Source organism: Scardinius erythrophthalmus (assembly GCF_964197995.2).
Source record: "Scardinius erythrophthalmus genome assembly, chromosome: 9".
NCBI lineage: Eukaryota > Metazoa > Chordata > Actinopteri > Cypriniformes > Leuciscidae > Scardinius > Scardinius erythrophthalmus.
In genome coordinates this window covers 10,089,401-10,347,173 of record NC_138229.1, presented here as the reverse complement: position 1 = coordinate 10,347,173, position 257,773 = coordinate 10,089,401, and the positions used below count along the sequence as shown (strand labels likewise).

Sequence of the window (257,773 nt, the reverse complement as noted above, 5' to 3'; positions counted from 1 at the left end):
TGTCTATTTTTGTTTTCGTCTGTGTGATTCCGTCCACTGCCAATTTACCAAATGATGTTTTATTAACAAAGTTCGGGAGGAGCACGTTCAGATAATTAACACAAGTGGAGAGCACTCAGCAATTAATGGTAAGAGGTGTATATATACATTCAGCAGTCTCACCTCAATCCATTGACAGTTTTGCAGCATCCCCCCACCACCCCTTCTCCACGCTTCTAGTCCTAAACACTTATATGGGGCGGGGGGAGTACTCTGGGTTCGGGCCAAACTCCGAGCTTGGAGCCCTCCCTCCGGACAGCACGCCAAATACGCATTAAACTTTAGGCTACCCCCTCAAATTGTATGTAAGTGTGAACTCGTGAAATAGTATTTCAACACCCCAGGTTGCCAGTTTCCATAAAACACATTGTATTTTAGCCATGGAAGCCAGCAAACAAACTGGGTCAAAGATCGCAGATTCTACCCGACCTAAAAAGCCTCGCCATCCATAATAAGCTAAGCTCTATGACCAAATGCATATTAAAAAGCTGATAAATCAACTCAACAACTTAGTGTAAAGCTCGACGTCTTCCAATGTAAATTGCGCTCATTCCTATTGTGTCCTCAATCTGGCAACCCGTGTTAGCGTCAAGTCTGAGGAGGAGGGGGGGGAGGGAGAAACAGCCCTCTCACAATATTTTGAATTCGAACTGCAGTACCCATTTCAACCAATAGTCGTCAATATTACATACTGCACCTTTAACATTAGATGATTAGGAAAAAATAATTAGCCCTAGCTAAAACTGTGACTGGTTAAGAGATAGTTAATGACTGTCATTATTTACTCATCCTCATGTTGTTCCAAACCTTTTTCTTCTGTGAAACACAAATGTAGAAGTTTGAGAATTATGCTTTAACCTCTTTAAAGCTTTAAAGTTGTGCTGCTTAATATTATTTTTTCAAAAATTGAAATAGAAACCATTTGTAACAATGGAAAAGTCTTTACTGTCACTTTTAATCAATTTAATGCAGCCTTGCTGAAAAAAAATCAAGGTTATTCATGTCTCAAGGTTACAAAATTTTGGTAAAATTTTGAAGGTTAGTGAATGTCGTGCTAGAGATACCAAATATACTCACATCCAGAGCGGAAGTCGTAGGTCTACATTTGTCAGATGAGGACACATGAAAATATGCTGAAAATATTTGTTAAGGCCTTAGTATAATAAAACAAAATATGACTCATACAAAGCAAGAGGGGCGACGTACACGTGTCTGAGGATGTCTTGCTGTATATGACAGCGTCGTTATGCATTTAAATGCAGTTTGTGTGTTGTGCAATCTGAGGTGGAGGAGTGATGTAAGCAGATTGCTGATGATGTGATTGGCGGAACTGATGAAGACATGAATGAAGAGAAGACGTCATTCAAGTGTGTGTGCAAGTGCAGTAGAAAATCATCACATGTTTGAGGAGGAATCAGTGTGCATATCTGTGAATTCATGTTTTCATGGTTAAGTCTATGAATGCTGCTACTCTGCCATTATAGACCAAAATATGCGTGATTGCATATTTGTCCATTTTGGCGGTTCATGTGTTTCCAATTAAAGTGTGACATTTGAAATGATCCCATTGAGGAGCAAAAGTCAGATCTCTCTCACACTGTGCTTCACAGTTTAGTTAAAAATGAATCAGTCCACTCCAGACTAACCCAAATCTTTTCACTACCCCTAAAAGTAAGCCTTCGGTATTCTTAGACTTTAAATAAATAAATAAAAACCCTGCAGATTAAGCACATATTTCCTAACATCTCTGTGGTAAACAACATATGTGCTCACCCAAAAATGAAACACTTGTCATAATGTCCAAACTTGTATGATTTTCCATCTTCTGCAGAACACATAAAAACATATTTAGGAGATTGGTAGTTCCAAAACATTGACTTTCACTGTAAAAAAAAAAAGGAAAAAAAGAAAATTTTCTTTGAGAAGATAGTTGGGGGAAAGAATCATACAGGTTTGGAATAAAATGAGGTTCAGTAAGTTTCATTTATGGCTGAACTATCTCTTTAAGCTGCTGTCACATTAGGCTTTGAGCAAATAAATTACATAAAACTCTGAAGCTTTTAAGTTTATACAGAGGTTAATCTGTTATGTTTACAGTAGATTGGTCAAATGTCCATGTCAGAATTCAGCAAACTTAAATCTGGGTACTGAAGATTAATGGAAGTGAATGGAGCACTGTAAATGATAAATACCAGCATCATTTTAAAGTCCCAATGAAATCTATTGCAGTATTTATTATAAATGATTTAATGGTAAAACAAAATTTTAATTCATGTGCCCTTGTAATCTTTAATCAAAATAAATTGCTCTCCCTCTTGCAGGGACATCTCTTCTCTGATGACGTGTTTACTGGCGTAAGGGCGAGACAATCTGTCAATCACATGACATGACATCACAGCAAAAGCAAACCCCAACCATGCAACCATCCAATCAATTCCTGATTGATGCACCTCTTGATGGAAATAACATCACAACATTTTTTTACATGAAGAGGTGCATACATTTTTGGTCAAGATCTTGTATTAACAATGCAAAAGTCGAGCACTCTGTAAAGTTTACTCCAAAGACTTTCAATGAATTTAAGGTCTGGACTCTTCATGCCAATTCATGTGTGAAAGAGATTATTCATGCTCCTTCCCAACCATTCTTTCACAATTTCAGCCTGATGAACATGGCCATGATGTGTTTTCCTACATGGCTGTTTAAGAAATGAAAAGCTACACACTCAATCAATTAGGGTTAGAAGAACTGTTTACATTATAACATGCTAGAAACATAATAATCACTACAGTCCATTCGTAAACTCTTAAGCATTTGCCTATTTAATTCCAAACAGCAACTTTTTTTTGGCAGGTCAGTGTATTTATGTATTATGTAACATATGTTGCCTTAAGCATAGATGTTCATTAACTGGACCGAGACTCTTAGTGCATTCCAGTAAATCATTAATGAGCTATATCGTAAAATAAATCAGGAGAGCGGTCTTTTTTCACACTTTTACAGCAGAATACAAATAATTAGAAAATAATTACTAAAAAAAAAATGCAGTGACTGAAAATAACTCTTGCCATAGTTATTCTTGTAGTTATACCATAAAATACCAAGCGTTTCGTTATCCTCCTGAGATCTGAAAATAGAACATGAAGTAAATTTTACAGCTGATTTAGTCAAAATTACAGATTAGGATTTTTTGTAGCGCAACCTTATGACTTGAAATGACTTGTTTCAGTCTTTTTGAGTGGAACTTCCCCAAACCAGAAATGCCTCCCATAATCTAAAACGCAGTAGGCTCATTTAGGAAAAAGATGGATAGGGAATTAGGGAGTGGAACAAGCCACTCATTCTCAGATTCACCTGTGCATGTTAAAGCGACTTGATTACATCAATTATTGGTTGAGATCATGGCTCAATGCTAAAAAAAGACATCACTGACATGACACACAATTATCTCTCTGTCCGTCGCTCTCTCTCCCTTCATCAAGCCGTCTGGTGAATAAGTGACTGAGGAGATCAAGGAAAAGGGAGGCAGAAAGAAAAGGAGGCCCCGATGAATCGGAACACACACATCCAGACACACCACGCACATTCACAACTGAAACACAGCAAAGAGGAAACCTTCACTAAAATAGCCATTGGAAAAAAGACACAGAAAATACATTAGCACTTCTGCAGGAAAAGCATTACCTACCACACACACACACACACACAGTGTCTCTGCTTAGAGTGTTTCAGCTCAGATAGGCATGAAGGACATTCTATATTCAGCAGACACATTTGCGTAATTATAGAATCTCCGCCTGGAAAGACCAGGTGTCTGGGCTTAATTTGTGTTTATCATGGTTGGGGTGTTTAAAATTAAATGGTTGGTCATAGTTTAATTCACTCTCCTTAATGTCTTTGTGTCTCTCTGGTCACATACACACAAACGCAAAATCCCACAAAGCAGCTTAGCTTTTGCCACAAACCTTCATGAATTTGCTGTCAGGTCTCTTTCAGGTCACCTTCATGTCTCTACCCCAAACAACACAGGACAGCAGGAGGCAGTAGAGAGAAGCTGAACACACACACACACACACACACACACACACACACACACACACACACACACACACACACACACACAGTCACCAAAAGTGACAGTAAATTAATTTATAATATCTTATAATTTGTAATATAATAAATGCTGTTCTTTTTTCACAAAATATTGAGCAGAACAACTGTTTTCAACATTGATAATAATCAGAAATGTTTATTGAGCAGCAAATCAGCATATTAGAAGGATTTCTGAAGGATCATGTGACACTGAAAACTGTAGTTATGCTGAAAATACAGGTTTGCATAACACGAATAAATTACATTTTTCAAATATATTCATATTGAAAACAGTTATTATATAATGTAACAATATTGCACAATAATACTGTTTTACTGCATTTTTTGATCAAATAAATGCAGTTTAAGAGACTTAATATTAAAAAAATCTTACCAACACCTAACTTTTGAACAGTAATAAACATCGAACTAAAAAGGCACAAAAAAAACTTTAGTCACTTTAGTCAATATGACTCTAATTTTACAAATCTAATTGTATAAAACTTTTGGTCACTTCTGATGGATTATTTGAATCAATCATATATTTTTCTTCTTCAAGAAACATTTTTAGTGAATTTAATAATGCACCATTAGTATGTTTTAAATTCAAATAATTGAATTATTGTCAGTAATTTCATTGAGGAGAATAAGACAGCAAGTTATACAATCTTGAAAGTAAATCAACATTTGAACATGATATGTTCTTTGATTTCTAACAAGGTTGAAGGTCACCTAATAAATAAGAAACTAAAAGAAGCCGAGAGGAAGCAACAAAATAGTTGTTAAAAACTTAAATTCCCATAATCCCACCCACATTCCTGCTTCCATGCTGTCTTGTGCTGCTTGCATGTGTTTGTTTGTGTGTTGTGTGTGTATGTGTGTTGGATTCAGCCACCTGTCAGCTCATTCTGCTGTTGATGTTTTAGGTTCCAGAACTGTGGGAGTGATCCATCAAATTCAGCCCTAGAGTCCAGCGCTGTTCACACATTCTGCCGTTACTATGAGAGACGTGAAGAAGTAGGAAGGCAAGCAAGAAAAACACAGACAGAGCTGTAATTAAATACACATACAGTATCTACCAGTTTCTGCGTCTCTCTCATCTGCTTCATAATTAATAGTTTCTCTTTCTCTTTTTATAGCTCCATTTCCACGAACATCTTTCTTTCATTTAGGCTTTTTCACTTTTATTTTGAATTCTCCTTTCAGAGGTAGCCAACATTCTGTGTGTGAGAGAGAAAGAGACAGTGGCTGGCAGTGTTTCACAGGAAGAAAGAGAGTACACTTACTATAAATAATGAAAACCCTCCATATTAGATATGTTCTGTTCATAACCCTGTAGCAGATACTAAACTGAAAAATGAAAAAGAATATAATAAGATTTAAATTTGAAGACAATAGTGTTCAAATGTTTGTGGTCAGTAAGTTTTTTTAAATGATTTTGAAATAAGTCTCTCATCCTCAGCAAGGCTGCAGTTATTTGATCAAAATACAGTAAAACACTTTATTCCTGTAAAAAAACATTTATTCATGTGATGCAAATCTGAATTTTCAGCATCATTATTTATTTCAGTGTCAAAAGATCCTTCAGAAATCATTCAAGAAACATTTATTATTATTATCAATGTTGAAAAGAGTTGTGCTGCTTAATATTTTTGTGGAAACTTTATTTCAGGATTCTTTGATGAATAGAAAGTTCAAAATAACAGTATTTATAATTTTAAAGGGATAGTTCACCCAAAAAAAGAAAAAAATTCTGTCATTAGTTACTCAACCTCAAGTTGTTTCAAATCTATATGAATTTATTTTTTCTGCTGAACACAAAAGAAGATATTTTTAAGAATATGGGTAACCAAAAAGTTGATGGACCCCATTGACTTCCATAATATGGGGGAAAAAATACCAACTCCTCATTTTTTAAAGTCAGTTTAATGTAATTTAAGTTGAAATTACTTAAACATCCAAGTTGATTGTACTTACATTTTTTTTACAGTAATCCGATAAAATATTAAAGCTACTGTATAACTTTCATAAAATCGAAACTGACCCTAATGTATTTTCTTTAACATCCACACACACACAGTATTTTTTTTCCCCTTTTTAACAAAGAAAAGAATAGTCTGTTTAAAATCATCTATCTCATGCTCTGCTTCTGCAATGACTTTTTCTTTTGACTGACGCCATCTAGGCCATGACGGTGGGAAAAATGTTATCAAAAGCCAAATAGCTATTTGGACATTGTTTTAGAGTATTAATATAGGTAATGTAGCATTTTAATGGTGGTTACCACTAATTTGACACAAATATAATAAAAGGTATGTAATAACAGCAAATAACAATAGATCTGAAAAAGAAGTGTTACCATTGGGAAGTGAGGAAATGCTCTGGAGGGTAATCGTGATCTTCAGTTTCCATGTCCCGTGTTCAGTTTCAGTTAGAGGGCCGGTCACCTATTGTATATATAAAAAAAAAACCTTGAAACATTATTTTTGCAATTTGGTTTGGTGAAATTACACCCTGCAGTTTTAAACAAAAGGATGAAAGAACGGGGCAAATGTGTCTCACTACCACTACTACTACTACTACTACTACTCTATGGAGACGTAATAAGTCTAATGTGACATAACTGACCTATTGCTGAAGAGAAATCTTCTTTTTCTGAATAGAACAATTTTGTCAAATTGTTTCTTTAAGGTTAAAAAGTAAAATGACCAATCGGTTCTCTCTACACTGCAGTCTATACTGAAATTTTCCTGTTCACTCAGAGTATCCAAGTACTTTTAGCTTATTTTATTCAAAGGCTGGTGGCTGCACAAAACCTATGCAGTTGTTCCCTTCTTAATAATGTTCAAAATCTTTTCCATTGGCACGAATTATGATTGACACAGACAGTTCCACAAGTACATGTATAATGCTTTAGGAAAACTGCATCTCATTCTCATAGCTTTGAAACATTTTGCGCAATGTAAACCCAGACCCAGACTGTTAAATCCCCCACTTTTCACACAGGCAGACGATAATTCCTTTTTGTCAGCTCAAGTTAATTGCAAATGGTTTTTAATCATTCATAGATCAGTTATTTTTACTGAAGCTTACAACTTGGGATTCAATTGTCCTGTGGTTTTTAATTAATTGTTTGAAAGAAGAAGTTTCAGTTATGTGTTGTTTGTTAATATTCAAAGTAAATATTAAGTAAAAATGAAGAATTAGACTAGAACTATTAAATTGAATGGGAGTATTTTAGATCTCACGGTCTCAAACATTGAATAACAAAACATACATTTTCTTAAAGTGAACATGAAACCTCGTTTATAATCTACTTCCACAATAGGACAAGGCCGTAACCATTCTTGAACACTGAGGGTGGACAATTACTTTTTGTGAACAATAAGGCCCGCCTTCTTTGATTTGATTTGATTGGATATGATTTCATCTCAGTCATTTTGACATTGCGCTGTTAGACCACTTAGGCAGACCAGACAAAAATTGTAACTTACATTTTTTATGTCATCCTACATCAAACAAAGTAGTGCATAATAATCAAAAATATTGAATATTGGGGGCACAATTTGGCTATTTCAAATTTTTTGGGGCGACTTGTCCCCCTCATTGTCTATGGTGATATATGATGATATAAGATGATATTCAATGGATAGGTCATTGTTTTATCCAGATTAGACCTTGAAAATGTTTGACATTTTAATGAAATATTCCGAAGGCAAGCATTCTGTGTGCCACACACACTAAAGTATTCTGCATAAAAAGACCAGGAATGGTGAAAGTGATTTCACCAAGTACCACATGTTCCTGTCAATCTTTGTTGATCCTGGAACAACTTTCCAATCAACCAATCAGATTTGAGGGACAAGTTTACAGTTTATGTCAAGTTTAGGCTTAGAACCAGGGTGAGGTGCTTCAACATCAGTGTTATTCACCTATCATTTCTCTATATGTCTTGGTGACAGATCCTAGACACCTTCAGGGGTCTTGTAGAGTCCATGCCTCAGTGGGTCAAAAACATATTTTAGGCAGGAGGTCATAATGTTTTAGCACATCAGTGTACACTGCATTAGCCAATAATTCATAACAAGGATGTCAAAAAAAGCAACCGTAGGCATCAATTGACCAATGACAATTTCAGAATGGTGAGTTGAGCTCTCAGAAATCCAGTTCGCTGTATTCCTGCTTGATTTCAAACTGATCCTGCATCTTTACACATTCCAGTCCATTAAACTAACACTCAGCTATACAATTCACATGTCTATCTCTGCTCAACTGCATTCAGCTCTGAAGCATCTGACTGCCTCATCATAAGAGCTCTACCTCGAAAGTGCTCGTCCTCCCCCATAGAGCTGCTCTACAGTCACATTACAAGACCCATTGACTCATTCTTAATGACTACTAGTGTTTCCTGACAGGTTCTGTCTTTCCTACATCATGATCTTGTTATTATTCCAAGCACAGGGGGTCTAAATATAGTTGACCCGTTTAGTTGTCTCCTTGCGTTGTTTGCTACCTGTCCTAGTAGTTGCCACTTTATATTATGCATTTTCTATAAAACCTTCTGAGAAAGCATCTGCTAAGAAAATAAACCTAAACAAATCTTATGGTTAGTATGAAAGAAATATCAATAAGCAACATTTTATGTTACACACAGCTAACTATAAATATTACATAAATACCCAATCAATGCAAAATGTTCCAGCCAGCAACATGTCTTTCATGATCTTCATTCTTTGAAATCTGCTCTGACCGAGTGATCTGATCTCTCAGAAACATAATAATATATGTGGGCGCTTCTTAGGCATTTTTTAAAATAAAATGCCCAGTCTTTCAGCTTTATTTTTATATAAAATCAATTGAATCATCGCGTAGCGATTTTTCTTTTTTTTTTATCTTGTCGAGAGTTTGAGAGAATATTTTGAAGTCACTCTCAGTTGCAAATACCATTTGTGTGTTTATTATGCAATCCATCCATAAATCAATTCTGTCCGAAGACCACTGAATAGACATTGGGTCCAAATGCTAGAGTTTGTGAAAAATGTCAAACCCCCTCTGGAGAGAAAAAAATCAAACTGTCTGTTTCTCTCACACAAAAACAGTTGTTCTATGGGTCAACATTGATTTGAAGCTCAGTGTGAAGCTTGAAGGTGGAAAACTGGAAATCCTTAAAGGTGGGCATGTAGTGTAAGTATGTAAATAATGGGTGAACCAGATTGACTCATAGGTTGAAAAATTAAATCTGCATGTTTTCAAAGCATATATAAAATCAATGTTGATGGGAAATAACAGCATTTAATATAGGTTATATCACGTCACATTAATTATACATTGCTAGTCCAAAAATGAAAATGATGTCTTCATTTACACATCCTCAAGTCATTGCAAACCTTACTTCTTCCATAGACAACAAAAGGATGCTTCTTCTCTCTATACGATAAACGTGACTGGTCATCACAGACTGTCAATAAAAGTGAAAATAAAAAGAAACAAAACCCCCAAAAGTAGTCTGTGCAAGTATTACTCGTGCAAAACATTTCCAAAATGTCTGAAGCCATACCATAAAACAGACCAATGTTTAAGTTGTTAAACACTGAATATTCCTGAACATTCTTCATACTTCATAGAAAATCATACAAGTGAGTTTAGAGTGTCCAAGTTTACTTATGTTTAGTTGCTACAAACAAGCTGTCCAATCAAAGAAACAATTTGCAATTTCATCAAATCAAGAAAATATTTCCACATTGGAAGTCCCCATATAAAAGTTTGAAATTGACACAAATTGAAGTGTAAATTACTATCTTCAGATTGATTAAGAGAATAATGAATAATGAGGATGAATAATGAGTATGTGTAGGTTTGTCTGTAAATATGTGGGTAGCCTGCAAATAATATATCCATTAACTTAATTATTTAACATCAATATTTTAGGTTACCATGCATATATGCAAAGCAAAGTGTTTAAGAAGCAATCACTGCAATGCATGTGTGTGCATTCAATATTCATGATTTCCATTACACGAGAGTAGATGTTAAAACTTCATGCTGATTTGAACTCGGATCTCGCCAAGATAAGCACCAACTAGACGTAGCTTTACAGTAAATTAATGTGATCCATATGTGTCTCCATCCTTTTATGTTTCCTTCCATATGATGTAGATATCCTTCTGTCATATTCTGATATATTCCTTCAGCTTATTTTGCCACCCTAGGCGCATCAGCACACGCAACGGCTGTGATGCTGGCTCCGGGGATCGACCAGAGTGCGGCCTCCCCAGCCAATCAGCATGATAACCGTCTGGATTGAGGTAAGTAGAGTACATCTCTGGGGTCTTCAATTGGGCACCTTCTATCCTCAGTGTTTTGTCGACTAGCGCACGACACCTCAAGAGGGCTCGACGGTGATTCTGGCGTCCCAGCATCACCCCCCTCCGTCACCCCCCTCACCCCCCTCAACTCAGCCCAGCTTACTTATCTGTACATCGGTGTTTCTTTCTTTCTATTGTGCTTGAGATCCCCAACCAGAATCTTTCCGTCTCAACCACAGCCAGTTGCTGCTCCTCTCTGCTGCTTCAGATAAGTCCTTCACTGTGCGACGCAACTCTTGGCCACTGAATCCGACGTCTCTGAGAATCCGGGTTGTAAAGTGTGCCACAAATCCTCGACAACCCACTTCCACTGGGTAAACTCGGACTCTCCATCCTTGCTGTTTCGCTTCAATGGCTAATTGAGCATACCGCGGTTTCTTCCTCTCATACGCCTCATCTACAGCATCCTCCCTTGGCACTGTTAACTCTACCAGGTGAACAAGGCATGCTGATCCAGCCCACAAGAGAATATCTGGTCGAAGGTTAGTGGTGGCAATCTCAGGTGGAAAAATAAGCCATTGATCAACATCTGCCAGCATTTTCCAGTCTCTAGCAGCTTCCAGTTGTCCTAGGCGAGGATTGGTTTTAACACCTTTTCTTGGTGGTTGCTCTCCTGGGCAGAGGAATATTGTCTTTTGTGTGTAATGTTTTGATAGAACAGGTGGCAACTTATTGGTCATGTTACGCTTGTCTTCCAATGCTAAGGCTAAACATCGCAGCACCTGGTCATGGCGCCAAGTAAACCACCCTTGGCTAAGAGCCACCTTACATCTTGTCAAAATGTTCCTTAATGTTGCAGGTGATGAACACAGAGGACATGAGGGATCCTCTCCTACCCAGAGGTTTAGGTTCTGTGGTGATGGGAGAACATCATATGTTGACCTGATGAGGAAACTGATCCTACTCTGTTCCAATGACCATAGGTCTTGCCAACCAATCTTGCGTTGTTCCACACTCTCCCATCTCATCCAAACTCCCTGCTTGGCCTGGGAAATGGCCTTTATACACCTCATCCTCTCATCCTGCTTTTGCACCTCGTTGACTACCAGCTTCCTCCTTTGAGCTGGGGCTGCCTTGTGCCATGTAGGAGGAGCTAAATTGAGACCAAGACCCCCTCTTCCATGCTGAACTTGCCCCATGATATCACCAATTCGAAGGGCAGCCTTTGCATCTTCCACAGCTTTCTTTGCTGCCCACTTTCTTCTAGTTTTCAACACAGGTGCTGCCTCCCTTACGCATTTGTCGCGTGACTCTACTAATGTCATTTCCAGTCTGACCTTGGCGCACTTAAACTCCTCGGTTAGAGCGGAGACTGGTAGCTGCAGTATTCCTTTACCATAAAGTCCCACTCTGCTGAGGCAGCGGGGAACTCCCAACCATTTCCTGATGTATGAACAGATTAAAGCTTCCAGCTTCTCTACTGTTGTCAAAGAAACCTCATACACAGTCAGTGGCCATGGCAGTAGACCAAACTGAAAGCACCAGAGTTTTAGTTTGCCTGATGGAGCGCAGCTGTCTATGCTCTTCAACCCTTCCACTGCTTGTCGTCTAACTTCTCCCACACGAACAGTGTCCTTTAGATCCCCATCGTACCATTTCCCAAGACTCTTCACTGTCTTCTCAGACACTGTTGGTATTGCCTCACCATTAATGAAGAATGTTTTACTAATAACTACGGCACTTTACTGAATGACTGGCAATACCAGCAGTACACAGCTACTCCATTACTCAATCACTCAAACTGCCCAAACTTTCAAGCTTCATTAAACCACCAATATCAATGAGGCAGAAAATGTGTGTGTGTGTGTATGTGACCACAGAGAGAAATAACTACACATGATGGAGATTATTGGTGAAATAGGATTATTTGGCCAGCATTTCAGTAATAATTATGCAAATGTTTGCATCTGGATCTCAGCTATGCATCAATTTGTGCAACTTTAGCACATTGTGTTGAACTTTTGATATGTGTTTTTAGTGTTTAACAGATGCTTAGATAAAATGGAGCTTAATCACACATAATTGCTGTAAAGCAAAGGTCTTTATCCTAATACTGTGTATTCTCTCTCTCTCTCTCTCTCTCTCTCTCTCTCTCTCTCTCTCTCTCTCTCAGGTCATCATAGCTTTGGCTGTTTGACTGGATGGTTTCAGCTTATCCTAAAATAATCCGGTTATACATGGCAGGTCTGACAGAGGCAGACATTACTGAGCTTTGTATTATTATTTATTATGACCACTGTAAATGATTGGATTCTGTCGTAATGAAACGGCAGGCTTTTGTAACAACAAATATATCAACAACTAGTTGCAACAAACCCCTTAAATCCATCAGTAATACTCTTAAATTATTACAAAGGGTTTTCCAATATGAAGTTGTTATTTTTTTCTGGGTACATGTGCTCTGAAGTTTTAACTGGTCAGGCCACAGGTTTTTATATTAAAGAAACCGTTCACCCAATAATTAAAATTGTCATTATTTACTTACACCTCATGTTATTTCAAACCTATATTATGCATTTGTTCTTCTGTGGAACACAAAAGGAGAAATTATGAAGACTTGAATTATGTATGCATGTTGTACTCTTTTCAATTCAGTTACAATGAATCAACCCAAAGCTTTCAAGCTAAATTTAAAAGTTATTCAGTTATAATCTTTCCCTATAGCGGACCATTAACTGCTGGCTGCAACTGAAGCGTTAAGTTGAACTTGAGAACCTGATCAGTCAGATTTGTGAACAAATCAGTGAAAGTAGTTTTATGAACCTGATTGAAAAGCATTGAAAAGATCTGACTCAAAAGAATGATTGGTTAACGAATCTTCTGTCATGAACTCACATAAACAGACCAAAGAAGCTCAAGTACTTATGTAAAGATCTTTTGTGAATAATGATTTAAATTTCAATCTATTTCTTATCCTCAGAGGAATTGGAATATTAGCAAAAATAGGTCACAAGGTATACTAGCAGAACACTGGAAACATTTAGAAAAAAAGGAGAAATAAACTTTAAAAATTAAGAATTAAGTAAATAAATAATTAAAAAATACAAATAATTTAAATGAATAAATAAATAACTTGATTAAAATAAAGAAATATATAATACATTCAACAGTACAGTACTATCGTGACAAGAATAAAACATAATAATGTAACATAAAAAATGTATGTAACATGTCCAAATAATATTTAACACATATTTATAATATTAATTATAAATTCATCTTTATACATGAATAGTATATATATATATATATATATATATATATATATATATATATATATATATATATATATATATATATATATATATATATATATATAATTATAAATTCATCTCCATACATGAATAGTAGGCTATATATATATATACATTGGGGGAAGATGGGGGAAGAAAAAAACGTAGTAATAGCCTTCAAAAATTCTCTGGTAAAGAGCCATAGAACATACAAAGTCATTATTCATTAATGAGTAAATGATATTAGCAATTTCATTTTTGGTTGAGCAATTCCTTTAAGAAATTGAAAGTGATATTCTGCTCACATGCCATGCAAGAGGTAATATATCTTTTAATGAGAGACACACGCGCACACACACACACACCCACACACACATCGGAGCAGTCCATTGACCTAAATCAAACGCAACTGAGATTGTCCTGTTTATTAATTTTAGAAGCTGGATGAGGGAGCAGATAAAATTCACACAACCGTCCAGAGACTTGTTTTTATAATTAAATTAAATTAAATAAACAAGTTTTCTATTTTACCCACCTGTTCCACTTTGTGAATCCCTGCAGCGTGGGTTGTTTTGTTTTTTCAACCTCGACGCGTGCACTGCGCGCGCTCTCATAGCTCCTCTCCGCTCTCAACTGTCACTTCCGTGTTGGCGTGTCCCGACCCGACGTCACGCGGAATGTAAAGCAGGAAACGCGGATGTGTTGCGCTTAATCTGCATCTACAGGTATTCACACACAACTCCCTTTCTTTACTTCTTTAATTCTTGACAACACAGACACGGTTCCGCCATGTTTGATAATGTGTGCTCGTAGCCGTCAGTTTAAGGTTGGTATATTGTTGAGGGGTTCTGATCGGATTCGTTTAATCCGTATATCTGTGCTTGTGTGTGTTTGTATGTGTGTGATCCAGCCGTGCTCCTATGCATATGTCGAAGCCAACCCCCCTTCCAAGCTGATCTGATCCAGACGCAGTGCTTCGGACGCGGGTTGGACGGAACCGACTGGAGGAATGCCTGCCGGTAAGAAGCCGAACCCTCGCCGGTCACAGCCTCGACCCTCTGTCCTCTGTCATTGACTTCAGACGGTTTATGCTGCAAATGTTCTGCTGCAGTGTGTATGTGAGAGTCAGTCAGTGTCATTACAGGGGTTCTGCTGATCTCAGCTCTTCCCTGCTACTTCTGTATTAACAGAAAAATTACTATGGTATTACCATGGTTTTGGTTCTCTTACCAAGGCACATGAATATGTTAATCATTCAGTGCCATGGTTTTCCCAGAATTCCCACGGTCATTGGCATTACAGTTTATTTTACCCATGATCCCGTGCAGGACAGTGACTCACGTCGGACTCCGTTGAGGTGTTGGATGTGATTTAGTGTCAGCACAAAATTCCTACTCAGCAGGGTCCAAGACGGACATCTTACATAATGTATTTGGACGTCTGTGATTGTAGTGTTTCTGAAAAGCTAATGAGAGTCTCCTACAGCCAGGAGACATTGTTGTGCTTCATTCTTCAGTGTTATTTTAGTATCATTGAAGACCCTATTATAGTTTTTATAAAAGTTGTCAGGAAACAGAAGTTATAATATTCCTTTCTTACCCTATTGTGACGTATTTTGAGTGAAGCGGCTTCTCGAATGAGAAAAGAATGTTGGGCGGGACTTGATTTTGTCCATTGGGAATTGATCGGATGGTTATGGTTTGCTATTGCTGTGATGTCATGTGAGTGACAGGCCGTCCCACCCTCACGCCAGTAAACATGTCATCAGAAAAGTGAAGGGAAGTTATTTTTAGTTAAGTTATGATTAAAGAGGACACATATTTTTAAAAAGTAATGATGTGCATGAATAAATCATTTATAATACACACTAGTGAAACAGTGTTTAAACAGTAATGATGTGCAATGTGCATCAATAATTTATAATAAACACTAGTGAAACATAGTGTTTAACATAAACACAACAATATTCCATTAAAAAAAATAAGAATGTTCAAGTCCCCGTGAACAGGAAGTTGCAGCCGACTTAACTTCAGTGTTGTGGCTAGGGTTGCAAAGGGGCCGAACATTTCCGGTAAATTTCCGGAAACTTTCCAAAGATTTTCAAAAATCCTGGAAAGTTTCTGTAAACTTTGCAACCCATTGTGCTCCTGATGTTGGTGTAAATTAACTTGCAAAATTGCTATGGTATTATTTAGTTTATGGTTGTATATTGGCATGGGTTTTTTTTATCATTGTTTAATTTGCCATACTGTATGTGTTTGTGAGACTTTGATGTTGTTTAATTTGCTGTTTCCAACAGTTTTGTGTTTTGTTTGGCAAATGTTGTTGTTGCCATTTATGAGATTTTTTTTGTTTACAATATTTGTTTTTGCTGTGTCAAATGCACAAATGATGAAAACATTATGTGTACAGTTTAAATAGCTACGTTCACATGTGATGTGACCAGGCAAGTTCAATTCTATAATCAGTTGGCAAGTTGCTACAACACCAACTTCTTTCTGTATTTTCATATACATACATCAATGTTTAACGTCACAGCCACTCCTATGTGTAAATAAATAACATAAAGTAGTCCTTCCCACTGTTAGCTGTGTAAATATATCTGACGTTTTGTAACCAGTATAAGCTAAATCTAACGTATGATTATTTGAGACAATACAGCCATTGCACACAGTAAGTTGCCATACTGTTGTGTTTCAATGTTTTGGTGTTGTTTACTTTATTGACTGCTTTTTGTTTGGTGTTTGTGTTTAGTTTAGCATAGTGTATAGTTTTGTGTGCCATTTAGATTGCCATTGGTCGACGATTTCGTGTGAATGAGTTTGCAAGACGTATTTTTGGCTTCGATTTGCATGTTTGATTGGGGTTGCCGTTGTTGGTTTTAACATTTGGCTAACATGTTATGATAAGGTTTTATTTGTTAACATTAGTTACCAAAATTTGTTAACTAAGTAACAGTGAACAATATTTCTACACCATTTTAAGTCTTTAATAGCCTGGGAAAACCCAGACGGACTTCTGGCAAATTAAAATTTGCTATGCAAGTCAGTCTGGCCAAGAGCCCATTCAAGCCCATTTCCAATCTTTCCAAATCTTGGCACCAATCACAAACGTTGAGGCGGGCTTTACACGATGACGATCGCTGTGATTGGTTTTAGGTCTGTCCAATTGCGCCTAGAGGCATTTGAGCGACGTCCGTTGGTGACGCCCCTTTTGAAATGTGATGTGAATGAAGCTTCCCCAGACCCACTCTCAGTTACGACTGGTGTAAACCAGGCTAAGTCTTTAATGATACATTTTTAAGATAAAAATTTTAATAGGTAATCATGCACTGTGAACTAACATGAACATTTGTATTAGTTTGTTCATAGTTAATGTTATTTAATACATTAACTAATGTTAACAAATAAGGCCTTAGTACAGTGTTACCAACATTTGTGATTTTGTTTTGTTGTTATTTTGCAAGATTCCTTTGGTATTGTTTAGTTGGAAATGGTTGTGTTGGTTCATTTTGGCTGTTTTTAGGCATTGTTTAATTAGCCATTATTTTATCTGGTGGTTATGACATTGTAGTCTGCAACATTTAATTTAGCGTAAAATATAGTTTTATGTACCATTTAGTTTGCCATTTGTGATATAGTTAAGTGTTGCATTGTTTCTTCAGATTGCATAATGTGTAGTTTGACGCAGTAGACCAGACACCCCTAAGGGTTATTGCTGCTGACGCTCTGCACAGAGAAGTACCACACACACACACACACACACACACACACACACACGCACAATCTGAGAGTAGGGTGACCTCTCCACTGAAGTACAAACAACTCCCACACCCCTCAGAGGGAGTATGATAACCTCTCTTCTCTGACACACACACACACACACACACACACACACACACACACACACACACACACACACACACACACACACACACACACACACACACACACACACACACACACACACACACACACACACACACAGTCTATTTCTGGGCAGTCAGGACCCTGTAAGACGAGCCCTTTATCCTTGACATGGGATGAGAGAGGAAAATGGAGAGAAAAGAGATTCTGTAAATGTTCTATGAGGCTGCTTTCACACAGGCTAGGGGTGGATGATATGACCAAACATTTTGATACATTGAAATTTAATAATTCTTGTGACCAATTTTAATATCACAAAAAAAACTAATACTTCTCACAACAAAAACTCAAGCTTACTGAAGACAAGTAAACAGTCAGTGATAAAATCAGAACAAAAAAAACTAATTACAAGCAATAGGACAACAAACTACAATAGAACAAAGAAATAGACTTACCTGAAAAACGTCAAGCACTAGAAATAAAAAATACTAGCCTACATAAATTGTATAAAGTAATCAAATGTATAAAAAAACTGCATAACTTCACAGTGTAAATTAAATGTTCATTTATTCTTATTAAAGTGACACAAAATTGATTCAGTCAAGAGTTGAGAGATTTTCTCTTTTTTGTTATTTGATTAACATTAATGACACAGATGACGCCCGGTTTATTAGGCTGCTTTCACTTTAAGACCGAATGCACTATACTGATTCACATGCAATTTCTTTCTCAACTGTTTACGTTCACTTAAAGGTCCCATGACATGAAATTTTCACTTTCTGAGGTTTTTTAACATTAAAGGGATAGTTCAGGATTTTAGACATGAATCTCTATAGCTTCCCCATAAGCAGTGTGGTGCATTGACCATGACTTACCCCCGACAGCGTCCTGTGAGCCGAGCTCCGGTCCAGTTTTGGTCAAGATGAAATTAGTCCGGCAAGTTTGCTGGGGTCACGGCAATAAAGCTTTTTTCTTCTCAAATCAATATGTGTTCAAAAGAGTGATATATTTGCGTCTCTAAAACGTTGTCTATGGAGAGGTCAGACCTCGTAATGGCTTGGCACTATTTTCTCCCCTGTCATATCACTGCGCGCTGCCGCTACCTACAGCCAGCTGGGAGCCGTGCAGGCGCACACCACTTTTTCAGTTGTTCGGCAGTGTTTACAGCAGTGTTTACGTGCTCAGAACAGCTACACGAACGAGCTAACATAGCTACTCACCAAGAGCGATCAGTTTGTACAAGCTTTGTAGAAAATGGTGCGGAATTGTGACTATCCGGACTGTACAAACAAAGATGTGGCGCTTTCTCCTCACACATTTCAAAGATTTCCTGTGGCAGATGTTGCTCTGAGGCGACTTTGGCTCATTGCTCTGGGCTTCAATGTGAACTCCAAACTGGCGAAGATAAAGAAGCTATCCTTTTGATATCCCAAAAGATATCATTTTGGCTGTGTGTCGAAGTCAATGTTGTCATCGTCGCTGCTGTAGTCAGACATGTTATCGTTCTCTTTACGAGCTGTAAACAAAGTGACACGTGCGCGGCTCCCAGCTGGCTGTAGGTAGCGGCAGCGTGCAGTGATATGACGGGGGAGAAAATAGTGCCAAGCCATTACGAGGTCTGACCTCTCCATGGACAGCGGTTTTGTGACGCAAATATATCACTCTTTTGAACACATATTGATTTGAGAAGAAAAAAGCTTTATTGCCGTGACCCCAGCAAACTTGCCGGACTAATTTCATCTTGACCAAAACTGGACCGGAGCTCGGCTCACAGGACGCTGTCGGGGGTAAGTCATGGTCAATGCACCACACTGCTTATGGGGAAGCTATAGAGATTCATGTCTAAAATCCTGAACTATCCCTTTAATATGAGTTCCCCTAGCCTGTATATGGTCCCCAAGTTTCTAGAAATTTCAATCGGTGTAAATCGAGCTTTTGCTATCTTTCTCTGCCTTTGAGAAAATGGAGGCTCATTCGCGCTGATCTTGAATCTCCTCCTTATGACGTCATAAGGAGGAAATGTTACCTCCCCTGTCTCTGCTTTGCCCGCCCAGAGAATATTTTCCACCCATGAGAAAATGCGCTAGGAAGCAGGAACGCGCGCGCGATTTTAGTTTGTCCACGAGAGATATCATGGCATTTGAGCGAGCGAAGCATAACAATTGCTCAATAATTGGATGTCCAAATGAACACCGAAGGGTCAATACAGAGCTGGGCTTGCTGAACGTCTGAAACTAAAGTCTGGATCACTCTCTTTGGCTCAGCTACACACCTCGGACAAGTAAGTCAACTAATGATATATGTGTGTTGCTTTACTGTTTATGGTTACCTAGATTGTTACACGTAGAATGTGGCTGCAACATTAGCTATGCAGCTATGCAGTTTATGTGTGTGAATACACACACTGTAACGCGAGTGTTGTACACTTTGTTATTTGGATAACCGTTTTCCTGTTGGTTATACGGCGCACGCGATATCCGCATTTCAAGATCGCAGAGCTTGATGTAATTGTAATAAGATAAATACAGACGTTACGGATCTCTCATGAAAAGGCAACAGTAGGTTCGCGTTAGCTACATGATAATAACTGTAAACCATCCGAATAAAGTACCGTATCCAGACATAATATTTTAAACTAACCATTCGGAAACGTCCTGCTGGAGCCGCTGAGTTGCAACTTCTTCATCCGTTGCTTCTCCATCCGGATCAGATTCTGGGTCAAACTGAAATGCTTGAAAGACTGCGTGTCTTCGTGCCATTAATATATCCAACGTAAACATGCACGCCACGGTACCGTTGCGCAAGATGGTCAAGGCCACACCCACCCTCCACCTTGCGCCGCCTTTCTCCTCCTCATTAGCATTTAAAGCTACAGACACCGAAACGGCCCGTCTGAAGGAAGCTCATTCTGGGACTGGCTTGTAGTGGCTATAATTCTGCACCGAGGCTGAATTTTTGGAAAGAGATTTCAGATACAGTACTAGGGACCACTAAGGCCTATATTAAAGCCTACAAAAAGTAGCATGTCATGGGACCTTTAAGACATAAATGACTGTGTTTACGAGGATACTGGCAAAGATGGCAATTTTGACACATAAGTGTGTGCATTTAACTGTTGAATCCCAAATAGGTGACAAAAAGAACTCAGTGCAGTACTCGCAGCTCTGAGCAGTGGCAGCCAACAGAACTGCAGCGTGTGCTTATAATAAAATGAACAATATCGTGTGGATGTTCGCTGGTGTGGACATTATAGTTATTGTCATTCTTGGTGTGAACGAGACTTTACTCAGGCGCAGTTTTTGGAATCTGGAGCGCATTAACAAACTTTTGTCAACTACACTGTTCATCGCTAAAATAAAGGAGAATTATTATTATTTTATTTTTTTCAACTTGAGTTTGCACACCCTTAACAGTTCCTGTTGGCAGCAAAGTGCCGGCAAAACCGGGACAATGACCAGTCTCTCTCTCTCTCTCTCTCTCTCTCTCTCTCTTTGAGATGATAATGTGCCCATTCGCAAAGCAAAGTTTGATCTTCCGTTGGCCGTTTTGAGTGCGTGAGAGAGTTTGATGTGTGCGTTTGATCTGTCCTGTGTTTTGTATGGGTGTTTCTCGCTTTCCTTTCAGCAGTGTCTCATTCATATGCGCAGTGGACGACGTGCTAGTGAAGATTCTGTGTGAGGGAAAACATCAAGGGAAAGCGGCGGCGTGTGTGTTTTGTGTCGGTCAAGTGTGCGCGTGCATGGTGGCGTTATTCGGACAGATGCTTGTGTCGACACTGCAGTGAAATATTCAGTGTGCCAAAACATCAGCATCATCAGAATTAAATACAGCTTACCCCTCTGTCCTCATGCAGATGCTCGTGTGTGTGCGTGTTTATGTGAGCGTGTTATAGAAGATGGTTAGACTTACTGCACTGTACAGCACCTAGTGAGAGAAAGATAGTAAGACAGAAAGAGAGCCTTTGTCTCCCAGTTCCTGTGAGCAGACAGAGACACAGACATGGACTCAGAGAACGCTGATGCTGGTAGGTCCGATCGGCGTGTTTGTGTGCTTGTTTTTTTTGTCTGTGTGCCCTTGATTGCTTCCTTTCAGATCATTTGAAAGCATGTATGATCTATATAAATATTGAAATATACAGCTAAACAGTTTGTTGAGAATGTCTTAAATGGCACAGTTTTTTTTAGGGGGGAAAGCCTTGTTTAGAATTAACAATCGACAAGGCCGATATTTGGCCACTTTGAAGTCATTGGCTGATAACAGCCTTCTTGGCCTATTCACAGAGGTGGTAGTTCCCCTATGTACAAAAAATGTCCATCTGAATGTGTATGATTGTAGCGGTGATGATATTTGGTAACGAGAGTTTTACCTTTTGCAAAAATGTGTCATTGAAGGAGCGCTAATTAAAGGTAGGGTAGGCAATTTTTTATTTTTTTTATAAACACTTTTTGTTATCCACCTTATTCCTGACGACCTTACTGCGGTTTGAATTATGGGTGGCACTTCCGGTTTGGGGAACTTCCATTCAAAAAGGCTGAAACGAATCATTTCAAATCATAAGGTTGCCCTACAAATAAAGCTGATCCGTCAGTTTAACTGGATGAGCTGTCAATTTTCCTTCGTGATTTATTTTCAGACATCATGAAAATAACGTTATACTTGGTATTTTAACGTGACATGTTATAATAAGAATATCTGTGGCAAGAGCTCTTTTCAATCGCTGCTTTCTTTTCCTCGTGAGTATTTTATTTTTTCCCTTTGCAATCCACTGTAAAAGTATGAAAAAAGACAACATATACTGCACATTTGTGGTCTGTTCTCCCGAATTTAATTTACGATCTAATCCATTAATAATTCACTGGAATGCATGAAGAATCTCTCGTTATTCTCCTCAAATCCTCATGTCTCTTTCCAGGTTTGTTTTCACAGGTAAATGCAATTTATAATCTGTCAAAATGACAGAAATCACTTTGAAATAGTATCACGTAATGCTGAAGTTAATGAACATTTTTGATTAAGGCAACACAAGTTACTTAATACAGATATATTACTACATATTACGCGCTTTTGGGGTTATTTGGTCTGTTGAAAGTACCTTGTTGATGCTTTTACACTTTTAAATTTCCTTTTAATGTTTGATGGTTGAAGGGTGAGTAGATTAATGTCATCTCAATGTGACACTTTTGTAACGTATTACGTTCATAGAGCGAGCGTTTCACTGATTGTTTACAGCTTAACGGAAGTTACACCCATAATTCGCGAAAAACGTCATGGGGCGTAGGAATAAAGTGGATATTGGTTGAAACACTCTTCACATCCTGATACCAGGCTCTCTGAAATTGTCTACTCTACCTTTAAACTTCACTGTTTCGGTCAAATAAATTCAGGGTTGTAAAACTATTTTCAGCCGAAACTTAAAATTCTCTCTTTTTTTCAGTGTTTGTGGTATTATTAATAATAATATAATAATATAACATGATCAAAAAGCAGATGTTTTATCCCATCTACAGTATTTAGATTTAATTACTGGGATAGTTCTTCCAAAAATGAAAATTCTGTCAGTATTTTTCTACTCATCCTCTCTACTACTACTACTACTACTACTACTACTACTACTACTACTACTACTACTACTACTACTACTACTACTACTACTACTAGCATTAATTTAGCATTTTTTTTTTTTTTTTTTTTGTGGTAGCTTACTTATAACTCGCACATGCGAAGTTGATTATTGCAGCTAATTAATAATTAACACACGGTAATTCCTTGTTTGCATAGAATACACCGGTATGATCATCTAAGGCTCCAGATGATCATACCTGTGAATTCAATCAGTTTTTCTATTTCAATCCGCCATGGGAAGTCAAATTTGACTTGTGTATATTCACATCTCCACATTTTCTTCTATAGAAAATGCTTATTTCCTACTCTTAACAGATGCTGCTTTCATTTCATCGGGTTTTTATGATGATAAAATTAATGATTTACAGAAAGTCAGGTTTTTCCAAATATCCTTCATCATCAAAACAGAACACATTTTACACATACCTTGGTCTGAAGGTCCAGACTTTAAAGCTTTTGATTCTACCTTGTACTTGCCCTTATAAAAATGTACCATAGTTCTTGTAATTGTGGCATTTGTTAAAGCATAAATAAAGGTTAGACCATTGATGGCTCCTCATTATTATGCTTATAGGCCAATGTATATCTTTTTTTTTTATAAAAAACAATCTACATCTTTCTATGATAAATAGTTGCCTAGAAACTACTGTAAATGAACTACAACATGTTACTACAATAAAATGTGATAAATTATTGTAAGGGTGGTAATGAGTAGTTTAAAAAGCCTTGTACTTTATGTTGGTGGTTGTCTCTCTTTCTCATCAGTCTTTTTTTATTTTTGATCAGATTTATTTTTTGGATGAACAATACAGCAGACTGTTTACGTTCATATTTCGGCATTTTTTGACCATTGAAATGTATCCAAGTTATTTGTCTCCTACCCTTCAACATTAATCTTTAAATATCAGCTTCAACAATTGAAAAAAAAAAACATTGGTCGAACACTAATTAGAACCATGAAAAACATGGGGGAAAAGAGAAAAAAGGTGTAATTAGTTTGAAACAGCATATTTTCATACTGCCTAAGTTAATGTCATTCTTCATGTTGTTTACATAACCAATACACAGTATGGCACGCATGATTTTGTTTGTAGTAAACTAAATTGTCGCTGCCTGCAGTGTTTCCAGATGTCAGTCATATTTTTAAAAGTTTAGAGACAGTTGCATTGTGTTATGGGAAATAGTAACTGGGCTAATGATCTCATAAGTGCACTGCAAATGTGCAGACTATGCATGTACAGCATGTAAATGGTTGAATTTCTCTCAAATCAGAAACCAGTCAGATTAGAGCAAGAAATAAGAGGTTTTCCGTTTCTCGCTCTCTCCTGTCTTCCTTTTTTTTTCTCTCCATATTGACTAGCTCGTGCATATTTTGTTATCTACCCTCCACTCCATCGACCCATGCCGGTAAATTTAGTACAGTGTGTGTATCGGCGAGTTTGGGAGAGTGTATTTGTATAGACACTACCTGTACTCTGTCGGATGGTAAAGGATTATGGGATTTTACATCATAGTCTTCAGATTGAAATTAGAACAGAAAGCTGGGTATACACACTAAAGCAAACACACACACACATCTGTGGTCAAAATCTCAAGTGGAACCTTCTAAGGTTCACTGTGTGTTTCAAAAGAACAGTACGACAATTGTAATCTTAGATAGACGAGGTTTTACATTGGCTGTGTCTGAAACCAAACACATCTGCCTAATCTGTGATGTTTTTTATGAAGTTTCCTCGTTCGAAAATTGACTTCCAAAGATAGAATAAATTCAAGTGAGCTTTACTCGAGTAAATATTTAGAACTGCAATGCTTATTTTATGTCATGTGCACACAAAGGTCTTAAAGTTCTGCCTTCATTATTATACATCATGGTCTCTCTTTTAAGATAGATGGTAATTCTGTTATGGCAGCTTTCTCTCGGGCTCTGCTCTCGCTCTTCAAACTCTTAAGCTATTTCAGGTCCTCATAAGGTTAAGAGGATTTTCTCTGCAGGCGCTGAATCAATCTCTTCATTTCCCCAGACGATCTTGTTTTGGCAGTAATGGGGATTCAACAGGCACCGGTTGGAAGCAGGATTTGCACCCAGCCCTGGGGTGGCACGCACAGGGTGAGCGCCCCCTGGTGGCAGTGGCTGCTATGAAATGGACCTTTCTTTCTGCTAATGTAGATGGAGAAAACAAAAACTCAATTATTTTGTTTTCAGAATGAACTTGGCATTAGTATTATTTATTTATATTGTCTCTTACTTTGTATTTGATAGTTTTAGCCTGGGCTTGCTAACTTTTTTTGGCTTGTTTAAACCTTAAAAATGTGAAATCAAAATTGACCTCCATTTGGAATTGCTGTCCAGAATTGTCACTTGACCTTATTAGGCCCTTATGTTCTGCTGATCATGTTCATGTGCCATTTATGCCTTTCCTACTTAAATATATGGTTCTCTATGATGTGTTGAACATGGCTCATAATCTAGCCAGCTGACATGAGATTTTGTAGAAATTGTGAATGTCTTTTGATATTTCGTTTGGAAAGGGGTTGAGTATTATATTATAGTATTGAATATTATTAATTTATAGCTGTCATAGAGGGACATTATAGTCATAATTTAAATAGTGCATATATATCATAGGTTAGTTGCCACAGCTCGTAATAAAACGAGAATCAACATTGGCTTGGCTTTTTGGATATGTAGCACTGTGCTGCAATTTATTTTCAAGGAAGTACCGTGCCTATTAAAGGGTTAGTTCACCCAAAAATGAAAATTCTGTCAGTAATTACTCACCCTCATGTTGTTCCAACCCAGTAAGACTTTCGTTCATCTTCGGAACACAAATTAAGATATTTTTGATGAAATCTGAAAGCTCCTTCATAGGCTACAAGGTAATTGCATTTGCCAGCCCAGAAAAGTTAGTAAAGACATTGTTAAAATAGTCAGAGTGACTACAGTTCCACAACCTTAAGTTTATCAAGTGACGAGAATACTTTTTGTGTGCAAAAAAAGAAAAATAATGACTTTTCAACAAACTCTCCTCTCTTCTCTGCCACTCTCTTACACTATTCACTTTGTTGGGCTATTCACAAAGTACAGCTCTTCCGTGTTTTACTGCAGAACGCTGGTTCACTATTGGCTGAGCATGATCACATGACTATATGCATGCGTTATGGTGCTTGCCCGAATCGTGTAGCAGACTGGCATGGAGGAGAATAGATTGTTGAATTAAGTTTTTTTTTTTTTTTTTTTTTTTTTTTTTTTTTCGCACAAAAAGTATTCTCATTGCTTCATAACATTAAGGTTGAACCACTGGAGTTACATGGACTATTTTAACGATGTCTTTACTGCCTTTCTGGGGCTTGACTGTGGTAATTACGTTGCAGTCTGTGGATGGTTCTGACAGCTCTCGGATTTCATCAAAAATATCTTAATTCGTAAACCGAAGATGAACGAAGCTCTTACGGGTTTGGAACGACATGAGGGTGAGTAATTAATGACAGAATTTTCATTTTTGGGTGAACTAACCCTTTAATATGTGTAGCTACAGTAACGTCTTCAGCTAGTCAGCTTGAGATCTTTTCCATCTAAACTGTTTATATCTTTGCCAAAGCACAACCAAAACAATGTTCTTCCTTAAAATGCATGCAGTTTTGTTTTTTAATCGCTAGAGGGCCAAAAGTTATAGGGTGCTTCAATCAGCTCTCTACCTTCCTATAGGTGATGAGTCAGTATATATGAACTCTCGGCACTGTAAGGACCCTGGCTCACAACACATTGGGACACTGATTACTCTATTTCCTGCGTAACAACATAACAACATCTTCGTTGTACAACATCACTACTGGTATTTATGAACAACAGCAGAACTGATATCTTTCTGACATTCTTTTTTCAATGTTATTTAAAGTGATAAATACTCTGCTTGTTACATATACATGCAACATTTCAGCCGTAAATAAATGATAAATGTTAGTTAGATTGTTAATTTCCTGTCTAGCGTTGTATGTTTATGCTGAAATATAATTGGCTCAATGTTGGCTCAAAGTGATTTATGTTTCGTACTTCAGAACTTCCGTTAAGGGAACATAGTGAGCACCGATGCGCACTGGTAAGATTTTGCGATTGAGACAGCCCTTAAAATGGCCGACTCCCTGATCAGTGCCCTGACTATGGAACTAGGGAGCTATATGAGACGTACCCATAGATGCACCCCACTTTTTCCAATCAACTCCAGTCTCACCTTTCATTATTCACTGCTGAATATTCTTTTTTTTTTTTTTTTTTTAATGCATGACATCTTTTTAAAAAAAAAATATTATTATTTATTAAGCGTCCTGTTTGTTAAAGCGCACAGTAAATGTCACCTCACAGACAGACTACAGTAGACTTCCTGTAATCTGTAATTGGCTAGCTCTGCTGTCAGTCCCAGTAGAGGGCGAGTCCTCGTGCAGGTATTCCGTTCAGGTGTGTGTGAGTCTCAGACCAGGGTTGTGGCAGGAGCCAGAAAGGTCACTGTTTGGACCAGTTTTGAGGTTTGGGGGGTCTAAAGGAGTCATCAAAGGACAGAGGTCATGATGAGGAGGTACAGACAGGTGCCGCTCTCGGAAGCTGACGGAACATTCCGATTTAGACACACCTGGGAGAGGAGATCTATCCTCAGCAGACTTGGTATCTATGTGTGTGTTTGTTTGTGTGAGATCCTGATGATTAATACAAGGGTGTTGCACACGCTTTGGTAATAAGAATGTTGATGCATTTGTCACTTTGCAGTAGAGCTCACAAGCCCGCTCTCTTTCGCTTTCCCTTTCCCCCCCCCTCGCAGCATCTCTCGCTTTTTCCGTCTTTCAGAAGTTGGATCAGGTGTTTGAGCCGATAATGGCGGCTCCTTTTCCACATCTCACTTTACAATCCCTGCACACACACACACTTGCTCACACAAACACGTTCTGTTGGCATATACACATGCATGCACATGCAATCCAGATTTATTATCCATGTTGAACTGGATGAATGAGCAATTTCAGCTCTAGCTGGTGAAGGACTGTCAGAGCAGCTTGTGTGTGTTGAATATGAGAAGTGTGTGTGTGTTTGTGTGTACTAGTTGCTCTGCTGCTCTCAGATTTCTTCTCTGACTTTTTTTAATAATTCATTAGCGTTTCAAACTGTGTGGCATCGCACACACACACACCCTGCTGTTTGCATTGTGCCTTTCACCAGTGCGCATACACATTTCTTCCTGACAGCTCACTTTAATATCATGCGTATATAGATTCCAAAGTTATTATTGGCTCGAGTGGGTGACGTCTGAATGTATGGTGTAGGACTGCTTATGTTGTATGTCTGTCCTAGCTCATTAGGGCCATTCTTACGTTCAGAAACTGCCAGACACAGCGCAGCGGGATGGTACTGAAAGCTAGTATCACAAGGCACGATTTTAAAAGCTGAACTTCTTTACCTTGACAAACTATCTAAACGTGGTGCTATGGCAGGAGACGCATAAAAAAATTTGCTAGGTGCAATCATGCAGCACAACATAGACATCAGTCTAGCGCATATTAAAATAGAAAAACATTTAGAAAACAGTGCAGATGGATGCAAGAATGCCACTTTGAATCTATTTCTTTCAATGCACACCAGTTACCAGTCACAGTTGAACTCACTAGAATCATTTGTGTTTCTGCAGTTTGAACAGAAAACATACAAAGTTGATTTTAAAAATTCAATATTGTGTTTCTATTGTATGTGTAACACTTACACTTTTATTATCTTTTTTCTTTTTTTTTAACAGGTGTGTGTGGATGTTGTGGTCCTTTGCGACCACGCTACAAGCGACTAGTGGACAATATATTCCCAGAGGACCCCAAGGTAACATATCACTGGAATAGATGGAAATTCAATTCTGGGATATTGGAATAAATTGAATATACCAGGTTGCCAGCTTGTCTGCTAGGCCTCCATTTTAAGTGCATTACTGTACACATAGGCTATTTTTAGTTTGTTAGACATCCTGATTCTGAAACTCCTGAATTTGTTACATTTTCTTAAACACAATTTTTGTAAGATTTATAATATAAAAATTATAACATATTGCTTGCAATATACAAATGTGCCATATATATGTTTCTTACAAAAAAAACATCGCTTCGCTTCAGTAGACCTTTATTAACCCTTACTGATTACTTATTATGATGGATGGATGCATTTTTGTTTTTTTTTTTGGGGGGGGGGGGGGGGTTCAAAATCTCTCCCCCCATTCACTATTCACTTTATAAAGCTTGGAAGAGCCAGGATATTTTTAAATATATCTTCGATTGTGTTCGTCTAAAAGAAGAAAGTCATATACACCTAGGGTGGCTTGAGGGTGATTAAATCATGAGATTATTTTCATTTTTGGGTGAACTATCCCTTTTAAAGCATATTAGAAACACCACATAGACATACTGTATATACAACATTTAAAATCTTGATTTTCACCACAGGGGGTCTTAAAGGAGACACAGTAGAATTCAGCAGTCAACAAGTCTTGCTCATTTACATAATAAACTCAGGTTTTTGACAGAGACTTTAAATAAAATCTTTAAATACCATAGTTATATCAGAGTTCATGCACTGTGCTTCAGATGCATTCAGGTTCAAGTGCTGTGATCAAAATATATTCTCATTGGCTCTTCCTGTCCTCAGAGACCCGGTAAAGTAAATGCCAAGGCATAATAAGAAAGAAGCTGCTTGGACTATCAATCTAAATTTAAAGCGCAGTTGACTGGCAGCTGTTGCTTGTTATTCATATTGTTGGAGAGAAATGTTATGGCACTGTTATTATGAAAATGTATTAATGCTTTAATTTTGACCTTTGACCTTCTCAACAGTTTGATATACAACAACATACACACTGGCAAGCTTTTTAACCTTGCTGTTATATTCATCATTTACATTCAGCTCTGTTGATTAGAATGACACACACACACACACACACACACACACACACACACACACACACACACACACACACACACACACACACACACACACACACAATTGTTTTCTCTGAAGCTAAGTGTGAGTAATTTTCTCATGAGAGGGTGTGACTGTTTCCACTGACACACACACACACACAGACAGATTCCCCACAGTCATGATATGTACCGTATGTTAAAATCGCGTTAAGTTAATTAGCACTTTGAGAGCTTCAGGAGTTTATTTCTCAAAATGGATTTTGGGTAAAAGTGAGTTTCTGTTTCTGACGCCTTTTGTTAGATTGTAAACACTTTTTCCAAAAATTATTCACTTCAAATATTCTACACAGTCAGTTTACTTAGACATCGCTAGGCACCACCTATATAGGGTGTGTTTCCTAAAAGCATTGTTAGCTAACTATGGTCGCAAGTTCCATTGTTACCAACGTACAGTAGTTCAACGATTCGATTCGGTGTGTGTGTTTTAATAAAAAAATGTTTTAACAAATGTTCATTGTTCTTTGTGTTGTTCCTCAGGATGGACTGGTGAAATCTGATATGGAGAAGCTGACGTTTTATGCGGTGTCGGCACCAGAGAAGCTGGACCGCATCGGAGCATACCTGGCTGAACGTCTTAGCAGAGATGTGGTACGACATCGCTATGGGTAAGACACACACAAATACACACACAGTTATTTCCCACACCGCTTTTGTGGAGTAATATATATAACGTACCTTACTCTCACGACCAGATGCATTCTCAGGTACCGAAATTTTGCACCAATTGATTTAATGCTTGGTAGTACCGACGTAATTCGGTCAGTGCCCTCAAAAGAAGCAAGTTCGGTACCCTACCTAAAAGGCAGTCCTACAACTAAAATCATTCCCAGTTCCTTTAGTGCGAATATGCCAAAAAGTGGTAACTTCCACCAATAGTTATAGGAACTATGAAAACGTTTATGTTTGGCATGCTTCTGTCGCAAGCGAAAATGAAGATGACAATAGACCATAGACATATATTGGCTTACATAGTTCATGTTTGTTGGTTGGATTCCAGGCAACTTCTTTTTAGTTTCTGGAGGTTGTTGGCATGGTCTTGAGCCTTTCCCTCCATTCAGCTCGGTTTTGTGCTGACTGGGTCCAGCAGCGCAAAACCGAGCTGAAAGTGGGTACTTCTTCCACCAACAGTTATGGGAACCATTAAAATGTTCCTCCTATTGGTTTTGTTAAGAACCTTTAACATCCATGGAAACTTTCCACTGCATAAAAGGTTGTTAATAGTGGGAAAAGGTTCTTTAGCAAAAAAAAAAAAATATATATATATATATATATATATATTTTAAGAACTATTCATTGAAAGGTTCTTTGGGGAACCCAAAAGAACTTTGGCGGCACTGCGAAAACCCCCTTTTGAAACCTTTCTTTTTAAGAGTGTATATGCTTTGAATATCACATCAAAGATGCTCAGACTATCATTCTTAAAATTGTATTGTTTATTTTATTTCTTACAATTGTATTATTTATACTATTTTTGTTCTTACACTTTTAATTTTTGCTTATATTTGGAGCTTGGAAAGTGTTCATTTTGGACCCTTTTTCTTCTTCTCTCTCTTTCACTCTCTCTCTCTCTGTGTGTGTGTGTGCACGCACAGGTACGTTGTGATTGCGATGGAGGCGTTGGATCAGTTGTTGATGGCCTGTCATTCCCAGAGTATCAAGCCATTTGTGGAGAGCTTCTTACACATGGTAGCCAAACTGCTGGAATCCAGAGAACCAGATTTACAAGTGCTGGGCACCAACTCAGTAAGTTTGTGTGTGTGACTGAAGGAGCCTGAGTGATGCAGTCCCAGATCTCTGCAGGAGACGTGAAAGATTCAGGTGCAAGATGAGAAATGGCTTTGACTGTTATTCTGCCATTTGTTATGGTGCTTTTTTTCTTTTTTCTCTCTTTTTCAGTCTCTTGCTTTCCCTCTCGCTCTCTCTGCTCATTCAATTTTCTGCTGAATTATTCCTCATCTGGGTTTCTCATATCTGCTCACAGAGGATCTGAAGCATTTCATTGCAAAGATTCTACTGCATTGGATTGTTTGTGTGTTTTGAACATTGCATCATCTGTTGAAGCCTGAAACTACATTTCTCAGTAACATGAGATATTATTTAATGTCCTCGCAAAAGCAGGTCATTCAGAAGGAATTCACGGTATTGACTGTATGAGTGCATTAACATATGACGACTCGCATCATTTATATAGGAAATTTGGAAAACAGAACCCAGTCAATACAGAGGTTGTTTAATACTGATAGTCAAGGAATGGGTGGGAAATGTTCATTTATTGCTGCTTTAGTGAACTTCTTTGAAATAAAATGCCATTGCTCGGTTTAACAGACAAGGCTTAAGCTAGTCCCAGACCAAAAGGCATGTTTGAGCTGTTTTTAACTGAAAGCAACTTGCAATGACGTATCTTAAAATGTCTGTGCCATTGTTTTGTCTCAAGATGCACACCAGTAATGTTTTTTCTAAGGCACGTTTATAAAAGCTACTTAAATGTCCTAATTGGACTAAGGCCTAATCCTGGCTTAATGTAAGCCTTGTCTATGAAACCAGCACTACAAATGTCAAATATGGACCCCCGGTTTATTTCAAACAGACAATAATTCACACATATGCACATGAACACACGTTAGTTCATCTAACGAGATGTCACACTTGTCTGGCTGATAGCAGTAACTTCCTCCGCACATCATGGAAAGGGAATATCGCCATCACACCTTTGTTTGGGGGTGTTTTTGATTTTGTCATTGTGTGAGAGCGCAAAAGATTGGGTGTGGTTGTGTGTGTTTCTGACAAATTCTGAGTGTATGTCTGATTCCTTGTAGTTTGTGAAGTTCGCGAACATCGAGGAGGATACACCCTCTTACCATCGTAGATACGACTTTTTCGTCTCGCAGTTCAGTGCCATGTGTCATTCCACACATGAGGACCCCGAAACTCGCAGCAGGTGTGTGCATTTGTGTCCGTCTATGGTTGTTTTATGTTGGGCTGTCAATAAATGAAATAATTTAAAGAAAAGAAAAGAAAAAAATATAATTTGACTCTATAATAATAAATTATAATAAAATATAATATACATAATATGCAGAACTGTCATCAAAGAATCCTTTAAACATTGAAAATAATTAGAATTGTTTCTTTGAGCAGCAAATCAGCATATATATATATATATATATATATATATATATATATATATATATAAAAGATGTGATGTAGTTAATTTGATGTTAATCTGGTTAATTTCTTTTCTTTTCTCTTTTTTTTTTTTGGCTAGTAGAAGTTCTGAATGGCCAGTAACTTAAAAATTTTGTAGCCAAATTGGCCGGTTTGAGTGGAAAAGTTAATTTCAAACCCTATATATCTACTATTTTTAATATTATTATAATATTTAAAAAAAGAAAAACAGTAGATATGTAACAATTTTCAACCACAAGCCCAAAATAGCCCGTAGGTGACTTCTGAAGATGGTATTGAGAAAAGGTCTAGCATAATTTGTTTCCAGATGCCAATTGCTTTTTGATATTGTGTTAACTAATGCAGTCAGATTCAAAAGTTGACTTTGGCAGTCGTGATCTAATGAGTGCGTTATTTACTGTGTTTAACGTGTTCCTGCTGTAGGATCCGTGTAGCAGGCATTAAGGGTCTTCAGGGTGTCGTCAGAAAGACTGTGAATGATGAACTCCAGGCAATTATTTGGGAACCTCAACACATGGATAAACTCATCCCCTCCATGCTGTTCAACATGCAAGATAATGACGACTCTGAGAGGTTGGTACACACACACACACACACACACACACACACACACACACACACGTTTGGTTTCCATGTTTTATGGCGACTTTCCATAGACAATAATTTTTATACTCTACAAACTGTATATTCTATCCCCTATCACTACCCCTAAACACAAACCTCACAGAAAACTTTCTGCATTTTTACATTTTCAGAAAACATAATTTAATGTGATTTAAAAGCCGTTTTACTGGGGACCAAAAAATTTCCCCACAAGGTCAAAGATTTCTGGTATACCTGAAACACGCACACACACACACACACACACACACACACACACACTCGAGCAGGGGAAATCATTTAATTTTTAACACTCAATATTTTTCATACACAAATTGCTTTTCAATTTGTGCTTGATGTTTTTTGTTCTGTACCACACACTGAAAAACACCTTCATAACACCACCAAACACAGAGAGGCAGGGAGGAAGAGAGATTTTCTTGATAAGAGATCTTTGGAGGTCCACATGTAGAGGGCAATCAAGGATATCTGATTCCTTTAAAGATGTGTGTGTGGTTGTTTGAGAATAAATGTGAGTTTGTCTCAGATAATGGCTCCTTTGTGCACAGAATATTTAAGTTTAATTGCCTGTTTGTGTTTATGCGTACGGAGACATCAATCGTTCCCCTCTACCCTATAATCAGGAGCTGAAATCCGATCTAGTGTATCGATCGGTGATAAAGGTTGCAAACACAAAACAGGGCTGTGTTTGATTGACGTGTGTAAGCTGGGCTGGAATGACACCTGACCTGTTGATGTCACAGAGGACTCTTCTCATCTGAAAGCTTATCTCTCAGAATAAATTAAAACCGCCTTAGAAATGTTTCATTTAATTCATTATTTACTGAAATTACTTTCTAAATTGTAAAAAGTGTTCAGAATTTTCATAATCTGCTATACTATTCATACTACTTTTGCAGTAGTGCATAATTGCATAATTTCTGTGTGCATAGAATAACCAGACCTACTACATTAGTTTGTAGGGCTGCACAATTTGGCCTAAAATTTTGTGACATTATGACTATAAAATAATAATAATGATAATAATACCTTTTACTAATGTAATATTTCACTGCAAAATGAAGAAAAGGTATTTCAGGAAAATAATATGATAATTTTATTTTGCAGCACAACACAGTTTAAAACATTGCATGCTATTTTACAAACTACTGACAAAAATAGCAGGAAATATACAGTATACTGTGAAGTAAACAGTATAATAGCCACTGTTTGCTGTTGCAGTGCTTTAATATACGGCACTCTGATTAGGTTGAATATGTGACTATTATTGGCTCCAGAAAACACATAGACACAACTGATGTGTGTGTGCCTGCAGAGTTGTGTGGTTATTTCAGCTTTTCAAGGTCGTCAGATTCTGTTAATTGCTTTCCATGGGCTGTCGGTGAGCTGAAGGGACAAAGAATGCGTGCGTGTGTGTGTGTGTGTGTGTGTGTGTGTGTGTGTGTGTGTATATGTGTGTGAGAGAGAGAGAGGTGGCTGGGTTTTTTTCCTCACAGGTCTTTAATGCATCATTTAATACACTTGTGTATTTGACATCAGAATGCAGAGCGTAAAACCACACGCTGTAAATGACCGAGTTTATTACATGTGCTCTTATATGTATGCGTCTCTTTTTCAGGGCTGGAGAGGAAAACCCGGCTTCATTGGCGGAGAGTTGCTTTCGAGAGTTGCTGGGTCGAGCTGCTTACGGCAACATGAACAATGCAGTGCGCCCTGTACTGGTGTAAGTACCATTGCAATGGCTACACTGTGCTGTAGGTACCATTATCCAGTGCTATTTTTTTGAATAGTCTCTCTGGCAGCAGTGGTTCACTCACTTTTCACTCATTACAGTTAAATGAATAACTCAAGCCTTGACTTTAAGTTGAGGCTGTTGTTTTATTACTGGGCTTGTTGCTATGGTAACATCGCATTATTATACCATGACTATACAATTTGCCCTAATTTTTTAAAATGCTCATCTAGACTAGGAGCTATTTTGACATTGCTAGTGTAGTTGAAAGATCATTTTAACTTTCTTTTTTGTTGCTATGGGAATCCAATGTATCATGGGATTCACTTTAAAGGAGAACTCGGCAACTCTAGCGAACTCTAGTCACTTCTTCGCTGATTTTCCCTTTTGTTGTCGCATGTTTTCCCCACGAGCTCCCCTTACAGCTGTGGGGGGGCGTATATTTCACAACACGGTCGTAAAAAACTCACTCGCGGCGGCCTCCTCCCCCTCTCTACAGCTGCTCATGTGCGTTTGTTTTGATCGGAGCAAGCCAACTTGTATCGTGTGGAGCTATGTCTACCGAGGTGGGTAATCTGGTAATACATCATACATGCGTGTGTGTTTATGTTGAATTGCCGTAAAGCGATTCGTGTTTCGTGCTCGTTCTCGTTCTCGTTCTCGCTTCTCACGAGACTTCCAATTTCTATTTTGCCGGGACGGTAGTCCCCAAGTTGCAAGGTTGGTTTTCCGCCTGGGAACGCTGGGGGGAGCGGGGAAAGTCACCAATATCACCAGAACAGGTTGTTTAACCATCCAAATGATTTCTAGACAGTTTTATTAAGTTAAAAAAGTTACCAAGTTCTCCTTTAATAGACTTTGATTTCGTTTAGATTTTAGTGCTGCACCAAAAATTTGACATGTGAACTGATTATTTCATTACTACTTACTGAACTTATTATTACTTACTAAAATGTGTCATGTATCATGTAATTAATCGATCAGTGTTTCAACCATGGAAAGACTTCAATAAAACAGCTTGTCACATAAAAATATATTTACTTCATGAAAGCCATCAGTGTTCATATCTGGTTGGTAAGCTAAAAACAAACTTTTAATATACATATTTATATAAGCACAATATTACATATTCAGTATAGTTTTACTTACTGTTGTCATGATTTAATGTATGTTTGGATACATCTGTCATGAAAACGTTGAAACCTGAATAAGTTTTTATTACAGCCATCATTTAAATGTCTATATTTCAATGACAAATTGAAGTAGAAACATAATTACGTCATTAAAAAGCTGATGTAAATTGCACATAAGGCAGTTTTTATATGTTTATATACAGCTCTTTGAGTGTTGCATATTAAATAAATGTAATAAACTTTATTTTTTTGTTTCGGTTTTCAGCCTAATGAAAACTAATTCTGGTTTTGGTGTTTCAGTAAAAAAAAAAAAAATTCAGTCACTAGTAAAATTAGTTTTATGCTTATATTTGTGCTTTGGAAACATATTTAGGATCACGTCATCTCCTCCACAATGGTGTCACGCATTGAACGTCAATGCTTTTACATGCCCTAACAAGGTTTTATTGAAGTTCTGATAGCTGAATATTAAATTCCATTATCAATGCTTTGAATTTTTTTTTTTCTAAAATCATGCATTGATGCATTAGTCACCCAATACATGAAAGCTTTTATGCTTCACATTAATTCCCAAAATATTGGCATTGTACCATTTTAAATCTGTGATAGTCCCTTTAATACACACAAGGTCACAGGCTAAAATATGTGTGGCCGTTTCAGCTTTTCAAGCATGTCAGTTTCCATTAATCGTTTTTCAGGGTTGACCGTGGGCAGTGATCGCAAGTGAAAATTGAAAGCGTACAATAAAATGATAACATTTTCAAAATGATCAGATGTTTTATGAGCCAAGCGAACCCTAGTCTCAAATATGCAGCGCATACCCGTATGCAAAGTGTGCCAGAGCACTTTGAGACACACAGAGACACGCAGATGTTTTCAGACAAGCACGCGGCGCGGCGTTAGCCTGCGAGCTCAGGTGTCCAGACGCTGATGCTGCTGTCAGCTGCTCGTCTGCTTCCTCTCACCCTGTGGGCATGATGGGATTCATTCATTCCAGTCTCAACACAAACACCATGCAGAAAATGCAAGCAGCGCCCAGGTGCCTCTGTTTTGTGTTAAAGGAACTGTTGTGATTTGAATCCAGCTGTTCTAAGCTTGATTTAGGTGTTAAATGGGTTACAGATGCAAATATGTGTCTCTGTTTGCACACCGACTCTGCAGCCTAGGGACTTTCCTGTCATATCAACACTTGATATTGCCCTTCAGGCTTTCCCTGATTTCACATCCACAAAATTAGTGTAACATTTTAAGTATTTTATAATTTCATTGAGACTGTTGAATCAGCAATGCGACACAGCATCAACAATGGCATTATTAAAAAAAATTATTAAATGAAACAAAACAACTAAATTAATTATGAACAAAATAAAAAAAAAGATTCAATTTGATTTCTATTCACGAGCTTGTGATTCGATTCTGATTTCAAATCAATTCGTTTCGATCTTGATTCATACATTTTCTCAAGGAAAAGAAAATTACTAATGCTATAAACTATAGAGCTGGTAAGTCCCTTCCGTAAAACCCCACTGGACCTCTAGATTGAAAAATCGTCAATGCAAGTGAATGTGAGAAAATAATTATTTTCTGGTCCCGTTTGAATTTTGCCATGAATGTGAACATATGTTGTCTGTGAATTTTTTTATATAATTTTTCGTGTGAAGAATGCTACAATTTAGCAGGTAGAAGTTTGATACGGTTAGACTTTGTGTGAGAGCACTTCGTGGACTACAACTCTTCACTCTTGGACTACAATGGTGACATTTGGGTACAAAACACACAGGCATCTCGATCTGTCTCCATAGATTATCGCAGCATTAGCATCGTGATTTGACAAGTGGAGCGAAAATGTGTTATGGGGTGACGTCACATAGGCGACATGTAGTCTTTTCCTGCTAGCCAAAGAATCATACAATATACTGTCAAACTCGTAACATGAAAAATTATATAAAAAATTCACAGACAACATTTGTTCACATTCATGGCACAATTCAAAATTGGGACCAGAAAATAATTATTTTCTCACATTCACTTGCATTGACGATTTTTCAATCTAGAGGTCCAGTGGGGTTTTACGGATGGGCGGGACTTACCAGCTTTATAGTTGTTACATCACTATAATCAGTTAATGCTTATAATAATAAAGGTTAAAATGAACTGATTTGTCTACAAACACTTAAATTACACACAAGGAAGTTTTATAATAATAACGTTATAATAATAACTTTTTTCTCCGATTTATTTTTATTTTTTTTTTATTTTTATTTTAAATATAAACATTTAAATGTTTGGCTGTCATAACTTTTTTTTATGGAAGATTTATTCAAACATACATCAGATATTGAAGAACAGTAATGTGTAATATAGTGCATATATTTAGCTAAATGAGTTTGTTTTTCTAACTGACCTTAATTTCAAGATTCAATTAGCTGCCGGTTCAGTACAGGATTGAATATAAGATTTTATTAATGGTTTTTAAAGCATTGCACAACAGGTCCCCAAAATACATTGTGGATCTTTTAGACTCTTACACAACAGGCAGGACATTAAGATCCACGAACCAATCTTTGCTGGCGGTCCCCTTTTCTAAAAAGAAGTCAAAGGGTGACCGAGCTTTTTCAGTTGTGGCTCCTAAGTTGTGGAACAGCCTCCCCCTTCATATCCGGCTAGCTCAATCAATAGAAATGTTTAAGTCGCAGTTAAAAACTTACCTTTTTAATTTAGCCTTTAGTTAAGGGTGGTGTACACTGTAGGTATACACTTTTACTTAGTTTTATTTCTTCCTACACACTGATCTCATTATGCTGGTGGGTGAGGGAGATGTTTAAGAGTGTGAAATATGCCTTCATCCGCTAGGCTTGATATGTTCTGTTTTTATATATGTATGTCTTTTTACTGTAACTGTGAAGCACTTTGGGCAACAACGTTGCGGGTAAATGTGCTATATAAATAAATAAAAGTTGAAGTTGAGTAGTTAAAAGGATTAAGCTTGATTTTGTATTCAGTTACTTTATTATTTAGCTTTATTATATTTATTATTACTGCATAATGATGTTACATATTTTAATACATTTTTGGATTGTTATAAATAGGCAAATATTAGCTATTGATTTTTTTTTTTCTGCCATACAAAAATAATTAAGGAAATAACCATATTTTAATCTAGCAGAGTACTAAATTAAATGAGCTACATGGACGGATGATGTTAGATTAAAAACCACGCATAATTTTCCAGTGTCGGTCAGTCAATCTAGATTTCTGTACATCCCCTTATGGCAGTGAAAAATGTTCATCTTATTGCAAATGGATTAAGCAAACTTTCATTTTATAAATGTAAATTAATTGCATGCAGGATAAAATGTGCAACAATTGTATCTGCTCATTTTAATTAAATTGGACAAGCAACAAAAACCGTCTGTATTACATAAGTAGACAGTACACAATGAATGCAGGATTGATTATTCTAATGCAGCTAGAATTAGTTTAGCAGTATTAAATATTGAAGTACAACACAGTACTGCATATAATAAATTAATAGATCTCGTTATCAAAAGAAACCTGCAGCTGAAATTTCTGTCAAATTCATTACTTGTTTCGTATCATGCTTAACACCTCTTAACTATAGTAATATCTGTAGCTGGTCCTCTTGTGGCTTATTACTTGAATATCTCAAATACTGTATCATATTCGAGCTGGGTTTTTTTCCGCCATTAGCACAAATTTTCCCCTGTTTCATGCAGCGCACATCCAGACAAGTCTAGAGGAACATTGAAGTCATTTCCAGGTCATTTTATCAGCGAGGGAATGGTCTAATGATAACTATTTCATTATGACGCAGAACTTGATGCAATAAAACCACATAAAAAAGGTTTTATAATGCACTGAAATGTGTTTTAAGTATTGAAGTAAACTGTTTATATTTGAACCGTATAAAGTAATATTTAAACTGTTTTCTATTTTAACATATTTTCAAATTGAATTTATTTTTCTGATGGAGAAATTAATTTACTCCAGTCTTCAGTGTCACATGATCCTTCAGAAATCATTTTAATATGCTGATTTGCTGCTCATGAAATTATTATTATCAATGTGGAAAACCGTTGGCCTGCTTAATATTTTAACATTAACCGTGATACCCTACCATTAAGAAGTTTGGGGTAAGTACGATTTTTAAAAAAAGAAAATAAATATTTTTTTAAAATTGATTCAAGTGACATAAAAAAAAATATGTTTCAAATAAATGGTGAATTTATCATGGTTTCCACAAAAATGTTAAGCAGCAAAAATTTCAGCAAACAATTTTCAACATTGCTAATAATAAAATAACCATTATTAATATTTGAACACCAGTAAAAATTGCTAATAATAGATCAGCAAATCAGCATATTAGAATGATTTCTGATGTATCATGTGACACATGAAGACTGGAGTAAAGATGCTGAATATTCAGCTTTGCATCACAGGAATAAATTACATTTTAAAATATTTTAAAAAGAAAACAGTTCTTTTAAATTGTAATAATATTTCACAACAATATTACTGTTTTTACAGCATTTTTGATCAAATAAATGCAGCTTTGGTGAGCAAAGCTTCTTTCAAAAACATAATAAAATCTTAAAATAGATAAATGATTCCAATATTTTGAACAGTAGTGTACATTCTAAATTGATGATGAAATGGAAAAAAAAGCCACATTCCTTTTTTTACATTAAAGACTAAATGCTCTACTATAGGTCTGTAAATGTGTATGTCAGCGGTGAGTTTGACGGAGGCTGAAGGTGAAACTTTAGATTCAGATCTGAAGATGAGCTGCTTTGACTTTGGCATCGTGTGTAAATGAGCAGCTCTCGGTTTGACTGCCCTGACCTGGTCTCCATCTGTAGCTTATTAGCACACAATTCAGACACATGCAGCCGTATGCAGTGTGTGTGCAGACGCTCTCAGGGCTCATTAATGAGACCGTTTTGGCTCATCTCAGTCATTGGCCAATTAGCGCTGAGTGAAATGTCTGTAAAGAGAGAATATCAAAGCGCCGAGGGGCTCTCGAGCACGTCTCTTTCTCTATCGCACTCCCTCACCTTCTCCGTCATCTATCGTGTCTCTCTCGTTCTCTAACTCTCTCTCTCCTTATTATACTGTTCGCTGTGTGCTCTGTATTTATTGAACTTGTGTGAGGTTTTGAGGGAACTTTGAGCTCTAGGGTAGATATCTGTACCTCTGATAACACGTACGGCTGGTGTTCGCGGAGACAGACAGCGAGAGCTTCTTTTTTTTTGGGTGGAAGGGGATTTCAGGCGTTCCAAAAATAGCTCTCATCGGATGGGGGGTGAGATCAGATTGACGTTACCATGGCGACAGCAGGAAGGGAGAGGATGGTGGCATAGAGGTTTTAGAGTTAGATCAGACTGCGGAAAAGAGGAGAGATAAAGGTGTGGGAACATGATTTGTGTTGCGGCGCAGGAATGCTCAAGTTTTCCGCATCACAGCTTCTGTTGAGTGGAACCACCGTGCTCGATATGACAGACACTAGTGACAGAACCGACTCCGAATACCTGGATTACACAGTTGTCTGTGAACTTGCACTTGAGCCTTTAAAGTTGGCATGAAACAGAAGTTGTGATAGCCATTTCTTCCCTGTTGTGACATATATTGTGGGGTAAACGGACAATCGAACAAGGAAAAAATGTAGAGAAGGGCTTGATTTTGTCCATTGGTAATTGATTGGATCGTTGTGGTTTGCTATTCCTATATGTTGGCTCTATCCAAAATCACATACTTCCCTACAATATAGGTCATGTGATAATGACAACATGACGGATGTAGTAGGATTACATTCATACTTCACACATTCATACTATATAGAACATACTTGTGTAGTGCTTACAAAATAAGTACTAGTTCAAAATATGTACCTACTCAAGAGAGTATGCGATTTCAGACGCAGACGTCTTCAGAGAAGAGAATGAATTAAAACAAAAATTAAATGCACAGATGAAACGATTATAATAAACACTGCAATATTCCATAAAATATAGGAATTGTCCATTTTGATTTCAGGGTGACTTAAACCTCTATGACTTTTCTTCGGCAAAATAAAAAAAAGATATTTTGAAGAATGCTGGTAAACAAACAGTTTTGGTGACCATTGATTTCCAATGTATAGACAAAAAAGGTGAAATAAAATCATACAGGTTTAGAATGACATGATAGTGAGTAAATAAATAATAGCAGAATTAAAAATTTTGGGTGAACTATCCCTCAACTTAGGGATAGTTAGAGTTAGAGTTGATGGTTTTTGTCTCTCTTTTGTATTAAGTATTAAACTCAGGCAAGCTTTACAGAACATGCCCATAAGAATGAAATGGAGATTTTTGTAAACGTTGTGAAAAAGTGCTAAAAGTTGTTTCGACATTATTCTTAAATGGGCTGGAATAAATTGGGACATTGCAGAGCTTTTTATCTACTGCTTTTCTTTTCAAGAAATTGTCCAATTACACAGTAGCATGATTAAAAACGGCAGCGACTGAATCTAAATTCAGGGGTGACAATGTTTAATCTAATTGCAGTAGAGGAAAAAAGCTGTATTTTTGGTCCCCTTTTGGGAGATTCATTAAAAGTTTTGGAAAATGAGGCAAAAAATACCACTTGTTTTTATCTCGGAGTACCTTGTGTCTCTATTATAAAAGACAACATTTTAACATTTCTTTGGATAATTCCCATAATGTCAAATAAATAAACATCACACAGATCCTCCATAGACTTACTTTATGAAAGAGCAAAAGCATTCTTTGTGTATTGCAACGAGTGCTAATTTAGGAAACGCTCAATTCTGCTGATTTAAATGTGGCAAATTTGCTTAACAGAACTGAGCCCACTTCACCAGTATTGTTAGCTGAAAGCGTTAAACACAGGGAAAAGGGATGCATGTCAAAAATTTGAATGAATGACTATTTAGATAAATATGCTGTCTTATAAAAGGGCATACTGTAATTCACAGCATTGTTTTCCTACAGGCATTTAGACAACCATCGTCTGTGGGACCCGAACGATTTTGCTGTTTCCTGTTTCAGGATAATCATGTACTCAATACAGGTAAAGTGAACATATTCTCACTCCAATCTCTTTATGTTAATCCTGTGTGGCCGTTGAAGCGTTTAATGATAATGGAGAGTAAATTAAATTCACTTCTACAGCATGTTTTATGAAGTGTTTGCGTGTGTTTCAGGCCCAGCATTCTCACCACGTGATCCAGCAAGTGTTGTCTCACCTTGACACCCACAGTAAGAACACCCCACGTGTGAGGGCAGGTATCGTTCAGGTGCTGCTGGAGACGGTTGCCATAGCAGCCAAGGGCTCCATCGGTAAGACTGAGTACTGACCATCTAAGGAGCCGTTTACACAACACTGTTTTCAACTAACATAAAACTTTTTATGCGTTTTGGCTGTTCATTTGCCTGACTGTGGCGTTTTGAGGGCCTACAGAGTGCATAGTGTTTCTTTACAAAGTGACATCGCCAACTATTGGCCTGACAGCATAACATAACGTTTTTAGTCGTTTTCGTGGATCCATGTGAATGGGGATCTAAGGGTAAACGTACCCTAAGATGAGCATTTTGATTGTTATCGCTCGTACTTTGTGTGTGTGTGGTTTACAAACCATTAACCATAAGAATTCAGCTTTCCATCTTGCGTTGTTTGTGTTACGGACATTGGTAGGTAGTAACTCAAATTGTGGGGCTTTTTGAGGAGAGATGAATTAGTATGAGCGATAAGATAAAAAATATACAAACTGAGGACTTGCATATCATGAAGATTTGCATGTTTTGACTTAGTAAGAATCATCCTAGCATCTTGGATCTTGTTTTATTCCAAAAATGTAAAAATCTACTTTTACATTTGTTATATTTCCTCTAATATTCAAAGGTTTAGGGTTGGTTACATTTTTAAAAGAAGTCTCTTCTGCTCACCAAGAAGGATGTTTATAAAAGAAGGATCTTATGCTCACAAAGGCTATCTTTATTTGATCAAAAATACCCTAAAACAGTAAGATTATAAAATATTATGATTTAACTAAACTATATTTTTAAAATGCAAGTTATTCCTGTGATGCAAAGCTGAATTTTTTATCCTTTGGAAATTATTCTAATATGCTGATTTGTTGCTTAAGAAATATCTTGTTAAAAAAAACAGTTGTGCTGCTTTTTATTTTTGTGGAAACCATGATACAATTTTCTCAATGAAATTTCATGAAAACAGCATTTGTTTAAATACTTTTTTAGTATTAAAAATGTCTTTGCTGAATAAATAGTATTCATTAAAAAAAATATTACTAACGCCAAACTTTTCAATGTAAAACTCTACCTGTCGTTGATTTACTCTGATTACAAACAGATGCCAAAAAATACCAAACGACCACTCACATTTCCTCTTTTCCTCTCTTAATCTCTCCTGGTGCTCATTCCTCATTGTCTTTTGTCTTCCATCTCTCCTTCCTGAAATCTGTTTTCTCTCACAGGTCATATTGCTCCTAATCAACACAATGCTTACACGTTTCTCAGTCCCGTCTCTTCACCATCCAATATGTGGTTGGGTATGTTAACAAGCACAGCTCTCACCCATTCAAAACCTTCAGGCAGTCACTAAATTGGACGCGTAAATGGTGAACTAGTGAACTGTTTAGGGTCCCGTCATGTGGTATTGATGGTGAATTGATTATTTAAAGGGATAGTTCAAACCTGTAAGACTTTTGTTCATCTTCAGAAAACAAATGAAGATCTTTGAAATAAAATGTGAGAGCTTTCCATTGACAGCTACGCAACTACCACTTTGAAACTTCATTGTAAAACTAATCCATATGAACTGAGCGGTTTAGTCCAAATTTTCTGAAGAGACTCGATCACTTTAAATGATGAACAGATTGAATTTAGGCTTTTATTCACATATAAACATTGATCAGCGAACATAAACAGAAGCTGCTTGATGCTCAAGAACAAACCTCTTGCAGAAACTCAAACATGCTGCGTAACAAGAATGAACCTCATTGGTTCTCACGTCAAGCGATCATGCTTTAGCTTCCGTTTACCACAACTGATGTGTGCATTGATGAATGTTTAGATGTGAATAAAAGCCTAAATTCAATCTGTTCATCATATAAAGCTATAGAGTCTGTTCAGAAAATTTGGACTAAACCGCTCAATTCATTTAGATTAGCTTTACGATCTCTTGAAGCGTCAAAGTTTCAGTTGCGTAGCTGTCAATGGAGGGATGGAAATCTCTCAGATTTCATCAAAAAGATCTTCATTTGTGTTCCAAAGATGAGCGAAAGTCTTTCCGGTTTGGAACGTCATTCCAAGGAGGTGAGTAATTATTGACAGAATTTTTATTTTGGGGTTTTCTCTTTAAGGATGTGTATTTGAGTGGCTGAAGGTTTTCTGGGTTTGCTGTGTAGAGTAACTGCAGCTCCCCCTAGCAGTGCTCTGTAGTTTCTGTGTCTAGTCTGAGTCACATGCCGTGATGTTTTTTTGTTTTTTTATATCATGTAGTGCTTAAGTTGGCACAGACATCTGTGACATTTTGAGTGTGACATCCTCTGTGCTTGCTTTGAAGCAAAATCAGCATAATTCTGCATAATTACTTTTGTGCTGTGTGTGTATTCTCAGGTCCAACGGTCCTGGAGGTTTTTAACACCCTGCTGAAGCATCTGCGTATGAGTGTGGATTTTGAGCTGGTCGACGGTTCCCGCAGGAACTCCGCGAGCAGCCTTTCCTCCACCCGCACCAAAGAGAGCGAGGAGCGGATCGTCCAGAACGCCATCATCCAAACAATTGGTGACCGCTTCATGTGCTCACTAAGATCTGACCTTTTGTGATGCCAAAACACTGAACAAATTCAATAAAATGGATTCATGTGCATGTCTAGGTTTCTTTGGAGGAAATCTTCCTGATTATCAGAGAGCAGAAGTGATGATGTTCATTATGGGGAAAGTGCCTGTTTACGGCACGCCGTGCCACACGCTGGACACCGTCAAGATCGGGTAGGACAGTGTGATTCTACATTTGTCATTATCGGCAGTTGTAGTGTTTGGAGAAATTGTCTTAAATCCATGATAATTGCTGATTGCTAAACTGACACATGCACATTTGCCATTTGCAACATGCAAAGTTTGTCTTCAGTGAGTATAAAAAGGCAGGATAAAGTATTGCTGTTACAGATCTGAAGAACTTAAAGCACTGTTTATTTCATTTTTGTCCTTGTTTAGTTGCTTTTATTTGTATTATTCCTTTTTTGTTCTTTATTGTACAGCATTAGTTTACTTGTCTTGAATGACTTCAAGTAATGTCCAAGACTTTAGATAGATGCACTCATATTACTATAAATGGGAGAAAGTGCAAAGCTCAATATGGTGGAATAAGTCCCGCCTTCTTAATAAAAACTGGTAAAGTCATTGCGTCACTACAGCTGCCATTTTTTTTTTATGAGTATGTTCAATGGTGCTGTGGTCTTGAAATTGATATTGAGTTTCATCGAATTTCAATTTTATTGATGTTGCTACCAGCCACTGAAATGTCAACATGGACAAAAGAAATGTTTCTTAAGCACCAGATCAGCATATTAGAATGATTTCTGAAGGATCATATTACATTGAAGACTGTAATAAATTTCAGCTTTACGTTTTACATTTTTAAAGTATATTAAATTTTAATAATATTTCACAGTATTATTGTTTTTACCATATTTTTGATCAAATAAATGCAGCCTTGGTGAGCATAAGAGAGTTCTTCCAAAAAACATCTTACTGACCCCCAAAATTATGAGTTGTAGAATATGAAATAGGCAATTGTGGAAGTTTTTCGACATACTACAACATCACCAAATTTTATTTTGATACCATATAAGAAAATTATTTCAAACAATACTCTTGTATGCATGTCTTTTTTTTTTTTTTTTTTTTTATGAAAACATGCACAGATGTTAATTTCAACATTCCACTGGATATAGCTCTCCATCCGGGCACTGGACACCTTTTTTCCAGTGTACTGTGATTTGAGACAGACTAATCCCAGTCTAGTATGCATTGTGTATGTAAAAATAGGAAAAAACAAAGTGAAGCATTCATGTTGAAGATTTTGAATTCTCTCCTCTTCCTTTCTCAGGCATCAGGGCACTAAGAGAATCCAGATGATGCTGTTAAGTTCTCTCATTATGGTAAATCTCTAATCTCGTGTGGGTGGGTGTGTGTGTGTTTGTGGGTGTGGGGTCCTTGTAAATCCTACATTATAGGGACAAAATGTCTCCACAAGAATAGTAATGCCAGAATTCTTTGACATTGTGGGGACATTTTTTGGTCCCCATGAGCTTGTAAATCATATTAAATTATGTTTAGAAAATGCAGGAAGTTTTCTGTGAGGGTTGTGTTTAGGGTTCGAGGGTAGATTATACAGTTTGTACAGTATAAAAATCATGGAAATCATGGAGTCTATGAAAAAGTCCCCATAAAACATGGAATCTCAACATGCGTGTATTGTAAGGCGGTAACGATATAGGGAAACTAAAATTGCAGTTGCTTTACCGTTGCTCCGTGAAATCCAGTCATTTTAATTGGAATCCATGCTATTATTTTGCATGAGGATGAAAGATTTCCCAAAAAATGTATTTCGCTAATGTTAGCAAATCCTCAGGCTTGTATCAGGCATGACATCAGAATGAAGATATTAGACTTACATTCTGTCTCTGAGTTTATTAGTAAAAAACATCCGCACTCTCCTTAAGGGAGTTTCTGAAGGTTCCTAGACAGCAGACTGCACAGATCATAACATCAGATTACAGCTGCCTCTAGTGCTTTGTGTCCTTTTTCTTCTTTTTTTGTAATGTCCAATTTTGTCTTTAGTCTGGTTTATGGCTGGCTTTAGACAGGGCAACTTTTCAGGCACCGTTGCCCGGCAACAGGCAGTAAAATGGGCCGCAGGTTGAGGCGTACCATTGTTATTTTGGATGTCAACAGCTTTTGCTCTCCATCTCCCACTGCTGGCCATTTCCAGAAGTGTGACAATGTGTTACTAGTTACTGGTGTGTATAGGTTCTAGTTCTGGTGGTGCTGGTCATATCTGATGGATTCTTTGTTTGTGTAGGTTACGTCGGGGTTTAAGTGTAAAACGATCTGTGCTGGCCTGCCTGCAGCATTTCTGGAGCCGTTGTGCTCCATCTCTCTGATGGAAGACAGCGAACTCCGGCAACTCGTCTTGGAGATTCTGCACAACATCATCGATCGCCATGACAACAGAGCCAAGCTCAGGGGGATCCGGTATGGATGCTCAACTAACACCCTTAAGTGAATGTGTGAAAACTAGGGGTGTCAAAAGTTAATGTGTTAACGCCTAACGCCTTAAACAATTTAACACCTTAATAATTTAAAGGTGCAGTTAGCGATTTCTGAGAAGCACTTGATTTGAAATCAGCCCAAACAAACACACCCCTCCCTTCATTGCTCCGCCCCCAAAATGCACGAACACGCAATACTAGAGTGGATGTTTCTCTATCATAGCTGTGACGAAGCAAAATAATGCTTTAGTGACACTCAAAACTGTACTGTTACTATAGCTAACATTACAACAACAGTATATCTTGGTCCTGTGAATCAGCAAACCAGTTTTACTCATATGGAGCAGAAACGCTGGAAAGCTTTTCTAATTAAAGCGGGTCTTAAAGGGGTTATATAATGGTACATGCACTTTGATTGTACTGAAATGTGTGTTGGCAGTGTCTGTACACAACCATCATAAAAGGTTGCCCCTCCCACGATTTGTGATTGACAGCAGCGTTTCAACACAGTCCCGCTCTCACTCTTGAGCGAGCTGTCTGTCATCATAGTCCGCGCGTCATTGTTGATACTCACTGGAGCAATGTCTATGAGCAGAATGGCGTCTAAGCGATTGTGGTGTTCTGTTCTTGGGTGTAATAACGAACACAGCATTCATTTTGATGTTCCTAAATCCGAACCGCTGAAGACGCAGTGGCTGAGTTTGTTTTCGAAGGGAATATTCCCCACGATCAATGTCAATGCTTTCATGTTTGCGCGAATCATTTCACACACCAGACTGCTTTATAAACGAGGGTCAGTATAACGCTGGCTATTTGCTAAGAAGCTGCTCCTGAAAAAAGGATCGATACCAACTATTCGTGTTCCTGCTGCACCTCCAGAAGAACTGAAGTGAGTGTAACATTTTATTAACCTTTATATTAATATTTATATTAATCTTTTTTCAAATCGCTTGCACGCTTCACGATGAATGCGGCTTTTTTTACACTCAGGTACATTATGACATGTTTTGTATGTACAACGTTATCAATATAATTCATAATCCCACGTTTATAATGAACGACGCGTTATGGTTATTGTTTTATTGTGTTACAAACGGTGTACGCACAGAACAGAGGGGTGGGGTGAGCAAAGCTCATCATCATTTAAAGACACATGCACTTAAACGGCGTGCTGAAAACAGCTGTTTTTGACCAGGTAAAATGAGTGTTTTCTTTCAATACTAATGAGAATTTTTAATTAAAGTATATTACAAACTTTTAATTTAGACCCTAAAGAATCATATTAGCTTGTACAAAAATGGCATTATATGACCTCTTTAAAGCTCTTGCCTGATAATAATAACCCTTCTTTTTCCAGTGATAATCCTCTAAGCTTTTCTTTTGTAATGTCTCTCAGCCGTCTCTTTCTACAGTCTATCTTAAAACCTCCCTCTTGCTTGCTCTCCCCTCCCCCATCATGACTGGACACGACCCTTACTGCTGATTGGCTACAAGTGTGTTGTGGCACTCAGTCTGATCCACTTTCAACAGCGTTTCTCAAAAATCACTTACTGCACCTAAGATGTTGTAAATGCATTTGTTCAATTTGACATAACCGTTTCATTCTTTTAAGTGTGATTTGTAATTGTAAAGACTGATTGAAACTGAGCAGAACTGCAGTGCATCTTTACCTACACAATTCTTAGCAACCCTTTAGGAGTATTTTTCAATCTAAATGGGTTATTTTATTATAGAATAGATATCTTTTTACGGTTTATTATTGAATTATTGTAGATGTAAATAGATTTCAGTTGCAATTCTTGTGTTTTGGTGCATTTTGCGAAATCTAGAACCTGTTTGCTTGATTTTTATTTTTTGTTTTAATTTATTTTTATTTGTTTTAGTAAGTTTAAGTAAGTATATAAAGTTTTTTAAGTTTTTCATCTAATATATATATTTTTTTATTTCAATTAACGAATTTTTTTTTAAATAGTTTTAGTTTGTGAACAATAACAACACTGGTGCCAGAAGTTGTGGGTAAGAGTGATGAACTCTTATTGAATCAATTAATTTTTAAATTGTGTCATGTGTTTTTGTGTGTGTACGCAGGATTATTCCTAATGTAGCTGCTCTGAAGTTCAAAAGAGAAAAAATCTCCAAACAGGATGTGGTTTTCATGAAAAAGGTACAAGATACAAACGCACACAGACATCACAACCACAGACATGTAGAACCTCAGCCCTTAAACTGTTGCTCTTTCTCCCTCCAGCATGGGCAGCAGTTATACAGACACATCTATCTGGGCTGTAAGGAGGAAGATAACGTTCAGAAGAACTTTGAGCTGCTCTTCACAGCTCTGGCTCTGATCACTATTGAACTGGCCAATGAAGAGGTGGCGATTGACCTCATCCGCCTGTCCATCGCACTACAGGTATTCTCACCTACAATTACATTTATTGATTTAGCAGATGCTTGAATCCGAAGCGATTTACCAGAAGCAATTAATCTTAGATTTCAGATTTGTCATTCTAATCTCTGTATTTTGATTGGCTGAAGGACATGGCCCTAGTCAATGAGGAGAATATGCCCATGTTTATTCGCTGTGGCATCATGGCGTTGGTCGCCGCATACCTCAATTTCCTCAGTCAGATGATTGCAATTCCCCTTTTTTGCCAACACGTCAGCAAGGTAAATGCATATGCACTTATGGCACACACACACACATACACCCTACATAAAAATTCCTGTAACTCCTTTTCTTCCTGTCAGGTGATTGAGATGAGAAATCTGGATGCTCCGTACCTTCTGCCTGAACACGTTTTTAGAGAGAAGTGTGTGTGAGTATTTCTGTGTGAATGTGTTTTTCCTAAGAACTATATCAGTAATCTATGGAAGGGGAAAAAAAGTCTGAATCTTGAATTAAAAAATCACAGTTACCTTTTTTATTCCGTGGCGGAAACAAGCTTCCATAGTACTCAGCCTATATGAGAGATTTTTTTAAAATGTGTCAGTATCAGTTGATTTTGGATCATTAATTATGAAGCTCAATTTCTCTACTTTTTTACATATAAAATTCCTTTGCTGTCATCTAACACTCTTAAGTTAATCTTTAAAAATACTAATAATTTAAGAACACCGTTAAATGTAATATTTAGCTGATCTCAAAATAAATATCCATTTTTCATGCTGTTCATTATAATGTTGGGATTCCTAAATTCACATATAGCCTTTAAAATGATAGATTTTAGTTGTTATAATAAATAATAATACTGGCATAACTGATTCCAGACGTCTTTCCTTGTGTGTGTCTGAATGTTTGTGTGTGTGGATCAGGTTCCCAGACTCTTTGGAGCGGGACGACATTACTTTGTATTTTCAAACAGCTGATCTGGCGGAAGCTCTGACTCTACCTGGATATAACGTAGAGAGACTGGCTATACCGTACATACCCCAGGTTACAGGTAAACATACTATTCTGTACTATACAAAATGGAGACGTTATCTGATTTAATATATATATATATATATATATATATATTATATCTGATCTTTATTTATAGTGTGCTTTATACAATACAGATTGTTTCAAAGCAGCTTTACAGTGATAAACAGGAATATAATGATCAATTCTGCTGTAAAGCAGCTCTAAAAGAGACAATCGTGTATTTATTCAGAGTTGAAGTCAGTTCAGACAGAGTTGATTCAGCTCAGTTCAATAACTGTGTGATGTTCATCATTTGTAATATTATTATTAAGAAGCTAAATTAAATGGTAATTAACCCTATATTAACAAATGTTTTCTTTCATAATCGTTTATCAAGGATTTGATAAAAGATTAAGTTCTGTTCGGTTTATTTCTAAAGCGCATTTAAAAACAGCCACAGGCCGACCAAAGTGCTGGACAATAAAAGCATAAGGGTGCACAATAAATGAGTATCATCAAATTTGAATCACCATAAGAACCAGATAGATCTACACATTAAAAGCCAAGGGAAAAGTTGAGTTTTAAGACAGAATTTGATCTCCGATAGAGTGGAAGCCGTTCTAATGTGATTTGGTAAGTTATTCCTTAGAGAAGGACCCGCCACTAATGTAGTATTTCCCTCTAATCAAATCGCTGTGGGTAAAATTGTCTCATCCTGTTTTTTCACACCAGAAATGTCACATAATGAAAATAAGATGGTTGTGAATCCAATTTCATACTAGTTGCATCCCAAATTACACACTATCCACTATGCACTTATACTCTATGTACTTATGCACTGTGCAGTTACCTAAAGCTGGAATACACTACGTGACTTTTGCCCAGATTTGCAGTTTTTTGGCCAGTCTGCAGATAGAAAATCTGCAGTGTATTATGGGCACAGACTCCTCTTTTAGCTTCAGACTTTTGCTGCATCTGAATATGCCTACCTCCATACTATATAGTAGGTTTAAAACCGATTCGATTTTTGAGCCAAGTAGTATGTCCGAATTCATAAAACAGTAGGCAGAAGGTAGCTGGATGACCTACTACTTCAGTCAAGATTCTTAAGTGCGCATTTGATGGACGTTTTACTATCCCATGAGGCCACGGTAGAGGATTTTTTAATGGACGTGAAGCAACCCATCATATGTCACATGACAATGACATCATGGTGGATGTAGCACTTCCAAATTTCATTCATACTACACACATTCGTACGTGTTTAAGTTATGATAAGTGTTAAAGGGATAGTTCACTTTGAAATTAAATTTTGGTATGTTTTAGCTTACCTCAAGGGCATCCAAGATGTAGGTGTCTTTTTTTCCGCAGTAGTTTCAATTTGGATATTTTTAGGTCAAACCGTTCTTGTCTGTCAGTCATATAATGCAGGTCTATGGTCACTGTCTCAAAGAGCATGCACAGAGTCCAAATTAAAACAATTCCCCATCGTCCAAATTAAACAATTCCCCATCGTAAGTACACATTGATGGCCTAAGACATGAAACGAGCGGTTTGTGTGAGAGTTTCTAGATGTCGCCTTAAAGACATTCGTTCCAATGAACTGCCGTAGACAAAGCGACATCTGGTGTATATATCTATGCACCAGTCTGCGTACACGTCACACACCAGGATGCGCGCGCGCCCTCAGATCACTTGGACGTGGCTGTGAATAAGAGGTAAAAACAATATAAATACTGTTCGTTTTCTCACACAAACCACTCGTTTCATGTCTTAGGCCATCAATGTGTACTTACGATGGGGAATTGTTTTAATTTGGACTCTGTGCATGCTCTTGAGACAGTGACCATAGACCTGCATTACATGACTGACAGACAAGAAAAAAAAAATATCAAAATTGAAACTACTGCGGAAAAAAAGACACCTACATCTTGGATGCCCTTGAGGTAAGCTAAAACATACCAAAATTTAATTTCAAAGTGAACTGTCCCTTAAGATAAGTTTCAAACCTACTATTCAGTATGCAATTTCAGACCTAGCACATGATTCTGTCCAGTCTGAGAATATAACAGGTTTGATATTTTTATCCGATTTTAGAACACATATTGTTTTCATTTGTCACGTGTCTCTTAGAGGAAGAGGTGCGTTTCTGCATGAGTTTGTTGTGTTTGGAACGACCTGAAAGTTTGGTAGTGTGTGATCCTCAGTTGGTTAGTGTATGATGCCCAGTTTTTCTCTGTTACCATTTACAAAGTGAGCAAGTATATGATGCCTAGTGTTTTAAAATCTGTTCAGATTTTTTAAAGTTGTTTTACAGCCAGGAATCTGGTGCTAAAATCAATCACCAAGTCCCTCGCAACAGCAATGCTCACAATTAAACCTCTGAAATACTAACTCCTGAAGATCTTTCCTTTCACATGTGAATTCACCTGCTTCTTCCACTTTTGCCTTTTCTCTGCCTGTGTGTGTTTTTGCACTGCAGTCCTGTACACGGTAGGAAAGATTCTGCACAGATGCAAACAGGCATCCAGAGGTACTATCATTGAGTTAGTGAGGTCACCTGTCAGTGTGTGGATAGTAAGAATATGTAGTTAGTTTCTCCCCAGTACAACCGTAAGTTTACCACAGCTGCAGATGTAGACCTCCCGTCCTCCGTAGTTTCCGGAACTGATTTCCCAGTAGCTCCTGAATGTGGTGTTGAATAACTCAACAGTGGGGTGAAGTATAAGTGCGATGTGTCATGTGATAAATCAGTCCTGTTTAACTGATTTGGTGTTTTGTATGCTGCTGTCGTCTGGACTGTGTTACTGGTAGGTTAAAGAGAGACACACACCAGTTCGAGCTCACAGTTTAGAAGCTTGGGTCTCGGGGAGAGTGCTGATGAAGCATCATTTGACATTTTATTGACCTTTTTGGACCTCACTTTCTTCCAATCGCAGTAGACCTGCTGCACTCGAGAAACCCTTTGAGTTGAGGGTTTATTTTACCCATAAATATATGGTCAAAGATTCCTCTTTTTTACACATTTTAAGTGCTGATTTGTGTGGAAAAATAGACTAAAAGTATATGCTTTTAGTATATATATATATATATATATATATATATATATATATATATTATAAATAAAGCATATATGTTCGTCCTCATATGTTCATCCTTAATATAATGCAGTTATAATGAGGATTAAAAAAGAAACATGCAAGGACTCTTTTGATGGAATGTGAGTGTATATAGTTTTCTGAAATGAGATTGTTATGGAGTTGTATTTCTGTACATCAGCACTCTCACCCTGAAACTCTTACTTTTACTCATAAAATATTCTTTTGAAACTTACGTTGCTGTGATTTCTGTCTTTGTTTGAGTGATTTGCATTTTCTTCTGTTTAATAATGCTTTCATGCTGCTTTGCCTGAACATAACATTCATTAAACATGAGCAGGCAGTGAGAAAAAAAGTGAGGGAAATTCACCTCCCCTTATGAATAAGAGGCTAATTAAACCCATATATCAGAGATGCGGATACTGGGTTTAGTTTAGCACAAATCAAGGCCGAATCCGTGCATGATCAGAAATATTTGAGTCCTCAAAGCTTCGACTATTTATACATCATTGATTTCTGACCCACAGATGAAGACCGGCTGCCCCGTAGGAAGAGTTTTGTCGACACTATTTCTCTCCAAGTTGACATCATTTCCAACAGCTTACCTGATCAGGTACACCGGACAAAAACATAAATGAACACAAATTAAACACGCTTGAATAATTTTCAAGAATTAGACTAATGAACATATTTTTGTGTTTATCCTATAGTCTCAGCTTGCAGAGGAAATCACGTTTGAGACCCTAAAGAAGGCCATCGGTACGTGTGAATCAGAATCTTCTCAGTGTTGGTGGGTGTGTGTTTTATATGTGTGTGTTAGTCTCTGATGTCGTGCCATCTCTCTCAGATACCACTGGTCTGGAGGAACAAGAAAGGGAGAGGAGACGGCAGGTGATGGAAAAGTTCCAGAAAGCTCCGTTTGAGGAGATTGCAGCCCACTGCGAGTCCAAGGTACAGCTTGTGTGTGATCTGCCGATCTGTCTTTCAGCCTCTTTACTTTTAAAACAAAACTAGGGAAGCACCAATATGGACATTTTGGCTGATATGATAACTAAAATAATTATTTATTGTTTGAGAGCAATAACAATATTTTTTGGACAGTAATAAATATATATACATAAACTGATGTTCAGCTGTTCTTTTTAAGAGTCAACTTGTTTTCATTAGTCATCAAGCTCGGTAAACTGTCTGTCACAGACATGTTTGCTCACTAAAAACCTCCACAGTCATCAAGTGTTCAGACCATTTCCAGCTTGATTTTGACGTGGCATAAAGGGGTGATGGTGGCTGAGCTGTTTACTCTTTAATTAGTCTTCCCGTTAATTTAGCATTTTGTTTATTCAGACTGATTCGCGAACGTGGAGCACGCATGAAAACAAGAGACTGGATTATCACGTGAACCAATCATAACGCAATAGAGGCATTGCCTTCTCTCACGTGACTTTCCCTCATTCCTTCACAATTACCCCCCCCCCCCCCATGCTTTAGGGGGTCTGTTAAAACTCAATGGGCTCAGGGGAGGCAAGAGAGACGTCACTGTCCCGCTGTAACTTTACCTGCGGGTGTCGCTGTTGGACAGTGTTACTTAAGCAAAACGAGTGATTTATACACTTTTTGAATTATATTTTTGTAATATGGATTATTTTCTCATCCTATTTTTTTAGGAGGCATTGTCTCCCTTGCCTCCTCTGAGGAAATGCCCCTGAAGCCATTTTGTTCATACAGTAAAAGTGAAATTGTGGCAACATGCAAAAAATATGGGGCCATTTCTGTAAGATTGTGCAGAGAAACACACTCATTGTGTTGTGGTAATTGAGAACCCATAATGCAGTATTTGAACATTCCTCTGTGTGTTTTCAGGCCAACATGCTGCATGATCGCTTGGCTCAGATATTTGAACTCACCATTCGGTAAGTTGACTTTTGAGAGTTTTCACCGGTGTAAAATGAAAGTGTTAGTATGTTTTGAAAATATTTTTCAGTGTGAACTGATATTTGATTGGTCGTTCTGTCTGTTCATCTCTAATCAGCCCTCCCCCGAGCCCCTCGGGCACCGTGACCGTGACATCAGGCCATGCCCAGTACCAGTCTGTGCCAGTCTATGAAATGAAGTTCCCTGACCTCTGCGTGTACTGAACCACGACTTTTCACCTTGTCTATATCACACAGACTCAACTTTGACATGGGACCACTGACCTTTATCACACTTTAAAAGGCCACATGCTTTGTCCTGTGACCTTTAACTCACCTAAGCCACTCATCTTTATTAGACACCTTTCACTATAAACATTTCATACATTAATGTCCAGCAGAGGGAATGGGTGCGAACTGGACAGGCACTTCACACCTCCATTCTGCACCAATCAGCACGCAAAGCTTTACAACCAGCTGTCCAATCATACACCAGCTCTGTAGAATCGTATGTGTGTGATTTTCAGTTTGATTCTTGAACGAAAAGGCAGCTCCAAGAATCAAAACTGAGTCTTTTAAACACTTGATTCGTCAGCTTCTTTATGTATTGATTCATATGAGTCATTTAGAAAATGACTCACTTTGGCCGCATTTAGGGAACTTAACTGCTAGCATTAACTTATGTGCTAGTTTGCTAGTTTATTATTTCTTTAGCACATTAATCCATCATCAGCAGAGAGATTTGAACATAATTGATTTCTGCTCACTCAAATCTCTCCTATATAAATGATTATAGTGTACAGTATCGCACAGGTATAGCCTAATTTTGACATGTATACTTTTAGATGAAAGATTGCTGATAGTTGCAGAGTGTCATTTGTGTATTGTTTGCATGGCTTAGCCAACATTTCACTGCAAACGTCCGAGTTTAGGCCTTTTTTAATCTACAATTAGCCTTTAACTTAAGTGTTGTGGATGTTAATAGGGCTTTTGTTCACCCAGAGTTCTTAGTGATCACTATGCTCTCCATTTTGCCTTCACTGCATAGAGAAACCAAAACATTTGCTTTTCATCACCAAAGAGCTCCACCCACACCCTTCCTTTATGGCCGCATACGGCCGCCATTCAAATCTCTTTGAGGGTGGAAATACCGCAGTGTTCTTGAACTCAAACATAAAACAGCTTTTAAAAAACTGGGAGTCGAAAAAATGATGGATATCAGTGATAAAATGATCTGCATAAATCAACCAGCTGTTTTTATATCGAGCTACAAGGGCATCGAAATGCTTTTTTCTTTATTCATCTACCTTGGGTCGAAAAAAATGTGTCATGCTGAATTCTGACAATTTATCTGTGACTGTTAGATGCTGAAATACTTTGCTGGAAATGTTTTACATCATCTGAGCTTCCTGTGGTGAGAGCTGTGATCAATTTCATTTCCGTTTAGCTGGTAGAAACCGTTTATGAAATTTTTTTTGGGTGATTCTGAGGTGCTTTTCGTAGGTTCAAGAGATTTGTTGTCATACAACTGGCTTGTCTTGGTTTTGTGAACGTATTTATGTGGACGGAATGGCAAGTGAGCAGACAGGAGTGCATTCTGCATTTATATGCTGATTATAGATGATTTAATGGTGATGCGATGCTGTTGCCACTTTTTTGGCCTGTGATACGTTTCAGTGGTCTGTCTGTTTATGACTAGAGACTTGCACTGCATTGTGGGATTTCAAGAATGTCTTGAAGTATTTAAAGATCAAACTTCCGAGATTGCTTCCTCTAAATGCTCAATATGATCGATTTCTTGATTTCAAAGAGTTGATGAGAGCGTTGAGAGAGTTGATCCTGATCTGTCTAAAGGAAGTTTGATGTGTTTAAGGAAGGATTTCAGTGACAAAATGTTGGTGGACTCTGGACTGGAAATAGTCAGTAGTTGACCTTTGGCCGTTGTGTATTTCTCTAAGTAACTTGCTGCATTCCAATAGAGGTTGCTTTGCGACAGTACGTGTAAAAACTATTTAATGCTGTGATGAAATCAGGCACATTATTTCTGTAAAAAAGATGAAATCCTAAAGAATTTCTAGATTAATGCAATACATATTTCGGGTAATATGAAATAGGTATGTGATGTTTTTCCGACACATCATCTGTAATGCACTTTTAGAGATGTGCGTGTGTGTCAAAGGGACACGATGAGTCTTTTTTTGCATTCTGTTTGTTTTTAAGGGAAATCAGTCTTACTGTAACTGCTAATTCACAATATATAATAATGTTTTATTTCCATCCTTGGTGGAACTTTTACGGTACTTTAGTGTTTATCACATGGTTTGTTTGAAATATTCTTTAGTCGTTTTATCTGTAACAACAATGTTTTAATTTTTTTCTTAATTTTTCGTTTGTATGGGAGAGAAGTAAAGAATAAGATGAGTTAGATTTGGGATTGATGGTGATGTGTTGATACGGGAATGTGAGGGTTTCGCAGGCTTCTGTGTGAGGATAGGTAAGTCTGCATGCATCATGCTAGATTTCAATTGTGTAATGGTACAAACCACTGCAGTGTTGCTACAGTAAACGATTATAAAAGTTAAAATGAAATCTCTCGGTGTTATTTAGCCATATCCAGGTTCGCTGTCTGACAGTGTCTGCCACTTTAATGTGCAATGAGATTTCATGTGCGAGATCTTAGTCTTAATAAAGATTTTATATTTAAATACTCACTGTGTCTGTTGTCTTTTTGTATATGGGTGAACTTGCTTGTGAAATTAACCCTTATGCTCTCCTCTCGTACCTTTAGCACTCCCTTCACTCGCTCTAAAATTATACTTGCACATTTTATTTTTGAAAGCAGAAAGCTTATATAATTTCATTTTGATATTTTTTTCTATTTTTCTGCATTGTAAAGGTGTTCAAATCTAATCACTTCATATACAGTATGTGTGCATTCTGCATTGTGAATGATTGATTTTTATTTGAGGGGGAAAAAAAATCAGTAGGCCTATAGATTAAATTCAATGCATTGTATACTTAAAATTATACTTAACAAATGCACTTTTAAATGAAATAATATATAATTTATTTCACATTACAGTACTGAAATTGTATGTTTTGCATTACAGTAGGCTACTGAGAATTAGGGGAACATGCAGACATTTTCTGTTTGGGTTTTGGCCTTCTTGACTTTTAGTTGACTTAGAAATGTTGTCTTTGCAACTAACTGAAATAAGTTTGAGTTGAAGTACTAAAAATTACTAACTGAAATAGAACTAAAACTAAATTAAAATATCTTTATAAAATCTATAATAGTATTTAAATAATAAAAAAATAATACTGGAGCAGACAGATAACAGGGCAAAGGGGCTGGAAAATTGGTTGGACTTGAACCCAGATCGCCTGCCACATCTCCAACATATCTATAGATTTAAAGAAATTCAGAAAGCCTTAGCTAAACGGTCTCCTGTAACCTCAACATATTTCATGTGGTTTAAAATTTTGTACATAAACAATAAATGCGTTTATTTTTAAGTAAACAATAATCGGTTACAATTGGAAAAAAAATACTGCGAAACTTACTGTAAAAATACAACTGCTGGCATTCACGATTCAGAACAAAAACGCAGTCTTTCAGCCGATCAAACACAAGCGGAAGAGAAGCAGCAGATCTTGGATGATCTTGAGTGGCCACTGGATACTGAGTGAGTTAAGATTACATCTTTTCTTACTGATTCCTCTATCGTTGAGATCTCCCTGAAAATGTAAAAAATTATAGAACCACCTCGTCCTACTGCTCCAATTCCTCTTCCTCTTCTTCTTCTTGTTCTTTTTCTTCCTCCTCCTCCTCCTCCTCCTCCTCTTCTTTTTCCATTCCTGGCTCCTCCTCCTCCTCCTCTTTGATGCCAGGTTGTGGTTTGCTGTGTAAGGGGTTCTTGTTGAGTGTGGGTTTATGTGGCTGAACATGCGTGTTTGATTGGTTTTGTGTGTTCAATTGAGGCCGTGATGGGGTCATTTCATTGCTCTCCTCACTGGTGTCCTGACTGGCTGATTGTGTTGAAGAATGAGGCTTTCGGAGGCACGGTGGGCGGGGCCCGGAACATGAGGAGGCGACTGATTGGTTGAAGTGTGAAGCCGCCATACACTCGGCAGTCGATCGATCGCAGACGCACTGCAGCCGGTCACACACACTCACACCTGAACCTGCCACACATACACAACACAATCATTAACATAAAACCGACCTCCGTGAAAAACTCTCTTAATTGTGAAGTATGAAGGTTTTTGCATGCTTTCACGTGTGTAATGTCGTACATCGAGGCTTTCCTTTTTGGCAGCTGATCTGAGCGTTGAGTTTTCTGTTTTTTCTGCAGCCCAGCACACTAAGCTTCTCCAAACAGCACTGCTGCAGAAAACAGCACCTGACACAGAGACACGTCAAGGACAGTGAGGACACAACAGCTTCAGCACTGAATATAACCACACAATTACAGTAACGTTCTTTACATACACTGCCAGTCAGTGTGTGTGTGTGTGTGTGTGTGTGAGATTCCAGCGTTTTTGCCGGTGTAGAAATGTGTGTTTTTGTGAGTTCTGACCAGTCCAGTTGGTCTACGGGGTTTCCTGTCCCCTGTTGTCCACAGTAGCAGCCATAGTGTTGATATTCATGAGGACATCGTCCAGTCAGACAGCGCAGCATTTCTCCCAGAGCAGACATGTCCCTCAACACCTGTCCAGATGCACTGTACTGGAGGAAAGATGTGCTGCACTCTACAAACACACACACACATTATTGTACATTAATGTGGCCACACTTTTTTGATGCTGGAATATTGTTATTTCCCGTACAAAAACTGTACCATTGTGATGATACCATGCTACAGAGATGATGTCAGTATCATGATACTTTAATACATACTATGGTACTGAATGATGACCATGTTAATGTAGCATGTTATTTACGTGTTACAGCAAAGAACATTTAAGAGTGGCAATGGTAATGGATGTCCAAAATACATGGCATCTGTTTGTCTCATTGTTTCTGTGTATTTTTCACTTATCCACTTTAAGTATGTTTACATGCACTTCAACAGTTTGATATCAGCTGCACTAAAACTGTAATTTGTCATAATGCTTTAGTCTGAAATTCTACCAGCGTTTGTAGCTTGACTTCGTGCAGCATGAATACAAGTTAACCAGACTACAGTTGGCTTCAATGTTGTATAGATGGGTCGAAAGATAGAGTTGATGTGTATTTCAAGGCAAGACACTACAGGCAAAACCATGGAATTGCATACACTTGAATTTAACATAATGTTTACTTCAGTAGAGGTATGGCCACTACTACAGATAAGTCAACCAACATTACTTCTGTTATAATAGCTTTGGATTGGCCATGCCGTGGTTTCCCACGTACACTTATCTAAAGTAACATAAATTAAAACAGAGGTAAGACACACCCAGATTTAGGTTGGTCAAACAGCACTTTTGCTGCCCTAAACGGAAATTCACTTCTTGTCTTACACCAAGTACACTTGAATTGGTGCCAAATATGAATCGTCACTAATCTGACGAGTCAGTCGGAATAAATCAAATGTAACAATTTATGTTAGGTATATGTATCATTCCAATTTTATAATCAGTTCAAAGATAATAAATACAAAACATCAAATGTTTGAACCTGAAGAGAAGAGAAGATGTGAACCTGACATTCTAAAATACATGATGCGAAGTGTTTTGCATACATTCAGCATCACGGGCTAATTTGAGTTACAAATCGCTCCGAGCCTCTTGATGCAATTCATTATATACTCAGACTAAGACAGAAACTTATTTCACATGGACACATTTGCTAACAATGGGAATTTGCATTCAGAGTTTACACCTTTTGAGAGCAGGAGGCCATTTGCCTGGAAGACACACCCTCCTCTGAGTGCAAGTTATCTCTAAACTCTTAAAAACTTTATTACCTTTTGTTTTACTTATTTGGGAATGAGACCTTTGTACCAGTCGCACTGAGACATTTCAAATGATACCAAACATGTATAATTACATATTGTACACATTTAACATTGCATAGGTTTTTAGAGAGTTTTAGGTGAGGGGGAGCAGGGGAAGATGATGAGACGGTAAAAGCGAGGTGTGAGCTGCACTGTGTGGTGCATCTCGGATGTTGCTGATACATATGCAAGAGAGAGTTCAAATGTTAATTCTCAGGAGAGCCTTTTGCTTTCTCACGGGGTAGCCCAGACTTACTGGCACCCGCCTTACAAATTCGAGTCACGAACCGCTCCGAGTATAACGTGACGGGTTTCCATGTCTTCCAATTTATGATAGTTAAGCATAAGCTTGTTGTTTTGGTTCAGGAGGAACTGTAAAAGGCAACTGCTGTTTCGGTTGCAGTGCTCAGAGACTGACCTCTGTCTAACTCTGGTGCGTGGAGGTATGAAAATATATACGTTGACAAGCAGCTGGGACATTGTATTAAATCGTCCAATCATTGCATTCGGTCTGAATGCAATGATTGGAGGAACATTTTATAGTCCTACACATTATACAGACGATATATATATATACACATATAAGTACATTTAGACCAATTAACTTAGTGACTATCAGGATGTGAAGAGACTTTCAACCAATGTTTCTATAGCAAATTACCTACCCTGCCTTTTAATTCTTCAAATGTTCAATTACGCAGTGTGTTATATTATATATGTACTTGAACAGAGAGATGGACACTAGCTCTACTGTTGCTCGATTATAACTGCACATGCACACAGGCTTAATGTTTTGTTATCTGCCTATGTATGTTTTGGTCTGTCTTTCTCTTTAAATTTCTCACCTTCAGAGTCTTCTTGCTGCTGCAGGTCTGACAGTCCAGCGGCCTCCAGTAGAGACCAGGTAAAGAACGGCGCCGCCCGTCTCCGGACCCGGTGAGACTCTGGGAATCACACACACACAAACACACACACACACACACTGATTTCTCTGGAGTACAGACGCATGTGCAGGAGTGTTTGGAGAATAGCTTAACGTAATTTGCTCAAGCAGTGCATGTTCTTGGATGAACATTCTGGTACAACATTACCATACCGATTAACCAATTAGATTTCAGGAACAGGATTATCATCAACCAATCATTTTTATCTGATTTCATGAATATGTTATGAAGTTTGGGCCTGCTTGGTTGATATAAGGATGTTGATCCAGGAACACATCCTGCTTGGCTAAATCATATGGTTTGTATTGAAGTTGCAGATGTGGATTGTCACCATTACCGATTTTCTCTGATTCTTGTGAGCTGTCAGATGGCTCTTTTTCTTCCTCTTCCTCTGCCTCCCGCTCCTCTTCCTCAGCAGACTCTTGGTGAGCAGTAGTGGTCAATGATGGTAACTGATCCAGGGCGGGACGGGGAGGTTTCTGGGGATGAGGGATGGTTTCAACAGCAGCATGTCCTGATGTTGTGGTCCGTGTGCTGACAGGCTTGTGAACTGTAGATGTGGTCTTGTTGTTCCTAGTTGGTTTTGCAGCTGGGTAAACCGTTGGTCTTGGTGATGCATTGTGTATGGGAGGTTTAAGGAACTGTGCTGGGATTATCCACATGTATGGACTGGCCTCGCTGACCCTGGATGGGATTGTGGTTGTTTGGGTATTGACTGATTCCTCTTCTTCATCACTTTGTAGGTCTTCCTTGCTTTCTATATTGTGCCTTTCGTCCTCTTTAGATGGAGATGGCTTTGTGTTGGCTTGTGTTTGAATTGTCGGTTTGGTTGCGCTTAAGTCACCATTTTCCTCACTGATTTCCTGACTCTTGTTTGGTGGGTTTACTATTAAATCACTCTCTCTCTCTGTCTCTTTATCTTCCTCACTCTCTCTCTCCATCTCTTCAACTAGTATCTCTCTCTCTTCACTTCCTCTCATAGATGGAAGTTGCACAGAAGTTGTTGCAGCCGCTGTGTTTTTATTAGTAGCAGTGGGCGAGGTTGTTTTGTGAAGTGAGTTTTGATTGGTTGTTATTTTAGTGGGTGTGGTCAGAACTATAAAAGGGCTTTGATTGGTTTGTGTTGAATGTTTTTCTATTTCTTTGTCACTCTCTGTCATTTCCTGCTCCTCTTCTCTCTCCTCCATTGACTCATCACTCTTTTCCTCTGTTAGGATGTGTAAAGGTGGGCTGACATACGGCTTAGCGATGTCATTTGAGTAATTAGTTGTAGTATGTGTCCCGGATGTATGTGTAACGGGTTTTACAGTGTGTGTAGTATGTGCAGGTGTGTGTGCGACAGGTCTGCTTGCAGCTAAATGAAAGGTGACTTTATCACTCTCATCGTTGTCCTCCTCAGATGAATGATGGTCAGATTGTGTGTGAGTGGGTGTGTATGTTGTTGGTGTTGTGTGGGGTGTATAGTGAAGACTGTGTGTGTTTGAATGCGTGTTTGTGTATGTATCTGGTACGTCTGTGACAGTCTGTGATTCTGTTATTGTGGTTAGCGCTATGCTAACAGCCAGCTCATCTGTCATAAAACCAAAATATTACAGTCAGAAAACATGCTGAATGTTTTAATGAGGTCTTTTGCGTATGTGTTTTCAGTATGATAAGATATGCTTACTGTTTGTGCTCCACTCCATTGCATTGTGGGTAGTTAGGATTTCCTCTTTGTCTCTGCCCTGATGTTCTGTCATCAGCACAGATGTAACTAAAATACAGAAAGTAGCAGCACAGGTCACAAGTTATGGTCTTAAAGGGTTAGTTCACCCAAAAATTTTTAATTCTGTCATTAATTTCTTACCCTCATGTCAATCCAAACCCGTAAGACTTTCAACACATAAAAACACAAATGAAGATATTTCTAATCAAATCTGGGCAATTTCTTTGCTTCCATTGACAGCTACGCAACTACCAATTTGAAGTTTCTAAAAGTTCATAGATTGTAAAAATAATCCATACAAATTGAGCGGTTTAGTCCAAATTTCAATGATCAATGTTTATATGAGAATAAAAGCCTAAATTCAATCTGTTCATCATATAAAGCGATCGAGTCTCTTCAGAAAATTTGGACTAAACCGGTCAATTCATATAGATTAGTTTTACGATCTCTTTAGGAACTTTTTGAAGCGTCAAAGTGGTAGTTGTGTAGCTGTCATCTGAGAGACAGAAATCACTCAGATTTTATGAAAAAGATCTTAATTTGTGTTCCAAAAATGAACGAGTCTTACGGGTTTGGAACAACATGAAGGTGAGTAACCATACAGCGTGCGCATACACTGTCTCACACACACACACACACACACACACACACACACACTCCGCCGGCTCGGGATAAAATTTGTGCCGGACAGTCGTGCCGTGTACCAGCTGCTTTGACGCGATTATCAGGTTAACTGACTCGTAACGTGTGAAATATCTCACGACCTCCCGAGTATCCGAACTCGCACCGTGTACGCCCGCCTTATTGACTTTCATTATATAGACAAAACCAGTTGACACATCTCTTAAAAAACACCAATCCCAAACAGGCCTATCCATCCATCACAGGCCTATTTTTTCATTTAAGTTGTTTTGAATAATTATTGTACCAAATTTGTTTTGTTGCAAATATTTGGTGTTTACCTTTTGCCGTCAGTTCTTAATTCACATCTTTAGCCACTGTATATAGACTTTCTTTTTATCTTTCTTTCTTTCTTTCTTTCTTTCTTTCTTTCTTTCTTTCTTTCTTTCTTTCTTTCTTTCTTTCTTTCTTTCTTTCTTTCTTTCTTTCTTTCTTTCTTTCTTTCTTTCTTTCTTTCTTTCTTTCTTTTAAATTGCTTAACTAAGAACTAGAAGAAGCCAGCAAAAATGAATGCAATATAAATGCTTAGAGCCTCATTTGAACTCAACTCTGTGGGGTTTAAAGACTTGTCTTCATATAGAATCATTTGATCACATTTGATCAAGTGTTTTTGAACAGTAAGCAGCGAGTGTGCTGGAATTTCAAAGAAGTCCTTGATTTACAAGCTGAGATGAATTTGTTTGAACCAACACAGTGCATCTTGGTGTTGGTGTTACTTAATTTAGCTTATCTCTTACCATTGGAGATCCCATCCTCATATTCTATTGGCTCCTCTTCCTTTTTCTGAACTGTACTTCCCCTCTCTGAGTTTCTGTCCAACTTGCTCTCCTCTGCTTCATTCTCTTCTTCCTCTGGATCTAAAGATAAAGTTCAGCTTAGATCAGTGAATTCTTTAGGTGGCTGAGGCTTACTCGAGTTGCAATACGAGGGAGAAATCGTCCTCTGGGCTACAGAAAAAAAGACCAAATATAAGTTCAGTGAAGCATGTCACCTGATTGATATATCCCAGGGTTCTTTGTGCTCTGAATATTGCTGCTCTGAGAGCTGTTGACCTGCACCAACTCATTGGTGAAGTTGCTCATAGTCTCATTCAGTGTGCCATTTACATCTGTAAAAGAGGGAGGTATTTGTAAATGATAAAAAAAAAAAAATCCAGTTAGATTTTTACCTTGTACACATGTTCCTATTTTTCATAATAATATTTCTAAAGTAAGTCTTTACTTATTCCAGTACTATATATACAGTATATATATATATATATACATGCTCATCAAGTCTGCATTTATTTGATAAAAAAAATACAGTAGTATTGTGAAATAATATTACAATAAAAAAAAAGTGTTCTAATTTTTCAATTTCAATATATTTTAAAATGTAATTTAATCCTGTGAAGGCAAAGCTGAATTTTCAGCATCATTATTCCAGTCTTCAGTGTCACATGATTTAAAAATTATTATATGTATTTATTTATATCAATATGTTTGTTTATATTAACAAATCCTGTATTTCTGTGCATTACCATAGAACATGATCTCCATGTCGATGTCTGATGGAGAAAGCTCCACCCTGTCTGAGACACAAACAACACTGTTAGTCGATCAGCAAGACATCTAAATCTCTCTCTGTCTCTCTCACTCTCGCTCTCTCAGCACGTAGGCTGGTCTCTACATTGTAACACAAATGTGAAATCAAGTCATTTATAAAGTATATAAAACACATTTTAAAAGCAGTACAGGTATTACAAATATAAAGGCAAAAATAATGTGGACTGGGAGTGATTTCACAAAAAACTGTTTTGATGTACTGTGCCTTACAGAAACTTGGTTTAAACCAAATTACTATATTAGTCTTAATTCAGGATTCAGGCCCCATCATAACACAGAAACTGCGCTTGTTAAAGTTACAAATGACTTACTTCTAGCTTCTGACCAAGGCTGCATCTCAATACTAGTTTTACTTGATCTTAGTGGTGCGCTTACGCCGGTTACAATGGTATTCACTGACAGGCATTAAGGTGGTTTAGATCGTCGTTACCATTTTGTTTATTTAAACTGGGTATTATCCAAGTTAACATCAGTAAATGGTTAGGCTCCTGTGTATTTAACCGATCTTCTATCACCCCACATTCCATCACACTGTTTAAAATCGCAAAAGTTTGGACTTTTGATTGTACCTATAGCAAGGGGCAGCATGTATATTGAAAATACCTGAGGGCCTAAAACAGACCCTTGCAGCACTCCATAATTTACTGACGTTAACTCGGATAATACCTCCATTTAAATAAACAAAATGCCAACAGTCAGATAGGTACAAAAAGAGGTAGAGTGTTTTCGCATTTGGCTCCTAACTGTGGAACAGCCTTCCCTATAATGTTCAGGGATCAGACATATTCTCCCGGTCTGAATCTAGATTAAAGACACATCTCCTTAGCCAGTCATTCCCATACTGCATCTCAAAACTAGAGTGTATGCCAGCACCAATTTGGATCCAGCCTCTTACAAAGATTTCAGATGACTCAACACCTGTGAAGAGATGACACCAACCCCTGCAAGGACTTCAGATGACGCCAACTCTGAGTCAACATACATAACTGCCAAATTTTCTATTGTAATCATTATGATCACAATTTGAAATAATAGCTTTAACGAGCTCATTGTTTCTGCCTAAATGCATAAATGATGTTAACTAACTGCATGACTTGTATTATCTTAGAAATGTTACATTTCGGACATTACTTAGACACAGTCACCTCTGATAACAGATTACTCTAAATTGTAATGTAGAAACATCCATTTTCTGTAAAGTTGATGTGAAACAATATGTGAATATTGTGAAAAGCACTATACAAATAAATGTGAATTGAATTGAACAAATAAAGATAAAACAATGAGCTAATGTGGGTCTCAACAGCCTCACCTGTTCCATTGAGGACATCACTGGTGTAGGTGTCATTATCAGCTAGATCAGTCACAAATGGGGGGACTGAATGAAACAAAAGAGATGAAACTTTGATATGCCACTGATATGACTGTTTGTTGTTAGGACTGTGAACATCTAGTGACATTTCATTTTTGAAAGGTAAAGGTGCTTGTGCTCTGCTTTAATACTGTTACCTGTCTGTGATGTGATTGGTTGGTTATCTCCATCCTGTTTTGTGACTGCATGGTTGGAGCTGATGCAGTCTATAACTGTCCAATCACAATGGCAGAATCCTTCCTCACAGAAATCCAATGAATCTGCAGAAGTTGGACGCAACTGAGGTCAGCTAACTCTTTTCTCCACATAGCAGTGTAATCATACCATATAAATGCTAGTGATCAGAATTTTAGCTCCTTGATGGAAATACCTTCCTTTAAGGCTCTTTGAAAAGTAAAAATCTGCAATGAAAATGTTTTAAGACTAAGTGTGTACCACAGCTGGAGTTGTAGCTGCAGGTGTAGTTGTTGTACATCGGTGTCCTGCGACTGCAGTTTCTGTCCTTTAGCTCTTGAGAACATCTCCAGTGGTTAAGACAACAGCTACAAACACAATCACATTCATATCAATTTTATGTATTTAGCATTATACATTTTAGCAGCTTTACATAAAATAGATTAATAGGGCAAAAGAATAATAAAAGGAAATGAAAAACATTCTGTTCCTTGCCCAGGTGCGAGTATATGTTGGCATTTATATTAATTTATGTTTAAATGTGTGCATTTATATTAATATATCATGCACATTAGGCCTAATATAAAGTGCATGTTTTTTTACACACGTCACTGCTCTGCATGTTTTCATTTTTAATCTCTTTTCCCCAACTGCATAGAGAATCAGCTAACAGGCAGAAAGAGGGGTCAGAGCCTGCAATAAGTGAGTGTGGACTCCACTGTGAATTTTAAAATCTCTATACCCCCTCCTGAGTCTAATTCTATCCGTTTCTCATTTATCTCTCTCCCACTGCGTGTGCTCTCACCGGTCGAGTGTGTCGGCAGGCGGAATGTGTGTGTGTGCGGTGCCCCGTGTGTTTGCGTTGCTGCAGTAATGTCCGTGGTTCTGAATGTCCGCGGGACAGAGTCCAGTCTCACACCGCAGATTGACTGCAAACTCCAGCACTGACCGCAGGTCATCAAACACAGAGTACAGCCAGCTGAACCGCACACCCAGACAACCTGTGCGACACACATATATTTTAAAGATAAAGGATGGTGTATGTAGTTAAATACAGACTATTATGTTTTTATCATATTATTTATTTAAAATTGTATACATCATTTTCTGTCTAATTTCTGCTGTGCATTTGTTTGTTTATGTTGAATGCACTCACCAATCAGAAGCTCATCAGAACTGAGGTCACTTGTTTCTGGGCAGAAAACTGCAGTGCCATGAACTGCACAGAGAAAGTACAAATGTTCCACATTTCGTTGTCGTAAATTAATGTTGTATATTCCCATATGTTTTGCCCATAACATTCTAAACTGAATGGTTGCACTTTATTTTACAGTACGCGCACTTACGTGTTCTTACCACTGATCTAATTAGAGTGAGGAGTTGTCCTCACGGTATAGAGCCCCTCCCCTCGATCCGCCATGTTGGCAGGATTCCAGCGGCAAAACATCATTGTTTACGTGTGCTGTTAACTCGGTAGTAGAGGAGGTTTTCGCAATTCCGCACTGTTTTACCATGCCTGGAAGTAAAAACTGCTCCAGTGTTTGTCACAAGAAGCCAAGCGCCGACATTAGGCATTTCTCAATAGCAAGTACGCAAAGTTCGGACTTCAATGTCAAGTGCAGCTCAGGAGAATGACTCCCAAGGACGCGCGTCACTCAGCTCGCTCTGCTACTCCGGTTATCTCACTCTGTATGTACATTTTAGGCAACAATAAAACGAAATATGTTATAAAACACTACACTGCCTCTTTTCGTTTTCATTTAAAGAAATCTTAAACATTACACAAATGTGGTTCAGGCAACGCATATTTATTATATTCACTACATGTAACGTTAGCATATTTATAACAAAACTTTTTTTTTTAAAATTGTTATATTTAAATTGTTCTTTCCGTTTAAATTTTAAAAATATTAAACTTATTAATATGGTTCAGGCAATATATAATGTGCATTTGTACTCTGATCATCACTGTAATAAAAAAAATAAATAATAAAAAAACTAAACCCTGTCTCTTTTTGTTGAATTTCAGTTTTATCAATAATAGCCATTATAAAAGTAAGTAGCCTATAAGTAAAAAGTACAAGAAGCTATACAATAAGAAATAAAGCAAATGATTCAGTCAAACATACAAAGTCAGCGCTCTAGTCTAATATTGCAACAACGGTAAAGTTAAATAGCCTAAATATAAAGTTATGAAATTTCACTTAGCCCTCAGTTTGGCCAGGGAACAAGATTCACAAGACCAAAGATCGCCCGTTAGGTCAACACAAGACGAATTATATGTTATCTTCTCTAAATACCGCTGTTTTGCGCTTGGTGTGAGCTTGTTCCTGTAAGGTCCCTTTTCTTTCGCTTTATCTTTTTGCATTGCTTTACTTTCTTCCTTTTCTTTTTCGTATTCGTAGATCAGTCTGTGTCCCGCTGAAATAATAAATAGCCTAATAATAATAGCCTAATAAATGCGCAAAAATGAAAGAGCTCTGGAATGTTTAGTCGCGCTTCTGTGTAGTTCTGAAGGCGTTGCCCCTGGCAACCGATAGCGTCTCCTTCCATCATGGCCGACAGGCTCAGACCCCGCCCAAATCAACCCAAGTCGGCACGTGACTCCTCACTCTCAATAGATCAGTGGTACTTACCTAAGAAAGAGTAGGTAATATAAAGTAACTACAGTAGCCTACATGGGCTAAAATTAGGTTCAGGGTTAGTACCTAGTCGTTATTACCCAGTTATTGTAATAAACATAATAAGTACATCATATGTACATGGCAACAGGACTGTAATCGTAATGCAGTGTTAAGCCTATATTATGTCAGCAGAAAAGTAATTATTACCCAAATAAGATAAGAAATCAAATCCAATAAAAATATTTCTTGGCCACACTATTTTTTGTATTATTGTTTGTTTTGCTTTTTTGCTTTTGTTTATTATTGTCAGTTATTGAATAATCCAGTACTTTGGATTTGGGGCCCTCTTCACTCTTTAGTGTAAAAAAAAACAAAAACATTTAACAGAATCCTTCTTTAACGATTTTAAAAGATATTGTAAATTTGAAAAATCAGCAAAATTATACATGCACTCAATTTCACTACAAATCAATGTAAATATTTTATCAAGCTACAAACCCAAAGAAAAACTCCAAATACAATTTTTCAAAATATTTTACATTTGAGGTCTATTTTATGCAACAAATGTTAATTCAATAATAATAATAATAATAATAATAAAAACGCTTTTATAACATGCATTTGAGTTAATGGATAAGAAAAATGCAGGACATAAGAATCATGCACATTTTGAAAATGCACAATTGTAGACTTTGATACTAAATTGTTGCTAGTTTCATATTGAAAGTGTAAAAGTACTTTTGCCCTTAAATATTACAATAAATATTTTATTTTTTAATGTTTTAAAATGTATCCCTTTGTTGGCAAAGCTGAATTTTCAGCAGCCTTTAATCCAGTCTTCAATGTCACATGATCCTTCAGAAATCATTATCATAATCATTAATAATTTGTATTTTCTCACCTTTCTGCAGGATGAAGAGAAGAAAATACAGCAGCCTCATCTTTATCCTGATACAAAAGAATCAGTTGTACCATCCAGTATTCATAGGTTCAGTGGTCAGTCAAAGCCAAACCAAGAGTTTAAGCAACGAGACACAGATATCCAAACTCTTCACTTCAGAATCTCTTCTAATGCAGGTGTGTGTGGAAGAGACGAGAAAACAATCCCAAAAAATGAACAAAGCCCTATTTAGAAAACTCTAAAAGGTTAAAGGGCAAAAGGCAGGGTGGTCGTCATGGTAACAGGGCTGCAGGAAGTACACATTCTTTATGTTTGTTTCAGGTCACACATGAAGAGATGAAGTTGGATCTCTCACACACACCTATGCCTCTCTTTTATGCAGGGTAAAGGTCCTGACCCCAACTGAAAACTGGGGTCCTCATACAACTAGCCATTGTGTGACAGGAACTCAGGTGAGGATCAAGCAGAAACTGGGGGTTGTAAATGATTCTTTGTATTCTCTGGGTTTCTAGTTTGAAATAAGCATTCTGCTAATGATGCAAAACTCTAAAAAAAGACTAAAAATACACAGCACACAAATATTATGTAATCTATTTGTAATGATACTGTATTCAGACAATTTAACATTTTTCTCATCTTTTGTCCATTATTATTTTTTCTTTCAGATGATTCCAGGTTTGATTTTAGTGTTTGTTGTAGTTAGACATCACAAATTAGACATGGGTAAATATGTTTGGTTTTATTCGTGTTCAGGAGAGACAAAGTACAATGTCGACACTATAGATTCGCACACTACTATTCAGATTCAGTGATGCTTTAATGTAGTTCATTGTTTAACAGAATACCGTTTCACTCTCTTACACACACACACACACACACACACACACACACACACACACACACACACACACACACACACACACACACACACACACACACTCTTGATTTCAGATGGTTCAGATGTCTGTCATCCGCAAATGATTCTCAGTTCTTGTCTTATATCTTCACACACATTCTTGCCAGACATTTCTGCTTCAGATCTGAGAGAGAAAGAGATTGTGATTGTATTAGTAAAGAAATTACTTCAACATGAACTCAAAATTGACCTGGTTGTACAGAGCAAGATTCATCAGTAAAAAATATGTTTGTTTTTGTAATCTTTCATCAAGTAGAAAGACAGCTTTCTTGATGTCACCATGGAATGGCTGCTTTTAATAATCCAATAAATTCCTGTTCAAGTCCTATCCTACTTTTTTTTCTCATTGAATAACTTTACATTATGGAAGTAAAATAGGGGGTTGAATGCTGCTTAATGCAGACTTTAAAAAATAACTTTTAACAACCTGCAAAATTACAAATACAATAAAAATTATTTTTATTATAAAAATTATTTTATAATTTTTTTTTATAAAAATTATTATTATTTATTTTTGCTAAATTTGTAATCAAAATGTGATAACTTGATCTTACTTTGAAACAACGGACTTCTCTCTGATGATATATGCCGGACTTCTACAATAATTCTGTGCGTCTGCTTCCATCAAATCAACAACCGGTGGATTGAACAAAAACCCTTCTAACATTTTTTTCTTTTCTGATAATTGATTTCACTTGGATGTATGTCATAATATAGAAGAATGATCTGTCACTACTTCCGTTACACTGTGACTTTAAACAAAAACAAATCAAATAAGACCCTGCTGGATATACTAAAATGTAATGGTAACAATTTAATAGTAATTTAATTTAATTGTAACATGTACAGGACTCCTTTTGGAATTTCTACCATGATTAAGAACCAATCATAGTGTATTTTTGTTGAATAAGGTACTGTACACTCAAGGCCACTTTATTATGTACACCTTGCTTTTGCCCTCAGATCTTCCTTAAGTCTTTGTAGCATAGATTCCACAAGGCGCTGGAAACATTCCTAAGAGATTTTGGTCCATATTGACATGATAGCATCACAGTTGCTGCAGATTTGTCAGCTGCACATCCATGATGAGAATCTCCCGCTCAACCACATCCAAAAGCTGCTCTATTGAATTGAGATCTGGTGACTGTGGAGGCCATTTGAGTATAGTGAACTCATTGTCATCTTCAAGAAGCTAGTTTGAGATGATTTGACATTTTGCGTTTCCAGCTGGAAGTAGCCATCAGAAGATGGGTACACTGTCTTAAAGGAATGGACATGGTCAGCAACAATACTCAGGTAGGCTGTGGCGTTTAAACAATGCTCTACTAAGGGGGTAGTAAGGGGTAGTATGCTTAGTACTAAGGGGACCACAGTGTGCCAAGAAAATATCACCCACACCATTACACTACCAGCACCAGCCTGAACCATTGGTACAAGGCAGGATGGATCCAGGCTTTCATGTTGTTTACACCAAATTCTGACCCTAACATCTGAATGTTGCAGCAGAAATTGAGACTCATCAGACGAGGCAAAGCTTTTCCAATTTTCTATTGACATGTTGTTCGTTCAGACTCAGAGATGCTTTTTTGCAGACCTCGATTGTAACGAGTTACTGTTGCCTTTCTAGCATTCTCCTCTGACCTCTGACAAGACAATTTTCAACCACAGAACTGCTACTTTCTCTTTTTCTGGCCAACCTTTGTAAACCCTAGAGAACCCTATGAAGCAGTGTGAGAAAATCCCAGTAGATCAGCAGTTTCTGAAACACTCCGACCAGCCCGTCTGGCACCAACAGCCATACCACATTCAAAGTCACTTAAATCACCTTCCCAATTCTGATGCTCAGTTTCGTCTTCAGCCGATCGTCTTGACCATGGCTGCATCCAAAAACTGAAAAATGCTGTCAATTTGTGTGTAAATGTATGTTTTTGACCAACGTTACCAACTTCTGATGTCATTTCTAGCGAGAAATAACTATCATAGTAATTAAATATTCATTTAGTTATCACCAAATCTCGCTATGCTTTGCTGTACATCATTAAACCGTTACGCTGCCTCAGAAGTCTGTCCGAAATCAGTTTCATGAGGTGCCTTCGTGTGCAAACGCTGCCTGCAAAGTCACTGCCTGATAGGGAAGTCAGTTGCCTAAGTTTTCATATGCAACCCATGTCTACATGTCTAAAGGCATTGATTAGATATTTGCATTAAAGAGCAGTTGAACAGGTGTACCTAATAAAGTGGCCGGTGAGTGTAGTTTCCAATAGGATTATTGAGATTCTCAGTGGAATAAAATGTCCTGTATGACTTTAAAATTAACATAATTTACTATATAAAGAAACTCTTCCTGTGTAAGTCCCTTTAACTGTCCAGTAGAAAAACGTTATTTCAATACAATACAAGATATGATACTCAGAATCTAATATGGAATAAAATCCAGTTCATCCAGTAGGACACTTTATTCTTATTTGATCCAATTAGGATCTTTCAGGATTGATTCCAAACTCTGTATATATTCCTGTAGGATTTGCCCTTAGGTGACTGGTGTAGTATCTGTGCATTTCTGCTTTATCAGCTCATGTCTGACATCAGAAAATTATATTTGAGAATGCTTGTATTGTAGGTAAACAAGGAGCTGAATGTGTCCTCAAATGCCATGAGATTCTTCAGTGACTAAGCAGTTTCATCGCTGGAGACACTCTACAATCAAGTCTGCCTGCAGCCTATTTCATCTTATTCTATCTTTGTCCTGCAAAATACTCTTCACCATCAAGACTGACCTTAGACATCATTAGTCCTGTAGGAAGAGTGTGTTTTATTGGATCACACATACACACATGCACACACACACACTTTAATGAGTTCAGATCTACATGCAGGTATCATCTACAGATTCTTTAATGAGGTCGCCAGTGACCTGTGTGTGTGTGTGTGTGCGTGCGTGCGTGCGTGCGTGCGTGCGTGCGTGCGTGTGCGTGTGCGCCTGTGTGTGTGTGGAGGGTCATTTGTCACTCATCATGGAAAACAGACAGTGTCTCACACACTGATTTAACCACAGAAAGCCATAGCTTTTTAATAATTCAATTAATTGAAATACACAAATAAAGATATGATAATAGTGACGACCCTTTTACGGGATATAAAAACTTCAACTGCACTAAGAACAAGAATAAAACTTGGTTAAACTTATTGTAGAAGAAGGAATAATGCAGGGTTTTCAATAATCTCGGATTTCTTTCTGCTGCTGCTGATTTTAATGGACTTTCAGTGAAGGTTTTTTTATGATAATATAAAATATTTATATATTTTTTATTAAATGATAGTGTGTTGTGATTTGATCTCTGTTAGGGTTAGATTTGTTGACGTTGTGTAACTCACTTTTGGAAAAAGTGACTCTCCTCATCCGACTGCAAACCTCTGCTGTATGTCTCTCGTACCAGCGATGGCTGTCCACACAGTATCTGTAGAGCACAAAAATATTGACCATCTTGTTTATACAATTAATAATATTGAGGATATATGCTAAATTACTGCCTAACTCCCTGATACTATTGATTTTATAACCAAAACTGTGACATAGGTTCCAAAAGTCTGAGATCACTAATGTTGTCAGTACTTTCACTTCTGTTTTGCAGTTTTCTAAAATGTAATATAAACATTTGAGAAGATTAACTGAAAAATTAACATAAATTTCAGAATGTCTTAATATCTGGTTTATCCCTTTTGTCTTAATGACAGCAGCGCTCACTCCGCTCAGGCTTCATGAAAGCAAGGAAATATGACCTTTTGTACAATGGAGGTCACATGGTCAGTGTCACAAATTTGCATATTTAATTGACTTAGAAATAGCGTAGAATCTTAAAAATCTACTATTTACTTAAAAAAATTCACATCTTAAATCTTTGTTTATTTACGCACTTTGATTCCTACACTGTCAATATGACTTCGGATTTTTGGACCCCATTGAATATGTATATATGTAACTTGCAAGTGTTCTGTAACATGCATCTCTGTTTTTTATGTCCGTTTTAGGACTAGTTGTGAATAGTTGAGTTGTTGTACCTCTGTAACTCTACTGCTCTGTGACTGAATCCTCTGCACACACACTGAGAGTAAAACTTGCACAGCTCAAACACACATGGCTGCAGCTTCACTGAGCTGATAGTCGCCCTGCCCCAGATCGGCTCCTCTTCAAGGGTCTCTTTCAGGTCCTCTTTCTCACTTCCTTGATGAAGTAGCTCCATTCTCCATGGGCATCCTGTCAAAGAAAAAAAAATTCATGACAAAAAGAATAATGGACAAGAATAATGTGTCTGCTATCCAAACATTTTTAGCATTGAGACGCAGCAACTTTAGCTCAACCAATGGCATGAGATTAGGGGCGGTCTGTTTTATCGACAAATGGAAGGGGTAACTACTCTCATCAACTTTGTTGTCTTTCATCTTGTTTTTTTGTGTGTGTGTGATACATGTATCCCCTGTGCTCTTTGTTCAATAAAAGAAAAAGAAAAACGTTGTCTTTCATCCAGTTCATGTAGTGAAGGCCTGTTCACACCAAGGACGATAGGCTGCGTCTGAAAACTGAAAAATGCTGCCTTCGGAGGATGCATTACAAGGTAGGAAGGCATCAAGACACATCTGATCCTTAAACAGTTACGTTGCTGCCACAAAAGTCTATCCAAAATCAGTTTCGTGAGGTACATTCGTACGCAATCGTGATTTTCGGAAGGTTTCGGATGCAGCCCAGAACCCTAATTCTGTGAGAAAAGCAAGTCCACACAGCAGCTATAACGACGATAAAGAGGAACGACTCAGAGGAACGATATCTTGTAATTACTTTCAGAACGATTTTTTCCCAGCTGATGAACGATAAAAACATTGACAGCCAATCAGAATCCACCCGACTTTAAAGAGCTCGATGACAAAATTGCAGCGTGTGCTTATGATAAACAGAACATCGTCCCTTGGTGTGGAAGCAAATTTATAGTAAGAGTTATATTTATCGTTATAGTTCTTGGTATGAGCCATAAGCCTTTTTTAATAAGCCACATTTTCACAAAGCCTTCATGATCACTCATAGGGAGAAAATGTTTTGCATACATCTCACACTGGTCAGATGAATTAAATGAATTAGGAAATGTTTATACCTCTGTGGTGAACAAAGTAAACAAATTATGTATTTAAGTTAAAGTAAATATTAGTCAAGTAAATATAATACTCAGCCAGCCAGGTATACTTTAGGTTTTGCTGAGTAAAGGCCCATTCACACCAAGAATGATAACTAAAGATAACTATATTAGCAGCAGACGATATTGTTCTGTTTATTCTAATAAGCGCGTGCTTGTCTGTCACTTTAAGTGCTCGAGCTCCTAACAGCAGGATGGATTCTGATTGGCTGTTTTATCGTTCCTCATCTGGATACCAACGCTATTCCAACGATATTGTTTCTCGATGCTGTTATCGTTATAGCTGTGGTGTGGACTCTGATATTCTTTAATATTGAGAACGATTTTAGAAGTATATCTTTATTGTTATCTTTATAGTTATCGTCCTTGGTGTGAACGGGTCTTTAGACGCGTTCCTGGGTCAACATATTTCATCCTGGAACAACATTCCTGTCCGAAAACGTAATGCTAACCATATCCCTACCCCTAAACCTAACCCTACGCATAACTTATCCCTAATCAGTGGGAAATGGTAGGTGAATAACACTGATATAGATGCACCTAATCCTGGTTGTAAGCCAACTTGACATAAACTGTAAACTTGCCCCTCAAATCTAATTAGTCGATTGGGATGTTGATCCAGGAACATGTTGCACTTGGTGAAATGGGAGCATGTCTATGTTCCCACAGCCCTATGTTCCCACAGCCTTATGTTCCCACAACCCTAACCCTAACATACCTAAACCTACCCCTCACAGGAGGGAGACTTGTCTGGGATGTTATTGGGCTATCCCTGTACCAGCACAAGCACTAAAACTTACCCTTCATAGGGGACTAGGGCTTAATTAGTTAACATACCTAAACCTACCCCTCACAGGAGGGAGACTTGTCTGGGATGTAATTGGGCTATCCCTGTACCAGCACAAGCACTAAAACCTACCCTTCATAGGGGACATAGTTAAATGAGAGAACATAGGACTGTGGGAACATAGGGCTGTGGGAACAAAGGGCCTAATTTTCAAAATTTTCAGTAAAAAAAAATTCGTAGAAATGTGGGAACATAGGGCCGTGGGAACATAGGGCTGACCCGGTGAGATCAGACTGCTAAGATGCTACAGTAGCTACTCTCTACAAAGCTGCACAATACATTAGCTTCTGGTGCCATCTAGTGGTCATATCTATTTTAATTTGCTGGAATAAATGTCCACTTAAGGGTCGATGAGGGCTCCTTCTCTCTCTGTATGTCTCCCACTCTAAATGAGGACACCTGTTGACATGGACAACAGGTAAGCAGTTCAGCTGTCTATGATTCATCTCTCTCTCTCTCTCTCTCTCTCTCTCGCATATGCTGTGGCCGCTGTGTGTTGACTCGATGAGAAAGACTTGTGCATATTGATTTTTAATGTGCTTTTAACCTTTCCTGACCCAGCCAAATCAAAACAATCTCCAGGGAAAATAATGGACCGTTGCTATGGATACTATCAATGTCTCCGGTCTGACTCCATTCAAATCAAATCATTGTCATGGCAACAATAAAATTAACCCTGCCAGCCTGTGCCAAGGCTCCACTGTGTCGCCGTTGCCGGTTTAACAGAATAAAAGGTCAAACATGTCAGATTCCATTGTGTGTGTGTGTGTGTGTGTGTGTGTGTGTGTGTGTGTGTGTAGTGTAGTGTGTGTGTGTGTGTGTGTGGTGATGAAGGGTCTTGCCTGGTTTTTCTGTATGCAATACTTTAGTAAGCTGCTGGATGCTTGTCATGGTTGTTTGTCTCCGAGTTGGCAGTGAAATTGTTGTAGTCACCATGGTAGCGATGGTCTGTGAGGTTACCGTGGTAACAGTCGAGTGTGGGGATTTTGTTGGCTGTGTTGTCATCGTATCAGCTTTTGGCTGGGTTAACACAGCAGTTGTGAGATGGCTAGTGGATGTGTTTGTCATAGGAACAGTAGCAGTGGTCGTCACAGTGACAGTAGTGGGAGGGGCTACTGACGAGCTAATAAGGGGTGATGATGTCATTGTAGCGCTAGTGGTTGGCAAGACTGTTTTGGATTCATCGCTGGTTGATACTGTGGAAATAGTGGAAGAACCAAGCAGTTAATTAACAGTTTTAACAGTTTAAACTAACAGTTTATTAATTCTGGGAACAATATTTTATGGTTGCAAAAAATAAAACCTAAAAAGAACATTCCTCAAATGTAATTTTTTGGTTCTCAAAAAAAATAACCAAATGGGAACCAAATACTAACGTTAGGGGAACATTCTGTGTTCTAAGAAGGCAGTAAGAAGGCAGTAAGTATCAATCCAATGTCTGCTTAAAGGGATAGTTCACCCTAAAATTAAAATTAAGTCATAATTTACTCACCTTGGTGTTGTTCTAATGCTGTATGCCCTTTCATTCTTTTATGGATCACAAAAGGAGAATAAAAAAAAAAAATGTCCCACTCGCACGCATCCATATAATGGGAGTGAATAGTGACATGCATCAAGCTTTTTAACAAAGACGCAAAAGTATCTCAGGATGATCCCATGACGTATATTTCAAGTGGGGGTATACGATAGGGTTTAGTAAAAAAAAAAAACGAAATTGGATGTGCTATTTAACGAAATTCTTTACCTTGGCTGCATAGCGACACAGTTCACTCCGTGTTGCTCAGAAAAAGTAGCCTGACTTCATCATACTCATATTCTAGTCAGAATGTGAGTCTGATACTGCTCCATAGAGATTTGATTATGGGGCGTGTCTCAACCGAACCAGGAAAAAAAAACCTCTGCACTCAATTGGATAGACCTACAACCAATCAGAGCAACGGAGTAAATGACGCATGTTCTTCATTCATATTTTGAGGGGGGAGTATGGCTACCGAGCCCACAGCCCTCTCCTCGGACAGCACGTCATATACGCATTTATTCTATCTGACTTATTTGTGTGAACTCGTGAAATCTCATATACGCATTTATTCTATCTGACTTATTTGTAAGTTTGAACTCGTGAAATCTCAATTCTCCAGCGGCGGTCATCTTTGTTGTAAACTAATTCAAATCAAGCGCTCTTTGGTGACGTGGGTGATTAAGTAACCGCAGATCATCTGTCCATCATCGATTAAAGCCCGCCCTGGCAATTTGATTGGCTCGGCCTTTTGGGAGCCGAGCATAATTACTCCTCAACGGATCGAGTCCAGACCGAACTTCCCGACCAAAAAATGTTGTGGGCGGGGTTCGGGCTGGAACCCAGGCTACAGAAAAAGCACACAAGTTGTGAGAATTGAAGATTAACAAAAATGCAACATAAAATACAACGCCTAGAATCAAATATAACCGGACTGGAACTCCGTTTGTCTGATGACAGTCAGAATGACAATTGACAGATGTGAAGGCATTCACATTCACAACTTCTTGTTACGACGAAAACAACGGATATATTCACCAAGGAGAAGAAGGTACTTGGATTGTCAATGTCGGGTTTTTGTTAAAGCTACACTGTGTAGGATTTTCTCCCATCTAGCGGTGAAATTGTATATGACTACCAACTGAATATTACTTTCTAGCTCCTCCCATTCCAAGGGCGTTTAACTCCTATTAGTTCAAATCTGCCGGCAGTCACGAGTAATCTCCCCCTCGCATTCGTCACGGTGCCACTGACCCCGGATTTCCACCAACTGCGGAACGGCTGCGCTGCGTGTCGGCTCCGTGCTCTGCCGTCCATCAATACTCACCAGGTCCGGATTTGTTGCGGAACGGCTGCGGCCATGACTGACAGCTGAAGTCACGAGGACCCACGAGATCTCGCGAATTCACGAATGGTCGCGCGATATAACAGGATGCCCTGTGCTGAATTGCTGCGGAGCTCTCCGGCATCCGGCAAAAATAGAAGCTCTGCGTATCTGTTCCGGAGGGCTGCGGATCGCCGGAGTCGGAACGCAGCCGTTCCGCAGTCAGTGAAAATACACACATTGACTTTAATGGAAACCTATTGACTCCGCCGCCGTTCCGGAGCGGATCCGCAGCCGTTCCGCAGTTGGTGGAAATTAGGGGTGAGTGTAAAAACGTGAAAGGCGAAGCTTGAATTTCCAGGTATGTCCCTCTTTGGCTAATGTATTTTCAAGATGAATCCACAACATGGCTTCCGCCATTCGAGCGACTCGCTCGTATGTATTCTAAATTGCAGATTATACACTTACGAGAATACTTAATTAGTTGGTTGAAGTGATTACACATTAATGAGAATGTATAATTTTGAAAGAACAAAGTGTTTTTTGCTAAAAATCAACTTAAAATATTACACAGTGTAGCTTTAATCTTGATTTCTCATAACTTGTGTGCTTTTTCTGAGCGAGTAAACAGCAACTCTAACAGAATCTGATGAACGCACACGTCATGCAGCCGTGCAGAGAAGACCACCGGACATGGTCAAGAACTTAGCTAAACAATACATTACATTTTTGTTTGTTTTCGCCAAACCCTATTGTACACCCCCAGGACACTTGGAATATATGGCATGCCGTGATACTTTTGCATCTTTTTGCTATTCACTGCCATTATACAAATGAGTGCAAGCAGGACTTTTTTTTTTAAATCCTCCTTTTGTGGCCCATAAATGAAAAAAGGGCATACAGCATTAGAACAACACCAGGGTGAGTAAATGATGACTTAATTGTCATTTTAGTGGGAACTATCCCTTTAAATCTGCAGATTAAACTCCTAAATAGTCAAGATACCTCTGCTCCTGTAGGAATCTGTACTGGCTTTAGGCCACAGCACCAGGTCACTGCTGTTTGGAAGGTCATGCCACACTACTGTAAGGGTAAGACAGGTTCTGACTGGTCAGTATATATTCGTATTCTCATTATATGTTCATATATCATTTCATAAAGAAAATTATAATACAGCATATAGCATCATAGCTGACAACAGACACTCTCAGAACTCACTTACCAAAGGGCAGCAGTGGAAATGTCATATTACCTACAGGGAGAAAAAATCATAGGATTTGACCAGCACGTTTCCAATTTATTAAATTGTTGGAGTGATAAATATAAGTGTGTGTGTGTGTACCTCTGGGTATTTCCTCTGTGATGGTCTGATTAAACAGAGGTGTGACTGAGCCCATATCCCACAGCTGAGACAAATCACTGTCTGTACACATGCTCTTACTTTAGTTTCAGGTTTTTTTTTAACATAAACATGTAGTAACTTACATATTTTGACAATAAAAAAGTATATTGCAAATGAAAGGTAGCTGAGAGCAGGAATAAATGCCAGTAATAAATGTGTGCAGAGTGCATTCATTTAAAAGTATGTGAGTTAATTAAGAATGTGCAATTTTTGGTCTAATAAAATAATAATAATAAAAAATCTAATCAAATAATATCATGCATTATTTTAAAGAGTTAATTCTTCTTCTTTTGAATTGCTCTTGTCTGTATGCTTTTGTGAAAGAAAATCATGGTTTTGAAAGGACATGAGGGTAATAAATGCTAACAGAATTTTCATTTTTGGGTGAACTATCACTTTAAGAAAATGACTTTTTGCAGTATAATATTAAAAGAATATTATGTGACATTTAGAATAAATTCTTACAAATCACTTCATGCTAGAACTCACCTGTCTTTCCAGCCATGACACAGATATAGATGCAATCAGAGCTGTTCTTCTGACTAACTGGAATAATGATAATAGCACACACACACACACACACACACACACACACACACACACACACACACACACACACACACACACACACACACACACACACACACACACACACACACACACACACACACACGTGCACATTGGGTTTACATGTTTATTTGGGACTTTCCATTGACACAATGATTTGTATATCCTAAACCTACCCATCACAGAAAACTTCTGCATATTTACCATTTCAAAAAACATCATTTAGTATGATTTATAAGCTTTATAATGATATATAAGGTTGCATTTTGTCCCCACAACGGGTTTACCAAGACCACACAGACACACATAAAGACAAAATGACAGTATGACATATTATGTGAGAAGGACCAGTGCTACAACATTATAGTACATTAATACTGAGGCAAACACAGGTTCCATAATGATATTATATCCAGGAATGTGTAGGTGATTATAGTTGGTGCTTTACCTGAAAGTATAGAGTTGGACTTAAATAGTTCTTGCAGGTAACTGGTGGAATTTCCCATCACATCCAATAGAACAGCTGTGAAATCTGGAAAACACAAAAGTGATTTATAAATATATTTCATTATTATGATTGTAAGATTAGCAATCAAGGTCGACTAAATGAGGTTTTTCACCTGTGAGGTCATTGGTCCTGTTTGTCAGACAGTAACAGTATCTCAAGGAAAATAAACTGCTCTCAATGTCCTGAAAGTTTGAGACTACACACACCCACACATGTGTACATGATGCACAGATACATGCTTGCAAACACGCAGAATTACATCATATTTGTGTCATATTGGTGCTGTAGTTACAGTGTTATTTGGATAAGGGTAGTTACTATTGTAGACCAGCAGCGTGAGCTTGTGGAGAGAGAGGGAACTGTGTGACGTCACACTGAGTAAAGAGAAAAGATGCTGTGAACCTGAAAACACACATACATAAAAACAACATTTTGAGATGTGTGCGTGCATTTGCATCTATACATGCGTGTTTCAACAATAAGCACTTTTAGAAAATGAACTCTCTTAAAACAGTAGTTTATTTGTCTACTAACAGTGTTCAACAATATGCATGCATCACAGGAATTCTGTCATTTTTAGCATTTTGTTTTTCTGAAACATCACGACATTTTAACCACATCTCAGATGTTGTATTGCGTTTAATAGTATTCCGTGCTGTAAAACGTTTTTGGAATAAAATGACTAAATACAAAAATCAATGAAATAATACTAGAACATAATTAAAAATAATATATAAAATAATTAAATTATATATAAAACTATAAATAATTTCCCAAAAAATAAATATTGAAATGTTATATCATTCTTTGTTTGGATTAGCATAGTTTCTAACATGTAATAATATTTTCATAATTGATTTTCATAATTTAAAATGAAATGTCTGGGTCTGAGACAAAGGTAATTTAATCATTTAATTTAAAAGGTTTTAATGTGCCCTTCATATATAACATACCCCTGGGACATATGGTGCCCATAGCCAAAGAAACACCATATGTGTGTGTGTGTATATATTGTCATACCTGGTTGAGAAGAATTGATGAGTGTGTTGACGAGTCCAGTAAGATCTATAGAGGCAGGGTCAATGTTCTCTGCTGGAATCTCTGGGTAAATGAAGATTATACTTATTTATACCTCGCGAAACATTCCAGCTATCGATCTGCAAAACCATTATTTAATGCTCTGTAAATTACTCCTAATCACACACACAGAAGCTGAGCTGACCCAGTACACATGAACCTCATTACCAGGTTTCACCAGCACATTTATCATTTCACACTGACCTAATCATAGGACTAAATGCCTGAGAAAGTAAAAGCATTTTAAACATTCAGTATATGCAATGATTCATTCTGTATGGCTTTTAAAATGTGTATCTGTATGTTAAGAGCTCTGTCCCGTTCATGTGATTGTCTCTGATAGGTGCTTGTTCTCCATGAAAAAGTCTCTGAGTGGTTACCTGTGGACACCAGGAGCTCTCGTTTTTCTGTTTGCATCAACTGGCTTTGTCTTGAAAAAACTGAAAAAGACATATTGTTTACCTCTTGACTAGCAGATAAATTAATTCAAAGTTTGTATTTTTATTTGTATTCTTCATTTACCGACCTTGTGCATAAATAAGGAACAGAGCTACTATGACTACGCAGATTCTGATGCTGATCCAATGTTTTAGTTTGAGATTAGCCATCTCTGCAAAGCAAACACGTTTATTAAAAACACTAAAACAATGAACAGCAACATTCCAAAGATTTCATACTATGCACCTGTTTGTCCCTTAAGAAATTACATATAGCTAATCAACAAAAATGTTTACATAGTAATGAGAACATACATTTTATGCAGTGAGCTTTCAACAGCAGAGTTGAGACTGTGCTGCCATCAACATGAGTAATGCTACTCTGACGCGCTTTTTTAACTGCATAGCATAACTGCTGGTTTGTTAAAAAGAAACTTTTTTTTTTATGAAAAAAAAAAAAAATAATAATCCAAATCAAGCCAGGGTTGACAATCAGCCAACTGATTGTTAACTATTAACTGTTGACATTGTTAGTTGAAATAAAATTAAATATAAATATTAGCTGAAAAGCATATGGTAGGCTATACTTTTTGTTAAAAATTAACTAAATTTAAATGAGTCAATACATCATCAAAACTTCTTCCAAAACGTATTTTTGTTTCACCCTGATTTATATTTTAGATTTGGCTGACAGGATGGTTTTCGCGGGAAATTGCATACATACGTCACTCGCCCGTGTGTGTCTCGACATATCCGACATGGAGCACCTAAATCTCAAACCTCCTGGGAATTATCACCACCAGTTAAAAACTAAAACTGAACAGAGGAGAGTCTGCTGGCAAAAAGAGAACGCGACAGAGCTTGTAAAAAAGAGAAACAACACTGGCTTGGCTTTAAGGCGCAGACATTGTGATTTTATTACTCAACAGGTGAGTAGGCCTAAGGTATTTTAATGAAACGATTGATATAGCTCTCTAACAGAGTTCATTGTGAAGCATTGGCCTATCTATTGTAAAGGGTCATTTTCATCCGCACAGTCACGCAGAGTCGAAGCACAATCAAAATAATGATCTTCCGCAAAAAAAAAAAATAAAAAAAATAATGATCTTCCGCAAAATGCATGCAGTTTTGTTTTTTAACCACTAGAGGGCTAAAAGTTACAAAGTTTTAAGTTGAAGCATGATTTACTGAAAATAAGTAAAAATGAAAACTAACTAAAAATGAAACCCATATAGCAATATATATATATATATATATGACAAAAGCACATGACATAATTATAAAAAATTAAAGATGAAAACTAAAAATATAAGAATATAAGCTAATTCAAAATATTAACAAAACTATAATAAAAATAGAATTTCATGGCATTTTTTTTACCTCTAAGCGGGCATATATTTTTTGTAATAATATGAAATAATAAAACATCAAACATTCAACACCAAGTACGAAATAGCTATAAATTATGCAGAAGATATGCTAAGACAAAAACGATTGCTACAATACATTTTAAAAATAGTTTTCAGAAATTAATGAAAGTGGAATGAAATGATCAGAAAAAACTACCAGGGAAATTTTTCCCTTTTTTTTTTTTTCTTTTGTTTGTGGTTTCTTCTATTTTTGCCCTGAGTCCTGGTTGATTTCTGACTCTGGTGTGGACATGCATGTGGATTTGTGGAATAAAGCTCAAGGCTCTTTGTTTGCCAAGTGTGACACGATTTGACAATTCTAATTAATTTCCACAGAGAGTAGATCAGTCACCGCAAACTCAATTAGCCTCTATCAGCGGCTCTTCTCTAGCTCTCTACACAGATCATGATGTTCACAAGTTAAAATGAGCAAATAACATTAAAGATGAAAGACCTCATTAGTAACGGCACAACAGCACCAGCTCAATCCTCTAGAGAAATTTAGCTACAAAAATCCTTTTAACGCTAGTGTGGAAAAATTACAGTCAAAATGTTTAATCTTTCAGTAAGTCCATCAGATTTTGTCTTTTTAATGACGCCTGCTGTAATTACAACACAAACTGAGAGAGAGAGAGAGAGAGAGAGAGAGAGAGAGAGAGAGAGAGAGAGAGAGAGAGAGAGAGAGAGAAGGGAGAGAGTAATATTTTTTCTTATATAAGAAGTTTCTTATATACATGATTATTTTTCTGTGTAAAGTTGGTCTGAACGCAGACATTTACCTTCAACAAATTTGTGAAATCATTTTCCCTTAACCTTTTCCTTAACTCTTTTAAAAATAAAAAAGTTGAAAATAAATGAATAAATACATGTCAAATGTAGTAGGACTACACTAATTCAGTGCAATACAAAAAATACAAAGATAAATTAACAGCATTTATCTAATCTGAAAATTTCGACAAAGACATAATTATTCATTCATCCAAACTAAAATTTCACTATTCATAAAAAATACAAATATAGAAATAATAAAACAAATACATAATAAAAAAGCAGGTGTACAACATTAGCAATAGCTAAATATTCAAAGTGCATGAGCTGAAACGCCGAGTGTGTGAGGAAGAGTGTGAACTAAATAAAAAAACCACACTCACCTGCAGAAGAGAGACGCAGACGCTGCAGGACACAGACAGCCGTCTGCTCGCTGTCCGCTGTCTCTCACACACTCACACACAGAACCAGCAGGGCATCATGGTCCCCGGAGAGGGCAGCAGGCTGTAATAGCCCTCCAGTGTGTCACCTGAGCTCAGCTGGCAAACACAGAGGACCTGCTCTCAAACCAGCACACACACACACACACACACACACACACACACACACACACACACACACACACACACACACACACACACACAGATACTCTCACAGATATAGAATCGTTCTCTCTTTCTCTCACACTCACACAAAGAAACTCTCACAGATATAGATTCTCTCCCTCCTGCTAAATGTAACACACACACATGCATACATTTCACAGATTCAGTTGTTATACTAATGTGATTGACAATCATTTCAAACATCCTAAAGAGCCCGTGTTTGGCGTTTCACTATAGTTGTGTAGACAATTGACCAAATTATAGCATAGCCTGTTTTGCACTTACAGATGTTGCTTGTCTCTCTACCTGAATTTGACACTTGCGCACACTTTTGGCCTCTCTTTAAATATGAAAATCACATGTCCTGTATATGCTAACCCGCTCTTCTCATGCACTCTGTCCTGTTTGGCAGCGTATGATGTCTGGGACAGAGCAAGGCCTGGGAAACTCTGTTGTCCTGGAGACCAAGAACCAGGCAGCGGGCCATTCCCACAACAACCCCTCTACTTGTGTCCAGCACAATATTTCCACCTATATTCTGCTATCGTAACTCTACTGCACTCTGAATTCAGGCTCTTTGGTGTTCATGATCAATACTGGGTGTAACATGTTACAGGTAAGGCATGTTACTTAATCCCATTACTGTTTTCAATTTTAATTTACTTTCACTTAATTTATTTATATATATATATATATATATATATATATATATTGGCGCTATCATCCGCTCAACTGCTATTAAACTGCTATTCAAACATGATAAGATGCAAAAAAAGTACTGTATTTGCATACTGTCTGTGTATCTCCTGTCTGTGTGACAGACACACACAGGACTCATGCGCACAGAAAGCCACTTCATACGTCGGCCGCATTACATTGAGTTTTCTTTCGCGCTTAAATGGACAAAAACACACAAAAGTATGTCAAAATGCCAGCTTTGTCGAGTATCCTCGTAAGCACAGTCTTAAATGAGTTAAATAAAGTCTAAAATGACCGTAAAGAGTTGTGAGGACATCGGATATGAGTCAGAGAAAATCACTCGCTGCTCTTGACTGAATAACTTTTGTAGCTTTAATGAGGATCAGTCTATATTAAAACGATAATTTATGCAGTGAAAACTGAAATGTTTGATAATTTATTCAATTTCTGTATAGGCCTATTTCCCTGTTAGATCAAATATTTAAAATATGCTGTCTTATGTTGTTTTTTCTTATTGTTTCTACATTAATTTGGAAATTATCTGAAATTATTACAATATAAAAATATTTAAATTTTTAATGTTTAATTTTAATGTTAGGTGCGATTATTTGCGATTAATTACAGAAAAATGTGTAATTAATTAGTAATTTTTTTAATTGATTGATAGTATTATATATATATATATATATATATATATATATATATATATATATATATATATATATATATATATATATATATATATATATATATATATATATATATATATATATATATATATTGTTTCTTGAGCAGCAAATCAGCATTTCTGAAGGATCTGAGTAATGATGATGAAAATTCAGCTTTACAATCACAGGAATAAATAACATTTTAAAATATATTAAAAATAGAAAACAGTTATTTCAAATTGTAATAAAATACTTCACATGGTCATTGTTTAGATACATAAACTACTTCTAATTAAACAAGAACAAACGTCAACATTTATTTTAATATACTTTATTACTAACTGGTGCAATTTGAAGATTTAACATAAAAAATCAAGTTCATCATAACATTTGCATATTATCTCATCAAATTAAACTATTAAAACTGGCCTTGACCAGAATGTAAATAAAGATTATTATTCAAAACTGGAATGAATATAAGAGCTTAGAAGGCCACTAGTGTGAAATAATTTCATCTGAAACCAAAAAGAAGAGAGAACTAAAACATCTTTTGTCAGGTCTTTAAAAGGAAAATACACAACCGAATAGGTCCTAGTAAAATGAACAGATGCATTACTGATACCACTGAGAGCAAAACGATTATGGATGGCCTAAAAAGCAAAATGATGGCAGGTTTGATTCATGATGGAGAGAACGAAATGAGCGGCAGAGAGGGACTGGTGCTCTAAAAGGCCAAGGCACAAACAATAAACAGCAGTGTCTCTGTGTACATCAGAATAGATAGCAGTCAATAGTCAGACAGGAAAAGAGATAGCAGTCATTGCAGTTAGGTAATAATAATAATAATAATAATGGGCAGCCGTATTTTTTCTGAGATAATAATTGACCGTTTTTAGTCTGAGATAAAATGAACAGATAAAAATGGGCAGTTTATTAGACTGATGAGTGACTGAGAGGTTTAGTTTATGATGCTAATGGGCAACAGTGTGTGTTAACAGTGGACACCTGTGTTTAGAGACTAGTTTAAAATAGATTGCAGTGTTTAGTTTGAGATCACGAACATATGAGTTTAGGTGCGTGCACAAAATGTCGGAATTACGTGATTCTGACTTGTAAAAAGCATTCACGTCCTTGTAGAACTCGCAAAGTACAACTTGTAAACTCAGAGTTTCTGAGAGCTCCGACTTGTACCACATGACCTCTGCAGATACATTTTTGGCATTAATAGTGTTGTCCAAGTCCAGAGTCCAAGTACGTGAACATCTCCGAGTAGAATGTCACCGGTGCAGAACTTGATTTATCGCCAAGTACATCATGTTCAACAAAGAAGTTGATCCTGGAACAACATTCCAATCAACCAATCAGATTTGAGGGCAAGTTTAGAGTCTATGTCAAGTTTAGGCTTACAACCAGGGTTTGGTGCTTCTACATCATTTCCCTCTGATTTTAGGGATAAGTTATGGGTAGGGTTAGGTTTGGGGTAGGGATTTTCAGACAGGAATGTTGTTCCAAGATCAACAAAATATGTTGACTCAGGAACGCGTCTAACTTGGCAAAATAAAGATGTGCGTCACAGTTCGTCATCTAACTATGGTAATTACGACATGACATGACCAATTTAAGTATTGATGCCAGTGTTTAGTCTGAGATGATAATGAGCGGCAGGGTTAAGTCACATGATCGCAGGTTTACTGGACATTTAAAGGGATAGTTCACCAAATATGAAAATTCTGTCATCATTTAAATCATGTCACATAACAATTTCTTCCGCAGAGTATGAAAAAAAAAAGATTTTGAAAAATGTCTGTTTTGTACAGAGCCCTGCACATGACATGCAGATAAAAATATATATCGTGGCCACGAATTAAGAAACCGTTCACTCGTTTTAGTTCAGTCGTGGCCACAAATTAAGAATTTGTTCCCACGACTTATTCATTTGGTCCCTCGTTTTGATTTAACTAAAACAAGGGAACGAATTATTACAACGTGGCCACGTTTTAGTAAAACGAGGGATCAAATTATTATATTGTGTGTATGATTTACTTAAAATTAGGGAATGAATTAGTTAAAAGTGCTGACGTATTAGTAAGTCATGGGAAAGAATGGTTAAAGGGATAGTTCACCCAAAAATGAAAATTCTTTCAGTAATTACTCTCTCTCATGTTGTTTCAACCCCGTAAGAGCTTTGTTCATCTTCGGAACACAAATTAAGATATTTTTGATGAAATCTGAGAGCTGGCTCACTCCTTCATTGGCTGATAGGTAATCAATATCTGCCAGCCCAGAAAAGTTAGTAAAGACATCGTTAAAATAGTCCAAGTGACTACAGTGGCTCAACCTTAAGTTTATCAAGTGACGAGAATACTTTTTGTACGCAAAAAAAAACCGAAATAACGACCTAACCCTTTATTCAACTATTCATTTTCTTCTGTGTGGGCCTGAGTGAGTTCACGTAGTGTAACAGCGCAGCGCTTCTGGGTTGTACGTCAGAACGTAGGTTAGAGTGAGCCCACGTTCTGACGTACAACCCAGAAACACTGCGCTGTTACACTACGTCAACAGCGTATGAGAATGACATGGAAGAGAAGAGATGGTTGAATAAAGTCGTTGTTTTGGGGGGGTTTTGCGCACAAAAAAGTATTCTCGTCGCTTGATAAACTTGAGCCACTGTAGTCACTTGGACTATTTTAATGATGTCTTTACTAACTTTTCTGGGCTGGCAGATATTGATTACCTATCAGCCTATGAAGGAGTGAGCCAGCTCTCAGATTTCATCCAAAAAATGTTCATTTGTGTTCCAAAGATGAACGAAAGTCTTACGGGGTTGAACCAACATGAGGGAGAGTAAGTACTGACAGAATTTTCATTTTTGGGTGAACTATCCCTTTAATTCATGATTCCCGCATGGCTCCATAGTTTTGGATTTTCATTGTATGAAATACAAAATACAAAAACATTCTTATTTTGGACAAAATATCTTCTTTTTCGTCCACAGAAGAAAGTAAGTCACATTTTCAATAGATGAGCTATCTCTTTAAGCATCAAACATCATACTAAATCTCATATTACTGCCTTGACCTCATCATAACCCCAGGATTTTAGCAGGCAGAAAAACAGAGAAGGAAAGAACAGAAAAGACAATGAATAAAGAGAAAAGCCCATAAACGGCAGATGAACAAATGTAAATGCATTAAGAATAGTTGTTAATTTCCATATTATGGCTTTTGTTCTCTGAATTCATAGTCTTGATTGTTACAGATTTACAGCTGCTACTGTATTTATGTACTAATTATCTCTCAAACCCTAAATTAATGTGTTGCATTATTTCACATTTGTGCAATTTAAGGAGATTTACTGAGCATCAAGTCCCTTGAGTCAGAACTACTTGTTCAGGTGAATGAGATGGTGAATAAAACTATTTCAAACGATGCAGATGGAAATTATGACAACACTGACTGGAACAACACGACCAGCTGTTCGACTTAATTCACACTGGACTTGACAAATGAACTGAACCTCAGATTAATCCGCTTTTAATTGATCTAAATCTAGACATACTCGGTTGATTGGAGACTATAAAAAACAGTGATATTAAATGTATACACTGTCAATTGTAAAATAAATTAATTAAAAATAATTCGATATTAAAGGGAAGTAGATATGCATAACCCATAATCTTGGGGCAGGGTTGTTCTAGTTAAATAAAACTAAAACCATAAAAAACATTTTTGCTGCTTGAAATAAAATATATAAGAACTTATTTTATTTCAGCTAGTTGCAAAGGCAACATTTCTCATTTTCATTTACTTAATATACGAAAACAACTAAAACTGAAATAAAAACTAAAATAAAAATAGAAAAATAAAAACAATTTAAAAATATTAATAAAAACTATAATAGTATCTCAGTGATACTAAATAACACTTGACCTGGGGAAGAACTGACATCGATTAAATTGATTAAATGCATTCAGTTAGTGTGACTATTAATTACTGTAATTTGACAGAGAAGCTGATCAGAGTTAAAAAATAAGTCTGCTGTCTAAGGGTAAAGTTTGCTAAGTTCCCACAGTCAAGTCCTGTCTTTCCCTGGAATGATTTGTGTGATGGATGTAGGTTTGCCCTAAGAAAGCTGTGGTTACAATGGGAAAGTTGGTCCTACGTTACAGTGTCAAAATTCTTTGAGCTGGCAGTTTGATGTGCCGCTCACAGATGGGATGTGCTCATTGGTTGGATTAAGGCCAGACACTTGAGGAATTCATAACTGAGGCTTTGCTTTTGGTCCTTAAAGAGCTAGTGGCGACGTTCATTCTGCGGAAAATATGCAATATCCCAGAGTGCAGTTCATGCTGACTAGAGTAAAAAGATTTGTACAATCTGCAAAGGGAACTAAAAACAAGCTCACGGTGTGCAGAGAAAGAAGCTAGCGCGATCTCTCCTCAAACCGAAGTATTCAAAATGAAAGCAAGTGCAAACCGGAGGAGACGTCGATACATTTAGCTGCTCCGTGGATGAATCATGCAGTCCATGCATATGAAAAGATATGTAAATAGAAAAATAAATGTTTACAAAAATGGCATAGCATCTGTTGTGTTCTCCTCCCTTAAAGTTCCCAGTCAAATACAACCACACAGTCTCGATCTGCCAAGTGCAGTGTCTACCACTAGAGATAAAACGCATGCATTCCATGCAGTGCTCTTTGCTTTGCAGTAGGGCTGCACGATATTGGAAAAAACTGACATTGCGATATTTGCTTTTTCTGCTATATGTTGCAATATGAAAGAATTACAACATAGGAACGTTCACCAAATGACTTTAATAGCTATATTTGGAAAGAATGATTAATTCTAGAATGAGTAGGGTGATATTGTTGGGGAGTGCAAAATAAAAATTATTTAAAAAAGCTGAAAAATGTTTCCTTTTAGGGCTGAACGATTTAGGATTTCTTTTTAAATTTGAGTGGTTTACTCTGTACAATAACACAAACCGCTTTCAGTAAGTAAGTTTAAAAATATATCTTTCCACTTGTGTTTGCATAGGGCACATTCCCACTGTTTCGACCATCAGTATAAAATAATAATAATAATTGTGTTTTTTGCTGTGATTATTATTAAATAATATATTAAACAAGTATATTGTAACTGTTGTACTGTAAAATAAGAAAGACCATTTAATAAAAATATATATTTTTTGTAACCGTAAAATTAAAGTCGGCATGAAACAGAAGTTGCGAAAGACTTTACTTCCCTGTCGTGATGTATATCCAAGTGAAATAAATCCTAAAAAATGTAGGGCTGGACTTGATGGTTTGTTTTGCTGTGATGTCATGTGAGTGACAGGTTATTGTCCCGCCCTCATGCCAGTAAACGCATCATCAGAAAACCGATGTCCCTGCAAGAGGGAGGGGGAGTTATTTTGATTAAAGATTATGAGTCACATGAAAAATAATGATGTGCACAGATAAATCATTTATAATAAATACTGCAATATTCCATAAAAAATAAGATGTGTCAATTTTGATTTCATGGCGACTTTAATTTTTTTTTCTTTGTCACTGTAAAATTACAATACTAATATTTACGTCTTTATTGATATTTAGTTTTTATTTTTGACAGGTTGCTGGCAAGTAGAGTGAAACTGCAGTTTTCACGCAGACAGCTCGTGGTCCAGAGTGAAGCACTGTATCATGGACTGCACGCGTGTAGATGAGCAGTGCCACTCTTGCGCCGGTAGCATGTGTATTTATTTAATTAAATCGATGTGTGTGTGTGATTTGAAAATCGCACTAAACCATATTGCGATATCAATTTTATTTCAATATATCGTGCAGCCCGACTTTGCAGGGGTAAAGCGTGAAGTGGATACATATTTAGATATGACGAGTATTATGTCTGTCTTTATGTGTCATTTTGTGCTGTACAAAGTCTGTAGTCTTTATAAAGAGTGTGTGTGTGTCTTTAGGGTGGTGTTCCCCACGCTCCATCGGATTGGAACCCGTCTCCGGTGGACGAGGGTGGAATGGGTCCGCTGGGGGTAAAGGGATCAGAGTCCGTATCCGTCTCGCCCTCCGCTAAATATCGGCGGTCGCAACCCCAGCTCGACCCCGTCGTTAACCCCGAGGCCTTGCCCGTGACCTCCTCTTTCTCAGCGGAGATGCTGAATCCGCTGGGCGAACGTTCCAGCTCCTCGTGAGTGACCGACAACAGTGACAGCGGCGTGCCCACCCTGTGGCCTCCTGATTGGTTGACGTTGGAGGACGGGGAGTGGCTTGGCAGTGGGCTGATGGGCAGGACGGTTGGTCTCAGTGGGTGCGTGTTGGATTGCGTGTAATACGGTGTATTGTGCAGCGGCGGGCCGTAGCTGCAGAACACGCGGTCGCCTGCGACGCTGACGGTCAACGTGGGGTCGCAGCGCTCCATGGTCATGTGGCCGGGGCCCGTGACGTCATGTTGCATATGCATATCCACCAGGAAATCCAGTTTTTTCTCCATGTCTTCCACCTGTGAGGGTGGTGCGACAAAGTTTAGCCAAACAATTCATTAGGCCACACAACGAGCTGTCAGAGTGAGTGAGTACCTGTCTCTCAACTCGCACAAATCTACCCATCATGCTTTGGTCTTCAGGATCTGGCAGGCTTGCCTTGGCCAGATATGACTCATGTCTGAGAGGAAAAGACACAGAAGGAAATTAAATCTGAATGAAAGAGTTCAAATGAGAGTGGTTATATCTACTTCATTTGACTAAATATAAATGTTTTAAAGGGGTGGTATAATGCCCTTTTCTCAAGATGTAAAATAAGTCTCTGATGTCCCCAGAGTGTGTATGTTAAGTTTTAGCTCAAAATTCCCTACAGATATTCTTATATAGCATGTTAAAATTGTCACTTTTTGAGGGTGAGCAAAAATGCACCGTTTTTGTGTGTGTCCCTTTAAATGCAAATTAGCTGCTGCTCTCAGCACAGGGGGCGGAGCTTCAAGAGCTCCCTGTCCTTTTACCTCACACAGACATGCACTGGAAATGTCAATGTTTATGTTCAAACTGGAGCCAGACAAAGATGGAGAGACTCAAGAAGAAGTGACAACATGTAGAAGCAACAGGACATTTCTGAATGGTTAGTTGATGAATTTATGTAGCTTATGTGTAGTTATCTTCTAGTCATTGATTAGCATATTCTGTCATGATAATCTATAAATCTTGTTCCCAGGGGCGGGGTTTATGTAAATTATAGGGTTAGTGATGTCACTAACCCGGGAGGAAGCTCGTGTAGTCCCTACCAGCTGTTTGTTGTAGTCCTTAAAAAACGATTTATTTAAAAGCAAATATCTTCCTTTGCTTTGAACTTTGAGCATTGTAACTTTGCAGATGTTGTTTATGCTTAAACAGCAACATTACACACTAACTAAAGCCAGAACAGTGAAATCATAATCAACCACCCCTTTAAAAATCTGTAATTCAGCACCAATACAGGCCATAATGCATAACATGGATTTATGGCATGTTTAACTACATGTGGCTGGAGGATTTGCATGTCAGGGATTGATGAATCTCTAAATATATTTTTAGGTGTGATTTTACCTAGGTGACTGCTGGGAGGGGTACGGAAAAGGTGGTTTCTGGGGTTTCTTGTGTTTTGGAGTGAGAGGCGGTCCAGGTGTCAGAATCAGATCTATTCTGAAGATGAAACAAAAACAAATATTAGATTGTTTTTTACACAAAATAAAAAAAGAATATATATTTCAGTTTAAATGACGCAAGGGAACAATAAAAAAAATAAATAAAAAAATAATAATTCTAGAATATTTCATTAAAAATATGAGTATGTTTTAATGTGTGTGTGTTACCGTGTCTGTAGATATTTGATTCTGGTAAGCATGTCCAGATGTCCTGCAGAATACTGCTCAATAACGTCTTTTACATCATACGGCCTTAGAGTCTCCTTAAAACGCTTCTTACTCAACAGGAACATTATGATCCTTCAACACAAACACAAATGAGAACTTTTTTTAAAATTCTAAAATCTTGAGTTTAGCAAGAGTAGTTGAAATATCTGTTAAAATATACAAGTGATAGTGTTTACATGTACACTGCTGTTCAAACTCAATGTTTGTGTTGTGACGTATTATTACAATTTAAAATAACTGTTTTCTATTTGAATATATTTTAACCTGTAATGTAGAAGCTGAATTTTCTGAAAGTCTTCAGTGTCACATGATACATCATCCGAATATGATGATTTGGTGCTCAAGAAAAAATACTTCTTATTATCAATGTTGAAAAATATTTTTGTAAAAAAAAAAGTGATAGTTTTGTTTCAGGATTCTTGATGAATAGAAAGTTCAAAAGAACAATACAGTATTTATTTGAAATAGAAATCTTTTGTAACATTATTAATGTCTTTACTGTAATTTTACAATATAAGTATAGTGATAAACAAAATCAATTTAATGCATTCTTGCTGAGTAAAAATACTAAATTCTTTAAAAGAAAAATCTTACTGGCCCTAAACTTTTAAACGGTAGTGTACACTTGGTCTGTTTAGCAGTAGAAAAATAAAATGATATTTGTGTACCGCAGTGCTCTTATTACTAATTTGAGAGTTGGAATCATCTCCTCCAACAGTATGTCAGGTGGGAAGCCCTTCTCCTCAGGGGTGGGGTCAGGAAGACCACCTGTATCTACAATCAAACACCAAAACCAGGTCAGATTCATTCATTGTGTGAGTGCCTACTATACTTAATGTATGTATTTAATCTATTATTATAGCGTACATATTTCTAAGATTGTGTATACGTGTGTGTGTGTGTGTGTGTGTATTGTGTATGCATATTAACTGTACAAATGTGTGTGTGTGTGTTTACTGTACATGTCCATTGGTACTGTTTTTTTCTAGAAGTTTAATACTTTAAAGAAGTTCAGCTTTTAAAGATGCATCTTGAGTATTTGAAATCAGGAACATGTCAATTGTGTGTGTGTGTGTGTGTGTGTGTGTCATACCCTCTGAGCTCTGTCTCAGGGAGTAGGCCTTCATTCTGAAAGCCGTTCTGAATCGCTCTCTGTTACTGAACCCTGCTGGTTTGCCCTCTTTTGATGGACTCTCCTCAATCGCCTCCGCCGGCCCGCAGTTCCCCGACACGCTTTCAGGATTCGCAGCGGGCATCATCACACGGGCTCTTACTGTTGATGGTCTCGGTGTCGACAGCCGCACGCGTTCCAACAAACTCAATTTCTGACTGATGAAAAGACAGAATAACAGATGATAAATGACCTTATCATTTTGTAATTCTAATTGAGTGTTCTCAAAAGACAAAACAGTCTCTTTCTCTGTTTGAAGTCAAAAATGGGAGAGGAATGGATGATGATGATGATAGCATCGTAAAGTACAGGTCTAGTTAAAAATTACAAAATAAAAAATATTTCCATTGACATACAGTTTAAATTTTTCAAAAGTTAAAAAAAAAACCTTTTATTTAGCAAGGCTGCATTAAATTGATAAATAGTGAATATGTTTATAATTTCACATAAAATTTATAATTCAAATAAATGCTTCTTTTGAGCTTTCTTTTCATCAAAGAATCCTGAAAAAATGTTGCACAAAAATATTAAGCAGCACAACTGTTTTCAACATTGGTAATAATAAGAAATGTGTCCGAGCAGCAAATCATCATACTACAATGATATCTGAAGGATCATGTGACACTGAAGACTGGAGCAATGATGCTGAAAATTCAGCTTTGTAAAATGCATTTAAAATGCATTTAAAAATATATCAAAATAGGAAACAGTTATTTTAAATTGTAATACTATTATTATAAGATTATTACTGTTTTTACTGTATTTTTGATCAAATAAAATCCTTCTTTCAAAAACATTAAAAAATCTTACAGACCCCAAACTTTTGAACATTAGTGTATAAAGTCACCTGTGATGGTTAGTAGATCTTTAAATGAAGTGGGCCATTGAGGCTGTTGAGCAAACATCAAAGTTTATCTTGAAAAACTTTACTTTTCTAATTTAATATAAGCGTGTATGCAAGCAGTAGGTCTATGCATAGGTGTGCAGGACCCTATAAGAGCATCTGTCTTAATGTGGCTCTGCACACACACACACACACACACACACACACACACACACACACACACACACACACACACACACGCACACGCACACACACACACACACGCACACACACGCACACACACACACACACACACACACACACACAAACTCTACCTGCAGGAGAAACTAAACCCTTCCAAAGAAACAACGCAGGGCATTCTACTGTGAAGGGTCCCCAAGGATGGACACACACACTCACACACACAAACATATACAGAATTTGCACTGCAGCACACACAGTATCTCTTGAGTACAGTGAAAAGAAGAAGATTGAAGTGGTGAGAGGGACTGAAAAATCTTAAAATGCTCCACAATTACAGCTGATTACCAACCAGTTACTGATACAACACTTTCCCACACACACACACAAAACACAATCTGTCTACACTCGATTCAAACTGTCTGAGAGGGTTTTAATGATTGAAAAATGACTCTGTGTGTTTACAGTATGTGTGTGCGTGTTGTTGTTGTAGACAGGAGCTTATCAGACATACAGAAAAGCAGTGAAAGCTTGAGAACAGACAGGAAGAGAATCAACGCATAGATTTCACATGAACGAATGAATGGAGCAAAATATCAAGAGCTACTTAACAGTGCGTGTATGATCCAGTTTCTCCATTTCGGACTTGTTTTAGTAGGTCATTGATAATGTCAGGCTGCAGGTTTCCCAGCTATTTGCACTTGTGTGTGTGTGTGTGTGTGTGTGTGTGTGTGTGTGTGTGTGTGTGTGTGTGTGTGTGTGTGTGTGTGTGTGTGTGTGTGTGTGTGTGTGTGTGTGTGTGTGTGTGTGCATTTGTACATTTGTACCAGAAGGTCAGGTTTTGCTTACATTTTGGGGACAAAATGTTTGCTTAAGGATGTTAAGATCTGAAATCTTTTACACACTAAATGAACTTTTAATGAAAATGAGATGAGAAATGAGAAAGGTTTGTGTGAAGGTTCAGTTTGATCATACAAAATTCTGATTCCACTTAAAAAATCTATTATTGATTCTTTTACTGAATGCTTTTAAAAAAAGAGGTGATATCAATCAATAATTAGTCTCAATTAATCATAAATGCTAAACAATACAATACTTTGGTACAGAGCCCCTAAAGGAACATTGTGATGGAAAAAAAAATAGATGGGAGGAAAATGTTATATTTCAATGATTTTAAATGTTATGCATCCCTTAAGAAACTTTGTTCTTTTGCAAAACTTTCCTTCAAAACTTTTCTTTTCTGTTTTTAGATTTTTTTTAACAAAAGAACCGTTTATTACAACACAACTCTGTTTAGAATGTGTATTTAACTACATGTTGTCATATAAACAACCACTCAATAATTACACTGATTTAAATCTGATCTGTGAATCATTTTGACAGATTCACTGATAAGAATCAGTTCATAAGAGTCGTTTGTTCCCGAATTACACTAGACTGCACTATGTGGACAATGCAATAGAAAGATGTGCTGTCTGTTTATTGTCTTTGTATGGTATCAAAAGACTCAAGAACAGTTACCAAACCAAACATCAAGAAAAGGAGAAACCATTTCTGATTCACCTGTTCTTGATTCACAACCTAAGGTAGATAAAATAGCACAAAAAATAATAGAACTGAATGAAAAGACCATGTCATGATAGAAAAGCAAATGTGTGGGTGGTCTGGTTTCTCCATTTGGACTTTTTTGGTAGGCCACTGACAGTGATAATGTCAGGCTACAAGCGTCCCAGCCAACTAGTCTTGTGTATGTGAATGTTTGCGTAGGTGAGTGTTTTGCACTTGTGTATTAGCAGTATTAATGTGCAATCTGATCTCTGATCTGGACTGAACATGGATTACAGGTCTCGGGTCAGGCGACACAAACAAGCACAGCACTCAATCCAACTCTCCCTCTGTTTCTATCAGTAAATCTCCCTTCTTTTAATAAACGGACTGTCAGGCCAGTATCCAGGTCAAGGACAACTGATGCTCATGATTATTAAATACGCGGTCCATCTTTGTCACGGCTCGTCACGCTTAGACCGCTAATAACACTTCCCATCATTTTCCTTAGTGACATAGACGTCACAGATTCAGCCGTCGATTAAATTCTCCCACACACACTTGCAATCCCTCTTCCTCGCTCTGCTCTGACACCATCATTTATCAGTGATCCATAATTCACTCTTTTCTAATGGACTCTGTAATATCACATATAGCACTACTGGCCACATGTCCCCGAACTAAGAAACGCACACACACACATACACACACACACATGCAGAGAAACGCACTGCTGGTCATTACGCCTTTGGCACTGAATTAATGGAGGTGGTAGTTATTAGGAGTTATTTAAGGAAACACATTTCACAGATTCATTAATCTCACACTTCACAGAGATGCTGTAAATCGTTAAAGCAGTGAGCGAGAGACACAGGGAATGAGAGAGAGAGAGAGAGAGAGAGAGACTTACCTAGCCATAACCTCAAGAGGGTCCTTCCTGCAGACAACAGGAACAAGACAAACATTTAGTTTGACCAGGTAACTCTTATGGCAACAGCAACAAAACTCATCGTTCACAACTAAACCAAATGGCCACTATACTCCATCTCCATATATATACATAACTGTGGTAATATTTGTGAATAATAATGAAATGAATTTCATGTACCAAAAAGAATAACAAATATATATCAATAGAATAGTGCAAGATATAACTTGTTTATGTTGCTAGTTTTAAGTTACTGAAATAAAATCACAATGGCAGGTGTCAATAAGGGAGCAGTTTAAATAATGCTAAATTAAAAGTTTTAATTTATTTCTATTTTTAAGATGAAGTGTGTAATTTTAGCATCACTGAATGGAATTGTAAAAAGTAATTACTAGTGATTCACTGAAATTTTGGCAACCAGAAACTATTTTGTTGGCCGAAACAGAGATTTTCAGTTTTGGCCGAAATCGTTTTGATTTTAATCAATGCAGAAAAAGATTCTTAAATCTCAGGAACGATCTTTTAGTCTCTGCTGTTTTCTGTTGATGCTTGAACAAAGGTTCACTGAACATTATTTGTACACCTGCCATCCAATAATCACAATGAGCTTAGTGCTTAATGTGAAAGAAAGTCTCAGCTTTCAAATTCTGTCAACTTTATCATTAAATTCTAACAATAAGTGTCATTTTGGTGTTCTTTAATGTGGTGTGACAGATCACTGTAGCCGCCTCGGTTCAAACGACACGTGAAATGATCACCTCTTCCTTTTTACTATTTGTTATAGCATGAGGTATGTTGAAAGAAATGGTACAACTTACTGAAATGTATCATGTCTCATGTAATCGCACAACCAGTGTTTCAACCGAGGAAAGACATCAAGAAAACAGCTTGTAAACAATATCACTTAATGGTATATTTACCTCAGGAAAGCCATTCAATGTGCATAGCTCATTAGATAGCTGGAAAAAAATATTTTGCTAAATATATGCACTGTATTACATATATTTATATTTGTACTTAACCTATTTAATGTTTGAATAAATCTGCCATGAAATATTTTTTTTTATTACAGCCACATTTACATATATATATAACAACAAATTGGAGTAGACATAAAAATCTGTTATTGAAAAACTGCCTTATTTGCAATTTAAATGTATTTATTTGAGTGTTTATTATTAAATAAATTTCATGATTTGACTGATTACTAAATTAACTTTATTTTTGGTTTTGGCTAAATCAAAACATTAATATCTGTTTCAGGTAAAAATTAATTTCAGAGCATCACTAGTAATTATATAAAAATAATAACTTTAATTGGGCGGACAAACAGATATTCTTGCCAGTGTTACTTTAATATGTTTATACTATTATATATTTTTATTCATATTTTGAATCATCTTTAATTTTAATATTTTCATTTTAAATTTAGTTTAATTTTTAGTAATTGTGTTATTGTTTTAATAATTGTTTTTTTTTTGTCATTTTCTTCATTTTTATATCATTTTTTTGTTCAAGTTTTAGTTTTTCATTATTCCCACTTAGTAACTTTAGTGCTTCAAATTCAAATTAAGTTTTTCATCTAACATTTAGATTTTATTCCAGCTTTATTTCAATTAACAAAAATATTTTTAATAGTTTTAGATTTAGTTAACAATAATAACCCTGAGTCCTGCCACCAAACTCATGCCAGTAGTTGAGCAAATGTTGCCAGTCAAGGGATCAAGATTTGACAGGTTATCATGACCCTTTTAGCCCCTGCTGGTAGATATCGTAACTACGCCACCTGGCTGCAAAAAGCATCTTTCCCCATTGATGGCCATTCATAAATATTCTGTCTGAATACTTTTTAGTGTATTCTGACAGATTTTATTTTATTTATTTATTTTGCAAGCAATTTATAAATTACAAATATTTTAATTATAGCAGATATTTTACTAGAATCCTCTTAAAAGAGTGAAATAGACACATATTTGTCCCTGTATGGCTCAGGATAGTCATAGTGAATGATTTGAGACAATGGGCCAGATTTACTAACAGCATGCATCAGCACAAATACTCTTTTGACATTAAAAACTACTGTCAGGATTTACTAAAGACACAGTGAAAGATTAGCGCTGAAAAGGTGTGGACAGTTATTTTTGTGGCTGACCTTATTGCATATGCTTTTGTAGGAGTTTCCCTTTCAGATGCAAAATTTATGGGAGGAGAGTATTTCGTGATTTATCACACAACAACGCGATTTACTAATGTTTGCACTAGTCAATTTACTGCTATTTGCACCATTATTTAACGCTAATTTGCTCTGCTCTAATAGATTGCGTTGGTCATTATGGAAATTGAATGTGCGCATTGTCAGTAAATCACCTGCAGAACTTTCCACTCTCATCAACGCTGTTATGGGATTGCGCTCTCACTCTAATTTACCCTGTTTAATATTGGAATTTTAAATATCAAAAAAGCACCAGTTTTCACTGATTTCGATTTTTTTTACTGAAATTTAATTTCACATAATGAGATTTGAATATGCTCCAATAGGGCTGATTTATTACAAATGTTTTTTTTTTTTTTTGTTTTTTTAATCCCATCAGCTTTTTTTTGTACTTTTTTCATTATAATGGAATAGTAAATTATCCACACACAAGTGTGAGTACCTCACAGTAACCTCTAGTAGACCTCTAGATGATGTCTCTGCATGCAGACAAACACACATATGGACATAAACATAATAAATTAACATTAAAGAGATGGCAGAAATCATAAGAATAACACAAGTGAAATCATCTAGTGATCATCACTGAAATCATAAAAAGCAGAAATCATGTTAATGACAAACATAAAGGTAAGATAATACATAAAGTAATACATAAATACTAAGATATTCAAATGAAGTTTTATGTGAGAGATGTAGTGTACTGTATGTGTATGATACCTGAAGCATGGCAGAGAGATCACAGTCTCATAGAATCTCCATGTGGCGATGAGATCGTCTCTGACGGGGTTGGTGGAGTAGTATCTCCATGCAGCCTGAAACCAATAATAAATATTGAACGTTAAGCAAATGTGCTGTTGAGGAATGAGCTTAAAAGCTGTGAACTTACTGCTAATGTTAGTTTATAGTCACAGGTTGTTGGCATGTTTCTGGTTACCTGTATTAGTGAAGCTGCAGGATGTCTGCGTTTCTCAAAGTGTTTCTGCCTGTGCTGTTCCTGAACTTTCAGAGCCAGTCCAGAGCCAAGAATACCCTACAAACATAACCAGATATACTTAGGCTTTTTTTTTTTTTAAACACAAACCAAATGATTTTAGCTTCCTACAGCGCAAAAAATACAGTGAGAGCAGTGTAGTCCATTTGATTCCAAAACAAATTACCTTTATGAGTCGGTTCCCTTTAGTGAATCAAACACATACAGCTTACAACTTAAAGTACTTTAACTAATTTTAGCGTATATTTCTTGTGTGTTACATGTACATCTTCTATAATTTGCTAATTGTTTTTTCACATGGCAATGCATAGTTAAAGATACACATAATACTGTGTCCTAACCAGGGGCCCGTTCTTCGTATGTTGCTTATTACATCCGAGATCAAATGACACATCCAAGATGATATCATCGTGCGAATCATGATCTGGCTAACTCGGTTCTTCGAACACACTTGCCGGATATGATTAGTATCGCTGGATTGAGTTATCTGAGATAATTGCGCGTTCATGCGCTGGTTAAAAGGGGATATGTATCGATAGTAGAAACATTGATCAGCAACGCTGCTATTGGCTGCTCAGCGTGTCCAAAGAGCGCGCTCAGTTTTTCTCCTCAGCAGAGCAAGAACTAATAGTCGAAGTTTTTTCGGAATTTTAATGTTTAATCAAAACGCCAGGGAACACCTCAAAGTCTGCAAAAGCCAGGAGAGAGGGCTGGCAAAAAGTAGCAGACAATTTAAATCCGTTAGAAGTGGCCATGTTAGATGTTTTTATCACTTATTATCCTATATTTATGTATTTTAATAATTGCATAATTTGTTCATTGTAATGTCAGTCACCACAACATGGGAACAAATAAAAGTGAAGTACAAAAATATTCTACATAATGGTAATTTTTAGGTATATTATCGGCTCTTTTATAAAAGGCACTGTTAAATAAATGGTGTTCTGTTTATAAAAGCAACCAAGAAAAAGGCTGAGAAAAAAATAGAAAAGATCTTAGTAGCCTACACTGTAAAATAATTTTTGCTGCATTAAATTAAGGCCGTATATATAGTCATTTCAACTGTTACATCTTGAGTAGGATAATGATGAATTGCTTTGACTTGTGAAAGTGAAAACTGATCAACTTATGTTAATGTAAAAATATTTTGCCATGAGATATTGATCACATTTTTCTCCAGTGTAGTTCATTGTATGACACTGTGTTTTCCTCTTTTGTGCACTTTTACACAACACACCAACACTTGTATCTGTTCCCAAGAAAGTTGTGGCTGAAATATGTGCAGTAAGGGGACATTTTCTAACTTTCCAAAGGAAAGAAAGTATAAGACTTTGTAATGTCTATTTGTTTCCATTGCACTGGACAGTGAATAAAGCCTCTCAGATAACTGTCATATGGAGGAACTAGCCTACCTGCAAGTGCATAAATAACTTTACTTCATTTATATGCTTTATGGCTGCAATATAAGTTGCAGGATTCCACATCAACAGAAAGGCCTACAGAAGAGTCTGCACAGACAGAGGAGACATAGGCCTACAGGTGGGCAGTGTATAGACAACTTTTCCTTTTTATTTGTTGCATGACGCATGTGTCTAATATCTCTTGTTGCAGGCACTTTACCACTGGCTTTTCTTTACAAAGAACAATTTAAATAAAACTCAAGGAACTAAGCATATTTGTCTTTTATTAAACATTTAATGAAAAGTGGGTTTTTTTTGGCAATGTTGTGTAATATGGCACATGCAACAATGTTACAGGCCCTGTCAGGTGTGCAACCCTCAAACTTTTCAGACACTGAAATCTTCCCTTTAGTTAGCCAAAGTTCATTTCATTGTGTGCCCTTGTCCTGGTGCTGCATTGTAACTGGTTTGGGTCAGGGAATGGGGTCATAAAACACCTGTCTGCAGGCAGGAACATGTCATAATCACCTATGAAAAATGCAGTTCTGTTAGGATCAGCATAAGTGTATGTAGTACAGTGAGCTTGATATTTAATTGTGGAACTTTCCTTACCACTTTCAAATAATGTGCATAAATGTGAATTTCTGAAAATTCTTAAGTCATGGACAGATCCTGGCCATTTTGCTTTCACATTTGTGATATGGAAGATTTTAGTCAACTGCTTTTTTTTTATTTGATATAATATTACTAATTCACAATAGTAACTGGGCTGCACATTTACATTGTGAACCCCCTTTCTGTTCACATAATCCCCTTCATTGAGGCCTTGATGGCAGTCTATGGTCAGCCTATAGTCTATGGTACCAATCACGTTAGTGAAGCCTGAGTGACATATCTGTAATCGGCATGGTCATGATTGTATGATCTTCATAAAAAGTTCTGATAGCCTTAAAAAAAAAAAAAAAATCTTTACAACATTGGGTCTTAAGTGGCTTGAAAATGCCACAAAAAAACCTAAAACTGTTTTTTAAACCTAAAAGCGACAAAAAACGACAATCTCACGAATCACAAGAAAAATATATAGGCTATATCTCAGAAAGTGCACTATCGCGCTGCGCTGGACTTTCCGTATCAGCTCCGCTTATGAAGCCGCGATCTAATCCTGTTAACATAAAATAAGCCTGCTCCCGAGCAGGTTTAAGTTTGCGCAGCTGTTGCTATGACAGCAAGTCCCGGATGAGCGTTGAAGAACCAAACAATCCAAGATCATGCCAAATCGCCAACAATCAAATCCAGCTAAGTGAGTTAGCGACGTACGAAGAACGGGCCCCAGATGCGGCACGGCACTGCAACACGATCTTTTCCATGTTAATCAGAGTTTTTGTCTAAACCTAGCCTGGAAATCCAGACCCAAATCTGAAAGATTAATGGTCTGGCATTGAGTAATGAAAATCGCCCAACTCGAGGGGCGGCACCAAGCATGCATTTGAAAATCTCACTGCACGCAATTGGATAACACTACGACCAATCACAACAATACACGGGGTAACGTATCCAGAGCCCCATACGCTTAGCTACCAGCGGAGCTAACTGGTAGATTAGACTCTTGCTGTATCCGGTCGGCAAAACAGCAAAAACGCCCTTCTTGCAAAGTAACGATTCGAGCGCCGTCTTCTGTTCCTCTTTTAGATAAAAAGCCAAGTCTAACTCGTTCATTGTAGCCGTTTCAAACAACTTGTGTTCATCCATAGCCATCTTGCAATGTTTACTAATGACTTTGACGTCGCAGCGCTGTCGTCGTCTGTTTAGCTCGCCTCTGGCCCACCTATATCAGATAACCCGATGTGATTGGTGCAGCTCGGCTACAAGGGAATAGTTAATTAGCATCATTACTCATTTATCATTACAGGATTTAAACTTTGTCGGCTGAAGACTCAAGTTTGGTTTGAAGAGGAAAAATGTACCAAGCACAATGTTCTCTCACCATTCCTGATTTCTAACACGCACTCACAGCGTTCGGCTGGTCTTACAGCTGTCAGAGCAGAAACGACAGCAGCTCCGTATGTTTTTCCGTCGTCTCCGGATGTGTTCGTATTTAAATTGCAAGTACTTATTTTGTCCATTAGATCTGATCTGAAAAAACATACATTTACCCGCCCATAGACCCTCCATTCGAAGAAATCAGGACAGATGTGGTCGAAATTGGACAAAAGAGACGGTTTAAACACTAGGTGTAAACGGGAATGTGTCTCCCTCATCTCCTTGTGATTTGATCTACCAAAACGCATCTTAATACCAGGTGTAAACAGGGCCATGGTGTAAATGTTGAGCTGTACTCACGGCTGGAAGAGCAAAGAACGACACACCGATAAGAGCAAAGGTCCCGGCCAAAAGACGTCCTGCCCACGTCTTTGGGGTCTTGTCACCGTAACCAATGGTTGTCAAGGTGATCTGACACAGGAGTGAAATCATATATCATCAGTGTGATTAAGGCTAGCACGGCTAAGAGGCTATCAAGGTACTTGAGTTGTAAAACCAGGTAGTATTAATGGAGCTGCCGTTAACGTCAGGAGAGGAGCTGCTAAAACCATCACAATCAGTAGTACTAATGGAACTGAAGTAAAACCCTCACGAATGATAGTGTTAATGGAGATGCTGTAAAAGGAATTGCCTTACATTAAAAAAAAAAATCACTTTTGACCTTGTAACCCACGATGGTTCTGTTTCTAATAAATCGCCTTTTGCTTCTCAACATGGAGGAAAGCTTTTATACATGTTTAGCATAGCAGATAAAATCACTGAATAGGTGCATAAAAATGTCAAGAGTAAGCATGTTCTGTATATTTGTGGAATTTTCATACATTATGCAAACTTTAAAGTGGCCATCATTGGCATTGTATGACTTTGGATTTCAATTCATATTCATTTTTACTTCCTTCCACAGGGCATGGTACAAAAGTAGTCTGAATTATATTACCTTAAATGTATAATGTAATGTATTATGTTACTGACAACAATTATTGTCATGTAATTTGGAATCAGTAACCGACTACAATTTGTAAGTTGTCCACCCAGCACTGTTTAGGAGTAAGTGTGCAGATAAAAAGTTTTTTTTTTTACTTTAACGTCATGAAAATCTCAAATATCAGAAATGCTCTAAAAAAGTCTTAATTATCAGTTAAATCTTAAATCATTTTGCATGTAAAATGACTTCTTGTATCACTTTATTAAGGAAAAACAAATTATTTGATACATTTTCACTGAGCCCCTTCATTTCTTTATGCGCTCCTAAATGTTTAAAATTAGGAGCACATGTACTCCTTTAGAAGAACTGTTACAATTCATATTCTGCTTTCTGTTTGCTATCAGAAATTAATTTGAGAGGCATTCCCAATTCCTAATTTTTTAAAAAGTTATGAATGCATGTGAGTGCCGTGTGTAATTCTCACCAGTCCCCACCAGAGGGCATCTGCATAGGTGTCAAAGTCCTGCGTGGCTGGTGTCGGGGAGGGGCCATCAATGTCTGTTAGCTCGGCGGTGACATCATCCTTCTCAACCAGGTACACCAGGAAGGAAGCCAGGATCAATGACAGGAAGCCGATGTACCACGCTGTGATCAGCTCCTGACCACACACACCAGCCAGGAAACACACACAGTTGTATTGTCTGCGGTACTGAGATCAAACTTCACAAGACACTGATATGTGATTGTTTGTGCTTACGTATATACTTTGTATGTGTATGTATCGCAGACCATAGCAGTTTCGAGAGATGAGTGTGTGTGCTTTGCATTGTGTGTATATTGCCGACTCCATCGGTTTATATGAGCGCGCTTGACATGATTTAAACAAGCAGGACATGCTGCTCTTAGATGTTGATTAAGGGGTACGTCCTGTTTGTGCACATCACGTCAAACATGCGGATACCTTGCTGTGTGTGTATATTGCAGATCCCAGCAGTTTCCAGGTGCCTCCACGACGGTCCATTCGAAGCATCCGAAGGATCTGCAGGAAGCGCAGACTGCGCAGCGACGTGGCCAACACATTTCCCTGGTTACGTACGGCAACCACCGGCACCGAAGCGATCAGAACAAAGATATCTGAGAACATAGAGAGTACCCATAGTGCACAGGGGGATATACAAGTCTCTTAAGGCTGCATTTATTTGATCAAAAATACAGTAAAATCAGTAATACTGTGAAATATTATTAGAGTTTAAAATAAATGCTTTCTATTTTAATATATTTCAAAATTGAATTTAGTCCTGTGATGGAAAAGTCACATGATCCTTCAGAAATAATTTTAATATGCTGATTTGCTGAAAAAAGTTATATTTTTGTGGAAACTGTGATACTTTTTTTCAGGATTCTTTGATTAATAGAAAGTTCAAAAGAACAGCATTTATTTGAAACAAATCTTTTGTAACATCATTAATGTCTTTACTGTCATTTTTGATAAATTTAATGTGTCTTTGCTAAATGAAAGTATTCATTTATTTAAAAACGTTTGTATGTACGCTCCTATGTTTGTGTGTGTTTCAATGTTAATTTGGGTCAGTGTGTTTAACTCACCCAGGACACACAGCGGTTTGCGGGCGAATTTGAGCCGTCCTCTCCAGCCCTTATATCGACAGCAGCAGCCGGCGGCCCATATCCTCAATGCAAACTCACCCCCAAAAATAAAGATTGTAAATGTCTCCTACAGGTGAGAGAAACATTCAGTCATTTTCCTCTCAACCATTCAGTCTCACACACTCAAGCTGGACTGACCATGAACAAAAAACACACACTCACCAGAATCACAAGCCAGTGAGCCGAATCTTCCTCATGCTCTTTGAACGTTGTTAAAATAGACAGAATCAGACATCCCAAAACAATCAGAAACCTAGAGATTAAGAAAACAGAGAGTGAGCGTGACCTTTGACCAAAAGATTCAATTCATGTCACTTCCTCTCACACACAGGTCTGTCACTATCAATAAAATGGTTAAAAAGCACAAATATATATATATATATATATATATATATATATATATTTATGTATTTAAAAAAAACTCGGATGAGGATCTTTTTTAGTTGCTATGGATACCTAAGCTGAGTCATGATATGATCATTTTTTTCCGGGAAAGACCAGCAACCTTAAGATATAAACGATCATGATATTGTTTTACCAGCAGAGGGGGCTGGTGAATGTAATGCACTGCATTAGGAGCAGTGCTCATTGAGGGGGATCTGGGACCCTCCATAAGGTATTAGGGACTCCCCATAAGAAGTAAAAAATACTTAGGAGGGTCCCTCAGATATTTTTATTCTAGTAAAAATAATAATGACAAATCTGATTAAATGCATGCAATGGATATGGTACATATCGTGAATTAATTATTTACAATAATTTATATTAAGTTTGTTTATAGGCTAGTTGCCATGTCTGTTTAAAATGTAAATGCCCCGCTCCACATCTAAAGAGTGCTGTGCGCATGACATTGTTGACAGGACTGCTTGATTGGCACCGCTCCGGTGAAACTAATTTTAGCTTTAAAAAAATGAAGAATAATAAACCTCCACTCGCAGTCGGGAAGAGAAAGCTTCTTACTGACTTTTTTTAGGGGTAATTTAATCTCTATACGTATCTTTCTACTATGTCTATATCCACTCCATGTCGGGGCTTTTGTATTCCTTGCATAAATTGGAAATATTAAGGTTAAGTTACTAATTTTTTATTATTAATAGTCCTTGTTCTATGGGAGTGCTAGAGATTTCGATGAAATCTCCACCAACACACAGAATGACAGTCTTTTTGTCACAATTTATATGTTTAATACTAGTTTCATGCATTTAATCAAGTCTTTTGGAACAAACATTATTATCACAGTGTCACATCAATCATCCAGTTATTTTTAGGGTAAATACTACATTGGTAAATAAAGCTAGAATCATTCTGTTGGATGTACACTACTGTTCAAAAGTATCTTCTGCTCACCAAGCCTGCATTGATTTGATCCAAAATACATTAAAAACAGTAATATTATGAAACATTATTACAATTTAAAATAATAATACAATAAAATATAATTTATTTCTGTGATTAAATCTGAATTTTCAGCATCATTACTCCAGTCTTCATCACATGATCCTTCAGAAATCATTGTAGTATGATGATTTGATGCTCAACAAACATTTATGATTATTATCAATGTTGAAAACAGTTGTGTACAATTATTATTTTTTTATTTTTATTTTACTTTGACTTTGATGAATAGAAAGTTCAAAATAACTAAATTTATCTGAAATAGAAACTTTTGTAGCATTATACACGTATTCAAAAGCTAAAAAAAAATTGGGAAAGAACTTAATTTTATTCAGTAAGGTTGCATTAAATTGATCAAAAGTGACAGTAAAGACATTTATAATGTAACAAAAGATTATATTTCAAATAAATGTTGTTCTTTTGAACTTTCTATTCATCAAAGAATCCTGAAAAATAAAATGTATGACGGTTTCCACACAAATATTAACTGTTCCAACATTGATAATAATCATACATGTTCGTTGATCATCAAATCAGTATATTAGAATGATTTCTAAAGGATCATGTGACACTGAAGACTGGAGTAATGACGCTGAAATTACGGGTCTTCAATATGTAGTGCCTTATATGCAGTGCCCTGGTATATTTGCCATAGTTGCCCTTTTGGGTCTGCTGTTTTGTCACCCTCTAAATCCAGTATTATTTTAGTAAGTAATTTAAAAGAAGAATAGTAGTTAACATTGGACTGAAAATGTATGTATGTATGTATGTATGTGTGTGTGTGTATTATATATATATAATATATAATTCGAGCACTGATTAGGAGAGAGAGAGAGAGAGAGAGAGAGAGAGAGAGAGAGAGAGAGAGAGAGAGAGAGAGAGAGAGAGAGAGAGAGAGAGAGAGAGAGAGAGAGAGAGAGATGTATTGGATATGTCCCACCACACACACTTGCACAACAATCCTATTACCAGATGCTGAGCTGGTAAGATTTACAAGCTTAATTTTTTACGACAGGTAATCAGAAACCTGGTGCTACTGTATACTGTATAGGATTCTCATTCAATTTCCTTCCTGAATTTCAAGCCATGCAATAACACATGCTTTGCTTGTTTACCTGGGTATTTAATTACGAGTCTTAGGCCCAAATGTGGGTATTTAAATAGAAATCTTAAAATTCTGTCATCATTTACTCACCATCATGTCTTTAGAAACCTATATGTTGTTTAATGCTCCAAAAAGGACAAAAAATGGTGCATCATAATAAATATGGCATACTAGAGTTAGAGTGAAGGGGACCATTTTCAGCAAATAACATCTTAAAGTCAGCATGAAATAAAAATCCATCCTTACTGTAAATGATTCATCCTAGCATGTCTTGTGGTGTCGATTTTTAGAACTATATCTTTACTGTTATCATTATAGTTATCGTCATTGGTGTGAACAGGCATTAAAGGGATAGCTCACCCAAAAATGAAGATTTTGTCATCATTTACTCACCCTCTTGTTGTTCCAAACCTGTATGAGTTTCTTTCTTCTGTTGAACACAAAAGAAGATATTTTGAAGAATGTTGGTAACCAGACAGTTGATAGACACCATTGACTTCCATAGTTGAAAAGAAAATACAATGGAAGTCAATGGGGTCAGTCAACTGTCTGGTTCTCAGCATCCTTCAAAATATCTTCTTTTGTGTTCAAACACAGAAACACAACCATTGCCATTATTTATTTAATATAGATGTGTGTATTTATTTGTGCATGCAAGTGACTGAGGAATTATGTGAGTGATTAAGTCCTTAGATTCCTTTTTATGCAGTCTTGTGCTGATACGTGTATTGTTACGTGTACAGTTGACCTGTTGGCAGTTACTATGGTTTCGAATTTGTAGGTTATATCATTTCTGAACCGTGCTGTTTCCATGGTTACACATATTCGTCTCTCTCACACACACACACACACACACACACACACACACACACACACACACACACACACACACACACACATAAACGGCCTTACACACTGGTACATGCTCAGCATCTGGTCTCCAGTGAAAGCTTTTAGCATCATCACACTAATAACCTCTAATGGTCATACCTCTCTCTGTCTCAGTGGAAGTATGTAGGATTTTTTTTTACACATAACTATGGAATGCCATGACTCTCAGAGCCCATTCTGGACAATTTCTGGACAATTAATGTTGTTAATGAAATGGGGTATTAAGAAAGGATACAGCTTTATTAAAAACGAACTAAATAAATATGTAAAAATAAATAAATTATATTCATATTATGTAATATATTATATTACTATTACTATATAAAATATATATTGTAATCAAGATGCAAATCAGGGCAGATTCAAACTTGCATCTCCCACATGAGCACCACAGCTCAATGTCAAGGCCACAGCTAATAATAAAATAAACTGATGCTAGGTGGCGCTCTTTTACAAATCTGCTAGCTAATTTCAAGTAGGCCACAATTAAATCCGTTCATCGTACAAAGAAATCGAGTCTCTTCAGAAAATTTGGACTAAACCACTCGATTCATATGGATTAGTTTCATGATCTCTTCATGAACTTTTTAAAGCGTCAAAGGGGTAGTTGTGTAGACTGTCAATTGAGGGACAGAAAGCTCTCAGATTTAATTTGAAATATCTTTATCTGTGTTCCAGAGATGAATGGAAGTCTATGGGTGAGTAATTAATGAAAAAATTCCTTAATGCCTTAACCCTTTAAGGCATTTCCACTATAAAAGAGTTCCCTTAAGTGTGAAGTGAAATTAAATACATTTTCATTGTTAAACTTTTCGATGTCCCTTTTCCACACGCTCTTTGACCATAGGACTTATAGTTTGCCATGTCTTTAAGACTTCTATGGTGTGAAATGAGCAACACATCTAAGTAAGCAATAAGCTATGAGAAGCTGTGCTGTCACGGCTGAAGGGCGTTGTTAGGCACGACGCGAAGTGGTTAAAACGGTTACCACACAATAAAGGCAAAAAATATGTATCAATGCAACTTTCATGAAGTAAAATCACTAAAAGCCTTCCTTCCGCTGGAAAAAATAGTCCCTCACCATGAACAGCAACAAAAGTTACATTATTTCGCCATTAGATGGCGGCAGAGACTGTCTTTATGAGTGAGTCAGTCAGTAGAGAAGACTTTTATATTGAAAGGACTGAAACTTCTTGTGATTGTGGACACGGAGAAGCAAGACGCAACTGACAAATGACTAACATAAGCTGCTAACGTTAGCGTGTCAGGAGGACACGGTAAAACCCCAACTGTTAAAAGGAAAAGATATAGCAGCGGACATTCAAATGGATTTTTGTTACCTGAAGGAAAATGCTATATCTACTGTAAATGCAGGTACATTCGTTTGCTAGATCTCTCACAATACTCTATAAGCTTAAATGAACAATATCAATGAGAACATATGTTTACATTGCTAAGAGTGGTTGCTACTAGGGGTGTTGTGTAGTGATACATAGAGCCATTGGGTGAAGCGGTCATAGCCTAGCCTGGCAAGCCAGACCTAAGTTACATCAAGATGTTAGGTCTGGAAACTCACCATAGTCACGGCTCAATCCGAGGGGCGGGATAAACGGCTGTCTTTCGAATTCCCTCTGCACGCAATAGGACAGCGCTTCAACCAACCCGAGCGTTTTCCCTACAGCGGAGCTAGTTGATGGATTCAACTTTTGCCATATATCTGGCCGGCAAACCGACGAACACATCTTCCTTTTTTTAAGAATGACTTAAGTGCCGTTCTTTGCTCTTTTCTCAAAGAAAAACTTAACTCCAAGTCCTCCAGAGTCGCGGCCAAAGCCGATTCGAAAGACCGTTGTTCTCCATCAGCAGCCGTCATTCTTTGTTTTCAAGTGGCAGCCAGGTAACCTTCTTCTTCTTCTTCTTCTTTTAGTTATCTGGCCGTTTACTCCATGGGAGCATTACCGCCACCTACTGAATTTTTTATCCACCTGGGTGATGAATCTGTATTGTTTTCTTTTCTTTTCTTTTCTTTCTTTCACCTTTCCTTCCTTTCATTTCCTTCCTTAAAAAAAAAAAATATATATATATATATATATATAGCCAGGTAACCGTCGCAACTCTGTCGTCATATGTTAAGCCCGCCCCGCCTACTCTATACACGACGTGATTGGCCTGACCCAATTTGGGTTTTTGTAGCTAGGTTTATTGAGAGTGTCTAGACTACCCTGGCTGCGAAATACATTTTGCTGCCGCTAGGGTGCGTCTAGATTTCTAGGCTAGTCATAGCCATGATTTATCGTGAATAAAACAGCTATTGACCAATCAGAATCAAGGACTGGAACAAACCTTTTATAATATTATGTAATCAAATGTTTGTGAGGTCTATAGTATCAAAGCCTGAAAAATGATGGTTCGTGACTTATTTCATAATCTATCAGATGACTGCATTCTAGCAACGAGATCCAAGTGTCTGATCATGTGATGATGGGCATCATTGGTGTGCAACGGTTGGCAGTCGTGCGTTGATGCATTCATTTGTCTGACGTCAGAAAGCTGTGGACATTTATAACGAGTTGTTTTTGCTGCTTAGGTTCAATAAACGCTCTTCTTGGATTGATGAGGACGTTTTGAGCAAAAGTTACTGTATGTTTCCACAGTATATCAAACACTTTTATCTAATAGAATCAAGGAAAATCGTATTGTTCATAAAATTACCCCAGTCATTGCTGTTCACAAAGAACTACAGAATTGTTAGATGTGTGTTGAATATATAGGATGGTGAGGGAGAGCAATCCACACCAATCAATAGTAATTCAGTTGGTAAGAGGAAACCGAAAAATCTGGGATCATTTCAGTCCGCTAAATGGAGATAGCTGTGCAGATTTTAACTTAACACCATATAAGACCATCGCATGTAGAGGCAAGGATATTAATTATATGAGTACGAGTATGCATATTGTCTGTGGTAAACATGATCAGTGTTATTACTAGGCCAGGCTTACTACTTTTAAGTAGCCTTCTATTGTTTAAAGGGCCCCTATTATGGATTTTTGAAAATGACCTTTCATGTAGTGTTTAACATAGCTATAAAAGAATGAAAACATCCTGCAAAGTTTTAAATCTGAAAGTGCACGTATATAAAGTTATTGTCTTCCAAAAGTAAGAGTCTACTCTGAGTCAATAAAATTAATCGTTTTTCAAACGGGTCATAAGCCGTTTCGTTGTGATGTCAAGACGAAACATTAGCATAGGCTATACTTAGTTTTGAGTTTTATATTGTGTATGTCTCCTTTTAACTGGTTAACTCACATTATTACTGTCTTACTGAAATACTTCTGCTGATCAGTTGTGGGCCACTATTACCTAAAACTGTCTATTAATGCAGATTGTCTGTCGTTCTCAGTACTTTGAGGAAAGATTAAGCATGGAGCAAGATTTACGCAACGTTAATCTTACATCAGTCATTCACGCTAGAGCTCGGTTAATGTATACACTGTTATTGATACAGTTTCCACATGTTCACCGCAATAAATTAGAAAAATACTCTGTAAATAAATTAGTACAAGTAAAGTAATCGGTTTGTTGATGGACATGCACTTGTTAATGCTGATGGTGAGGAATTACAGTTGCAACATCTCATAATGTACCTCAAACTGAGTAGCGTATCACTGAGAAACACTGAGTCCTGCTCTAGTCGTCCTTACGATGGAGGTTCGGGTTGAATACCTAGTTCTTCCAGTGTTTCATCATCAGACTAGCGTTCAGATTGATATGATAAAATCGACGTCATTGTTCGTTACTGTGTTTAGTTTACGGTGTAAGAAGCCTCAGGACAAGCAGAGCTGATGTTGTTATGGCAATGGGCGTATTTGTTTTCGACACGCGCGCTGCACACGGTAGACCAATCACAACAAACTGAGCTGTCTGGCCAATCAGAGCACAGTAGCTTGCGGAAAGGAGGGATTTGGAGAGATTGATTCATCAGACGAGTCGTTTAAGAATCATTGAAAATGTGGTGATGTGCAAATGTATAGGCTATTATGAGAAAATTAAACAGTTTTTGACCTTTGATGCATGTAAACCTGTTGTAGGAGACTCCAAAACAGCATTAGGGAACTTTAAAATAGCATAATAGGGGCACTTTAACTTTACTTTGCCTGTACAGGCATTTAAAATTAAAAAATGATTTACTACACAACACTAGTGCATACACTATTCTGCAGTGAGCAATTCTATAGGAAATCTCATTTCAGTCTCTTTAAAGCAGTTTAGAATTTTGCGACATCGGCACTAATATTGAACTGAAGTGAATAACGACGCTATAGTCTCCTGTAGCTGCTTTTAGCTGAACTGAACTCATTTCAGAATTGATGAAGTTTACAGTTATTGAACTGAACTGAATCAACACTGAACCGACTTCAGCTGAGTAACGACAGTATAGAGCTGCTTTATAACAGAATTTGAATTTGTCTTATATTTGATGAAGTTTGCATTGTTTGTTATTTTACTGTTTATCACTGTGAGGCTGCTTTGAAACAATTTGTATTGCATAAAGTGCTATATAACTAAAGGTGACAGAAAGTTCAAGAGAACAGAGAAAATGCAGAAACACACTGTACAAAACCAGTAATACTGTGTGTCTCTGAAAGAGAGCCTGTCATGGAAGTTTCCCTATGCCTGTGTTCTGTCTTGGTAATGCTGTCAGAGTAATATGTGTGTGTGTGTGTGTGTGTTGTTCAGGTAAACCCTATGTTAAGGGGAAAAAAATATGGCAATATCCAAAATCTGACTTTTTTTTGGTCTCCATGAGGAAAGCAGCTTATAAATCATTTTAAGTGATATTTTTTTTAAATATCAAGGGCAGAAAGAGTTATTTGATGGGTAGCAGTATAAAAATCATAACGGCTATGGAATGTCCCTATAAAACATGAAAACCCAGTGTGTGTGCGTGCGTGCGTGTGTGTGCATGCGCGTGTGTGTGTAACTTGGCTGTTTGATCGATGTTGAGGGCATATTGGCTGTAATGGGAGCATCAATTTATGAGGTGAGTCATAACAGGACTCATCAACCTTTATAATATAGCACACACATACACACACATCCTTGCAGCTCTGCCCCAAAGCATGCTGGGTGGGTACTACAGTGAACTATTCTGTAGGACCTGTGAGGAAAAGAAAAGGAGCCGGAGAGAGAGAGAGACATGTAGCCCCATTAGAGGTTATTAGTGAGGTGGATGTTAAAAGCTCAGTATTTCTCTGCTGATTTCAGGGAACAGCAGATTACAGCTCTCACTGGAGACCAGAGCATAAAGAAGGAAGCATGTGCATGAAGGTGGTTCACAACCCAAAAACGGATTGGTTGTTCCGTAAAAAAAGCAGGAAAATGCTAATAAATATATAAAATCAGCACCAAACCAAGGCTTTAAACGATCAATAGACATTTGATTTCTCCTTTCAAGTAACCATAAAATCAAAATTGACAATTCTTATTTTTATGGAATATTGCAGTATTTATTATAAATTATGTATTCGTTCACATCATTTTTTTTTATCCATGTGCCCTCATAATCTTTAATCAAAATAACTTCCCCTCACTCTTGCAGCGACATCTCTTCTCTGATGACAAGTTTCCTGGCGTGAGGGTGGGACAAACTGTCACTCACATGACATATAGCAATAGCAAACCATAACCACTGAACCGTCCAATCAATTACTGATCGACAAAATCAAGTCCCGTCCTACATTTTTTCTTGTTTGAGAAGCCATTTCACTTGGAGATACGTCACAATAGGTAAGAAAGGACTATTGCAAGTCTTGTTTCAACTTTCATTTTATCCCAACTTTAAATAAAAAGTATATGATTGGTCCTCAGTCAGGTCAAATCGGCTTTATTTATATAGCGCTTTTTACAATACAGATTGTTTCAAAGCAGCTTTACAGAGATCACAGGAAAATAATGCAACAAAGTTTGTTTTTCAGAGGAAATAGATACCTATTTTAATCACTGACACTGTCTACAATGGATACTGTATGTGTACAGATGCGCATTCAGCTTCTGATATACTCCACGCTCTTGAGTCTGTCGCCAGGACAAATGGAAGAGTGAAAGAACGTTTGCTTTGACACGTCCAGTTTAAACAGCTCGTTTGCATCTCTGTACAGACTTCAGAAGGATCCCAGCGTCAGAAACGAGTGGATGGTTTATTTTAATGGCGTCCCAGATCGAGCTGAAGGATTATATTTGTTTGTGTTTTGTTATGTTTGTTTGGAGCATTTTATTTTGTCAGCGAGGCACACACAATGGAGAGTTCGCAAAAAAACTTGTTGAAAGATGAAGCAACCAACTTGGATCTGACAGCAGCTGCATCACAAACCGTATGTAAATGATTTCATAATCCTTTGTCTGTAAATGCTGGTTTTATTTGGACAATGTTTTCAAAACACTTGCATGCAATAGCAAGTGGCTGTTGATACTGTTTCCTATGCAGTGAGGTTAGCCAATCAGAACAGTGGATGTTTACTCCAATAATAACTAAATGCAGAACCACAGCCATAAGTCACAGCAGTCTGAGGTAGTGTTGTCACGATACTAGAATTTCTAACTTCGATACGATACCTTAAAAAATATCGATATTCGATACCATTTTCGATACCACAGAGAAAAAAACTGCCACAATATTAAGGGGGTATTTTTTTTATTTAAAGCTAAATATAACAAGTCTAGAACATGACCATGAGGTATATCTTACAAAAATGTCCTGAGTTCTATCTGTTAATATTTTTTCATTGGACCAGAGCTATATGAGCCGTTGTATTTTTATTACCTACTGTTATCAAAGATTAAAATATACTGTAACAAATGCATTGTTTATCAGTCATAAATGCTGGTTAATACATTAACGTTATTTGATGAACAGATTTAAACACAAACGTGCGTGCATCACACACAAAAACAATGCTCACTGGATCGACATGACCTAAGTCAAGTCACCTTTATTCATATAGTGCTTGACAAGATTGTGTCAAAGCACTTAACAGGATCAAATTGGAGGATAGAGTGTCAGTAATGTATAATAATAAGATTAAACATTCAATTTTCAGTTAAAGGCATTTCATTATTGAATTCAGAAATGTCATTGTCTAGCTCAGTTTAGTTTAATTATATCTGTGTAATCAAATTGATGATAATAATCGCTAATGAAGGCAAATTGCAGAATTAAATAAAAAAATGTTTTAATAAAGTTAAATAGACACAAGTTAATTTACATTTGACCACAGTTAAAATATTTACTTCTAAGATTCCTCGGTCAGATTATATTAACTTTAAGAATTACAGTGAAAAAACGAGACAACACGCTCATAACAACAATACTAGGCCATCTTGGTTAATGTTTCAGAAAAGTTCAAATGAGAAGTTACAGGGGAGTTACAGTTACAGTTATAGGGGAATTCAGAAAGAGGTGACCCATTGATGGTGAGTAGCATACAGGTACATGCTGCTAAATGGTCCCCCTGGAGCTTGTTCGTTAAGTCTGTTTTCAGAATTTAAAAAAAATGAGTGATGGGATATTGATAGCCAAACAATCTTTTGGGTGCCCGCAGCCCACTCGCAGTGTGAAGCGCGTGTCCGCGCTATTCTCCAACATGCCCGCTCGCGGTGTGTTTTTAATGCATGTCCGCGCTATTCTCCAACATGCCCGCTCGCGGTGTTCTTTATCAACCGCACTCGCCATCTTTCCATACACTTCGCTTTTGCTATTTAACCAGAGCGAATGAGACGAGTGCGGTCACGTGTGGTGTTTGTCAACGCGCCTTTGGAGAGAAGTGAAAGTGACAGCTCGGCTAGTATGGGAGTATCGATACTTCGGGACATTAGTATTGGTATCGTTCAGATATTTCAGTATCGATATTTATCGAAATATTGATATTTTTGACAACACTAGTCTGAGGACAGCAGCACCAGGCCAGCAGTCTCAGACCTGTGTTGGGGTGGAGCTTATAGCATCATTAAAAACGGATCATTTCAGATAGAGGGTCACAATAAAGATAGAAAATAATTGTTTTTCCGCATATTTATTTGTTTTTTGGGGGGGGGGGCAAAAAAAAACGTTGTGAACCTCAAGAAACATATTAAAATAATAAAAAAATCCATGTCATGACTCTTTTAAAATACTACAAACATTAAGCAGTATTTATGCTGTAGGGTTACTAGTCATATTTAGACTAACTTAATTGAAAATGTGTCTTTTGACTCAGAGACGATTCATCAAACACATTCACATACAGTTGTGCAACTAAATGTTTTTTAAAACAAAATGTAATGTTGTACACAAAGTATTTGAATGATTATTTAGTTATTTGAAAAGTGAAAATAGTTGACATATTCAAATCACCCTTGTGAAAAAGTAAATGCCATAATATTAAACCAAAAATCTGTTTGGACAACACTTTGCTGCAATAACCTAACTAAACACCACCTTTGTTAGTTTCAGTTGAAGAATCTCAGCTCATTCTTCTTTGAAGAACTCTCTCTTTTAACCCTGACAAACTAGGTCTTCGAGGATGAATTGCTCTTTTCACATCCTGACACATCCTCTCTATAGTATTCAACTCAGAACTTTAACTAGGCCACTCTAAAACTTTCATTTCGTTTCTTTTCATCCATTTAGATGATGATTTGAGTCCTGAACACTGAACTAAGCTAATGCATAAGATGCATGCAATTGTGCTGGGATCTTTTGAGACTTCCCGGATGAGGTGTTGTTGCACTCTCTAAGAAATTTTGTCCGGTCAACCACTTCTGGGAATATTCACCAGTACTCTATTTAAAAGAAATGGTTTGCACTGTGGTTCAATGACTTTGTAACCCTTTCCAAACTGATATATCTCAACTTTTCTTCAGCTGTTTTGGACATGTAAAAGTTTTGGAGTGAATAGTTGTCTATAAAACAAGTAATAAAAACTCAGTGAGTGTTTTAGCGCAACTTTCTGACGTCATGGGATCACAACACTAAGAGATAGTAAATCTTTTCCTGGTTTTTTTTTTGTGCGTTCCCAAGATTAGACCTTCCTTAACATAATGCCGAAAACCCGAAGTCTCTAGGTGGTCTGGTTGAGGAGTAGATAGAAGTGCAAGATTGGTGCGCACAGACAGAACAGAAATCATGAGTTAACAAGCGCAATTTTGTCCGGTGGAAAATTGCGCTAAAAAATATATGTATGTCAATTTAAATTCAACAGGACTGGTTGCAGTAAAGTATGGAAGCTTGTTTCTGCCACAGAATAAAAAATAAAAAAGGTAATTGCGACTTTTTATCTCACAATTCTCAATAATTTTTTATTTCAATCATTTATTTATAGAGAATGTTTAAGACACAACCGAAGTTGACCAAAGTGGTTAACAAGGAATAAAAGAAACACAAAAATGTGAAGTATCTCACAATTTTGACTTTTTTCTCGCAATTCTGACTTTAGAACTGGCAATTGCAAGTATATATCACGCAATTCTGAGAAAAAACATTGTCAGAATTGTGAGAAAAAGGTCAGAATTGTGAGATAAAGTCGCAATTACATTTTTTTTTAAATAGAGATATAAACTTGCAAATGCGAGTTATAAAGTCATTTTCCCCTCAGGATTGGACTTTATAACTCGCAATAACGAGTTTATATCTCACAATTCTGAGAAATTAAGTCGAGATATAAACTTCCAATTGCTAGAAAAAAGTCAGAATTGTAAGATAGCTTATATGGGTATTCAGTTCATTTTTCTAGTAAACATAAAATAATGATGTAAAAACTGTCTACTGTTCAAAACTTTAGTAAGTTAAAAAAAAATTAATACTTTTATTCAGGAAGAACACATTAAATTGATCAAACTTGAAGGTAAAGACACACTTGTAATGCGAGATTTCTACTTCAAATAAGTCTGTTCTTTTGAAATAATCAAAAGTAATTGAAATAATTTGAAAATTGTAACCGAGTTTCCATTGTGCTATATAAATTAAATATTTAAAATATAAAGTGTTAATTTTATTCATGAGCAAATATGTTCAAATAGTATTGTCACAAAAGGTACTTGTTCCCTTTAAGCATGTTAGAACTTGCCTAAGGCACCAGAATCACTAAAGCACATACCAAACCTATAGAGTTACACATTTACTTGTACATAAGGTGTCATGTAAGTCCAAGCCACACGCTTCCTGGGTTTTCCTGGGTAGTCATAATCTGTTTGTTCACATTTAGCTGTGGCTCTAATTTGGGACAGTTGCTGAGCAACAGAAGCTGTGGAGCACATCCCTGTGTCATGCATAGAAAATAAAACACATGCGCTCACAACACACCATCACACACATACACAAACATGCACACTCACGCACTTTGACACTTACTCTCTTATTTTTGTTAGCTGTTGGTTGCACAGCAACTGCTTAAATTAGAAGTGCATGTAAGAGTGTCTGTGTGGTGAGGGGAGCAAGTGGTGTAAATATGCTGGAAGTATGAATGTTCATCGGCGGACAGTTGAGCAGCCCTCCTCCGCGGCACAAGGAGATGTTACCGTGGTAACATGTCACATGACTATGTGCTTGAGGAGGCAGTAAAGCGGCCATAGCAAATGGAGAGAGAGGAAAAAGACAGAGATAGGCTACACTGAAAGATCCTCGTTTTACATCAAAATATATACATTTTCTACTCTATAAAACACATGTGAGTGTTTCTGTTTGATTTGGGAAAATGCATTAACAACAGCTGTTGTTAAAAGTGGACAGATTGGTCATTGTTCTTCAAGACAAACTCTTCAGTGAACACTTGATCAGCCTTGGAAACTAAGAACATAAGTGCAAGGTAAAAAGAAATAATAATAATTCACTTATAGGGACGATGAACATGGTTTGAGCTGTGAATTATTGGTAGTTAACTAAGAGCATAAAACCAATGGTCAATTTCCTATTCAGCCAATGTTGTGTTAATAATCTTGCAAATTGTGGGGCCTATTCATTTTATTAAAGTGCCTCTATTTTATATTACATTTATTGTAGTGTGTAATATACTGTAGCTGTTTGTGAATCAACAAGTCTGCAATGTTTCAAAGATCAAATTGCACAATCAATGGACTTGTCTCCCAAAAGAAATCGATTCTGAACGGCCTGAAACGAGTTGTCAGCAATTCCAGTCTTACTTCCTGCACAAACGTTAGTTTGTAACAAATTTGCATAAAGCTTGCCAACGGTCTTCATTGGCTGCCCGCAAACAACTCTACTTTGAGCCGCCCTCAAACACTGTAGTTGTGGCTGAGGCCTGGAAGAGTTTGGTTCGTGCTGTCAACATGTCGTAGATGCTGTTTTCTGTGCTGCAAAAGCAAATCAACTTTGCACGGACTTCCAAAGCATGACTCTGGCTTGAGTTGAAACGATAAAACAATGTGCGTTTCATTTCCGACATGCGCTGTAATCTGTGGACCAATCACAACAGACTGGGCCGTCTGACCAATCAGAAAAGAGCAGGCTCTCAGAAACAAGGGGTTTTATGGAGACCAAATCCTTTATCAAACTGTTTCAGACACTGTGACAAAAAAAGGTACAATGTATATTCTGAGAAAATTTAAGTGTTTTTGACCGTGGATGCATGTAAACCTGTTGTAGGAGATTTCCCAAACAAAATTAGGGGCATTTAAAATAGCATAATAGGGGCATTTTAAAGCTACAATTTATTTATTTTTTGCCGCCAGAGGTCGCATTTTCATAACAATGCCGAAGCTTGACGACGCTATGAAGGAGAGTGGAACTATGGGAGATGTCGTTTTCACCATCCAGAGATGTATAGAATTCACGAATCATTTAAATTAATTATCAGCTAATAAATTAGTTTTTGTTTTACTTGTACATTTGATCACACTATGTTATGTCATCGAAATGAATTAGCTTCCAGGAACGTGAAATGTAATGCTATATTAGCCTGTTACTAATATGTGACTATTTGTCTAAAGATTTGGTGAGTTAGGCTAATTAATGCGACGCAGTTTTACACGTTTAAAACAATTGTACTAAAAGTACATTTGAACAATCCCACAGTATTTGCAAGTAATGGCTAAATATTTTTGTGCGACACAAACTTAATTTCACTGCCATAGACTTGGTCACCAGACTTGATAAAAAGCGTTACTGAAGTACAAACAAAGTGCAATATAACTGTAGTGTACAATAAATAATATATATTTGCTTACTTGTCTATTAAAACACATGTAAGAGCGGAGTCTCTGTGGACCGATCAAGTCCAAGTTTGTCGCGAAGCTCTCTCCATCCTGAAAACGCCACGCCGATATTGATCCTTGTTTTATTTCTCCGTTTTTCCGAAGTTGATCTTTGTTTATGTTTTTGGGGATTTTCTGTGCTTGCCAATCTATAATCGTGAACCATGATGACTGAACGACACAACAGCGGTGTGCGAGATATTGTATCATGCATACATAGATTTCTCATTAACGGCTTACGTATAGCGGCCCATTGATACTAGGGGTGGGGAAAAAAATCGATTCTTCGATGCATCGCGATGCGGACGAGGACGATTATGAATCGATTCACAAATGTCAAAAAATCGATTTTCTAAAAAAAAAATATATATATATATATATATTTTTCTAATAACGTAATATTGACGGAACGCAAAAGGCGGAACTATAAGCGGACGTGCAGTGCGCGGACAGTCTGTGGCGTGCCGCGTGCCGCGTGCACATAAGAGTCGCGCACATACATAATAGACTCGGCTGAGCGCCAAATTCGAACGGCACCTTCTTCGTTAAAAGCTAACGTATGTAAAATTGGCAATTTCATTGTTACCTATTTAGTATTTTTGTATGAGAGCTGCTTTCTGTATTGTTTAGTTTTCACATCAGTAACTTACACTGTGTAAACCGATCTGTTATACTGCAATATGTGCAATTTCAGTCACAAAAAGTTACATTTTGACTGCCCTCTGTGTCAGGGTTTTACAGAGGATGCAGACAAGATGGTAAGGTTAATAGTTTATTTTCAGGGAGTGTGGAGATGCAGACAGATGGTGAGTAACAGAAACACAGAATAACAGTGGATGCTTAGCTGGTTGGTAATGTCCTTGTCTTTCTTTCTCTTTGCAGATGATGTCGGGCTGAAGGCAGAACAGGATGGCAGGCAGGACGGATTGGAGAGGATGAAATGACAGGTAGGAATCCAGGTAAGTGTTCGGAAGTCTGTGGGTCATGTGAACATCGACGAGACCAGACAAGGAGTGAAGGGAGAGTGCTGAATATAAAGGGTGGTTAATGAGGGAGTGCAGGTGATGATGATTGGTGATTGGGTGAGTGAGTGCAGGTGTGCGCCATGGAGGATTCTGGGGAATGAAGTGCACACACAGATGAAGGCTGAAGAACGTGACCGTGACATTACTCCCCCCTCCCGTAAGGCGCGTCCCGCGCCGAAGAAGGCAGCATACGGGAGGGGGGGTGGGCACCCTGGAGTCCGTGACGGGAAGGTGGAGCAGGTTCAGGAGTACGGACTCCAGGATGGTGGCAGGACAGACAGAGGAGGTGATCAGGACGGTGCAGGCTGAGCAGGGAACCAAGGTGAAGCAGACTGATCAGGGGACCATGGTGATACAGGCTGAGCAGGGGACCATGGCGGTAAGGACCTTTCTGGTGGCCATGGCGGTGCGGACCCTTCGGGTGGCCATGGCGGAGAGGACTCTTCGGGTGGCCATGGCGGTGAGGACCCTTCGGGTGGCCATGGCGGAGAAGAACCTTCGGGTGGCCATGGCGGAGAAGACCCTTCGGGTGGCCACGGCGGTGAGGACCCTTCAGGTGGCCATGGCGGAGACGACTGATAGCCCCCCCCCCAAAATTCCTTTGGGGAAATATCAGGCTTTAACACTGGACTGGAAGAGGCAGGGGGCGAAAGCGGCTCTGGGCTGGACAGGACCAGTGATGAAGGCGGCTCTGGACTGGACAGGACCAGCGGCGAAGAGGACTCTGAGCTGGACAAGACCAGCGGCGAAGAGGGCTTGGAGCTGGACTGGTCCAGCGGCGAGGAGGGCTCTGAGCTGGACAGGACCAGCGGCGAGGAGGGCTCTGAGCTGGGCGGAACCAGCGGCGAAGAGGGCTGTGAGCTGGGCGGAACCAGCGGCGAAGAGGGCTCTGAGCTGGGCAGCGATGAGGGCTCTGAGCTGGGCAGCGATGAGGGCTCTGAGCTGGGCAGCGATGAGGGCTCTGAGCTGGGCAGCGATGAGGGCTCTGAGCTGGGCAGCGATGAGGGCTCTGTGCTGGGCAGCGATGAGGGCTCTGTGCTGGGCAGCGATGAGGGCTCTGTGCTGGGCAGCGATGAGGGCTCTGTGCTGGGCAGCGATGAGGGCTCTGTGCTGGGCAGCGATGAGGGCTCTGTGCTGGGCAGCGATGAGGGCTCTGTGCTGGGCAGCGATGAGGGCTCTGTGCTGGGCAGGACCAGCTGTGAGGAGGGCGTTGAGCTGGACTGGACCAGCTGTGAGGAGGGCGTTGAGCTGGACAGGACCAGCTGTGAGGAGGGCGTTGAGCTGGACAGGACCCGCTGTGAGGAGGGCGTTGAGCTGGACAGGACCCGCGGTGAGGAGGGCGTTGAGCTGGACAGGACCCGCGGTGAAGAGGGCGTTGAGCTGGACAGGACCAGCTGTGAAGAGGGTGTTGAGCTGAATGGGACCAACAGTGAAGGCCCTGTGCAGGGCAGGACCAGCGGTGAAGGCTCGGTGCTGGGCAGGACCAGCGGTGAAGAGGGCTCTGTACTGGACGGAACCAGCGGTGAAGGGGGCTCAGTGCTGGACGGGACCAGCGGTGAAGAGGGCTCTGTGCTGGACGGGACCAGCGGTGAAGAGGGCTCTGTGCTGGACGGGACCAGCGGTGAAGAGGGCTCTGTGCTGGACGGGACCAGCGGTGAAGGCTCTGTGCTAGGCTCTGTGCTGGACGGGACCAGCGGTGAAAAGGGCTCTGTGCTGGACGGGACCAGCGGTGAAGAGGGCTCTGTGCTGGACGGGACCAGCGGTGAAAAGGGCTCTGTGCTGGACGGGACCAGCGGTGAAGAGGGCTCTGTGCTGGACGGGACCAGCGGCGAAGAAGGCTCTGTGCTGGACGGGACCAGCGATGAGGGCTTTGAGCTGGACGGGACCAGCGATGAGGGCTTTGAGCTGGACGGGACCAGCGATGAGGGCTTTGAGCTGGACGGGACCAGCGATGAGGGCTTTGAGCTGGACGGGACCAGCGATGAGGGCTTTGAGCTGGACGGGACCAGCGATGAGGGCTTTGAGCTGGACGGGACCAGCGATGAGGGCTTTGAGCTGGACGGGACCAGCGATGAGGGCTTTGAGCTGGACGGGACCAGCGATGAAGAGGGCTTTGAGCTGGACGGGACCAGCGATGAAGAGGGATTTGAGCTGGACGGGACCAGCGATGAAGAGGGATTTGAGCTGGACGGAACCAGCGATGAGGGCTTTGTGCTGGACGGGACCAGCGATGAGGGCTTTGAAAACTCTGGCTCTGGCTCGGGGAGAACGACGCTCACTGGCTCTGGCGGGCAGGCGACTGGCTCTGGCTCTGGCGGGCAGGCGACTGGCTCTGGCGGGCAGGCGACTGGCTCTGGCTCTGGCGGGCAGGCGACTGGCTCTGGCTCTGGCGGGCAGGCGACTGGCTCTGGCTCTGGCTCTGGCGGGCAGGCGACTGGCTCTGGCTCTGGCGGGCAGGCGACTGGCTCTGGCGGGCAGGCGACTGGCTCTGGCTCTGGCGGGCAGGCGACGCTGACAGTCACAGGCGCGGCGGGCATGACGCTCATAGACTCAGGGGCGGCGGGCACGACGCCTACTGCCTTGGTCTCGGCAGCTCTGGCGTGAAGTGCGGGCTCGGCTGGACTGGCGTGAAGTGCAGGCTCGGCTGGACTGGCGTCAAATGCAGGCTCGCTAGTGCTGGTGACTGAATTCCGGATGATGATGGGTGGCGTGGTGAAGATGGCTGGAGATGGTGGTTGAGTGGCGATGTCCTCAACCTCACCTACGGTGAACCTTGAGCCACTCAACCACAACACATGATCTAGATACTGGGCAAATGAGCCTGGGATTGCCTCCGCTGGAGCTTGCTGGTACAGATGGTTATCCAGTCCGCCCCAAAATACTGTTTTTAGGACATCATCTGTCCAGCTTACCCCAACAGAAAGCTCCAGAAAGCCGGCGACATATTCCTCGATTGAGCAGCCATCTTGAAAACAATGAATCAGACGATCAGCTGGGGTTAGGGTGAAGTGAGCAACTTCCATGCTTCGTGTGGTCTGGTCTTCTGTCAGGGTTTTACAGAGGATGCAGACAAGATGGTAAGGTTAATAGTTTATTTTCAGGGAGTGTGGAGATGCAGACAGATGGTGAGTAACAGAAACACAGAATAACAGTGGATGCTTAGCTGGTTGGTAATGTCCTTGTCTTTCTTTCTCTTTGCAGATGATGTCGGGCTGAAGGCAGAACAGGATGGCAGGCAGGACGGATTGGAGAGGATGAAATGACAGGTAGGAATCCAGGTAAGTGTTCGGAAGTCTGTGGGTCATGTGAACATCGACGAGACCAGACAAGGAGTGAAGGGAGAGTGCTGAATATAAAGGGTGGTTAATGAGGGAGTGCAGGTGATGATGATTGGTGATTGGGTGAGTGAGTGCAGGTGTGCGCCATGGAGGATTCTGGGGAATGAAGTGCACACACAGATGAAGGCTGAAGAACGTGACCGTGACACTCTGCAGATGTTCATTCACTTTTTTTGTATAAGCTGTTTTTGATTGTAGTATACAGCAAACATTTCAAGTCATAACTCTTTATTATTTAGTTGTGTATAAGAGTGGCTTTGTATGTTACTAATTGAAGCTACAGTAAGTTCAAAAATGTTCATTTTGTCTTCTTAATGATTAAATTGGACAATTTTCTGGTGTTCAGGTGGAGAAAAAACTTTTTCTTTACCTTGACATGTTTCGACTGCAACCTGCAGTCTTCCTCCACCTGAACACCTTGTCTTTCTAGAAGAAAATTGTCCAATTTCTACAGTATGTTGGTTCTGATCTACTTCCTAAAGGAAATAAGCCTTTCATTAATTTGTTATTGTTTAGTTCAACTTGATGAGTCACAACACAATGTGATGTATTAATTTCTGTGTTCTACAGAACATAAGCTATACAAATAATTCTGAAGTTATAACTACACGACACAGAAAGTGCTTTGAGTTGTTGTTACTCAATAAAAGAGTTAAGTAATTCAGCCGCTGACTTTTTTTAATACTGCAATCACTTTGTAGTGTATTTTCGTTTACTGTTGTGAAATGGAAAATCAATAATCGCTAATCGAGAATCGTTAATAATCGAAAATCGACTGTAATCGAATCGGGACTTCAATAATCGTAATCGAATCGAATCGGGAAATCAGACAGATTAATCACCCCTAATTGATACGGCCGCTAATGAGGAATCTATGTATTGTCTCTATGGTTTCTACAAGCGGAAACTGAGGATAACGCGGATATTACGTCATTGATAGGCGACAATTACCAGGGACGAGTAATTATTAAAAACTGGAATTTCTTTGGATTTACAAATCCTTGGGAACTTTTGGGATAATGTAAGTATACATCTGCATGAAATACTGTATATCACACTGTGAAAGTGGTTTTTCGAATATTTTATTACAAAAATCTTACATATTGTACCTTTAAAGGGATAGTTAACCCTAAAATAAAAATTAAATTTAAATTTAAATTAAATTGGTGTTGTTCGTATGCTGTATGCCCTTCTTTCTTTTTCAGACCACAAAAGGAGAATTAAAAAATAATAATTTGTGGACTCCTCCATATAATAACATTAACTAGTGACCAGCATATAATCGACTTAAAAATGTCTACTTTTGTGGTCTGAAAAAAAAGAAAGAAAGAATGCAATACAGCTTTAGATGATTACTTGAATAACTTAATTTTCATTTAAAGGTGGGGTAAGCCGTTTGTTGATATCTGAATGTTGATATCTAAAAGCCCAAACAAACACGCACCTTCTTGATTGCTCCGCCTTCAAAACTCACACTCACATTCTAACAGCCCTCCTCCGAGTCGGTCTCGAACCCAGATCCCCCCTGCAAGCGAGTCAAGAGCACAAACAATGACGCTAAACCCCGCATTTATGAGCAATCGCCAAGGCGACTCTGACTAACTGGCCTCCGTTACGCACGCAATCCAAGAGTGGATGTCTGTTTATCATAGCAGAAGCGCAACAAAATAATGCTTCACAAAAAATAAAACGCAGATGATGAACGAGTGACAAGGAAGCACGAAAAATGAACGTATACACAATAGTAATTACAAACAAGAGTTGGTTGTTAGTTGCCAACATCACAGCAGCTCCAGACACACACTGACACTCAAACAGTGTAACTCGCGTCTGGAGCCGAATCAAAGCAACCCCGGTGTCTGTTTTCAGGCCTTCCCGCTTAGCTCTCTCCAGCGCTGGAAAGCTTTTCTAACATTAACGCGAGTCCTTAAGCTCTTGCCCAGTCATAACCCTTCATTTCAGTGATTTCTTCTGAAGTTTTTCTTTTGTATTGTCTCATCTCTCAATTTCTGCAGTCTTTCTTCAGTTCAAATCTCCCTCTTGATCGTCCTCTCTCCTCTACCGTCACAATGCTGATTGGCTACACGTTTGTTGTTGTGTCGGTCCGACAAACTTCCAAACAGAATATTTCAAAAACGTCTTGCCCCACCTTTAAGCGTGAACTATCCCTTTAATAAATATTTAGAAACTTAATGAACTAATGTTTGATTTAAAGGACATTTTTGCACTTGTCTTGGGTTGCCATTGATGTCCAATGTAGAATCTGTGTCCTGAAGCAAAACCAGGATGAGATTAGACTGTGTTTTAGAATATGAGACAGTGCTTTTAGCTTAAATATGTGGAAGCAAGGAACAGATCTAATACAGAACAGATCTAATAAAGAGCTCCTAACAGGAAGAAAGCCCTTGATGGCCTTACATCAAGCCGCTCACCTTTTACCATATTCACTAGTACATAACCAGTACATTACAGCAACAGAACTTCTCTAAAAAGGTGATGCCACATAAAACTTAGAGCCAGAGGAGGAATGACTCACGACCGATTACCGCTGTGCTTCTGAGCAAGACACCAGGGAGGTTGTCCCTGTAGTAAGTGTACCGTAAGCTGCTTTGGATAAAAGGTCTGCTGAATGACCACTTCTTTCTCATGACAAGCAGCATATTAGACTTACTGCAAGTCATTCTGACAGAGTAGGCACAGAGCAAAGATTCTGAGACGTGAGGGAATCGGACCTGGTTGCTTGTCCAGTACATTTGGGGACTCTTTTACCCAGACAGACCTGACTCAGGCAGATGTGTGTCTGTGTGTGTGTTGACGGCAGAGCTGGCGCTCATGGCCTCATTAAATTCAGCAAGATCAATCAGTGGTAGATCATTTTATGCTTCCTTTCAAATTCTGTATTCAGCCGGTTACATTCACCTGTACAGTGAGCTCTATTGATGTGTCTTTAGGAGTTTGCTTTCCGCATTAATTAAATGTTAACGGACACCAGCGTTGGCCGAACTTCAACATTTAAAGTCCCCCTGCTGTCAATAATTTTATTGATTAAAACTTAAAATGTATTTTTTTTCTGTGAAAATAATTTCTTCATGCCTTAAAGGTATAGCGGAGGATTTTTTACTTCCGGGTGGATCACCTATACTATTGGTCCTCCTAATTGTCAATCATTCTGGTGAATCAATCAAACTTTTCAAAAAGTGGAGAGGGCGGGTCTTATCTAAAATTCAGAAAGATCCTCCACTATACCTTTAAAATAGCTTAAATGTAACTCTACACCCTTGCTTCATTTAGCATAGGGTCCAGGGTTAATATGCACCATCTCAGAGTCGGACAGCTGCCTTCTAAAAATCAGCATCTTAGAAACACTTTAAACATCTTAGAAAGCCAATAGAGAAAAGCCCCGGCCCACACATTGACTGGATTGGTTGCATGTTTGTGACAGTGGGAAGCAGGGAGGGTTTCAAACCTCGTTTTTGAGACTGTCTTTGGTACACTGCAGTTTTAAGGAGAAAATACTCAGAAATAGTGTTGACTGATGAATTTGTGCATGGTTTGTCTTAAAGCATATTAAAAACACCACATAAACATAAACAACATAAAAAAAATATTTTTTACATTTATTAAAAAATAAATCTGTTAAATCTGATTATGTTGCATTGAACATAAACAGAATTAATAATCAGAATTAAAAAGTAGTATAAAGAATAATATATTGATATTTAATATTAATAAATTATCTGTCCAATTTAACTGTTACTTTCGATAAAAGTGTGGTTATTTTATTTTATATACTTGTATCTTTTAAATTCAGTATCAATAAAATTGTTGAATTTCATTAAAAAGTCTAATATTAATACAATTATAAAAAATAATAAAAAAATGATAAATAATTAATTTTTAAAACGCGCTTTTGGTTTCGAATTTTTTGGTTTGGAATTTTTGGTTACGGCCCAGAATTTTCATTTCGGTGAATCCCTAATTAAATGACATAAAATTCCATCAAATTTCAGAGACTCGCAATTAATATATTTATAATATAAGTTTCTGAGCAGGGCAAGTACAGGGCTTGACATTTAGCCTAGGCTATATTCTTTTTTTCTCACCAGCCACTGTGGCTAGTGGTTTTCCAAAGTTTTTCCAAAGGCAAAAACTGCCATATAGATATTTTTAATATCATCTCATAATTTGGCAGCTGGTATATTAGGCTGTTGTCACTTTAAGACCTGACTCACAGACCCATTAGGCTATGTTCACACTTAGCGTCTTTTTTCAAACTGCCAGCGTCTGTTCTACATTATAACCCTATGGAGTAAACCGTTTTTTCAAAAAAGTCCTGAGCGCTTTTTTAGACGCCGCCGCCGGCGTCTTTTTCTGCAGCTCAGAGCGTCTTTTTAAGTTGAAAAAAGTTCAACTTTTCTGAAAAGAACGCCCTACGTCAAGCGCCTTTTTGACAGCTGACCAATGACAAGCGAGTAGCGAGACCTGTCATTTCCATAACAACAAGAACGTTTTTGCAATCAATGGTGCAATGATTTGTAGCAGGTCTTCAAACTGACTTTTGTGTAGTCTAAAAAATGCCACAAACCGTGCATCATCCAACCGGAGCTCCTGGACTAAATTGTTGTAAGCACCATACAGTTTCCTTCCCCGTATAATGTCGTGCACCCACAAACGTCTTTGTGAACCGACATTCTCCTCCCCGGTAACTTCAAAAGCCAACGCAAGAGCCAACTTTGTCTTTCTCGACATTTTTTTGCATCATACAGCACTAGGCTACTGTTGCAGCTGTTGTTATAGCAACAAAAGACGCGCTCGGCTGCTATTTGTAACGCCGCTGTCAACTTTTTCTTGTCAAAAAAGACGCTAAGTGTGAACATAGCCTTATACTGTTTTACCTAATATACTTGTCTTTATGTGGGAAAATCTGCGGGAATGAGTAAAATAATGCTCAATGCGCGCAATCCCTCGCTGAAATTCAAGCCCTCCAACAATATTTATCTGGAGCAAATGTGTAGAGTAAATGAGTGAGTAAAGGGGTTGGACGCCGATGCGCAGCTGGTATTGTGCATCCTGCGGAAGAGTTTCAGACATTTCAGTATCGATATGTATCGAAAAATCTATATTTTCGACAACACTAGATTGCAATATAGTATAGTGTATAAAATTCAACCTGCCAAAATGGCTAGTAGGAGTGACTGCGTTACACGCCACCACTGAAATACATCCGCATTTGGCGGGGTTGGCGGGTGTAAATGTCAAGCCCTGGTTGTGTGTATGATAAAATATACAAATATTAAAGGCACAAATATTAAAGGCATAGTTCACCAAAAAAAAAAAAAAAAAAGTACTCACCCTCATGTATTCAAACCTGTACCTTTCTTTTGTGTGACACAAAGACGATATTTTGAAAAATGTGTTTTTCAAAATAAAATCAATAGGTTCCAATCAATAGGTTCCAATGTTATTTTCACACAACTGACTTTTTAAATATCTTCTTTTATGTTTCACAGAAGAAAGGCTTTCATGCAGGTTTGGGATAACATGTTAGTGAGTAAATTATATCCTTTAATGTACAATTAATATTTTTAAAAAATATGAATTTCATTTCATTTTAATTGTACTTCTAATTCATCTAATTCTAATTAATCTGCACTATAAATGCTATCTAACCATTTTGGAATAAAAAATAATAATACACGCACCATATTTGGCTAAAGACTATCGGCAAAGTGACATTTTATTGCCATACAATTTTTGGCCTCATCTTTTGCAAAAAATGCTGCTCGATTCAGGCAACCTTTACTCCACACCACTGACGCACTACGGTGAGGATCTGTCTTGCTTCTCCATTATAAACCAAATTACATGAAGCCAAAATTCAATTTTACAACTGGAGTCTTTGCAAAGCATTATGGTTATATGTGCCTTTTTGCTGCATTCTTGTCACTTTTATTTATAGGTACAGAAGAGAAAAAAATCATTAAACGATGAGAAGAAATGCAGGTAAAGTGCTCATACGGGCATCATGGGTCATGTGGCGCCAATCTGCTCCAGCATCTTTAATTCAGTTGATCAAGCAAGTTTGCTAAGCAAAAATAAGGAACATTATTTTGTTGGCACATATCTGCATAAAACACACACACACACACACACACACTGTGAGAGGGATTTCCCACTCTGACAGCACCCCATTTCCATTCTCACCCAGTAACAACAACCTGCCGTGATAAAATGATCTGTGAATTACAGAACCGCAGAGAGTGCACACACACAAACATATTTACACCTCCACATTGCGAGTGTGTGTGTTAGTGAAGGAGACAGAGTACATTGGCCTAGAGCTGTACATACATGACGTAAATGGATTTTCTCTCACTCTGAAAAAAACAAACAAGTCCTTTAACCTTTAATCTGACTGGGAAGGTCACACTCACACCCACACACACACACACACTTGCAGAGAAGGCCAATTAGAGGTGAGGAATCGCCATGTGGCCGTAGAATGCTGGGTAATGCAGTTTAGGGAGGAGGAGACTTTGCACCTACTGCAAATGTGTGAGGTGATACTGCGTTTGCTGTTAATGTTTCCAGGTTTAACCCACTGCAAAACTGCTGCTTAGACAAAAGGAGATTTAAGTCACTCACTCACCAGTTGCAAATATAAGGGAAAAAAACAATTCTTTGAATTGAGCTCATGATGCTTAGCTGATCTGAAGCCAAAACACCCCATCAACCAGCTGGAATAGCCTAGAAATGTCTAATAACCAGCCAAAAGACCCTAGCAATGTCCAGCAACTTCCTGGCTACAACATAGCAAACATCTAGAATACCCTAGAAATGTCTAGTAACCAGCCAAGAGACCTTAGCAGCAACAGTGTTGGGGAAAGTTACTTTTAAAAGTAATGCATTACAATATGGCATTACTGCCTAAAAAAAGTAACTAATTGTGTTAGTTACTTTTTATGGGAAGTAATGCGTTGCCTTACTTTTTATCATCTGGGCTGGGCTTGCTTGTTTGTTAATAACAAAAAAAAATCTATTTTTGGAAAATGTAAAGGCCCTTTCACACCAAAAGTTAAATGAATAAGCCTCAGGCTGAAGGAAATGCAAATTCACGCTTGAACAGTAGAGGCTGTAGCTCGTACTAATCTTTCAGCTGTGATCCATTCTGGATCGCAGAAGAACAGAACACACGAGAAGTTCGACTTTCTTACTTCAGCAATAAAAAAGAGAGAGAGAAAGAAACACAAATGTGGTTTCACTAAAGTCATTTTTGCTTATTAGTATGGTTGAATAGGATCCTTGAAGGTCAGTGTCACGGCTGGTTGCTGGCAGACTGATGAGGAAGACGTATACGATTCAATTCAGAAGGTTTATTCTCTAAAGATCCAACAGGAAGGCAAACAGACAATACCGGACACTGGACTGAAACAGAACTGAACGTATATACAGGTGTTAACGATAATAATAATAATACCTTTTATTTATAGGCACCTTTCAAGGCACTCAATGACACTGTACAACATTAAAAGTAAATCAGTAAAATATAAAGCCATGCAAAAGACAGACAAACAGATCAAACATACAATCAACAAATCAAATCACTAAAAGCTATTCTAAACAGATAAGTTTTAATCTGAGCTTTGAAAAACTAGTATGATGGTGACTGATAAGTGCACAGCTGAACGTGTTTAGTGTCCATGACAACAAATGAGTGACGTAGGCAGGTGATGACAAAACATAACGAGTCCAAACTAACGTGAATGTCAGCAGCAGAGATATGTTTAACAAATGAGATAAAGCATATTTGTGTTATATAACATTTCATTATTGCAGGTTTGCGTAATATTCTGAGTTTGCATTTCACTGTTTTTATTCATTTTGAGGAATGCTGAATCTGAATCTTTGTGCATGTAAGATGAGTAAATGCTCACATTTAGTCTATAGCTACGATAAATGTCATGTTTACGCAGCGCACACGTCTCTGCACCTACTCCTGATTTCTCTCAACATGGGGACAGGGCAGATGTTAGTCAATACATGGGAAAACAAAGTAACTTGCATTACTTATTTGAAAAAGTAACAGATATTTTCTTGTAAATTTAAATGTAATGTGTTACTTTATAGTTGAAAAAGTAATCTGATTACATAACTTAATGCGTTATCCCCAACACTGCTTGACAGTTTATCTATTATAAATAAAAGTGTGTAATTTGATATTTACATACTTTATTTGTATGTAAATATCTGCTAACGGATATCGGCTGGATCAATGGAGAGAATGGATTAGGTGGGATCACCTTCGTGAGGAATAGGGGTGGACGTTTCTGTTTGGTATTGAAAGCTATGAATCAACATTAATCAGCAGTGAAACTGGAAAGACAGTGAGCTCTTCTTAGAACCAGTCCCAACCTCCCCCACATGCTCTCTCTCTCTCTCTCTCTCTCTCTCTCTCTCTCTCTCTCTCTCTCTCTCTCTCTCTCTCTCTCTCTCTCTCTCTCTCTCTCTCTCTCTCTCTCTCTCTCTCTCTCTCTCTCTCTCTCTCTCTCTCTCTCTCTCTCTCTCTCTCTCTCTCTCTCTCTATGGGTTGAAGGTCACAAGTCATCCCCACTAGGTGAGTGCAAACCCTGGAAATCGTCCTAGATGTCAACCTGACCTTCAGTTATCGTTGCATTGCGACAACCACTCGCTCTTGCAGCCTTACTTGAAGAGTAGCTGCTACTAGACTGGTTTACTGCAACTCATGCTATTTTATTAGTCAATCAGCTGACACTTTCTTACACTGTAAAAAATGATCTTGATTTTAACAGTAAAAGACTGTAAAAATGCTACAGTGAAAAACTGTTAATTGGTTAACAGAAAGTTTCCATTCTATATACGGTAAATAACTGTGATAGATCTAATGGTACATTTAATGTCATTTTACTGTAAAATACCGTTTTTGGAAGTAAAAACTAACAAGTCATTGTATAATTTACAGTGAAAAAACGTAAATTGACATTCCCACAATTCCATGTGTGACACTTCACATTTGACGTATTTTTGTTGAAATAACTATTTCATCATAGTTTTTTTATAATCAGTTATGTACATTAGGGGTTTATGTGACATTTAATGTTGTTAAATTAATGTTTATTGTATTTTTAAAATTTCATGTGTGTTACCATTATGGTGTTTAATGTTTGTGTGAATGAAACTGTGCACCTTCTATGTCTACATATTAACTTTCTTGTGGAAGTACTACTTGTGATGAGCTTTGATTAATCATGTACCTCTCATTACTGCTGTGATTGTTGGTTTGTCAGTGTAATACTATGGTACAAAACAGACATTAATACTTCAATAGGTCGTATAACATATCATATTACTGAAATCCAATGTTAAATATACATGTTTAAAATGTTAAATTTACATGTAACTCCGTAAGTATGTTAACGGTTTGATGTGTTTTTTACAGTATTGTTCTGGTAACCACAGCTGCCAGTTTTTTTTTCCATAAAAACAACAGGATTTTTTTACAGTGTAGCCAAAGCAACTTACAGCATATTTGTGACAGGAGAGGCCCACCCAGAGCAACCTGCGGTTAAGTGCTCTGCTCAAGGGCGAAACTGTGATGGAGGATCCCAGTAGCTCTCCACTTCATGAATCACAGCATCAACCTTCAGATTACTAGCTCAGATCTTTAACCATTGAGCTGCTGCCCCCACCCCATTCTAAAATGCTGCTGCTTGTTATATTATTCATCATCCATAAATTCTCACATTATGTATTTCCTGAGCTCCCTGTGTAAGTGTGATTTAGCTGCCGGTATCAAATTCCACTTAGAGATTCTAGCCAAGAGTGCAGCCAGAAGCCTTGGCCCCTGTTACCCACAAGCTATGACCCGACCGTACAACACAGTCCATCTGCAGCAGCACAAGTTTCTGATATCAAATATTCAAGGTAACATAAGAGCGTGGTATAATTTAATCATCATTGCCCTGACCTAAGTCTGCTTCAGCCATTATTCATACATGACCTGACACCTTTCCAAAACTCATTTAATGAAGCACATGGCAAGTTTAATTAAGCAAGCGACTCTTCATAACACTCTCTTAACTGTTCGGAGTAAATCAGCTTCAACCTGACACTTTAAACAAGATAAATCTAATTGTTCAAGGAAAGTAGGACATTCTTTTCTGAGATATAGATCAAAGAATTCCTGCGTTCTGAGAAATGCTTTGCAATTCCCTGTTGTACACGGTGGTCACAAATCGATAGCCAAAGGCAAAGTGAGAACTCAATGCTGAAAATCACATCCTGTCAAATTTTAAAGAGCAAGTATAATGGATGCATGAAGCCCAAAAGCTCTCCTTTTTTACTGAGCTACGCAGCACCGCTGATCCCATACCACCATTGCTACATGTTCTATACGCTATTCTACTTGATTCTATTCTATTCTCTACACAACTCCACCAGCAACCCCCACCCCCGCACACCCAATCTTTAATTTCCAATGTAAGTTTAAATCCAGTTTGTCTTGTCAGAAACAACTTGTCTATGAAATTTTCAAATGCGGGTACGTTTACACAATAATGATATTCTAAATCATTAATTTGCATACAGACAATAACGTTGTCAAAATGATCCCGTTCAAACGGATCAGCGAAAACTACTAAAAACGCTGTATTACACATGCCAGGCCAGTAGTTGGCGATGTCACTTTCTAAAGAAACACTACGCACCTATACACTAAACACTTAATACGTCACCATTTCCACGAATTTGCGCCCCCTAAAATGCTGCTGGTGAGTAAATGAACGGCCAAAACGCATAAAAAGGTGTCATGTAAACATCTCCCTTGACATGCTCCCTGCTGGTCTGATATATTTTTCTATATATTTTAACACTTTTTTTTTACAGTATCCTAGTGTTACCATAGTAATAACAGTAAAATAATGCATAATGCATAATTACATGCAACTTACCCTCAACCAAGCCCTAATCATACCCTAACCCTATAGTAATGCATGTTGTTAATTAATATTACTCAGTACTTCAATATATAATTACACTGTAACAATAGCCTTGTTTCCATTACCCTTCAAATTGCGCAAATTGAAATTGCAAATTAAAAATACACCCAATGGAAACATGTCAATTTCGCAAAAACTCCCATATATCGCAAAAAAATAATTACACTTGCATGAAGTGATTTTTCAGGCTATTCAAAAAAGGAATATTTCGCAAAACTGCAATGGAAACAGTTTTTTCGCATTTACAGGTCAACAGGCGTACTTAAAAGCTGATCATTCTTTAAAGATGACTCAGTATGTTTAGACAGAAGACGAGACAGAGTTCTTCATTTAACTCATAAAAGACAAAAGTATTATGGGAATACTGGATTCTAAACAACAAAGAAATGCCACAATTTATCAAGAACTTGAAGTAGATTGGAGGGGAAAACACCTCATATGTGTCCGCTCCCCAGTATAAGGGGCTTTCCTTGCCATTAATGCTTGGATAACATGCCTATGAATTCTAATAGCTGTGGTGGCTGGGATATACGTAAAAATTAAGTTTTAGTCCCATAACATCGGTTAAAGGAAATTTCGCAATATTTTTTTATCGACATTTAGAAAATATCGCTAAAGTTTTGCGCAAATCTGTATGGAAACGCAGCTACTGACAGCTTAAAATAAAGTGTAACCTTTTTCTCATTTCAGCCTATCGTCCATAAGCACCCCATTGCTATGGGAACAACTAAGGCAATTAACTGCAGGAAGTTACCAATAGTTGGCTCACCCATCCTGCAATAAAGCTAATTACGTCTCTAGAGGTGCAGCCTGAGAATCAAATGTTTAATGACCTAAAACATCAATTCATATATAAAAATGAACTATATACTATAAATATATGCTGTATAAATACTATACTATACTACACTAAATAAATACTATACAGTTATATATATACTGTAGGCCTATATAAGTGTGTGTGTGTGTGTGTGTGTGTGTGTGTGTGTGTGTGTGTGTGTGTGTGTGTGTGTGAATAAAGGTATAGTACATAAGTATACTATATAGTATAATTATTTTTGAATCTTTAAAAGAGTAAACCCTATTTTACACTACTTTTGTTTTTACATTGCTCTGCAGAGAACAGCAATGCTGAGATAAAAAAAGCATAAGTTGCACAACAGAAAAAAAGGACGGCCCCACCCAATGTTTAACAACTTCATTTAATCCCTTCCTCTAGATACACTGGTCTGGCAGGGTGGGGGCAAGTTGAATTATTAACAACAAATTGTTCCAAAATACACACATCCAGACACACACGCACCACACTCACCACACAACATCTTTTCAGCAAATAAAGCATTTTTTAATCAATTATTCACACTAATATGGTGTGGAATACCTCACATGAGGGCCTGGTTAAAAGCCATGATTCAGTCTGAGAAACCACAGACACACTGGAGAAAATATGTGCAGCTGAATAGCAGATATGATCCATATCCTGATAAGGCATTAAGAGCACTGGACAGAAAATGGGCTATGAATAATGTGTGTTTGTGTGTGAGTAGGCAACAGAGGTTTAGTGTCAAGCTTGGGGATTCAAAGGAAGTTGTTCATCTGCACTCTAATGCCTTACAAAGAACAATTTCCACTTAACCAATATTAATTCTTCTCTAAGATAAGGATCACTTATGCATTGTCTATGCAGTTATTTCTGTATAATCGCTCAACCGATACAGATATCAGGACCACGGAGAGCTACACAGACCAGGGGCACTTTGTCATGCTCTTTACTTCAGTGTCACAGCAGCACACAGTGTCCTTATCTCAGCGCCACGATGATAACAGGCAGTATCTCTGGCTCTACGGTGAGCGTATGGTGCTGTTATACTACCACAAACGGCAGCTAGAAAGCTTAAGTGATTTGATTTCTGGTCACTAACTCTGGCGGTAGCAGTTGGAGTTCGTGCTCTGCCTCAGCACCATGGAGAGCTCCAGCACAAACGTGCACTCATTACACACTACAAAAGTGCATACTGCAAAAGCACAAAACTCAGAGTGTGATCAAAACGCTGCTTACCTGCTTATTAAAAGGCAAGCTATCATTCTCTACACAGTTATTTCTACAGCACTTTATACAATACAGATTCTTTTAAAGCAGCTTTGCAGTGATAAACAGGAAAATAACATTCAATGATGATCAAAACACAAAAGTGAACATTTATTATTCAGTTGAAATCCGAGGACACCATCATAAACATTAAGGAGAACCTCAATATTCAGATGAGTGTTGAATCAGTTTGGGTTTTTCAATGACTGACTCTTAAACTTTTAAATTTGCTCCCCTAATCTTGAGTATTTTGTTATATCTTTTTGTACATCAATTCCAGCCAAGATTCAGTAAAGGCATAAATGGGATTTTTTTTTTGTATTAGCATTCAATTTCCTCTCTTTATTAGGGTCATTTATCAGTTATTATAAATCGTATTATAGGCTGTCTTTGCCTTTAATGGGCTGCATTCTCTGTAAAGCTGCTGCTGCTGGAACAATGAAAAGGGCTGTACAAATAAATTGGATTAAACTGAATTGTTATAATGTATAATTAACTGGGCTGTTCCCTCTGTGTGTGGGCGCTTCAGGGTGTGAAGTGCATCGGGTCCACTTACACAAACGCATGGTAAAGCAGCGCCCATCCTCGTGGTCTCTCGAGCGCGTCGTAGATGAGGGTTTGGATCCGTCGCGTCCTGATATTATTCCTCTTCACGGGACGCGTGTAGCCCAGGGGCGTCTTAGCGAGCAGACCGATGTTCTGTGAGCCCCGTTTGAAGTCCGATTCCCTGACCGAACCGACGAGAAGCAGCGCGCCGTCCCGTTCCTGCCCCGCGCACTGCTCCAGATCTCCGGCCAGCGCGCTCTTCCGCTCGCGTGAGTCCTCGGCGCCGTTAGTGGCATTTCTGGACCTGATCCCCATGTTCACTGCTCTCGAGCCTCGGCGCCGCGCGTGTGGAAGTCCGGGATGGGGCGCATGCCATGATCCGGACAGGGAAAGCGCGAGCTCCTTAGTCGCCGTGGGTCATTTAAGGACCTCGTTCAGGGAGGGAGGCGCGAGGATGGGCTGTGGATTGAAAAAAAACATTCAAGTCTCTCAAACGCACACACGCTCTCATACATGGCCTTAGGTTGACTGAACAGTTCTCGAATGTGAATTCTTCTCACAATGTGAACGGAACAGTACTAACATACACCGGCAGTGTTTCCCGCACTATCGCAAACGCAACACCACGACTGAACATACGAGTGTAGGCTACTCCGACTCCCGAAGTGGATCAAAAACACACCAGTGTGATCCGATTCCCGAGGGAATGACTCTTACGAAGCCAATTAATTTGAGTGAATAAAAGATCCTTAAATAAAGAAATGATAAAGATAAATCAGAGCGGATGCAGAAATCATCCGATTCACATTCTGAACACGTTATTACATCTGTCATATGAAACTGGAGATGAAACAAGAGTCGTCACTGCATATGGCTACTTGGGGCATGACAGCATGTAGTTAAGAGGTACACAAGGCCTACGTAATCGATGGTAGGCTACTTCATTAAAAAATAATTAAGTAATGAATTAATAACATTTTTGTTTAGTATTTTATGTACCAGCATAATAGGACGACAAGAAGTCAGTGAAAATTCATTCAAAAGTAGGTGAATAGCCTACTTTAAATGTATTTGGGAATTGTTATAATTAGCCAATGTTCTGTTAAAATCTAAAATGATTTCATCAGTTGAAACTGCTCAAGGCAGCATGCAATAACATTTCACTTTTTTCCAAATAGGCTATATTTTCCGCGAGAAAAGCCTACTAAAAGAATAGATAATGGAACCATCGGAACTGGAATCCTCTGATTCATTACGACTCCCATCTGATCACAAATACCTGGTTAAATGGAAAATCTGCGGAATTAGCTAAATGCCGACTGGCTCAACAGCGCTGACAAAGAGCATCTGGTTCATCCGCAACAATTGTATCCCCTCAGCTCATGCCTTCTTCAGCCGACACCGGGATGAGCAACACACACAACGATGTCTGAAAGCATAAATATAACGGCGGTTCTGCTGTACACACACACACAGCTGCCTTACCGTATTCTCCGCGCGGCCGCATGATTGCTGATCCGAATTGATCCAGTGTTCTGCCGTTGCTGGTTGAGATGAGGGAGGAGGCTCAGACGGTGGCGCGAGACAGAGAGCTTGTGGGCACGTGACACACTACTGACATAGCATCTCTGCGCCCCGGCAATGCATTACTGTGGATGCCATCGCAACCCAAAACCACGAAGAGGCTGCTCGAGATGCTTTCACATGAATCACAGAGCAGAAGATTGCATTCCCCCTTCATCTCTTGTGGACTGGTAATCTTAACCTAAACAGTGAAGTGCACGTGAAATAATCAGACTTTAGTTTATACAGCAATGGTTAGGCTACTTGAAGAACCTTTAACATCAATGGAACCATTGATGTTAACTTTTTTTATGGTGGGGAAAAAAAGGTTTGTTAGAATATTAAAATGTTCTTCATTCTAAAAAAATAAAATAAAAAATGGTTCTTTTGAGATTTGAAAGATCACTGAAAGATTCTTTGGGGGACCCAAATGGATCTTCTATAGCATCACTGTGAAAAAAAAAAAGTATAATATAGTAATTATTTTTATGTACCTGATTAGACACACTATAGAGTTTTTTTTCTAAAAAAAAAGTGCATTATGTCTTAAAGTGACAGCAGCCTAATATTCCTGCTGTATATATTTCTAATCACTTCCTGCTCTTGACTGAAAACCTTTTGTAACTTTAATAATGATTCATCTTTATTTAATTTATACATTGAATATTATATGGGATGTTGTTTTACATTTAATTACTTTATTCAATTTCTGTACCTAAAAACTACTGTTAGATAGGCTACCTAAATAAACCTTAAAAGCGCTGTTTATTTTATTTGTATCTTGTATTTATTGGTGCTTTTGCTTGTAGTTTGATTGTCTTATTTTTTTAAAAATCTTTTTCCCCCTGAACATAGCTAAACCGTGTTAAAAACCAAACCGTGAGTAATTTGAACCGTTACACCCTAATGCATATGTCAGACTTTAGCTGTCATCCAGTCAGAATGTCATTATGGAAGAAGATTAAACAACAGTATAGGTCTTTTCAGTCTAAAAATGATAAAAACTAAGAGCTATATAGGCCTACTGTACAAAACCTCAGTGCAAGAACTGCACATAAGTCTACTCAGCATTAGACGGTTGCAGTGACATGTATCTCCCCCTCCCTTGTTTTATACTCTCTTTGCTTTGCTGTGTAAATTCCTCCTTTCACCGCATCTCATGTCCCAGAAGCCCCTCTCTAATTTCTGCTCAATTCTAACACTGACAGACCTGAATCTGCAGACACCTTGTATTTGTGCGTGTAAAGAATTAGAGGGTAAAAGCACCACAAATTTGCTAAACGTAACTCAAGGTTTTTTTTTATCTCATACACTATTGCTTCTTATTATATTTACTATTAATTTACAGTAAATACACTTTGTGTACAGTAAAACTGTATATATATATATATATATATATATATATATATATATATATATATATATAGAGCAGTGGTTCCCAAACCTGTCCTGAAGGCCCCCCAACACTGCACATTTTCGTTGTCTCCCTAATCAAACACACCTGATTCAACTCATCAGCTCAATTAACCCATGTGATAATGAGCTGATGAGTTGAATCAGGTGTGTTTGAGTAGGGAACAAATGGACAAAGAAAACGTGCAGTGTTGGGGGGCCTTCAGGACAGGTTTGGGAACCACTGATATAGAGAGAGAGAGAGAGAGAGAGAGAGATATTGTAAATATCAATGATAGTGCCAAATAATATTCTGAATAATATGATGTATGCAGGAACACATTTTTTAGTTTGGTGTTGGAGCATTTGAACCTTATACTGTGGGTTGTGGAGGTACAAAAGACAAAAAAAGGTTGGGAAACACTGCAATAAAGCACTCTAATCTGAAACTGAATCCGAGAATCCCACAGTGAAGCATTTCTCAGGATTTCATTTATCATTAATGAGATTTACACTCTTTCTGAGAATAAAGTTTCTTAGGTTTCAAATCTCACACATCAGAGCAGATGAGAATAGTCAACACACACAGGGGTTTTACAGTATGCGTGCTGTCTTATTTAAAGTTGACTGTTTTCCATGAGGATGCTTTTTTTACCTCTTTGTTGGGTGTTGTTTAGACTCTACTGCGGTGGGAGTATCTAACCGCTCTCTGCTGAATTCAGATGCATTATACAGGGCTAGTCAAGATGGCTGCTGAACTACCTTTCTTTTTCACATACACACACACACGCACACACACACACACGCACACACACACACAAACTCTATAGATAGACATAATGGTTTTTATACTGTACAAACTGTATATTCTATCCCCTTAACCCTACCCCTAAACCTAACCATAATAGAAAACTTTCTGCCATTTTACATTTTCAAAAAAACTCATTCTGTATGATTTATGAGCTTGTTTCCTCATTGGGACCTCAATAGATCCCCACAGTGACACGAGTCCCCATGAGTCAGTGTGCATTCAGGTTGAAGTCCCCACCGGAATAGAAACACACACACACACACACACACACACACACACGTGGGGTTTCCATGTTTGTCCCCATAATGTAGGGTTTACCAGGACCACACACAAGCACACACACACATTGTGTTTTCATGTTTTATGGGGACATTCAATAGACATAATGATTTTATACTGTACAAACGGTATATTCTATCCTCTGACCTAAACCAAATCACAGAAATCTTTCTACATTTTTACATTTTCAAAAAACATGATTTATAAGCTGTTTTCCTCATGGACAAGAATTTTGGATATTGCCATCTTAGTGGGGACATTTTGTCCCCATAATGTAGTGTTTACCAGGACACACACACACACACACACACATCCGCAAAGGTGTAAATTCACATTGTTAAACTCAAAAACTGAAAGGTGCTGCTTAAATACACAGCTTTATGGGACACTCTAAGGTGACCCCAGTGCATCATGGGAACAAATCAAAGTACAATCATGAATCTCTTTACCTTTGGCCTTCTCTGCTTTGGTTATCCAGTCATCCATATCAATTCAAATCCAGTGCCAATTCTCTTTTGGGATGAAGCAGTTGAAGTAGATGCAGGCTTTCTTAATTACTCTTTCTATGAACACAACCAGATTACAGCCATAAATTGGTATGATTTATAAGCCATAAATTTAAGTGCTCATGATGTCAAGCAGCTAGGAGAGATGCCGTTAACCTTAGAGCTTCACAGAACGGCCATAGTTCAGCTCAGAGAGCCTGTGACACCACGCTCTGACATACACATCCCCGGGAGAGTGGGATCCAACGGCTACAGAAAGAAATGGAGGAGAGAGAGAGGACGAGAAAAGCTGGGATGAAAAAGACAAACCGATCAATAAAAGTGAAGTAACATCAAAAATGAACTAACTTTAAAGTTAAACTCTTGGAAAGTCAGAGCAGTCAGAGCATCTTCTCCTTGTCAGAGATTGGAGGAACAGCAGAGCCAGGGGAGCTGAAGAGACGGGAGGAGAGAAAGAAAAGAGAGCGTCTTTGTCAGGTTGACAGGGGGTGAATAATTCAGTCTATGTCCAGCTGCTGGGCTAAATCATCATGTTTTATTCATTCGCAACATTTTCAAAAACCTAAAATTCCCATTGGATACATTAGGACAATAAGTAACACATCTGGAACATAATTAACCTTTGGTTGGCAATTTAGTGTGAAAAGCATATGCAGTACACATTTCAAACAATTTACTGAATTTACAAACACTCAAGACACAATATTTAGCAAATATTTAGCGCAATACAAAAATTCTAAATCTAAAAAAAAGAGAATTAAAAGTCTAAACAAAGAAGAAAACACAGAAATGTTATGATAAAGTTTGGGTTCACCAACACTGCATTTATTTGATAAAAAAATACAGTAAAAACTGGGAAATGTTTTTTTTTTTTTTTCATGGACTTTTAGTTTGTAATTTAGTTCCTGGTTTCCCTTTCTTTGATTTTCCCGCTACTCCTTTGTTACCATGGTTACCGTAATTATGAGTTTGTTTGTTTCAGCTGTGTCTAGTTTATCACCTGATTTGTTATGGTATTCTTGTATCTTGAGCGGTCACGTCTGCGTTAACATTTGTTCCTGCAAGGTGCATTTAAGAATGTAGAAAAATAGATGCTTTATTCAAACACTTTAATAACCTTTTAATCTATCTAATTACAATGAGTAACAACACAAATCAAATGCAAATAGGCACGCAAAACAAAGGAACAGAGAAATAAGGTAGATGCACCATTGTTTGAAACTGTGCTAGAGAAGTCAGGTGCTTCAACAAACAAGACTTCTGTATAGGATGCATGTTTTCTCTCTAATGAGGAAGCATTAGACTACTGAGAAGTGCACATGCAAAACCAAAATGGGCGTTTACCAATCAGTGGCCAGTTTCAAACAACAATAAATGTTTTTCAACTATTTTTCAACAGACTTGCTAAAATCATGAAGGCCCACCCCTAAACCAAGCCCGCAGTGGATTAGAGCAAATCGGGTGAGCGGTTGAAAATGCCCATTGTGGTTTGAAAACGCCCCACTGATTGAGAAACACCCACTAGTGTTCTGCAGAGATACATGCCTGAATGATCTTGTGCTCATCAACTACAAATCACTGTTAGTTCAATGTCACTGTCTCCACCCATGTGTGCTGTTAGCGTTCATCAATTTCAATGCTGATCCAACACACTTTAAACACTGAAATGTCAATCTCAACCAAAATTATGGTTTGGATCAAAACTCAACATTGTATCAGTGTCACCATGCTATCTGGGTACTGTTACTTGCTATTGCTAAAAGTCGCAGGGCAGTGTTGATACGTTTCTGTGCTCCTATTTCTGTGTGTGCGCAGCGCAATCTCCACTCTCTCTCTGTGCGAGTGACATACGTGTATGTGCACTTCAATGGTAACAACGCATTAATATAGAACAGTGATTAAAGTAACCTGGAACTACCTGTGCATTAAGCAGTTTTATTGCACACCTTTTCAGACAGACCATGGTATAAAACCATTTAATGCACAGGTTATTCCAAATCTGTTTTATCACCATTCTATATTAATGCGCTGTTTTCATTGAAGCGCACATACACATACGTCACTCGCACACAGCATTATCTAACTGCTAGATCTAACAAGCCGTCACTGACGAAAATAACCATCAATTTTACCCTTCCGGTCAAATATTGCACTGCAAACATCAATAACAGCTCTTGAGTTGTCAATGCTGGCAAGTGACCATGGTATAAGCGGGTTAACCCATGGCTAGCTGTGCATTAAACAATGATAATGCACTTTACAGAGGCAACCAGGTTCTTTGCTTCCACGTCATGCATTAAATGATGCTTCATTAAACAAAGTTCGGTAGGAGCACGTTCAAATAGGCTAATCAAATCCAATTAACTTGTCATCAACAATTACCATGTCTATCCTATCAGAATGAGAGGAAGAATATATATATATATATGGGCTTATATATATATATATATATATATATATCATATAAATTCACTCAGTCGACTCACTTACATTCCTCAACAGTTTTTCGGCATCCCTCCACCACCCCGACTCCTCGCTCTTTGCTTGTTCCTTCCACAGCCAGGAATACTCTGGGTTCGGCCGAATACCGAGCCCGGAGCCCTCTCTTCGGACGGCACGGCAAATACGCACACCATTTATTCTATCTGACTTATTTGTAAGTGTGAACTCGTGAAAATCGTTTAATGCACAGCTAGCTGTGGATTATCCCTTACTTAGTGTCAATGTTGAAAACAGTTTTGCTGCTGATATGTTTGTGTAAGCTATGACAAATAAAGTGTAAAAGAACAAAAAAAATTGTAACATTATAAAACTCTTTAATGTCAGGAGAGACATAATGGACTGAAGAGGGCGGGTTTCTATGGAAGGCCTGGAAACAGTATATAACAGCTTGTATATACTCTTGTATGTTTATTTTTTGTTCTTTCTTGTTGTTTGTTTGTCATCTTTGCTTTATTTTTCATAAAGTATTATTCTGCTTTGCTTCAAGCTATGATAAAGAAACATCCAGTCTTGCATTGCGTTCTTGTGCATTTTGGGGGCGGAGCAATGAAGGGAGGGGTGTGTTTGTTTGGCTTGATTTCAAATATCTAGTGTTTCTCAGAAATCACTTACTGCACCTTTAAGGCATGAGACATTCGTGTTAAATTTCCTATTAAACTTTTCACTTAAATGGTTGTGCTGATAATATAATAAAATGTTGGTCGTTGTTACATTAGAAAATCAAAATACAAGCTAAGACATTTGGCCCCCACTGTATTTTTATAGAATCTGGTTAGCCTGAAAGGAATGAATTAAAATAATCTCTAAATACTGCTCTTTGAAGTGTAATCTGTTTACTCCATTGAAGCGTCTCTGAAATGGCTTTTACAAGATCTAGTCCAGAACAGCACAGGGCTGTTTAAATGTCAGCAGTACGGTAAATTACTCATCTGCTGACAGGAGTTTTTAATAAAGGTGGAAATGAAACTAGCACAGCCCATCTGCACATATCGATAATTCACTTTTACACTCATAAAGCAGCAGGGGGAAAGACCCAGGCATAATCCTGAAGAATAACACTTAAACACTGATGAAAGGTACATACCTGCTGCTGACCCTGAGTGTGAGCTATAAAGAAAGCCTGTGTACTGTGATGTGTGTTTGACCTTGTGTGTGTGTGTGTGTGAGCTGTAAGGAGTGTGAACTATAGGGTGAGTATATCTTCTTGCTTTCCTGAAAATAGAAATACTGCAGAGAAATGAGCTCATCCGTTGGCAGTTACACATCTCTTCAGCGCACAAACACACACAAAACAGTATTTACCTTCAAGGACTTTTGATGAATAGAAAGTTAATTTGAAAAAGTCTTCGCTGTCACTATTGTTTAATTGAAAGCATTACTGCTGAAAAGAAGTAGTAATTTCTTTAAAGTTTGCTGCTCTGAAACTGTGTCGCCTCATAATGCTTACTAACCACAGACTAATTGGCTTTGGCAGTTTATTTTCAAATGGAAACTCATTGACATAGACCTTATTCAGAGCAGCGATATGACAGGAATGAAAGCGAGGCTGTGAGGGGTAGACTTAGGCCTACTATATTTTTAATGGCATCTACTGTAAAAAAAACGCACACACAAAAAAAACAAGTAGGCTATAAAGCTCCTAGATCGTGTATAATTTTCCACAACTCATATTGTCTGGGGTTTTTTGTTTACTGATATCTCTTTGAAAGTTATTTTTGGCAGCATTTCGTCAGCAGAACAATCCAAAAACACATAAATTACCAGTATAACCCACTGAAGAGATCACAGCCTCGCTTTCATTCCCTTTAAAAATCAAAGTTGGCGCTGCTGTGAATAACAAGGTCTATTAAAAGTTCACTTTGCATGGCCTATTTTAGAAAAGTTTAATCATTTTAATTGTAATGATGCTATGACTACTAATAGTTAGAAACAAATGACAATTTAAATTAGTAGGCCAGAGGCATCGCAAGTAATACATTTTCACACATCCTGAAAAACACACCAAAACAGGCATTTTCTATTGCAGGCAGCTTCATTGATTATAATGGGAGCGATTTAGTTTTGATGCCCGCGTTCAGTTTAGACATGGCTTAAGAGACTTGTCCTCCTTTATATCAGACAGACATGACTGTAAGCCAATAAATTAGTATCTGAGTGAGTGTGTATGATCAAGAGAGAGAGAACACATTGATAGTGAAGGATCTGTAGCGGTGAAATATTCAGCGAGCTTTAATGAGACTGACAATTACTCATCTGCTTAACTATACGTCTAATGAAGAGTGCTAAATATATCTCACATTATTTCATCACACGCACAGTTCCACAAGCTCAGCAGAGAGGGAGATTACGCTTATGCTCACTTGCTGTGTCATTTCATATAATATTCTCTCTCTCTCTCTGACTTGTTCACATAAGTGGAGGCACTTCTGGATCATCCAAAAAGTCCTTTGACACTGGCCTCTCCTCGACACCACAATGCTGGTGAGGCTGTGAGAGTTGCAGGGGCTTGTGGGATGACTCCTTTCCTTTGGGAACAATGTTGGCCAGGCTCCCAGCCAGACCGGGATCCACCTCCAATAATTCACGCCCTGGCGCTGCCCTGCAAAGAGACAGATCTGTCTGAGATTGCCGTTTTGTTGTATTTTAAGAATTTATTAGTCTATAACTCTAGTCTAACTGTTCAGTCAGCACAATCCCTGCAAAATTGGTTGTTTTCCCCACCTGCTCTTTGCTAAATCCCATCTAACACAAAGACACACCCTATATGACAAATTTGACCCTGTTTACTTCATGAATAAATGTCCTAGTTTTTATTGTGATTCATCAGTGCACTAGACTGGGTAAACCCAGCCCGATCTGTCTGCGATTTGATTTCGCACTGCACCTCAGGCTGGAAACCTGTACATTCTTCTATCCTGCTTCCGTTACAAATTTGCGGGGACCAATCACAAACTGGCTTATCCACCTGGCGCGCTATTGGCGGGTTTAATCCAATCCAATTCCTCTCAACGATTCTCAATGGCTTCTTTAGTTTAGCAAACAAATCGCTCGAGTGGGTGTAAATACCACTCACTTTCATGTTTTAGTTTTTTTTGCACAACCTGCAAAAATCGCTCTATGCCATTGCTGCTTCTGCAGACGGCTGATCAATGCTCCAAACCAACACGTTTGTTGACACATTTCCTGCCTGGAGTTTTCGCTGCAAAGTATCGTTGGTCTGATTGGTTGAAGGACTATCCGATTGCGTACAGAGTCATGTGAACTATGCCCGTTGATCACGCCTCTTGTGCAGTAGAAAATACAGAACAGACTCCCCAGACTAATGTTCAGTCTTAAAAGATTGAGCTTGGTCTGGTGATAGCCAGACTATCAGTGCACCATATTCTAAAAAAAAAAAAAGTTACGTAAGAGACTGCATAATCTTAATCTATAAACCTCTCAAATGACTTTTCAGACAAAACAGGCCGTATGGGTGAAAGCAATAATAAATGAGGGGTATTTTGCAGTTATAGAAACATCAGCGGCAAATGTTAGGTCTAGCCGAAGTGCATGAGTGCTGAATGCCCAGAATAAAACGCAGATTTGAGCTTTAAACAAACATACATTTCATGACACAATGGCAGTAGAATTTAAAAAAATATGCAGGTTTTCTCCTCCGCCATTGATGCTTGCTATTTGGTGCGAGATGCATTTTGGGATACCTGACTGTCTCAAGTTTGCACAAGTTACCTCCTGATACATCCTCGATAAAAGAGGTAGAGCAAAAACACATCCAGGGATTTGAACTGTACTTGGCTAGATGTGAACTTTGAATTGGACAGCGAATGATGAAGTTTCACAAGTCCACAAGTACAGACAAAAACGCATATCGAGAAAGGGCTCATGTTTAGTCACTGCTTGAAAAGTAGTAAGCAGTGAGGTAAGCTGATAAATGCCCATTAATACACAACATCATCATGTTGTACTTGCATGGAAACACAAATCCCAGTATGATGCCCCACCCATCAAAATAACAGATAAATCAGCCCTGACATGCTGTGGACTCAAACTGAAAGACTTGTGTCTTCAGCACACAGCAGGGCTTTATTTAAACTGTTTGCTAGTACGATCCAGGACAATTTCATCTTAATTATTTGACCACACAATAACACTAATACAGTTTGTTATTTATAGTACAATATTAGAGTCCCTCTTTTTATCTCTACTTGCACCTCTTTCATGGTTTAAGAATGAATCACTGAAAATTTAATTAGTGCGGCAACTGAAACCTGATTGGACTCTGAATTACAGATAGTGTGCAATTACATTGTACTTTCAGAGCCAATCAGTGCCTCGGCGGGTACATTATCACACACACAGATGATTTACAGAAAGTGCAATGATTTCCTCAGGGGCAGGAACACAAGCACAGGTGTGTTAGTGTGTGTATGACCTGAGGGTCTCAGTAAATAATAACACGAGCGTTTGTGTATATTTGACCTCGCACAGTGTGTCAGGAGGTCAGGAGTAATAATCAGGTTCAGATAATGTCATTCATCAGGATGAAGTCAGAGCGGAAGTGTATGTGTTTGTGAGAGGAATGACAGTAACTGGCTTATTTGCATCTTCTTTGCATTTTTATTAGGTCTTTAATGTTATACCCTGGTGTTCACTTACTGCACTGATAAAGCGACTGAAGGACACACACAGACACATAATCGCACAATGGAATGAAACCTTAAAGTCATCGAACTAATTCCACAGCCACACGGGTTAATGCAAACATGCATTAAGACCCATTAGGCGTGCGTGCACACACACACAATGGATATTGTTCTGTGTGAAAGTGAACCCCACAAGACTTGCTGCTGTGAACTGCAGAGATAAAACTAGAGGACGAGAGGGAGGTCTATAAAGAGAGATCAATTCTAAGACAGATAAGTGTGTATGTGTGTATATATTGCAATTTAGTCTTTTAGCAAACTTAGCTCTAAAGCCACATTCCTAATGAGAAGCTCAGTGTCCCTGGAGTGACCTGCAGTTGAGTGTTTTGCTCAAGGACACAACTTCGATTCTTGTCATCTTAAATGGATAGTTCAACCAGAAATTAAAACACTGCCACCATCTCACTCATCCTCATGTCATATGAATGCCAGATTTTTCTTTTTTAGTGGAATACATAAGTTATTTAGCAGAATTCTGTTTTAAGATTTGTGTATTTGATATGTGAGCCAAGATTAAAAACTAACCCCGACTCTGACCAAGGTTACATTTATTTGGTCTGGAGTAGTGGTGGGAGAAAAAATCGATCCATCGATGCATCGCGATTCTCTCTCCAACGATTCTGGATCGATTCTGAGAATTTCAGAATCGATTCTGAGCTTAGTCTATAACCAGATGTGCGATGACGCAGAGTTTGCTTTAGAAACACCCGTCTTCTGCTTGCCAACAATTCCCCACACACGTACCTTCAGTAAAATAATATTTAATAAAGTTCGGAAAGGTTGAAATGAATTAAAAGGACATTCACAGGCTTCATTGTACAGGATGCGCTGTGAGAGACGCGCGCACGCTCTGTTTGATGTTACACTTGAAGTGTGCTGTCTCGCGCGTCGATATTCTCCTTAAAAATGCTCTACGAAGTCATCGTTTATGTGGTTTGGAATGCAGTGGACTTATATATTTAAAATATGAACCTCGCTAACAGAAGGCTGCTTTCAGTTTCAAATGCTGATGCACGCTTTGTTTGTGTTGACTGCTCGCGCATGCGGCTGTGCGACTCCGTGTAAGTGGTTTAATATACTTGTGCAAAATGAACGTAAACACAGCAAGTTATGTCTTAAGGGATTAAACGGTGAGGACAAACCACATTACTACTTGTATTTAAAAAGAGATCCGAGCGTGAATGCAGCTAAATAGATATCTAAGATATCTCAGTCTAATAAGATGTCAAAGTAAAAAACAAAAGTATGATGAAAATAAATCACTCACAGTTCTTGAATGGAAAATGTTCAGATAATCTTAAATACTGAAAGCACTCTTCTGTTTCTTTGTCATTTGTTTCTATGCTTCTCTTTATTATTTGCTATTTATATGGTTTGAAGTTATATTAGTTTAAAATTCTTAAAATAAAACTGTTTTAATGTTTTATTTATTTTATTTGTAATTATAAAAAAAAATAGACTACTTAATTACTTATGTAAACTAATGAATTAATGGGGGGGGGGATAATGGGGGGGGGGGTAGATAAAGAATCGTTCTGGAATCGGATCGTGACTCCCAGAATCGGAATCGGATCGGATCGTGAGGTGACTGAAGATTCCCACCTCTAGTCTGGAGTGGTATAAAGACCAAGATCATAATATAAAAATGTGACACACACATTCACATAGACAGGCAGCTGAACTGCAACTGAATTACCTGGTCTTTTTCTTTGTATTCTGGTTACTGGTAACACTGGTCGGCCTTACTGTGGGTTTCTTTGTTTTTATCTCTCCATGTGCCTAGAAAATAAACACAAATATATCAGATATATTTTAAGGCACAGGCTAGTTTTACACAGTCTAGATATGTATACAAAAAGTTGTCTACTAAAAAAAAAAACTAGTAAATGAACTGATCATTCAACCAGACTTTCAGAAAGCTGTTAGCAGGCACCTTTATACAATCCCATTCCAGTTTCACTGCACTTCAAGTGGATAGTTGACATCTATGAACCATATTTTTTTTAGGATGTTAGGTTAAACATTACACTACCATTCAAAAGTTTGGGGTCAGTAAGATTTTTCTTTTTTAATGTTACAAAAGATTTCTATTTCAAATAAATGCTGTACTTTTGAACTTTCTATTTATCAAAGAATCCGTTTTCACAGTTTCCCCAAAATTATTAAGCAACACCGAGTTTTTAACAGTGATACGTTTCTTGAGCGGCAAATCATCATATTAGAATAATTTCTGAAGGATCATGTGACACTGAAGACTGGAGTAATGGCTGCTAAAAATTCCGCATTGCATCACCGGAATAAATTTCATATATCAAAACTAAAAACAGGTATTTTAAATTGTCATAATATTTCACAATATTACTGTTTTCACTGTAAGTAAATGCAGTCATGGTGAGCTAGTGTACATAAATATATAAGAAAAGGTTTGTAGTGCTGTGAATGGTCACCATTTTTTGCATCTTGCATTATTTTTTATTATATTTTTGCATTCGATAATTAATTTTCAATGTACAGCACGTCACACCACAGGACATGTCAACTTTCTCAGCTACTAGCTAACATAGTTCTGTGATTATGTTTCACTAGTTCACACTTACAAATAAGTTAGATAGAATAAATGCGTATTTGGCGTGCTGTCCGAGGAGAGGGCTCCGGGCTCGGTATTCGGCCCGAACCCAGAGTACTCCCCCCCGTATTCCTGGCTGTAAAGATTAAGCCAAGAGTGAGGAGTCGGGGTGGTGGAGGGATGCTGAAAAACTGTCAAGGAATATTAGGTGAGTTGACAGTGTGGATATATATATACTTCTTGTCATGCTGATTAGGGTAGACGTAATTGTTTGATGACGAGTAGATTGGATTGCTTATTTGAACGTGCTCCTCCCGAACTTTGTTTATAAAACATCATTTAAATGAATCATTTTAACAGATATTATATTTGATGAGATTTCTCTTGCTGAAGTTCATGCTGCACATACTGACAATCAGTTGTTTTATTTGTCGAATATAAGCTTAATGAGATTTTTAGTTTGGAAAAGATCATCAGGTTTCATTGAACTTATAACACATGGTCACTGAGGGAATAAACCCCCTATATATATGAAAACTAGAATGGAAATGATGTTCAAAGACATCAGGTGTTTGAGGAGTGTTTCAGGTGTACCAGCCGTACCAGAGGCAGGGTGAGGAGCAGGTGGCCGGTGGTTTGGGATCTCTGTGCTGTGCTGTTGTCAGGTGTCACTTCTGCAGGCAAAACCAGCTGGAAAACCTGCACACACACATACACTTTAATTAATGTGGGGTTTGAAGCACTTGGCACTGTAAAAGTGAACTACAGTATAAACTAGTCATAAACTCATTTCCATCAATACTGAGAGTCACACACACATGTACATCTGGGGTGTGGTAAGCGAGAGTCGTTACTTTGTGCTGGTCTGCGGCAGATTTGTGAGGAAATGAGGCAGAATAAAGAGTGTAGATTTACTGCTGGCTAATCAGCTTTAAAGGTCAAACTCATCAGATGAGAGTGAGAGAGAGATGGAAAGAGAGAGAAAGAGTGATGGATAATCTACCTTTCCTTTGACGGTCACTCTCACATATGTTGGCTGAACATCCACATCCAGCAGGGAGGTGTCCATGTGCCTACAGCACAGAAGAGAGCAATGTGAGTGTGTGTGCAGTTAGGAGAAAAGTTACTAAAAGACGACCAAATACACTCAGAAGTTCACTCAGAGAGAAGTAATACTGCTAAATCATGACTTGGTTATGTTGTGGCGAGTGTATCTGTACCTGTAAACATGTAAATCCAGAAGCATGCAGTTGTTCTCGGCCTCAGTAAGACTGAAGTCCAACCTTGCAGACAGAGATCAGATTGAATAATTATATCCAAACTCAAACCGCTACTGTAGTGTTTGAGTATGTGTGTGACCTCATTCATGTCGCTGCTTGGAGTGGAGCTCTGTTGATATAGATTTATGATATAGGCTATATCTTTCCTGTGTCCTAGTTCAGCCATCTTACATGTTGTTGATTCTCACTATAAATAGAATTGTGTTTTCAGTTGGGCTTTTACGGCTTCCATGCCCTAGTCTCATTTAGCCAAAATTCAATCATTGCACAAAAATTCAAATGTATCATTCCCATTTTGAATATTTTTTTTTTTTCTGTTTGTATTCCCTCACTGAGCTATGACCTCATGCACACCTGTGTTTGGACATTTGCATTTTGTATTTTCTCTATGGGTTTGGGGGATTTTGTTTTGAGTGTTGGCTTGTTTCTTTTAACCTGTTAACTGTCACCCCTTTTAAGCACAGACTTGCAAATGCACTGAGCTTAAATGGTAGTAATTAATGAACAATTTGCAATACAGACCTATGGTTGGTTTCTTTTTACAGATGACACTCTGCAAGTGAAAGCAATTTTATACAAAATATATATTTTACAAAATATTTTGGACTTGCTTTGGAATTGCTACAAAATTAAAGCCATATGTCTAACCAAGTTGTGTTCCAAATTTGAAGTTGATATCACAAAAATAGCCACCAGTGACACCCATACAGTATCACTGTAACGATCACCAGCTGGAGTGCCCTTGAGAGCCACCAGAGGGCACTCCACATAGGACTCTCCTATTCACTCACAAACTACAGTTCCCATAACTCACTGTCTGGACTCATCATCACTTATCACTGATCACATTCACCTGTACCTCATTCACTGATTGCATTCACCTGTCTCATCCTGTTAGTCTGTCTATTTATACCATGTTCATTCATTCACTCACCGCGAAGTCTTGTTGTACTGTCAGTCTGCAATTCCGAGCATTTTCCCTGGTTTCATGTTTCTTGGTTTTTGACTATCTTGCCCTGGTCCCTGGATTACTCTCTTGCCTCTGGTCCCTGCCTGTTTTGTTTGTTTGTTTGTTTGTTTGTTTGTTTATTTGTTTGTTTGGACTGCCTACCTGTGTTTTGACCCATTGCCTGTACTTTGGATTACGCCTTTGGATTGCCCCTTAAATAAAAGCTGCGTTTGGATCTACCTTCTTGTCTCGGAGCAGTTCATGACAGAAGAATTCGCCACACCCAGATCCAGCAGCTATGACCTCCAGGAATGCAGCAGTACAGATCTCGCCTGATCTTCCCAGCATGAGCCGGGAGTTCGCTGGACAGATCGCAGCCTTGGCCCTGGATAGCCTCGATCTGTTCCAGTATACCTGGGGGTTTGTTCCTCTCGCTGCCTCTTGTTCTCTGGGGGACGAGGCAATTAAGTTGTGTTACCGGCTGGGGGCTAAGGAGGTCGACCCGAGGGAGCTCCCCGATCTCTCCAGTCTGGATTGGAGAGAGGCACTCTCCAGATGTCTGGAGAGCTTCCTTCCGTGGCACGCCATGTCACCGTCTGCCCTTCACGCCAGTCCAGCCGAGCCTGCACTTCACGCCAGATCTGCCGAAGCCAAGGCAGTAAGCGTCATGCCCGCCGCGCCTGAGACAGCAGGCGACATGCCTGCCAGGCTAGAGCCCTCTTCACCGCTGGTCCCGTCTAGCACAGAGCCTTCTTCACCGCTGGTCCCGTCCAGCACAGAGCCTTCTTCACTGCTGGTCCTGTCCAGCACAGAGCCCTCTTCACCGCTGGTCCCGTCCAGCACAGAGCCCTCTTCACCGCTGGTCCCGTCCAGCACAGAGCCCTCTTCACCGCTGGTCCCGTCCAGCACAGAGCCCTCTTCACCGCTGGTCCCGTCCAGCACAGAGCCCTCTTCATCGCTGCCCAGCACAGAGCCCCCTTCATCGCTGTCCAGCACAAAGCCCTCTTCGCCGCTGGTCCTGCCCAGCTCAAAGCCCTCTTCGCCGCTGGTCCTGCCCAGCTCAAAGCCCTCTTCGCCGCTGGTCCTGCCCAGCTCAAAGCCCTCTTCGCCGCTGGTCCTGCCCAGCTCAAAGTCCTCTTCGCCGCTGGTCCCAACCAGCTCAAAGCCCTCGCCGCCGCTGGTCCCGTCAAGCTCAGAGACTGTTCACGTCACGTCTGCCGATCCAGAGACTGTTCACGTCACGTCTGCCGATCCAGAGACTGTTCACGTCACGTCTGCCCGTCAGGAGTCTCGTCCCGCCGAGCCTGAATCTGATCCTGATACTGAGCCTGAATCTGTTCCTCTTCTTCTTCCCACGCCTGTGTCTTCGGACAAGATGGCCGACTCCACGCCTGTGTCTTTGGACAAGATGGCCGACTCCACGCCTGTGTCTTTGGACAAGATGGCCGACTCCACGCCTGTGTCTTTGGACAAGATGGCCGACTCCACGCCTGTGTCTTTGGACAAGATGGCCGACTCCACGCCTGTGTCTTTGGACAAGATGGCCGACTCCACGCCTGTGTCTTTGGACAAGATGGCCGACTCCACGCCTGTGTCTTCGGACAAGATGGCCACCGCCGCTGAACTAGTGTCTCAGGACAAAATGGTCTCCGCCGAACCAGTGTCTCCGGACAAGATGGTCTCCGCCGAGCCAGTGTCCTCAGCAGAGTTACCCTCTACAGAGATGGCTGCCGACATGCCTTTCCCTGAGCCGGTGTCTGTTCCAGTTCCTGAGCTGGAGCCAGTGTCTGTGTCTGTGTCTGTGTCTGTTCCAGTTCCTGTGTCTGTTCCAGTTCCTGAGCCAGTGTCTGTGTCTGTTCCTGAACCTGAGTCGGTGGTGCCAGTTCCAGTGCCAGCTCCAGTGGTACCAGTTCCGGTGGTGCCAGTTCCAGTTCCTCCGCCGTGGCCGCCCGAGGGGTCTTCTCCGCCCAGGCCGCCCGAGGGGTCTTCACTGCCGTGGCCGCCCGAGGGGTCTTCACCGCCGTGGCCGCCCGAGGGGTCTTCTCCGCCCAGGCCGCCTGAATGGTCATCTCTGCCCTGGCCGCCTGAAGGTTCGTCTCCTCCTTGGCCGCCTGAATGGTCGTCTCCGCCCTGGCCGCCTGAAGGTTCGTCTCCTCCCTGGCCGCCTGAAGGGTTGTCTCCCCCCTGGTCGCCTGCACAGCCTGCTCCGCCCTGGTCGCCTGCACACCCTGCTCCACCCTGGTCACCTGCACAGCCTGATCCGCCCTGGTCGCCTGCACAGCCTGCTCTGCCCTGGTCGCCTGCACAGCCTGATCCGCCCTGGTCGCCTGCACACCCTGCTCCGCCCTGGTCACCTGCACAGCCTGCTCCGCCCTGGTCGCCTGCACACCCTGCTCCACCCTGGTCATCTGCACAGCCTGATCCGCCCTGGCCTCCCATCCTGCTGCAGTATCCAGGTCCTCTGCCGCTCCACGGGCCTGGCCCTCCATCCCACCCCCGGGTCCGCCTCCGCTTCACCTCCCTCCTGGACAGTTTAGGAGCGTCTGGAATCCGCTCCTTAAAGGGGGGGCTATGTAACGATCACCAGCTGGAGTGCCCTTGAGAGCCACCAGAGGGCACTCCACATAGGACTCTCCTATTCACTCACAAACTACAGTTCCCATAACTCACTGCCTGGACTCATCATCACTTATTACTGATCACATTCACCTGTACCTCATTCACTGATTGCATTCACCTGTCTCATCCTGTTAGTCTGTCTATTTATACCATGTTCATTCATTCACTCACCGCGAAGTCTTGTTGTACTGTCAGTCTGCAATTCCGAGCATTTTCCCTGGTTTCATGTTTCTTGGTTTTTGGATATCTTGCCCTGGTCCCTGGATTACTCTCTTGCCTCTGGTCCCTGCCTGTTTTGTTTGTTTGTTTGTTTGTTTATTTGTTTGTTTGGACTGCCTACCTGTGTTTTGACCCATTGCCTGTACTTTGGATTACGCCTTTGGATTGCCCCTTAAATAAAAGCTGCGTTTGGATCTACCTTCTTGTCTCGGAGCAGTTCATAACAATCACTTCTATCACAAAACAGTGGCCAAATATGCAACAGTGTTTTGTCAAGATTTGAAAAAGATTTGATTTAAAATCCTTGGGAGCCCCAAGGTTTTTTAAAGGTTTATCAGCACCATTTCCATGGTAACGCAATGTCCAATTTCAAAATGATGAATTTTAATTTTTAATGTTTAAATAAACGTACATGAGTCCTGACCCTTTCAGATCAGAAATTCAAAATGATTGCTACACCATTTCTGACAGTATGGGTAAAAAGGTTTTATCTGTCCACTAGGACACAAAGTCAAGGTGTGTGTGTGTGTGTGTGTGTGTGTGTACTTTGGCTCGTTGACGTTCAGCACTCGTCCGTTTGCGGTGATCAGAGTTCTGGGGGTTTTCGTTTTAGGCTTCTCCCTGTAGAAAGAATCGACTGCTATAAGTGAAGGCGTTTACAGCAAAAACATTCAAAAGCTTAATGTCTTTCTCTCTTTGTATCTCATAAAAATGTAAAGATGGTGAAATGGCATCACAGTGATAATTAGATATAGAGACCATTAAAGTGATTTAAACCCCTTCTTAGTTAGCAAAGTACCTCTCTTTCTCATTGGCCCTCCTCTTGTCCTCCAGATGGCGATGGGTCTCTAGTCTGGATTCTGGTGTGAATGCGCATGGCTTTTCCCAGAATTCCCTCTCCTTATCCTCTGCGTCTGTGTGAGCCTTCGAGCTTGATTCTGGATTTTGATGGGTCCCATTTTGGTTCTCAGAGAGCGATCTGTGAGAAATCATTGCAGTTAAGTCTAATTAAAGAGAAAAACTCACAGGACAGGCACAAAGCAGATAACACTCACTGTTTTACCCAAAACTCCATAGTACGTTCACATTCTCAATGTCAGGTGCTTCATTCTTAAAGAAGCTTTACTAAGGGGATTTTTGGGGTGAATTAGTATAAAATTTGTGTGTATCTTCCACTGTGTGAATTATACCCTGATTGCTGAGAAAAAAATATTGCTTAAATTAATTTCTAAAAGGTAATTTTCAGGGTAAAGTCTGTTAAAGTTAATCTCATACAACCTGAATTTTCTTCAGTTTTCCAAACTTCAGCTCTCTTAAAGACACTTACTGGTTTATTTGAGGATGCTCCTGCTCTTCCATGGTTGAGGTCTCTTTCAAACCACTCCTCTTCTGCTTCTCTCTCGTCTCTAAATACTCCGCCTCCTGCTCTAAAACGCGTCTCCTGACTGCATCCAGTACCTGCAGGGCCTGGATACGCTCAGCTCGACCAATTTCTTTCCCGTCCAACCACTGCAAAGCACAGAAGAAATCATTAATTCCAGGGGCGTTTCCTCCGAGGAGGCAAGGGAGGCAGTGCCTCCTCAAAATAAGTGTATAAATCACTTGTTTTTCTAAAGCAACACTGTCCAACAGGAACACCAGCAGGTAAAGTAACAGTAAGAGTCTGCATCTCTCATGCTTCCCCTGAGCCCATTGACTTTTAACAGACCCCCTAAACCGTGCAGTGGTTTTAGTGGGGGGTAACTGAGAATGAATGGGGAGGCAATGCTTCCATCGCGCTATGATTGGTTATGGTTGGATGTGATTGGTTTGTGCGTTAAATCCCACCTCTTGTTTTCGTGGGTGTTCGTGAATCGGTCTGAATGAACAAAATGATGCCGTTTAGGAAGACTAATTAAAAAGTAAATAAACCTTTCAGCCATTTAGATATCACTGCTTTATCTCACGTCAAAATCAAACTCGAAATGGACTGAAAACATAATGACTGTGGTTTTTTTTTTAGTGAGCAATCTGCTTGGTGAAATTAAAGGTAGATAGCATCTTTGTCTATGATTTCCCGACAACTGATGAAAATAAGTTGACTATTAAAAAGAACAGCTAAACATCAAAAATACAAATAAAATATAGTTTAAATTGTGCCTTTTAGTTACTATTTAGAATAAATGTAAAAATGCTTAAAAAAACTATCTTGATGAGATTTATGTTTGGTTTTAATAAATAGAACATTAATTACATTAAATACTAAATACAAAAAAAAATGTATGTAGGTTATATGCTTATTTAACCAGGAAGAAAACAATGTGAAAAAAATTAAGTGTACCTGGGACATGAATTTACATTTGATTTATATAAATAAAACATTAAATAGCCTATATATATATATATATATATATATATATATATATATATATATATATATATATATATAAAACATAAAAAAAAACGAAGGACTTTGCCTCATTTCAGAACACCACTGCACGCCACTGATTCATTCATTGGACGAGGCTAAAAATGTCTCTCTACTGTACCTGTAGTTGAGGCAGAACTGCCACCACATACTGTCTGTATCCGTGAAAATCAGCACAGGGGTTTCCCACCAGGTAGAGCTCTCTGAGATGAAGGTTCTGCTTCAGAGACTCCACACTGCTCAGCTTTCCCACGAAATTTACTGTCAGGTCTAGTTTCTGTAAGCTCTCGCAGCCTACAAACAAATAAACACAAATATATTACTATGCGCATATAGAGTACATGAACTGGAGTGAAACAAAAATCACATACAGTATCTTCTGGTTAGAGTATATTTGCAACAAAACACACCATGCTTTCAAACAAAACCATTCAAAAAGAGTTACATTTTAAAATGATAAATCCATGTAGATATACTGCTAAAATTAAGTAAATTAAGTATAATATATAAACTGTTGGCAATAGGTTAATAATGAAAAGAAAATCAATGAAACATTCTGTCACCTTCTAAATTCTCAATGACTTCGATGTTGTTCAGTGCCAGATTTAAATATTCCAGCTTCTTTAGTCTGCCAACATTTTCTGCAGAAACAAAGTTACACTATATTAACAGCCTTTTATTTAACGTTAGTTGCTGTGTTCCCACTGATATGCACAGGAATGTCAGATTACCTATTTTAGGGATGAGGTTGTTTTGTAAGTAGAGGATTTTGAGTTCTCTGCACCATTTGTGGATGTGCTCGATCCTCTCGATGTCCTGCTGATGGAGGGAAACCTCCTCCAGGGAGAAGATCTCACCATTATTGTGTTCTGCTCTGCGGCGGATCAGATCCTCACTGACTGAGCAGAAGAGAGACAGTAAGTTAGTTTACCAGCTAAACCGCAAACACAAAAAAAATCCCATTAGAGTTTATGTGGGAAGAAATATTATAATATATAATATACAACTGATTACTTAAAATAATTTATAAAAATATAGTCGTCACATAAAGAATAAAGCACTTACTGCGGACCATGGCTTGCTCGCGGTAGTGTTAAGGCGTTGCTATAGAAACGGACACGCTGCAGAATATGCAGGAACTGGTGCTTGTGTTTTCAGGCGTTTCCGTTGAAACATTCCAGCAGAGCAACACCAGAACCGGACAATCATTCAATATTCATTTCGACAAGAACAGCTCTAACACGATGTAATCCTTGCACAAGGTTTAAACTATGTTTGTAGCTTTTTATCAAAGAAGCAGAGGCAAATTTGCGCTCTCGTTCCTCCGTTTATATTCAAGTAAGTTAGCAATTCTGTCATCTAGCGGTCAGGGTGAACAATAACAGTCGACAAGACAGACGATGGATTGTAGATTTTGGAGATGCTGAGTTGGAACCATTGGGTTGGAAGGAACCTGTTTAAACTTTGCGCGACCGACAGGTTTGGAAAACGCTTGTGTAAATTACAATAGGCTGAGCTAAGTTATACATACCTGTCAACACTCCCGTTTCCCCCAGGGAGTCTCCCGTATTTCACACCCATCTCCCGCCCCCCTCCCGTTTTGTTATTTCTCCCGTGAAACTCCCGTAATTTGTATCGCACAAACGTCGTTATGAATAATCACTCTTCAACGATCACAGATGGAGAACTGCAGAGATTAGTTGAGTCTTGGGGTCAGAAAGCTACCACCAAAAAAAAAAAAAATTTTTCAAATAACCCCTAGCAGCTACATCCCACATGTTGTTTGGGAGGGTTTCAAGAAAAATCCTCCTCGCTCATCAAAAAACAAACTCTAGCAAATTTAGTTGTCAGACACGACTGGAACTTCAAACGGCACAGGGTTCTGTGGTCATATGAAACTAAAAAAAAGGAGCTTTTTTTGCAGCAAACACACTAGATGGGTTTGGTGCACACAAGGATAAAAAGTACCCCATGTGTACAATTTAATATACCGATGGATCTTTAATGTTGTGACCATATTTTTCTGCTGGAAGTCCTGGACGTCTTGTTCAAATACATGGCATCGTGGATTCTATCAAATATCACCAGATAAAAAATAAAAACCTGACAGCTTCTGCTAGAAATCTTATGATGGGCCATGGTTGTATCCTCCATCAGGACAATGAGCCAAAACAAACTCAAAATCAACAAAAATGTGTCAGTGACACAAAATGAAGCTTCTGCCATGGCTGTCCCAGTTCCCTGACCTGAACCCTATATGAGTGGGTTGAACTGAAGAGGAGAAGCACCAACATGGATCTGGGAATCTGCAGGATCTGGAGAGATTCTGTATGGAGAAATGGTCTCTGATCTCTTGTAAGTTGTTCTCCAAACTCATTAGGCATTATAGGAGAAAACTCAGGACTGTTATCTTGGTAAAATGAGATTGCAAAAAGTATTAAATAAAAAGGTTGCCCATATTTGTGGCCAACGTGTTTTGGAGAAAAACATTTATTTCATCATGTGATTCCCCCGCACTTTCAATTATTTTACTTCAATGAAAGGTTAGATTTTTGCACATTTTTTGAATGAAAGATCAAAAGGATAAACAATGCAGATTTATTTTTACAGCCATTTCTGATCATATTTACCAGGGGTGCCATTCATTCTTACCACAACTGTATTTAGTCAAGAACGAAAGACTTGAGAGAATATTCTATGTGCAGCAGTTTTTAATAACTAAATCAAAAATAACAATAATACTCAGGCATCCACACTCAGGGATGGTACCCTTTAAAAGTGTTCTAATATACTTTTGCTACAATGTACCTTTGAGGTACTAATACGCACTTTTTAGGTACAAAGGTGTAGGCCTGCCTTTTTTCTGAGAGTGTAGGCAATCTCAAGTCAAGTCAAGTCACATTTATTTATATGGTGCTTTATACAAAACAGATTGTTTCAAAGCAGTTTTACAGAGATAACAGGAAAATAATGCAAAAAAGTTTGTATCCAGAAGAAAATAGTGTCACAGTTCAGCTTAAGTAAGTTCAGTGATGTTTAATTTTTGTTTTAAAAAAGTTATTAATTTAGTTCATTAATATATATATATATATATATATATATAGCCGCTCTGGAGTAAACCGTGATGTCATCGTCCAGCTCAGTTCAGTTCTTGTATAATAGTGTCATTGCAGGCAGATCAATATTATTGTTGAATATTAAATTAAATGTTAAATTTAATGTCCCCAACTAAGCAAGCCAAGCCAATGGCAACAAAGGTGGAAAATGGCGAAAGTGGCAAGGAACCAAAACTCCATCAAGTGGCAGAATGGAGAAAAAAAACCTTGGGAGAACCCAGGCTCAGTCGGAACAATCAGAATATTATCCAGTTCCATCTGTTTGAAGATCGGAGTCACGCCGGTATGGAGACGGGTTTGTTGAGGATTATCTGCCTGGAAGAGGATGTGTGTCTTTTTAAACTCCAACTAGAATTGGCAAGTTTCGTCGGGGTGCGAAGAGATATAGAGCTGAGTATCATCAGCAAAACAGTGAAAACTAATCCCATGCTTCCTAATGATATATCTCCCAAGGGTAGCATGTACAGAGTGAACAGCAACGGTCCTAGTACTGAGCCTTGTGGTACTCCATACTGAACTTGTGATCAATAAGACATTTCTTCATTTACTGCTACAAACTGATAATGGCCAGATAAGTATGATTTAAACCATGCTAATGCAATTCCACTAATGCCAACATAATTTTCGACTCTATTTAAAATAATGTTGTGGTCAATGGTATCAAATGCAGCACTAAGATCAAGTAACACTAATAGAGAGATACAACCACGATTGGATGATAAGAGCAAATCATTTGTATCTCAGTACTATGGCACAGTCTAAATCCTAACTGGAAATCCTCACATATAGCATTTCTTTCTAAAAAGGAACATAGTTGTGAGGATACTGCTTTTTTTTTTTTTGTATTTTTGCCAAAAAGGGTAGATTTGAGATCGGCCTGTAATTGACTAATTCTCTAGGATCAAGTTGCGTTTTTTTTAATAAGAGGTTTAATAATAGCCAGCTTAAAAGTTTTTGGTACATATCCTAGTGACAAAGATGAATTAATGATAATAAGAAGAGGATCTATGACCTCTGGAAGCATCTCTTTCAGTAGCTTAGTCAGTATAGGGTCTAACATAATTATGTTGTTGATTTAGATGATTTAATGAGTTTAACGAATTCTTCCTCTCCTATTGCAACAAATTAATGGAATTTTTCCTCAGGGACACTATAATGCACTGCCTGATGCGATATGTAGTAGATGGTTGCTAGTTATAATTTTCTCTCTAATATTATCAATCTTGTAAGTAAAGAAGTTCATAAAGTCATTACTGCTATGCTCTTTGGAAACTTCAGAAGAAGAAGCTTTATTTCTTGTTAATTTAAGTCAAGTCAAGTCAAGTATATTTGTATAGCGCTTTTCACAATACAGATTGTATCAAAGCAGCTTCACAGTATTAAATTAAAATAAAACAACAAGGTTTGTTTCTAGTGGAATTTATTGATTGATAAAATTAAATTAAATATCCCCAAAATATCCCCAACTGAGCAAGCCAAAGGCAACAGTGACAAGGAACCGAAAAACTCCATCAAGTGACCTAATAGTGTCCTAAAACTCCATCAGGTGACCCAATGGAGAAAAAAAAAAACCTTGGGAGAACCCAGGCTCAGTCAGGGGCCAGTTCTCCTCTGGCGTTTATGAACTAGAGGCCGGATTGTAGTTTAAACTGTAAGATTAAGAATATTATATGAATGCCTGGCTGAAGAGATGCGACTTTAATCTAGTTTTAAACTGGGAGAGTGAGTCTGAGCAACGAACACTATCAGGAAGGCTATTCCAGAGTTTTGGAGCTAAATGTGAAAATGCTCTCCCTCCTTTGGTGGTTCTGGATATCCTAGGTATGACCAAAAGCCTTGAATTTAGTGATCTTAAAGAGCGCGATGGATTATAGGGCGATAGAAGATCCGTTAAATAGACTGGAGCTAAGCCGTTTAGGGCTTTATAAGTCAGTAGCAATACCTTGTAATTAATATGGAATAGGTATAGGTAACCAATGCAGTGATGATAAAATCAGTGTTATATGATCATATTTTCTTGATCTAGTAAGAACTCTAGCGGCGGCATTTTGGACTAACTGTAGCTTGTTTATTGAGGATGTAGGACAACCAGCTAATAAAGCATTACATTTACATTTATTCATTTAGCTGACGCTTTTATCCAAAGCGACTTACAATTGCTATATATGTCAGAGGTCGCACGCCTCTGGAGCATAGGGGTTAAGTGTCTTGCTCAGGGACACATTGGTGTCTCACAGTGGATTCGAACCCGGGTCTCTCACACCAAAGGCATGTGTCTTATCCATTGCGCCACACCACCCCCATTACAAGAATCTAGTCTCGAGGTCATGAATGCATGAACTAACTTTTCTGCATCAGAAACTGATAGCATGTTACGTAGCTTAGCAATGTTTCTAAGGTGGAAAAAGGCTGTTTTTGTAACATATGAAATATGATTTTCAAAAGACAGGTTGCAATCGAGTATAACACCCAGGTCTTTTACTGTAGAGGATAAAGTAACAGGACATCCTACGATGTTAAAGTTGTATTGTGAGAGGTTTTGTGGGCGGTTTTTTGAACCGATGTTCAAAAAACCACTGTTTTTTGAACATTAGCCAATGGTGTCAAATAAATACCTAGGGTTGTGTTTGTTTTCTTCTAAGAGAGTCAAAAAATAAGCAAATCTAGCAGTTTTTAAGGCTTTTCTGTACGCAATTGTGCTCTCTCTCCCCACAATCCGAAAAACGTCTGGTTTTGTTTTCTTCTAGTTGCACTCCATTTTTCTGGCTGCTCTCTTAAGGGCCCCGAGTGTGCTCGTTGTACCACGGCGTTGGACTATTTTCTTTAATCTTCTTTAAGTGCAAAGGAGCAACTGTGTCTAAAGTGCTGGAAAAGAGAGAGTTAAACGTTTCTGTTGTAATATCGAGTTCTTCTAAGCTATCTGGGATGCTGAGGAGATGAAACTGATCAGGAAGATTATTAATAAAGCAATCTTTAGTGGCAGAAGTGATAGGTCTAACATATTTGTAACACAGAGTCGGCTTTGCAACCTAGGCTAAATGGAGTATACACGAGACTAGATAATGATCTGAGATGTCATTGCACTGCTGCAGAATTTCAACGGCATTAACATTGATTCCATGTGATAATATTAGATCTAAAGTATGATTATGACAATGAGTGGGTCCTGACACGTGTTGTCTAACTCCAATAGAGTACAGAATGTCTCTAAATGCTAATCACAATGTGTCTTTTTTGTTATCTATGTATATTAAAATCACCAACAATTAGGACTTTATCTGCAGCCAGTACTAACTCCGATAAAAAAAATCTGCAAATTCTTTGATAAAGTCTGTGTGGTGCCCTGGTGGCCTGTATACAGTAGCTAAAGCACAAATGTCAAGCGCAATTTATGAGTTACACTAGATAGTGTTACATTAGAAATTACAAAGAACTAGAACAGAACAACCACAATGACAGTACAAACTGAGGGCTAGCTATACACAAACTAATCATGGGTAAAATAGGACAGGTGTGACTAAATCAATGAACTAATGAGTAAGAAACTAATCAGAAGTGGGAACAAAGGAAACAGGATCAGAAAACTGTGAAATTAAAACAAAAAATGATGTCCCTAAAGCTTGATGGCAGTAACTTTTGGAACATTGACATTTATTTGAAGTGAGCAAGATTTTAACTGATTTAACAACTTTATTGCTTATATCAGGGTTCACCAATCTCGGTCCTGGAGGGCCGCTGTCCTGCCCTGTTTAGCTCCAACACACCTGTTTGAAAGTTTCTAGTATGCCTAGTGAGACCTTGATTAGCTGGTTCAGGTGTGTTTAATTGGGGTTGGAGCTAAACTCTGCAGGACAGCGGCCCTCCAGGACCGAGATTCGTGAACCCTGGCTTATCTACCCCAAAGAGGAGTATGCAGTCATGAAAAGAAGAAAATAAAAGAAGAATGAGAGACTTGAGAGAATTGCCCAAGCAGTGATATTTATTGAGTGAACTGTAGCCTACCCATATGGAGCTAGAAGAGTCTCAATAAAGATAAATGCACAAACTGCATTCACATATGCACACACAGGATACACAAATGCACACACATGATTCATAAATACACACACAGGATACACAAATGCGCACAAAATTCACAAATGCACACACAGAATTTAAAAAGCACAGAAGATTCACAAATGCATACAAATTTCAGAAATGCACACAAAATTCATAAATACACACACAATTCAGAAATGAAAACAAAATTTACAAATGCACACAAGATTCACAAATGCTCAGGACAAGATTCAGAAATGTATTTCTGATGCACACACAAATATATCTTGATTTACAAACTGCTTGCGGTCTGTGAACTTCACTGCATTTGTGTGTGAATTTTGAGACTCCCCTGACTTGGCTCGACACACAAATGCCTTTTTTTAAACAGGGAATGACCTGTGACCAATCAGATACCTCCCTTGTTTTAGCCAATCACAAGAACGCACCCCACGTGGGGGATTGTTTACTTGTAAGCCAATCACATGAAGTGTGGGCGCAGCGCTAGAGCGAGGTGGGTGGAGTTCTGCCAGTTGGTTGAGACCATTTTTTACAGTCTATGGTTGAGGCGGTGGGCCGGACCTCGAAATTACGAATTTAATACTTACCTCTCAGCTGTGTACGTTTTTTTTTTTTTTTTTTTGCTGAGGCCATGTAATAAAATCGTATAAGTACTGCAGACATTGTTTCCAACTTTGTTGTTTGCACATTTGACGCAAAATGTCCTTACAAACTCTTACTTTTTTAAACCGGCAAGTAAGCATGGAGTACTAATCATAACGTTAGAAAACCTCCCGTTTCCTTGACAACCAATAAATAATGAACACAGATTGTACGGCGGAGGCAAAGTAATCTTTGTCAGTGACCAGGAAGCTGCGTTCTTGAAATTTTAATTTTGCTTTAATCTTAAAAAATTTAATTTTAGTAATGTAGTTCAGTAATACTGAGGTAAAAATTAGGTGTTTTATCCGTTTAGCCTCAAATGTAAAAAGCCCTGTAACTCCTTTCCCAGACAAGTTGGGCAAAGTCTGTTCAATGTAGCCTACACACAAATTATTTTTATTAATGCAATAGACTGTTGCCTATGGCTTGCTCAGTTGGGGATATTTAATTTAATTAATCAATCAACAATACTATTGATCAGCATTACCAAACGTGGACGTTTTCCACTAGAAACAAACATTGATGTATTATTTTAATTTAATACTGTGAAGCTGCTTTGATACAATCTCTATTGTGAAAAGCGCTATATTAATAAACTTGACTTGACTGTAACGGCACATCCGTATGTCATATTTTCCTAATGTCTGGTACTGTTAAACATGTTTTCACGTGAATGAATAATGATATGCAAAGGATGCATATGACATACCCAAAAAAAAAAAAAAAAGGTTGTTGCTCAGAAGTCATTCTGAATAGACACATAACCAACATATATTTAGAAATCCAACCCTTGATAGTTTACATTTCAAGTCTCAAAATTATTATTGATATATATACGCTTAAACACAAACAAAAACAACAAATATTAAGAATATATTTATTAAATGTATAAAAATTTTATGTGAATTTAGGATTGCAACTTATAACCACAACTAAAACATGGGGATTTTTTAAAGACAATCATCCCGCACATCCTATTCTATAATAAAATCAGCTAATCGAATATTTGAAAATCGTGCCTTATCCCTAATTAATATAGTATTATTGTGTAAGTGGATGACATGAAAAGTAGCAAAGGCAGTGTAAGTGGGGTCAAATGTTCATAGCAAATTTAAAAATAAAACAATGTAGCAGCATCATAGTGTAAACTACCAGTGTATTTGTGCAAGAGTCAATCAGCTGCCCTTAGGTTACTGGAGGGTGGGGGTGGAAGGAAGAGGCTTTCTATGATTCCCCTATAGAAAGTTAAGAGGATGGATTTTTGGGAGATGAGCCTTCCTCAACTGTGGGAGGAAGTGCAGAGGTTTTTGGACTTTCTTGGCCAGGTTCTGTTGGTGGTGTCGATAGATCGAGATGGGTCATCTGTGATGTGGATACTAAGCAACTCTGTGATCTTGACCTGCTCCATCATGCTGCTGTTGATGTGATGATTGTCAACGATCACCTCTGTAGTCATTTGGGTGTGGAGAGATATGATGTTGTCCTGTCCGTGTTAGATAAACAACTGAATTATATTCAGATAAATAAACACAGAAAGCGCACATTACTAGATAATATTCAATCACATTTTTCATCTTGACATTTGTATTAAGACTACTGCAGTTCTGACCACAAATAATTTTGTTAAATAGATCAAAAACAGCCATCTTTAACTAAAATATTTTTCCACCATATTCCATCTTATACCTGTTCTGTTGTGTAGGTGAAGCCCAACCACTGACAGATGTACCATGCACAGAATTGTGTCATTGTATAAACTGTGACAATCAACCATAATTGGCTTAAATAACTCCATGACTACCACTATAAAGTTGATTTGAAATCATTCTTTATTTTGGTTAGCACTCTTTTTAGCTGATAATTAGTCTAGCTTACTTGTAGCCTAGGTAGCTTGCTGTAACCAACCTCGACATACCCTCCCGTTTACCCCGTGATTCTCCCTTAGCAGTAAAGCTAGGTCTTTATTGAGACTCATCTTTCTTGGTTGGAAACAATCATTAATCTTTTTGTGAATTATTCATACAGACAAAAAAGAGCCACACAGCTGCTGAGTAACTGTCAAATCAAAAACTAAACGAGATAGACCCACCACCTAAGAAGCCGGTCTAAACCAACTGGCAGAACTCCACCCACCTCGCTCTAGCGCTCGCGCCCACACTTCATGTGATTGGCTTACAAGTAAACAATCTCCCACGTGGGGTGCGTTCTTGTGATTGGCTAAAACAAGGGACGTATCTGATTGGTCACAGGTCATTCCCTGTTTAAAAAAAGGCATTTGTGTGTCGAGCCAAGTCAGGGGAGTCTCAAAATTCACACACAAATGCAGTGAAGTTCACAGACCGCAAGCAGTTTGTAAATCAAGATATATTTGTGTGTGCATCAGAAATACATTTCTGAATCTTGTCCTGAGCATTTGTGAATCTTGTGTGCATTTGTAAATTTTGTTTTCATTTCTCAATTGTGTGTGTATTTATGAATTTTGTGTGCATTTCTGAATTTTGTATGCATTTCTGAATCTTCTGTGCTTTTTAAATTCTGTGTGTGCATTTGTGAATTTTGTGCGCATTTGTGTATCCTGTGTGTGTATTTATGAATCATGTGTGTGCATTTGTGTATCCTGTGTGTGCATATGTGAATGCAGTTTGTGCATTTATCTTTATTGAGACTCTTCTAGCTCCATATACCCAGAGTTACAGAGTGTTTCTTGTGGTAAAACAGAAATACAAATATGGTAAAACAGAATACATGAGGAGAAACACACACTCACAATGTGAATATACGCAAAGTACAGAGAGATTTTATTACTCCTACTAAAGCTGATAAAGTAAAATATTCTTTGATGTAGAAATATGATTTTTTTTTTTTTTTTTTTTTTACTTTGATACTGGTTCACCAAAGGAGACTAGCTCTAGTTTGCTTGTTAACAGTGGATTACAGTATAGGTATATTTCAAAACTTTCTGTTTTTGACTTTTGTCTAGATCATCATATATGACAACAATAAATCAAAACCAAACCACTTGATAATATAACAAATATGAAATACAATAATTGTATACTTTTACTGCCCTCTTGAAAAATGAAGGGGTACATTTTATTTAAAGGGGTGGTTCACTGCCTTTTTTCTTTGCTTGATTGTGTTTATGGGCTGCAATATAACATGTCTTCGTGTTTCGTTTGTTAAAAAACGCCTTATTTTTCATAAATTTCACCTTTATTGTAAGCCGCTTCCTCCTCTGTCATTTGAACGACCGGTTGACTTCCTGATTCTATGAAACCACTCCCTCAGAAAGAGGCAATGAGCTCAGATTGGTTAGTTCGGCCGGTGTGTTGTAATTGGCTAAACTGCGTCCGGAATCTTCACGCCCATTACCTTTACGGGCGACAGTTGCATGTGCTCCGGTCAAATGTAATGGTGTCAATATTGCCTCATCAGTTTGAGCCAGAATCAGACCCAGAGAGCGGTGATGAAGAGAGTCAAGCAGAACCTCCGCAAACACGGCTCTTACTAAACGTTTCTGAATGGTAATTTATTTTATTTTATTATTATTCTCTCAAAGAATTTCCATACGCTGTTACTTGAAAATGCTACTGCTGTTTGTTAGCTTTTGAGATACGCTTTCCCCCTGATTAAACATTTAATATAACTGAATACATGACTGAGTAATACCGTTTTTTAAAGATATTGTTTTATTGATAGAATGAACAACCGTTTAACTATTCACAAAACTACGGAGGAGGATTAGGGCCAGGCAATAATAAAAAAATAAAACCATCTCGAGATTAAAGTAATTATAATGCGAGATTAAACTCGTTAAATTTCGAGAAAAAAAGTCGAAATAAAATCTTGAGAATAAACTCATTAAATATCGAGAATAAAGTCGTTGTGTTGCGAGAAAAAACTCGTTAAATTTCGAGAAAAAAAGTCGAAATACAATCTCGAGAATAAACTCATTAAACATCGAGAATAAAGTCGTTGTGTTGCGAGAAAAAAACTCGTTAAATTTCGAGAAAAAAAGTCGAAATACAATCTTGAGAATAAACTCATTGAATTTCGAGAATAAAGTCGTTGTGTTTCGAGAAAAAAAGTCGAAATGAAATGTAGAGAATAACGCATTCGATCAGTGTTCATTGCATAGCCTACTGATATCAACCTCATCAAGGTTTCGTGGTTTCCCAGGATACCATAAGACAGATTATTAATCGTTGTTGTTTGTGTACGCCTCCATCCACAGAATGTAACGACTGTAACCATCTATACAGCCATTAATGGCAATGCTGTACGGTTTTAGTTTATCATAGCTTTCCATATGCCAGAGTGTATTTGGGCCAGCGCAAGTGGCGTCTTCTCAAGCGTCTCCTTCGTCGAAATTCCACACCTTGAGGATCAACAAGTTTAATAATGCGTCTTATGGTATCCTGGGAAACCACGAAACCTCCATGAATTTCATGTTGGACAAAAGCGAGTACATCGCGCAAATTGGACTGATTTTTTCTTCTAAAAACACCTAGCCGACCTAGACCTAATGTTCTATTCTTTGTTACTGAAAGAAAGTCAAAAATATAGATTGTCTAAGTGATCTAACTCTGTCATGTCCTCTATCAGGTTATGCAATGAACACTGATCAAATGCGTTATTCTCTAACGTTACATTTCATTTCGACTTTTTTTCTCGAAACACAACGACTTTATTCTCGACATTTAACGAGTTTATTCTCACAATTCTTCGACTTTTTTCTCGAAATTTAACGAGTTTTTTCTCGAAACACAACGACTTTATTCTCGAAATGTAATGAGTTTATTCTCAAGATTGTATTTCGACTTTTTTCTGGAAATTTAACGAGTTTTTTCTCGAAACACAACGACTTTATTCTCAATATTTAATGAGTTTATTCTCAAGATTGTATTTCGACTTTTTTTCTCGAAATTTAACGAGTTTTTTCTCGAAACACAACGACTTTATTCTCAATATTTAATGAGTTTATTCTCAAGATTGTGTTTCGACTTTTTTTCTCGAAATTTAACGAGTTTAATCTCGCATTATAATGACTTTAATCTCGAGATGGTTTTATTTTTTTTATTATTGCCTGGCCCTAATCCTCTTCCGTACAAAGCTTAGTTTACTCAGTTTGTCGTTTTCTTTAGGTGTACATGTGATAACAGCAGCTTAAGTTTGCTGTTGCGATAATTTTTTGAAGTTTGTACACGTTTGTCTTATACACACAAAATAGCATCGAACTAACTAGCTACTATAAACAAACAGCTTTGGCATTGGTTTGCGTTCTTGATCAAATCAAAAAATTACGTCATAAAGTATACATGGAAAATACGTTTACAAAATTTGTACATATTACAAATTCGGGTCCAAAATGTTTGTACGCGTTTGTCATATACTAAAGCCAGCGCTGGCATTTTTTTACATCCTTGATAAAACTAAAACATTACGTCTTAAATTATACAGGCAAATACATTTAAAATGATTAAACCTTACTTGCAGGTTGTGGCCTCTGGTTTTAAAGCTGGAACTGCTTCATGTTGGAGTAATAGTTTCTTGTTGAATCCGGCATTGAACTCGTGTAGATTCTGGAAGCTGTCTTCCGTAAAATGTGCAGCACAGAGAGCTAAACTACGATTGTAATTGTCAGGAACATAACCAAACTTAAATTTTAACCATTGTTGACGAACTACAGCGTCTGTAGGAAGCCTGAACACAGAAGACCTGACAGCTACAGCTCTCCACTATAACTCCTCCTCTTCGACAGCAGAACATGTTCCGGAGGGAGGGTGGATGTAAATGTATGGGTTAGTTACGTATAAAACCCGGGAAGTATCTCGTTGTAGTCCCATTCGAGACGTTTTTGTAGGCATTAAACTTCCTGATTTTTAAAAGACAATATCTCCGCTTACGTTGAACTTTAAGCGCAGCAACTTTGCAGATACTGTTCATGCACCAACAGCAACATTACACAGTATTTAAAATGAAAAAAGTGAAATAGCAATCAACCACCCCTTTAAATAGAACACATACAGTACAAGAATATGCATGCGTGAAACCTAAAAACTTGCAGTGGGATACAGCCGGGTATTATTATGACCGCCGCTAGCGTAGCTAGCGAAAGCGGTCATATAGGGATTGTCAAAGTTTTTTTTTTTTTTTTTCCGTCACCTTACTGAATTTTTCGTCAACGATACCAGGGACACCGAAGCACCGGGGAACATGAAATTTGGTGGGCATGTAGCCCCACTAGACTTCTAAGGAAAAATTTCGTTTGGTCCCCGGGGGCCACTCCCCCCCCGCGCTGGGCCCCCCCAAACCCAAAAAAATGCAGTTTTTCCTAAATAACTACCTGAACCGTGGCACCGAGGATGAAGAAATTTTTATGGTATGTTGGTCTACTAGACTTCTACGGAAAAATTTAGTTTGGTCCCCGGGGGCCACTCCCCCCCGCGCTGGGGCCCCCGTAAATTTTTCGTCAACGATACCAGGGACACCGAAGCACCGGGGAACATGAAATTTGGTGGGCATGTAGCCCCACTAGACTTCTAAGGAAAAATTTCGTTTGGTCCCCGGGGGCCACTCCCCCCCCGCGCTGGGCCCCCCCAAACCCCAAAAAATGCAGTTTTTCCTAAATAACTACCTGAACCGTGGCACCGAGGATGAAGACATTTTTATGGTATGTCGGTCTACTAGACTTTTACGGAAAAATTTCGTTTGGTCCCTGGGGGCCACTTCCCCCCCCCGCGCTGGGGCCCCCGTAAATTTTTCGTCAACGATACCAGGGACACCGAAGCACCGGGGAACATGAAATTTGGTGGGCATGTAGCCCCACTAGACTTCTAAGGAAAAATTTCGTTTGGTCCCCGGGGGCCACTCCCCCCCCGCGCTGGCCCCCCCCAAACCCCAAAAAATGCAGTTTTTCCTAAATAACTAACTGAACCGTGGCACCGAGGATGAAGACATTTTTATGGTATGTTGGTCTACTAGACTTTTACGGAAAAATTTCGTTTGGTCCCCGGGGGCCACTTCCCCCCCCGCGCTGGGGCCCCCGTAAATTTTTCGTCAACGATACCAGGGACACCGAAAGCACCGGGGAACATGAAATTTGGTGGGCATGTAGCCCCACTAGACTTCTAAGGAAAATTTTCGTTTGGTCCCCGGGGGCCACTCCCCCCCCGCGCTGGGCCCCCCCAAACCCAAAAAAATGCAGTTTTTCCTAAATAACTACCTGAACCGTGGCACCGAGGATGTAGAAATTTTTATGGTATGTTGGTCTATTAGACTTTTACGGAAAAATTTTGTTTGGTCCCCGAGGGCCACTTTCCCCCCCGCGCTGGGGCCCCCGTAAATTTTTCGTCAACGATACCAGGGACACCGAAACACTGGGGAACATGAAATTTGGTCGGCATGTAGCCCCACTACACTTCTACGGAAAAATTTCGTTTGGTCCCCGGGGGCCACTCCCCCCCCGCGCTGGGCCCCCCCAAACCCAAAAAAATGCAGTTTTTCCTAAATAACTACCTGAACCGTGGCACCGAGGATGAAGACATTTTTATGGTATGTTGGTCTACTAGACTTTTACGGAAACATTTCGTTTGGTCCCCGGGGGCCACTTCCCCCCCTGCGCTGGGGCCCCCGTAAATTTTTCGTCAACGATACCAGGGACACCGAAACACCGGGGAACATGAAATTTGGTGGGCATGTAGCCCCACTAGACTTCTAAGGAAAAATTTCATTTGGTCCCCGGGGGCCACTATCCCCCCCCCCCCCCCAAACCCAAAAATGCAGTTTTTCCTAAATAACTACCTGAACCGTGGCACTGAGGATGAAGAAATTTTTATGGTATGTTGCTCTTAAGGGCCCACATCAACCTAGCCCATAATCACTCATTTGTGATTTGCGCCCCTCCCATAAAAAATGAAAATGCAATATTATTCTGCTTTAATCGCCCCTATCTTCAGTGGAGATGTTCAGAACTGCACCATATTTCATGTGTATGATTAACTTGACATCCTCTGGGGGTATCCTCTGCTAAGTTTCGTAGAATTTCATCCATGGGGGGGTATAAAATAAATTCATTTATGTGCACATTTAGTGACTGTACACTCATCGGCCTGTAGATGGTGCTGTTGAGCGAAGGGTTGCTGGTTTAGGATGATACTGTCACACACACACACATGCAGGAATACAAACAAACACAAGCATGCACACCCACTGACATCCACACGCACAGACACACACCCATACACACACATACAAATCCACATGCACAGACACACACACACAAACACACACGCGCACACATGTACGCACACATACATACACGCACAGACACACACATACAAAGACACACACATACACATACACACACACATACACACACACACACACACACACACACACACACACACACACACACACACACACACACACACACACACACACACACACACAGACAGACATGCACATACTACTACTTTTTTTAGGTATATACATAAACATGCAATACAGCCAAATTACTCAACGTCATTTATTTTTGTGGAAAGCCAGTGCAGGCCTGAGCGGCGGTCATATTTTGTACCGTGATGCGGTACATCTAGTTCAGTTCTGCTTAGTCCAAGTGATTTTATAAAACCCTTTTTAGAACAATGTACACAGTTGAATGTGACTCCTGTACGTGTGAAGACAATACAGTGACATATTATTTGTGTTGTTACACTCAATGGCAACTTTCATATTCATTAATTACTTTGTTATACTTATCATTAGAGCGTATGAGAAGAGTTTTATTTTAGAAATCTGCAATGTTATTTTAATGAGAGAAGACTTCAATTTCTCACAGTTGCTGATTTATCATAGAGCTCAAATTTATAAGCTAATTTTATTTGTAAAATCTCTGTATCATATTTATAATTCACACAGTTTCAATTTTGATCCTTTATTGCATTTTGAGAAGAACTCAAACCCAGGATAGAGAGGCTGAGTGAATGTGGTGTGGACTCTGTGAATGAGGGTCATTGTGTCAGAGACGCTGTAGAAGGACAGAGTTCCTGCACTGTGATCCACATACACTCCTATTCTAGAGGAGCTGGAGACTACCGGTACAGGGAGTTCAGTCGATTTGTTATTATGCCAGAATGAGCAACGGGAGTCAGAGCAGACCAAACTCCAGGACTGATCATTACGTCCAAACTCACAATCACCTCCCTCTCCCTTCCTGCTGATGCTCTTATATGACACTGATATATCCACTTTACCACTCCACTCAACCTCCCAGTAACAGCGTCCACACACACTCTCTCGACACAACACCTGAGGAGGACCATCAAATCTGTCTGGATGATCAGGATACGGCTGGTCTGTGTCAGTGTATTTAATCACTCGGTTCCCTTCAGACAGTGCCAGGTTTTTATTCACTGTGTTTAAATCCACAGTGAGTTGATGAGAATCTGATTGAGACAGAGCATATAATCAACATGTAATTCAGTATTTCAATCATTAAAATAATCAAAGTGAAGGTCAGAGAGCAGGTGCTTTACACCTGACTACATGTGAGTGAGTGTCACTGTTATTGACATCATAAAGCTGTGTGTGAATGAGTATAAAGCATTATAAAAATGAATAAGACTAATAATAAAATTATTCTTATTAAGTACTTTAATTTCATTTGGTGACTATTTAACTGATTTGAATAAAGTCTTAAGTGAAACAAGAATTTGTATTGATGAATTGATGTTTGTGTTCATATTTATGGAGTTTATTCTGCAATTTTATTATAGAGTGGGTTAAAACTTGTTTAGTTTCAGTGTGTTTGTTTGTTAATAGAGACTTACTCTTACACGGAAGGAACTCCTCCCTGGTCTTGGGTTCAGGGGTAGGAATAATCTCAATGTATGTTACTATGGAAACCAACAGATCTTTATTATAATTCACATGCTGTATAAAGAGAAACTATCAAAACCATGCCATATATAGTTATTGATATGCGTTGTATGATCTACAAAATATTACAAAATTACATTATATGTATTACCTATTTCTCACATAAAAGGATGAATTAGTGTTTTACCTCTGCAAGATATCTTCTCTATTTCCTCTCTGCAGAAATGCTCCAGTTTCTCTCTCAGATGAGACACAGATTTACCAACATTATCAAAAGAGAGACGAGAACTGACAGTGATGCTGGACGAGTCTGTAGATCCAGGAGGGACAGAGAGAGACTGGAAACTCTACACAAACACAAAGGCACAACAGAAACACCAGCTAAAGACTCAGAAACATTTGATAGGAAACCTTCCTAAGGACACTGTCCTGCTTGTCAGATCTCTGTTACCTGGAGGAATTGAATGTGATCATCTGTGTGTGAAAGCTGCTCCAGCTCAGTGTCTCTCCTCCTCAGATCCTCAATCTCCTGCTCCAGTCGCTCCAGTCGTTCTTCAGCTCGCCTCACTGCAGTCTTCTCCTGGTCTCTGATCAGCTGTGTCACCTCAGAGCGGCTTCTCTCAATGGAGCGGATCAGCTCAGTAAAGATCCTCTCACTGTCCTCCACTGCTGCCTGTGCAGAGCGCTGTTAGGACACACAGAGACGCATTAGAACCAGTCCATTCACTCAGCTCTTACTGGTCCCTCACACAGCCTGTTCCCCACAGTGGGCTTCAGTGGGACTGAAAGAACTCCAGCACTGGCTCCTCACGGACTGACTGGAGGAGAGTCCTAACTGAGTCTGAAACAGCTCTTCCAGCAGTTCTTCTGCTCTAAACTCACCTTGTGAGACTCTACAGCCTCTCTCAGCTCCTCAAGATCCTTCTGTCTCTCCTGGATTCTCTGCTGGAATTTTCTTTGCATCTCACCCAATTTTCTCTGCAGGAATGACAAATAATCCCCACCTTATATTACTGCATGCTAAAAACAAGTAAAACTCTGTCTGAGTTTAATATTTCAAACCTAAATAGCTGCAAAGAAGCTTTATACTTTTTTTATAATGGTCTTCATTTATATAGCTGTTAGGGGTAATTCAAGTCATACCTGTTTCTCAGTCCTCTCTGCTGCTGCTGATACAGTGCCATGGTTTTTGTGTTCATCCACCATACACAAGTAACATATACAGGTCTGATCTGTACGACAGTAAATCTCCAGCAGTTTCTCATGTTGAGGGCAGATCATCTCCTGAAGTCGTCCAGTGGCGTCCATTAGATTGTGTCTTTTACTTTTGAAGAAACTCTCATGTTGTTCCAGATGATTTTGACAGTAAGAGTTCAGACACACCAGACAGGACTTGATGGCTTTGTTTTTGTCTCCAGTACAGACGTCACACTCCACATCTCCAGATTCAGTGTAACACTGAGCAGGACCAGCTTGTAGTTTTGTCATCTTGAGTTTCTCCACCACTTCAGCCAGCATGGTGTTTTTAGCTAAAACAGGTCTTATAAAGAAGATCTGTCTGCACTGAGGACAACTGTTGTAGACTTCCTTCTGATCATCCTGATCCCAGCAGCCTGTAATACAGATCATACAGTAACTGTGTCCACAGGGAATGGTCACTGGATCCTTCAGTAGACCCAGACAGATTGAACAGTTGAATGTATCCCGCGACCATAAAATACTGACGTCTGCCATTTTCATGTGTAGTCAGGCACGTGCACAGGTAGGGCTCAACCTGTGCAGAGCACATGCCCTTTTTGCCCTTACACTCCTAAGTGCCCTTTTTTTGGTGGTGTTTTTTTTTTTTATCAATGCTATTGGTCACCCTTTACGCCTGTCTGTCTGTTTTACAAATATTTATCCAATGAAAGTTCTTAAAACGAGCTTGTGTAAATCTTATTCGATCCTCAAGCTGTCAGTAAGCTGATAACTCCGCCCCCTCTATGTTCACTGAATCAACTGAAGTTCCACAGCAGCCGCACAGTAGACCGCAGCTGAACGAATTTTTGCGAAGGGTAAATAAATATCTTGTTGTTTGAATAAGTACTACTAAACACTATGTCTATAAAGGCTCACATTTTATTTATTTGATGTCTGTCTCTCTGACTGAGACATGTGGGACGTCGCCTGAGACTGAAAGAGAGGTCTAGGCTAGCATTTGCCATCTAGTCATAGCCAATACATAGCCTACACTTAAATATCCTGTGCATACAGTAGCATTTCATCTTTTATAAAATGCGATTTTGGCCAAATGTATTTTAAAACAGGAAAAACTGAGCGCCCCGCCTATACGTTAGCTACAGGCAAACTGTTTGTAACCTGTTGATGAATGTAATGTGATGCCGCCGGCGCCGTTTTAATGACCGACAAAAAAAAAAAAAATGCACATTTGCACTCAATCGCTGGTCAAAAACTATATATTGATAAGTAATACAACAACATAATTTTATTTATTTTTTACCATCGGAAAATCATGACAGGTGCGCCCCCACGCTGTTTCGTACTGGAACTTACACAAAGCGACGAGTGATCCTCGTCACCTAGGTAACATATATTTCTAAGAAGTAAGAAATTTCTTCTTTGATTTATGATTGCTGATACACTTAATTTATTAACATTTAGGCTAATCATGTTATGGTAATAATAATAAATGATGGTTAATTCAAGGCTGTTAATATGCGTATTCGCTAGCTAATTTTTTAATCTATAGTATTCTACTCTCCCCTCGTCCTCACATGTATAAAATGTAGTAAAACATGGTTTTACTACAGTAATGTTGTAGTAGTAACTAAAAAAAATTACAGAATTACAGAAGATCACTGTGAAATCTTTATATTTTATCATGCAGAATATTCATATTTTATTCATGATTTAATTTATTCCAAGGCTTCATTTATTTGATCCAAAATACAGCAAAAACAGTAATATTGTGAAATATTTTTACAATTTAAAATAACTGTTTTCTATTTGAATATATTTTAAAATGTAATTTATTTCTGTGATCAAAGCTGCATTTTCAGCATCATTACTCCAGTTCTGTACTCAGTGTCACGTGATGCTTCAGAAATGCTTTTCACTGCAGCTGTACTTTTCACACTATTTTATATATTTTTGTTCATTGCTGGCTTATTTTAGGGGAAGTGTAGTGAATAAGAGACCAACATCCCTGGCTCACAGAAGGTTGCTGTTGTAATTAGGTTTAAAGAAGCCCTTAAAACCCTGTTTATCTATATTATCTATATTATTATTATCATGGTTGTTATTAATCGTGAACAAATCTAAAGCTTTTGAGACTATTATTTTTTGTTATTGAAAATGGGAGGGAGGTGCCCTTTTTCAGTTTCAGCACATGCCCCTCAAAAGGTCTGTGCACGGCCCTGATGTGTAGAGAGGTGTAGCTGTAGCCTGCAACTGCTTAACTTTCGTTTTCTCCGAACTGAGGCGTTTCCTGTTTCTGTACATTAAGAAACGTGTGCAAACAGGTTCCTATAACATAATGTCAACTGTAGAACATCATAATAGACAGACCCAGGCAGACAGTGTAAGAATGCAAAGCTACAGAGAGCTAATTTTATAACTTTCTAACTCTTGAAAGAATGAAATGTTTATGCAATGGGATTGACATGGTAGCCTACATGGTTTAAAGAATGCAATTGTGATAAACTATTTAAATACTACTGATATTTGGATCATGTAGCCTACACTATTAGTGAAAGAATACGTACTAGTAACAAAAATAGATAATTTTAATAGAGATTTTAATAATAAATGTAAAAACGGCTTGCCTTGAACATCCACTAGATGACAGTGTCGTACAGGAACACAGTTTTCCAGCGTGTAAAACTGTCGTGTTCCAGTAGAGGGCGCTCTAACACACTGTGGAATTTTCCATGTTCTGCCTGTTCGTGCCAAACGCATGATACAGCACATTCTAGCGCCCAGACCGCTCTGACAGTAATGCAATATCATTCAAAAAACATCACTTCATGCTGATTACAAAAGTCTCGAAAACACTCATATTCAACCCTCAGATAAAGCTAAAAACAGATAAAGATGCTTTAGCTATACCTAGGCTATACATGTAACGTAATTTGCTATAGTAGAAGTTAAGTGAGGAAATTTGGAATTTGGTTGTGTTTGCGTACGCAATTGTTCTCTCTCTCTCCACAAAATCCGAAAAACCTAGTTGCACTCCATTTTTCTGGTAGCTCTCTTAAGGGCCCCGAGTGTGCTCGTTGTACCACGGCGTTGGACAATTTTCTTTCATCTTTTTTAAGCGCAAAGGAGCAACTGTGTCTAAAGTGCTGGAAAAGAGAGTCAAAAGTGTCTGTTGCAATATCAAGTTCTTCTAAGCTATCTGGGATGCTGAGGAGATGAAACTGATCAGGAATATTATTAATAAAGCAATCTTTAGTGGCAGAAGTGATAGTTCTAACATATTTGTAACACGGAGTCGGCTTTGCAACCTAGGCTAAATGGAGTATACACGAGACTAGATAATGATCTGAGATGTCATTGCACTGCTGCAGAATTTCAAAGGCATCAACATTGATTCCATGTGACAATATTAGATCTAAAGTATGATTATGACAATGAGTGAGTCCTGACACGTGTTGTCTAACTCCAATAGAGTACAGAATGTCTCTAAATGCCAATCCCAATGTGTCTTTTTCGTTATCTACATGTATATTAAAATCACCAACAATTAGGACTTTATCTGCAGCCAGTACTAACTCCGATAAAAAATCTGCAAATTCTTTGATAAAGTCTGTATGGTGCCCTGGTGGCCTGTATACAGTAGCTAGCACAAATGTCAAGCATGATTTATCATTTACACTAGGTAGTGTTACATTAGAAATTACAAAGAGCTAGAACAGAACAACCACAACGACATTAACGGACAAACTAAAGTACAAACTGAGGGCTATAGCTATACACAAACTAATCATGGGTAAAACAGGACAGGTGTGACTTAATCAATGAACTAATGAGTAAGAAATAACCAGAAGCGGGAACAAAGGAAACAGAATCAGAAACCAGTGCAAAACCAACTCAATCTTAAACAGATCAAACATGACAAAACCTTAATAAGTATTTGTCACAGTTTCTGGTTTGTGTTCCCTGGGTGTCCACTAGAGCTCCTCTTCCCCACGGTGTCATCCACATTATGAACTGCATTCCCCACAATCCTTGTCTTTACCCATCACTGTTTCATTGCACTCAGCTGTTCCCCATTATCATTGTTAGTTCTGTGTTATATATATATATATATATATATATATATATATATATATATATATATATATATATATATATATATATATATATATATATATATATATATATACCCTGCCTGTTTAGTGTTTGTTACAGAGTCCTTGTTATGTGTCACACCACTTCGGATGTCTGTTCTACCTGGTTCTGGTCTTGCCTGTTTTTTGTGTTGGATTGCCTTTTGGATTTTGACCTTTGCTTGGACTGGATAATGATTTACGGATTACCCTATTAAATACTGCATTTTGGATCTACCCCTGTTTCCTGTGTGTGGATCGTGACAGTATTATGTCCCTAAAGCTTGGTGGCAGTAACTTTTGGAACATTGATTTGATTTATGTGAAGTCAGTAAGATTTTAACTGATTTAACAACTTTATTGCTTATATCAACCCAAAGAGGAGTTGGTAGATATGCAGTCATGAAAAGAAGAAAGTAAAAGAAGATTGAGACATTTGAGAGAATTGCCTGTACCCAGAGTTACAGAGTGTTTCTTGTGGTAAAACAGAATACATGAGGAGAAACACACACTCACAATGTGAATATACACAAAGTACAGAGAGATTTAATTACTCCTACTAAAGCTGATCAAGTAAAATATAATTTGATGTAGAAACATGTTGTTATTTTTTTAAACTTATTGATACTGGTTCACCAAAGGAAACTAGCTCTAGTTTGCTTGTTAACAGTGGATTACAGTATAGGTATATTTCAAAACTTTGTTTTTGACTTTTGTCTAGGTCATATATGACAACAATAAATCAAAACCAAACCACTTGATAATATAAACAATATGAAATACAATAATTGTATAGCCTACTTTTCCTGCCCTTTTGAAAAATGAAAGGGTACATTTTATTTAAATAGAACACATACAGTACAAGAATATGCATGTGTGAAACCTAAAAACTTGCAGTGGGATACAGCCGGGTATTATTCAGTTCTGCTTAGTCCAAGTGATTTTATAAAACCCTTTTTAGAACAATGTACACAGTTGAATGTGACTCCTGTATGTGTGAAGACAATACAGTGACATATTATTTGTGTTGTTACACTCAATGGCAACTTCCATATTCATTAATTACTTTGTTATACTCATCATTAGAGCCTATGAGAAGATTTTTATTTTAGAAATCTGCAATGTTATTTTAATGAGAGAAGACCTCAATTTCTCACAGTTGCTGATTTATCATAAAGCTCAAATTTATAAGCTCATTTTATTTGTAAAATCTCTATCATATTTATAATTCACACAGTTTCAATTTTGATCCTTTATTGAATTCTGAGATGAACTCAAACCCAGGATAGAGAGGCTGAGTGAATGTGGTGTGGACTCTGTGAATGAGGGTCATTGTGTCAGAGACGCTGTAGAAGGACAGAGTTCCTGCACTGTGATCCACATACACTCCCATTCTAGAGGAGCTGGAGACGGCAAGGAGTTCAGTCTCTGTGTTATCGTGCCAGAATGAGCAACTGGAGTTATAGCATGTCAAACTTCAGGACTGGTCATTACATCCAAATCTACACTCATCTCCTTTCCTACTGATGTTCTTGTCACATGCCTGTCCTGTCTTGTGCTGCACATGGGTGTTTTTGTTGTTTGCCATGTGTTCTTGTTTATTGTCTAGCCCCTCCCATCTTGTTATCTGATTATTTGGTTAATTTGTCCCACCTGTTGTGTTCGTTACCCTCCTTTGTTTGTTCCCCTATTTAGCCTCCTTGTGTTTGTAGTCTTGTGCTGGCTCGTTGTCCGTGTTACCTGTATTTGATGTTCCTGTGCTGTTGGTATCTGAGTTCTGAGTTTTTGTATTTTGTCTATGTTTGTTTATTAAATCTTCTCTGCACTTGAATCCTCGTCTCTCGTTCAGTGTCCCGTGACAGAACGAGCCAGCCAAGTATGTGGATTCAGCAGAGCGAGATTTTTCCTCCGGGGGAGAACAAGGGAAACTCCATTTCCCTGTTTGAATATTTTGCCAGGTGTGCTCAGAGAACTTTGGAGGAGGAGAGCACCATGTCTGACGGTGATCAGATCGGAGGAGGTGGTTCGGTGGTTTCGGAGCCGGTGGTCAGGAGACGGAGGAGGAGGAGAAAGGCGCCACTTCAACGTCACGTCACATCTGCCCAGCCAGAGACTGTTCACGTCACGTCTGCCCAGCCAGAGACGGTTCACGTCACGTCTGCCCAGCCAGAGACGGTTCACGTCACGTCTGCCCAGCCAGAGACGGTTCACGTCACGTCTGCCCAGCCAGAGACGGTTCACGTCACGTCTGCCCAGCCAGAGACGGTTCACGTCACGTCTGCCCAGCCAGAGACTGTTCACGTCACGTCGGCCCAGCCAGAGACTGTTCACGTCACGTCGGCCCAGCCAGAGACTGTTCCTGAGCCTATGTCTTCGGACAAGATGGTCGTCGCTGCCGCCGAGCCTGTTCAAGTCACGCCTGCCGAGCCTGTGTCCCCTGACAAGATGGCCGCCGTCGAGCCTGTGTCTTCGGACAAGATGGCCGCCGCCGAGCCTGTTCACATCACGCCTGCCGAGCCTGTGTCCCCTGACAAGATGGCCGCCGTCGAGCCTGTGTCTTCGGACAAGATGGCCGCCGCCGAGCCTGTTCACATCACGCCTGCCGAGCCTGTGTCCCCTGACAAGATGGCCGCCGTCGAGCCTGTGTCTGAGCCGGTGGTGTCTGTTCCTGAGCCGGAGCCCTCTGTGACCGCGACACTGGCCATTATGGCCACAGCCATGTTGTGTGTGTGGGCTACGCACACACTTGAGCCGGTGGTGTCTGTTCCTGAGCCGGAGCCAGTGTCTGTTCCTGAGCCGGAGCCAGTGTCTGTTCCTGAGCCGGAGCCAGTGTCTGTTCCTGAGCCGGAGCCAGTGTCTGTTCCTGAGCCGGAGCCAGTGTCTGTTCCTGAGCCGGAGCCAGTGTCTGTTCCTGAGCCGGAGCCAGTGTCTGTTCCTGAGCCGGAGCCAGTGTCTGTTCCTGAGCCGGAGCCAGTGTCTGTTCCTGAGCCGGAGCCAGTGTCTGTTCCTGAGCCGGAGCCAGTGTCTGTTCCTGAGCCGGAGCCAGTGTCTGTTCCTGAGCCGGAGCCAGTGTCTGTTCCTGAGCCGGAGCCAGTGTCTGTTCCTGAGCCGGAGCCAGTGTCTGTTCCTGAGCCGGAGCCAGTGTCTGTTCCTGAGCCGGAGCCAGTGTCTGTTCCTGAGCCGGAGCCAGTGTCTGTTCCTGAGCCGGAGCCAGTGTCTGTTCCTGAGCCGGAGCCAGTGTCTGTTCCTGAGCCGGAGCCAGTGTCTGTTCCTGAGCCTGTGTCTGTTCCTGAGCCTGTGTCTGTTCCTGAGCCTGTGTCTGTTCCTGAGCCTGTGTCTGTTCCTGAGCCTGTGTCTGTTCCTGAGCCTGTGTCTGTTCCTGAGCCTGAGCCGGTGGTGCCAGTTCCAGTGTCTGTTCCAGTGCCTGAGCCGGTGGGGTCTGTTCCTGAGCCGGTGGTGCCAGTTCCAGTGCCCGAGCCGGTGGTGCCAGTTCCAGTGCCCGAGCCGGTGGTGTCTGTTCCAGTGCCCGAGCCGGTGGTGTCTGTTCCAGTGCCCGAGCCGGTGGTGTCTGTTCCAGTGCCCGAGCCGGTGGTGTCTGTTCCAGTGCCCGAGCCGGTGGGGTCTGTTCCTGAGCCGGTGGTGCCAGTTCCAGTGTCTGTTCCAGTGCCTGAGCCGGTGGTGCCAGTTCCAGTGCCCGAGCCGGTGGTGCCAGTTCCAGTGCCCGAGCCGGTGGTGTCTGTTCCAGTGCCCGAGCCGGTGGTGTCTGTTCCAGTGCCCGAGCCGGTGGTGTCTGTTCCAGTGCCCGAGCCGGTGGTGTCTGTTCCAGTGCCCGAGCCGGTGGGGTCTGTTCCTGAGCCGGTGGGGTCTGTTCCTGAGCCGCCCGAGGGGTCGTCTCCGCCCTGGCCGCCCGAGGGGCCGTCTCCGCCCTGGCCGCCCGAGGGGCCGTCTCCGCCCTGGCCGCCCGAGGGGCCGTCTCCGCCCTGGCCGCCCGAGGGGCCGTCTCCGCCCTGGCCGCCCGAGGGGCCGTCTCCGCCCTGGCCGCCCGAGGGGCCGTCTCCGCCCTGGCCGCCCGAGGGGCCGTCTCCGCCCTGGCCGCCCGAGGGGCCGTCTCCGCCCTGGCCGCCCGAGGGGCCGTCTCCGCCCTGGCCGCCCGAGGGGTTGTCTCCGCCCTGGCCGCCCAAGAGAGAGTCTCCGCCCTGGCCGCCCAAGAGAGAGTCTCCGCCCTGGCCGCCAGATGGACGGTCTGCACCGCCCTGGACTCTCGAACTTTGTGTCCCGCCCTGGTCTGTCCCTCCCGTCCCGCCCTGGTCTGTCCCTCCCGTCCCGCCCTGGTCTGTCCCTCCCGTCCCGCCCTGGTCTGTCCCTCCCGTCCCGCCCTGCTCTGTCCCTCCCGTCCCGCCCTGCTCTGTCCCTCCCGTCCCGCCCTGGTCTGTCCCTCCCGTCCCGCCCTGGTCTGTCCCTCCCGTTCCGTTCGGGTCTTGTGGAGCGTCTGGTAGCCGCTCCGTAGGGAGGGGGTAATGTCACATGCCTGTCCTGTCTTGTGCTGCACATGGGTGTTTTTGTTGTTTGCCATGTGTTCTTGTTTATTGTCTAGCCCCTCCCATCTTGTTATCTGATTATTTGGTTAATTTGTCCCACCTGTTGTGTTCGTTACCCTCCTTTGTTTGTTCCCCTATTTAGCCTCCTTGTGTTTGTAGTCTTGTGCTGGCTCGTTGTCCGTGTTACCTGTATTTGATGTTCCTGTGCTGTTGGTATCTGAGTTCTGAGTTTTTGTATTTTGTCTATGTTTGTTTATTAAATCTTCTCTGCACTTGAATCCTCGTCTCTCGTTCAGTGTCCCGTGACAGTTCTGGTATGACACTGATATATCCATCTCAGCACTCCACTCAATCTCCCAGTAACAGCGTCCACACACACTCTCTCGACACAACACCTGAGGATAACCATGAAATCTGTCTGGATGATCAGGATAGGGGTTTGTCAGTGTATTTAATCACTCTGTTCCCTTCAGACCAGGGGTCGGGAACCTTTTTTGACCAAAGAGGCATTTTTTCATTTTTGGTTAATGCATTTTTCCCAAAGAGCCACAGTAAAAAAAAAAAATGATAATAAAAAAATAATAATAATATATATATATTTAAAGACGTGCTTTTTTTCAATAAAATTTCAACAGTAGTAATTATTAGGTCCATAGACAACTAAAAACAAACAAATATTCAGCAAACAATAAATAAGTTGCAATATGGAATTAATTATGCAGGGCTTTCACTTACCAACTGATGAGCATAAATCCTCTTTCGTGTGCGTGTGTGTGAGAGAGAGATAATGCACACAGTATGCCTACTTGCAATGGATGATTTAATGTAGATGCATGAGCAAAATATTTTTTTAAACACCTTTCTCACAAGTAAATGATTATTTTGGACAAATATTTGTAAGAAATAAATACAGAAACATGCATTCTAGAGCTAATCAGAAGAGCAAAACCTCACATTTACCAAATCGGACAGCACAAAAGCAGCAACTTCCAGTGTAGAATATGCCATTTTTGCAAGATAAAAGATGGGTATCTCTTGGATTTTTGTATTAAATGAATTAGAAATGTCCCCTGATATAAAAGTGATCATTGATTGAAGTGAAAAGTTCATGAATTTAAAAAAAAGAAATGATAAAAGAGTTCATGGACATGACATGTACCCCTAATTAAACAAAAACTCATGTTTGTCAAAAAAACTCTGGCGCCGCTCCTGGATAGAGACCTTGCGAGCCACATGTTTTTTGCCAAAGACCAGACCACTGGACCGGTACCTGGCAGCTGCTTTATACAGTAGCAGGTTGTTATGCACTGTGTTTGAACCCGCAGTGAGTTGATGAGAATCTGATTAAGACAGAGCATATAATCAACATGTAATTCAGTATTTCAATCATTAAAAAAATACTTATTTTTTAATATACAGTAACACTGTTAAAGTGAAGGTAACAGAGAGCAGGAGCCACCAGAGGGCAGTCCTATCATATTCACTCACAGACTACATTTCCCATCCTGCATCTACCTGGACTGATTACTTCATACACCTGCACTGCACTGATTACACACACACCTGCACCTCATTCACACACACATAAAAGCCACTTCCACACTCCACTTCTCTGTGAAGTATTGCATTGCCCCGGCGTACAATCTCTGAGCGTTTTCCCTGTGTTTGCTGAACTGTTACTGACCTTGGTTTGTTTATACTGACTTCTGATTCTTCTGCTGCCTGTCTCGACCTGGATTGTTCTTTGGACTGTGATTCCTGCTGCCTGCCTCGACCCTTGCCTGTTATCTGTTTCTGCTTTGAGATTATCTCCATTGTTCTGACTGCCCCTGATTTACCCTGCCTGTTGATTATTCTAATGAAGCTGCAAATGGATCTTACTGCGTCCTCCACTTCGTAACAGTCACTGTTATTGACATCATAAAGCTGTGTGTGTGTTTTTGAATGAGAATAAAGCATTATAAAAATGAATAAGACTAATAGTAAAATTATTCTTATTATTAAGTACTTTAATTTCATTTGTTAAATATTTAACTGATTTGAATAAAGTCTCATGTGAAACAAGAATTTGTATTGATTAACTGATGTTTGTGTTCATATTTATGTATTTTATGGAGTTTATTCTGCAATTTGATTATAGAGTGGGTTAAAACTTGCTTAGTTTCAGTATGTTTTATTTTGTTAATAGAGACTTACTCTGAAGGAACTCCTCCCTGGTCTTGGGTTCAGGGGTAGGAATAATCTCAATGTGTGTTACTATGGAAACCAACAGATCTTTATTATAATTCACATGCTGTACAAAGAGAAACTATCAAAACCATGTCACATTTATTGATATGTGTTGTATGATCTACAAAATATTACAAAATTACATTATATGTATTACCTATTTCTATCATAAAAGGATGAATGTGTTTTACCTTTGTCAGATATCTTCTCTATTTCCTCTCTGCAGAAATGCTCCAGTTTCTCTCTCAGATGAGACACAGATTTACCAACATCATCAAAAGAGAGACGAGAACTGACAGTGATGCTGGACGAGTCTGTAGATCCAGGAGGGACAGAGAGAGACTGGAAACTCTACACAGACACAAAGACACAATAGAAACATTAGCTAAAGACACAGAATCATTTGATAGGAAACCTTCCTAAGGACACTGTCCTGCTTGTCAGATCTCTGTTACCTGGAGGAATTGAATGTGATCATCTGTGTGTGAAAGCTGCTCCAGCTCAGTGTCTCTCCTCCTCAGATCCTCAATCTCCTGCTCCAGTCGCTCCAGTCGTTCTTCAGCTCGCCTCACTGCAGTCTTCTCCTGGTCTCTGATCAGCTGTGTCACCTCAGAGCGGCTTCTCTCAATGGAGCGGATCAGCTCAGTAAAGATCTTCTCACTGTCCTCCACTGCTGCCTGTGCAGAGCGCTGTTAGGACACACAGAGACGCATTAGAACCAGTCCATTCACTCAGCTCTTACTGGTCCCTCACACAGCCTGTTCCCCACAGTGGGCTTCAGTGGGACTGAAAGAGCTCCAGCACTGGCTCCTCACGGACTGACTGGAGGAGAGTCCTAACTGAGTCTGAAACAGCTCTTCCAGCAGTTCTTCTGCTCTAAACTCACCTTGTGAGACTCTACAGCCTCTCTCAGCTCCTCAAGCTCCTTCTGTCTCTCCTGGACTCTCTGCTGGTATTTTCTTTGCATCTCACCCAATTTTCTCTGCAGGAATGACAAATAATCCCCACCTTATATTACTGCATGCTAAAAACAAGTAAAACGCTTTATACTTTTTTTTATAATGATCTTCATTTATATAGCTGTTAGGGGGAAATTCAAGTCATACCTGTTTCTCAGTCCTCTCTGCTGCTGCTGATACAGTGTCATGGTTTTTGTGTTCATCCACCATACACAAGTAACATATACAGGTCTGATCAGTACGACAGTAAATCTCCAGTAGTTTCTCATGTTGAGGGCAGATCATCTCCTGAAGTCGTCCAGTGGCGTCCATTAGATTGTGTCTTTTACTTTTGAACAAAGTCTCATGTTGTTCCAGATGATTTTGACAGTAAGAGTTCAGACACACCAGACAGGACTTGACGGCTTTATTTTTGTCCCCAGTACAGACGTCACACTCCACATCTCCAGATTCAGTGTAACACTGAGCAGGACCAGCTTGTAGTTTTGTCATCTTGAGTTTCTCCACCACTTCAGCCAGCATGGTGTTTTTACCTAAAACAGGTCTTGTAGTGAAGGTCTGTCTGCACTGAGGGCAGCTGTAGACTCCCTTCTGATCATCCTGATCCCAGCAGCCTGTAATACAGATCATACAGTAACTGTGTCCACAGGGAATGCACACTGGATCCTTCAGTAGATCCAGACAGATTGAACAGTTGAATGTATCCCGAGGCCATAAAATACTGGCGTCTGCCATTTTGTTGTGTAGAGTACAACTGCTAAACTTTCGTTTTCTCCGAACTGAGGCGTTTCCTGTTTCTGTACATTAAGAAACGTGTGCAAACAGGTTCCTATAACATAATGTCAACTGTAGAACATCATAATAGACAGACCCAGGCAGACAGTGTAAGAATGCAAAGCTACAGAGAGCGAATTTTATAACTTTCTAACTCTTGAAAGAATGAAATGTTTATGCAATGTGATTGACATGGTAGCCTACATGGTTTAAAGAATGCAATTGTGATAAACTATTTAAATACTACTGATAGTTGGATCATGTACACTATTAATTAAAGAATACGTACTAGTAACAAAAATAGATAATTTTAATAGAGATTTTAATAATAAATGTAAAAACGGCTTGCCTTGAACATCCACTAGATGACAGTGTCGTACAGGAACACAGTTTTCCAGCGTGTAAAACTGTCGTGTTCCAGTAGAGGGCGCTCTAACACACTGTGGAATTTTCCATGTTCTGCCTGTTCGTGCCAAACGCATGATACAGCACATTCTAGCGCCCAGACCGCTCTGACAGTAATGCAATATCATTCAAAAAAAACATCGCTTCATGCTGATTACAAAAGTCTCGAAAACACTCATATTCAACCCTCGGATAAAGCTAAAAGCAGATCAAGATGCTTTAGCTAAATACCTAGGCTATACATGCAAAGTAATTTGCTATAGTAGAAGTTAAGAAAGAGAGAGACAAATAAACAGAAACAAGTATGCTGAAAGATTTTAGTTTTATTATTTCTGAGATAACTGACTGAAACCATCTTAAAGCAGATTAAGCTTGTTTGCTGGTCTTTGATGATTTTAAACTGTTTCCCAATTAGGCCCAGCTGGTGTTAATGCAGTTTAGCTGGTTAGCAAGCTAATCTCCCAGCTAAAACAGACCAGACCAGACCAACCAGGCTTGGAGATTATTTAAGATCAGTGTGCAATACAACATTTTCAGATAAAACAAATTCTTGAAGGTCACACACACAGGATCTGTTCAAAAATACATTTACATTCAAGTGTGTACTTTTGTTAGTGTTGTGCAAACAATGTGCACAAAAAACATAAGTAATTTTTTAGGATTTCAAAAATGTGTCTAAATGATCTAAATGGGGATATTTACTGTTTTTATATACAGCTAGTTAGAAATACTACACCCTAAAAAGACATAAATAGAGCTTCTCAAAATTCAGGTTTGACCATGTGGGAAGATCATATACATTTACAAAAATATTTTATTAAAAATAGATGTCAGCGCTCTGTACAGTGTTAAAGAAAGGCAGGGCATACAATCTGTTATATTAACATCAATCTGAAGAGTCTAATTAAGAGGTTAATTGAAAACATAAGCTATTTAAATATCAAACCAAATCCATTTTCTGACCAGACTACATAAAATAGTACAGCATCAAAACACAGAAACATGATTGGCTGTAAGTGAAGATGAAGTCATGATGACTAGCAGTCTGATAAACAGAAGATACACACACACACACACACACACACATCCTAACAGCTGAAATATGAGTTAGTGCCACCTCTCTGACTTAGAAAACCTGCACTTTTATTACTCATAAATGGCTCTTTACTTCCATACTTCACTTCTAATATTATAATAAACAATGAAATAATAAATTCATTACTGAGATAATATACAATATTACATCAAAAGCAATATTTGTAATGCAAGTAACATTCACAATTCATAATGTTACACCATTTTCCTTCCTTCACCATGCACAATGTACTGTTCCTCACATTTTATGAATTGGAGCACAGATAAACAAAGCATAAAAGCTGAAGTGTGTAATTTCTCTGCCTCTAGCATCACAAAACAGATAAAAAAAATGAACATTTTCAAAAAGGTAGCTCCGCCTCAAACTCACTCCATTGGTTGATCCAAAGATGCTATTTTTGGGATGCTCAAACAAACAGAGCAATCAACCTACAAATGGCTAATTTATAGTTTGTCTGCATATTAACATACACTTTATATTACAGACATGATGAAATTGACAGAGAAGTGCTTATGCTTGTATTTTTCTTACTTGTACACTCTGAATAAAAGTGTGCTGAATGAATAAAAGTAAATATGTGTGATTTAATAGAAATAAAGGGAGTTAAGAGCAGTCTTAAAGAGAGTTTGCCCCAAAATGAAAATTCTGTCATCATTTACTCACCCTCATGTCATTCCAAACCTGTATGACTTTCTTCTGCGGAAAACAAAAGAGGAAATTTTGAAGAACTGGTTTTGTCTAGACAATGAAAGACAATGGGGGTCCAAAACAACACTGGACACCACTGACATTTTTTTAAAATGTCATGTTTTGTGTTCCACAGAAGAAAAATAGTGCACACAAAATTTAAATATTTGGGTGAACTATCCCTTTAAGCACTTACATCAATATTATGTATTCATCAACATTATGTCATGTTTCTTGGTGAAGTTATGGGTCACTGTTACAATCAGCCATGAGCTCATGCCTGTTAATAAACAACTTAAAATAGTTCATTCCATCTAACACATAATTTCACAGATATAAAAACTACTATGTGGAAACTGGTGTTTCACACTGCGCACATAAACAGCAAAACCTGAATCTGGAATCTATACAGAAAACGAGAAAATAGTGATTTCTGGGGTACTTCATTAACTATTTTCTTTATTAAAACCATAAATTATAAAATAAATATTAAAATGTGATTGAAATCTAATTTAAATATACATCCAATAAAATGCTTAAATCACCTGGATTCAATCAGACTTACTGAAGAGAAACTCACTACAAATGTAGCCTGCTGCATCAATGAATAAGTATATCACTCCATTATTTTATGTTGCTTCAAATGGGCTTACAGTGTATTTTCTCCATATTTATGCGCCAAAACTGTAAACATGCTGCTTATGTGCGCAGTGTGCAACCAGTTCACATCTACTCATCAAACTTAGCTTTTTCTGATTTCAACTTAAACTAAAGCTCATACATTTTTCCACACATATCAATGAAGACTTCCAGTTTTTTCGAAGAACGGAGGACAGGAATAATATATGCCAATCTTAAAATGTATGTGTGTGTGTGTGTGTGTGTGTGTGTGTGTGTGTGTGTGTGTGTGTGTGTGTGTGTGTGTGTGTGTGTGTGTGTGTGTGTGTGAGAGAGGATAAAATGCAGACAGCAGTAGACCTCAGCATCCTCAAAGCAACGTTAGCAACTTCTTATAAAAACATTTGGCTAAACAAACGAGCGAAAACGATCAAATCCAGGCGGTGTGACAGAAGAAGAGAAGAGACAGGTAGTTTGTGTATCACACAGTCCTTGCGCAGTGTTTGTGAGGGCTATTCTGGCTTGTGGCAGTAGATGTCTTTGAGAGCTTTTAGCTCCTCTATGAGAGTCTTGTTCTGGTTTTCCAGCACAGCGACGCGATTCTCCAAACACTTGACATATTCTTTCTTCTTTCTGCGACACTCGCGCGCCGCCTCCCTACAACACGCAAATAAAAGGTCAAACAGGAGCAGGCTCAAAAAACCCCAAAAAGAAAAATGCACGAGCTGAAGCACATGCACGAGTTGAGACTCAGGTGTGTGTGTACCTGTTCTTCATCAGGCGGACTTCCCTCTTGCGTGTGGCCTCCTCTGCATTCGGCTGTGGGCTGTGCATGGCCCCCGGCGACGCTGCCATGACGACACCTGGTGGTAACCCTGACGACGGGGAGCGGATCTGATACGCCGGCATGTCTCCTGTGGCAGCTACATGCACAAATAAACCAAAATGCATTATATATTTTGATAGATGAAAGGGTAACATTTTAAAGTTTGGCTGTGTACATTAATTTACAGTGAAATTGGTTACACAATAGTTGACAACATGAACTAGCAATGAACAATGCATTTACATCATATTAATCATAGTTAATGTTCATTTTTACATACATGTTAACATTAATGCATTAGAAACTAAAATGTACAATGGTATATTTAGAAATTAAACTGATTTTGAAATTAAACTACAAAAAAATTATGCAAAAATGATTGTTCATGGTTAGTTTATGTTAGCATTTACAACTATATTGTAAAAGGTTACCAGTAATTTATGGCCAGTGATGCAACATACAATATTTTGATGGTTTAATCTTTATCTTAAAACTTAAAACAGTGTATATCCTTAGGATGTAAAATATAAAAAAATAGTGTATAATAACAATAATTTGATTTCAAAACATATGGAAGAAAAGAGCTGAGTAAATCGTGAAAATATAATAATAATCATTATTTGTGCAATTCTGGTTATGGTTTCATCTGCAAAAGGTTTAATACTCAAATGAAAAATGTAGATTAGAGGTGATATATGGGCTTGAGCTGAGACACCAAATAAATAATAAAAAAAAATTCCATGTTAAATTATAAGTGAATAAAGTAGTTTAATTTATTGTATAATTAAGTGTATAGGTTCATATAATTCATTATTATTGACAATAATTGTACTCAACAACACCAACAATTACTATTATTAATTTTATGTATTATTATTATTTCAAACATATGGAAACAAACAGAGATCACAGTTGTTGTTATCTTGAGAAAACAGTATGTAATAATAATAATAATCATCATCATTATTTTTGTAATGGTTTAATCGGAAAAATGTTTTATCTGTGCCTAAAAACTCACAGATAATTTTTTTTAGATCAGTGATGATATTATGCTTGAGCTAATTAAAAAAAGTGTATAATCAATTTTTTTATAATTATTAATAATTATTATTAATATTAATTTCCAAACATATGGAAGCAAACAGAGCCCATAAAGTAAATTATCTTGAGAAAATAGGATATAATAATAAGCATTATTTTTGCAATTCTTTTTTGACACTTAGCCGACTAATAAAGAGGCACATAAAACTGGATCTAACCAATCAGCTTTCACTGCTATTGTAACCAGGTTTAAAAGAGCAAGTCTAATTGGACTCATTAGTTTATGTAATAAATCCAAAACAATAACAATTGGACTCATTAGTTTATGTAATAAATCCAAAACAATAACAATGAACAGAGCAGTTATATAAAAACTATAACATCCACCCACACAAACAACATTAAAAATACCTGAAGTAACATTCAAATATAAGTATAAGGTCACTGGTGCAGTACAGACAGTGTTAATGCAGCTATCAGTCAATGTTCCCAGCAGTAAACGTCCTTCAACAAACTGGATATGCCTTGACTTAACGTGCATGTGTGTGTGTGTGCGTTTGTTATCAGACAATGTGACAAAATGCTGATGTCACTGTGTGCGTCGTTGCCCAAACCCCCACCCCATTCCCTCTCTCTCTCTCTCTCCCCGTCTCGGCTTCGGCAGGCTTCCAGGAAACAGACTGACGTCAAACAGAAAGCTCCTCCCTCCTCCCCCCTCATTCTCTCTCTGCTTTTGTCAGCCTCTCTCTTTCTCTCAATGATTCATGTGTGTGAATAGACAGGCAGATTTGCAGCCTGATTTCGTAAAACAGGAGCATGTCAATGAGTGTGTTTACGACTGAGAAGAAAGTTTCAACCACTTAAAAGGAAACACGCAAAAGAAGCCCGAAAACAAGTGTCATTCTTCCACTGTCTGATGTCCCACTTTCTCAGTGTTTACAAATTTCGCACATGATATAACTTCTGTTTATTTTTATCAGAGTTGTAGGATTGTAATATTCACAATATTAAATGTTATTATTATTACTAATAATATAATGTTATATTCACTACATTAATTACTTTTGAGATTGTTGACATTTTCTGCAGAGACTACTCCAAATAAAAAATGTAAACAGCATTTCATAATTATTAGTTTAGTTTTATATGTTTATAATAATTACTATATTTATAATTATATTTCAAATTATTATTATACATCCATTATTATTATATAAACTCATATTAATTGAGACTACATGGAATATATAGAAACATTTATTTACTACACACATAATTTAAATTTACAAGTAAAAGGCAAAAAAGTTAAGAGGCAACTACATAAAAACTAAATTAAAGTTTAAATAACTACCAATATTCACTTTAAAAAACAACACAAAGCAATGTCTATTTCATCATGCTACTAGCTTATTTACCAAATGACAAAATACAGAACTTCATAATGCATACAGCATATATACATTAGCATCACTGACTTTTCCCTCATAAAACACACACATGCACACACATCTCTCTCTCTCTCACCTGACTCGGTCTCTTCCCCGGTCACTGCCATCTCTATGCTGTAGTAATCCAGTTGTGATTGTCTTTTGAGCACTATCTTCTGTTTCCTCTTTATTTCCTCTAAAAGCTCTCTCTTCCTTTCAGCTGGTTCACTGAGTGAGTTTCTCTCTCATAGACTCTCTCTGACTGTCTGAGTTTGAGTTGTGACACTTAATGTTTTGCCATTAACCCTCCCTCTCTCACTCTCTCTCTCTCTCTCTCTCTCTCTCTCTCTCTCTCTCTCTCTCTCTCCCTCCCTACGTCCTTCTCTCTCTCTCTCTCTCTCTCTCTCTCTCTCTCAGATTACAGGTTACTATTAAGGGCATTGACATCACTATGACATCACGGCAGTCTCACAGGGAAATAACACACTCCCTCTGGAGAATGCCCCCCCCACACCCATGTGTGTGTGTGTGAGAGACAGAGAGATTGAGAGAAAGAAGACACTAGGTTTGTGATTAAACTTCTATGCTTAAATGTATGGCCTGAGGAACATTAAAACTGCTTTCTAACAAGTCTCTGCAACTGCATGGAATTGAAATGTTTAAGTTCATGGTAAAAGAGAAGGGAAGAAGACAAGAGAAGGAGGGATATGTTATTGAGTATGTATTTTTAGAACATGGTGACGCAAAAGCATTGCAGCTCAAACAAAAGGATACTGTGCCCATTTCACCTCATAACACTACACAGGCATCTGAAATGGTCATCTACACACACACACACACATAGAGACTCACACGTCAGGCGTCATATTCATATAACTCTGTTTACATAGATAAATATCTTTAAGGATATCTCTAAAGGCCTATCTGTTTCAATAGGTGGGAAATCATTTGAAACAATCTATATTCTTGTGATCTGTTCTGCTCAGAGCTGCTGTTTAAATGTTCCATCTCTATCAATATTACAATTTTACCAGGAGCAAAGTATAAAACATTTATTTTTAGTTACTTTTATTAAACTAACAAACACAAAAGAATTAGACTAGTCACTTTGAGGAAAAAAAATGTTAATGAACACAAACACTTCTCTATTCACTGCAAAAAATATTGTCTTTATCAGTATTTTTTTTTTTTTTTTTTGAAGTAAAATTATTTAAACCCTTAAAATAAATAAAACTTGTTTTTGGGAAATATATTTTTATTTGATTTCGGATTTATGCTTAAAACAACTATTTGCAAATAGGGTAAGATAAACTTAAAATAAGTATATATGCTCTAATATTCTCTGAAAACTCATTTTAAAATATCTCAAGGATATTTAGATATTTTACTGAAAATCAAGACCAAAATACTGTTGAAGAAAATTATTTTTGCAATGTTCAACACAGATACTTTAACAGGGTACTTCTATTATTATTGTTATTTAGGATAATATTTAAATAAAACATTGGATTTCCAACCAGTAGTGAGTGGGTTCACATGCTGAAACTCTTATCTTTGCAAATCAAGGAGATTTTCAACCTTATTTTGTAAATGTATTTTCAAAAAAAAAAAAAAAATCCTCACTTCCTACACAAACCTGACTGCAAATCTAACTAGATTCCCACAATGCAACATGTATATTTATTGTCCTTCCACGATCAGGGCCTGCTATCAGCTAACAGCTCATATACACACTTTGCTGAAATTACAACAATTTTAACATTTTGTAAAAGATTTTTAACCTCTTTCTGTCTGACTGACTTCAGAAGAGATGTGGTTCAGATTAAAGTTTTTAAAGATGTTCATAAAAGTTCCAGTGTCTTACCCTGAACGAGCACCTGTCCAGCACTTAGCAGTAGCTGTTGGCCAGGGTCTCCAGGCTGGGGGCCGTACTGCAGGATAGTGGCCCCAGGCTGGGGTGTGGCGGGGCTGGGAAGAGTCAGAGCCTGAACCCCTTGCAAGGCCTCTCCTCCAGGGCCGGCCAACTGTATCGCTCCACCCTGAGTGATTGCAACTACACAGACACAAAACAATGAGACAGTTTATCTTCAATTTCCCAAACACTTGCTATAACAACTGATAAGAGTTTCATAAATTTGGGAAACATTTGTGCAGTATCTAATAATGTGTTGCTGTTTCGTAAGAAAGGGCTGATGAACAACAAAATCCTTCATTTTAAGGGTAATAACTTGAATTCACACGTCATGCCACACAATGTGATAACTATTTGAGCAATGAACTCAGACGTACTGTATTGCCCTGAGCTGGTCTGGTAGATTGAAGATGGTGCCGTCACCGTAGCAACACTAGAGGTGGGCGTGGCTTCTTCCTCAACTTTCTCCTCTTCCTCGATCTTTGGCACAGCAGGTACATCTGATGACAACTCATTAAGAATTTTCCTGAAAATGCATTTGTAAACTAAAACATCAGTATCTGTCACGAAATGTCAACACATTCAGACAAGAACTATCATGTGTGCGGGTTTCTGGGTATTATTGGGTTTGGAGTATTTTGTTGTTGACTCCAGGGATGAAATGAATGATGTCAAGTTATGAGATATCTGATTGGCCACCAGTGTTTTTAAGTAGCTAATACTATCAAAAATAATTTTCGTTAATTAAAATAAAGCTGAAAAAAAAACTATTATAAATATTAAATGAAACACTTTAACCTAAAAAAAAAAAAAAAAAAAAAAAAAGTAAATAAATAAATAATTAAAACTTAGAAATGCTGCCTTGTTTTAACTAACTGAATTTCAATCATGACAACTCTTGGAATAGTAATAGTATGGACTTGCTACTGCTAATAGATACACAGACTCACTGCTGTGAGCTGCATAAATAGATATGCATAAATCCCGTAGCAGATCTAGGCAGGTGGAGCTGGGGAAGGTGGAGGGTTTCAGAGGAATAACTTACAGCAAACAATGAACCAGACTATTTAAATGTTGGGCAAGCAATCTCATTGGCTGCAGGATCAGCAGAGGCCAATCAGCTTGTGCCATGCGCTAATGATATGACTGCTTGTACAGGACCTGTCAGCCTGCACCCTCTAGAGTTTCATGACTGAACTAGATATTAAATAAGTTGAAGTTGAAGTATTAAATGACTAAAACTAAATAAAAATGACAAATGCATGTTAAAATTACTAAAACTTAAACTAAAATGAAAAATGAAAATATAAAAGTAAAAGCTAATTCAGTGAAAGTAAAAGCTAATAAATATGAAGAAATACTATAATAGTTTATGAATAATGCTAAAATAACACTGTGTCGTTCAAGAATGGATCTCACCTATAAGACGGGCGTCTGGACAGAATCTCCCTCCTCTTCTGAGAATCTGATGGTGTTGTAACTGGGCCACCGGTATCAGAAGCTACCTAAAAACATTTAAACACACATATGCACTCGCCTTAATGCCAAATGAGCCTAATGTGGAGGGGAAATTTCAGTGAATAACTACTTATATTTCTGGGTGTTCTTTACACACATCTTTAGTATTAGCTCAGCAGTCATAGAGACTATATAGAACGCTTTTTCATCATTTTAAGGCTTCATTGAATGAAAAAAGAGGATATTCTTTCAAAATCCATCTTTAGTGCTTGATGAAATATGTCTTTTACATATGTGTCACAATAGATAACAATTGTGCCAAGTGACCATGAGTTTTCTATCTTCTCCTGAGCAGATTTGTTTTGTCTGACGTGGGCTTTGTGTGTGTGTGTGTGTGTTACCAAGAAGATCAGATGCATTGACTCGCACAAATCTCATTACTGCTCTATACAGCTACTCTCACTCTTCTTGTTACTATGTCAATCTGCATCTCCTTCATCCCATTGATCCCAGGATGAGTAAACGTGCCCTGTGATTGGCTACAGCTCAAACTGCCCGCAATGTGATTGGTCAGCCTCTCCAGGTGAAGGAACAGGTAAATGAATGACAGGATTGTGCTTGAATGGCTCACAGAACAGCACACATTATGGTTTAATAAGTGTGGACTGTATAGATGGTAACTTTTCCAAAGGCTTATATTTACACCAGTTCTGTACAAATGTATTACATACATAAAAAACCTGTATGTGTGTACCTGCACAGTTTGTATCTGAGGTGATTGTATAACAGAGGGCTGTGTTGTCTGAATGACTCCCTGCACATGTAGTGTCTGTCCATCAGGTAATGACACCACAGCTACACCCTCGTTCACCTGAGAGAGACAGACAGAGGGTAAGACATGTCTGAGGCTGTTTAACCCAGTGCTATTATTGTACAATTCTGTCATCATTTGCTCATTTCTTTCTTCTGCTGAACACAAAAGATGGTAACCACTGACTTCCATAGTATTTTTTGGTCACACTTTAGATTAGGGTCCAATTCTGACTATCAACTAACTGTTAACTATGACTTTTGCCTCAGTAAACTCCTAATGACTGCTTATTAATAGTTAGTAAGGTAGCTAAGTTAAGTTCAGGCATTGGGTAGGATTAAGGGATGTAGAATGGTCTCTAGAATTAGAAATGGTCATGCAGAATAAAGCATTAATGTATGCTTTAGAAGTACTAATAAACAGCCAATATCCTAGTAATATGCATGCTAATAAGCAACTAGTTAACAGTGAGAATTGGACCCTAAACTAAAGTGTTACATATTTTTTTCCAACTATGGAAGTCAATGACTACCGTCCACTGTTTGATTACAAACATTCTTTAAAATATTTAACAGAATAACAGAAACTCATATAGGTTTAGAACAACTTTAGGGTGAGTAAATGATGACAGAATTGTCAACTTTGGGGGAACTATCTCTTAACTAAAACTAAAAATATATATTTTTAAATTAATTGAAATAAAGCTGAAATAAAATAAAATATAAATATTAGATTCATAACTAAAATTAAAACAAAAAATATAAATATAAAAGCAAATTCAAAATATTAATAAATACTTTAATAGTGTATATAATACTAAAACACACTTTTAATACAATACAATACAAGTCATATTTTGCACAATCTTTATTTTTACATTTAGTCTGTAAATATTGCAGTCTAACAACACACATAAGTATAAGTACCATGATATTACCATGTTTTTGGGACATTGTATCATAATATTACCATGTTTTTTATGGTATTATCATGTTATTATTCTAAGTAGCTTGGATTAATCCACATTAATACCACGGTATATGAATATGATAGTCAAACCATATCTTTTCTATGGTTAGGAATGTGTAGTACATTTTTCAAAATGGTGGAGGTGGGTGAGGAGAGACTCCTGTCCTGAAATGATTATAAAGTGCTTTGGGTGTACAATAGTAGATAAATTCTTCATTCATTCACTTTCCCTAGTTTATTCAAACATTAATGTATGTGTGTTCAGTTTGGCATGATCTTTATATACAAAATGAAACAGACGTCATATCTGTACCTGTGTGAGTGAGTCAGAATCTGACTGTATCTCACTTGTAATTTTCTCAGTTGCACTGGCTTCCTGTTGCGCTATGGTTGCAGTTTCCATGGCGATCGGCCTAGCGACAGAGCAGAGAGGAAATGCACAGTCAGCGCTCTGTACAGTCATACGTCACAAGATTTTAAAAAGCCTAAATTGCATTTGATGCAATAATCCATCATTTCAGCCAAAGGTTTGCCAATCGAGTGGTCCAAGATGTGAGGCAATAAAACTGTTCGGTATAAGTGTTTGTGTTGATATGTATATGTTTTTTTGAGATTTGTGAAGCAGTTTCTTATTTTCCACAGTGGATTTTTCACCTGCTGACAGTGTAAATGGCCGTTTTAGCCTTATATACAGTACCTGCATCAGGGTGAATTGTGAAACATACCCTTCCACGATCTTGTGAGAAATGAAAAATGCATGAAAAAAAAAGTTAGAACAGAGGGCCAAAGCTTCAATAATATCTACTAATGGACTACTTGCACAACTACTTCCATGTTCTAGTAAGTACATATCGGGAGTGTTCAGCGCACTTACATACATGAGAATGCAGATTATCACTTTGTTTTATGGCTGCCAATAGGGGTTATGCGGAGCGCCCAGCGTTTGAACCAGAAAACAGGTCTAAGCATTTCCGCTTTTCATGGATGCCAATTGATCAAAACAATGAATAATGATCTCTGTATTAATTATCTTGAGCCTGCTGAAATGTTCCTATAAATATATTTTCTTTCCAACTGTGCATTCTGAATAATAAATAGGCTAAATATATTTATCCCCTAAGCTGCAGCAGTCCTATATGCTGGTCTTCTCATTAACAGTGTTTTTCTCTTTCTGACATTTCATACCTGTTGGGTTTACAATTTTTAATGAAATTGACTATTAAAAGGATTGCTTGTGTGCGCTGGTGTTTATTCCAGTCTTTTTAAATAGTTGAATGAATGAATGCTCGCGAGGTGCCTGTAACAATGTTAAATAGGCTAGGCTATTTAATCAATAACGTACACAGTAGAGGAGAATGACAGTCAACTACTTTGAATATTATAGCATTTTGGGCATAAACATGTAAATAGTGAAAAGACTGACACTGAAAAATGACACAGAATGATTAAAATATTTAATCCAAATAAATAAATGTTTGTTGTTCGTACTGATGTTATTCATCTGTTCTCATACACTTCAGCGTCACGGTGAAATCATTTTTCTCAGATCGGCTTGGGTTGGATTAAAACTTCATGTTCCGATGAGTTTTGAAATTCTGCACACAGTAAACATCAGAATAGGCCTATACCTTCTCCTGTCAATAAAAATGGCCACATTTTTCAATCTGATTGCGGACACTCATTTTAAGTGGCGTTTGTTCAACAACTCATTGACCACAGTAGCCTACATTGACCACATTGACAGTAAACATAACCGGAAATAAATGAGACGTACTATTTCCAAACGGAAGTGCGTCACGAACCTCAGTGCAAGTGGTCCATTGGGTTTGATTAGGACAGAGGGACTTTAAAATCTAAAGAGCTTGAAGGAAAAACAAATTAATTTTCATACAATACTGCAAGAGTTAAATTGCTGCCGTTAAACATTAACAAAGAATTCGAAATAATGAAGAAAAAAAAAATCATATGTCAAAAATGTAGCCTATATGTAATTTAATAGTTGTATTTTATGGGGTAATTAAGATTTGCGCGTCACGCACACAAAAACTGAGCGCGCTCTAACGGCCGCGTGCACTTCCTTATTTTCTCTGAATGCTTCTGACCAATGACCAAACTTATAAACTATTCTAGATAGCAGACTTGTACAATTTATGAGGAAATATATTTTACTCGATTGCTTTAGTGGTTTATTGAGATTGTTCCTTCCTATGTTGATTTATGGCTGTTGCATTATGTCAGCGGTCTCTTAACTTCTGTTTCTTCTGACAGAAACAAACGCGCGCAAACTTTGAACAGCTCGCGCTTATGTAACAGCAAACGGTGGCACGAGGATATGACATACATTTGAAACATTCATGGGCTCACAAATAAATACAGCAGTAAATCAACTTTTTAAGTTCTTTAGGCAAGCTGTGTACTGTATATAGGCTACTGGCACATTCCTGGATAAAGCTGCGTCATTCTCCACAGGCTCATTTAATTTTTAATATCGCCGACTCTGAATTGAATTTGCTTTCGTACTTGTATTATGTTTCAGCTTAACTCTGACAAATAGTATAAACATTTAGAATATGAAATCTGCGCGTTTTTCGTTGTTCGCAGGTTTATTTTCTTTTCAACAGCTAGTTTAGCGCTGTTTAAACTTGGAACCGCGTCCAGACAGCTTCGCCTCGCGCACATAATATTTGAGAAACTAATTTAACAGCAGCTACATGTCATGTTCGTCTTGCTGCGCTCTTCTCCAGGTCCTCTCTGGCGGCAGATCGACATGCCAGCAATAACTTACCCGAGTTTTACGTAGAGTCTCGTCACTCGTTACGGGTGAAGAGGAAGCCCGACTCGCTGCACACGTAGAGCCCACGTCAGCTCTGATGATGCGCCTGGGAAATGTGAACAATGCAGCCGGAGGCCCCTACAACACACATACACACACACACACACAAACACACACATGCTGGGCGGAGCATAGGCGCTGAGAGGCCGCTGTCACCCACCAAATGCCACACACTGTCCTATTTGCTAAAATGAATTTATTTCCATAATGAAGTAGCCTAATGCATTTGAGACTTAAATTTGATAATAAAAAATGATTCGAATTTAATAATGAAAAGTGCTCCAGACTGATAAGACTTAGCCTACCTAAATATGAATCGAAACAACTTTAGAATAATAATAAAATATATATATATAAAATGTATCATATTTTCAGTTATTAAAAATAAGCTTCAATATATTTAAATAAGATATAAATAAAGAAGTTTGATGCAGTAGCGCCATCTTGCGCTAGAAGAACGACATCATTTCTCAGTTCAGTTCTCACACACAGTAGATGTAATATAATGTGTGTAATGTTAGACAGACAGAAAGCTATAAATAAACAGACATAGATAGATAGATAGATAGATAGATAGATAGATAGATAGATAGATAGATAGATAGATAGATAGATAGATAGATAGATAGATAGATAGATAGATAGATAGATAGATAGATAGATAGATAGATAGATAGATAGATAGATAGATAGATAGATAGATAGATAGATAGATAGATAGATAGATAGATAGATTGATAGTTTTAGTTGTTTGTTGCAAGCGATTGCCACTTTGAGGTCGCAATGTAACATGTTGCGCGAAGAACTCACAAGTCAGTGTTGATTGCATTTGTTGGAAACTATTTGCCAAATTTGTTGGACTGGAAACCACACCGATAACTGAAAAACAGGAGGAGGCCAGTGACTATGTCAGCGAAAAAGCAGATGCTCATCCATAAATGATGAGTCACTGTAGACTCCACCTCTGGGATTCAACAAAAACTAAACTTCATGGCTTTAAACATGCAGACAGCAACTCACAGAACTGACTGTGTGTGTGAGAGGGCCGGTAGAACGGTTCTCTTCAGTGCTTCAGATCTTCAGTAATGGATCTAGCATCTGCTCACCGTGCCTTATAGTAGATCAAAGCATGCGTACGTAATCCTACAGCTGTTCCACTAAAGCTTCCCTCAACTGGGTGTGTAGAACTAATCTGAATCAGGCCCTGAGTGTGTTTTTATGTTCCCAATGTTTCTATTTTAGTACAGCTTTGTCCTATAAGCAGAAAGTTAAATCTGACACACACAAATACATAAATACATAAATATATGCATTATGCACAACTGTCCATATGTCTGGAAGCTAATGTCCATATGCTGACACTGACAAATGATAGGAGTGATTTTAAAAAAAAATAAATGAAGCAATGAGTTATATATTTTAGATTTCAAACATAAAAATGGAAATAAATCAATAAATGCATCACTTTTTAAATGGAAAAATGTAATAGACATATTTTATTTTAGAGAGGGGGTTGCTCTTAAAATTGAGTTGAAAGATGATTGGTCGCCCCCACAAGTGAAGTGTCTAATAACACTTGAATGACTATTGGATAAAGAAAGCAGTTGAAAAAACGACAAAGAAAAGCAACTGACATTTTTTTTTATTTTAGAATATGAGTTAAGTTTTAAACATTTTTAAAACTTAATTCATATTTTAAAATAAACAAAACAATTAAATTAGTCAATACAATTTTAAACAAACAAATACATAAGAATTATAAATTATTAATAAAGAATATAAAATTTTAATAAAAAAAAGTAAGCATAAAAAATGTAAATAAATAAATCACTTTTTAAATGGACAGATAAATACACATATATAATAATAATACATTTATTTTATATAGCGCCTTTCAGAAAACTCAAGGTTGCTTTACAATAAAGTATATACAAATATATGTATATTAGCCTAATCTGTCCATATAAAAAGTGATTTACTTATTTACATTTTTTGTTTCAATTATTAAATTGATAACTAATCCTTCATTTTATTTTATTTTCGTTTTATCTCTCCATACTGACATACTTGAGTGGTTTTTTTTTTTGTTTGTTTGTTTGTTTGTCATAAATCTTTCCAAGGCCAATTCTAAGTCAAGTCCAAGTATTAATCTGTCTCAAATTGGAGTGAAATATTAAATCCCGATTAATAGTTGTGTATATGCTGCAGGTTAGTTTTATATAACTATATTATTTAGAGAGGTTTTCTTGTCAATTGAGCAATAATTGTCTAAAAGACATTATTTGAGGTTTTACTTGGTTGTTTTACTTGGAAGGTCATTTGATTTTAACTTAACTTTTGAGTATAATTTTTTGAGCAGAAAGTCTGCATGGAGAAGAATGTTCTCCAAATGTTGCAACATTATACTTAAAAGTTAAGTTTGAGTTTGTTCACAAGGCTCTAATTTGAAGATCAATTTAGTCAGAGATTGTGATTGCATTTCTGCATCTAATAAATGCTTTAAACCTAACCCAACCCTCACAAATTGATATTCACATGTTTCACTATATATGTGAGGACCTAAAACATGGACCTGAACTTTTCAAAACTGCAAACAACTGCAAAAAAAAAAAAGAAAAAAAAAAAAGAAAGAAACACTTCATGTTGTCATCCCAAGTCCAAGCAGTGACATTGACCACCGCCAGAGGGCGCGAGAAGCTCGTTTTCGTTGCTCCCGAACCGACTGAACACGGCGCGGTTCCCGTACACAGATCCCAAAACACTAAACAGGTGGTCATACACCGCCACACAGCGCCCGGCCGCCGCGATGAAACGGAACGGGTACCGATTGTAACTTCCAATAAGCCGTCAAGGTGCTGAACCAAAGATTATTAATGATCTGCGCATCAGAGCACTGGAGCCTTTGATCCCGAGTTTCCCTTGGATTCGGGAAGGTCTAAGGAGAGTTGGAACTATGAAAGTGACGGTGTGTTTTGGAAGAACTCGGGTCGTGGTTCCCTGCGGAGATGGCAACATTAAAGTGCACTGGCTCGTTCAGCAGGCCGCGATGCGGTACAGGAGAGCGATCGCTAAGGTGAGCTGCTGTTTCAGTGTATCCTCTGATTGTGCTTTGGAAACATAGTTGCGCCGGTGAGGGCTGCAAATATGGCGGTGTAGAGACGGAGTAAGTGAGCGGGGGAAGGGATTGGGACAGTCCGGACACTTCAACTCCACCGAAAAACGGATTTATTCACAAGTTAATAAAGCTTTGTGCGTTTTTAACCTCTTCTAATGCGTTGGGACGTCTTCTTTGTTCTTTATGTCTACAGCAGATTGCTAGAAACCAGTAAGAAATAGGGCAAATATGAAGTAGCCTAATATAAGAGAGAGCGAAGTTTACTCCACGTTTCAGACGTTATTACCCTACGTTGGGACCCTTTAGAAATGACATTATTTACCAGTGTGCAATATCATGGACAGTGACTTTGTTTACATGACGGGTTGCTGCAGCTGACGCGTCCTTATGCTATTTTTAATGAAAAAAAAAATCGTTTTGAACTTTTCTCATAATGTGTATGAGTCCTGCGCTTTGTTTCAATGAGTTAATGCGAGCTGCTGCTGCTGCTGCTAGGCTAACAGTGATCACTGTTTTATGACTTCTAAACATTTGTCACGTCTAAACCGAGTTACAACATATTTACACTATAAAGAGAGCGACGCGACAAAACCGCAACGCTGTCGTTGAGGAATCAACAAAGCTGTCTGTGTAGCGCGAGAAAGAGCTCACTGTCCGCGCGCTAGTTCTGGACGTTCAGCTTCGGTGATTAAACTGCAAGTTTAAAGAACAAAAAGTTTGCGTCAGTGTGTCTGTGGGGCGTTTGAGGTTCTCTCTCTCTCTCTCTCTCTCTCTCTCTCTCTCTCTCTCTCTCTCTCTATATATATATATACAGGGCGTAAAAATATATTAAGTCTCTATGTCATGTCAGACTAATAGAAAATGTTGTTTTACTCTACATAAGGGGTCGACCCCTCATGGGCGCTACCATGCTGAGATGGCATGATTCTTTTCTTTTCCTTACAAACCGGTTAAAGGTAGGGTAGGCAATTTTTTTTATAAACTCTTTTTGTTATACTGGTTGAATCTCTCCACACATCCTGATAGCAATCAATATTAGAAGTGATCTAAATATTAAAACATGTACATATATCTTCTGTGGAAGTCTCAGGACGAAAAAAATATTCGTCCAATCATTGCATTCGGTCCGAATGCAATGATGCGCTGTCCAACCTGCCTGTCAACAAATGTATTTCCATACCTCCCTGCACCCTGCTTGCCGGACATCAGGCAACATCAGCGCGTCCCGTAAGGCTATCCAGGGTTGCTGACAGACAGTCACCGAGTGCCACAAACAAACAGCAGCCGCCTTTTACAGTTCCCTCTAAACCAAAACAACAAGCTTACGCTGTGCTGTGTTCACGGCACCCCATGTCATAACCGTAATTTCGAGATGGCAACACGTGACGTTCTACCTGGAGCTTCAAGTCCTCGGACCCGGATTTATACGTTTCTTTGTCAACACCATCAATGCCGAAATAAATCTGCAAGTAGGATCTCTGTAAGTTGTTTAAGTTCATTATTATTGTAATGTTATGTGCTTAGTAGGCCTGTGGGATTAATCATAATTGATTTTCGTTTTTTGCCTTCCAACGATTATGAAAACAAGATAATCGATGTGAAACGATTATTGTGCCGCATTCCGTCCCGCGCACCTTGCTTTCCTTCACAGCGGTGCACTTCTGTTCCTCCCTAAAAGCTTAAACTTGACATCCAAATCAGCAAAATAAGTGAGTGTTGTAAAATGCAGTCTGTTGTTGCTAAACTGCGGGACGTGCTTGATATTAAACAGCGTTATTTAAAGCGCATTAAGCCGCGAAAGAGATACTGTTCCCTAGGCGGCCTCCTGTGCGCGCGCTCCGAGACGGGGTGGAATGTGCTTAAGCGAAGTATACTATGAGCTTCAGATACAGTACAGGCCAAAAGTTTGGAAACATTACTATTTTTAATGTTTTTGAAAGAAGTTTCTTCTGCTCATCAAGCCTGCATTTATTTGATCAAAAAGTACAGAAAGAAAATGTAATATTGTGATATATTATTACAATTTAAAATAATTGGTTTTCAATTTATTTCTGGTTTTCAAATTCAGCAAATTCAGCAAATTCAAAACCAATCACCGACAGGGGTGTGTGTTGTGAGGTTTTGCAAAACCTCACAACACCCACCCCTGTCGGTGATTGGTTGGAACACTATTTATTTTGGTTTTGAGTGTTGGTGAAACCAACTGTTTTTGTGAGCAGATCTCAGAGCCTAGGCTTCCTACAGAGACGCGTTTTTTTGACGGCTTGCTTATGGGGCGGGCAGCTAGCGGATCGTTAGGAAAGATTAGATGAATGTGATCATTTATGTTTGGGCCTTTTTTGGGCCTGAAATCGCTGATACAACCTTTAAAAATAGTAATGTTTCCAAACTTTTGGCCTGTACTGTACGTGCCTAAACAGTCAAATACACACAAAATTATGTCAAAATGCCGTCTTGACAAGTATTCTGTTAAACACAGTCTGTTTCCGAATGTTAAATAGTTGAGAAAGATAACGCATGTTGTGTAACAGTATATTGGATCCGTGCATAAATTCTTAAAGTGACAGAAGTCTAATATTCCTGCTGCTGTCATGTTAATAAAAGAACAAAAGACTAAGTAAATCACTCTCTGCTCTTGACTGAATTAGTTTTATAACTTTAATTCTAGCATTAATCTGTATTTAACTTCGTTGCGATTGAATCCAAGAATGTCAACAGTAGATGTGTGTCCGAGATGAAAATAGACGTTAACAGCTTGGACTTGTGTTTTGACCACCATTTTCACTAGTTGATCTCCCAGAATACCTCAAAGTCTGATTTGCGCCGGTGGGAAATCAGCATTCAGAATCAGCAGCACTTAGAGTAGGGGGCGGCAGTGGCTCAGTGGTTCATGTAGATTGTCTACAAACCGGAAGGTTGGTGGTTCAATCCCCGGTTCCACCTGACCAAGTGTCGAGGTGTCCTTGAGCAAGACACCTAACCCCAGCTGCTCCCGACGAGCTGGATCGCCTTGCATGGCTGACACCGCCGTCGGTGTATGAATGAGTGAGTGAATGGGTGAATGTGAGGCAATATTGTAAAGCGCTTTGGTGGCCATTGGGTCTGTGAAAGCGCTATATAAATGCAGTCCATTTACCATTTTTACCATTTAGAGTAATAGCGTTCAATACGCAGCTTTTAAAGTTAAATGATCCAAGGCCTGGAGATTCAGCTCGATATACAAAGGACGAGCAGGAGTGAGAGAGACAAAAGCATGTTTGTTCACATGAATAAATAATTTTCTCCTTTAGTAGCGAATGAGCAGAATAGTTTACATGTGTTTACAGTGCTCGCCACCTGTGAGTGTGTTTGTGTGTGGTGAAAGATTCAGTGTTAAATGAAAGTTATTGCCACTTTGTTTGCTATTAAAGAGAACATTGCTGTTGTATATGGCTGTGATGATGACAGTTGTTGTTATGATGTAGAGTTTTGTCATGATGATATAAAGTTTTATTGTAATGGAGCAGTTATTATAGTCTTATGGAGTGTTATTGTTATGGCAAATCAGATAATATGAAGTTAAGGATGGCCTGTATAAGAAGTTTGAGCCAGTTGACCCAACTATCAATTGTCCTGCGCTGAAAACGTAAACATTTGGAATTGTGATCTGTATATTGAACATTGTCGCTGATAAAAATGTCACCTAAGCTAAAGATAACTAGCTGGCTATATAGACCTTATGCGCCAGAGAAACAAGGGTGCCACCATCTTTAGAATATTGTCTTTTAACTTCCGTTTTTGCGGTCCCTCTGTATATTTCTATGGCATTGCTGTCCAGGAGTAATTAGCTTTTGAAGTGGATTTACTTAATGTAAAGTTAACGAAAGTTTTCATGAGGGTTGTAATGTTTAAAGCAGATGACTTAACAAATGTCAGTCGACCAGGAAGAAAACGAGCTGTTCATTAATAAAAATGCAAAAAAGCTGTGAAAATACAGTCCGGAAGTCAAAAGACAAGGAGCACAGTGCTGAAAAGGGGCGGAGCTACATAAGGTCCATAGAAGAGGCTTTGTCAAAAATAGCAAAAATTTCTGTAAGTCGCAGAAGCATCAGTTAGAATGGTTCGAAAATGATAAATCGCTGTATTTTCCAGCCAAAATGCTTCATTTACATCTGTCTTGAGGATACATTATAGCTCTAGTAGCCTAGGCTATAATTCCAGGAAAGATGGTTGAAATGGAAAAAATTGTAAAAAAAATTATCGTTTTGGTAACACTTTACAATCAGGTTTAATTTGTTAACATGAACTAACAATGAATGAACAATAATTCTATGACATAATTCTGTGACATAATCTCAGCATTTACTAATATATTTTAAAAATCAAATGTATCTTTTCAAATAAATGCTGTAAAAAATATTGTTCATTTAATTTCATGTTCGTTATTGCATTAATTAATGTTAACAAATGAGACATTTTTGTAATGTGTCATGGTCTCTATAATATGGTTTCTATAATTGTTTTATTTTATTTTGTAATTTTTTAAGCTTGTTTTCTTTTTGTTAAACAGTCAAATATTAAATAAACTTTAAAAAAAGGTAAAAAAAAACAAAAAAACAGTTCATATTAGATGGGGTCAGGTAAAATGTTGATGGGACAAGTACAACTCATAAAAATCCTTATTGTTGAGCGCCTGTGAGGCGTGGAGCGTTGTCATGGTAATTCGCTGATGTAATGCTGATTTGGAGTGTTGCTATTATTATGAGGGAAAACTAAAGTCAGTATGATGATGTGGCATGTTTGGGGTGTTGAGATCATTTGAGAAATTGTGATGGTGTGTGGGGTGTCGTTGAGACAATGTTGCCGTTGTGTGATGTTGCTTTATTACAAGGAAGTGGAGTGCTGTTGTGATGTAGCTGATACGCTGGTGTCCATTTAGTAGTTTATCAGAGGAAATGGAGTCATGTGAATAATTAAAAACGGTGTCTGTGCTCTGAGAGAGAAAGACAGGGACGGTGTTGGTGAATGTGTGATCTGCGGTGTCCTGGGTTCTGTTATATTGTCACTCTTTCCATTTGCTTTCCCCAAATACCTCTGCTACTCTTTAACTCCATTCAGCTCGCCTTTTTTTCTTTCTGCGCACATTGCTCTCGCTCTCTTTTTAGGTTCTAGGCTTTCAGCTGCTCTTTAAACCAAACACACAAACGAAGGTGTTCTGTGTGAGACTGTGGGGTTCGGTTTTAGGGCTGATCTGTTGTCTGGAATTATTATCCATCAGAGCACCAGCACACATTATTCCTGTCTGTTTATAATCTCTGTAAGTTTTAAATTTGAAGGGTTATTAGTCTGTGTGTATGTGTGTGCTGTATTGAATGGGCCCTATAATCCCTGTTTGGATCACAGTGAACTCAAATATGACAACAGATTTACAACAGAAATATGGAAAGGCATCAAACTGAAAACAAGGGCATTTAATGTAACCTTGTATATGAAATGGAGCTATCCCAGCTGATCACTCCTCTGGTCTGTTGCAGTGTGTTGGCAGGTTTTCAGACGCAAGTGTTCATGCAGCAGCTGTGCCATAGAACTGGATTCTGACTGTCTTTTTTTCATTATGGTGCCTTTTTTCTGTAATTTTGCTGTCGGCAGCTTCAAAATCTTTTTGTTGACATGCTGGTTGAGAAGTGCATGCTGCATAAGACAGAAATTGATCAAACGTTTTGTAGAATATTGGATTTCTATACATGTGAACGCAGAGGGAAGTACAGCATATTTCCCTCATTCAGTGATCATTCAGATCAGTGTGGGAAAGAGTCCGGGTCAAAATCTGCTAAAGGTTATTAATGGAACAACAGCTGTGATTTCACTATTGTTTACAACAGGATCTGCATTTTGTTATTAGCGACAATGAAAAACGACAACTTTGTGCATCAAAACCCCTTTTGTGGTACAAAAAAATTTTTTTTACTTGATTTTCAAAATTCAACAAATTTACAGTTCAGTCTCTGAGTAAAGTAATTTATTTCAGCCACGAAATAAACTTCATCATTCCATAAAATTAGTATAATGAACTACACAAAAAGCATTTTGAAAGTATTATATAAGTACCCAAAAAGCAAATACAGTTCACCCCTGGAATATTAGAACTAAAATCATCGATATATAACACATGATGATACGTTTTTAAATGATTTCTTACATTTAATTACCCATTAGCAGATTTTGACTCCTATAGATTGTTAATCACTGCTTTGATCAGATGACTTAATAAGCTCCAAATGAAGTTGATTGTCTGTCACTCATCTTACTGAGGGTGTCTGTAATCTCTGGGATGTGATTGAGTAGACGAAGGGCTCAGCTCTCACACTGACACAGAAAAATAGTTCCACAAGCCACAAGCCACTGAATTGTGAAAATAAGGGATTTTGTCCAATAAGGATCTAATAAAGAATTGCTTAAAAAAAAATTGAAAGCTATAATGGTTGTGATCTGAATATGACTGGGAGGAGCTCTGATTTTGATTTGATTGTTAATTGTGATTTATTTATTATATGCTCAATATCATAAATATCTTCATTTTAGTATGTGTGTGTGTGTATATATATATATATATATATATATATATATATATATATATATATATATATATATATATATATATATATATATATAATACATACATATACATACATATGTTACCGGCAAAGTGTGAAATCCCGGTATTGTATATAATGCCTGATGGTTTTTGGCAAAAATACATTACCTAATTCTATACATTACCTAGGCATTCTATAGAATGCCAGATTACACACTTTGCCGGTAACATATATATATATATACTATTTTTATTTTTGATTCTCTCTTTGTGTGTGTGTGTATATATATGTATATACATATACATGCTCATATATATATACACATACACACACACACACACACAGACACACACACACACATACATGTATATACACATACATACACATACACACACACACACACACACATATATATATATATATATTTTTTTTTTAATATTGATTACATTTTAAAACATTGATTAAATTAAGGTTTTATAAATGAAAATTATTAGACATGCTTTTTAGACATCCTACACAATTAGCATGTTCTTCTCTCATTTGAGAAAAGTGGTATGAAAACCCTGAAGAAGAAAGTTGCTGAAGCACCTCTATATTTATTCAACATGCTCACAGTGCTAAAACTATGACATGAATTTGATGTGAAACAATCAATTTAGTTTTGTACAATTTTAATAATAACATACAGTAAAATATATATTTTGTAGAAATGTTTATATCTATCTATCGATCTATAGATAGATAGATATTTGTATATGTATAATCTGTGTAGCTTTACCAGGTAACCTACTGAGGCCCAGGTCTCATTAGCATGGGGTTCTAGGTGATTCCCAATCCTCCTGACACAACTAGGCACTGCGCTCCAGGCCACCAGAGGTTTCGTCTTACCGTAAAGCTTGTATTTGTACTTATTGCTGTATAAAAGGAAAAAAAGAGAAAGAAACTTTTAGCTGAAGTACTATAACCTATAAGTGTGGATTGAAAACATCTGTCAGTTTACATTTTGAATGTTGTGTTTTTGTAAGGTTTTGTGGCATAGGAAAATCTTGACCTTGAGTTGTGATTGGCTTCCTCTTTTTTGGGGTGGGGGTGGGGTAGATCCTCCTATTTCTACTGGATCCTAGATTTCTCCACAGGGAATGACGCTGTTGGTGTACTAGATGTATTTTGGAAAACACAGTGTTAGTAAGTTCCCTGTGGAAAGAAACCCTCAGCCTGTTGCTAAACTTTCTTTGGAGAAACTCTCAGCTATAACCTTTCAGAAAACATTGGGAAAAACGTGCCTGTGGCGACATTTCTGATAAATATTATGTTGCGCTAACAAGCATGTTCAGTTTTATCCTAAACAGATGAACGTTGATCTGGCAGCATTTTATTAAGTTGGTTGTTCTACTTATTGCGGCAGTTTGGAAAGGAAATGTCCAGGTAATGCTTTTTGCATTTAAAAATAAGTACTTAACTTTCATAAACCTAACCAGTAATGTTAAAATCAAAAGTGAGATAAATACATTTTCTAAGCAACCATGTCGTTTTAGCTTCCTTCTTTGTTCGTGACTCATGTTTCACGGGATGTAATCGCAAATGCAGTGCTGTACCAGGTGAATTACAGAGCAAGCTAACTTACTACACCAGAAAAGCCATAGAAATGGAGCAGGTCATGTGGTGCAAATGTTAAACCATTACAAATCATGCACTTTGGTAAAAGGTTTAAGGTCATAACATTGTATTGTGCAATGTGCAAGGAACCGTGTGAAGTCTTTTTTACTTGATAATCTGCTCTTTTAATCTTAATTTGTGTGAGAAAGAATAAAAGTTGTTCTGTTGGTATTTATTTTTATTGCCACTAGTACAGTCCGATATATGTCGTACGTGCTACGAAGAAATTCGTTTTTTGCGATTGATTCGAATTTGCGCATTTACCACAGTAGCACGCTTGGATACAGGAGTTTTTGTTGTGTGCCTGTTTGTTTGTGAGGTTAATCTAAGGCTGCACGATTAACCGAATTTAAACCGGAATGTAAAATTAACTAATATCAGAGCGGATCGATCGGTTTGCAGTAAATGCTGCTCCATCTCTGCAAGTGCTGTGAATTTGAGTCACTTATAGCATGGCATTATAAGTATAATTTATTCTTATGAAAATACCCGAGTGTCTAGAAAAACACAGATAAAACAGTTATTGTTGAAATCATATTTATAGTCTTCATGTTTCATCAGTCAAAAAAACGTCTATATCTGCGTTTTATTCTGCTGCAGCAATCTCTGAATGTCTTTATCCATATAAATGATTTCCTGGAACATCATAAGTTTTATGACTTCTCCAAGTCTCACTTGTCAACTTTATGCGCAAGGAGGATGCCCTCCAGCTACGCGTATGAATGGAACAGATGTATTCACTAATGTGTTAAAAATAGGAAAAGTAATATTTTTCTCTAAAGAAATTTGGAGTAAACATATGCGATTGCGAATCCATAGGTTTTTCTCCTGTGTAGAGAAGGGAGTTTTTTTTGTCTCCCAGTGGATGCATGCGATTTCCTGACAAATGTTCCTGACAGTCACATATTTTTTTCATAATACTAAAAACTTTCTAATGATTTATAGGAAAATGAAGCAGTATTTTCAAGTGCTCAACCAAAACAGATGGATGTTGTTTGGATATTGGGCTTTAGAAACAAAACTAATTAAAATATTTTTAAAGTGCCCCTGTTATGGATTTTTGAAAATGACCTTTCATGTAGTGTGTAACATAGCTCTAAGTGAATGAAAACATCCTGCAAAGTTTTAAATCTGAAAGTGCACCGTATATAAAGTTATTGTCTTCCAAAAGTAAGAGTCGACTTTGAGTCAATGAACTGAATCATTTTTCAAACGAGTCATAAGCCGTTTCGTTGTGATGTCAAGACGAAACATTAGCATATTGCCTGCCCACTTATTGCGCGTGCAGACACCAGGGAAAACTTGAGCCTCAAACAGGCAGCTGATTCCTGTGGATACTGGATAGCATCATGTCGAGAAGACGCTGTGCTCTATAATGTGAAGGTAAAGCCAGTTTTTTTTCACTGCCCAAGGACAAGCATGTGAAGAATCAGTGGTTAAAATTAATCTTTACAACGATATCACAGCAGTATAATCCTAAACTTTTGCTGTGTTCCCTTTATTTTACTGACGACTTCTCAAATCTCGGAGTTCAATGCAGGATTCGCAAACCGCTTGCTCTTGAAAGATGGTGTTCAAAATACTTAGTTTTGAGTTTTATATTGTGTAGGTCTCCTGCTAACTGGCTAACTCACATTATTACTGTCTAACTGATATGGTGAAATCAATGTCATTGTTCGTTACTGTGTTTAGTTTACGGTGTAGGAAGCCTCAGGACAAGCAGAGCTGACGTTGTTTTGGCAATGGACTTTTTTGTTTCCGACACGCGCTGTACGCGGTAGACCAATCACAACAGACTGAGCTGTCTGGCCAACCATAGCAGAGCAGCTCATGGAAAGGAGGGATTTAGAGAGATTAGCCGCTTTCCGACCAAGTAGTTACAGGAACTTAGTTCTAGGAACTGTCCACTTCTAAACAGTTCTATCTATCTAAACACTCTCCCCCAAACTCGGTTTTGCTGTTTGCGTTCGCACTGGCCAAGTGAAGTGGCCATAGGAACTGGTAGGAGGGGTAAGGGAGTGACGCAAGCACAGTTATTAGATAGAACTGTTATAGAAAGTAGACAGTATATGAAAAAAAGTTTATTAGCGTATGCCGTGTGGTTGATGTCCAGTGTTGCTAGCTGGGCAGAAATACATAATCATGTTTGACTTGGTCCCCTCAAAGTTGCGTTGGATTTTCTCTTCAGCATAAAGGTTTAGAGACCCATTTATCACTGTTTTCCATGTTTGTATAGTTAGTTTCTCGAGTAAATATATAGGCTATAATCTGTGTGTTTACATTCTAGCTGTTTTAAAAATGGCGGGTGCTGGTGTTCCGCGTGCGTTCGGCCAATCAGCGTACACTAACGTCACGGATAGTTCCTATAGTGCTGGTTTAGACCCTACTCTGAAGTAGGACCTAAATTAGTTCCTCCAAATGGAGTTCCTAGAACTAAAATCGTTCCTAGTTCCTGCGGTGCGAACACGCCGACATTCGGGTACTTTAGCCAATAGTTCTAGGAACTGTGAAAAGGTTCCTCCGGTTGGAAAGCGGCTATTGATTAATCTGACGAGTCGTTGAATATGTGGTGATGTGCAAATGTATTTTATGAGAAAATTAATTTTGAGAATTTTATTTTTTTGCTTTGATGCATGTAAACCTGTTGTAGGAGACTCCAAAACAACATTAGGAAACTTTAAAATAGCATAATAGGGGCACTTTAAGCAGATGGTTGCGCTCCTGCAGTCTGCCATTTTTGGCAAATAAAAAAAAAGTGTTTTTTCTTGTTAGGGTTTGTATTTTGTGTGCCCTGTGTGGAACATTAATGTCTTTTTTCAGTTACATTTTGAACTGATGAACTAGTGCTATGAGCAAAAACATTAACGTACAGCCCTGGGTATAGGTAAATGTTTTGCATATGTTAAGAGAACACTTAAATAGCTGTTAAATTTACAGAGACTATTTCAGATCTAATGTGAAGAATTGGGTGAATTTATGGATAGAGTTATGACATTTATGGATCATCTTTCTGTACTTGAAGGCATTCTTGATATCACTGCAAGTCGTGGCCAATTGTTACAAAGTAAAATTGTGTTTTAAACCCCACAGCACACAACTGACATAAATGCACAGTATACCTGTAAAACAGCAGATCTCAGCACTGCTGTGGGTCACATACACGGATGAGTTCATTGGTTCAATGCTTCTTAAAGTGACAGTCACACATTATAGATAGGCAGCACAGACCCACGTGATTAAATTGGTTAGTTGTCAAACATTCAGTAAGTGTCTGTTTAGGTGTAAATGTCAGAACGACCCTGCACCTTCTGTTTAGGACACATATGACTTTGTATGTTATTTACAGTAATTTCCATTTCCATTTATTTTCTTGCAATAAGCTGTGATTACTACACTAACAAATATCATGGTGTTAGTATGTATCAGTGTGAACTATAACCAAAACTCTCTTGAAATTTGCAGATATAAAGCAAGACCTTATTTTGTCCAGTTATGAACATTTGTTACTAGTTTTGACAGGTAATGCTGTTCTTTTGGGTACATATTCAGAATTGTGTCCCCAAAAGTGTGGCAAAGCCTGCCCATACAAGTGAACACTGTGTGTTTGTGCAAGTTGTTTATCTGGGCGCCAAGCTATTCTGAATAGCATGAGATCCACAGAGGGGTATTTCAGGCTGCATGAAGCTCACGAAGGACTTATTCCTCAGGAGACGGCTTTTAGCAGCACGGTTTTTGCATTTGTGTGAATCTCCCGCTGTGCGTGTGTGTGTGTGTGTGTGTGTGTGTGCGAGAGAGGGAGAGATGGAGGGATTGTGTCTTTATATGGTCGTGTCTGTAAGATCTTTGTCATGATATTTAAAACATCAGCTCTAATGTCGCTGGAATAGTCAAAGACGGCAGCTTTCTGCTATAAGCAGCTTCAAGTGTTTGTATAAACACACAGGATTCAGTGTGTATACAGGTGTTTCGTCAGCTATATGGGCACTTTTATGTCCCAGAGGCTCATTTCTATTAAAACTAACAGATTTAACATTTTTCTTTTTGTTATATGAAGGTCACATTAAAACGTAGAAACTTTATGTTGGTATACTTTTCAAATGCTTTTTAATGTATGAATCGGGATGCACAATATACTGATGCCATGTCAGTTGATTTAATTGTGCACGCTCATTTTCCCTCCATGTTTTTACATTTAGATGACCTTTTTTTGTCATCTAATGCTTACTTGAAGTTATTCTTTAAAAACACAAATAATTTTACGCTCTTAAATGTAAATTTTGCAGATCTCAAAATTAATATCCATTTTTCATACTGTACATTATAATATTGTAATGCCTAAATTCACTTGTTTAAATTCACATTTAAAACAATTGCCTTTAGTTTTTAGTGTTTATTTTTAATTTATGGCGACAAAATTGTGAATTTTTATCGGTTTGTCTGTCTTCGGCCATAATAGTTTATGAGTATTGGCTAGTTTTAGTGCATCCAATATGTATTCAATCTCAAATATAAAAATCCAAAAAAGAGTGAACTTTTGAAACGTTTATTTTCTGAAAATATTTTACACAAATTGTAAATGTCCCCGTTTTGCTACTAATAAAGTTTTTGGAGAAATTTCTGCGCTTGGTCAAGATTTTCAGTGAATTACGACTTGAATTTTCTTCGCCACGCAAAATGTAACAACAACGCATAATTCATAGGCTATATGATGCTTTTGGGTCTTTTTTGCAGCTTGACACCCCCACTCCTCACTCACTTTTATTAAGTGACTGGGATATTACTAAATGACATTTTGTGTTCCACAGGAGAAAAAGTAATTTGTGTTTTGATCAACCTGTTTAAATAATAACAAATTTATCGTTTTTGAGTGAGCTGTCCCTTTAATATTGTGTTTCTGTGCTGAACCTGTGACTGGTTTTACAAGGTTAACAGTCATTTTGTGAGTCTGTCCTTCTGCCTGCAGATCCAGCTGAAGACAGAATGATGAGTGTTAACACACTTTCTATTTTTAACTCTTAGACGAGGCATTAATGGATGTGACTTAATTGAGTCTAGCTGAAATGAGTTTGACTGTGTGTGTATGTGCGCTCTGGGGGAGAGCAGCTCGGGTGGAGAGCGAGTTTATGGGTTCATTCATTGTCATCTGTTCTGAAACATTGGACAAAGAAAGACCGAATGAAAGAATAAAATGCAGAAATCTGAAAACATCAGACAGCATTGTGTGTGGGTTATGTAAGAGTGCAGCTGTGCTACAGGGATTTGCTTCACTGTGCTGGTGTACAGATATGCTTATGAAAGGGAGAATGGGGCAAAGGTATAGAGATTTACAAGGTGTTTTAAGCCTTGGTTGTTAAGTTTGAATTAATTACTGGTTTTGCAGATTAATTAATAAATAGCCTAATTGTTTAAAGGATTCACTGTGAAAAAGCTCCCAAATCAGGATAACAAGGAAACATTTTATTTTATTATTGAACTGAACTTGCAAACACAAGGTGGTTTATTCATTATTATGGCGATGTGAAATACTTTATTGCAGATTTTATTGTACACTCTTAAAACTAAAGGTTCCAAAAAGTTTTTTTTTTTTTTTGCAGTGATGCAAAAGAAGAATCCTTTTTGGTTCCCCCAAAAACCTTTCAGTGATCAATTCTGAAAAGATCTATTTTTGTATTCGTGTAAAGGACTTTTATCCACTATAAAGAACCCTTTGTGGAATGGAAAGGTGCCATCATGGATGTTAAAGGTTCTTCATGGAACCATAAGCTTCTTTACCTTTTCCACAGTTCCTAGAACTAGGCTATAGAGCTGGTAAGTCCCGCCCCTTCCGCAAAACCCCGCTGGACCTCAAAGTTGAAAAACCGTCAATGCAAGTGAATGGGAAAAAATAATTATTTTCTGGTCCCGTTAGAATTGTGCCATGAATGTGAACATATGTTGTCTGTGAATTTTTTATATAACTTTTCGTGTAAAGAATGATACAATTTAGCGGGTAGAAGTTTGATACAGTTAGATTTTGTGTGAGAGCACTTTGTGGACTACAACTCTCGACGCGTTTGAAACATCAACACCACTAGCACACGGACACTAGCTCACGGATCCCGCTAAACATGGCTGTGTCTTTGGTGCACTTCACCGCCTTCTTTCAGGGAGAGGACAAAATCATTGAGGTTGGTGAAAACCACGGGTAAGTCAACTTTATGGGGTGACGTCACATAGGCGACATGTAGTCTTTCTCGTTATGTCTTTTCCACAACTACTAGCTGAAGAATCATACCATATACTGTCAAACTCGTAACATGAAAAGTTATATAAAAAATTCACAGACAACATATGTTCACATTCATGGCACAATTCAAACGGGACCAGAAAATAATTATTTTCTCCCATTCACTTGCATTGACGGTTTTTCAACTTTGAGGTCCAGCGGGGTTTTGCGGAAGGGGCGGGACTTACCAGCTCTATAGGCTAAAGTACCCGTATGTTCCTGCGGTGCGAACATGCTGACTAGGAACGACTTTAGTTCTAGGAACTCCATTTGGAGGAACTAATTTAGCTCCTACTTCAGAGTAGGGTCTAAACCAGCACTATAGGAACTACCTGTGACGTTAGTGTACGCTGATGACCGAACGCACACAAAACACCAGCACCGGACATTTTTAAAACAGCTAGAATGTAAACACACAGATTATAGCCTATATATTTACTCCAGAAACTAGATACAAACATGGAAAACAGTGATAGATGGGTCTCTAAACCTTTATGCTGAAGAGAAAATCCAACGCAACTTTGAGGGGAACAAGCCAAACATGATTATGTATTTCTGCCCAGCTAGCAACACTGGACATCAACCACACGGCATACGCTAATAACTTTTTTTTCATATAGTGTGTACTTTCTATAACAGTTCTATCTAATAACATGTTAAACAGTACTGTGTTCGACAGATCGCTAACTAATAAACACAGAGAATGCGAGCATTGTTTGCTCTGGCGTTCTCAGCGCCGTCAAAATAAAAGTCAACGTGCTTGCGTCACTCCCTTACCCCTCCTACCAGTTCCTATGGCCACTTCACTTGGCCAGTGCGAACGCAAACAGCAAAACCGAGTTTGGGGGAGAGTAGTTCTTACAACTGTTTAGAAGTGGACAGTTCCTATAACTAAGTTCCTGTAACTACTTAGTCGGAAAGCGGCTATAGATGCCAATAAAGAACCTTTATTTTTAAGAGTGCAGGTTTGGGATTAGTTGCGTTTTCACAATATTCAGTGTGTAATTTTGATATTTATGCTTTACATTTTTTCCCCCGACTATAATTTCAGCCAAAAGCTGAAAGAATATAAGACGGAGAGATTCGACCTGTCCTGGAATGACCATTGGACTGTACTTTATTTATTTATTTATTTTATTTTTTATGAGGGAGTAAGTTGCACTGACCGCACACATATCTTTTTTTGTGATTATAATATGATTATAAGGGGGTGTTTACACAACACTGTTTCCAACTACAAATGGAAAACTTTTTAATGCGATTTGGCCATTCATTTACACAACAACAGTGTTTTGGGGGGAAATGGGTCTCAAAGTGCAAGTTTTTGAAAACGTTACCCTTATCGTCTACCGTTATCGAATTTGTGAAAACGTTGATGTCATGCATTGCGTATGCGTATTACATGTTCAGACTAGCTTTTCTTTACAAAGTGACATTGTCAACTACTGGCATTTTTTGTCATTTTCATGGATCTGTGTGAATGGGGATAGTTTCGACCAGAGGTGTGGACTCGAGTCATGTGACTTGGACTCGAGTCAGACTCGAGTCATGAATTTGATGACTTCAGACTCGACTCGACAAAATGTACAAAGACTTGCAACTCGACTTGGACTTTAACATCAATGACTCGTGACTTCACTTGGACTTGCGCCTTTTGACTCGAGAAGACTTGCTACTTCCCATGAAAACTGGGGAAAAAACGTTCACACCCCGCTCTGTTTATCTGCATCTGTGAAAAAATGTGCACCACCTGTATGCATGCAGAGAGCGCGCGCGCTGCCTGCACGACATCCAATCACTGTAGTCCCACGTTGTTTTGATTCGACAACATCTAGGCAGGCACATTGCAAGACAACCAATGAAGCGCAACAAGCACAACGCATGCTACGAATTTGAACGAATGATAAGCACCTTATTGGATGTAGCCACACATCCATTTTTTTTCTCACGCACAGAAAAATCGCGAAGCAAAGAGGACACGGAGACCGACAGACTTGACAGAGCAGGTTAGTTATGATATAAAAAAATCTCTGCTCTCAGATTCTGTCACTTTTATTACGAAATTCAGACAAATACCGTTTTGGCGCTTGTAAATGTGACACGACAGATCCCTAGCGGCACGTGAACCGATCATCTCTAGCTGATAGTAAATAACGTTAAACACGAATGAACACTTTTGAAAGATACAGTACAGCTTACCGAAATGTATATTCCTCATACATAATATCGAGCCATCAATCAAAGGGGTCAATAAAACAGATGGAGAACAATTATGTCACATAACATTTACCTCAGGAAAGCATTTAATGACCATAATATAGGCACGATAGTTGGCTAGAAAAAAGAGCTATAGAGAGTATTTTGCTAAATATGTGTACTATTGCATGTTTATTATATTTTTACTTATATCATTAAATAAAGTTGTTATTATAATAAAAAAATGCATTATATTTAATTTGAGCTATTTTTAACCTTAAATAATACTGCCAGCTGATAGGGCTTTCTGTATGTTTACAGCATTAGGTGAGTTGTTTTTTTCTTGAGAAAAATGAATGCCTATCTTGTGTAGCCTACCTAATATTTATCCAAATGAGTCAATATTAAATCAAATCATAATAATTGAATTGAACTGAAATAATAAAAAAGCGTAGCTTACCAGAAATTGAACCATGTAAACATTGTAACATGTTGTCACTAAACCTAATAAAATTCAGTTTAGTTACTAAAATGTTTTGACAATACACTTATTGTGATGCAAAAATTACAATTATTAATAATTGCATCACAGTTGCACCTAGGGGTGTGACAGTTAGTATATAACCGTGAGACCGACGGTTATAGTTGAACACCATCATTAGATCTATATAACCGCCAAAACCGTGTTATTAAAATATATTTTACAAAAAAAATTTTTATCATAGAGAATGTTTAAATACTAATTAAAAACAAATGTTAACAGTCTGTGTTATTAATGGTCTACGTCGTTTCCAACTGTATTTGATTCTTTGCCAATGACCCCCTGACCAACCCAATTATTTTAGATAGAAATAAAAGCTATGATATAATGATATGCCATCATTATGAGATTTATTAAACAAATGAAAAACATTTGCAATTATAAACATTATGCAATGAACATTTGCAATCGGGAGACATGGTTTTTACCACTTAATGAAGTTTTGTTTTGTAAATCGTCAGACATGATTTTTACCACTTCATTAAGTTTTGCTTTGTAGAAATCCTTTCTTTAAAGCGAAGTTCCTTTTGTACAAATTGTATCTTAATTTTAATAAATGTTTCATCAACCAATAGGCTCTATGTACGATCGCTTCCGCGTTTTGTCTTAGCCCGCCCAGTTACATCCGGTGCTGCGTCAGAAGCCGTTTTTGCATTAGGTGGAGATAATGGCAAATTACACTCGCTGTTTACAAAAACTTCCTGCGGTTAACGTGAATGATGTTAACAATATTGTGAGGCAGTTAACTGTCACACATATGAGTAAGATAGAGAAGTTCTTTAAATTACAAATTTCAAGCTACATCAACAACTTTGAGGGTGAGTATTCTCTCATATCGCAAAAAAATCCGACTAGCGAATCATTTTCTAAAATCGTTGTCTCCGTTTCTGAGAAAATGAATTTTATTAAAGTGAATTGTCCTATAGAACGCGCTATGCGGAAGTAAAGACGCCGGCTGAGATCCTACCGGAAATACGTTAGCAGCGTTCGTGCATAGAGCCTATTGCATGTATTTAATAATTAAAACCTATAGGAGACAATAAATAACCGTGACATTGAGGCTCCGATGCGCCGCGTTCACTTGCATTGCATTGTGAAGCTGAACTAGAGCGCATCTCATCGTAAATGAATGAAACTCAGCGGAGGCCTCATACATTAGCATTAAATATATTTGCTGCATCCTTTCTAGAACAGACAAGGGCAGTCTTGCGGCTTTGAAATCTGGTCAAAAAAAGTTGGTGCGGATGATGAGTTTTGTGATGCGGTTGCGGATGAAATAATACACCATCCGCGTATCTCTATTGATAACAACATTGAACACTACACAAATATTACTTTTATTCCCCCCCCCCCCGACAGTTATGTTATGAACCGTCACATTTAACTCACGTCATAACCGTCATCACCAAATCTGAAACCGACACACCCCTAGTTGCACCCATCTCCCCCCCCCCCTTCCTTCCTGTTCAGCAGAAGAAATAAATTCATGTGAATTTTTTTGTGAAAATTAAATTTTCTGTTTTTTACTGTATTTGATTAATGTCATTGTATAAAAAGAGGTTTAAAAAAATACAAATCTTACAGACATACATGATTTGTATGCATTTTATTTCTGTGGTAAGACGACTTGAAATGACTCAACTAAAATGGTAGGACTTTGGACTCGACTTGAGACTTGTTGGCTTTGACTTTTGACTCGACTCGGGACTTGCCTCATCTTTGACTCGACTTGACTTGGGACTCGAGGGCAAAGACTTGAGACTTACTTGTGACTTGCATAACAATGACTTTGTCCCACCTCTGGTTTCGACAATGTTGTCCTCTGTATGCAAAACTTTTTAAAAACCCAAATGGAAAACTTTTTTGTTTTTAGTACATCGCTGTCGTGTGAACGAAGTCTCTGTAGAGTCATGTAGCTGCTTGAATCACTTCTCGAATCTAATGAAATCTATTCTCAAATTTAATCTCATCAGTCGAATGTTTTCTCCCTGAATCAAATCTGCAACTAAAATGAATCCCGTTATTTTGAATCTCTTTTCAAATTGAATCTTCTCAAATGTCCTTTCCTGTTGAGTCTTATTCAATTTTATATGTTGAATCTTATTAAAATGAATCTTTTTTTTTAAATGATTCAAATCTCCAATTGAAATCAATCTCCAGTCAATTTTAATTGAATTTTGTATAGAATTTCAACGTTAAAGGATCACGTCAATGAATCAAATTATGCCTTTTTGAACTTTTTTTTCTTCTGTTTTTCAGTTCACAAATGCCTTTATTATCGGTTTATTATTTTTTGGTTCCGAATGTGCCTTTGTTTTTCTATGTAAACACACTAGACTGATGTCTTTGACCATTGCACTCACAGTGACACCGTGTTCTCCGCGGCAGTAAAAGAAGTTCAACTTGTAAAAAACACGTCTCATGTTTTTAACCGCAACAGTGCGCTCTGTGTGAATGGGCCCTTCTCTGTTTTGCTTCAGTGACAGGTCTTGCATTTTACCTGGCTCTTTTTTTTACCTGATGATACTACATCATCTCTCCTGTATCCAAAATATTCCCAAACCATGGATGTTGATTTCTCTTGGCCAAGTCCTTATCCTGTCCTGAATTCACCTTCCCTGTTTCTGTGCTTTCTTCCATGTCGTAACAGTAAACCCACTCTCTTCTGTTCTCAACTAGATTTAGGTGAGAAAGCACTGACGGAAAAATCATGCTTATACATCTCGTTTTATTATGATTTCCATGAATCGCACGGCCCTAATTACTGTGTATTTTACTGTATCACATGCTGTCTGTTGTCATAACTCTGCAAACACTCTTAACCAGCCTTTGAAATACATGGCATTTTTTTTGTTTCAAAATGTGCAAACAACGGTAAGGACACATTCCTTACTGTGTTTTTTTTTGGTCACATTTTGAAATATTTCAGATGCCCGCATACCTCTTTAGAGTAAACACTCATTAAGCCAAACATGAGTGTGTGTGTGAGTTTGCAATGTTAAATGACTCTTATTTCCTGTATCCTGCAGAAAGAGAGCCAGTTTGTTGAAAAAAGAGGCTTCATAAAGACTCTTTCTCATGAAAACACTTTGCTCTCTGTTGGTGGAGACTGACGTTCCCTTGTTTGAGTTAGCGGACATGTGCTTTCTCTGTCTAGAGATTTTACCAAGCTTTATTAGCATCATAAGTGAGGGATTACATTACCAAAGCATTAATAAACATCCCACACATATACACCCACACAAACAGCGTAAAGTAAGTTTGAATATCCGGTTGCTGTGTGCATGTCTCTCCTCCTCGGATGCTCAATAAGACATGGACTCTCCGGTATCAGATACACTCACTTGTCTTTAAAGGCACAATGCTCTCAGCTTACACACACGGGTCTTTCTGAGAGTGAACTTCTCACGTTACTGAACGCGTCCTCGTTTAGGACTGTTTGCTTTGAGCTGAGAGGAAGAAAGGAATGAAGAGAAGGAGACAGAAAGCGTGTTTAGCTGGGTCTGTTCTCTTTTGTGCGTGGAGAAAGATAGATCGTGATGTTTAGAGATGTGGAAGCATCACTTCTCTCTGCAGAAGAGACTCAGGGAGGAGAAGGGCTGGGCTAAGCAGGTAGAGTCAGCGCTGATTGGTTCATAACCTTGTTACGTTGTGACTCGTGACTTTTGATTGGCTATAGCGTAATGAATCGTTTACTTATTTGTTGTTTTGACTCCGTGGTGAAACTGTATTTATGCTCTAATGATGTTTAAATGCATTTATTAAAGGTGCTTGTTGTTGTTTTAAACCGCTAAACTTTGGCACGTTACACCTGTGGCGTTTGTGCTGTAGACGTGCTCAATTTCTTTTCTCCGCATCTTAAACACTTCATAAAATCAAATTATGGAGTTTTGTGGCTTTCAGGTTTTCTCCATAAGTTGACCCACCCAGCACTACACAGATTTTTGCCCAATAAATATTGTTATTTTTACTTGTGTTAATTTGTATTATTTTTGATTTTTATTTAAATTGATGTTGTTATTGTTGTTATTATTATTATTATTATTTGTTATTATTGAGGATTATAATTATATTAATAATGGTCTCTATGATTTTTTTGGTCACTACAGTTATATGCCTAATTTAATATTTAAAATGGTAATAGTAATAAAACATATTTATATAAAATAATAATTTTACTATTGAAAATGAATAGTCATTATACTTATTATTATTTATATAAAATATGATTTTAATAGTATTACTTATTCATTAAATAGTAGTAGTAGAAATAATAATAATCAATATATAAGTAATTTTAAATTCATATTTTTTATAAATACATACATACTATTATACAGTAAGTTACTTGAAATATATTTTGATTTTTCCTTTCAATTTATTAAGTTTAAAACTTGCCGTGTTAAATTATTTAAAATTTGTCTTCATATTTCATTATATAAAATATTATGAATTTTATTATTGATATTATTGAAAATTATCACCTTTTTATTATTATTATTATTATTATATATTATTTGTATTTATGTAAAATATGATTTAATTATTAAATATGACTTTAAATTGAATTGAATATTATGTTATTATTTTTGTTTCTGTTACAGGCCCCCTGACTGGAAAATGTTTCATTTTTGATTGACAGATGTTGCTGTCCAATAATTCAGTTCATGTTCTCTGTGACTTTGAACTTCAGTTGCTCTCTGCTGTCTGTCACTCTGTGTGTGTGTGTGTGTGTGTGTGTGTGTGTGTGTGTGTGTGTGTGTGTGTGTGTGTGTGTGTGTGTGTGTGTGTGTGTGTGTGTGGAGTTGAGTGGTTATAATGATGACCCGTGTGTGTGTTGTTCTGTCTGGGTGATGGTCTAGATTCAGGTGCATTATCCTGATTAGTTAAACCTTCATTATGTGTGTGTGTGCTCTTCCTCATTGATTAGAGTGTCCTGTATCTGATGGAGTCTGTATGTGTATAGTGTGTTTAAGGTCCTGCTGGGGTGTGAATACTTTCACTTTAGTTCAAGTCAATCAAAAGTTGAACTTGTTCTCTCTGCCTCTCTCTCTCAGGGTGAAGAGTACTGGGTTCAGGTGTACCGACTGGAACACGGTGATGGAGGAATTCTGGACCTGGATGATGTTCTGTGCGATGTGGCTGATGACAAAGACAGAGTGAGACGTGCATTCTCTCAGTCAAACACACACACTCACACACACTGCTCACATTCTCTTCTAAAACAAGCAGCGCTCCTGTGTGTGTGTTGGTTTAGTAGTATGTATTTTAGTTACAGGTATCAGATGACTCTTGTCTCCCAATAACCATGACCTAATTTGAGAATGGACTCACAAACACATCCACACGCTGCTCTAAACTCCAATAATTATTTGGATTGAGGCAACGCTAGACCTGAATTGATTCTTTCGACTGAGGCGTGGCATCACTAGGTTTGTTTGGAAGTTTCCACAAATTTCCAATCTGCGTCATTCAGAAAATTCTACACATTTCTCTCCTTTTGTGTGTTTGTTTTGCAAAAATTTAGTTCACTTGCTAATGCCTTCAGCTTCACCTACAGGAGGAAAGAACTCTCAGTTCCATTTAACAGGTTACCATATGGATTCCTTAGAATTCCACAGACTCCCAAAACAAAACAAAGGAAAATATGTAGATTCTGTGTGGAACTTGGTATTGTTAATCTGAGGCATTAGAAGTAAAAATGCATGATATATTGGTACAATATTGTTTCTCAGCCTGATGTAGTTTTTTAAAAATATATCACATCACACTTTTGATATTGGATATTTAATTTTGCATGATTAATTGCCCTAGTTTTACATTTAGATTAACTTAAAGGTAATCCTGAAAAATGCTAATAATTTAATAACACGTGTAATAAGTTGTGTAATTCCTTAGCAAAAAGCTAAATAATTTTTTTTTTTTTTGTATTGTACGTTATAATATTGTGATGCCTAAATTCACTCATAACATTTAAATAAATTGATTTTAGTTTTTGACAAAATAATGTAGAATAATAATTTAGGTTATTATTTGATGATGATGATGATGATGATGATGATGATAATGATGATTATTATTATTATTGTATTAATTATAGTCTATGATGTTCTGGATGTTTCCTACATTCCAATGGCTTGGGTCCCTCAATATATATATATATATATATATATATATATATATATATATATATATATATATATATATATTTGTCTATTTCAAATATATATATATTGAGGGACCCAAGCCATAGGAATGTAGGAAACATCCAGAACATCATAGACTATTTTTTTTTTTTTTTTTTATTAAATAACAGTGATTATAATTATTTATAAAATATTATTACTATTATTATATTATTTTAAAATATTAAAAAAATGTAAAACAATTATTTTATTTTTTCTAAAGTATTATTTATTAATAATTTATTATTTTTGGGAAATTATTATCATTTATTCTATCAATTAATTACTATAATTTATTAATAATTTATTATTATATTATCAGTTGAAAAAATATTGTGCTACTTAATTTTTTTGTTTTTTATAAATAGAAAGTTTATTTGAAATAGACATTTTTGTAACATTGTCCTTGCTGAATAGTGGCTCATTACATTGGTATCAGACAGAACTTTAATAGTTGTGCACCTCTAATACTAGAGTAGTACTAGTATATTAAAAGTCTTTAAATTGAACTGTTGCAAACATTTAATAAACAAAACAAAATGAATGAATGGTTCAGATAGCAAGGAGGGATTTTGTTTTCTGGCTTTGTGTTTAGGTGAATGTCTGCCCCCCTCTGGCCAAACACTGGCGGTGCGCTGTCTTTCCCACATATCAACATGTTGCTGACCCAGAACAGATGATATCGGCTTACCGAGACCACAGACACTTTGCTAAAATGTAGTTGTGTGTTTGATGTGGTGGGTGTGTCTGGGCGTGTGTGCGTTATTTTAGTTCTCTATGTGAAATAAAAGACACTTCACATCTGTGCCTGAAGGAGCGTGTGAGATCATACCACCAGAGTTATGCTCTCACATTTAGAGCTGATAGTGTCTAGTTTTACCATAAAAAGGCCATCCTTTCTGTCAGCCAGTGATTACGTAACATCCTGGTATCACACACAGATTGACTGAATGACTCACACTGCACCTGCGGTCACAGGAAACACTGTCCACAAACAGGAAGTGCTACAATACCGCTTTAATGTGGCTTAGTGTGACTCATTCAACCTGCAATCACACAAAAGAACAGAAACTCACATGTATGTGCAGAAATGTGGACTGGCTAATATTAATGCTCCATGAACATTTTTTTGTATAATGGTCTGTGGTAAACCAGTGTCCATTCTCAGGCTAAACGTACGGATACACACTTAGAGCAGGGTTTTTATCATTTTGTATTCTTAAAGTACTTTTTTTTTTTTACCTTTTTGTCCATTCATGTTAGTAAAAAGCTAAAGGTAGTCTATAAAGTAACTAAATGTTTTGGCTTACAAATTTACGTCATACCTTCACCGCTCTATTACACTACTGTTCAAAGGTTCGGGGTCAGAAAGGCTACCAAGTAGTTTGTTTTCTCTTCATTTCTTCTTCTTTTTTTTTTTATAACTAATACTTTTATTCAGAAAGTATGCATAAATTGATCAAAAGACGAACAATGTTACAAAAATGTCTATTTCAAATAAACTTAAGCAAAACCCATATTAAGCGACACATCTTTTCCAACTGATAATAATCATGAATTATGAATAAATTGAAATTAATTAATATAATAAATTTTGTATATATATTATTCATTAATTATTCATAAATAGTAAAAAAATGGAATGTCGTGTAGTCCCTACCAGTCGTTTGTTGTAGTCCTTAAAAAATTATTTCTTTATAAGCAAATATCTTCCTTTGCTTTGAACTTTGAGCGTTGTAACTTTGCAGATGTTGTTTATGCTTAAACAGCAACATTACACACTAACTAAAGTTAAATCATAATCAACCACCCCTTTTAAAAAAAAAAATAATAATATATATAAATTATTTTAATAATATTTCACAATATTACTGTTTTTATTGTATTATTGATCATCAGTGGAGCCTTGGTGAGCATAAGAGACTTATTTCAAAAAGAACCCTAAAACAATTCTTAAAGACCACAAACTTTTGAGCATCAGTGTAGTGTATGCTAGGGTTTTTCTTTTTAATGTTGTATACTAAAATAGTAAGTTTAACACAGAAAACACTCAGTTTTTTGCATTAATGGTGTGATTCCTGTGGGTGAATATTTCTGTGATCTGTTACTTTCTCTTTGCATGTACCATGTGACATTTTAGTATTTGAAAAAATGGAAAATGTTTTTACATTTTACTTGACTAGACTGATAAGCGTTTTTATCACATCAGCCTCATATTGAATTTTGAACGCCTATTTTCTTTTAAAGTATTTTTTAATTTAACATTTATTTTGGTGCAATACACATTTCATTTGTAAGTGCATTACTGTAAACACATTTTGTTTAGGTTTTTTTAATTTATTAAGTACTAAATAAGTACTATTTTCTTATATATTATGAAATTTATTGAATAAAAATGTGAATCAAACTTTTTTAGGCCACAACAAAAAGAAAAACACTGACTATGTAGTTCTGCTAGAAGACAGTAGAGGGCACCAACGATTCAGCTGTGATTGCCTAGACATGCATCTCTCTCTCTCTCTCTCTCTCTCTCTCTCTCTCTCTCTCTCTCTCTCTCTCTCTCTCTCTCTCTCTCTCTCTCTCTCTCTCTCTCTCTCTCTCTCTCTCTCTCTCTCTCTCTCTCTCTCTCTCTCTTCACCCCCCCCCCACTTTTTCTTTAATCAACATTGCTTGTTTTAAAACAATGGCACTACTCATGTTTGGCCCTCTGTCAGGTATTAAGCAACACAAAAGCTCTTTTATGCCCCCTTCTGTGATAACGTCCTCTCTCTTCTCCTGGACGGGAAGCGGTCGCCGGTTATAAACAGGACGTTAAAGCATCTTAACATGCTGCTTCTGGTCAGACGGTGTATGTGTGGACGTCTTGTTTGTGTGGATGTTTTCCTCAATGCTTAAGGAAGTGTGTGAGTGGTGGCGTCTTAACAGGAAGTGTCTGTGAATTGGTGCTGCTGGGTGTGTTGCATTCACTTCTGACCACATGATCTGTTACGTGTGAATGATCATGCAGAGTGTGACTGAGATTTACCCTGCCACCAATGACCATTGAATCATTTCATATTGTTATAATTTAAAGGTTTAGTTCATAAACCTCATGAGTCACGATTTACGCACCCTCATGTCGTTCCAAACTCGTAAGACTTTCGTTCATCTACGAAACACTAATGAAGATATTTTAAGAGATTTCTGTCCATCCATTGGCAGCTACGCAACTGACACTTTGATGTTTCAAAAAGTTTATAGAGATCGTAAAACTAATCCATATGAATTGAGTGGTTTAGTCCAAATTTTCTGGAGAGACTCGATCGCTTTATGATGAACAGATTGATTTCAGGCTTTCATTCACATATAAACATTCATCAACGCACACATCAGTTGTGTTAAACGGAAGCTCAAGCATGTTCACTTGACGTGTGAGAACCAATGAGGTTCATTCTTGTTACGCAGTGTGTTTGAGCTTCAGCAAGAAACAATGAGGTTTGTTCTCTCATGTCCAGTAAGTACGGTTGAGCTTGTTTATGTGCACTGAACAATGACAGAAATTTCACAGGTTACATTTAAAATATTGTCATTTATCTTTCGAAGATGATTGAAAGTCTTTGGAACGACATGAGGGTGAGTAACTGATGACAACTTATTAATATTTTGGGTGAACGACCCCTTTAAGTTCAGTGAGCTGGTGTGGCCGTCTCAAACACAAACCTGTTTCCATTAGCGACAGCCAAAATGCAACCTAGGGTCTTTATGTTAATCTGCCCGAGGCAAACTTTCGTTTGAAAGCATAATTAGAATGGAAACGCCACTTTTAAGTTTGACCGTATTTTCGTTTTCGATCAAATTGCCTTTTGAATGGGAGTGCATGGGGCACTTATATGATAGCATCAAAATCACTTTTTTTAAAACACTAAGAAGGCTCGACACAACATGAAACTTTGCTCGAAGTATCACCAGGGGCTCTACACATGAACTCGAGCATGGAGAACATTGTTTGTGTACAAAGAGTTTACTAAAAAGAAAGATTTTGAACAACTCACTGTAGCTGTGTCCGCCGGCATTTTGACAGTCAAAAATAGTCGATCGCCGAATTCAACGTAACAGGGAGGAGAGTAAAGATGGAAAGCTCCTAAAGCTTAGTTCCAAATAAATTCACGGATAATTTGTTGTTTTGTCGTTAGTGAAAATCAATATTGACCTTGTATTTGAAAAAGGATCCTCATATAAGAAACAATACTAAAATTCAGAGTCAGTTCATTCACATTCAGAGATTGACTTTTTTTGACTGTCAAAATGCCGGCGGACACAGCTACAGTGAGTTGTTCAAAATCTTTCTCTTTAGTAAACTCTGTGTACACAAACACTGTTCTCAATGCTCGAGTTCATGTGTAGAGCCCCTGGTGATACTTCGAGCAAAGTTTCATGTTGTGTCGAGCCTTATTAAAGTTTTAAAAATAGTGATTTTGATGCTATCATAGTAGTGCCCCAAGCACTCCCATTCTAAAGACAATTTGACCAAAAACGAAAATACGGTCAAACTTAAAATGGCGTTTCCATACTAATGCTTTTAAACGAAAGTTTGCCTCGGGTAGATTAACATAAAGACCCTAGATTGCATTTTGACGTCAGTTATCCTTTAAGGATCCCATGAAATAAATAAAAAGCTATTTTGTGGCTTTTAGTCTTTGGGGCCATCTAAATGCCAACACACTCTTAAATGTTGATGAAATGGCATGCATTTTGTTGATAAGCTTTTAAAATGTCTCTTTTAGGAAAATGGACAAAGAATATTAATGGCTAATCTTGTGCACTTGAGCAAAACAAGTTTTGTCAAATAAAAGGATGTTGCATTACTACATTAATCTAAATCTGAAAGGGTACAAGACACTTCTGTGTTTGTTTGTGTCTCTCTCTCTAGTAAAACCAGTCATTTTTGTCCTTGTGGGAAACATGTTTGATCCCCATGAGGAAATCGGCTTATAAATCATACTTTGATGTTTTCTGAAAATGTCAAACTGCAGACAAGTTTTCTGTGATGGGTAGGTTTAGGGGTAGGGGATAAAATATACAGTTTGTACAGTATAAAAATCATTATGGAAAGTCCCCATAAAACATGTCCAGTCTGTCCGTAACTGTCCAGTTGAAGATGAACTGTGACCTCCTCTCCTTTGGTCGGGTTCAGACTCATATGGTCAGTTATGTGTAAACTAAGCAATAGGGCAGAGCGTGTGTTTGTATGGGTCGGAGTGAGATGGGTTCAACAGATTGGGAAGCTCAAAGATCACAACCTTTTAAAGAGAGGAAATTAATATCCACACAGGAAGTATACAAATGTTCTCCTGGGAACTTCCTGTCAGCACAGTTGGCTCACACAAACCTCTCTTGACCTCCAGTGTGTGTGGAAGATGTTTAAGATGCGATTTGGGTCAGTGAGTTCTTGTTTTTACTAGAGCCATTGTGAAACACATGGAGGGATTTCTCAACGACGCTGTTTTTATCCAGCTGTAATGCCATTCTGTGTGTGTGTGTGTGTGTGTGTGTGTGTGTGTGTGTGTGTGTGAGAGAGAGAGAGTGTCTGTGTATATCAGTAATGCATGAAGTGTCATGTTTGTTTAGGTAACCAGTAAAGAATTACTCAACCCTATGAATAACAGCACTGCAGTGTTATTTGTAATGTTAAAGTTCGTTGAGGTCTAGAGTATTTGAAGCAGCAAGAAACACACACACACACGCACACTGCAGCTAAAGACTTTCTTCACATCTTCATATATCTTTCCCCTTCATCTCTATTGTTTTTCCGTCTCTCTTTTTCTTCTCTGCACTGCCCTTTTGTTTCTACAGTGGGGAAAATATCATGTGTGTGCGCGAAAATCTGGCAAAACCTTTGGGGACATTTAGGGTGTCCTCATTTGTATTTAAATAAAGTAAATTATGTTTTTTTTATTTTCACAGTTTTATAGTTTGTCTAATGTTTATGAGAGAGAGAGAGAGAGAGAGAGAGCAGCTTTAGTGTTTAAGCCTCAAACGTGCTGAGAGCAGATCTGTCTCATGGGAACGTGTGTCACAGGTAAATAGGTTTATGTGGGCCGTTTCATTATGTGTGTGTGTGTGTGTGTGTGTGTGTGTGTGTGTGTGTGTGTGTGTGTGTGTGTGTGTGTGTGTGTGTGTGTGTGTGTGTGTGTGTGTGTGTGTGTGTGTGTGTGTGTGTGTGTGTGTGTGTGTGTTTGAACCTCTGGCTGCACTCAGAAGATCTGCTGTGAAACACTGGAAGCCTCACTGACTGCTGGTCATATAAAGCTAACAATGCAAAGCTATAAACATACATATAATGTATATACGTGCTCAAGTAGTTCCCTTGAATGTATTTCCAGAAGCGTCATGTTTGAGATAATCCAGACCAGAAAATAATATACAAAACAGACATTAACATTCATTTTCTGACAGACATTAGCAATCATCTTAAAGAAATGCAGAAACGCATGCACGCACATTTTAGTGCTTGATTTCCCACATCCAAGATTGGATCATTGCAAAACATACTCACAAAAATCCTCAGAGGGGGACCATCCCTGTGGATTCTGGGTAATGTGCCCTTCAGCAGCACTCCTGTGATTGGTCCGGACCTCTATCAGTCAGTCCAAGCCTCAAATTCACTGGGTGTGTCCAACCATTTCAACCCACCAACTGAACCAGTGCTGCAAGCATTATCATTCATGTTGACACACACACACATAATTGAGACCAGATGTTCACTTTGTAGCTGAGATGTTTCCTTCTGTCCCAAATACTCGAGTGTCTTGAGGGACACGGAGATGAGTGTCCTGCTCTAAATGAGGACACCACACACATGCTGAAGCTCTCTTCAGAATTCATTAAGCTGAATGACTCCCTGTGGTCAGGAACAATCAAGTTTTTATAAGCTCTATATTGTCAAAAGCTGGCGATCGTGATTTTTGTTATCTTTTACGATCGATGGCACTGGTTAAGTTGTATGATATGATGCCATTGAGATTTCGGGTAAAGCAAGGGGCAATTGTCTTTCATATTAAAGTTCACAAATGCATCTCAGTTAATGACAAGTGCTCATATTGGTTCTTACTGACAACATCATAAAAACAGTCACATTGATAAACATTTACGGGATCGTTTGTATAACTCAGGGCTCAGTAAAACTTTTTTTTTTGGTGCTGTTCAAAAGTTTATTGCGCTCACCAAGACTGCATTTATTTGATCAAAGATACAGTTATAACAATAATATTGTAAAATATTATTACAGTTTGAAACTGTTTTCTAATTTAATATATTTTAATGTAATTTATTCTTGTGAAGCAAAGCTGAATTTTAAGCATAATTCTCTAGTCTTCAGTCACATGATAATTTCAAGTTGTATAAATTAACATTAGTTAATACATTATTAACAAACATGAATAAGATTAATAAAATATTATTTAATCTCAATTTTTTCCCCCGTTATTAGTTCATGATACCAGATGCTTTAACTAATATTAACAGATTTAACCTTATTGTAAAGTGTTACCAACATTTTTTTTGTGCAAATTGAAACTTTGTAACAATCTAGAAACTATATAGCTACAACACACTTTTGTTCAGTTTTGCAATTTTAGCCAAACCTCATTTATTTTAGTGACAAATAAGCAGTAGACATCACAGAAAACCAAATATTTAAGTTTGCAAGGAACAAAAATGGATGTAAACCATCAATGATATATGATTTTTAGTGGCAACGCAGCACTGATCTGAAACAGCAAGAAGTGACTGGCCTGAAAAACTTCTCTCACTGAGTTTAAGGGGAAGAGGACCATCCTTATTGTCAAGCCTTTTTACTTTTAACCCTCTTAAATGTAAACGCGTCATTCTCAATCTTTCCGTCTGTGTGTTTCTCTTTGCAGTTGGTTGCGGTGTTTGATGAACAAGAGCCTCATGTCGGAGGTGACGGCACCAGCGCGAGTTCCACGGGCACACAGTCGCCTGAGATCTTCTCTGGAGAGCCGTCCACCTCCACCCCACTATCTGCCTTCCAGCCATACCTGCCTCACAGCGAGATAGAGGTCACCACATCCACGCTTCGAACCAGTAAGAGACAGAAAGACAATCTGTTATTATAGTCTAGGTCTTTGAAACTTTGATATGTGCCACTGCTGTGGAAGGTTTGGCTTTTTTGTGTCACTCATTGGTCTCTCCTTTCTCACAGACATGCCTTTGCATGTTCGTCGCAGTAGCGACCCGGCGATGTTAAACCTGACAGCGATGTCTTTCTCTGAGTCGAGCGCACAACCCGAAGAACCTTCCAGAAAAAACCCCACACGTTGGTCCACCACCGCTGGCTTCCTGAAACCACGTTTCTCCACCGGCACCAACAGCCTGGAAAGGAAGGTATGAAGCAGCTGTGGAAAACATGATTAACTTAAGGCCTGTTCACACCAAGAACAATATCATCCTGTTTATTTTAGGCAAGCTCTGCAGTAATGCTGTCTTCCACTTTAAACGCTCCAGCTCTTTAAAGCAGGATGGATTCTGATTGGCTGTAAAAAAAATCTCATTCATCAGCTGGAAAAAATGTTTTTGTGAAAGTGATTCCAAATGATCTCTACCATTATCTTGATAGTTGTGGTGTGGACTATGCTATTCTTTTACAATTCGAGTGATTTCTTAAAACTATATATTCATTGTTATAGTTATTGTCCTTGGTGTGAACGGGCCTTTAAAGGGATAGTTTACCCAAAAATTACAGTTCTGACATCATTTTTTTTCACCCTCAAGTCATTAATAACCGATCAGACATTCTTGTTCGAAAGAAGATATTTTGAAATACGCTTCAGTGTTGTTTTTTTGTCCATACATTGAAAGCCAGTTGGACCCAGTGTTGTTTTGGACCCCATTTACTTTCATTGTATAGACCAAACAGTTAAACACTCTTCAAAATATCTTATTTTAGGTTCCACAGAAAAAATTCATACAGGTTTGGAACGACATGAGGGTAAATGAAGCCATAGTAGTTTGTGTAAACTATCTCTTTAATGCCCATTTCTGATGCTTATTAATGTTCAAAGGTTGTCAAAGATATGTAGAGGTAGTAAGTGCTAAGAGGGCGACTATATTTGTTCTCGGAGCCGATATGCGGTATTGCCGCTTTTGAGGCCATTGGGTTCCTGCTTGTGTCGTTTCTCAGATCATATCCGATAAATCTGTCATCTTTAGAGGCAGAGGTCACATCACCCTCTTTGATACCTCTATGAATATTTACTGTCATTGCTGAAGGGTTCACAACCCCACGTTTCACAAACAGTAAGAGCTCTATAAAACAAGCCATGTGACTGCAGAGAATGTTGTGCTGCTGTTTTTTAAATTTATTGTGTGCGTGTGTGAGTTAATTTAATACGTTTGCTGATGTGACCATCATTTCACTGTCTTCTCTCCTTTTAGCAGAGTAATGCTTATGTCAATGCTAGTCATAAAACTCTCCAGACAATGAGTTATGGATTTCACTCGCTCACACACACACACTCCCTCTCATCTCAGTTATTCCTTTGCAGTATTAGGCATTGATTTACAGCCTTTTCTTGTTATCTGTCAGCGCAGTACCAAAAAAAAGATTTGGGCATACATGGCAGTTTACTATATATATGTATAGTATGTTAAATTGTAATCTGACCTTCCATCTATATTTGGATTATTATTATTACTTTACAACTGTTTACTGAGTAGATAATCAACAGGGAGCTAAAAATATTATAATATTCTATATATCTTCACCTCTCTGTCACTCTCTCTTCAGGGCCAAAATGTTGACACATATCGTAGTCTTCCTCGTGATGCTGGGCAGTGGTCCAATCAGAAAGAGTTTCAGCGTGAGAAGGCCCGTTCCTCACTCAGCGCCAATCATCCCATGGTGGACTGCTGGCTGGAGCGACAAGAACAGGTTGGGACAGTAATGATATCCACATTTCCATATATCATGAAATGATTAAAAATATATATTTTGCTATTTTAAGTTGGGATGAAAGATTTGGGAGGAAAATCGAATTGCAATTTTTCTGATAAAATTGTGATTTAAAATACGCTTCATAAAGCTCCAGGTTTGCTCTGCTTGTTTGTAAGGCTGCACAATTTTAACAAAAAATTTAGATCTTAGTATGACTATAAAATAATAACAATAACTCTTGAAACATGCATCTCATTAATTTATTTTATTATTTAATATCACTGCCTTTTGCAATTTGATAATCACAGTATCATATTGCGATTTCGGTTTCATTTTGATTAAAGGAGAACTTGGTAACTTTTTTAACTTAATAAAACTGTCTAGAAATCATTTGGATGGTTAAACAACCTGTTCTGGTGATATTGGTGACTTTCCCCGCTCCCCCCAGCGTTCCCAGGCGGAAAACCAACCTTGCAACTTGGGGACTACCGTCCCGGCAAGATAGAAATTGGAAGTCTCGTGAAAAGCGAGAACGAGAACGAGAACGAGCGCGAAACACGAATTGCTTTACGGCAATTCGACATAAACACACACGCATGTATGATGTATTACCAGATTACCCACCTCGGTAGACAGACATAGCTCCACACGATACAGCTGGCTTGCTCCGATCAAAACAAACGGACATGAGCAGCGGTAGAGAGGGGGAGGAGGCCGCCGCAAGTGAGTTTTTTACGACCGTGTTGTGAAATATACGCCCCCCCACAGCTGTAGGGGGAGCTCGTGGGGAAAACATGCGACAACAAAAGGAAAAATCAGCGAAGAAGTGACTAGAGTTCGCTAGAGTTGCCGAGTTCTCCTTTAATTGTGCAGCCTTAAAGGCATACTATGCAGTTTCCGTTTTTCTCAAACAGCGACCCCTAGAGTCGCTGTGGGGTACTTGTATTTAACTTTACTGTCGTAAATACCACTCACGCAGAGCCGTCTCTGCACTCTTCCGACCGCGCTTTCTTTGTTTTCTTCATCGACTCTGCCATGATTCACGTCTGAAATGCGTGCTAGTGTCTTCCATAGAGGCTGCTTCATATGTCGGTGATGTATGTGACGTCGTGCCGTAAAGTAATAATGTCGGGGGGCCACCTCTCAAATTTGCAATGCTCGTTTTGCCAGCGGCGTCCCCCCCGCTTTGCTATCGGGATGATTCGCCCTACTAGAGTTCGTTTACCATCAAAATGATTACAAAGCTGTTATATTAAGGTACAAATCTTGCATAGTGTGCCTTTAATTTTAATGGTCATGTTTCGACATTCTACATTTTAAAACTTTCTGTCAAGTACACAAAAATAATGAATTGAAACTAGGCTATAAAAATGAATCCGTGAACTTCCACAAATATTTGACTTTAGACCGAAATCAGATGTCAGTGATTTAGTGTCTCCTATTGGGAGATCAGATACTTTGGTAGGCCAGTTATGGTTAGGTAATCAGTGGAAAGCATGATAGATCCTATTATTGCTAAACACCAGAGAAAATAACAGTAAAATGTGTGAAAGTTCAGCATTTTCTAGCTGTGTGTGGTGCCTGCTGCTCTCCATATTCTTCAGAGAGATCCCAGTGTTAGGAAAGAACGGCTTAAACGTCCAAATTTTGAAACGATTTTGCGGCACATTTTTAGCACAGATTGTTTCATGAATCTGTCACAATGCAATGCAGGCTTTGTAAACAGGCTCTTATTAAAGTATGGGGGGGCTATATTCGACTTGACAACAAAACCACTGTTCTTCAGTTCACATTGGGAGGGCAAAGCACACTGATTCTTGAGACAGGAAAATGATCAAAAAACAGTTATTTAAATTAGTAACATTTCCACTGGTAGTCAGAGATGATCATGAGAATCTTCTTAACAAAAGTGTACCATTACATTTGATTTTCTGTATCAAAATTCTTACATAATGCCACATAACTCAAAACTTGATATACACTACTGTTGACAAAAATCAACTATTTTATTCTGAATAATGCATTAAATTGATCAGTGAAGACATTTATAATGTAGCAAAAGATTTTCATTTTTAAATAAAACCTTCTGAAAGTCCTGAAAAAAATTTATCACATCTTTCACAAAAATATTAAGCTTAATTGAATTTAATAAAAATATTAAAGTGTTTTCAAATTTTGTAATAAAAAAGTTTCTTGAGCAGTATATTAAAATGATTTACGAATGATCATGTGACAAATAAATTACGTTTTATAATATATTGAACAAAAATGTTCACCTGAAATATAAATACAGTTCATCTTTTTAATAAAGAAATAATGCAAAGATTGTCTACTGTTTAAAAGAAACATTTTTGTGAATGAGGTCTGAATAAAGCTGGTAATGTTTGCCTATTTGTGTTATATTGTGTTTATTAGACACAGAGAATTGTGCAAGCTCTGAATCAGTTGCATTGAGCACGTATAGAGAGAAGAGACACAAGGCTGGTGTATCAGAGAGAAGATCCAGCAAGAGAGGGTTTGTGTGGAGGAGGGGAGTGTGAGAGTGAGTGTGTGTCTGTAATTAATCATAAAGGTAAAACAGCGATTATAAATCACTCTCAGCTTTCGACTGCTAATGAGATAAGACTATATATAGATCTCTCTTTCTCCTCTTATCTCGGTTTCTCTCCAGTAGGTGCTGCTGTAGGTCAGTTGTATCACAGTAATTGTTTTTTTTCTCTCTTTAGTATCTCCTTACATTCATGTTCACTTTGTCAGTCCACTGTGTTTAGTGTTTAGCAGACAGATAGATAGATAGATAGATAGATAGATAGATAGATAGATAGATGGATAGATGGACAGATGGACAGATAGATAGATGGACAGACAGATAGACAGACAGACAGACATAGATAGATAGATAGATAGATAGATAGATAGATAGATAGATAGATAGATAGATAGATAGATAGATAGATAGATAGATAGATTGATAGATTGGTAGATTGGTAGATTGGTAGATAGATAGATGGATGGATGGATGGATGGATGGATGGATGGATGGATGGATGGATGGATGGATGGATGGATGGATGGATGGATGGATGGATAGATAGATGGATAGATAGATGGACAGATAGATAGACAGACAGATAGATAGTCTGACTGATAAGCAGACTAATAAGCAGACAGACGGATATATGGATGGATGGAGGATGGATGGATAGATAGATAGATAGATAGATAGATAGATAGATAGATAGATAGATAGATAGATAGATAGATAGATAGATAGATAGATAGATAAGCAGACAGGCGGATGGATGGATAGTCGGACTGATAAGCAGATGGATGGACAGACAGATAGGCGGACTGAAATGCAGACAAACGATAGACGAATGGATGGATGGATTGATAAGCAGACAGATGAATGGATGGATAGACAGATGGATGGATGGAAACAACTCCCTTTTGGTTGGAATGTTTTTCTGAAATTCTCACCATCTTCCAGAGGTTGTTCTGTCTCTCACCGATTAATAATGAAAGACTAAACATTTTCCTCTGTTACTTCTCTGCCTTTTTCTCATCATGTATAGCAACACCTCAGCAAATTAAAGTAAGGCTTGCCGTCTCCAAAAATAAGAGCAGGGGTAACACTCAACCATATACTTATAATTGAGTGAATTGCGAGGCCTTTATCCTTTAATGTGAATGTGGATTTGTCCCATCGTGGTTTACTGTTGAATTTATGTACCGGTATTAATGTGCAGCTTCAGTGAGGGAAAAACAGACTGTTCAGGCTCTGCTTTCTTATGATATTAGTCATTTCAGTTTAAGAAAATCCCAGAAAAATACTTGGCTACACAGTCACCGTGGAAAACAATCTCTGTTTGCGAGGGAAAGGTTTGGATCAGATCCGAGCAGGACAATGGCTTGGCAACCGAATCTGATCATTTCAAGCATGTTGGATGTTGTCAGAGGGTCTGCGGTGCCGGTCTGATACAGTTATGCTGTCAAACACACACACACTCTTTTGTCATATCAGACAGCTGTTATATAAAACATGATGGTTATGTCTGCCGTAGAGGGTGTATTGTGTATCAAAGCTATTTTCTCCACTTCCTTCCATTGTGTTTTTTCTCTGTATTACACTTTTGAAAACCCTTGTTCCCGGGGAGGAAAAGAGTGATTGACCAACTGCCCTAGATAAACCACCAATGTAACAGTGAAACAACATGAGGCGAACTAATCAGGGCTGCGTTCCGGTTCAACGATGTGACTCATTCAACGTTCAACCAAGTCGGTTAATGATGTCACGGAGGTGGTGGAGTAAAAATTAATATTAATGAATCCATTTGAGATCGAATTAATGGCAGATTTTTTGCTATAAATCTCGGACATGGCATCTGAGGACTAATACGCATTTATTTCCAGATTCAATCATAGGCTTCTTTTTACGCACTAGAGCACGTATGCACATGCACTCTCTTCAGAAACGGCGCTTTAAATCTTTGTCCTTTTCTTTTTCTTTTGTTTTTCTTTTGTTTTTTTTCTCTCTTTCCTTTTTGTTCACTGCCACCGCTCCCTTGAGCTGAATAATTCATGTAACTGTCTCAGGCCCAGTGTTGTGTTTGGACCTAGAGTTACGTGTGTGTGTGTGTGTGTATGATGTTTTTCTTCTTTAATTACAGATTGTATGACAGTATAAGGCCCAAAATAGTTCGATTGTATGACTTCAAAGACATTGAAAGTGTGTATGTGAGAACATATAATTGGTGCCATGGCAGCAGAACATGGACCTGTTGGTTACTGAAACTTTAATGAGAGTGTGTGTACGTGTGTGTGTCACTGGTAGTCTGGCACTACTCTGATAATCAAGTGACCGTAGTGAGCATGAGCTCTTGTGTACCTCTCACCTGATCGTAGTGTATCAGGTGAAACATCTCATGTATGAACAGAGGATGTATTCCTTCGAACTGTTTCGAAAAAGAAGAACTTCAGAGCTTCCAGTAGAAGTCTTCACCCAGGTCATGTCATATATACATGATCTTTTGTTATTCATTGATGTCATCATGTCAAATGTACTGCTGGATGGGGTTTTGTTGAGTGCAATGCATTGTGGGTAAAACAGTTTTGTTCTTGTTGCAGGATGAGGAGGAGAACGGTAGGATAGAGCCTGTAGGACGTGCAGATACATGTTTGGAACACATGGGAGTGAGATCGTTGGAGTAAGTGTCACACACACACACACACACACACACACACATGCGTTCACTGACTGACAGCAACAGTGATGTTATCTCTTATTTTATGTGAATCTCTCCTTCATGCTGTCAGTTTGATTTGCAGGTAATGAAACATTCCAGCTCTTGAGTTTTATTGTAAAAGATGACAGTTTTTTTTTCTAAACACTGAGATCAGATTGAAATGTTTTGGATTAATCTCTTATAAACTGTCATCTATATTCTCAGTCGAGTCTTTCACAGTTCTGTGTGACACTTTCTAGATATGATGACATTGATGCCAAAATGAAAGAGTTTTGGTGTGAATCTTTAGAACCATTTCATACATAGTCTTTACTGGTAAGTTACCGTTAAGAGATCATGCGTGAACAGGATCTTTTTAAAAATACTGGTAATCAGTTCTGTCTGCATTTCCCTGCATGATAAGTAGTAACATTATCAGTAAATTACTGGTATGACGCAGTGTGTGAACAAAGAACAGGATCAGTAGTATGAGCAACTACAAAGTCTGGTGATATCTTACCGTTAAAAAGACTCCGCCGTTGCATTTGTGAACAGCACATTTGTGTGTTTACCGGAAAAGTCGTTCAGGTAATTTTACGGTAATTTACCAGGATTGCTGTGTGAAAGGGGCTCTTGATAAAGATATTGACTAAAATGCTAGCTCACATTTTAGGACATATTCTGACATTTTTGAGGCATTTATGGTCTGTATAGATGCATGAACATCATTTACAATGTCTATATAGATACAAGAGTGCAGTTTGTGTGACAGCTAAATCTCATCAAATCAGAGCATTTCTTCTGTTTGCATGTTTTGACTCCGCCCCCATGGATCTTTATGTGGAACTGTATGCGTATTTACTCTGAGTGTGATAGTTTCTTTTCTTTTTTGCCTTGGTCCTTCAGTGATATCGTGAAATTGGTGGAAGTGTCCAATGATGGAGGTCCACTCGGCATCCACGTGGTGCCCTTCAGCGGACGAGACCGCAGGTAACAGTCACCAAAGCCCAATGTTATATCAATAAAAGGGCCAAAAGTAAAAATAAAATAATATTTTTTTGCTGATGAAACTCAACAACTGAACATAAAGCTTGTTCATGGTGGCCAGCACTCAATAAACCAGTCGTGTATGTTTGCCTGAACTGTTAAAATAGTTTGAATATGGAATATTATATTAATACATTTAATATTCATTTAATCCAACAAGAGATCTGCTTTAGTTCACTTTAAAGTCTGCATCACCTAAATTCACCTTGTATGTGTTCTGAGTGATCCTTGTTTGATCTGAGGTGACTAAATGTTTGCGTGACTAAAGAGTCATTGAATCCTCTGCAGAGAGTCCATAAGAATCTGTCCAGACGAGATGGAGTATCTAAACAGCATCTGTATGTGAGCGGTCAAAAGGCAAACTAATCTAGCTAAAAGCCGCTTCATATCTCTGTGATCTGCTTCTATCTTCAGGCGGCGAGCTGCAGCAACAGAACACGGAGTTAAAAAGATGAAGAGCGTTATTTATCTTGAGGAATTAGCTTTCGTTCAGAAGTGCTTTATGATGCTGCATTAGTTTCAAGTTCTTTCAATTCGATATCAATCAAATTAATGTTTCATTTCAAATGGATGACGCTTATGACTAAATGAATAATAAATCTCTGGCTCCCAGGCATAGATCAAGTGTGTGTGTGTGTGTGTTGCAGGA

General features: G+C 38.2%; 8 protein-coding genes across 13 annotated transcripts in view; 2 read left to right on the top strand and 6 right to left on the bottom strand.

The window, feature by feature from the left end:
* Positions 1 to 14,034: 14,034 nt before the first annotated feature.
* On the top strand, positions 14,035 to 60,324 carry efr3a (EFR3 homolog A). 2 transcript variants are annotated; one of them, XM_081374251.1, is made up of 25 exons: positions 14,382 to 14,454; positions 14,640 to 14,748; positions 28,995 to 29,071; positions 30,697 to 30,824; positions 31,812 to 31,962; positions 33,036 to 33,157; positions 33,829 to 33,978; positions 35,645 to 35,749; positions 43,902 to 43,980; positions 44,114 to 44,249; positions 45,404 to 45,478; positions 46,548 to 46,715; positions 46,807 to 46,921; positions 48,042 to 48,093; positions 49,017 to 49,189; positions 51,295 to 51,370; positions 51,455 to 51,616; positions 51,742 to 51,873; positions 51,955 to 52,022; positions 52,519 to 52,646; positions 56,235 to 56,320; positions 56,418 to 56,466; positions 56,555 to 56,658; positions 57,568 to 57,617; positions 57,737 to 60,324. In XM_081374251.1, the coding sequence occupies exons 2-25, from the start codon at positions 14,739 to 14,741 to the stop codon at positions 57,840 to 57,842; spliced, it is 2,502 nt and encodes an 833-aa protein (XP_081230377.1). In that variant the 5' UTR covers positions 14,382 to 14,454; positions 14,640 to 14,738; the 3' UTR covers positions 57,843 to 60,324. The 2 variants fall into 2 exon arrangements, with proteins under 2 accessions (XP_081230378.1, XP_081230377.1); XM_081374252.1 differs by lacking the exon at positions 45,404 to 45,478 and having other exon boundaries at positions 14,035 to 14,454.
* Positions 60,325 to 61,102: 778 nt separating this feature from the next.
* Positions 61,103 to 71,418, bottom strand: oc90 (otoconin 90). The gene is made up of 14 exons (XM_081374223.1): positions 71,235 to 71,418; positions 70,884 to 71,079; positions 70,340 to 70,446; positions 70,042 to 70,164; positions 69,845 to 69,910; positions 68,448 to 68,498; positions 67,920 to 68,036; positions 67,666 to 67,785; positions 66,209 to 66,295; positions 64,880 to 66,112; positions 64,444 to 64,542; positions 62,198 to 62,369; positions 61,914 to 62,020; positions 61,103 to 61,802 (listed from the first exon to the last, which is right to left on the bottom strand). Exons 1-14 carry the CDS (start codon positions 71,377 to 71,379, stop codon positions 61,390 to 61,392), a joined length of 3,036 nt encoding a protein of 1,011 aa, XP_081230349.1. The 5' UTR covers positions 71,380 to 71,418; the 3' UTR covers positions 61,103 to 61,389.
* A 3,181-nt stretch (positions 71,419 to 74,599) lies between these two features.
* Positions 74,600 to 87,396, bottom strand: hhla1 (HHLA1 neighbor of OC90; the record flags this gene model as incomplete). The annotated part of the gene is made up of 12 exons (XM_081375614.1): positions 74,600 to 74,643; positions 77,895 to 77,977; positions 78,579 to 78,774; positions 84,395 to 84,469; positions 84,612 to 84,641; positions 84,732 to 84,812; positions 85,281 to 85,337; positions 85,807 to 85,890; positions 85,979 to 86,062; positions 86,185 to 86,268; positions 86,887 to 86,967; positions 87,324 to 87,396. 12 exons carry the CDS (start codon positions 87,394 to 87,396, stop codon positions 74,600 to 74,602), a joined length of 972 nt encoding a protein of 323 aa, XP_081231740.1.
* Positions 87,397 to 97,485: 10,089 nt separating this feature from the next.
* On the bottom strand, positions 97,486 to 147,295 carry kcnq3 (potassium voltage-gated channel, KQT-like subfamily, member 3; the record flags this gene model as incomplete). The annotated part of the gene is made up of 15 exons (XM_081374266.1): positions 97,486 to 98,028; positions 98,105 to 98,189; positions 99,104 to 99,199; positions 99,370 to 99,501; positions 100,098 to 100,203; positions 100,523 to 100,758; positions 104,080 to 104,106; positions 107,030 to 107,124; positions 107,247 to 107,342; positions 111,044 to 111,154; positions 112,153 to 112,326; positions 112,630 to 112,802; positions 113,274 to 113,400; positions 113,496 to 113,586; positions 146,991 to 147,295. 15 exons carry the CDS (start codon positions 147,293 to 147,295, stop codon positions 97,486 to 97,488), a joined length of 2,397 nt encoding a protein of 798 aa, XP_081230392.1.
* A 9,144-nt stretch (positions 147,296 to 156,439) lies between these two features.
* dnaaf11 (dynein axonemal assembly factor 11) lies at positions 156,440 to 178,049 on the bottom strand (the record flags this gene model as incomplete). Its single annotated transcript, XM_081375613.1, has 12 exons — positions 156,440 to 156,632; positions 160,433 to 160,515; positions 161,906 to 162,001; positions 162,306 to 162,375; positions 162,523 to 162,585; positions 166,916 to 166,990; positions 167,169 to 167,348; positions 167,697 to 167,878; positions 168,898 to 169,070; positions 169,340 to 169,417; positions 169,508 to 169,675; positions 177,878 to 178,049. 12 exons carry the CDS (start codon positions 178,047 to 178,049, stop codon positions 156,440 to 156,442), a joined length of 1,533 nt encoding a protein of 510 aa, XP_081231739.1.
* A 7,059-nt stretch (positions 178,050 to 185,108) lies between these two features.
* On the bottom strand, positions 185,109 to 201,021 carry LOC308695950 (tripartite motif-containing protein 16-like). The gene is made up of 11 exons (XM_081374242.1): positions 199,676 to 201,021; positions 199,456 to 199,551; positions 199,025 to 199,258; positions 198,761 to 198,920; positions 198,537 to 198,596; positions 187,616 to 188,085; positions 187,355 to 187,450; positions 186,924 to 187,157; positions 186,660 to 186,819; positions 186,424 to 186,489; positions 185,109 to 186,039 (listed from the first exon to the last, which is right to left on the bottom strand). The coding sequence occupies exons 1-11, from the start codon at positions 200,261 to 200,263 to the stop codon at positions 185,498 to 185,500; spliced, it is 2,706 nt and encodes a 901-aa protein (XP_081230368.1). The 5' UTR covers positions 200,264 to 201,021; the 3' UTR covers positions 185,109 to 185,497.
* Positions 201,012 to 214,500, bottom strand: crema (cAMP responsive element modulator a). Of its 5 annotated transcripts, XM_081374296.1 has the most exons (9): positions 214,338 to 214,377; positions 212,250 to 212,288; positions 211,866 to 211,965; positions 210,527 to 210,643; positions 209,734 to 209,819; positions 208,692 to 208,840; positions 208,267 to 208,455; positions 203,875 to 204,031; positions 201,506 to 203,765 (listed from the first exon to the last, which is right to left on the bottom strand). In XM_081374296.1, exons 3-9 carry the CDS (start codon positions 211,953 to 211,955, stop codon positions 203,621 to 203,623), a joined length of 933 nt encoding a protein of 310 aa, XP_081230422.1. In that variant the 5' UTR covers positions 211,956 to 211,965; positions 212,250 to 212,288; positions 214,338 to 214,377; the 3' UTR covers positions 201,506 to 203,620. The 5 variants fall into 5 exon arrangements, 4 of the variants coding, with proteins under 4 accessions (XP_081230422.1, XP_081230421.1, XP_081230420.1 ...); XM_081374295.1 differs by lacking the exon at positions 212,250 to 212,288 and having other exon boundaries at positions 214,338 to 214,500; XM_081374294.1 differs by having other exon boundaries at positions 211,866 to 214,421.
* A 2,615-nt stretch (positions 214,501 to 217,115) lies between these two features.
* pard3ab (par-3 family cell polarity regulator alpha, b) overlaps positions 217,116 to 257,773 on the top strand; it is a gene marked incomplete at its 3' end in the record, with an annotated part of 60,836 nt that continues 20,178 nt past the window's right edge. Inside the window, exons 1-8 of the mRNA XM_081375612.1 lie at positions 217,116 to 217,458; positions 239,791 to 239,892; positions 248,820 to 249,003; positions 249,122 to 249,303; positions 250,706 to 250,849; positions 255,980 to 256,059; positions 256,984 to 257,067; positions 257,772 to 257,773. The exon at positions 257,772 to 257,773 is cut by the window's right edge and continues 124 nt beyond it. Of these exons, the coding sequence (XP_081231738.1) occupies positions 217,339 to 217,458; positions 239,791 to 239,892; positions 248,820 to 249,003; positions 249,122 to 249,303; positions 250,706 to 250,849; positions 255,980 to 256,059; positions 256,984 to 257,067; positions 257,772 to 257,773 (898 nt within the window). The 5' untranslated portion in view covers positions 217,116 to 217,338. The remainder of the gene's footprint in view (positions 217,459 to 239,790; positions 239,893 to 248,819; positions 249,004 to 249,121; positions 249,304 to 250,705; positions 250,850 to 255,979; positions 256,060 to 256,983; positions 257,068 to 257,771) is intronic.

Bases quoted from the DNA above. Each gene is read 5' to 3' on its own strand.
- efr3a (XM_081374251.1), top strand. The intron at 45,479-46,547 runs GTATGTTAACAA...GTGTATTCTCAG, and splicing joins ACCATCCAATATGTGGTTGG to GTCCAACGGTCCTGGAGGTT. The intron at 46,922-48,041 runs GTAGGACAGTGT...TTCCTTTCTCAG, and splicing joins CTGGACACCGTCAAGATCGG to GCATCAGGGCACTAAGAGAA.
- oc90 (XM_081374223.1), bottom strand. From the start codon at position 71,379: ATGTTATGGGCAAAACATATGGGAATATACAACATTAATTTACGACAA. The intron at 70,447-70,883 runs GTGAGAGCACAC...TTGTGTTTGTAG, and splicing joins CCTGCCGACACACTCGACCG to CTGTTGTCTTAACCACTGGA. The intron at 68,037-68,447 runs GTAATGCACAGA...CCTCTTTTACAG, and splicing joins CATGGAGATCATGTTCTATG to ATGTAAATGGCACACTGAAT.
- LOC308695950 (XM_081374242.1), bottom strand. From the start codon at position 200,263: ATGGCAGACGCCAGTATTTTATGGCCTCGGGATACATTCAACTGTTCA. The intron at 199,552-199,675 runs GTATGACTTGAA...TCATTCCTGCAG, and splicing joins CAGAGAGGACTGAGAAACAG to AGAAAATTGGGTGAGATGCA. The intron at 186,820-186,923 runs GTAACAGAGATC...GTGTTTGTGTAG, and splicing joins ATCACATTCAATTCCTCCAG to AGTTTCCAGTCTCTCTCTGT.
- crema (XM_081374294.1), bottom strand. From the start codon at position 212,015: ATGACTGTACAGAGCGCTGACTGTGCATTTCCTCTCTGCTCTGTCGCT. The intron at 208,456-208,691 runs GTACGTCTGAGT...GTGTCTGTGTAG, and splicing joins GACCAGCTCAGGGCAATACA to TTGCAATCACTCAGGGTGGA. The intron at 204,032-208,266 runs GTAAGACACTGG...TTGTGCATGTAG, and splicing joins TGGACAGGTGCTCGTTCAGG to CTGCCACAGGAGACATGCCG.